This window comes from Sabethes cyaneus, chromosome 2, assembly GCF_943734655.1.
Source record: "Sabethes cyaneus chromosome 2, idSabCyanKW18_F2, whole genome shotgun sequence".
Classification (NCBI taxonomy): Eukaryota; Metazoa; Arthropoda; class Insecta; order Diptera; family Culicidae; genus Sabethes; species Sabethes cyaneus.
In genome coordinates this window covers 107,274,845-107,563,202 of record NC_071354.1, presented here as the reverse complement: position 1 = coordinate 107,563,202, position 288,358 = coordinate 107,274,845, and the positions used below count along the sequence as shown (strand labels likewise).

Genomic DNA, 288,358 nt, shown 5'->3' with positions numbered 1-288,358 from the left:
AAGCTAACACAGGTTAATTTGTGGCAATACGAAGTTTGTCGGGTCAGCTAGTGTTATATAATAAAAATCTTAGATAAACAAACCGTGTCACTGAAACCGTTGAAGGCGTGTGAGGCTCATAAATACCCGGAAAAAATAATCCTAACACGAAGATAAAATTTATGGTAACAGTAGGATACAATATTTAGTGAACGGGACATAACACTAATAGTTCTTACAAACGGATAGTTTATCTTTTAAACCGACCTGTTTCGGGAGATATGTTTCGGGGTGATGTCCAACTGATTATCTTGAAGAGATGGAGCATCTATATCCTTAACTTAGTCAAACTGAAGAGCGGCGATATTATTGGAGCATCGTCCTCATTCATTAGCGGTTGCTCAGCTGTAGATATCTGCATAGACTCCCAGGCATTGAAATGTGATGATTTTCTCAGTTTGACTAAGTTAAGGATGTAGATGCTCCATCTCTTCAAGATAATCAGTTGGACATCACCCCGTTGATGGGAATCATATCTCCCGAAGCCGGTCGGTTTAAAAGGTAAACTATCCGTTTGTAAGAACTATTAGTGTTATGTCCCGTTCACTAAATATTGAGTTATCGGTTCTTACGTTGGCATGAAAAAAGTTTTTGTAATAGGTTACAAAATACAGTTAAAACAATAAAATTTATCGCCCGTAACGATAACCAAACAATCAAACTTATTGTTGTCCACCATAACTTTGTTGGTTTTCAGAGATTCTACCATAAACATGACGGGTTGTTAAGTATCTTAACAATAAAAAAAATCAAGTTTTTTGCGAACAAAAATTTTCATTTACAGTAGAAGTTATCGTCCTTTCATGGTAATTTTGTTAGGCGAGAAAACAAAATATAATTAAAAATGGCAGTAAATTTTTGATGAAATGCGGCCGATACTATTCGATAAAATAAGAAACAAAAATATGAATAAAACTTGAATTTGAAACACTTTTACATTAAATTTACCATAAGTTTCATTGTCCATAATAAAAACTGCTGTATATTTTTTACGGGTACCATTATCATCAAAAAGCAAAGCCATGGGTATAAACGTCCTTAAGAACTTGAACCTTCTTTATCGACAGACTTCGCAGCCGGTTATTAGAGTAGGTACAGAAAAACTACGGGGCTAGTGTAAAAGATCCTATTGACTCAATAGCGGCACCGCACAGTTGAGGTTCGAACCTACGACGACTGGCTTGTAAGACCTGCATCGTGCCCCGGACCCAACTGGGCGGGCATTATCATGAACAAGATTAATAAACGAATTCGGTCATTGTTGGGTGAGATTGTAGCTAACAAAGATTGAGTGGCTAAACAAATATTATGACAACCCTATGTATCTGCATTCTACAGCAGAGCGACTAAAAGAGCAAATGTTGTGCATTTACACTGACGAAGTTCATTTTGATTTTCTTTACGGTTTTTAAGTGTGAACAGCTCTGATGGTGCTTAAAAGATTTTGCAGTTATTGGTAGAGGTAATTGTTTGCATGTAATGGGTTTGCGCACACATTTCAAACAGTTTCATAGGCGGTTTGCACATGCATGAAAATCCATTGTTGGTTGAAGATAGAATTGAGATTCCGATAAAATTCATTAAATTATTTTAATGCCATAAATTTTTGATACTCGTTCTGTTGTTTGTTTTCAAATCATGTATTAATCTAAACTAAAATGAAATTCTCCAAAATCTGGTGGAAAAAAAACTTTCCTGATAGCACTGCTTTAGAGCTGTTATCAATCGGTTTGATTGTGTTTGTCCGTTTTGCACTGCTTGAAAAACTAAAAGACCGGATGGCACATCGTAAACTGAAATGCAACCGCAAACGGCGGAGGCCTTTAATAATCTGCTTTTTTACTATTTGAAGGACATTAACGGACAATTTTGTATTGCTACGCCTGTGCTTTGCTCTGCGTTCTAGTGCAAATACTTCACTTTCCTGACAATATCGCATTCCATTGAAGACTAACTTCACGTAAATGGTACAGGAAAAGTTGGATGGAAAGTATTCGCATAACTTTTCCTGTAATTTCGACGTGAAAATTATTTTGAGTGCACGGTAGCTAGTATTGCTGTTCCAGTTGTAAACCGAAAAAATTGAAGACTGCCAATCGTTATTCTCGTTCGGTACGTCTGAAATGGTGCACTGTATAGCGCACCTTTGCGTAATTAAATACAGCGCACTACCTGCGACATATAGAACGAGACTAAAATCGGCTATAGCGCTTTAAATTTTCCGCTTTTCAACTATATAATGGTCGATTACGGTGCGTTAAGAAAGTTGAAGTTTTGCATTGGGTTTCTATCAAATTTCAGCTCAATAAACATAACTGTATGCATTACATTTAGGTTTAATTATATGTATAAATCTGATACTTTTGTTATTCTGTTAATTTTGTAAGCCAGAAGACTTTCATTTCCAGCATGCTCATTTAACCCGCGAATAGTTATTATAGCACATAAATATACGGTATTATTATTTCTGATATTTTAGTTTTTTGATGTAAATAGTTATCATAGTTGTATACTCGGTTATTTTTTCAAATAAAAGACGTGTGTGAGTACATGTGAATACATGGGATAGAAAGCTATTGCTGTACATATTTATTTGAATCTATCCTTTTATAAGTACAAAGTACAACTAATTCCTGAATTGGCGCCAAATTCCAAAAATAAATTACAAATTCATAAAATAGTATCTCTTTATTGAATAGTAAGAATAATTAACCCGAAAATAGATTGTGCATTTAACTTGGTGGTTTTACTGTCATATCTACATATGATTTTGTTATACATGCGTTTTGATAAAATTTGAAAATTAAGTATTCTTATGTAGGGTGTGATGATAAATCTTGAATCGGATAAAGCTTTTAGATTTAAAAACAGATTTGACAGCTTTGGTTGTGATATGACAATATATTTAACATTTAGCTTGTGATTTTGTTGTAAACATATTGTTAGTATTAACGTTTCGATCCGTCAATCTGAAATGAGTCAAGGGCCAAGGCTATGGTTATTGGCACTTGACACACGTGCGTATTGTATGCAATTTTGCTTCAATCATGTATGAGCACAAACGTCTTTTTGAAAAACCCAAAAATCGAGTATACATCCCAATACACATTTCACTATCTTGTTTTTCCATGTTTTGCAGCATATCAAGCTGGCTCACCAGTTTTGGTTTTCGTTTCCCCCACCAGGGGCGTCTGGTGGGAGTTCATCAAGTAAGTGTATTTCAACTTTGAAATGCTGATCAATTCACTCATAATCCCTGCACTAAAAATCACCGCCTGTATTTCAAAAAGCGCATAACACGTCATCGAAAGCAATGTTGAATGGATACATGGTAGGATTTAGGAAATAGAATGGTCCCTTTTAAAAACAATACTAGGTATATTTGATCTTCCTATTGCCTATTCATGGAAAAAAGTAGTTTTTTTGACAATAAGTCTATATTTAGTGAACGGAACACAACACTATTATTTCATACAAAACAGTTAGTTTACTTTTTAAACCGACCGGGTTCGGGAAATATGTTTCCTATTAATTTGACAATTTTGATTGCTGGAAAATTTTAAGACTAACCTTTAAGCAATCTAACCTTTTGACACAAAAATAATGAATATTGGTTATTTTTTAATAAATAATAAGAGGAATAATACGTCTTGCGTGTTGCGTGACGGAGTTGTACAGAATTTATACAATTTGGTAAATGCGGACTAGTCACCTGGAACCTCAACTAAAGCTAAAATTTAGGTTGACAAACATAAAATGAGAGCTGAACATTATTTACACATTATTCTGATATAATTTCAACATTCTTTCTTTAAACTGACAACGCCAATTTTTCACTACTTTAATTTTGACAACAGTTTGACAGGTAAGCTTGAACATTAGCCGCAGCAAGAAGTGGTAGCTAATTTTAAGTTGTGATTTAAGAGGTACTTGTTCGTAATATTCAAAAAAAATCGCTAGCACAATCTTGAAGTTATGCTCACAGACACCACCGAATACCACCAGTTATCACAATATCTTTGAAATCAATCGTAAATGTCATCCTGATATTTATGGGACATTCCACATGAAGTGACCGAGAAAAAGTTCAAATGTGTAATCAATCTTCTTGGATTTGAACAAAATTTCATCAAATTTTTCGTTGCAGGTCTGCAAGTAAAAACCCTAAGTTGGTGCAGGTTGGATTTCCCCTGGATTAATAGGGGCATCTCCTTTTTTAACACTAAACTTATCGTACTTTTTGGCACACTTTCACAGTGTTATAACGCTATTTCGCTTTACTATTTTCATTAGAATATACATTTGAAACATTATACAAAGCTTGCAGTTCTACTATTTATCTTTTTATTGAGAAAAATATTAACGCTGACTATCGACAATCACCCCATTTTTTAATCTATTAGTGAGAAATATTCGTGTGTCGGTACGTTTAGTGTTATGATAAGACCCGTTTTTATCAAATTCTCCTATTTTCTTTTGCGGGAATAAATAGAAGGTTTAAAAGGAAAACATTTTCACATTTTCAAAGGAAATTTCCCAAGAAATCCGAAAAAATTCTAGTTTTCAGAGACAGTGCTCTCAAATATTCTTCAAACTAAACGTAAATTTTTCTCTTGATAAGAAAAATTTGATCGCAAATATCCTAACTCCATCATGTTCTCCAGATTATTCTACATAAGAATCATTCATCACTACGATGTATTGAACACGCCGATCTGAAAATACAACGTTTTGAAGCAAGCGATCTGACATTTTATATGAATAATCAACAGTACACTTACATTTTCTTGAAGTAGTCAGTCTCATAATACATAAAAACACTGCGTTATCATGGGAGCATGTGTACCGTATATAATAAAAATTCTTTTAACAGTATTATCAAATTTTTAGTTAGTTCAAACGGACACTTGGCGTGAAATGACTCTTATACTACATTACAATGTTTGCCTGAAGTGTGTAACAAAATGTTCACATAATATTTGCCACAGTTTGCCATACTTCGCAACTGGGATAAAAAGATCGGCTAGCCAGTTTCACCGCCAGGAATTAAAATTGAGTCATATTCATCAAGAATTAAAATCTTGTAACCAAAACCACGTTATCAATATGAACGGGATGACCTTATTTAAAGATTACCAGCAAAAACCAAACTACTCCTCTACATAAAAATTAGAAAATCATGTTTCCTTTGGGTACATAATAAGGCCAACAAAGCAGTTTATCATCGCATAGGCATCTTTCAGCAAATTTGAATTAGCGACCTATTTTTATGTATAAATACTGTAGACAGAGTTCGAAAGCAGACACTAATGAAGCCTGCAAGTCGCAGGCGAAATACGTATCTGTCGTGAATAAAATTTATAGTCGAATTCAGTCGGAAAAAAGTTTCTCTTCTTTAGTTTTCTTTAAATACTGTAGATGAATTCTGAGTTCTTACTTTTCCCCTCGAGTTTATCCAATTTTCGGTGATAGTTTGCAGGTATATTAGCATCCTTCAGAATTCCAATGTTCATTATATTATCGAAATTTAGCAATAATAGCAGATTTGGTAGTATTTCTTAAGAGGGATTTCCGAAGAAGAAGAATCGTGGTGTCTTTTTATAATAACACGTCCAAGCAAAAAGTCTAATTATTAGATTTCTCCTAGTAAAAAGTTTTTACATCCAGCGGTAGATTTTGAAGTACATTTTGTGACAGGATGACTATATTAAATATTAAAATCTTTACCAGATTACTAGCTATAGGGATATAAACTTGCACGTAATTGGCTACGTCTGCGTCTAGAAACTGTTGCAGAATATAGTTCTTGTGGCAAACCTATGACATTTTCATGACTTACCTGGTAACCATTGTCGTGCTATTTTTTCGATTTGTTACTGATTGTGTATTGTTGTTGTTGAACGCTGTTTCAACAAAGGTTTGCCATGTCGTTAATAAAGGGGCTAACACGGTGATGACATTAGGTTCTCAATGGTTGGCCAGATCGGGGATCTTAGGTTGTGTTAGTTAATCGAAATATAGATTGTGTGCAAATTTCTTCAGTGCTTTTTCCTTGTCCAAACACTCCGTTCTCCTATCCATTACACTACATTTGACAAATTCTAATAAGATACCCAAAGCAGGACCGACCGAGGAGGAAAAACAAAAGGAACGCCAGAAGAATGAAAACGCTGAACGTGAGCAACAAAAACATCAAAAAATTGAAGCTGCTATTATAAAGGTATGATTAAAAGATATTCTATAGCATATTTCTTGTTTTGTTTTTTTTTGTTAAAGAAACCTATCTTTGCCTAGCTGTCATGAGAAATTGGTAAATGCTAAACGTCAAATCGTTGAAAAATGCAAACATAATCAGGGCTACACGATTGATAGATCATTTTCCGCTGCATAGAGTTTGATTTTCCGCTCAATAAAAGTCGTAGTATTCTTTCGATTCTGGTCGTTTGATTCTTATGTTAAATGAATGATTAATATTCATATTAATATTAATATCTTGATTTCAAATGCAAGTCCTGTCATAGCCCAGCTTTGACAGAGCTTGCATTTGAAATCATGATGATCTGCAAGTCCACGAAGTTTTTGGATAAATGTCCTGATTTTTAGTTGGACAACTAACTACAACTACTACAACTAATTACAACTAACATGTGGACAGCCAGTTAAAATATCAATTAACTAACGTTCTACGCAACTTGCTAGTTCCTTCCGACACTCTACCACAGAGAACAGACATTTATCCTCATATAAAATTTTGCTCAAATGGTGTGTAAACTTTTGAATAAGACAATAGCGATATCACTCTTACGGTGTAGAGTGACTATATACAGAGTGGCGACAATGTCAAAATTGGAATGATAATTATCTGTCAGTGTCATTCCAATCGAGCAGACAACCTATTCAACGCGTATGCAGGAAAGAGAAAGAAAAACCTAGGATAAACCGCATTGCATACATTTGGGATGACTTGGCGCCACTCTGTATATAGTCACTCTATTACGGTGCACCAGTCGCGCAACATCCGCGTTGCCAAATTTTATATAGTTTCTTGTTATATATTACATATTCGAAATACTGGCAACTCTAACATCAGTTACCGTACACTCAAAAAAATCGACACGTCGCATCCACGTGAAAAATCATGTAAACTTCTGTACAGCAACTTACGTGAATTTCATGTACTAGTTAATGGGAAAATTAATAAAACTTACCGGAATCGCACGTAAACTGGTTAGTATGAGTGCGAGTTACTAACAATTCACGTAAATGTTACATGAAAAGTGTGATAGATGAGAATTACCTATGTTTTCATGTAAACTTGACGTACCGATTTTTTTGAGTGTAGTTGTTGCGTTGCTCGACTTTGTTTATGTTAGGGTAATTTGCCAATGATCGCACAGCTAAGCCCCTGTGTTTTTAGTTTTAACGAGATTTTATAAACAAATAATTACAAATAGACAGAAGCATGAAAATCTGAATCAGATACAAAATATGTTCACATTACATGGCCATTTTCACGAAATAAATAATCTTTTCGTGGAAAAATATGCGATTTTTTGACAACGCTTGAATGCCCAATCGTTGAACACTTCTGAAACCGCATTGTCCAAGCATTGTCCTATAGTTGGACATTTATTGTCCAATGGTTGGATATGCAATATATTGCATTGACCTTAAAGTTATTTTGATAGCTTACTATTAAGAATGGATATATTTTAAGATATATCGGCACCAACTAAACAAAAAGGCTAGTCTGCAAAATGTAAACAAACCGAGTGAGGATTTCTTTCTCTATCTTAGTCCAGCAGAAAATAACCCTCACTCGGTTTGTTTACATTTTGCAGATTGGCCCTTTCGAAAAGTTGGTGCCGATATTCATTAAAAATAATCAGCAATTAGTTAACATGTTACTAATTACAATATATTTCTTAAGGGATGTTAATTTCCCCTTCTAATCTAGGATGCTCTTATCCTTCATTTCGGTTGCTTTCCCGCAAATTTTTCTCTCTTTCGGTTCCCTCGAAGCATACTTATATTTCCTGCGGCCTAATGGGAAGATCTGTTTTTACAAGGGAATGTATGTTTGTTTCTCTCTTGGTTACTCGAAACAAATTTGTTAGCAAGATAATAATCTGAAAAACTGCGAATATCCTTTTCCTTGCAGTTGAAAAAATGCTCCATTCATCTTAGTCTCATCATCGAAACTTTATTTATAAAAGAAATCAAATTATAATATTTAGAATTTTTCAAAAGTAATGATAAAAAATTATTTAGCTCTCAAAAAATATAAAAAACTAGCTCGTTGGCGCGAATTTAGAAAACGAAATATAATATCGAGTAGCGCGTTCGCTATGTTTTAAATGTGCTAGCGCTTCTATTAGCTTCCGATAGCGATAAGTACTACTAAATAAACTACCAGCCACTAATTTTTGGAAACAGTACAACTAGCCATGAATGAACTATATTTACTCGCGTCGCGAATAGCAGCGACCAATTTTATCAAGTTGCAAGAAATCGCTTTGCTATTATTTTCAAAAATTGGCGGCTAGTAGTTTATTTAGTGGCACTTTAACTTATCGGAAGCTACCGAAAGCGCTAACGCACTACTCGCTGGCCAAAAGGTTAGCGGTTAGCTGATTAGCGGTGCCCACCTCTGAGGAGATTAAATAAAAAAATATAGTTTCAAAAATTAATAAGGGTCATTCCACGTCAAGTGTCCGAGTGACATGTTATCGACCTTCTCGGATTTTCACCAAACTCGGCCAGATTGTTCGTTTTGAGTCAAGAAGCAAAAATCCCAAGTTTAGTGCCGATTGGACTTTCCCTCGATTTTTGGGAACCCCCCCCCCCCCCCCCCTTTTATTAGAAAAAGCATCATTTTCGTCAAATTCGCCTATTTTCTTTTGCTTATATCTTCGTAAATATTCAATTTAGAAAAAAACTCTATTCTACATTTTCATGGAAAATCATCTGAGAAATCCGAAAAAAATATTAGCTTTTTGAGGCGGGGCTGCCAAATACTGTTATTTTTGATCTGAAAACTAAATTTATAGTTTTCTCTCAATGAGTACAATTTGATCTCAAAAATTTCAAAACCATCGTGTTCCTCAGACTTTTTTACATAAGAATCACTCAAAACCACGAGGTGTTCCGTCCCGTTCTCGAGAAATAGCGTTTTGAAACAAACAATTCCCAATTTCTCATGTAAAACTGTAAACAAAATGAAACTTCCTAGCAATAAGCAAATAACAAAAAAAGCAAAATTAATCTGGTTTAATCTAAAGCAACATTGCGCTGTTGTGGAAGCATATAAACAGTATATAATATAACAAAAGTTTGTTTTTGAGCGTCTTAAAAGAATACAAAAGTTGAGTGAAAGAAAAGTCAAACCTATTTTTACAATAAAATTCCACTAATAGTTTTAATTCAACAGATACGCTTTTCACCTTCTACTTGAAGGCTTCATAAATGTCTGTTTTCGAACTGTTTTGTAGTTTCGATTTTTCTTTCATTCAAGAATATAATATAGCTTTTCCTAATAGTGATGCCAACTTTACAGTTTTTACTAGTATTGGAACATTATAAATCCATATCAATATTTTATATCAGTATTAACAGTATTAATATATTTTTATTTCTCCAAATAATTATTCCCCTGTGCCCTTTCTGCTTATTTTTTTGATACTTTATATGTAGTCCCTGAATTTGATTTAGAAATCGTTTTTATTATAACAGAGTTGGTACTAACGGGAATTGCGGCATGCATAGATCGGATACCAGGAATAGATGCTGCTGACAGGAAACGATCTTTCAATATTTCCTTTTCTTCGCAACATTCTGCGGTCGACACGAATTTTACATTTAGGTTACAATTATTTAGCGCCCACTCATGAAGTTGTTTGGGCGTCTGTATGGTTATACCCTGCAGACTTGCTCGTGTTGCTAATCTTTTGATAGTTCCTCCTAATCCGTCGCTCGGTCCTTTTCCATGTGCTGTAGCGAAGTAGTTCCACTCAGCAGGAACACCAAAATCTTTTTTATGATTAAGCAAGTTGATGATGTTGAATCTGTTTTTATACTGGGATACTGCCCCATCGGAAAAATAGATAATCTTCAGCAAATTTGTAACCCTGCTCTTTAACCTTCCGTTACTCGCGCTGTTGTATTTTGTACAACACTTTTTTTTGGATTTTTGATGCCATTTTGTTTCAAAGTAACAGATCGATGTCAAACCAATGTGTATTCTTCAATAAACTTATTATGAACAAAATGACATAATTATTCAATACATTAATGCTTTAAATATTCAGAAAAATAGATGAGCATAAACCTAAATCGCAGAAACGATGCAAGCGACGTGTGAGGGGTGCCGCAAATGGTCTCTACTGGAATTTTCTCTCGTTTCTTCAGGAAAAGGCGTGGTACACAAATAAAGTAACGCAAAAATTGCGGATTTTTTACCCCCTCCCTCCCCCATGTAACGATAAGTAACGCTTGGCATAACCCCCCTCCCCATTAAATTACGTAACGATAACCAAACCCCCTCCCCCCTGAACTTCCGAAAAAACGGCAAACGATGTTTCTTCTGGTACGGTACGTACATTAAACCTAGTATCGGAAGTAGTACGCTGTATAGCAAATGCGACGTGCTACACAGCGCATTACTTCCGACACTAGGTTTAATGCTCGGTACCGAAAAAAAATTGTTGCCGTTTTTTCGGAAGTCCAATTTTGTCCTGGTTTCTTTTTTTTCATGTATGAACTCATCACTGCGACCAGTATAGTTGATCTATTGTGATATCGCCCCGGTGTTTGCTGTATGACCTACACTGCATTTCTTTTTGCTATAATCGCTATTGAATGAGCGATATGCTCTACTTTACCCACTTATTCCTCGCTGCCAGTACTATCCCATATTATAGCCGTCCCTGGCGAGGACTCATTCGTACCTCTGACCAGTACACTTAACTATAGGAGGGACATTTGCACTGTCAAGAGGCTTCAGAGGGTAAATATAGAATTCAGCATGAAGGAAGGGTAAATGGAGGGGCCTGAGAATAAACCCATGCTGAAGTCACTTGACATCGAATGGCTTGATTCTACTAAGATTCGAACCCACGACCACTCGCTTGTCAAAGCAGACTCGATAACCTTGCGGGTACGGAGCCCCCCTTTGTCCTGGTTACACAATATTCGGAAATGTAGTAGGATCGTCTTCATCAGCTACAAACTAGAATTTTGAATTTGAATGTCCATCAGTCTAAACCAATTCACTATTTCACACCATCAACACGTCCTTTCTTCGTTTTGCAGCTATTTTTTGGTATTCATAATTTTGTTACGTAACTATTCTTCTGACTCTCCCTCCCCCCTATGTAACAAAAAGTAACGCAAACTCGACCCCCCTCCCTCCCCTCCAAGCGTTACGTGATTTGTGTACGAAGCCAAATAGTTTCTGTATGCAGCAAAATTATTCAGTAGTTAATGATCATTCCGAAGGTGTGCAAAAGTTCGCAATTTCGTTACTGCACGGCGCTAGTGTATGGGTCAGCTTTCTGAATGTGCTGTATCTACGGAATCTGTTTATTCGCAAGGTCTACCTTTCAGAAAATGTTTTAGAGGACCGAAAACGCTAGGCAGATGAACGGAAATTTTCACTTTTAAATAATCAATATGTATTACTGTGCAAAAAATTCTCATTGCTGCCCAAGCCAATCAAAACACCCCATCAGCCCTACTGTCTAAGCTGCCAACAGCAGAAATGATATCATACTATGTTTTATGTGAAAAACATCTAAGAAAACATGATAACTACTAGAAAAAAAATGTATTCAATAGAATATTACATCATTTGGGAATGATAAAATTCTCTTTCCTAATGCAACAACCTGTATATGGCTGCAATTGTAGGATGTACAATATACAGCGCATTTGAGCACCATCTGGTGACAAACTCATAAAATATTATCCCCCAAAGGAAAGCTATTGACCTACTGATTAACTTTGCTGAAGACAGTAGTTTTCTATATAGACAGGATTCCGAGATATTCCGAGACAAAAAGTGTTGTACAAAATACCACTTGCGAGTATCCGTGTTACAAAAGTTGGCGCGAGTAACGGAAGGTTAATAATTCAATGAAGTGTCGCTGGAAAACGTGGAAAGTATTTGTGTTGTGCTCTAAAGTGTCTGAAATTATGACACAATTCAGAAGCCCAACAACTCCTTCCTGTATTGTATATGCCGCAAACGGATGAATCGTAGCCTGACTATTATTATAGCCTAAGCAATTAGGCATTGATTTTTTTTTGCATTTTGCTTTGCGCAAGTGAATGGTATTGTTTCACAGTTGACATTGTGTCACCTCTGCTGCTAGCCATCTCATATGGTTGAAGCTTGAAGGCATGAGAATCTAGGAATTGTCTGTTTGACTTTTCGTTCAATCAATTTTCGTATTCTGCTAAGACGCTCAAAAACAAACTTTAGTTGTATTATTTACTGTTAATGTGCTTTCACAACAGCGCAATGTTGCTTTAGATTAAATCAGAAAAATTTTGCTTTGTTTTGTTATTTGCTTATTGCTAGGAAATTTTATTTTGTTTATGATTTTACTTGAAAAATTGGGAATTGTTTGTTTCAAAACGCTATATCTAGAGAACGGAACAGAACACTTCAGGGTTTTGAGTGATACTTATGTGAAAAAGTCTGAGGAACACGATGGTGTTAAAATTTTTGAGATCAAATTGTACTCATTGAGAGAAAAATACAAATTTAGTTTTCAGATCCAAAATAAAAGTATTTGGCAGCGCTGCCGAAAAAACTAATATTTTTTTCGGATTTTCCATGAAAATGTAGAATAAAGCATTGCACGCAGATGTCAGTGCGTTTTTTTCGTTCCAGGTTTGACAGTGTTGTGGGGTTTGTTTTGATTACTTATTCGCAAGACCCAGAAGCAAAAAACTGCAAAAAGGACAAAAATATATGTTACACAGAACTGTTATCTTTTTCCTGCCTCGAAAAAGTCGGGTATTTCCGGTTTCCGCAAACAAGTGGTGCGAATTACAAGTAATAAACCCAGTAGCAATAAAATTAGGTTACAAAGGGAATCAAAACAAAACACACAAAAACGTCAAACCAGAGTTGAGGTTAGGCACCGTGCAAAGGTCTATAGAGTTTTTTGCTAAATTGAATATTTAGGAAGATATAACCAAAAGAAAATTAGCGAATTTGACGAAAATGATGCTTTTTCTAATAAAAGGGGGGGTTCCCAAAAATCGAGGGAAAGTCTAATCGGCACCAAACTTGGGATTTTTGCTTCTTGACCCAAAACGAACACTCTAGCCGAGTTTGGTGAAAATCCGAGAAAATCGATAACAAGTTTGTACTTTTTCTCGGTCACTTGACGCGGAATGACCCATATTCAGAATTTGGATATCTTGTCAACAAATTATTATCACTCAAGCGAATATTGATCTTATAATAATTATAGTTAACTAAGGAAAAGTCAACTATAGTTAACTAAGGAAAAAGTTAACTATACCTAACTGAGAACCACCATTACATTCAACTGCATCAATCCATTTCAGCGTGAAGCTCGGGAAATTCGCCAATTGGATAACGAGCTACTCAACCAACGCAGAGCACAAGAAAGAGAACGACAGGCGCAACTTGGGTCCGAACGCCAAGCAGCAGCAACAGCGGCAGCCTCAACACTAAGTGCATCGATTTCAAATAAGCCCGACGTAGGTGTAGCAACACTTGAAACGGAAAAGTCCCCTAGTGTAAAAAGTGTAACGGATAACACGATGATGTCGTTGAAGGAAACTGGACAGATTAGTCAGGATCGAACACAGGTATAGCATTACCATTTTATTGTACAACCTACTTCAATTATAGTACATATGGAGTCCAACTCTATCGCTTCACTCTGCTATTTTATATCAAATAAGTTTTCGAAACGTAAAATGGAGAGTTCTGTTTTATATTCCAGAACGGCATTTAGTAGTATTGAAACAAAACAATTCACTCCCTCACATAACATAAAATGACCATTTTTTCACTATTTGTTTCATCATATGAAAATTTTGCCTTTGGTGAATACCGGCAGTACCTACATTATAGTTTCCATTTCAACAACGTTCAAACGTTTCGAATACGTATCTACCACAACTAGAAATCCTTCAGATCTAGGTCTTTCAACGAAAAGAAATCTATTTGGAGGATTTCCCAAGGCCCACCGAGTAGTTCACAATTAGTCAGGGGAACAGGTGGACTGCCGAAAGCATGTTTCACAGTCTTTCATAAAATTCTCTACATGCCTGTATATCCCCAGCCACCAGAAATAATTCCTTAAATTCTTTGATGAACCAAAGTGAGCGCCCTATCGCCTAGTGCATAAGGCACAATAACACGATCGTTCATAAAAACAGGTTCTTTGCCTCTGATTCATATTGTTTCAGAGTATTATCCCTGTAATTATTTCTGATTGTTTCCATTAAAATTCGCACCAATTTTTGTCCAGTATCTCTTTCGGCCTTAACTTCGATATTACTTTACTTTACTTTAGCAGCGGAGAGCCGGGATGGCTCTTGCCGTATCAACAATTCCTCTCCAATCAACTCGGTCCTGGGCTACTCGTCGCTAATTGGTTTCGCGTCTCGACACACGCAAGTCGGCGACAACCTGGTCGAGCCATCTAGCACGTTGGGCCCCTCTCTTTCTGTTGCCGGTGAGGTTCTTGAAGAGAACGAATTTCACTGCACAGTCGTCCGGTATCTTTGCGACGTGGCCGGCCCACCGTAGTCTCCCAACTTTCACCAGGTGTACGATGGGAATCTCTCCAAGCAGTGCCTGTAACTCGTGATTCATACGCCTCCGCCACTCTCTGCTTTCCGTTTGTACTCCGCCAAAAATAGTCCGCAACACCTTTCATTCAAAAACGGCAAGTGCACGTATGTCTTCCGTGAGCAAAGTTACTGTCTCAAGTCCGTAGAGTCTTATTAGCGTTTTGTACATCGTCAGCTTTGTGCAGCGGCGTATGCTCCTTGATCGAAGCGTCTTGCGGAGGGAAAAGTAGGTTCGATTACCAGCTTAAATGCGTCGTTGGATCTCCTTACTCGTATTATTGTCGGCGGTGACCAGAGATCCCAAATATACGAATTCATCAACCACTTTCAGGTCATCGCTGTCAATAGTCACTGTCCGTGTGAGACAGAGGTTACTTTCCCTGGAGCCTCTTCTTACATATATTTGATTCTCGACGCATTGATTTGTAACCTTATCCTCCCAGCCTCCGTTTTTAGTCTGGCGTAAAATGCCTCCGCCGCCGTCGAGGTAGTCTGCGAAGGTTAGGAGTTGGCTAATCTTGCTGAAGATCGTTTCTTTCGTTTCGATGCCCGCTAGCCGGATCACACCTTCAATAGTGATATTGAATAACATACAGCACAGTCCATTCCCTTGCCGCAACTCGCTGCGCGATTCGAAAGGACTCGAGAGTGCCCCCGAAATGCGCACGTAGCACATCACTCGTTCCAGAGTAGCTTTGGTCAGCCGCGTCAGTTTTTCCGGAAAACTGTACTCGTGCATTATCTGCCATAGCTGTTCTCGTTCAAATGTATCGTACTGTATTGCTCTGAAATCCACGAAAATATGATGCGTGGGCACATTGTACTCTCGACATTTCTGGAGGATTTGTCGGAGAGTAAAAATTTGATCCGCAGTAGCACGGGCCCCTATAAAGCCCGTCAGATACTGCCCTACGAATTATCTTGTTATTGGGGATAGACGACGCAACAAAATCTGGGAGAGCATCTTGTAGGCTGCGTTGGCCAATGTGATGCCGCGGTAATTACAGCAATCTAGCTCCCTTTTTCGCCCATTTTTGATGGGACAGACTACACCTTCCATCGACTCCTCCGGTTTCTCCTCCTCTCAAATCCTAGAAATTATCTAATGAAGTGCCGTTGCTAGCGGTTCTTGGCCATTTTTTTAGAGCTCTGCCGGGACTCGGTCCTTTCCGGCGGCTCTATTATACTTCAGCTGACGAGTTTCTCGCCGGATCTTTTCGAGATCGGGAGCCGGCACGCTTTTGTCGTTTGTAGTAGAGATGGTCGGGTACGAAAATTTGAATACCCGAACCCGACCTGTACCCGATAAAGAAAAATATTAAAAACCCGTACTCGACCCGAACCCGCAAGTTTATTATTTTTGATACCCGAACCCGACCGAAACCCGTCGGGTACGGGACGGGCCCGGGTACCCGACCATCTTTAGGGTTAAATGTGGTCAGTAGAGACACCCGACCCAACCCGTACCCGATTTCAAAAACAAAAATTAAGAACCCGTATCCGACCCGAACCCGCAAATTATTTTTTTTCAAACCCGAACCCGACCCGAACTCGGCGGGTACGGGTACGGGTGCGGGTTTCGGGCAAATTTTCCGCTACCCGACCATCTCTAGTTTGTAGGCACTTCGAAGTTAACTTCCGTTGCGTCTCCTGCTGCTATATCGCCGTTGAGGTGCTCATCGAAATACTGCTTCCACCTGTCGACCACCTGGCGCTCGTTTGTGATTAGATTCTCTACCTCGTCCCTACCCAAGTGAGTTTAATTATACTCGTATTGCAGCATTCAAGACCAATTTTGGTCTTAAATGCCATTATAAGAGCGTAATAAAACTCAAACTGTTACTTGGGTACACATGCCAGGCTTAGGTGTATAGCCCTTACGAATTTGGTTCACCTTCTGTAAAACTTGCGCGTATCATTAGCTATGATCGCGTCATGATCTTCCTTCGTCTGTCGGAATATCAATATGTCATGAAGATAGTTTATCGTTCCTTCACACTCCGACAATATCATGGTTTGCATAACTTCTTAAGAGATATCCGAAGTACCATTTGTCAGCCCGAATGGCAAGCGACAGTATCTGTAGAGTGGTTTACCCGCGAAAAAAATGTTCGATGTCTTGTACCTTCGCTAGGCTCAATGTGGAAGAAGACATTTTTCAAATTGATGGTTGAAAAATATTTCGCTGCATGCAACTGCAACAGTATGGATTTAAATTTCGGCATCTCGAAAGGTGTTCTGTAGATGCACTTGTTTGGACTACGTAGAATAAAGACAAGGCGGATAGGTACCGCCATCCGGGGTGAGATTTTGCCACGGGGGTGAGATTGTGCCAAAAACCAAAAATGTTTATTTGTGAAAATTTATTATATCTATAGAAACTGGTGACCTAAATTCAAAACGATGATGAACATAACATATTTATTCATAACTTAGAATGGAACACAGATAATATTAGCAAACTATTTAGCCTAAACAGGGTTTCAAAGTTCGCGATTAAAAATACTCGGAAATAACGCTTGAAAAAAATGTCCCACATAAACCAACCCAAACATGAAATCGCATCAACTTGCTATTTTGAAGGTAGGTATATAAACTATTCATTTACAATGTATTGAAAGGTTATTATGCGTTGGATAAGTTTTGATTACGAAAATAATATTTTTCGAAACTTTGTACTTTTCGAGCTCCACGGGTGTGAGATTGTGCCAAGCCATAATGATCGATCCAATTTGTGGATTTCATATACACAACAAAAATACGTCAGTATACACCAGTACACTCACATTCTTCACTATTGAGCTCAATATTTTGACAGATTAGATTGCATCATCCATTTTGGAGCAAACAGCATCATAGGTCCGCTAATTAATTTAAACTAATTTTTATTTTTTCTCTGGAAATTTCAGATACTTTGAATAAACACTTTAATATTAGACGAATATATTATACCGTGTATAAACTGCTAGTTTTAAGGAGGGGGGACGGGGGTGGGATAGGCCAGATGTGTTGCGGCCGTGGGTTCTCGAACGAAGTAATGGTTACTTTTGTTAAATGATCAAATAGGTATGTCCCCTAAGGATACACCCCTTCACACATCTCCCTCTTGTTAACTCTAGAAACGCTAAAAGCAAAGCCATGGGTTTATACCGTCTTTAGACATTACCCTTCTTTATCGACAGACTTCGCAGCCGGCTGTTAGAGTACAGGAAAATTACGGGGCCAGTGCAACAATCCTACTGACACTAACTAGCAAGCACCGCCTAGCCGAGATTCGAACATACGACGACTGGCTTGTTAGACCAGCATCGTACCTCGAAGCTAGGCTGGGCGGTACAACTCTAGAAACGCTACTGGCTATATAAAGGCTGTCCATTGACTTCGAATTCATTTTTAGTTATTTCAGACCTCTCCGGGTTATTTTCGTTCATACTTTTTGTATGATGCGTCGGTTTTGGACGATCCCCTGCCCCTAATAGTCCACTTAGTTGCTGGACGGCCCCACATGAACTACTTTATACTGATATTTTTGTGTATTGTATATAAACACGTTAATGTTTACTGTTTAGGTTTTTAGCCTAACTTTAAGTTTTTGGCACAATAACACCCCCTAGAAGGGGTGAGATTGTGCCAAAGTTCATGCACTTCCAGTAAAACAAGGTTTCATTGTAACTAAACCATCTCTACGGTAGTTGTTAATTGAACAATTTAGTATATATTGACAGGTTTGAAATCAACTTAGTTCCTAAATTGTGTGTATACTGAGCCAAAGAACAAAAATATATGCTTTTTTGGCACAATCTCGCCCCGGATGACGGTATTCCTTTTGGGAGCAAAGAAGAGCAGAAACTTTTTTCCGTATCTCTTGTTACTTTTTCAATAATACAGTTTCCCGTAGCTCATTTAACCCTCTAGTGCCCAAATTTTTGATTTGCTTGAAAAAATTTTAAAATGCTCATTTCGTGGCCAGAATAATGGAAAAAATATTCTCTAATTACTAAGTTCAGGAATAGTTGGATTATTTATAAAAAATCGTAACCCGCCAATTGGCGGGGTTGGGCACCTGGGCGCAAAAAAGTTGCAAAATCAAATTTTTCGATTTAATTCGGAACATCGATTTCAGAACATTTATAATAGTGCTAGTATTTGTGGAACTAGTTATAATGAGCTTCAACTGAAATTTTTGACCATATGGCCGATTCCAGGTCCCGGAAAAGTTCCTTCGAAATCCGTTCCGTGCTTGAATAAGAAAAGAAACCCTCCCCGGGTCCGGAACCGGTCAAACGGCCTCTGAGAGACATGAGATGATCGCCAATCGCTATTTTGTCGAGTGCTGATGTTTTTTGATATGCGACACGACATAATTTACTGATGTTGAAATGTCCCTTTATGGGAACCGGTGCCGGATTTATAATGTCCCCCCGGATTCGGATGGCGAGCATCATGGCTCATAACTGCTGCAGAGTAACTAATATGTCCCCACTCGATGATATGCTTACAAAAATCAACAGATTTCAAACAAGTTTTAAATATTTGGCAACTTTATCAAAAAAAGCCATGTCACGGTCCCCAAGGAACTCCGGAATGACTCCGGGACCATATGACATATGACTATTATCTATAGATATTATGAAAATAGAAAATATTTCCGGAAAAAATCCCAAATTTGGTGAAAAAATATTGAATGATAAAAAAGTTACGGCCATTTTAGTAAATTTTGCAGGGCTAAAAATGAAGTAGACCTTAGTGGGGTTAATCGAAGCGTCTTGCGGAAGAAAACTAGACTTGACTTCCAGCTTGAATGCATCATTGAATCTCCTTACCCGTAATATTGTCGGCGGTGACCAGAGATTCCAAATATACGAACCCTTCAACCACTTCCAGTTCATTGTTGCCTATAGTCATTGCCCGAGGAAAGCGAATCTTTCCAAACAGAAACAGTTGTATTTTCAAATTTGGCAATGAATTCAGCAGAATCACCACGATCTTCCCAAGTAACAATTTCAATTTTAAGGTGCACTTGAAGAGGTTTCCAGCATTTGCTGCTTAAAACCGATCTCAAAACTTTTTTTTTTTTTTTTTAATTCTATATTAGAGAGGTTTTCAGCCTGCGGCTGGTTCGCCTCTTTCAATCTCAAAACTTGTAATTCTACAAAACTGCGATAAAACAGCCATAAAACCCTTATAAGGCGAGGGAGGCCCACACTAAAGAAGGTTCTCAAGAAAATTTCCAAAGATCCTTTTAAAACTTGTAATTCTTATCGATATCTATTTATAATGACTTCCAAGAGTCGCTTGAAACAAAAAGAAAACCGCCACAAGTGTTGATGATTTTATGGTTGCCTCTTCAAAGAACACTTGCAAGACATCATACACTTTTCACAGCCTTAAATGTTTTAAATTGACCAAGAGCTATAAGCTATAAGCATTCACAGATATTGCTATTTCGAAATGGGTATAAATGAAAATTGAAAATAAAAATGGTGATAAAAGCAGCTGCTTTGTTGCTCATAAATGAGAAATTTTTGATGCCACGCTCGGTTTGTCGATGTTTTGTGACATGAAAGTTAGAAAATTTTAACGCGCCAGTTATTTTTGCTAGATTATTGAAAAATTAAATTAATAAAAAAAAAATAATGATTTCATGAAGAAGTTGATAGCTACCAAATTTTTAACTAATTGTGGCAAAAAGGCTTTTATATGTCTAAACATTTATTTAAAAAGATAAGATCACTAATGGTATTGCATAATACCATCTTTATAAGCGCCCATATGCAATTGCCTACAATTTCAAAAGTAATCAAAATAGCCCTGTTCGCCATTTTTTCAATGATTTTATCCAAATCAACCCGAAAGCGCTTATTAGACTAACATTTCTTGCACAAGACAAAGAAAATTTTTCCAAGAGCGCGATAAGTTCATCAATACTTATTGTATTCTTGAAGAAGACACTTTGCGCTTGAATAAGAATTGCTTGAATTACTTGAGGGCCTCAAGTTTTTGCAAGATAACCATTCTAGTATAAACAAAGAAAACATCAACGAAGTACCGACTTTACGTGTTGTTTGTGCTGTTTGGACTGCACGTCAGTTCCAAGCGTTTAATTTACAATCGGTACAACTTTTTTTAAAAATTATGCTTCAACTGCTTCAGTGCCTTCAAACATTTTCCATACAAAGACATCTGACTTCTGATCTGACGAAAAGCTCTAGAGGAAACCCGCACCGCCTCTGGCAAATGCATCATTACCGGCACTGTCCTTCCCCAGTTCAGTTAGGCCTGAGATCTTTATTGTTTTGTGACTTCGCTATCTGTTCATATGAAAGAGTTTTCAAAATATTACACAGATTTTCGCTTAATTTTCGTTTAAAAGATCTGTATTCTTCAATTTTCTCCAGGTTCAGACGCCCATTTTGACAGATTAGTTGTTTACGTTAGAATGTTCTTATTCAAGCGTATAATTTCTCTTTCAAGAATATACGATTTTAAGAGAGTTTTATGGCAGTATTGTTAAGATAAACGAATCTTGCAGAAGAATGTCATAAGTTTTTGTCAAAACTATTGTTAAGTTTTAAGGAGCGTCGTTTTTAAGCAAAAATGAAGTATCCTTTAAAACTCCTTATAAGGTGAATTACACTTATTGATAATTTAGTTTTATGGGTGATTCTTCAAGTCTCCTTCAGTCATACTTCAGAAATGTTAGTCAAATAAGATAAAATTCACTTGAGGAAAAACATTATAAAACCTAACAGACTTTGAAACGCTCTGATAAAACTACTATAAGAAATGAATAAGACCAATTTGCTATTGGATTGTTACTTGGGTTGCCTATTGATGTCCTTATCAGTAAGCAGCTTGCTTTTGGGGATTCTATTACTCCGAATAGTTCCCAGTCGTATATTCCTCTCGTTCCTCTCGAGTGGAGATATAAAATCAATGGTAATGTCGTATAATACCTAATAATCGAAAAATATGATTTTTAAAATCCGGTAAAATTTTAGAAAGGCGAACAACAACATTAGTAGCTGCTCCCAAGTCAGGATTGCCTACACCATAATATGCTTTGAAACCGTAACCATTGAAAAACCATTAGAGTCTGATAGAACATGAAACTTAAATCCTCATTTATGCGATTTGTTTGATAAATTGGGTTTTTCATTTTTGCTGTACACATTTGTTCACTATAATCTTTTATCGACTGGTGATTCACTCAATTTGTTCATTAACATAAACTTATTAAGCGGTATAGATTAAAATTTGCGGTTTTAAAATGGTATATGATAGATCCCATTTTGAATAATATTGTCTTGCTTATAAAGATTTTGTCGTTAGGCAGTAAAATTCGCCGGGTTTCATTGAATCTGTTTCTTGGTTATAGGGTTATGGTTCTCAAATACCATAAAATGAAAAAATGCTTTGTGATATTGTGATATAGCTATAAAGCGTTATATTGCAGCTCGTCAAACAGGCGCACTGAAAGTTAGGTGATAAGTCCTGTAAATTCCCCTTCCATATTAATGCCACTGCATGCTTGTGTATTTTTCAAGGCATATAAAAGAAGCTAACAAGGCCTATAACAATAATTTGTAGCTTAAACTCGAAAAAAATCAATAAATACAACGGAAACAACACGTTGTCAAATTACCAAAAAAAAGTTGACGTTAATGCCCAACCCCGCCAATTGGCGGGGTCAGTTCCTCGATAAAAATCGACCAGTTCCTAAACTTTTTATCGCAAATTTGCTTTTTTACCATGAAGTACAACTTATCAGCTACTTACTGCCAACCTGTTACTGCCAACGGGCATGTCTCATCTCGTCAACATTCAACACCCGTGTCATCGCCCGAGTCATCATTTTTCACCACCGGGACGCTCATTGGACTGCACTTTGGAAGCTCCTGGTTCCTCTAGCCCAGTCGTACCGTCCCCTGCCAGTATCCAGCTAAGTCGTCCCGGACCTGTGGCTAGATGTGGTTCAGGGGTCTTCCAACTTGCCCCCTCATGCAAGTATAGTCACGATATTGTTCATTCGCTGCCTGATGTTGATCCGATTCACAGTACTGTGGACTACGTTAATTTTCGCGAAAATGGTCCAGTTGCGCCATCTTTTGACAAGAGGATAGCCCAGCCCGCCGACGACGGCGAGAATCCTGTTTGCTTCAGCATTGAAAATGGACAACATCCACCTAACGTATTTGTCAGAGAAACGGATTGCTCCACTCCGAGCCGCAAAGAAGATATCATCGTCTTCTACCAAAACGCCGGTGGAATGAATTCTGATGTTGAAGAGTACCGACTAGCTGTCTCAGATCGCTGCTATGATGTCATTGCCCTTTGCGAAACATGGCTCGATTCGCGAACAGTCTCCAGTCAAGTGTTTGGATCCGATTACGAGGTCTTTCGTTGCGATCGGAACCCGAATAATAGCCGCAAAGCTATCGGCGGTGGTGTTTTGATAGCTGTCCGTCGCGGGTTAGAAGCCAGGGCTATCGAGAACAATGCATGGAACTGTGTAGAGCAAATTTGGACGGCCATCAAGCTAAGTGATCGCACACTTTTTCTTTGCGCTTTATACATCGCACCTGATCGTGTCCGCGACAACGATCTTATTGATGTCCACTGTCAATCGGTGTACTCTATTATGAGAGGGGCGACTCCTCTAGATGAGATCATCTAGATCTAGATCTAGATCTATTTTGGGCGACTTTAACCTGCCAGGTATATCATGGAAACCTGTCCATAGCGGATTTCTCTTCCCGGATCCTGAAAACTCGACGATTCACGCTGCTGCAGTAAACCTTCTCGACAATTATAGTGCTGCAATGCTCCATCAAGTTAACCATGTAGTTAACGAAAACAACCGTTGCTTGGATCTCTGTTTCGTGAGCTCATTAGAAAAGCCCCCCTTCATCACCGCAGCTCCATGTCCGCTAATTAAGCCAGTTCTGCACCACCCACGCCTGATAGTCTGTATTGAGGATAAGCCCCTTCGCGACTTCATTGAATTTCCCGCGGCTATATCCTACAACTTCCGTAAAGCTGATATGCATAGTATTAATGACGTATTGTCCAGTATTGACTGGGCAGAGATACTTGACCCAGAGGACGTTGAAGCTGCGGCGCAAACCTTTTCACATGTTCTGTTATATGTTATAGATCGACACGTCCCGAAAAGAAGTCACCGCAACACTTCTCACCCCTCTTGGTGCACGAATGAGTTGCGTAAACTGAAGTCATTCAAAAGAGCAGCATTGCGGAGATTCACGAAGCATCGCACGCTTTCGCTAAAACGTCATTATGCGAAAGTGAGCCACTTATATAGGCGAGCCAGTAGGCAATGCTTTTCACGGCATCAACAGAGCATTCAACGGAAACTAAAGCGTCACCCGAAGTGCTTCTGGAACTATGTAAACGATCAACGCAGAGAGTCCGGCCTCCCGTCTTCTATGGAGTATTACGGGGAAATCGCTGCCGCACCTCAGGATATATGCCGTTCCTTTTCCAGCAAATTTGCAAGTGTTTTCACTAACGAGGTATCGAGCGTCGACCATGTTGCCCTAGCAGCATGCAATGTTCCAATTTATGGTCAAACACTAGGTGCCATTGATGTCAACGTCGAGAAAATCTCAAAAGCCGCTTCCATGCTTAAGTCGTCCTTCAACCCTGGACCTGATGGAGTACCTTCTGCATTCCTGAAGAGACACATATCCTGTTTGTTGACGCCATTGCTTTACCTATTCCGAATGTCTATCTCTAGCAGCGTATTCCCATCATGTTGGAAATTTGCGCATATGTTTCCTGTGCATAAAAAAGGTAGTAAACGAGATGTGAACAACTATAGAGGAATCACATCGCTCAGTGCAGTTTCAAAACTATTTGAGTTGGTAATCATGGAACCTCTATTGTCACACTGCAAACAATATCTAAGTGCCGATCAACATGGCTTCATTTCCCAGCGCTCTACCACCACTAACCTGCTGTGTCTAACATCATACATAACGGGAAGTATGGACCACCGTGCTCAAACCGATGTCTTATACACAGACTTGTCGGCCGCTTTTGATAAGATAAACCATGACATCGCAATTGCAAAATTGCATAGACTGGGCGTTAGCGACAACCTTTTGCGCTGGTTTCGCTCATATCTGACTAATCGACAGTTGGTGGTTGCCATTGGAGATTGTAGGTCCGATAGCTATCTAGCCTCTTCAGGTATACCTCAGGGAAGCCATCTTGGACCTTTGATCTTTCTGCTCTACTTCAACGACGTTAATTTGGCTATCAAATGCCCTCGACTCTCGTATGCAGATGACCTGAAAATGTTTTCCCAGATCCGTTCGACAGACGATTGTCACTTTCTCCAAAATCAGTTGGAGGCCTTTGCCGCTTGGTGCGATGTGAACCGCATGTTAGTGAACCCGGGGAAGTGTTCAATAATCACTTTCTCTAGAAAAAAAGACCCGATCCTGTTTTGTTATGAGCTCAATGGCACACCCATCGAACGTGTTTCGTATATAAAAGACCTGGGAGTTATCTTGGATCCGCAGTTAACGTACAAGGAGCATATCTCGTACATTATCGCTAAAGCTTCGAGGTCATTAGGCTTCATTTTCAGGATCGCGACAAAGTTCTCTGATATATATTGCCTTAAGTCACTATATTGTTCGCTGGTGCGGTCCATCCTGGAATACTGTTCGCCCGTTTGGAATCCTAACTACAACAACAGTACAGAGAGAATTGAATCAGTTCAGCGCCGATTTCTTCGATTCGCCTTGCGTAGGTTGCCATGGAGAGACCCATTCCGTCTACCTAGTTATGTAAGTCGCTGTCAGCTGATTGACTTGGAACCTCTCTATGTTCGTAGAGCTGCCTCTAGAGCTTTGTTTATTGCGGATTGCCTGCAGGGTAGAATAGACAGCCCTGTGCTTATGGAGCAGATTAACATAAATGTACAACCACGAGCACTGCGTAATAGCGCCATGCTGAGACTACCAGTTCGTCGCAATAATTACTCTATGAATGGCGCTTTCGGTGGCTTGCAGCGAGTTTTTAATCAAGTGTCGTCATTATTCGATTTTCATCTGTCGCGTCGAATACTTGGCAGAAGATTTGCAAGCTTTTTTCGGGAGCAATAATCCGCGAGTGATGTAGACTTATATTTTAACTGTTTTTGTATTTGTATTTTACTCACTTGACTGTATTTTTATGTAACTATCGACAATCATTGGGGCTATCTCGAGCCCGTTGATTTAATAATAAATTAATACAACACCAATAATTTTTTTGTTCATTTATTCCAAGAAATAAGCAATTTACAACAATTTGAATTTCTCTCTGCAGAGCAAAATAATTTTTTTCTCAGTTTTCTGGTATTTTTCAAGTTTCGCACGAAATATCTGTTTCAAATTAACGTAATAAAACAAACAAACCACTCGAATAGTTAGATTAGACTATAATGAGAAGGTATGGGTGGATATCAACATAAAACGAATAAGCATAGTAGATTTATAATGATTTTGCTGAAGCCCGCCAATTGGCAGGGTTGGGAACTAGAGGGTTAACTTTTGGTTTGTCAGCTCTTTAAAAACTGCCGGGATGTACATAAATACACATTTCTTGAAGGAGCACGGATCTTATTCGCAGTAATGTTAAACTTTGGAAATTTTCGACTGGTAACTTAAAGTGGTAAAAACGTTTGTCTCATCACTGTAAATCAAAAATTATTGAACATATTTCGAATGAAAATGATCAGTTAATCAGATTCGGATAATATTAATCTCCTTCGCTCTTTTAGTCGTTATCTACCTAATGATAATTCATTTTTTCGTGCTTTCGTGCCACCGTAAGAGCACCACAATATAAATATTGATGGACAAGACACAAACACGTATCGCTCTTACAAAATTTAAGGATAAAAACAATATTAACAAGAATTATTTTTACCTCCACGTCGACCGGTTTCAGGCATTCTACGCCTATCATCAGGACGATGCCGATGTTGGACATTAAAATTGTTTTATTCCTTAAATTTTATAAGAGCGATACCTGTTTGTGTCTTGTCCATCAATATTCGTACTAATGATAATTAATTACTTTTATTGATGTAAATATACTAGGTATAATATTTGGATGACTTTTTTTATTTTTAGGAGGAAGAACAAAAGCCCGTTTCTCCGATGAATGTAAACATATTTAACAAACCCTCAAATTTGGAATATCAAGAAAGTACGCCGACGGTACCGTTTGATTTTGTTCAAAACAGACACGATTCAACCGAAAGCGAACTATCAACAACATATTCACAATCTCAGTCAGAAGCGTACCAAAAATTAATGTAAGTAGACACCCATTTCAATAGTGGAACAGATTACACATAGTTTCAGTTATAGTGCATAGCTTTTAGAGTCTTGCCCACTTAGAATCCTCAACTAAGAAATTAGCTCAACCTTGAGATTGATTTGATGTAAGAAAAATGTGGAGGATTGCACGCACTCTTTTCGATGAAATGCATGCTGGTCCCACTGAAGTATTTCCCGACTGTGATGGCAGCCTGGAAAATCTAACCATAACTTTACAAAATTAGTATGCATTTTTTCAAACACTAGTAATTGTACACTTTCTGTAATATAGGAAATGTTCTGTAATATAGGAAATATATCACGCACGAGCTAAAGCATTTGATATTGTCAAAAAATGCATGTAACTTCTACATATTTGCACCTTTTTCAGACCTCAGTTTTCTTTCATTTGCACAGTTTTGCAAAATATTATTGTGTACATGAGAACTGTATCAAAAAGTAATTAGAAACCTTTAAAACGATTTTACTTAAAAATGGGTGAAGCTTGAGGCACTGACAAGTATGTTATCGACAACGAAATCGCAAAACGGTTTAAAGTGCACCACACAAGCGTGAAAAAATATCATCGACAAATATGGAAAAGAGTTCTCCTTGAAGGATCCGCCTTAATACGGAAGAAAACCTGGTCCCAGTTAGCCCCTGGTGGATTCTGAAGTAGTAACTCATATCAAACGACACCGATCGGTATCAACGTGTGATTTGGGTAAAATGCTTGAAGCAAGCATTGGGATGAATCAGAGAATCAAGCCTAAAATTAAATTAAAAGAAAACTTATCCAATTTAATTCTACTATGTATATTTTATTCACGCAGATACGTATTTCGCCTACGACTTGTAGACTTCTTCAGTGTACAATATACATAGCAGAATTAAATTGGATAAGTTTTCTTTTTATTTAATTTTAGGTTTCGTATTCTACTAAGACGCTCCAAAAACTTCAGTCAGAGAATCAAGGCCAAGAACTAGGAAATCCGGAGAGCGATAATGTCGACCCAAAACAAGAGAACGGGAACTATAAGCGGATACTGGACAACAGCAACAAGTGCATCTTGATGGACGACGAAACTTACGCCAAACAGGATTCAAGATTCAGCTAGCACCGAATCGTACATCACTAGCCGAAAATCATCGTAAAAAACTCTTAACAAATAGGGAATCGTAACTAAAGCTTAGTAAAGTTCGCCCAAGTTGATTTTCAGCCGTATATAATGATAATAGCTGACATACTTACGATATTCAGCACAGAATCGTATGGGGTCGGGCTTAATCAGATATTATTGTATATAATTGTTTATATCGATCAAATGCGTATGTTTATTCCTCATCACGTATATCGTCTCCAAAATACCACGGATGTGCCAATTTTGTGCATCAAATACGATTTATTAGCATGCATATATGTACGCAATGCTGATTTTTAATTTTTATATAGGGTATGTTGCTGCTTCGCCGTAATTGCCTATTCCCGTCCTATCCAACACAAATTATTAAAAATATCAGAATTTTTATGACACACAATGCAAAACTAGTTATTCCGTAATATTTTAGTTTGTTGTCTATCATACGCGATCAATCAAAGTGAGCTGAGATCTATTTAAATGCGTTTTATCGTTAAAGAAGTCCTACCAGCCAAATTTCTTACGTTTTTTGAGCGACGAAGAAGAAAATGTCGACTAATCGTTTTAATTTCCGTCATTCATAAATGAAAATAACTCACGCAAGGTATTGTCGTTATTCTACAGCCAGGAAAACTTGCCTGACCTACAGAAATTTTGCAGAATAACATTTGTCATGCCGTCCTACACAAATACATGCGCGTTAGCTTCGTCAACATTGTTGTGATTTTTAGTTCGGACGATGAAAAATTTTGATGGACGGATTTTAAAACGGTAGGACGAATTTAAGCAATAAAATCAGTTGCGTAATTTCAATAATATGCTTTAATAATCGCTTTTCAGTTATTTCAAAGTTCACGGCAGGTAAGTGTGTTTTAGTAAAATCAGCACCAGAACTTTTGGAGTATTCATTAAATCCATCCAACAAAAGATGAAAATTTGAATTGGCTTTACTTACTACGACGGGAATTAGAAAAAAACCCTACATATAAAAATGCTAGTTGGGGAGCGCTTCTAGTACCGAAATTCTACGCGAAATCGGCAGACGAGGAGGTGGGCGATACCGATAGTACGATTGCGCTGAAAAAATTTGAGCAAAAGGTTCTAGTATGGCAAGCTATATGTACTTGTGATCTGCGGCCACGTATTTTCGTCACAAAATGTGCAATAAATGCTCAAATTTACAAAGATGTATACTTGGAAAAAAGATTGTGGTCCCTCTCTAAACAGCATCAGTTCCCCCTTTTGACCGAATTTGACATCTGCACATTGCGCTAAGCTTGTACTAGAGTGAGTTACAAGACAATAATATCAAATTCGTCCAGAAAAACATCAATCCACCAAATTGTCCACAACTCCGACTAATTGAACGCTACTAGTCGATTGTGAAGAGGGAAAGAGCAGTTTTCTAAAACATGGAGGAATTCAAGAAGCATTGGATAGCAGCATCCAGGAAATGCAGTGCTAGTGCAAAGCTAGTATGCAGAATTTGCTGTAAGGCATTTCATCAAAAATGCGCTTATTCTTTAAAACCTAATATTTTGAATAATGTAAGCCATTTCAAATCGTACTGATCTTCAGTAAAGCAAAAACAAAAATTTGAATAATAATCGTATTTCATTTATTCACGGATAGATGTTGCTAAAGGCTTTTTGATACAGTCCGTTTTTAGTATTGAGGGTTTTGAACACATGGCATAATCACCAAAAATAAAAAAACAGTGCTTATAGGCTTACAAGTATCCCCGAATAAGGTAATAGATGGTTCCGAATGCCCACTGCGATTTCTCAGTTGTCCATCAGCCAATAAATTTGAATTTTGGTATATTGTTTGTGCCTCGTTTAAGCTAAAATTGCTAAAACTTAACTTTTTCGGTTAATGAACAACTGAGAAACCCACCCACCGCTTATTGTGAGAAACTGCTTTGTTACAGAAACGGCTTATGGAATTGTCATATCTTCAGCAATGTTGTACCACGTTGTACAGTATCTGAAAAAAGTTATGCACTGTAAAAAATTACTTTTGGTAAAAATAAAAAAAATCTTATACGTTCGGAAACAAAAAATCACATAGAATCATTCTTTGAATCGAAAGCTGTTATTTTTACACTGCCATACATACATTCTCAATTTGATTCCGTTTTTGTCTACTTATATTTTGGGCCTACCCTCTGTTTTCCATATGCTAACCATTTTCCATAACGCTAATTTTTACCAATATATACTCGTATTCTCACATTTTCGTTTCGTGGTGACAAATTGATTCTTCGACGTTGTGTAACACGGAAACAGAGTATGCCTAATAATTAGAATCATGCTGAACATACCATCCCATGTCCTATATGATTCCAATTTTTCACATACCCTACAAGCGAAGTTATCAATCACATACATACATAATAATTTCCTAATTGCTCAAAGGATTTCTATCAATTATAGTAGTTTACATTTTTTTCAGGATAAAGGCATTAGAAAAAAAAGTATACATTTCATTATTAGCGTATTGTCTGTATTTATGAGCATTTCATATCTGACAATTTCAATTTAAAAATACGCAACTGAATGAAATGAATTTATTGTTCAATTTGATTTGTAGCCTCAGTTACAGAATAGCCCCAATCTCTTAGCAACTGTCCAATAACATCAAGGAATTTCATTTGGCTGCTTGCCCATACACTAAATTTTGAGAGAATCGGCGACAGATGAGCAGCTGCTTTTTATGAGGAACGAGAATTGGTCGAAAATTTGTTTTTAGAGTTGGTTCTCTCACGACTCTCGGTACTCCCCTTTCTCATGTTTGGCATTTTTGGAACATGAAATGTGAGCAAAAGCGCAATGCAGTTCATTTGAAAATTTCTATCGGGTTGGAAACGATTGCGAACCTTTTATCTTTCTACCTGAAACGATTTTGTTCGATGTGATTTTAATGTTTTGCAAATCATGAATAATGCCTAAATATAGTCTAGCATTCACATCACTAAAATTCGTTAATATATCATGCAAAATTATGATTCATGAACGTGAAAATGCAGTGAAATAATAATGTAATGCTTTCGATCGAATAGTGCCGCATAACAACATGAGAACGTGAAAGTATTTGAATTGTTCGAGTACAACTGTATGTTAACTTTAATTTTTTTTTAAATTTTAACTTGATTTATAATAATGAACTAATTTTTCTTATACGTGGAAGTTTAAGACTGCGTAAACGAAAACTGCGTGAAATGCGAAAATTAGATCATAATTCATTAATATGCAAACCCGTGTTAAACCGCATTGGTTCACAAATTCACATGAATACTGGTTAATAAAATAATGAGATATTCAGAAGATGATGTTTTCAGAAAAATCGAGATCAGAACTATGGGATAAAAATTAATACAATCACGTACAAGTCATCACCATGTTTGTGTAAGAAGAAGACTGCGAAATTTTGTGGATTCACAAAAATAAGTACAAACTTCCTTTACCTATATAATTAAGATAAAAGGCTGTGCTAAAATGTGAAGAATTCATGTTAGTACGAGAACTTGTTGAACTCGCAAAATTGTTTGACTGGTGAGGATTTTTTTCAAAATTACCGTACAGGGTTAGACCGAAAGGGCTCAGCATTTCATAGAATTTCGCATATGGCCATAGAAAATGACTTATCAATAAATGGGAAAATCGGGGTTTGCGATCATGATTCTAGAATAACGAAAATGTTTTTTATCAGTAAAAGGTAATACGTTAGCGAAGAAAAAAAGAATGCGTTAAAAGTTTTCTAAGAAGAACATGGTTTTTCGGATTTTTCTTTAGAGTTCTCATCTTCCGTAGAAAAATTTGTAAAAAACTATTTATATTTTCACGAAAAAAAAATTGTTCTACGTCGCTTGATTCAAGAGTTATATACTTTTAAAATAAGCGATGTTCGAGAAAGTCGGAAAATTTTCTTGGGAGTTTTTCTGGGAAAATAAGAGAGCTTAAATTTTTTAAATATTGTTTTCATGAATAAGTCTGGACTATGTAGACACAATTTTATAAAATTCTTAGAGCATTCGGCCCATTTTTTACGATAACTTTGAGAAATGCCCTTATGTCAAAATATACGTGCAGTACTGTGGTCTACTCCATAGCGCTAAGATATATATCTATATATATATACTAGCTGACCCGACAAACTTCGTATTGCCACAAATTAACCTGTGTTTTACATAATCATGAATCTCGGATGATCTTTGTCACAATCTCGAGTTTTGCAAGCCCCCCAGTGGACGGCGCTTCCGACGGCCGGTTACCGGCAACACTCGCGACCGTTTCGTCCTGAATGATCTAGTGTTACTATAGATAGTTTTTGTGGTCTTGTATTGACTAATGTTTTATGGAAGAGTCTCGAATTTCTCGAGTTCGATTAGTTTTTGAGTTTCGCAAAAATTTCTGTTTTATTTGTATGAGAGTCCATCCCCCTACCACAGGGGTGAGAGGTCTCTAACTATCGTAAAATAAATTCAAGACTCCAAAATCTCCCATATGCCAAATTTGGTTCCATTTGCTTGATTAGTTCTCAAGTTATAAGGAAATTTGAATTTCATTTGTATGGGAGCTCCCCTCTTAAAAGGGGAAGGGGTCGTAATTCACCATAGAAAAAATTTCTGCCATCTAAAACTCCCACATGCCAAATTTGGTTCCATTTGATTGATTAGTTCTCGAGATAAGAGGAAATTTGCATTTCATTTGTATGGAAGCCCACCCTCTTAAAGGGGAGATGGGCCATAACTCACTTTCTAAAGAAGAGAGGGGTCTCAATTCACCATAGAAAAAAATCTTGCGTCCAAAACCACTTACATGTCAAATTTGGTTCCATTTGCTAGATTAGTTCTCGAGTTATGAGGAAATTTGTTTTTCATTTGTATGAGAACCCTCCCCTCTTAAAAAGGTAAGGGGTCCTAATTCATCATAGAAAAAATGTTTGTCTCCAAAAACACCCACGTGCCAAATTTGGTTCCATTTGCTTGATTAGTTCTCGAGTTATGAGGAAATTTGTATTTCGTTTGTATTTGTTTGTATTTCGAGCCCCCCCTCTTAAGGTTGGGAGGGGTCCTAATTCACCATAGAAAATATTCTTGCCCTCGAAAACTTTCACATGCCAAATTTGGTTTCATTTGCTTGATTAGTTCTCGAGTTATGAGGAAATTTGTATTTCGTTTGTATAGGAGCCCCCTCTCTTAAAGTGGGGAGGGGTTCTAATTCACCATAGAAAATATTCATGCCCTAGAAAACTTTCACATGCCAAATTTGGTTCCATTCGCTTGATTAATTCTCGAGTTATGAGGAAATTTGCATTTCATTTGTATAGGATCCCCCCTTCCTAAAGTGGGGAGGGGTCCCAATTCATCATAGAAAAAAATTTTGTCTCCAAAAACACCCACGTGCCAAATTTTGTTCCATTTGCTTGATTAGTTCTCGAGTTATGAGGAAATTTGTATTTCGTTTGTATAGGAGCCCCCCCTCTTAAAGTGGGGAGGGGTCCTTATTTACCATAGAAAATATTCTTGCCCTCGAAAACTTTCACATGCCAAATTTTGTTCCATTTGCTTGATTAGTTCTTCAGTTATGAGGAAATTTGTATTTCATGTGTATAGGATCCCCCCCTCCTAAAATGGGGAGGGGTCCCAATTCTTCATAGAAAAAATTTTTGTCTCCAAAAACACCCTCATGCCAAATTTGGTTCCATTTGCTTGATTAGTTCTCGAGTTATGAGGAAATTTGTATGGAAGCCCCCCCTTTTAAATAGGAGAGGAGTTATAATTCCCCATATAAAGAGGGGAGGGGTCTCAATTTACCATAGAATAAATTCTTGTCACCGAAAACACCCACATGCCAAATTTTGTTCTATTTGCTTGATTAGTTGTCGAGTTATGCAGAAATTTGTGTTTCATTTGTATGGGAGCCCCCCCTCTTAGTGGGGAGAGGGGTTTCTAACCATCACTAAAACCTTTCCTGGCCCCAAAAAACCTCTACATGCATATTTTCATGCCGATTGGTTCAATAGGTTTCGATTCGAGGTATATATATATATATATATATATATATATATATGGCTGGTAAATGGCTTGATAATGCGTACCATCGGTGCCTTGTGCACTGGGCATAAAACAGACCCCACAGTGGTTCACAGCCTCTTACCTAGCAACTCCTACCCCAACCTCCTCGTGGTACCAGCCGGGATACGAGCAACCTCGGGTGGAGATCGGGTAACCAACCCCGGTGGAAACCAAGGTCGTATGCTGACAGGGGGGGAGGGCTCCTTCGAGCTACGTTGGCCCTCCGGCGATACTGTGGGGTTGGTTGCGGGCTTTGCAAGCCTGAACCACTAAAAAAACCAAAGCAATGGACTCCGTAAGTAATAATAATAACTCTAATCGGAACAATCGGCAAAGACCCAGGCGCAGGGCTTCGACCGATCCTTTTTTTCTACCGCAGTCACACCAACGCGCATTCAAGTTCACACCGTCCGTTTAGAGGTGGAATACGAATGCTATGCATAACACAACTGGCATTTTGCTCAATCAAACGCCGACTGCACGCTGCAGAACGAACGGCTTCTAAAACTTTTTGACATTTTCGTTTCGATCAAGTTGCCTTTACCGTTTGGAGCAGCGAATGACTGCAAAACAGTCAAATGACTGGCAATCACCACGCTACGAATAGCAACCGCATAATCGTATGATTCAATACTACAAAAAAACAACCACTACATGTGCATGGAAGAAGTCGGTCGGACTCCGTCCAATACAAACGAATATTTTGCTTGCGTCAGATCGACGTCTGGGTGACAAACTTTTGCTGTGAGCTGCCGATTTGGAGACAAAAAGAGAAACGAAAAAATACGTCACCGTATGCTTCCAGTCAGTTTGCAGTTTATATTCTCAAAGCGCAAAGCAAAACGGGAGATCGACTGTTTGCTTTTGCTGAGATGCCGCATGAATTGTACGACGGCAGCAGCGCAAGCGGCAGTTTGACTGGATTAAAAAAACGGTCAAATGATCGTTCAAAAATCGGAGTTTGAATGGGGAAAGTTCGCATTCACGGCAGTCACATTCAACTTGCGATCCCTTTTTAAGCCCTGCCCAGGCGACGAAAACGAACTAACGATTGGAAATTAGGAACATGGAACTGTCGGTCTCTAAATTTCCTCGGAAGTACCCACGTGCTTTCTAAAGAAGTGAAGAGCCGCAAGTTCGACATCGTAGCGCTGCAGGAGGTATGCTGGAAAGGAACGATGGTACGTACGTATAGAGATGGTCATACCATCTTCCAGAGCTGCGGCAATACACACGAGCTGGGCACAGCTTTTATAGTGATGGGCGAGATGCGGAAACGGGTGATCGGGTGGTGGCCGATCAACCCCCGAATGTGCAGATTAAGAATCAAGGGCCGATTCTTCAATATAAGCATAATTAACGTGCACAGCCCTCACCTCGGAAGTACCGATGATGACAAAGACGAATTCTACGCGCAGTTGGAGCGTGAATACGACCGCTGCCCAAGACATGATGTCAAAATTATCATCGGGGACTGTAATGCTCAGGTTGGTCAGGAGGAGGAATTCAAACCGGTGATTGGACGGTTCAGCGCTCACCCGCAAACGAACGAAAACGGCCTAAGACTTGTCGACTTCGCCGCCTCCAAGAACATGGCCATACGTAGTACCTTCTTCCAGCATAACCTCTACCATCGGTACACCTGGAGATCACCCAACCAGACAGAATCACAAATCGACCACGTTCTGATAGATGGTCGGCACTTTTCAGACATTATCGACGTCAGAACCTATCCGGGCGCTAACATTGATTCGGACCACTACCTAGTGATGGTAAGGATACGTCAAAAACTATCTGTTGTGAACAACATACGATACCGCCGCCCGCCACGGTATAATCTAGCGCGACTGAAGCAACCAGAGGTCGCCGAAAGCTACGCGTTATCTCTCGAAACCGCGCTGCCGGAAGAGGGAGAGCTGGATGAAGCCCCTCTTGAAGACTGTTGGAATGCCGTGAAAACAGCCATTAACAGCGTAGCGGAGAACGTCCTAGGTAGTGTGGCACCGAATCGACGTAACGAATGGTTTGACGAGGAATGCCAGCAGATATTGGATGAGAAGAACGCAGCGCGGGTACAAATGCTGCGTAGAGCCACCCGTCAGAATGTGGAGCGATACAAACAGAAGCGGAGGCAGCAAACCCGACTCTTCAAGGAAAAGAAGCGCCACCAAGAGGAGAAGGAGTGCGAAGAACTCGAACAGCTGTACCGCTTTCACGACACACGGAAGTTCTATCAGAAACTCAACGGATCTCGCAAAGGCTTCGTGCCGCGGGCCGAAATGTGCAGAGATAAAGATGGAGGTATCTTGACTGATGACCGTGCGGTGATCGAAAGGTGGAAGCAGCACTACGATGAACACCTGAATGGCGTGCAGGCGGAAGACCATGATAGCGGAGGAAGTGACCACATTGGTGCAGCAAGCGACGAAGATGTGCCACCCCCATCGATAAGGGAAGTTAAAGAAGCCATCCAGCGGCTGAAGAACAACAAAGCAGCGGGAAAGGATGGCATTGGAGCGGAACTTATTAAAATGGGCCCGGACAAGTTGGCCGGCTGTCTGCATCAATTGATTGTCAAGATTTGGGATACGGAACGACTACCGGAGGAGTGGAAAGACGGGGTTATCTGCCCTATCTACAAGAAAGGTGATAAGCTGGATTGTGAGAACTACCGAGCCATCACTATCCTGAATGCCGCCTACAAAGTGCTGTCCCAAGTCCTCTTTCATCGACTATCGCCAATAGCCAATAGATTTGTGGGAAGTTACCAGGCCGGTTTCATGGAGGGTCGGTCTACAACAGACCAAATCTTCACCCTGCGGCAGATCCTCCAGAAGTGCCGCGAATTCCGAGTCCCCACGCACCACCTGTTCATCGATTTCAAAGCCGCATATGATAGCGTAAACCGACAAGAGCTATGGAAAATTTTGGACGAAAACGGCTTTCCGGGTAAGCTTACTAGACTTATCATGGCTACGATGGATGGGATCCAGTGCTGTGTGAGAATCTCGGGTGGATTGTCGGACCCATTCGAATCTCGCAGGGGACTTCGACAAGGAGATGGTCTTTCCTGCCTGCTATTCAACATTGCGCTTGAAGGTGTTATAAGGCGAGCGGCGATCGAAATGCGGGGCACGATTTTCAATAAATCCAGTCAATTTATCTGCTTTGCTGACGACGTGGATGCTGTCGGCAGAACATTTGAGGCGGTGGAAGATCAGTACACCAGACTGAAACGCGAAGCAGAGAAGATTGGATTGCAGATAAATACGTCTAAAACGAAGTATATGCTGGCGGGCGGGACCGAGCGCGACAGGGCTCGCTTGGGCAGCACCGTGGTAATCGACGGGGATGAGTTCGAGGTAGTCGACGAGTTCGTATACCTTGGCTCGCTGGCAACAGAGGACAACAATACCAGCCGTGAGATTAAAAGACGTATTATCAGCGGAAGTCGGGCCTACTACGGACTCCACAAACACTTGCGGTCGAACAATCTGAGCCCCCGTACAAAGTGCACACTGTACAAAACGCTAATTAGACCGGTTGTCCTCTACGGGAACGAAACGTGGACATTGCTAGAAGAGGACCTACGAGCACTCGGAGTTTTCGAACGGCGGGTGCTAAGAACCATCTTTGGCGGAGTGCAAGAGAACGGTGTATGGAGGCGAAGAATGAACCACGAGCTCGCGCGTCTCTACGGCGAACCAAGTATTCAGAAAGTGGTTAAAGCTGGATGGATACGTTGGGCAGGACATGTTGCTAGAATGCCGGACAGCTATCCTGCAAAAATGGTTTTCGCATCAAATCCGGTAGGAACAAGACGAAGAGGGGCACAGCGAGCGAGGTGGCAAGACCAGGTGGAGCGAGATCTGGCAAGCACTGGGTGCCCGCGGAACTGGAGATCAGTTGCCATGGACCGAAACAGATGGAGAAATTATACTGCGCAGGCCTTGTCATAAGACGTTAGGCCAATTAAGTAAGTACATATATATATATATATATATATATATATATATATATATATATATATATATATATATATATATATATATATATATATATATATATATATATATATATATATATATATATATATATATATATATATAGCATTTGTGGCTCGAGCAGTATGACTGTAGTCGAATCTTAACCCTTTAACGGGCAACATCGTAAGATCGATGTGATCGAGCTAATGTCCATTTTTTCTTGAAAATACATTTAAAAGAAGCTCATGTTTTGATTTTCATGCGAAAATAATCGAAATACAAAATAGGACAATTTTACTTTTTCGTTTTTTATATCTAACACTCTACTCAGTTATTTTATAATCCAGATATACTACAAAATTGAAGTAAATCATGTAAATTACCCATAGAAAATCTTTGAGGTCTTTCAATCTAGATATCCTTTTTCTTCAAAAGTAAAAAGGGAATACTGGCGCAATAATTTTTTCTGTAATTTTCCTGAACTCTTATTTTCAACGATGATACGCATTGAACGCATGGTCAAAATGTTGTGATAATAATGTCAAAATGTCAAGAAATTTCGTATGTGGCTCCAAAAGCAAATCTCAAGAACCTGTGCATTCAAGACTTCCTTTGCAATATATGATAGTGTTTAGCTAATATTTTAACTGTTTTAAACATCTATTAACTCTATTAACGTCAATAAAATAGTTACGAAAAATGCATATTATATATATGCAGACATGTTGGTAACTATTTCTACCACTACGTGCTATTAGAGCCAGTAGCAGCGGCTGCGAAATACAGTCAGTGTTATCATGGTTCACACACAATTGTGGGTTGATTTATCTTCAATTTTCGATTTATACTTGTTATGCTTATTGATCGATAAAACTATTACTCATAAGTAGCAGTACAGTAACTCACAATTGTGTATAACTCGAAGAAGCTACATCTCCCCCACTTTATAGAGCTGTTGGTCATTTCGAAAGGAGATCGCGAGCAGCTGCTAGCTGTTGGGCACTTTTTGCGTAGGTATATGGAGGTTTAAATTTCACAAATAATAGGGAACTACTTTAGAACCTTCACAGAAATTATTATATTTCTTTTATTTTTCTCCAAATATCCGAAGGTTGTTAGTGCCCTTTGTCGAAGAACGTATGTTTTATAATACATACTATAAAACTGACCCCTTTGATTCTCAGGCACTTGTACATCTGGTATTGTAACGGAAATTCTCATAATGCAAGAAACAAAACCCTTTTTCTTCATTTGAATGTGTCTACTTCCCTTGTCAGTTCCCCTCCTGTTGTCTCCCATCCACTGAAATTATATATTCTTCTCGGGAATCTCTATAAATCTACACAAAGTCTTTTTACGTGTTTGAACCTCCCTCTTGTTAATGGCCACCCTATTCCTCCTTTCAGAAATCCAGGCACTTGTACAACTGCTATTGTTCCAAATGCAAGAGAAATGCACCCCTTTACCCATTTGAACCTTCCCTCCCTTCTAAGAGACCATCTCCCTCTTTTGTCAACCCCGCTGCTCTGATTCTTTTGTGTCAAAAACATTTGTTTGACAAACGACGTTAGATGAAGAACCCTCTAGACGTATCGTGAGTCATACTCACGTTCTTTGTCCCCCCCACTGTCGTCTCCTTCCTAGTCAGCTCCCCCTTTTGTCACGTAGCTAAATATGCATCGGTTTGCTCTACGAAAATCCCTATAACGGAAACGAAAAAGAAGATTTTGTTCTATATATCCATCCTCGGTCGATCCATCCAGCCTCTTTTCTCACAGTCACTTGCATAGCAGCAATCGGTCTAAATGCAAGATAAACGCAACCTCTTTTGCTTATTAGGAACTCTCCCCTTGTTAAGAACCCCCCTTTGCCAACCCCCAGTGCTGATTCCCTCATATCAAGGAACATGTGTGTCAATTTTGGTGGGGAATGGTCAAGGCGTTCTGGAGCTATGGTACAAACATACACGCTCACTTTTCTTTTACATATAGACTAGCTGAGTGCCCGATCTTACTCGGGGCGCCTTTGTCTTACAGTCACTTATATAGCAGTTATTGTAACGGAAATGCTTATAATGCAAAAATGTAACGCTTGTTCCTCCTATAGGAAATGAATAGTTTTGTTATTGTACTTTTCTAAACACAGATTTTCATTTCACTTCAAGACAGAATATGTTTGTAAACAATGTTTTTATTTTCACCACCAGCAAGTATGCACAAATTATTGGCTTAGCCCACTCTGGAACATACTACATGGGACCATGGGCCATGGGAAAAACATGGTGTTCTCAGATCAACTCCATACTGTTTGAATGATTGCCCCTGTGACTCAAATAGGGTCGGCCAACAATACTTAGCATTATGGTGAAACGGTACCAGGGTGTCGACTCAAATCCAAAAATAAAATTCCCTGACTTTCCCTGATTTTCCCTGATGCTTCAAATATTTTTCCCTGACCCTCAAAACTCGAATATCAAGGTTATTTGGGCGATTTCTGGCTTTTTTAACCCTTTAGCATGGCTTATGCGAGCTGCTGAAAACTAAAGCTAGATTTATTCATGTTTTAAGAACACATATCAAAGATTCTTAACCTATTTCTTACCAGCGTTTCGAAAACGCCCTCTTCTATTGAGTCTAGGGACAGTTATGTTTGAGGTATCAACTTGAATCCAAAGAAACAAAGATTGAGAAATAATCTAATCGACCTGTTTTTGCACAAAGCTTAGATGTTACATACAAAAAAATTACAGCCGTGTAAACATAACAAATCTTGCTAATTTTCAGTCAGCTAAAACTAGTAACTTTGCCGCTGGAAGGTGGACACATGTCTGCGAGTTTTCAGTTAAACTAAAACAAAACTTTCCTGGAAGTTCCAGCTTGTTATCTTTGCTGCAAAAAGCATAGGGTTAAGGAGATGATTCCCCAAAGATTTTTGGTACAAAAATGTGCGTTTTGCTGGCTTCGAGGTACGGCAAAACTTTAGCTAGATATATTATTAGAAAATGTCCAAATGGCAAATATTTTAACTCTCAATGGAGGACAGTTAAGACTAAAGCTGTGTGTCATGATTTCGGATTGCAACTATCGAGGCTTGAAAGCAACATTGACTCGAAGGTAGTTCGGTGGCCGGCCGTTCGGTCCGATGACCGTATATGGGTGTTTAGGCAAATTCTTCAACTACAGCTTAATCAACGTATAGTCACCAACAAATCATAAATTCGATGGTACTAGGGACGAATTGAACCGCCCAGTTAGCTTCGAGGTACGATGGTGATCTAACAAGCCAGTTGTGTACGAATCTCGGCTAGCCGGTTTTTGTTTGACAGAATCAGTAGGATCGTAGCACTGACCCCGTAATTTTCCTGTACTCTAACAGCCGGCAGCGAAGTCTGTCGATAAAGAAGGATAATGTCTAGTGACGGTTAATGCTCAAGACTTTGCTTTGCTTTGCTAGGGACGAATTCTATGACAGGTTCGAAAGGATTTATGGGGTGCGCACGACTTGAAAATTCAAGAATCTAGCTCCCAGATCGATCGTGTTTAACGGTCAATACTTTTTGGAAGTCACAATATATAGTCTTTTCTTAGCGACTTTGACCACTATCTCGTCGTAAGATCCACGCAAGGTTATCGAAATCAGCGAAGGCTCGCACTGAGAGGATGTTGCATTTCAACATCTAGCGGTTTACGGCATATGACGTTGCAGTGGAATACACCAGAAAGCTTGATCAACGAATCGCAGAACAGCAGGACGAAAGGAAATAAGACATAAGTAGGCTGTGGAGGATCCGCCATGGCGCCAACAACTACGAGGGAAGTGATAGGCACGACGTGGGGATGACAATCACCCTTATTCTGCGAGTCACGTGACTCAATACGACAATTGTCACTTGCCGTGACTCGCCATGGCGAGTCGAATTAAGTGCTGTCACCTAGGTGACAACCGTGTCATCTAGGTAACAATCCCGTGTCACCTAAGTGACAAACCGTGTCACCTAGGCGACAATTGTCACCTCATTCGCGATGACTCGAAATTAGTTACGTCACTCGCCTCGCAGAATAAGGGTGAGTGTAACAGCTTGTTTGATGTCGAATGCCAGAGAATGACAGATGAGAAGAACCAGGCCAAGAGTTGCATGCTCACTGCGGATCACGTCAGAACAGAGACACATGTAAGCTTTCTGCGTATTACGTAACCAGCTGAACCAGTCCCGAAGGTTGCCAACTCGCATAAACGCAAATTCTACAGAACTTAACGGACATGAATCATGGACACTGAAGGAAGATGATCAATGCTTGGGGCTTCTGAGTGTAAAATTCTGCAATTGGTGAAAACTCTGTAGATCACGTGTAAATAACAGTATGTATCCCGCTTTGTGCTCTTGATGTCTGCACCGTGAAGTGCGTGAGGCCTGCCATTGCCGAGTGAAGTCTGACAATTGTTCGGCGCAAAACAAATAAAAAATTTACGGCAAACTGAAAGATAATCGAATCGCCACTAGACATGTAACAAGTTTTAATTCAACCGATCAATCTGCGTATATTTTGCCGGGTAAACAAAATTTCCCTGATTGTATGTCGAAATTCCCTGATATTCCCTGATTTCCCTGATCCAAAAATGAATTCCCTGATATTCCCTGATTTTCCAGGTTTTTCCAGGAAATCGACACCCTGGGTACTGAGTCCAACATGGCCGCATCGATAGCACCCATATCCTCACATGGACGCAATTTTTACGGCCATGTTGGGATTCAGTACCGTATCACCTTAATGCTCGAACATTTTTTATACGGGTCACATCATTGGTTCGGTGCATAATTACAGTTGACAAATCTACAGCTGCGAGCATTGTAGTTTAGTATTTCGTATTCAGATTTTTTTTTGTGGTACGGATAAATTGTCATAGTCATGTGGGCGTTACTCCCCCCTTCCTGCCAGCTTCCGGTCATCAGCTCTCAGTTTTGTTCTACTCTCACTTATGGGAGAACCATCCAAACAGTTCGAAGGCTCTCCCTAAGTTATGAGCCCCCCCTTTTGTCAACCCCTTCAGTTCTCATTTCCTTATGTCGAGGAACATGTATACCAAGTTTGATAAAGAACGGTCAAGGCGTTTCGGAGTTATGGTCTCTCCCCCCTTATTAGTCCCCTCTTCCTTTATCAACCCCCCGGTGCTGATTCAAGGAACATGTGTGTCAAGTTTGATAAAGAACGATCAAGGCGTTTCGGAGTTATGGCATCCTCCCCTATTAGGGACCCTCTTCCAAATGCAAGAGAAATGCACCCCTTTACCCATTTGAACCTTCCCTCCCTTCTAAGAGACCATCTCCCTCTTTTGTCAACCCCGCTGCTCTGATTCTTTTGTGTCAAAAACATTTGTTTGACAAACGACGTTAGATGAAGAACCCTCTAGACGTATCGTGAGTCATACTCACGTTCTTTGTCCCCCCCACTGTCGTCTCCTTCCTAGTCAGCTCCCCCTTTTGTCACGTAGCTAAATATGCATCGGTTTGCTCTACGAAAATCCCTATAACGGAAACGAAAAAGAAGATTTTGTTCTATATATCCATCCTCGGTCGATCCATCCAGCCTCTTTTCTCACAGTCACTTGCATAGCAGCAATCGGTCTAAATGCAAGATAAACGCAACCTCTTTTGCTTATTAGGAACTCTCCCCTTGTTAAGAACCCCCCTTTGCCAACCCCCAGTGCTGATTCCCTCATATCAAGGAACATGTGTGTCAATTTTGGTGGGGAATGGTCAAGGCGTTCTGGAGCTATGGTACAAACATACACGCTCACTTTTCTTTTACATATAGACTAGCTGAGTGCCCGATCTTACTCGGGGCGCCTTTGTCTTACAGTCACTTATATAGCAGTTATTGTAACGGAAATGCTTATAATGCAAAAATGTAACGCTTGTTCCTCCTATAGGAAATGAATAGTTTTGTTATTGTACTTTTCTAAACACAGATTTTCATTTCACTTCAAGACAGAATATGTTTGTAAACAATGTTTTTATTTTCACCACCAGCAAGTATGCACAAATTATTGGCTTAGCCCACTCTGGAACATACTACATGGGACCATGGGCCATGGGAAAAACATGGTGTTCTCAGATCAACTCCATACTGTTTGAATGATTGCCCCTGTGACTCAAATAGGGTCGGCCAACAATACTTAGCATTATGGTGAAACGGTACCAGGGTGTCGACTCAAATCCAAAAATAAAATTCCCTGACTTTCCCTGATTTTCCCTGATGCTTCAAATATTTTTCCCTGACCCTCAAAACTCGAATATCAAGGTTATTTGGGCGATTTCTGGCTTTTTTAACCCTTTAGCATGGCTTATGCGAGCTGCTGAAAACTAAAGCTAGATTTATTCATGTTTTAAGAACACATATCAAAGATTCTTAACCTATTTCTTACCAGCGTTTCGAAAACGCCCTCTTCTATTGAGTCTAGGGACAGTTATGTTTGAGGTATCAACTTGAATCCAAAGAAACAAAGATTGAGAAATAATCTAATCGACCTGTTTTTGCACAAAGCTTAGATGTTACATACAAAAAAATTACAGCCGTGTAAACATAACAAATCTTGCTAATTTTCAGTCAGCTAAAACTAGTAACTTTGCCGCTGGAAGGTGGACACATGTCTGCGAGTTTTCAGTTAAACTAAAACAAAACTTTCCTGGAAGTTCCAGCTTGTTATCTTTGCTGCAAAAAGCATAGGGTTAAGGAGATGATTCCCCAAAGATTTTTGGTACAAAAATGTGCGTTTTGCTGGCTTCGAGGTACGGCAAAACTTTAGCTAGATATATTATTAGAAAATGTCCAAATGGCAAATATTTTAACTCTCAATGGAGGACAGTTAAGACTAAAGCTGTGTGTCATGATTTCGGATTGCAACTATCGAGGCTTGAAAGCAACATTGACTCGAAGGTAGTTCGGTGGCCGGCCGTTCGGTCCGATGACCGTATATGGGTGTTTAGGCAAATTCTTCAACTACAGCTTAATCAACGTATAGTCACCAACAAATCATAAATTCGATGGTACTAGGGACGAATTGAACCGCCCAGTTAGCTTCGAGGTACGATGGTGATCTAACAAGCCAGTTGTGTACGAATCTCGGCTAGCCGGTTTTTGTTTGACAGAATCAGTAGGATCGTAGCACTGACCCCGTAATTTTCCTGTACTCTAACAGCCGGCAGCGAAGTCTGTCGATAAAGAAGGATAATGTCTAGTGACGGTTAATGCTCAAGACTTTGCTTTGCTTTGCTAGGGACGAATTCTATGACAGGTTCGAAAGGATTTATGGGGTGCGCACGACTTGAAAATTCAAGAATCTAGCTCCCAGATCGATCGTGTTTAACGGTCAATACTTTTTGGAAGTCACAATATATAGTCTTTTCTTAGCGACTTTGACCACTATCTCGTCGTAAGATCCACGCAAGGTTATCGAAATCAGCGAAGGCTCGCACTGAGAGGATGTTGCATTTCAACATCTAGCGGTTTACGGCATATGACGTTGCAGTGGAATACACCAGAAAGCTTGATCAACGAATCGCAGAACAGCAGGACGAAAGGAAATAAGACATAAGTAGGCTGTGGAGGATCCGCCATGGCGCCAACAACTACGAGGGAAGTGATAGGCACGACGTGGGGATGACAATCACCCTTATTCTGCGAGTCACGTGACTCAATACGACAATTGTCACTTGCCGTGACTCGCCATGGCGAGTCGAATTAAGTGCTGTCACCTAGGTGACAACCGTGTCATCTAGGTAACAATCCCGTGTCACCTAAGTGACAAACCGTGTCACCTAGGCGACAATTGTCACCTCATTCGCGATGACTCGAAATTAGTTACGTCACTCGCCTCGCAGAATAAGGGTGAGTGTAACAGCTTGTTTGATGTCGAATGCCAGAGAATGACAGATGAGAAGAACCAGGCCAAGAGTTGCATGCTCACTGCGGATCACGTCAGAACAGAGACACATGTAAGCTTTCTGCGTATTACGTAACCAGCTGAACCAGTCCCGAAGGTTGCCAACTCGCATAAACGCAAATTCTACAGAACTTAACGGACATGAATCATGGACACTGAAGGAAGATGATCAATGCTTGGGGCTTCTGAGTGTAAAATTCTGCAATTGGTGAAAACTCTGTAGATCACGTGTAAATAACAGTATGTATCCCGCTTTGTGCTCTTGATGTCTGCACCGTGAAGTGCGTGAGGCCTGCCATTGCCGAGTGAAGTCTGACAATTGTTCGGCGCAAAACAAATAAAAAATTTACGGCAAACTGAAAGATAATCGAATCGCCACTAGACATGTAACAAGTTTTAATTCAACCGATCAATCTGCGTATATTTTGCCGGGTAAACAAAATTTCCCTGATTGTATGTCGAAATTCCCTGATATTCCCTGATTTCCCTGATCCAAAAATGAATTCCCTGATATTCCCTGATTTTCCAGGTTTTTCCAGGAAATCGACACCCTGGGTACTGAGTCCAACATGGCCGCATCGATAGCACCCATATCCTCACATGGACGCAATTTTTACGGCCATGTTGGGATTCAGTACCGTATCACCTTAATGCTCGAACATTTTTTATACGGGTCACATCATTGGTTCGGTGCATAATTACAGTTGACAAATCTACAGCTGCGAGCATTGTAGTTTAGTATTTCGTATTCAGATTTTTTTTTGTGGTACGGATAAATTGTCATAGTCATGTGGGCGTTACTCCCCCCTTCCTGCCAGCTTCCGGTCATCAGCTCTCAGTTTTGTTCTACTCTCACTTATGGGAGAACCATCCAAACAGTTCGAAGGCTCTCCCTAAGTTATGAGCCCCCCCTTTTGTCAACCCCTTCAGTTCTCATTTCCTTATGTCGAGGAACATGTATACCAAGTTTGATAAAGAACGGTCAAGGCGTTTCGGAGTTATGGTCTCTCCCCCCTTATTAGTCCCCTCTTCCTTTATCAACCCCCCGGTGCTGATTCAAGGAACATGTGTGTCAAGTTTGATAAAGAACGATCAAGGCGTTTCGGAGTTATGGCATCCTCCCCTATTAGGGACCCTCCTCCCTATTAGGGAACCTCTCCCTTCTCCTTTTTGTCAACCCCCCAGTGCTGATTTTCTTATGTCAAGGAACATGTGGGCCAATTTTGACGAATAACCGTCCAGGCATTTCAGAGTTATGGCCTCCCCCTGTTACGAATCGCCCCCCTTTCGTCAACTCCCCAGTGCTGATTCACTTATATCAAGGAACATGTGTGCCAAGCTTGGTGAAGGTTTGGTACTGGAGTTATGAAGGAACATACAAACATACTCACGCTCACTTTTATATATCTAGATAGATAGATACATAGATAGATAGATAGATAGATATGTAACCCAAGTAACACTTTGTGTTTTATTACACTCTTATGATGGCATTTAGTAACGAGAACACAAAAGACTAAAGTCTTATGTTCAAATGTAATTGTAATAAATAAATAAATAAATAAAGGACTAAAATTAGTCATGAAGACAGTCATAAGAGTACAACAAAACTTACATTGTTGCTTGGGAATAGATATAGATTGATATATTACCAATTAAGTACATGCACCGTGTCTATGCCGCAAAATTGGCACATCTGTATCATTTTGAAACTTCTCTATGAGGCTCATGCCCTACGAACTGATAAAACAATCCGAGTCACGCAAGCGCCTCAGCCTTTTCGTTTTCATCAATAACTGTAGCTTGTAACTTGATAACGACAAGACAGTTTTTGGAGTAATTGAGCATATTGCCAGATATGATGCACATATTTGAATGTTTAAAGTTTCTGCGCAAACTCACAGTAGGAAATAAGCATGTAGGGCGCTATATGTCTGCACATTAGCGTTGGTAAGAGGAAATGCTTATTAACTTAGGGACTATATTGGCTCGTTTCATTATGCCTGATTTTTGTTTTCATGTATAATAAGTTCAAGGTATCATCAGGTTTCAAGCCGTAAATCTCGTATGTGCATAGTATTTTTCGATATAAATTAACAAATTATGGTTGTTTATGAGTACCATTACCATTATATTAGATTTATAATAAAAAGCACATATTTTATATCTTAATTTTCGTAATTACCGGCTCTACAAGAAGTTTTCTTAATATCCAGGTTATTTGGATATAACTGGTGCTTACATACTAACATTATCCATCTACCTCCCTCTACTAACAACAATTCCTTTCCCGAAATACTATGCTTATGCTTATGCTAAACACACATTAGGAAATTCTAGAATTACTTGAATTTCTGCTTGAATATTTGGGATGTTGCATTTTTATTTGATTGCTCAAAAAGCAATTTCTTTAAGATTTTTAAGATAGCATAGCATAGGGTAACAAGAAAAAGACGTGACTCCAGGACAAGAACTTCACTCCGCCGATATATGATGAATATGCATTCACAAGTTTCGTTAGAACGGCGAGGCAGAGTAGGATGGCAAAGCGAAATTCTGCTATACCATGCCAAATGGTTCTATAATCCCAATAGATATGAAGATTTAAATTTTGATTTTATGCTTATGTTTCCGGCAAGTGAGTTTGCAGATTCAAGTTGAATTAGAAGAAACTAGATGCATATTTTCTTTGTACGCCAAGTGGGTCATAAAAAATGGTAAAAAATTTTATTGGAAACTTTTTCGAACCAATATTTGTTTGTTTTCTTCCAACAATTGGTTAAAGCATTTTTATGTATTTGATCAGTTTTAAAGTGATCTTCAACATTAAAATCTATATTGATGATATCAAAAAATTGTTATATTAAAATGGCTTGGCTGTGCTGCAGGCTAAGAAAACCCAATGTTTGCAAGTCGGAATTTTTTTTTCAAAGTTTTATCCATTTTTACGATTAAATATATGTACTATATGTATGAGTACGTTAAAGTTGTTTGGAAAATGTTTTGTGCCGTTCTACGTTTCATAATGAGTTAACGGTTAAATAAACTTTGGCATCACTACGGATCGCTCCTTTCTTTATCTTGTCCATAATTTTCGAAAGAAACGGATCTAAATGATACCGTAAATGCACCAAATTCTGCGCATGGTATATTTTCCTTCAAAATTATTCTCAAATGAAAAGCTCTATGAATAGCGTTTACAGTAATGGTTGAAGTTCGAAAAATACCATATTTACAGATAAAATAAATTTTGGTTTTGTTATTGTAAATAAGAAAAAATTCTCAACCTGCAGCAACATTTATTGTTCGCGAATTTTTTGAAACCTTCACGGAAATGACCATAATTTCTATTTTTTTCTAAAATCAAATGATTAGCCTGCAGCAGTCTTCTCTATCTATAAATATACGTATAGCAAAAATTATTATCAATTTGAATGTTAGCTAAACTAGAAAACAAAATTGGAAAAATTGCACTTTTTTGGATTATTTTTGAAAAACACCATAGATTATTTATTTTGTACAAAAATGTAGATTGGACAAATTCGCCGACAAATCCACCATACGGAATGGATTCAATTGACGATGACGCAAGAGAAGGAATAATCCTGCATTCAACATAACAGCGGCATAGAGTATGACATAGTTTTCTGTGCATGCCTTTGCATCTCTTCTGTACTCACTTGAAAAAGGGTATTAAGAGACTCTCAGTTCAATGAGAGTGAAATTTTCCAAGAGAGCACCGAGAGGAGATTCTAATACATTTTCCGGAGAGGCATGAACAAGGAAAACCAGCCCGTAAGACTTTTATTTATTATACTGCACCACAGTAGTTTCGGCAGCATCGTGGATTGGATTGTTATGTAAAATCTACAGCAGTCCAAGTTAAATTTTCTTTACTATAATTTTTGGTTTGATGTTGTAGTGAATTAGGTATATACTCAATAAAACTCGTTGGTTGTTGAAGCTGAAAAGCAAACTGCGCAAGTTGGACAGGAAAAATGCGAAGAATAAAGTGTTTTGCCGTATTCTGGGCTAAAATAAAAGCATTTTTCGGGAGCAGGAATGGATTATGAAAATTATTTCAGGAAAAAACATTGCAAGAAATTCCAGCAGGGTCAGTCAGTGTCGATGTTTGAATGTTAATCGGTAGAGATTTGTTTTGTGTGTCACTTTGTGACTAATACCCGTGCATTTTTAATTGTAATTTTGTTTTACATTTTTGTAAGAAAGAAAAATTCGAAAGTATTTTCAATCTTTACTCTGTGTGATTTTTTTTCCTTGGTAGAAGACCTACAGAGATACACATATAATAGTGATTAAAAATACATCGTGCATGAGATCTACCGCGTTTGAAATCTCTTCCTTTAGAAATTATTTTTCCACTATTTCTATCGTTTCTTTTACTTACTTCAGTATTATAGAAAGAGTATGAAAAAATCGTATTGATAAAACAGAGTGAAAGTAAAACTAGCGTAGAAACTCGACAATTTAGTTCCACCAAGTTTTAGTTTAGTAACACAGAATATTTCATGGCCGTGAAAAGAGGAAAGCAGTCCTGATGTATCGATTGACATATTTTTCTCGCACAAGAATAAATGAAAAAGCGTACTAATACTAAGCAATAGTGAATAACGAGCAATCATGCGATTTTTTTTAAAGAATACCATCAATGTAAAAATTTAATGCGAATCACTCCACGAGAGGCGAGTGCTGATGGCGTTTTTGTGCGTGTTATTTGTTTTATCATAACTTAGTGAATCGAGCAGTCTCATAGATATACTCATCCATATTTATCTTAAAACATTTGTAGTGAATTATTAATCAAGAAGTGTTTTCGCAATGCAATAAAAAAATTTAAAGCCTGCTTTGTTTTAGGTCTGAAGAAGTATAGTAAATCGATACGGGAAAATGTGCATTGTAAATTAGATATGAACGTCTAACGTTCATTTGTCTGCAAATGTTGCATTATTGCCAGTAAATCACAAAAAATAGTTGAAGATTTGATATATCTAATACCGCCAGCGTTTTTCTCTCGGCGGCTTAACTTTAACCCGCAGGATGTCGGTTGTATTATGCAACGTTGCTTCGGCAACTGGAAATGACAATAACAATAATAACGACAATATTAGCGAGGATTCGAATCCAGTTACTATATACAGGTATATATTCATATATCTAAGGCTAAACGAGCAAGTTCAGTTCTGCTTAAATTTGTGCGCACAAAATTGCTTCAACCTTATAATAAATTATTGCGAAATTGTTTATATTAGAAAATAGTATCTATAAACTGTTATATAAAGCACCGTTTCCGTATCATCTGCGCATTTGCACATTATTTAGTGACAGTCACTTTCATATACAAAAGTTGTTATTACATTGAAATCTTTACTCGCTTTTGCATCATGCTTAGAATTTTTCTAACTGTAATATTCCGATAAATTTATATTTGATGCAGTGTATCAAGATAAAATGATTGTTGTACAATATTTTAATACTGTATTCAGCAGATGTTAAACCCTTACTGAAAACATCAAGAATTTAAAATGTTTGATTATATTATAAATATTTGCGCAATGTCGCTCACGACATGTTGCTAATTCTCGGTATTAAAACAGTATTTTGTTTTTAAGTTGGATCTGCCATACTGGTTTAACAGCCGATTGTCGTTTTTTTTGAATTTCGATTGCTAAAGCCGGCACGATCCTTGTCTTAACATTGTACCGTGGACCCCCGTTCGTTTGAACGAATCCTTATGCATACTAACGGGGTTAGTTTTTAATTTGAACAACTGGCAACCCTAAATATGCTGTAACTTATGAACTTGCCGCCCTGCTCTTTGTTATTGTTTTGGTGGTTCAGTTGGCAGTTGCAAGCAGCGAAGATTTCATTCTCCGATCGGATTTCTATCATAATTGTTGGAAAAATGGAAAGTAAAACAGATTAAACATGCTAGATCAGTACAAACAAGTCGTGTTTTTGTGCATTGTCTGCATAAACAAATGATGTCATGTTGAAAATGACATTTTGATCATTCAAATTAAAACGGGGTTCAAATTAAATGGTGTTCAGATTAAAAATAGTCAAACGAACGGGGGTCCACGGCAATTGTTCTGTTGTCATGAGCCTGCTGAGAAGCCTGTCGATAGAAAAAGTTGAAGTCTGCGAGACGATCACCAGTCTAACATGCTAGTCGTTGTGTATGTTCAAATCACGACTGGGACTGTTAGACTGCTAGAGTCGAAAGAATTGTAGCACCAGCCCCGCAATTGTCCTGTACACTAGCAGTTGACTGCTGCGAATTCTGGTGAACAAAAATCAGATCAAATTCCATAGGAATGTAACGTCAACACTTTACTTTGATTGCAACTTGCCAGTCCGTTTGATTGCTACTTGGATGTGGTTGCTCTCTAACCAACGTGATGTAGGTATGTACTTACGCCACTTTCCGATTTCCGTATTTGTCCGCAATATATTTCGTCTAAAAAAGGCAAGTGTGTCGTTTAATTTTGGCCACCATGTTCTATGCTTTGTTTGTCACTCCGGTTCGGTACCTTCCTAACTTTTTAATGTGTAATTCAGAACGTGTCATTGTGTTTCGCTCAAAACAAATACAAGTTTTCGGTTTGTTTGGCCCCATACCGACCGGAATGTTGGATTTACGCTTGAAATACTGATACTACTTCTATGTCGAAGTAAACAATACGCTTTGAATCACTGTTAGTTAAAATTTCTACTTTTACTCACACGTTGAAAAGTTCCAAAAAAGTGAAAGTCTAATTTTCTTCGAATACTGTTTTTATGTACATATTTTTTTTTGTCAACCAGCTTTTTAAAACATTGTGAGTTTCGATTATGTATGTAAAATATATGGTCTGAATTCAGTGACTTAAAACATAAACAAAAGTTTTAGGACGTAGTGAACTCCTCCTCAAGGAATGACTTGAAAAAAAAAAATAAGTATCAAGGTTTACATTGTTATGTGTGTTGTGCATCACAAAAAATGGAACAAAACTTTATCTGGTAACGTGCCTTTGCTGTCCAGGATTAGTTCATAGTCACGGTCATAATTTCAAATGTAGAAACGTTCATTGCTGGAAAACTTTGGTTACGAAATGAAAAAAAAAACAATTTTGCGAAATCAAGGGTTTTCTTTTTTTTTTAATAGTAATTGTACATCTTGAAAAAACCTGTTACTAAATTTTGCTAGAGTTTACATAAAATTAGATAATTGTATTTAAATTTTTTAGGGAATTAGATTTCATGTTGCTATCTCGACTGGACTTGACAGGAAATTCTTATAATTACCTTCAAATTTATTATTGCAATTTTTATTCAATTCTTGTGGAATATTGCCTTCCATCAGAATAGGTGATGATGTGTGACAGTGACAGTTTTCAGTATTTCTAGTTTTTATGTAGTAACGTGTAGGGTACCGGAGGGTATTTTCAGCATGCTTCTTAATTTAGCTTATATTCCTTTTCTTTGCTGCGCGCTTTTCCAAATAAAACCTTTGCCGCCGTATAACAAATACTGAATAGAATGCAGCACTCAAAGGCTTTAATGTGTTATAACTATTTCCATAAAAATACAAGTAGTTTGCAGATTTTTTTTTCAATAAATACCAAAACCACTGTGTCTCCATCAGCACTAGTTGTGCCAGCCTAAACAAACTGACAAATGTGCAGGGCAGAGGCGCCAGGAACGCTTCTGGCATGTTGAATAACAATCTGTACTAAATTAATTATATTGCCGGTATGTTGGCAGCACTTAAAAAACACCAACACATAAATCATCTGACTGCTTTTGGTCTGCTGTTGAAATAAAACAATCAACCGAATATTCCCTTAGCTGGTACTGTGTGCTCATCGCAATTTCTCAGGGTTTTTTAAATAAATATCTAAATATCTTAGGTAGGCGATAAGCATTTGATCAGCTTTATTGTTAATTGCACAACTAAGAAATCATGGAGTGTGAGCGCGCTGTACCATCCATTGAGTTATTCGGGGGATTGCTTTATAACTGTTTTTCGCCTGCCGAAATAAGTCGCACTAACCTCGTGATTTCTCGCGATCATAACTCAAACTTAAAAGCGTTTTATCACTCAGATATTCAGCAAATGTGAAAAATGAATATGAATTTGAAAATCTTGTCTCGAATAAATATAGTTTCAACATAATTCATGAATGTTGCTCACACTACCGTTTAATAGGCCGAAAATACCCACAGGTACCCTTAATGGCAATTTTCTTACTCATTTTACTTGACAACTTTTAATTGCACAACTAAGAAATCATGGAGTGTGAGCGCGCTGTACCATCCATTGAGTTATTCGGGGGATTGCTTTATAACTGTTTTTCGCCTGCCGAAATAAGTCGCACTAACCTCGTGATTTCTCGCGATCATAACTCAAACTTAAAAGCGTTTTATCACTCAGATATTCAGCAAATGTGAAAAATGAATATGAATTTGAAAATCTTGTCTCGAATAAATATAGTTTCAACATAATTCATGAATGTTGCTCACACTACCGTTTAATAGGCCGAAAATACCCACAGGTACCCTTAATGGCAATTTTCTTACTCATTTTACTTGACTGCTATAGCAACGTTTCTTATATAATGGGGAGGGGAGGAGGGGTCATCCAATTTCTTCAGTGGTCTATTTCTGACAGCTAAAATGTGTGTTTTAATTATAAAACAAACTAAAATATTATAGGATCTGTTTTATTGAAATAGGCATAAAAAAGAGTATCAAAAATAACTAAAGACTAAAGTCTAAGAACTAAGATGTCATCGACAGTCGAAGAGTTAAGAAAAAGTTTCTCAACCAGGTTTATTTTAAATAAAATATAATAAAAATCAAAATAATTGTATTGGCTAGGATAAGCTGATTATACAAAATTCAAAGAAAATTGTTTATGCTACCTTTTATAAATACCAATTTGCAATATCAGGCTCATTTCTAAGTCTATCATGACGTTACCAATAGTCGTTCTTATTTTTGCTCTCTAATTTACAGGTGTCGCGCTCCAATAGCATCGCTAGATTGCATGGAGGAATTCAGTGGTACGACAGCTCAACTAGATTTCGGTATAATATATATTTTGTTCTACTATGTTAATTTCAACTCTCTCTCACAACTAAGAAATATTCAATTGAATTTGTTTCGAGATATTCGAAAGTGTTATTATAATGTTATTTTAGATTTTGCTCAAAATTTTAAGCCTGTCTTTTTTCGGAAAATTTTTGACTGTTATCTTCATTTTATTAGTGCACATATTTTGAACTTAATATGATTAAAAAACAAGCTTTTTTGATTTTTGGTTTTTCTTAAAATTTTATTGCATTATTTTTTTAATGTAGGAGTAAGCCTTCGAGTTTTCGAGGAGAGATATCTAAATCTTTTGAATTTTTTTTCTAAACATATAAGCACGTAGTGTGTTACATCTAATTGACTACTTGTAGCAACAAATATATGCAATTTAAGTATATTTCCTCAGGTCGCTCAATAAGCTTGGGCTCTAATCCTGCCATTCCCATACGGAATAATGCTACGACAACACCAGGATTGCGATACAAGAACCTTGGAAAAAGTGGCTTGCGAGTTTCTAATGTCGGTCTAGGAACATGGCCAATATTTTCACCAGGAGTATCGGAAGAGCAAGCCGAATCTATTCTACGGCTGGCAGTTGATAGTGGAATAAATTTGTTTGATCTATCTGAAGCACATTCAGGTTAGTAATTAAGGATTTTCATATAGACCTTTCATTAATTACTAGAAAAAGTTCACCAGTTTCTTATAAAAAATGTCATCTAACTCCGAGTATGAAATTCAATTTTAAAAAGGAATCAATCTTAAGTTAATATATATTTGCCCTTCGCAAGAACAGTTTTAAATCCGCTTGGTTTTATTAAATTTTATGAAGGTTTTATTGTGGCATTACGCAATATCAAGTTGATACGAGTCCAAAAATTCTTATTACTAGCCGTAGAACCATAATAAATCTGTTAATAAAGCAAATTTATTGTAGTTACTTATGTTACTAGGATAAAGCTAGTTGGCTGTGTCACATCTCTTATAAATTTATTATACCTAAGTATTTCTAGAAGAAGGCATAGCAATACAATGCCATACCAATACAAAATTGATCTCACTGTGGTTGCTTATCAAACTACATAAATATTTATTGCTACCATTGTGTAGAGTATTGCAGTTTAACACCGAAAACATTTTATTATGCTTGGCCCATAGTCCAGCATTAGTTTCAGCCTGGAAACGAAAATTCATTAAAGCAAAGCGTGAGTTGCAGAAAGAAAGTTGTCAGTCGGCTTTATCGGTTTTATTGCTATTTTCAATAGAGCGTAATAAGACTACTTGGGCTTATAACCTTACTTTTAAGGGGTATAAGTTTTGGTATATATAACGGTTATATAGCTGCTTGGAAGTTTGGATCCCTTAGTTTTATTAGCAGTCTATACATTTGATACATTTGACGAGTTAGTTGCTACTTGGAATTATCAAATAATTGAAATATGCATCAGTCTATTGTCCAAATAGCGTCTATTTAAACAATGTCTTATAAGTCATTACATTTGTTATTATATTGCGTTAGTTTCTTAGTTTTGATTTTTTTATTATTTTGATGTGCAAAACGAGGTTTTCATTTGCCAAATGAAAACAAATTTCATTTTCAGCATTTGAAAAATAAGGTCGCAAACTTCGCATGGATAGGATACAAATCCTATGGGACTCGTTTCTAGTTTTATCTCTTTGAAAATTATTGATAACAGCACGTATGCATATGTATACACGGAAAGAAATTTGATTCCGGTGCCATGAATGAAATCATAAAATCATTAAATGTGAGTTCATGTCAAATCATGACTGAACTGCCATATCAGACAGCACAAAATCATGAATAGTTCATGATTTTGCGTTGTGTTGTACTGCAAGAAGCTCGTGATATCATGATTTTTATTCAAGGTGTATTTTCATAAATCTTGGGCTAGAAACCGGGAATTATGAGTCATTTTGCTCGTTTTGGAGATCAAATTTCTACCTGTGTCCAGTATGCGTACTGCGCAGATGCTTATATATACATAGATAGCTCAAATATCGTTCATAACATTAAACAAAATCAAATTTAAGCAATCCCAACTTATTTTCAACGCTGTAATTATCTCTTTCAGGTACTCGGGCCGAATTAGAACTGGGAAGAATTATACAAAAAGCGGGATGGAAGCGTACAAGTTTTATCGTCACGACTAAAATCTATTGGAGCACAAAGTAAGAATAGTATATTCAACACGCAAATCACCGTTTGATTTTTAATCATACTATGTCCGTCCGACAGGTCTGATGAACGAGGATTATCTAGAAAACACATAATAGAAAGTGTACAGGCTAGTCTACAAAGACTGCAGCTATCATACATAGATATTATTATCGTGCATAAAGCCGATTCAATGTGTCCAATGGAAGGTAAATGTTAAATTATTTTCGATAAAAATTTTTTTTATGATTTTCGAAAAATCATAACTCATAATATTTTTTCTGTCCATTATAAGATTTTGATGAACAGTAGTAACCAAAGTAGTCAAAAATGTGATGTGTGGGACATTTGTAGAATTAGTTATTATCTGCAATATTGTTGAAGTAAGCATTGCTATGTCTTTTGTATATATGGTGCTATAAGTCTGCTAACCCGTTGGTAGCAAAAAGAGCACTCTTTTTTACTGTATACTTTTTATGCAAAACCAAATGATAGGTTTCTTCAATTTTTTCAAGTAACTATCCGTAACTATCAACGGTTTTAAAATTATGATTTTTTTGAAATATATTTCAGGAGAGGTTCAAGATGAACTGTTTGCTCATTTGACAGAGAATTAATTCTATGTTCAATTGAATGCAATATATACTTTTTAAATAACTAATAGGTACTTTAAATGTTTTTTTTAATAAAAATCGTTTTCAGAAATAGTTCGAGCAATGAATTATGTCATCTCGCAAGGATGGTCAATGTACTGGGGAACAGCCAGGTGGTCACCAGTTGAGGTAAGTAGGAATTTTGAGATGTATTTTCACTTGTTTTGGTCATTTCTCTTGTTGATTTTACTGCAGATTATGGAAGCCTACACAAATTGCAGACAGTTTAATTGTATAACACCTATCGTGGAACAAGCAGAATATCACATGTTTTGCAGAGAAAAGGCTGAATTATACCTCCCCGAAATGTACAACAAAATTGGAGTAGGTTTCATGGCATGGGGACCGCTTTCCATGTGCTTGGGAGATGCCCAGAATGGGGAAAGGTTGTGGTTACCAAAGGGATCATTCAAAACTAAAAGCCAAAGCTACTCTTGGACAGAAGATGAAGTAAACAAAGAAGTAAGTATACATTTGATTTCTAGAAGTATTTGTTGTACGTAATTCTTGATATATCTTAGGAGCGTTTGGAAGAAACTAGGAGAATGTATGATAAAGCCAGAGATATTAGTACACTTGCTGAAAAGCTAGGCTGCAATGCCATGCAGCTATCAATTGCATGGTCATTGAAACATGAACCAGTTCAGTGTTTGCTGTTGGGTGCAACCTCTCCAGAGCAACTCCATCAAAGTTTACAGGCATTGCAGGTATGTTTCATTCGAAGAAAACTATCAGATTAGTCAACAATATCTGCCATTCACAATTTGAAGATTCGACATTCGTAATTTTCGACGTTGCTTGAGGAATGTGAATATAATGAAGTACTGAGTGATAGATATGGAGAGACGTTACACTTTAACCCTCTAGTTCCCAACCCTGCCAATTGGTGGGCTTCAGGAAAATCGTTGTAAATCTACTATGCTTATTCGTTTTATGTTGGTATCCACTGATACCTTCTCATTATAGTCTAATCTAACTATTCGAGTGGTTTGTTTGTGTTATTACGTTAATTTGAAACGGATATTTCGTGCGAAACTTGAAAAATGCCAGAAAACTGAGAAAAAAATTATTTTGCTCTGCAGAGTAAAATTTAAATTGTTGTAAATTGCTTATTTCTTGGAATAAATTAACAAAAAAATTATTGGTGAGTAGCTGATAAGTTGTACTTCATGGTAAAAAAGGAAATTTGCGATAAAAAGTTTAGGAACTGGTCGATTTTTTTCAAGGAACTGACCCCGCCAATTGGCGGGGTTGGGCATTAACGACAACTTTTTTTTGATAATTTGACAACGTGTTGTTTCCGTTGTATTTATTGATTTTTTCGAGTTTAGAAGATTAGAAGCTAGAAATAATTGTTATAGGCCTTGTTAGCTTCTTTTATATGCCTTGAAAAATACACAAACATGCAGTGGCATTAAAACGGAAGGGGAATTTATAGGACTTATCACTTAATTTTCAATGCGCTTTTCTGACGATCTGCAATATAGCGCTTTATAGCTATATCACAAAACATTATTGCATTTTATGGTATTTGAAAACCATAACCCTATCCAAAAACAGATTCAATGACACCCGGCGAATTTTGCTGCTTAACGACAAAATCTTGATAAGCAAGACAATTATTCAAAATGGGATCTATCATAGACCATTTCAACCACAAATTTTAATCTATTCCGCTTAATAAGTTTGTGTTAATGAACAAATTGAGTGAATTACCAATCGATAAAAGATTGTAGTGAACAAATGTGTACAACAAAAATGAAAAACCCAATTTATCAAACAAATCACATAAATGAGGATTTAAGTTTCATGTTCTATCAGGCTCTAATGGTTTTCAATGGTTACAGTTTCAAACCATATTATGGTGTAGGCAATCCTGACTTGGGAGCAGCTACTAATGTTGTTGTTCGTCTTTCTAAAATTTTACCGGTTCTTTACACGGACAATGACTATAGACAACGATGAACTGGAAGTGGTTGATGAGTTCATATTTGGGATCTCCGGTCACCGCTGACAATATTACTGGTAAGGAGATTCAATGATGCATTCAAGCTGGAAGTTAAGTCTAGTTTTCCTCCGCAAGACGCTTCGGTTAACGGTTCCCTCTAAGGTCTACTTCATTTTTAGCACCGCAAAATTCACTAAAATGGCCGTAACTTTTTTATCTTTGATTATTTTTTCACCAAATTAGGGAATTTTTCCGAAAATATTCTCTATTTTCATAATATCTATAGATAATAGCCATATGTCATATGGTCCCGGTGTTATTCCGGAGTTCCTTGGGATACCGTGACATGGCTTTTTTAGATAAAGTTGCCAAATATTTAAAATTTGTTTGAAATCTGTCGATTTTCGTAAACATATCATCGACTATGGACATATCAGTTACTTTGCCGCAGTTATGAGCCATGGTGCGCGCCATCCAAATCCTGGGGGACACTATAAATCCGGAACCGGTTCCCATAAAGGGACATTTCACCATCAGTAAAGTATGTCGTGTCGCATGTCAAAAAACATCAGCACTCGACAAAATAGCGATTGGCGATCATCTCATGTCTCTCAGAGGCCGTATGATCGGCTCCGGGCCCGGGGAGGGTTTCTTTTCTGATTCAAGTACAGAAGGGATTTCGAAGGAACTTGTCCGGGACCTGGAATCGGTCATATGGCCAAAAATTTCAGTTGAAGCTTATTATAACTAGTTCCATAAATACCAGCACTGTTATAGATGTTCTGAAATGGATGTCCCGAATTAAATCGAAAAATTTGATTTCGCAACTTTTTTGCGCCCAGGTGCCCAACCCCGCCAATTGGCGGGTTACGAATTTTTATAAATAATCAAACTATTCCGGAACTTAGTAATTAGAGAATATTTTTTCCATTATTCTGGCCACGAAATGAGCATTTTAAAATTTTTTTAAGCAAATCAAAAATTTGGGCACTAGAGGGTTAATGCTCGCCTAGCGGTGTGACGTTTTCCACAGCATTATTTTTAAACAGCCAAAGAATAAAATGAAACGAAAGTTTACTGGTTCAAATAACAATATTATTTATCCACTTCGCAAGCGTGCTGAAGAAGGAATTGAAATCAACTGCGATCAACTGTGAAATATTCCTATTGCACTGAGAATGGATGAATTTTCAAAGATATACGTTTCAATTTAAATTGCTTTTATACGTATTGAAAGGCCTTTTAAAACTCGTGTAATCCTTTCTGCAGAAATCTCACAAAAAACTGAACACTTACTGATATGTGTATTACCATCCTAAATCCTAACTATCAAATGTCAATTTTGCATTTTTTATATAACGGTAGTCATTCCAATAAACGAAGGGGAATGGTAGAAGAAAGTAATGAAACCAAAGGGTTGGTAGTATCTCTAGAGTGGGAAGACGCGAAGGGGAAAAAATGATAATTAGGTATGGGATGATCATTGAAGTAACGCTTATTATGTTTGTATAACGTTCCTCTTTACCCAAGCTTGGCAATCGGCGGATCGAATCAAGCTATAATGGGAGACATTTATAACCCAATTCGAACCAAACTTTTCCCCCAGGCCCTGTGAAACGCTGATATTATTTCGTGTAAAACCATTGGCGGAACGAGCGCTCATTTCCAGGGGGGGGCTATAGCCCCCGGCTTTTTTTCGACCATTTTATTTCGTCGACCAGCTCCATTTTTCTAGGGGGAGCTAAATCTCTTCTAGGGGTGGGCTGACTTATTGGAGAAGTAAAGTGAACCCTTTCATTTAAACGGCAAAACATTATTCATATTTTAGAAAAATCAATAGGACACCATACGAACCGTTACGTTTCAAGAGATGGCGCTTTTATAGTGGTAGTAAAATCAAAATTTCTCACTTATTTATGTTTACCTACCTGAAAAATAATCACTAATCATATTTTAATTGAGGTACAGTTACTCTGTTATACAGTAAACTCTCGGAAAAGTTAATCGATTAACTTTTCCGAAATATTAACTTTTCCGAGTAGTCCTGAAAATCATTGAAAATGATAAATACAAAAGCGAAAAATGCACACCGGGATATAGGATACACAATTTTATGTATTTTGAAATTGTAATGAAAAGAAATATGTAGCAAGATCTTTATGAAATAATACTTAGTTCCTTTCAGTAAGTTTAAAATAGTCGGTTACACTAGTATACTTTAGTTTTTTTCGTAGAGTCTGTGACTACGTTTTGATAATGTTCGCGCTTATTTTTAGTTTCTTGCTGTTCCGTCTTTTGCATTTAAAATTCAATCTGAGTTTGCGCTTTTCCAGTATGTTTTCAATAATCCTGAAGTAACTATGTGTAACTAGCAAATAATTCAATACACTATTGTTGCAGCTATCCGGTACAAGAGTTTAATTTAATCCCAGTTATGATGCGACTCTGTATGACTCTGTATGACTGTGGAAAGGCGACAATAAACCGAAAAATGAGAAATAATGATAGAAGGTAAACACACGTGTGTGTACGAACGCTTGGACAACCAATAAATTCAAACTCTCAGAAAAGTTAAGGTAAAAATTAACTTTTTAGAGCGTTGCATGAGAGTTGATATTCGCTTAACTTTTCTGAATAATTAACTTTTTAGAGAGTTAACTTTTCCGAGAGTCTACTGTACTTAATTTTCATGATCTCTGGCTAATTTTGATAAAAAAACAAACATTTCCTATACCTCTCCATAGCATCTTACTACCAGTCATCCGAGAGCCCTAAAAAACTAAAGGTACAAGATAAAGGTACATTTATAGGGCTTTATGAAAAGCCCTGTTTGCGACATTTCAATTCGAAAAAATTAAATTTCGCAACATGAACGCAATAAATAAAAACAATGTTTACCAACTATTTATTGGTTCAGGTGTCAAACGTTATATTGCGATTAGCGATAAACACAAAAGAAACTGAGATGCATGAGAGAGTAAGGGTGTTGTGTTCAGTAAATTTATTGTCGCGCAAAATTCAGCTGTTACGGAAATGCACACTATGCGCTACGAAGTAACGACATCTGTTGTATTCAACAGGGAAACATTGATAGTTTCAAGCATACTCTCACGCATGGCGCATGATGAAACATTTGCGCCAACTTCTGTTATTTATTATCAGAAGTTAGAGGCAGTGTCCTATTGACCCAATTTAGGTGCGTTTAGCTTGACAACATGTGGCATGCAACATGTTTCATAATTGTTGCCTGATGTTTCCAAGCAACTATGGCAACGTATCACAAATATTCAGGTGGCAACAGAAACAACATTGAACAACAACGAGCAACATGTCCCATGCAACATGTTCCCTAAAACTTACTCAATCTAAACGCACCTTTTCAATCCAATAATTTTTTTTTGCTTCAGCCTTCGCCAACAGCATTGCTTCCAAATTAGATGCTAAGATAGCTTACGAGTCTATATCGCTTGAATTGATTGATTGGAGTCCGTCGGTCCTGATGGGAATCATGCTACCATTTATAAACACTGCGCAAGTGATTTGGCTGAACCTTTATGTTCCATATTTAACCGGTCATTTGAGCAACCGATGTGTTCTTATTTCGCATTTTTCCATCACACATTCAAGTTGATCATGCGGTGTGGTGGTTTCAGGCGTAAGGCTAGCAATCGCTAAGCTTTTAGATCGAATCTTGTTATTTTTTTATTGCCGCGACAGGTTACACGGCAGCATTCGCAGCTCCCAATAACGACGGTATGATGAAGCTGCTTCTACCTTCTAGTTTCAAGCACTTGAAGCTCACGCTTCGTTGGCAACTTCTTCGGGGTGCACGAATTAGACGTTCCAGCATCCACTTCGTCCTCATTTATGCTTCCGTACCGTTTCAAATAGTTTAAAGCCATTTTAAAGACTCGCCAGCATAAGATAATTGATAACGTATGCACGTTAGCCACATTTTTTCTTGGATTGTCAACTCTCCTTGTGTATATAAATGAAAAAATGGCTACTGCGTTAAAAACGTTCCCTGGCTGGAAGGGTTTTGGCCACCTTATTATCGCTGTTTAAATTCAACGGCATGTGTGACGTGTAATATGCACATGAAACAGGTTTCCATTACCGCGTAAAACATCTTTGACAGACAAAAGTAATAAAATTGCATTTTTCTCAATTTCATGTTTGTGGCATATTAGCCAATTCTTCATTTATGGGCAGTATAGTAGACACCGATGTAAAGGCAGCGTTTGACTGTAGAGACCATCGCATACTTTTACGTAAACTTTTTCGGCATTGCACATCACAATCGATGATATGCAATATGTGTCATATTTTCCAGTTACTTCAATTTTTCAGTTTTCATAATAATCGTTTGTTATTCACGCCTCTCATGCCGAGGACCCGGGTTCAAATCCCAACCCCGCAGAAGTCATGAATAACCTAAGCTGTTAAAGTGACTATAATCAAACAAAAAAAAATCGTTTACTCTTTCCAAGAGAAAATAGAGAATTTGCAATATAGCAACACTACAAAAAACGCCAAACTATAATCAGTTTTTTTTTTAATTTCAGCTCTTACCACGATTATCAACAGGTGTAATGCTCGAAATCGAACGAATTCTGGACAACAAACCAATAAGGCCACCGCCGATTTCTACACTTGCACTTCGGTGACAATCAGCCTGCCCTCCGGGGCCCCCCAGCTCGACTGGAGTGCCTTGTGGGGCAGAATCGCCGAAAGAGGAAGACTTCAGTATGGGTGAAGATCAAAAGGATTCTCAGAAAGTAAGCTTTTGTGAAATTCAGTGACAACAGGGGAATTTAGAAAGCAACAAATTTTCCTTAAAGTCCTCGAAATATTCAGAGAATCCCAAAGCTAGCTACAGAAAGGATACAGTTAAATATGCGAAGGTATCCGAATCTACGAGTAATTTAGAAATTTCTCTTTTATCCAACGCTCGCTTAGATAGTAATTCAACTAATATTATTAAAAATGATAATAAAACAAACAATGATAATAATAATGCACGCCAATTAGATCGCAATAAGTCAATTGATACCATGATAGCAAACATCAGCGAACCAGAAGAAATTATAAAAAGTAGCAAAATTAAAATTCGCCGGAATTCAAGTTTAATTAGTTTTAAATCGCTAGATATGAGCCTCAAGTCGATATACTCATCATTTAAAGGGCACAAAAATAGCATTGAGAAGGGTCGCAATGAGTCCGTATCAACTCAAAAAAGCACTTGTATACTTCGTGCACCATATCTTAAGGTAGAGACAGCAGAAAATGACGAATCACAAAAATTGCTTCTAACTTACGCTCAATCACCCGGGGGTTCGCAGCATCGAAGAAGTTTCGACACGACTAGTTCTCAATATCTCAGCACACAAACTAACTACCAAGAGCTCACCCAATCTCCACATAGTAGCTCGCCTTATTTGTCCGTAAGTACTGGTAACATACGCCGTTCATCTACAACAGATATTTTGGGTAGTGCAAATAGTAATCGTAAAGGCAGCGTTCAACAATCATCTTGTGGATCAGTACTAGATAGTCGCAAACCTAGTACTTCGGATATGCTTCGCAAGGCTCGTGAACGTAAAGGTAGCGAAGGCAAAATAGGACGCAGCATATCGCAGGGAGGCATTTCGCGGGGTGGTATGAGGAATCGTCGTATCAGTATGGCATATTAGAAATCGTTTGCATTTATTTTAATACTGTTTTGTTTATGGTTATCTGTTTAACAAAATATATTTTTAAAAATTAGGGTCGTTGATATACGATTCTCTTAATAAACGCAAAGTTTATAAGTTTTATCTTTCCGACGAACCGCTTAACGGGGTAACTTGCAACAGCGGGCTAACTTGAAACAACGGTGCATCGGTCGATTTTTTTTTTGCATTTTATCACCTGTTACTTCAATTCTTAATCCATATCTATATAAGTTTGTTGATAACCAGTTAAAGGACGTATAGACACTGTCAATTTGATCCTTTACTATTGTTACTTGCAACATTTAACAGATATGAAAAGCTATGTTTCGCAAACTCTACGAGGGTAGTAATTATTTCTTCTTGTACCTAGCAATATTGAGTGTATAGCTGGAAAGTATAAGACGCCTTAGGAAGTCGGAAACATGCCAATTTTTCTCGGGAATTACTAAAAATGAACATCAACAAACTAGAAAGAAAAATCGTCACCAAAAGAAAGCGCCCTGCAATATCGCTCATGTCTAGCAATAGTAGCAACACGATTTGGGAATTATGTATTACGTTATGAATATATCCTCCATTTTTTACAGCCCCGTTCCCCTATGTAATGTAAATTTATATAAGCTGTGGGTTCACATAATATTGGAATGGTCCTTAAAGAAACGGGTCTATTACGGCATACCTTACTTAAATAACTTAAAAGAAACTTAATTTTTAAATTCCCGTTACTAGGGTCATAAATTTTTCTCCTGAACGTGACGCAGGTCATTTATGCATATATTAGTTGCAAAGTCGTTAAAAAATGGCAAGTCGAATTGACATTTGCAAATTCAAGTCAAAAGAAATTCATTTAAATCATCAAATTCAATGAAACACAAAAAATGCTTGTTGCAAGTTACCACATTGAACAGGTAACGTGCAACAAACTAGCTTACAATTTCTACGCCAGCAAGTATTGTCCACATATATTTTTTTTAAATATCTGCAATCTACTCTAGACCTAATAACTTCGTGTTAAGTACATGACCTCAAATGCATTGCACATAAATGTTTATGAATACCATTTTATTTATGACAACTGTTGCAATGTATCTTTAAAAATCCCCAAATTATCGATATTAAAATATTACCTGCGTTGATTAGTTTAGTTTTTGATATTTTTCATCATCTATATTGATTGGTTTGGTTTGGTTTGGTTCAGAGTTCGTTTCTTGTGAAATTCCATATATCACTTTCGTTGATTTCTGTGATGAGAAATAAAGACTATGATGTTTTCAGCGGACGTTTCGACTTACCTCGTATTAGTCATTGGATTGATTACGCGTTAAACATCTATTCTCACTGCCTCGTCCTTTAGAACAGATGTTAACCATCCAGTTAATGACTGACGCGTGGTAAGTCGAAACGTCTGCTTAAAACATCATAGTTTTTATTTCTCGCCGAACAAATCAACAAAAGTACAATGTAAAGCAATTTCCAAGGAACATTTTTGTTGCATAATAGCTTATCAAGCACTAGTTCCATGGGATTTAGTTATACAACGGCTGAATAAGCTATTCTTAAACAAACATGTTTGTTGAGTTAGAATGGTTCGCACGCATCAATAAAAAAGAATAAACTAATTTTGATTTCTAAAATACCACCCTTTGTTGGCACATCCATCGATGGCACTACTGTAGTATTAGGAATAAGGATGTATTTAGATGAACTGTGCATATTCTCTGATTCTTAATAATGCCATGAAATAGCTCGCACTTTTTCAGTACACGTAACACTTGACCAAATAAAGATATTAAGACACCAGAATTTCTGTCAACTAGAATGTTGCTGATAAAATTAGTGACATAGTTTTGCCTTTCTGCTTTATAAATATATAGTATAAAGGTATAGAAGTCACTCGGAAAACCGGAAATGGAAAGAAGGTCCTGCGGGCCGAATGTCATATACCATTCGACTCAGTTTCGAAAACTGAGCATTTTCTGTGTGCGTGAGCTTATGTGTGTGTTTATGTAAAGCTTTCAATCTCACTCTCTTTTTTCAGAGATGGCTGGACCGGTTTTAATGTTCTTAGTGTCAAATAAAGGTCTAGGTGTTCCATAGGTCGCTATTGAATTTCATACTGATTGGATTTTTAGTTCAAAAGTTATGTATAAAAATACGAAAAATATAGGACTTCATTATCTCATAGGTCCCTTAACTGATTTGAACAAAATTGATTGCATATGAAAGAGGAGCCTTTCATAACCTTCCAAATTTCATGATGAAAGGGCTTGTGGTTTGAAGAAATGCGATAAAAAAGTATTTAAAACATATTTTTGTTACATATGAGCATTAATTCAATGGGAAATGCTTTACAATTTATTATTTGAAAATTATTGTTGAGATCTATCAAACGAAACCGAGTTATTGAAAATCGGATGATTCCTTCAAAAGTTATTCAAACTTTAACATTTAAGCACTGTATATTAAAACTTTCAAAACGTGCAAAGCCAAAATATATCAATCAAGGGTCGATTGTATATAATGTATGTATGTATGTATGTATGTATGTATGTATGTATGTGTGTATGTATGATGTATGTGTGTACGAATAGCAGTTATGTAATTTGCATTCCAGGAATTCCAGCTAAACTAACAAAACGGTTTGATTCGACTATTTTTGATTCAAATGAAATTTTGATGACATGTTGGATATCACGCAAAGATTCATTTTCCACGAAGCTTTTTTTTCGTCAACCGTAATTTTTCAAACAGGCGTATTTAGAAATGAGGTTATTATGTTTTAAAAATTCATATCTTAGAACCTACTTATTTGTGCAAAATGACGTCAAAAAAAAGTTGTCGAAAATTAAGTGTATTTTCAATAAAAAATTACACTGAAAGAACAAACTTCAAAATTTGATGAAAACCCATGATAAAAATCATAAAATGAGAATTATCTCAAAACATGATTTGTATCATATTTTTTAAAAGAAGAAATTTTGTTTTCAAATCGAATTAAAAAGTGTTTGGTAGCACTGCCGTTAAAAAATAATATTTTTTAGGATTTCTTGGTCAATTTTCTTTGGAAATGTGAAGATGATTTTTTCTTAAACCAAATATTTCCGGAGATATAAGCAAAAGAAAATAAAAGGGTTTAACAAGAATTTCTTTTCTGTGAAAAGGAGGTGCTCTCATTAACCGTGGGGAAGACCAACCGGTGCCAATTTTGGGTTTTTGTTTTTTGACCTAAAACGAATAGTCTGACAAATCCGTAAAGGTTGATTACATGGTTCTCGGATACTTCGCGTAGAATTATCCTAGGACATAATTTTTAGATTTTAACATTAACTTGAATTAACAATAACTTGAGAACGGCTGGACCCAAGAAAAAAGTTTATATGACACATTTTGTTCAAAACTTGTTACCAATGGGTTTCTAAACAGGTCTTTATAGACTTATCACCCACAATATTAGTCACTATACAATGAATTCACTCTTTACTGACTTACCGGTAGCTCTCACTTTCTCCACCTAAAATTAAACTTTCTCAACTAGCCTTAAGAAAACAAACTAAATACTTTTATTACATATATTGTTAAGCATTTCCAATGGTAGCTTGCACGTGCACTTTTTCGTTGGGTCCACCGTTGAACCATAGGACGCCTTCCGCTGCTGCCGCTGGTATCACCACAATCGATCCCTGTTCACACCGTCTCAGCACTGCACCATCACTCGAATTTCTCCAACCGCATGCACTCATTAATCCGGAAAGGCCGTCACACGTTGGCCACTGTTTCACTTCGTAACTATCTATCGTCCGTTTATTATTCGAGCGGGTCTATCGACCCCCTCCGTCCAACGTCACTGGGGAACCACGTGGTCGATGAACGTCACTAGCATTTGCCACGATTACGGACCCCTGGATCACTATACAGCAACACAGACTCAAAGCGGGTCTTAAGCGTTTCTTCCACGTCACACTAGCCCTTGAAAGTTTCGGTTTGCCAAGGTAATACTGGCTATGCAGGATTCACGGCTGCCGTGGCAGCTACTTCCGGAACACGTGTTCAATGGCTTCTTAATATTCTATTGCATAAACTATGGATACATTGCCATTCACTATTGAATATGAGACATGCTTCTTCCTGTCAAAAACACTAAATCGCCCCAACACATTGCGTAACATAATTCTCGAGGTTTGCATGTAAAGTTGAAAACCACATTTTTATAGTTAAAATCTTAGACGACTTTTTGGCGCCCTCACAATATACGTGTACTATCCTCGACAGTTGGCAACGAACTCTCTCGATTGAACGGGATCTTACTATTTTTGAGGGTGATTTTTAGTGCGGATTCGAGTGCGAGCTCGGATGCTGATGCTGATGCTGAATACAACTCTCTTCGGGGGTGCTTTTTTTTAGTACAGGCTCGGGTGCGAATCCAGTGAGCTTCGGGATCGACTCATTAGGGCGAGTGGTCTGCTGCATTCACCGCCTTCGTCGCATCGCCGCCTCTCCCCCCAACCCCTTGCCGACCCTAAGCCTTGTGCCTATGAGACGAAGTGTTAGTAAAGTCCCGTCAAACACGTTAGTGGACTATGCGACTATCTTATCCTCTACTTCCCCGTAACAGTAAATTATACGTAGAATTTGATTTTGTTTGAGTTTTATAGAAAGAAAGTAAAATATGGGTATTTTCGAAAAATTTGTCAAATTTTAAAGATTTTTTTTAGATTCGAAGTAGTGTCCATATCGATAACGCTTAAACAGACTTTGAGACTTTGAGCTAAATGGTTCTCATTGTTTTGTGACGGAGCGATGATTGGCTCCAGGGCATATTTTAAGGAAAGTTTCGGAATCCCTATTGTCCATTATGCCTGTCCTCAATTATGCTTAAGGTTCGTATGTATAACGTCGCGCATCCTCATGTCACAAGCATCGTATTTCGGAATCGCAATTTTTGGAAGATTTTCGCTTAATTCGTCCCTGTAACTTTGATTAGATGTAACAAACAAAGCTTTTGTTTACATATTATTCAATGTCGTATATATGTACTTTAAAGAGATGATTGATTTTGCGATTGTGTTTAAAATATGAAAAGTTTTTTTCTGGTAATTTACTTGTTAATCACAAGAGTAGAACTTTACAAATATGAGTGGCATAGCAAGATACAATTTGATATTTTTATGAAATTTCGTCATTTCTCAATCGCTTGGCAAAAAAAAATACAAGCTCAAATGTGTTCGCTTATAAAAATCTGTTATCATCCATGGCAAGCGAACCAAAGGTACCATAAGTTTTTATTAGTTTATTCTTTATTATTAGTTTCTGTATTCTAGTAGTGTATTCTAGTTTCAAAATAACGTTTTCTTTTAGTGACTATGAATCTTATGGGCATAATGCCCACACATGAGCATAATGGTTCACACCAGAAATTATGTCTTACTAATGGATACGGATTCATCGATGATTTTTTATGTTGTATCTGAGATTTCAAGTGTGTTTGTAAAAAGAAACCAACAACTTGATTAAATAATTTCAGCACAATTAATTTTGTGTAAAATATTAGGGACATGATGAAAAATATTTTGAAGATTATTTTATTAAGTTTCAATTTCGTCTTTTGCCATCAAATCCCTTTGCCAAAAAAATCGAAATAAGTTGTGTTTATGACAATTTTGAATTTGTTTAAATATGTTACAGCAAAATAGCATTATTCAGTTAAAATTCATAAAAATTGGACCCTTAGTTTGATCTTTTGCAATTGAAAATTGCTCTACAATGCTACTTTTTATGCTGAAAACTGTGATTTATGCAATCCGTGCGAACGAGAAGGCCTCGCGAAAATCGAATATGTATAGATTAGAAGCTAAATTATGCAGTCTATTGGAACATGGTGCGTTTCTTACAGCGACTAAAAGAGGCGTGTAGTAGTTAATACTAAACAAAAAACAAGCTTTGATATTTTTTATGACCGAACGATAATGGTTCAACTATTGGTTAAATGGAAGGAGCTAAACCAAAATAACTATAAACAATACACAAGCTGCAATAATACCTACATCGTAAAAAACGGATATTCACTATTTTTCTCAATGTAAGAAAAAAAATTGTTCACTGATACTATAAAACTTTAAAGTGATTTTATCAAACAATAGAACTCTTCTAGCTATGCCAAAAGTGCATCTTTTAGAACATATAGATTCGCTAAGATGGTGTACAGTTAGCATATAAAGTATAGAAATACATTAAAATGGAAGAAACTACGTTTGTAATTAAGAATCGACAATTTTCACAAATTAAGATAAGATTAAAGATTTTGCAACACCAATTTAACAATTTGAACTAGAAAACGTTGAAACAATATTTATGAATATGTACCATATGCTAAAATGCATTATCAAGCAAGTTGATATCGTCCAATTGACTCGTGCAGAGGCACGATCATTCAGCTCACAAATAAAATTTGGGAAAAGATCGTAAAACAATTAGCGAGTAAAATTCGTATATGTTAGGTATATTTATGCTTATTAATAAATTCAATCGTAAATTACAGAGAACAAGTTGAAATCGTTTATAAATATAGATGATGAAAACTATCCGCTTTGCATCGGTTTTAATTTAAGTTGACAAAAATAACTATTCGCATACGCATCGTATATGAAAACATTGTTTATCATTATCGTTATTGACATTAAGTTAGTGTTATATTCGAAATTCAGTAATTCTACTTTTGCTAAAGAATTATAATTCTCTGTTATTTATTTTAAAGTATATTCGGAAATGGTAAACTAAATAAATGGAAACACGAACTTAATTCTAATTTTATGGTTGGTCGATTGGATTCCGTTTTAAATATTTTTAACTAAATCAAGGATTTGCATAACACACAGAAATCATCAAATGCAGTATGCTGCGTGGCATCCAAGCCATTGAACAAAATAAACATTCATATCAGTGAAAGTTTGTTGTTTACTAGGCCAGCGGTAGTTAATTTTCAGATAATGTTTCGATTTTTACGTTGTTGTCGTGCGTGGTGTGCGATGCGGAGTCCAAACCGTGTAATCAGTGTTGCCACACGTACAGATGTATCTGGAAAAGTACAGATTTTTTCGAATTTTTTGGTACAGATTACAGATTTTTGCCAAAAAGTACAGATAGGTACAGATTTTTATGAGTGTTAAAAACTCATACTTTTTTCTCAGTGCTGTTTTTTGAAATCAATAGAGAAGCAATTCTTAGTATGAATTAAAAAAAACAAAACGTATTTATGTCTAAGTTTAGCAGAGATATGTTCAAACATCATGAAACAAATAAATGATTTGATACTCGTGCATTTTTAATGCTAGCAAACCAAATTTTTCTATGCAATAAATATTTTTAATGGTACAGATTTTTGGAAGATAGAGTACAGATGAAAAAGATTTTTGCCCCTTCCAGTATAGATGAATATGTGGCAACACTGGGGTGTAATCGATCTTCTCGAATTTGCATCAAATTTTGGCAGTTTGTTCAATTCAGGTCAAAAAGTAAAAACCTCAAGTTTGGCGTAAATTGGACCTCCCCTCCGGCTCAAAGAAGCTTTACTGTTTAGTGAGTACAGTATCACCCTGCTAATCCGACAAACTCATAGCCGAATTTCGACTCGATAATCCGACAGTCAAACTAATGTTAGTGTGGGTAAACAACTCCGGAAAACATATGTCGAAAGCATGCAGTTTATAGCCAGTAAAGTAAACTGAGCAATCAATAAAATACTTTTTAATTCTTGGTCAGCTTCGAAATAAGCGTAAGCACAGCAGTGTATTGAGAAGAACGATGAAAAAATTGAAGAAGCACCATTTACGATTTCCATTACGTGGGAGAAATTACCATCTTGCTTGATGGTACAAATGGAGACATATATACATAAACGCAGTGTTCGATTCAAAAAAGCCAAATAGAATGCTTTTTGATTCGGAATTTTCCGGATTAGCCAGATTCGAATTATCGAGTCGTCGGATTATTGTATAGTTTAGTATAGTTTGGAATCCTTAGCAAGTATCGTGGAACTTACGTGTCGAGAAAGTGCAGAGAAAATTTATCCGGATGGCTTTGCGACATCTACCGTGGCGTAATCCACAGGAGCTCCTATCATACTTGGATCGTTGCCGTCTTCTTGACCTAGATTCACTTGAACACCGACGTAGAATCCAGCAGGCAGTGTTTGTGGCAAAAGTCATAAATGGTGAAATCGACTCTCCGCAGCTTTTGTTACTCATGGATTTTCGCGCTTCACAGCGTAATCTAAGATCGACCGGATTACTGCAAGCACCATTTCATCGCACTGCTTTCGGGTGTAACGAGCCTGTAACTGCTTGAATTAGAACATTTTCGACAGTGGAAGAGCTATTCGATTTCGGAAAACCATCGCATAAGTTTGTACAAAGACTACGTAACAGAAACTTTCATTTAGCAATTAGTATTCATGTAGACACTGTCAGATGAATTTAACAGAAAAAAAAATTAAAAAAAATATCGGATTAGCGGGCGGGACATTGTATAAATTCGTAAAAATAAGAACAAATCTTGATCAAGTTTATATTTACGAATCTCTGACACTTATTTTCCCTAGGATTTATATATTTTTCGTGCATATTTTGCAAGAGAATTGTACGTGATGGAAAGAAATTAGTCATGGAAATCAGTTCCAGATTCAGCATCTCCAAAAACATAAATTTTACCTAAAAGCATTTCATGCAACTGGAATTTTATTTGCAAATCTATGTTATTCGATCAACCGCACGCACACCAAACGTCACTCTAACGTTGAAGTTAACACACAACAAGTAGAATGACTATATATAGTCACTCTTACACCAAGTAGTCGGGATGCCATTGACAAAAAATCAAACTATTTTTCGTCTAGAGAATTTCAGTATTATTTTTGAAGTGTCGTTCATAAATAACATTTTCAATATCAAAATGCAATCACGAGCAATCAAAATCAAGAGCAAATACGTCCGTTACTTGTTGATTTTAAGGACTGTGCAATACTTTGTTGTTCGCGATTGAAACATTATGAGTTTACTTTATCTCTTTAAGTAAGGTTTTCTATATATCGTTTCACATTGAATATTATATGGAAAAGGTTTTTTTCGATGTCTATATGTAACTCCTATGCAAAAAACTTAGCATAGCTAATTGCAGCCTCAGAACACGAATCAGTGAAAATGGATATGAACACCCAGTTGCTTAATCAAGAGCCAACTTATTAGTTAGTTCGAGATACAAACGATCAAAGAAAACATTCATGCTTTGTATAGGTTTTGATAGGCATAAAATGAAAACGTTTTGTTCTGTTGTTTGACGTGTAAAGAGTATATTGAACATCACGATGATCTACGTTTGCGTCGAGTTCATGTTCACATTATTTAAAAGTTAGTATTTTGCTATCAGAAACGACGACCAAAACACATTGTTTTCCTCAGCCCTGTAAATAAAGCCACTGCTATTTTTGTAAGTTAACGTTAGTTAACAGTTTATCTGACAAACACGCAATCTAGGTAAACTCGCATTGGACGCAATTTTCAACAGTTCTAAACAAGAAAACTGGAATTTATTCACGCAAGCGTATTAAATTAAACGCCTTCAGCTATAGTTTAACTATGAATTCAAGGGAATCAATTTAGGAATGACAAAATTACTTATAATTTTTACGCTGAATATAGAAATATACAAATCATTACATATTCATTAAGCAATATAATTATTATCATATTTAACATAATTATGAAGTATATTTGAATGATTTATACAAAAACGATGTGATATAATTGTGAGAAATACATTATTTTTAATCGAACAAATAAAGTCCTCACGAACCACTTAGTCACAGAATTACCTTGTGACAAACGTTTGTTACAGTGCATTATCACAAATCAGTCAAATGTCAAACAGTCAAAAACTTGCAACAACAAAATATATAAATTCTAGTATCTATAGCAACTAACGCAATCTGCTGCCACTTGTAAGTACTATTCAAACAAATGGACAAAAAGTTGTAGGCATCGGTTACAATTCTTCTTAGGTTTCAAAATTTGTCTTATCCTGGCCGAATGGGAAAACAAAATATTTTTGTTTCAACCAAATATTTACTGTTAATTCAATCTATATAACTAAATCTTGTTAAATTAACTACTTTTTTATGTTGACGATTTTTCAGCAGATTGCTTTTTGAAGCACACATGAAGATAGAAAACGAGTTTTTAAACAGGAATAGGTAATAAATGCTAGTTTCACTGGTGAAATCAAATTTCATCATAAAACAATTTGGAAAACCTTATTGATTAAAAAACATAAAACGAAATATTGACAAAGAGATATAAAAAGCTGAATTCTATAATTATCTTAGGAGCAATGCAGAAGAAATATTAAATAATAAGCAACTATAGATAAGAGATAATAAAATATATCTCCATTCATTCACGAAAACAGTTCACACTCAAAACCAATCTTTGAAACTTTTAATTGACACGTTGATCTACTAATAAAAAATAAAATATCTTTCTTTGCGTTCAAAATAAGACATGGAGTTTCTCAAGGATGCATAATTTATTAAAAGAATTCCTTATGTCTTGTGCCGAGGATTACAGCGATAATTGAAATCTGGGATTATTGGACGTCAACTGAACTGTTTTTAATTTGTACTTGATATATTTTTGATCATTAAAAAGACATGGTAAGTGAAAAAAATAACATATCTTGACGTAGAACTACATTTTATTGTAGGGTGTCAATCCAGAACAGGACTTGAAAAGGGACTGCAGTCGGCTGTGACTGCGTGAACCTGTACGCTTTATGCACATGCGCTTATGCTGTAAAAACGATCATTTGAATAGGACTCAGACGCGGTCTTACTGCTTTTTTGTTGAATGCCACCATTCTCGTTCCCGGAGATCCAAAATTCTTTCACTGTTCAAGTCCCAGTTGTCCAGTCAATTATTTTTGGCAGTTTGCAAATCATTTTTTCCAGTTCATTCGATTTTTACTCTAGAAAAATCTATTTCTCGTTAAAAAAAATATTAATATATATGTATGACCGCATTTCAAGGTCAAGACTAAAAACTTGAGATTAGTCTATTTCTCGTAAAACATTTGATCAGGGGCAATCAACCAAATATAAACAAATTTAGTGAGAGTTTATTTTCTATGCTGTACCTAGCCGATGATAATCAAAATTGTAGTCACTCAATATCGGATTTCTATGAGATTACTTGCGATGGCTGCTCTCTAGGGTCAAAATGGCTATACCGCCGTACACTTTGCTGTTGTCGCTGCTGCAGCCGCAGTCGAAGATGGATCAGGAGCGGTCCCAAATGAACAACGGAAGGGCAGCTGGGTTGTTTCTCCGCGAATCTATCGAAGGAAATACATATGTCCACACATGGCATGTTAGCGCACCACTCTTAAAGTCATTATTCGCGGCTTACCTTAATAAGCACAGATGCACACATGAGCTTATCTACGCATACACTAGCTATGGCACACAACATGATTTTCTGGGGAAGCAAACGGTTCTTAGCGAAACTTGTAAAATGATTTCAAGTTGTTATTCACCTTTTCAAATACACGACCGATCGGACAGATGAGTTAACTCTTGCCTCTTTTACTACACAAACTGAAGTGATCTATTATAGCATCCTCCCACCTGATGAGCGATATCAACGATACAGTGAGCGAATCTTTTCGAAGTAATAATGAATGATTTATAATTCAGCTTTTCAATACGTCGGAGCACTTGAGTACTTCCTTCGAAGTTAGGCGATCGTAACGTTACGAATTTCCAATCTGGGTATAATCCGTTTTCGTCGAGTGAGTGTATTTGGCTTCTTCCAGTTCCAATTTTTTTTATCTGTCGTTGATTGTTTGGTCTGCGCATTGATTTTTCATGGTGGCGGCTTGTGATGTCCAGCTATCCGGTCACTCTGCACAATTTTGAAGGGACACATGATCCAGCTACGATAACCCTACAGCTTTGCTAAATTTTGTTTTCCTATTGAGATCCGGCACCGTTTTATTGTTCTGTGCAAGGGTGGTAGTGGTTGATAATAGTGTTAAACACGAATGTTTATAGGAGAATCTTCTGTGATTTATAGAAAAAGGTAGTAATAAAAGACATTCTTTTTTGTTCTCACAAATAATGTTGATGTTAGGTACATATTAAGTAGTGCAGTATAACTATCATGTTCTTTATTCCCAGTATTTTTGCTGACATTCATATGGCGTTAATTTACTATCCTTGAATTTGAGCGGAAAAGATTTTTTAATGCCTAACCCAATTGACTGTATATCGTTCAACTAAAAGCATAAGTTGGAGCAAATTGAATTGTATCTTTATTAGGTTATAATGCTAACAACCGCCATTATTGAATGTCGTATAACATTATGAGAAGTGAATCGAATAAATAAACAATAGTCACAGCCTTAATCTTTATTCGGAACTGATCGGGTTGTCTATCGAAAGAGGAATGATATTATTCATAATACCAACAAACTCAAATGGATCTACTTGATCGAAGTTAGGATTCGTTCGGAATAAAGAATAGAGCTGTTAATAGGAATTATATCCGCTATACTGTAACAGAAAATTCAAAAAAAGATCAATTCACTGGCACTAAAGGGCAACACAACCTTGCGATATTGTATACAGTTCAATGTGGAAAATCAGTATGCACTTGGAATATTAAAAGCAACAAAAAATAAAATTTTCAATGTTTCTAATTTTCATTATTAGTGAAAAATGCAACGGCCATTTAGTTCTGCGCATTTATACCAAATTCTGAAACTAATTCATTAATAACAAATTTAATATTTTCATCCTTTGATTTTTATTGCGAAAGCGTTAGAATAGCGATTATCAATCATTAATAGAATTACTGTGGTAACTGTACATTATCTAGAATCCTTAAGTAAACTGAGTTCACTACGCTCAGATTTGAATTAGATAAACAGTTGTTCCCGATGAAGTTTGACAATTCAGTTGTGTCTCTGGAATTTTCTACAGAAAACGAACGAATCTGATACTAGTTTTCTCCGTAATTATTATTTATATATTATACCCCTATAGAGGGCAACATTTGTCCACTGTTACGCAATTTCTTGTATTTTTGTCTAATGTTTGTTCTCCATTGATATGATGTATATAAAAGGTGTGTAAACAATAAGTCAACATGTGACACTTTAACGCAGTTACGGTCAAAGTATCAATATGCTACGAAAAATTCTTATAATAATGAGCATATTTCTTTTCAAAGTATGTACTACCGGCGCTGCATTCTAAAGCCTACTAAAACTCCCGAGTATGCTGTCTTGCGTAGAGCTCAATTTGAATAATTGTAACGAATTCTGTAATGTAACTTGCAAACATAAACAATGAAGTCAAGCTACGATGCAATATTTTATTATGTATTTATTCTTCGGATATATGCATGAAATCATTGCTTAAACTCAACTTCCAACGATAAGTACAGTAAACTGTGATATGAATTCTAAATATTTGATAGTTTCGTATGTCTCATAAAAATGTGATATAATTATTGATTGTATGAGGATTTATATAATCATCCACAAAAATAGTATAAATTTATTAGTGTCAATGGTGTATGTTTAAAACATTCTACATTTAAGTTTAGAAATTAAATCTTCTCTTATGGAAATGATTGTAAAACTGTTGGATTATAGTTGCATGATATAGTACGGATATTATCCAAAAAATGGGCGAAATTGCCATTTGATTTTATCCTAATGGTATGATAGATGCATTTTCAATATTATTGACTCAGAAACAATATGTTCCTATCAACATATGGCGTTCCCACGGCAGCAGTTGTAAATATTACAAACTGGAGAAAATAAAAAGTCGCGAGACCAATCGTTGGATTGCACAAAGTTATTTATCAGTCAAACCACGAATTCCGTTACTATTATTATGTTGCTCAATTTCCTGTTCAGTAATAACGTTAACCAGTTCTTCAACGGCCTTGTTTAAGTCACCTGTGAATGATTGAAATATAAGAAGTGATTAATTACTACCTTTGAAAATATTGTATATGGTACTACTGTATCTATAATTACCAAACATCATCTCAACCACCGAGAGTTTTGAATTAATTATATACGTCCTTTTGTTGATTGAAGCAGTAAAAAGGTATGTTAAACCAAGTTAGTGATTTAAACCAGTTACGGGTTAGTTAGAGAAATGTAAACAAATCTGCTTGAACATCACACTCTACTAATAGCTAAACATTATGAATTAAGCATGTTATAAAAAGCAAGGCGTTGCGGCTGAGCTTGATTTACGAATAGCAGTTTGTAATAAAGAAAGTGCGATCTTCGATTAGTGACATAATTTTGCTGAATAGTTTAACGAATTAGGTGTAGCAATACTACTTATTTTTCTCACATAATTGCACCGTAAAACAAATTTTTCAGTTCGTCGATACGGAATCCAATTTGATATGAGCAGAGTATTGACAAGTATGAATACGAAGTGATCAGTTTAGGTTCGAGATTCGTGTTATCGAATGTTACCAAAAACTTCAATTTCAATTGCGTTGGTGCAAGAAACAAAGAAGGCATTCCGCGGAGTCTCGCAAACCGATTTTATATGTCCATGCCCGATTTAGCCAAAACATTGTATAGACTTTCTCGATAATAAAAGAGGTCATTTTATGATCGTTTTTATAAATCTCGGTTACTTCTTAAAAGAAGTAATTCAAAATTGGTACTAACAAATAAAATATTTTATAGGGGAAAAATGTTTTTCAAAATTGGGTCTTCAACAAATTTGCAGATAATAAAATTGTACTTCTAGAAACAATATGCGCTTTAGTCTTAGTATCAGTTTTGATTACGTAATCAAGATTAAAAAAATAACTTACATCAGCTTTTCTTTCAAAAGAATTCTATGCAAAGTTTCAGCTAAATCAGAAATAACAATTTGAAATATATATTTCATTTTCATCATTTACCATGCAAGGCCTGAAGAAATGACGAAACAAAAACTTCATTATTCAACAAATAACCGTACAGGATGGTTCTAATATCTATTACTGTAATGTATGTCGTGCCCGATACAATGTATCATCGGAATTTAGCATGCAGAGCGACCCAATTAAATGCTATTCTAATCGAATCCTAATTGTTTCTCGCGCACTGCCTTCCTTAAATTAAAAAAATGAACCAATGCAAAACGTAACATATAGACACACACGACACACATAGAGAAGCATGAGGCAAATATGTTATGCAGGGAAAAAGTTATTGTTAATTTTACACAAATAGAACTATTTCACGAATAAAAGATAAGATTATAAGATTCCCAGTGGTAAGCTTGCCTCATGGTACCCTAATACATGATTTACTGCACTCAAGCATACACAATTGGATTAACATATGATTCAATAAATAAGTGATATTTTACCAGCCATATGCAAAAGACTTGTATGAGGTGGAGGCGGAGGCCGTGTATCAACAGAGCTAAAAGAGTTCCCAATATTTGTTTGATTCTTTCCACCACCACTTAAAGACATAGAATTAACATGATCAGCACCCGAATGACCAGGATTAGTTGCCGTATAAAGAGATGGTGCGATTGTCGATGTACCGTTTTCAATACCTATACAAATGATATACAATAATGGTTAAAATATATACTCATAGCAACTGATTACGTACTTAATACATGTGGTTTATTGATGGTATTAGTGAATAAATCTAGTGTAAGACCAGAAATATTTATTTAAATGTTTGGGTTCGTTGTTCTTATAATACAAAACAAGTAATATCGCGTGTTTTATGCTGTATTCATGTGCTAGTAAAGAAAATTTCCAGTGGACAAAACGTTCGACCTGATCAGGAATCGAACCTGATGTCACAACCGTAAGGGATTACCTACGAATGGCCGAAACACAAATGGCCGAATCACGAATGGCCGAAACACAAATGGCCGAAATAACGAATGGCATAATATATCAAATGGCCGAATCACGAATGGCCGAATCACAAAAGGCCGAATCACGAATGGCCGAATCACAGATGGCCGAAACACGAATGGCCGAATGTCATATTCGACCGAAAATATTCATAGCCTTCAACCCGTGCAAACGTTGGATACATGCTGTCCTTACTCGCTGCCGCTCGTTCGGACTTAACTAAGGGATAATCCCTAATAGACAGTAAACCTAGGAAAATGCATGCACCTAAATAGTAGTGGTTTCTGCGGGGGGGCTGCACCCCCGCAGTGGCCGGCGCTTCCGACGGCGGGTCACCGGCGCACACTCGCGGCCTACGGCCGTCTCGCCCTGAATCATCTAGGAAACATTTGCTACTAACACGGTAAATACGTCTCGCACCTTATAATAACGATGTATTTATAATCAAGAAATATTTTCGGAATACAGTGGTAACCCGATTTTGTCACTCCCCGATTTTGTCACTCCCCGATTTTGTCACCCCCGATTTTGTCACGTTTTTTACCCGATTTTGTCACGCTTTTGATTTATCAAAAGCTTAGTTTGAAAATCATTTTCAAACATGTCAAATGTGTTAAAACACTGTGAAAAGAACTGTGTTGATTATCGTGGAGTTTCCACAAAAGTTGTTTCATATCTCCACAACTATAATAGCTAGAAGGTCACTTTCTTTGGCAAAGTTCTATATAATAATTTTCTCAACAATTTTGTAGAACATTGTTTTGCTCTATCTTTTACTACTTGAAAAATAAATTTTCTATCTTACTTTTAGGGAGGTTAATCGAATCGTTCATACCACAAGAAAGAACTTTTTACGCTGTGAAATTTCTCAGAACATAGTTAACCAGTATAATCAACCATTTCGGCGCAATTAAAAAACGCGTGTTTTCATACATGTGGAGCTGTGTTGTGAAGAGGTGACAAATGTCCACAGAGAGGTAGAAGGAAGTGCGAAATGTCCTAAAAGTGATCAGAATAAAATACATGTAGTTCGTTCTAAGTTATCTGCAAAAAAAATTAAAATTGAAAAAATACCCGATTTTGTCACTGTCCCGTTTTTGTCACCCCTCATTGTTTCACCCCACTCTGTGGTCAAATTTTAAGCCTGTCATTGACAAGCTACCGCGGACCACAAACAGCTTGGAAGCATGGCACCAAGGATGGACAACCATTGTTGGTTCCCATCACCTGTCAATGACCAGGATCATCACAGAGCTGCAGGTGGAGTAAAAGGCGATAAAGGGGAACATCCTTAGAATACTTCAGGGGGGTGTTCCGAATTCGCGCCGAAAAATAGACGAAAAAATCTATTCGAAATGTGTTAATGCTCACAAAAAGAGCAGCAAAAATTTTGTTGACGCAGTTGCGCTTTTATTAAGCGCTAAACAAAGGCATTCGTAAAGCATGTTTCGTTTGTTTAATAGTAGTAGTTTGGTTTTTGTTTGATTAAAGTTATGGGTAATTCATGGTTTTGCCTTTCTTCTGGATTTTATTGAGTAGTTATTTAGGCTTTCCGAAAAATTTCGGCCTTTCGTGATTCGGCCATTCGTGATTCGGCCTTTCGTGATTCGGCCATTCGTGATTCGGCCTTTCGTGATTCGGCCTTTCGTGATTCGGCCTTCTGTGACTGTTATTGAAATTCGGCCATTTGGATTTCGGCCATTCGTGATTCGGCCATTTGTGTTTCGGCCATTCGGTACCAGCCCACCGTAAGAGCTTGCTAATCGGCACCGCTAATACAACGCCACGGAAACCACAGTTGCTGTTAACTCCCAGATTGTACCAAATCGTATATTACTGTACGCAATGCACATTACGCAAATATCTCTTAACGAATTTGGAATCGTAAATAAAGCTTAATAAAGTATGCACAAGTTGATTTTCAATCGTAAATAATGATAACTAACAAACATGTGATTTTCAGCACAAAATCGTATAGCTGTACGAAGTAAGTCACGCTTAATCGGATATTATCGTACACTTTTAAGTGAGTCTACCTGTAAATAGGTCGGATTTAGCTAAAACTTGGTTAAAACTACCCAAAATGGCCCTAAAGTGTACAAACTACAAACTCAAATTTTGTATAAAATATTGCTATTTGCAGTGTTGGGCACCGCTAATTCGCTAATTCGCTAACCAATACAATTTGTTCGATAATCGTGGTAATTTCGCTAATCACTAATCGCAAACTGCAAATTACCAGTTACTGTTTATTTTTGAACATATCGCAATGACTTGCATTGTAATCTATCACTGTACAAATTATTTGTAATTTACATTTATTACATGGCTTTTCTTAATTTACCTAAGATCAAAACCTATTATAATGGATAAAATGATTACAGTTTATTAATTTTTAAAATAAACAGCGGCACTTCATTTAGAATCATGGCCCAGCAGCAATTCGGCTAGTTTGAGTATAAATTATAAAGTATAACTAGCGTTTCTCGATTGGTCGGTTAGCGAATTAGCGAATTAGCGGTGCCCAACACTGGCTATTTGCTACCAATAACAGAAATATTCTCTGTGACTAATTACGCACTTTTAAGTTCCTATTGCCAACAGGCTTGGCATACACTTTTCGCTTTGATTTTGCTCTTTTGGTTACTGCTCCTCACCCAAGCAGAATTTGAAAAAGTGGTGTATGGGGCAGTTGTAGAGCTAGTAATTATCTATAATATTGCTGAAGAAAGTGAAGTTTCATCTTTTGTATTTACGGCGCTGTAGCGCAGCAATGCCGTTGGTAGCAAAAAGAGCGCTCTTTTTGCTACCAAGCGGGTAGCAGCCTTATAGCGCCATAAATACAAAATGCACAGTAATGCTTACTTAAACAATATTGTAGATAAAAGCAAACTCTACAAACGCCCCATACATCACTTTTTCAAATTTTGCTTGGGTGAGGAGCAGTAATCAAAAGAGCAAAATCAAAGCGAAAAGTGCATGCCAAGCCTGGTTGCCAACTGTTTGGGGGGAACTACTCAGAATCTGAGTTTGTGCACTTTGAGTAGTTTTAATCAAGTTTTCAAGGTAAACTAATTTAAGTACTTATATAGATGAAACAATTGGAATTGAATCACGTATATCGCCTCCAGAATTAGCACTTTTATACCAGTTTTGCGCATTGAATACGATTTTTTGGATGTATATCAGTACGTAATGCTCATTTGTAAGTTCAATATACATACGAAAATCATAACTAAACTGTCACCCATATTTACTCCATCACAAAGCGTTATTTGTATTTTGCATAGGTTTTGTTTTGTCAATTCAGAACGTAAAACTAGCAAAAGTTTCATGTTTTCCCCAACTGATACATATGTTAATCGATAACGAATGATTGGATGTTTTCAATATTCTCCAATGTGCGTTTCACTAATTCTATGCTATCCTTCTTTAGTTACATATGTACTTGAACATGTTATTCCATAATTACATTTCGATCAATCATGGGACTGAAACTTTCAGTTCACTGCTCGTGATTACCTTTTTTAAAAGCCAAATGAGCAAAATTGAAAGTTTACAAATTCGGTCATCTAGCAGTAGTATCTTGGTATGCACATCAAATTTAGTAAATATAAAAATAATGATACTAACTTGAATTCTGTTCATAATGACCATTTTGCTGGAGCTTCGCAGGCGATTCCGTATTTAGTTGAGATGCTGTTACAGATCTCGTTTGAAGGGTTGATGCTTTAGACGAGTTTGGCTAAAACGGCAATAGTAAATAAATATTTATATTGAGACAAAATCAAAAATACCTCATCAAGTAGTTGTCGTAGTCGCTGTAGTTGTGCTTCTAACTGTCGATTGTGGTCTTCAAGGATTTGCATCCTTGCTTCCAAACGTCCTTTATGCTGCCTTAATAATTTTGCCTCCGCAATCATGTCCTGCAAATGGAATACCTCTTATTTTCTAAATAATATGCTAATTATATCTTTATTACATTTCCCCCGGACTGGATTGCCTGAGAAGATTGTGTTTCATCAGGTGTAGTAATAGGCGTCTGCTTGGATTTTAGGCGCTCATACTCTGCTTGTAAAGAAGCATTTTCCTCTTCCAAATCTTTGATCATTGCTTCCAATTCTTCTCTTTGTTCTGCATCCATAGCTGCCATGACTTGAACAGGAGATTTGGGGCCGCCATTATTTGGCAATGATTGACAATATTGTGCAATTAGTTGATGTTCATCATCACTGTCAGGCGTCGAGTTACTACGGGTACCGTATTCCACCTGCGCTAATCGCGATGCATACATTTCTAGTCTTGAATGCATATCATTTTGCAACGTATGAGTTCCATGCTGTGGACTAGGGGCTGGGCTCTCCAAAGCATCTCCTTCCAGTACACTTTGCACTGGCAAATAACCTACTCGGGGATGTTTTTTGAAGTACTTTCTGCTCTTAAATTTATTTCGTAACGCTCTGGTAAAATCTCTAACATCTTCGGTAGATGTTGTCTGTAAAATAAAATGCTTCTTGTCATCAAATTCAGGTTGCAATGTATGTTACTCACCGTTGTGCAGTATTCATGCATAGGATGCGATAGCTTATGATTTTTAGCATTTCTACCCAAAAAGAAGCATCTTTGACACATATCGAAATTAAAACATTTCAAACACCTGTAGCGGAATCCAATAATAGGATATTCTTTGCAAATGTTACACTTTGCTTGATGTTTTGCTGTTTCTGCTGCTACTAATCTATGGAGAACCGGAAGCCACACTAAACTTTGCGGCTCATGTTGCAACCAGTTTAGAAAATGTTGTGCTTCAATAGACGTTTCCAACAGTTCACCGCTTTGGTTAACACCAGCTCGCTCAAAGCAAGAACGCACAGACGGTTCGATATTTGATCCTCCAAATGCAGCTACTTCTCCTAACTGACGGGGGACCTGTATGCAGTCATGCAGCAACAAACCCAATTTACGCTGGTCTACTTTTTTTTCTAAGTCCGCAATCAACCGAAACAAATAACGATATTTTTCCTCCAAATGCCCTTTACAGAGTAAAATTAGGCCAACCTTTGCAAAAAATGAAAAAAAAACTTATTGTACCATTTATTTCTCCCTATATTATATTAAATGCATTTTGGAGTAAGATACAATGCAATAAAAATAGAAACTGTAAATTAGGAAACACAAAACTATTCATCTGAATTGTCGATGGCACTTATTTATTATTCTAACAGATATGCATTACAGATTTACAGATTTCGCAAAAGTCTGTTTCGAATTTTAATAGTAGGAAAAGTTTGGCCTTTTTTAATTTGTAACAATAAATGTTTAAATTAGTATACAAAAGAGTACTACTTACCTTAAAGCTAAGTACACGAATTTGGCCGGTGCGTTGTGAATCATACACATTAAGCATCCAATTGATAGCAAGATCAAGCATCAGTGGCATATCAATTGGTTCGATGGTGACATACAATGAATGCAAGACAGTAATCATGTCCGGTATGTCGATCAACTTGTCATTCTGAGCTCGCAAACCGTGACGATCGAATGATTCAATAGCTACGTTCATTGCTAGCCGATCAAACGCTATCGCAAAAGAAAATGTGTAAATAAATCATCAAAATGGAATAGAGAACATACCTAATCGTTTTTGGACTGTGCGTAACTTCAATGCAGTTCTGTAAGCTGAAAATCTAACTTCGTTCAAATCAGCCAGTGATTTCATTAGCTCAATCATTTCCGGATGATCCCAGTGTGTGTTTTCTCTTTCATGACTGAAAACAATGGCATTGCGTAAGGAAACAAAAATGTTTGTGCAATCATAAATAGACAAACTTGATATAGTAAGGCACATTGGCAGGCGTTGTTGCTCTTTCCCAGGGCGTTTTCACACTCGTTGCTAAATTCGGAACAGGGCCAATTGTACCAGTACTGACACCGTATGCCGTTTTGTTACCGTCTGCATCTATTGTCGTTTGTTGATTTGCTCCGTTCGCCACCAAAGCCTTATGCCGTTCATCTATCGCGATGTGGAGTAATTTCATTCTATAGATTAAATATCGCATTAATGATCAATCGAAAATACTCAGAATAAATAAAAAGCAATGAAGTATCAGACCTGGTATTCAAATCCTCAAGCTTAGCAAGACATTGGTTTGGTACTAGAACATGATTTGCGGTGAAAAAACTTTGCTGTTCATTGCAATCGTCTAATAATGCACCCGCAGTCGTCATCTTATCCTTCAGTCGTTGTAAATGTTGCATTTGTTCGGCTGCATCGGAAGCACTGGTTGGGATAGTCCATGATTGGGTCAAAGTTTCTGCAGAAGCAACACGTGAGCTCAAGTCTTCGAGCACTTTTTGGAATTGACGCATTTTCTGTGTACCAAATGAAATAAATAAGTTGGAGATGGTAAAAATATTTCATAGAAATAAAACATGGGTAGAATAAATTCATGAAATATTTTGTAGAACTCGAGTACTCTTTGATTGGGGCTTAACTACTTTCGTGAATAAATTTGGGGAAAATATTAACATTTGTTTTGATAAACCTGCACTGTACTAGTTATAAGATTGTTCGAAACGATATCCTATCAAATTGAATCAAATTTCATTAATTATTTTTGCTGTATTATTGCTAAAAGTGTACCATTTATTTGCGACAAAAATGCTCATGGGTCATTCCACGTCAAGTGACCGAGAAAAAGTTCAAACATATAATCGACCCTCGCTGATTTGAACCAAATTTGCTTATATCTGTGAAAATATTAGATTTGGAAAAAAATATTTCCATGTTTTCCATGTCTGGCGGCAGTGGTGCCAAATATTTTGACGTAGAACTATGTCTTTGTTTACTATACTGGGACTGGGTAGCACTTTGTGAAAACGAAAATAGAAGTGTAACGTTTGAATGAAAGATTTCAAATGCTAATAACTACTAAACTACTGAACGAAACTGAACCATTTATATGTCGTTGGATAGATAAAATGATCAGCAATTTTGTGAAGGGGATAAGAGAGCAATTTCATGGAGGGCGTACGAGGGGGGAGGGGCTCCACAAATGAATCACAAATTTTCTCAAAACTCGAGAACTAATCAAGCAAATGGAACCAAATTTGGCATGTGGTTGATTTAGAAGGTGGATTTTTTTCTATGGTATATTGAAACCCCTTCCCCTTCTAAGAGGGGGGGCTCCCATACAAATGAAATACAAATTTCCTCATAACTTGAAAACTAATCAAGCAAATGGAACCAAATTTGACATGTGCGAGTATCAGAAGACAAGAATTTTTTTCTATGGTGAATTGAGACCCCTCTCCTTTTTAGGAAGGGGGGCTCCAATACAAATAATATTCAAATTTTCTCATAACTTACGAATTAATCATGCAAAAGGTACCAAATTTGGCATGTGGGGGTTTTTGGCGGTAAGAATTTTTTCTATGGTGTACTGAAACCCCTTCCCCTTCTACGAGGGGGGGCTCCCATACAAGTGAAATACAAATTTCTTCATAACTCTACAACTAATCAAGCAAATGGAACCAGATTTGGCATGTGGTGGTTTTAGAAGGCAGGAATTTTTTCTATGGTATACTGAGACCCAACCGTCTTTTAACAAGGGGGCTCCCATACAAATGAAATACAAATTTCCTCAGAACTCGAGAACTAATTAAGCAAATGGAACCAAATTTGGCATGTGGGAGTTTTCGGAGGCATGAATTTATTGTATAATGGTTTGAGACCCCTCACCCCTGTGGTAGGAAGATAAAGACCCGCATACAAACAATACAGAAATTTTTGCGTATGTGTTATATTTTCTACTGTGTAACAAGCGGTAAGCTGTGAAAATAAACTAGTAAAACCTTCGCGGAGCAAAAGACAGTGAATCCACACCGCTAACTTACGTGCCTATTGCTATTCATGTCAAAAGAGAAGAACATTCGAATGGCACGTCATATTTGAGATGAACGTGATTTGGCTTTAATGTTATTTGTAACCAATGGCCCTTTTAAAGGCCACAATCGAGTTAAAGCAAGATTAAAGAAACATGTCAAGCTACGCATAATCATATTTAATACAATAATCTATGAGCTGGTCATTCATTACTATTTCAACCTTTATGATGCACACAAGTGATTTTTAAAAGAAATCTCTATGTCTCCAAGGTGTCAAGTGTTGTACTTATGAACCCCCGTATTCACGTATTTTCAATGCCACCATTGCATTCATTGAAGAATTGAATCTGAATATTTCGCTCTTCTCTTTTAAACATTCACTTAAACAATGGCATTCACAGATTCTTATGAACATACATATGCCAGAAATGCAGTTAACATTAGTCTTTGATCTAATGATCTGATATAGTCCTACGTCACCGTTTCGTACAACCCTTAGGGCTGTATACTTTGTAGTTTTTTTAATTCGAGTGTTGCCGGCGACCCACCATCGGAAGCGCCGGCCACTGCGGGTTACAGCCCCCCGCAGAAATCACCTCTGTGTAGGTTTATTTGTTTTCCTAGGTCTACTGATCTCTATTACTTTCTTTCAGTTGGGTCCGAACGAGCGACAGCGAGTAAGAAGAGGATCATACCTGCGAAATAGTACTTTCCATGAAAAAGTTTATCGTGAAATGATACATTCCGCTTTAGTTTTTTCGCGAAATGGTATTCGGCGAAATGTTATACAATCACGGCGAATATTGCTATCCGCTTTATTATCCGCTTTCTGGCAAAGTAATGGGGCGACTTGTTTTCTACTTTACTGAGGAAAAATTGCAAATTTATATTTTAAACTACCCATGCTTTCATAGTTACGTAACTGCCAAAATGAATCATCTAAGGTTGAACTCCTCAGAAACTTGCACAACTCGAGATTGTGACAAAGATCATCCGAGATTCATGATTTTTGTACAACACAATTTATTTTGTGGCAATACGGAGTTTGTCGGGTCTGCTAGTAACATATTAAAATTATATGTCGGCAAAGTATTTTTATTGGCGAAAGAAAAGGCAAATATGTAGGCTGAATTTAGAAACCTGCTGAATATACCCTCCCGTACCCTACACGCCAAATAATCCACACGTCGTTTCCACGTGAAAAATCACGTAAATTTCTCTACAGGGAGTTACGTGACTTTCAGTTGTACATTATTGGAAAATACATTAACATTTATCTAAACAACGTTGAATTCACGTAAATAGTACGGGAAAATACAATAACATTTATCTAAACAACGTTGAATAATTCACGTAAAACTAGTACGGGAAAAGTTGGATGGAAAATATTCACATAACTTGTCCCGTAATTTCAACGTGAAAATTATGTTAAGTGTAGGTGGATTCTCCGCAATACATTTTCTTGAATTAGTGAGTCTCTATGCAATAAAAAACACTTTCCGCTGTGTTGAAGCATACATGCATACAGTATTAATTAAAGTTTTTCTGAACAATGTTGCATCAATGTTGAAAAATTCGGGCCCGGATGATGAGAGTGTTCTTGAGGTACTCGCACTAACTGTAAAGTGTGTTTCAGTTATAATTTAGTCGCTTATTTTTATTTACTGCAGTGGGCACTAGTTGTCACATAGAGAAACTATTGACAGCGTTTTGATCCGGATGGTTTGTTTATTCACTAGTAAAAATTTCATCAGGATTGAAGGACTAGGACACATTCAAAAGTTATTGACGATGGAACGCGAAAAGCGGGAAACGTTGAATTCACGTTGAAAACCCGACAGGGTTAGGAGCAAAGATCGCAAAATTCCTGAAATTTCTAAAATCGACTGTAAATATCATACTCAAACGTTGCCGGGAGACCCTTACGTTGGATCGGACCCTTACGTTGGATATATGACCGGAATCTACGAGTAAAGGTGATTCGAGCAGTCCACAAGCCTGGGACCTCCTTGCGGGATTTGGCGAAAAAAATTACGGCGACCCAGTTAGCACCAAATCGTACATCAATAACCGAAAGTTATCGTAAATAACTCTTAACAAATTCGGAATCTTAACTAATGCTTAATAAAGTTCGCCCAAGTTGATTTTCAGTCGTATAAAATGATAATAGCTGATACACATACGATATTCAGCACAGAATCGTATAACAGTACGGAGCGGGCTTAATCGAATATTATCGTATATAATTACTATTATCGGTGAAACGTGTATGTTTCTTCCTCATCACGTATATCGCCTCCAAAATACCACGGACATGCCAATTTTGCGCATCAAATATATATGTACGTAATGCTGCTTTTTATCTTTAAAATGCTAGCTGGAGCCACTGTACAGTTCGGCGAATTTATATACGAGAAGGCTTGCGGTCATATCGTGCCAGCAAACACCCCAACAGGATGCTGAAGCAAAACTTGGTTGTTAAAACCCGTGCAAGGAAGCACGAGCAAGTGTCGACCAAGTACAAAGGATGCATTTTGATGGACGATGAACATACGTAATGAATTTCGGACAAATACCCGATAACAAATTTTACCTTGCCAAGCGTAAAGAAGGTGTTGCGGGTAGGTTCCAATTTGTTTACGCAGTTAAATTTGCCAGTAAGTTGATGATTTTGCAAGGCATCTGTAGTTGTGGAAAAAAACAAAAGTTTACAAGGAGGATTTTGTCCGGGGGAGTTCTGGCCTGATTTGGCAAGCTGCCATTACAGCCGGGCCATTATATCGTCAAGTGGTATAAAGAGAACAAGATCTGTTTCATTGAAAAAACTATCAATCCACCAAATTGTCACGATTTTCGTCCCATTGAGAGATATTGGGCAATCATCAAAGGCAAACTGAAAAAATGTGGCAGAACAAAAAAAAACCGAGAAATTCTGGTATATTTCTGACTTACCGAAAGCATATTACACTCTCCAACTGTGATTTTAGTATTGCTCGATGCAAAATAAAATGATAACTTGCCTCGTGAAGTAAACGGAGCACAGGTTCTACCAGCTCTTGCAAGTTATCCCGTTCAAGTAGTTGTTTTACGAATAATATGGTAACAAGCAGGGTAAACAAAACTAGTCATCATAAATCAGTTAAATTGTTTCCTTATTATTCACTTTACTAGCAAAAATGTATGTTAGGCTTTTTTATTTGAAGTTCTTGTAGGTGAAACAAACATTTTACAGACGAAAAAATGATAATAAATTAATACCATGCTGTGAAATTTAAAAAAAAATCATCAAAATAGCAGACAATTAACATAACAGTATCTAGGGCTTCTTTGTCCTGTTATCAACAAAATTCAGTGACTGATACCTATTGATTAAAAATTGAGGTAACAGATCAAAAATACAATAGATTTGACCGATATGGCGTTGTTGCATGTTACCCCGCTGTTGCAAGCTACCTCGTATGACGGCAATCCTGCAATTAGGCCGTATGAATAAAACAGTTTACTTTGCTTTTCCCGTTTAAATTGTACGAGAGCATTTGCTCTAACTCTTTTATTCATATGGCCATATGGCCATTAGAGTGTCCCAAAATAGCACTATGTCAGAAAACCCGGGGGCTCACCCCTCAAATGATAGCTAAGGGTGTCACAACAAAACTTTTATATGGCGTCAACATTGGTTGACGCGATTTAGGGGTCGCACATTTGAGTTTTATGAAAAAATGGCATTTTTCAGGAGTAAATTCAAAAAAATATTTTTAGAAATATTAAAATAGATGAAACCAGGTACTTAACTATTTTTTCACAATCATTAAGATCTGATACATTCATAAAAAAGTTATGTTGACATATCTGGAGTCATATTTGGTTACAATAATTTATTGAATTTGGCAAAATTTTGAAATTTTCGAAATTACATTTAAATAAACGTCAAAAAAGGGTATCGAACAGTATCTCAGAGCAGCGTAGCTATACTGTATAGACGGGAAATTTTATGACGAACAACTTTGCCGAAGAAAGTATGGACGTATGTTCAAATCTCGCTGAGATATTTACGATTTTATGAAGGCGGAACAAAACACATTTCTGTAATTTTCAAATTTTAGCAGTGTTATGTGAAAGAGGCAAATGACAAAACTTGAACTATTTATTCTAAACGTCATGTACGTTTTTGATAAGAGAAAATATGGCACCTACCATAGAATTTGTCACCATTTTAGCTCAAGAATCGCTTTTCAAAAGGGCATATTTAATTTATTAGATACTATGATTGAAAAATCGTATCTCAGAAACTATGTTTGCTCAAAAATTACGTCTAAGCGTGAGTTGTAGGAAAACATGAAAAAATAAACACTGATTTTTTTTACCAGTTTTGTACAATCAGTAGATATCAGCAAGATATATTCGGACAAATTTGCAAGGTAAAATTTTCTGTAGTTGATAATAATTTCATAGCTTGGTGACCTTACATGGATAGCATAAGAAAAGGGCACGTTTAAAATAAATAAAACTAAATATATTAAATTTTTTTTCCAATTATCTTGAATACGGCTACATTTAGAAATCTAATTATTATTTTGAACATTGTGTTGACGAGCATAATACAGTTGTTACATAAGAAGTTGTTCTTCAAATTCAAATTACATATATGTATAACGAGAAAAATCTCAAGTTGCCAAATATTCATGAAAGTCATTATTCTACAAAATCCTTTGACAAATATTGCACCATTTCTGAAAAAGTCTCAAGATGCATCAAATCATTACTATTTTCCCAAAACAAAAATAACAAGTTTCGAAGTTACCATTTCCTGTATATCTTAATTTTACATTTTTTCTAACTTTAGAACATAGTGAAATTTTTCTTCAGTGTTTATTTTTTATGTTTAAAAATCAATTTTCTACAACTCACGCTTAGACATCATTTTTGAGCAAACCTTTTTTTGCAAGATACGATTTTTCAAACATAGTACCTAATAAATTAAATATGCCCTTTTGAAAAGCGATTCTTGAGCTAAAATGGTGACAAATTCTATGGTAGGTGCCATATTTCTTATCAAAAACGTACATGACGTTTAGAATAAATAGTTCAAGTTTTGTCATTTGCCTCTTTCACATAACACTGCTAAAATTTGAAAATTACAGAAATGTGTTTTGTTCCGCCTTCATAAAATCGTAAATATCTCAGCGAGATTTGAACATACGTCCATACTTTCTTCGGCAAAGTTGTTCGTCATAAAATTTCCCGTCTATACAGTATAGCTACGCTGCTCTGACACACTGTTCAATACCCTCTTTTGACGTTTATTTAAATGAAATTTTGAAAATTTCAAAATTTTTCCAAATTCAATAAATTACTGTAACCAAATATGACTCCAGACATGCCATCATAACTTTTTAATGAATGTATCAGATCTCAATCATTGTGAAAAAAATAGTTATGTACCTTGTTTAATCTACTTTAATATTTCTAAAAATATTTTTTTGAATTTACTCCTGAAAAATGCCATTTTTTCATAAAACTCAAATGTGCGACCCCTAAATCGCGTCAACCAATGTTGACGCCATATAAAAGTTTTGTTGTGACACCCTAAGCTATCATTTGAGGGGTGAGCCCCCGGGTTTTCTGACATAGTGCTATTTTGGGACACTCTAATGGCCATATTGTCTTGCAATTGGTTGCAAAGTATGTCGAATAAAAACTGAAGACAAAGTTGCGAAAGCGGAGTTTGCTTTGACACTGTTGGTCGATTATAAGAATTATTAATTAGTCGCACAATGCGAATGTGACGCTACTTGTACCAATAATTTATTTATTACGTTTTGCTTTTCTACTATATGAAAATATAGTATAAAGGTATAGGAATTACTCGAAAAACCGAAAATCGAAAGAAAGCCTAGCAGGACGAGTCTGTGTGTGTGTGTTTGTGTGTGTGTGTGTGTGTGTGTGTGTGTGTGTGTGTGTGTGTGTGTGTGTGTGTGTGTGTGTGTGTGTGTGTGTGTGTGTGTGTGTGTGTGTGTGTGTGTGTGTGTGTGTGTGTGTGTGTGTGTGTGTGTGTGTGTGTGTGTGTGTGTAACGCTTTTGATTGAGCCAACATTTCTCGGAGATGGCTGGACCGATTTCAATGATCTTAGTGTCAAATGAAAGGTCTAGGTGTCCCATTGTTCGCTATTTAATTTCATACTGATCGGACTTTTAGTTTAAAAGTTATGTATAAAAATACGAAAAATATGGGACTTCATTATCTCGTAGGTCCCTTAACCGATTTGAACAAAATTGATTGCATATTAAAGGGGAGTCTTTCAGAACCTTAAATTCAAGATTTCATGACGAATGGGCTTGTAGTTTGAAAGTTACATAAAGAAATGTAAAAAAATAGTATTTAAAACATATTTATGTAACATATAAGCATTAATTCAAAGGGAAACATCCTACAATTTATTATCATTTGAAAGTTACTGTTGAGATCTATCAAACGAAAGCAAGTTACTGAAAATCGGACGATTTATTTAAAAGTTATTCAACAATTTATGTTATTTAACACTTAAGCGCCGTATATTAAATCGATCAAATGTATGAAATCAAAATAAATGAATCAAGGGTCGATTGTATTCAATGTATGTGTATGTATGCATGCATGCGTGTTTGTATGTATGTATGTATGTATGTATGTATGTATGTATGTATGTATGCGTGTATGTATGTATATGCGATTTGCAATTTTAAAATTTGCATAGAAATACAAGAAGAGTGAGAAACATTTCAATTGTCATTTTCTTTACTTGCTGTTACTCGCAATCGGACGAGCAAAGCAAAAAGCGAAGAAAAGTATTTGATTCAAGCATGGAGGTATAATGGTGTATAGGATTGAAAATACTAATGAGTTGATTTTCCCGAATAAATTTATACCAATTTCAAACAAATTTTGCGCATCAATAGATGCTTTTCCAATCAATAGGTGCTAGAGCTTAGAAATTTTATATGAAAAAGAGGAAGAAAAGGTTACTAATAATTCTGTAAGATTTGTTTTCGCTAGTGACACTTTAAAAGATAATAGTCATGTATCATGCATCATGTTTAAATAAATAAATGAATATGAGTCCACTAATAACAGCAAAAATAACAAGCGCCGGAAATAATATTGATCATATTTCCCATCATCAAGCATGTTTATGGCGCCGCTTTTGTTTATTTGATCTCATCGTTTCCTAAAACATCTAACGTATAAACGATACGATCAAGCTAATGACTATTTTTTCATTAAAGTTTATTCAAAAGAAGCTCAAGTTTTGATTTGTATGCAAAAATAATTAACTGAAAGAGCGCCAACTAAGAAAAAAGTCCAATTTCTCTTTTTCGTTTTTCATATATAATGCTCTACTCAGTTATTTTTTCAAATTCAGTTTTTTTGGATATGGATTTTGAAAAATAAGGAACGGATATTTAAAAAATAGTCAAGTTAATTCCTGAGAAATTAAAAAATTATTATTGCGGCAGTAGAAAGGCTAGGTCACACCGCTAGGTGGATTAATTCGGGTTTTTTGGTTTTAAAACGGGGCAAGAAGCGAAGGACATTTTGATAAATGTGACAAATTCAAATGGTTATCCGACAGGATCAAACGACAATGAATACATTAATACATTACGTCAACATAACATAATATATACTTATTAAATTAATGTAATATAAATGTAATATTAGGTATCAGTAATTCAGTGTGGGCGAATCCTACATACTCGAGTAAGAAAGACTAATTGACATTCGAAAAATTGAGGTAAATGGATTAAAAACTATGATCATTGCTTTCGTAATCGATGACTTAAAACAACTTGTTGGTTACAAATATTATATCGCAACAAACCTCTTCAGTGCGTAGTACGCCTACAACCTGCAGTAACATTTGCTCGGCTTCATTGTTCGGTTGGTTGATGCTAGCGTCAATATCGTCCACTAAAGTAATATCGGCTTCGACATACTCAATGTCGGTATCGGACTCTGAACACGAGGATTTGGCAGCTGATTCTTCTGTATTTTGTTTCAAATAGTAACTCACATTGTCCTGTTCTGCGACGCCACACAACGCTTCATTTGGTTTGTAATCAACAATTTCTTTTGAGCTTTCCGATGATATAAGGCGCATTGTTAAATTTCACTACTGTCAAACTCAGATTGTGTAATATTTCTTGTTGTTCATGCTTAGAATACAAGTTCGTTTACTGTCACAATCACTTAAACTCTTCAACTGGATCTTGCGAAATTAAATGCAAATCAATTCGATTGTTTGAAAAATTCATTGTCATTAGATTTGAAACGCATTTGTTAGTTTGTTAAATTTGTTTTTATCATAACATAGCTAGATAGATGCATAAAAAACAAAAATAAGATATGTTGGTCATAATAAATGTACATTCATGATAAAACTTACAAACATTGAAAAAGAGAATTTGCTCTAGGTAAATGATAGAAATTTTGCTAAATTTTTAACTTTTTACTACTGGGAAGAAAGAAGGTTACTCGAAAATTTTTTGAAGGTTGGATAAAATTTGTTTATTAATTTATCCCACGTGGGATTTGTTTATCCCACGGAACAAATATGATATATTTTTATTCAGCTGTCCCCATGGTTTATTTCACTGTGCGACACACTGAAGCTACTCCAAATACATAAATTAAGGTTAAGCTAGATCAGTTAAGGCTGTTCTAAAAAAATCTAATTTAAAAGTCCGACCGTCAACCTTTAAGACCTTACGATTTAATAATTTTAAAGGCGTTTAAGTTAGACCAATAATTCACAGTGTAACTTCTGGATTATCAACCTAAAAAACTCAGGACATCGGCTCTCGTCCATAGGTATATGATGCCTGAAACCGATCCACGCGTGAGAGTCGAAAATATTTTTTTTTTAAACATTTTGTAAGAGTTATAACTGTTGTGTTTTGTCCGCGATTATATCTTGTGATTGTGGTGCTCTTACGTTAGCATGAAAGTTCAATAAAGTTATCAGCCTAACTTATATTGAAGATTTGTTATCAAAGCAAACATTCATAACAACAAAATGTTCCAAGCATGAGATTCAATGAGAATATTCTACAAGATCATATTTCAATATTCTCATAATGATTATTACGTGATCTCATCTATTTCCTGAAGGCAGAAGATTTACAGGCTCGCCTTAGCAGTATTTTACGATCGACATAGATCTAACGCACCTATATAAACAGCGACCAAATGCGTTTATACTGAAACTTCAAACTCCAAACTTGATATTCACAATTTAGCAGTAAAAATCAGTTTGTACAAATAATTTTTTATTGTATACAATGGATGTGGAATCATTAATCATTAAGCATTATCCTTTAGAACAGCGTTTCCCAAATGGGGGTGTGCGAACCCCCAGAGGTTTGCCAAAAATTTAGTTCGCTGTAGAATAGTATATTCCGCCAGGGGGTTGGGAACCGCTGCTCCAGAAAAAACGGTATTGTATTTTCGAGTTCATTAAGTTCTTGCAACACTTGGAGAGAGTGGTTACGGGAACCATTGTGCAAATACATATTTAAAATGCGTATTTGTCTAGGATAATTACCAATTTCTGGTTCTTAATATACCTTTTCTTCCGAAATTTTCACAAGGCCTTGAATGTTTATTATGATGAATATTACTGTATGCTGTAGGCACCGTAGGCTAAGAAAAATTCACTTTTTCCTAATCGAAATACTGTGATTATTTAAGTGGTGACCCTCATTAATGAATATTAAATATTCAAATTTTGAACTAGCAAACTAATTGGCTTAAACACCGTTCGGTTCAGGTTGTCATAATGATTATTACGTGATCTCATCTATTTCCTGAAGGTAGAAGATTTCCAGGCTCGCCTTAGCAGTATTCTATGATCGACATAGATCTAGCGCACCTATATAAACAGCGACCAAATGCGTTTATACTTTAAATCTGCTTTAGCAAAACGAAACATATTGGGATAGCTTAGTGAATGCAGTGTGAATTAAGCAAACAAAATTGTGCATTCAGTAGCGAAGTGAGACATCTTTTTACAAACGACGTGACGTGCCAAGGCAAGGCTTTTCACGTTTCTTTTACCTCTCATTTTGTACACTGGAAACATAACTTATTTTTTTCACGATGTATGAAACCTTTTGTTCTGAACGAATAGTAACTCTAGCGAATTTTTCACGGACACCGGAAAATTGCCATTTGATATGCAACAAGCGAATTTATGCTCTTGTCATTGATATTTTTATATTAATAAAATATGGAACACAATGAATACAAAAAATTATTTCATACCATTGAATAATATTTTAATAAAGGAATAAGTGCTAATGAACAACACTGTTATTATTAAGTATCAACCAACGGCAATTATAAATCACATTTCGTAATTAGCAAACAGGCATTAAAAGTCAATCTGCGGGTTAACCAACACGGTTGGCATACTTTTAATGCTGTGTGCACATTTACTATTGAAAATATCGCGTCAGTAAATTTAATTTATTATTTATACAAAAAATATGTACAATTGACCTGATACTGTTTTGCGAATGTATTTAACCCTTTTCTTTGCATGGTCGTTTGATGTTTTTAAGTACCACACAAAACAAAAAAGGCTTACAAAATAGCGTTTTGTCTACGTTTTGTTTTGTGTACACAAATTAGATAATTGTGTACTTATTTTTACAGCTTTATTTATGATATACATGTGTTTTTTTATAAAGATTCAATATTGTTTTTTTTAACATTAAATGTTCTACTTGCATTTATTTTTTTTACAACTGTGTTTAGGAAACGTCAGATAATTAATTTTCGATATTATTTTTTGTATGAAACAAGTAATACAGTCTTTAAATTTTTATTTTTAAAACCCTCGCGGTTCGATTAATTTACGAATAAAACGGCAAGTATGCACACTAGCTTGCTGCGCATTTGATTGTTTTCAATGAAAGCCACATGGACACATGCGTTGGTCATAATTTTGCTATAATCAGCAATCCTTTCGAACTACATATTTGCTTAAGTACTGTAGCAGATGCCTTCTTTGAGAATTGTCACATTTTTTATTTCTTCACACATTCACAAGCAGAAATATGAGAGATGAATTGGTCTCGAAATTCATAACATATTTGCAGGGATTTGTTGCATCCACACAAATGAGTAATAATCTTCGCACTTCACCGGCTTACGGTTTTAACAGGCGCCTGTCCACGAGCTGCAGACGACGTGATGTATTATCGCGACAATATTCAAATATGTACTAAATATGCCACGCTCTAAGCATATACAGAGCTTGCTGTGTATTACTTCCCCCAGTGTTGTTTTTTTATAAAGCAATGCAAAACATGGAAATCATTCTCTGGCCTGTCGATGTTGCTCTGCTTATTTGGTATTCATTCTCGTATCTCACTCTCTTGTTTGAATGTGCAAAGCACTAAAAACGCTAGACTGGGTTTTTGGTATGGTATTAACATGCCGGCTTGCTTTCCGGCGAGTAACTACAGGGTGTATAAATAACGAAATAGTTTCATCAGACAGATTTATTTGCACCTCCTATCTCCGCATTTCTATTAATGCAGAACGAATTTGAGAAGTTTCATAGAAAATACCGAAAAAGTTAAATGTTCGTATTGACACCGATCATGAAAAACCTAGATTAATCCCCCTAGCGGTGTGACCTGTCCTTTTTACTGCAATGATTATATTTTTATTTTTCAGTAAGGTCATTACAAATATTTTATTAAGTTTTTGTCCTTCCGATGTTGGGTAAATGAAGTTTTTTAAACAAATAAAAATTTTTACTTAAAGCTTAATTGTGAAAACCAAATCTATTCATGCTTTTCATATACATATACGTATATGTACCTGAGTTTTTTTTACCAAAATAGAAGATATACTCAATTAAGAAAATAGCCAAGCAACTCATTTCGTAATTAACGAAACCAAATGAGCATGAACATTTCTTATCTAATTGCATAGGTTCATGTTCGTTTGGTTTAGTTAAATTCATTTTTGGCTATTACATTGCACAGCGGGCAAAATCGCCCGAAATAATGGGATTTGCCGCTGTTTTAGAGGGATAAAAAGTGACATTTCTTATTGAAAAGTGGTAAGAAATCAATTGGCAACGCGCAGAAATGACGAGAAGTTGCCCGTTTTAACCATTAGCCCATATTCTTTAATTATTTTCGAGGAATCCTTTACAATCTAATTTGAGATTCTATGGTAAGGAAAGTAGAAGATTGTTAAGAAAAGAGGATATGAAAAAAAAATCAATGTTATTTCAGCTAGGGGTCTGATTTGTTCCATTTTACTGAAGAATTTTGCACTAGTCAAAATAAAAATTTGATACTTTTACCATGCGATTCTCAAGAAAGCATTTCAGTTCTTCAGGTTGGAAAGGTCGGTAGATCGAACGATGATCAAATTTTTCACTAAAGTGTCTAAGGGAACGCTTCGCCTTATTTTATAGATAGAGCTATATAGAGGTATTTTAGAATACCTCTTTCTGAGTCAATGTGGTTTTTTTCTTACATCCTTTGCTTTTTTACGATAGAACCTTAAATTGTATATACGCGAGTTTGTAAATAATACTTCCACAACAATTAAAGAATAGGTGTTAATGATGCAAAACAGGATAACGTGGTGGAAGGTAATATCAGTACCTTCCGCAGGAACAAACGAGAATCTATTATAGACGTGACATTCTGTAGCCCAGCGCTAGCAGCAATATTAAACTAGAAAATGTGCTAGGAATACCATAATAGCGACCACCAAGCAATCCGTTCAGACCAACCCCCGGGCATCTACTATGTTTCCTGAAACCGCCACAAAATGAGGTGGCGCTACAGGCGTTTTGCTTTTAAAACGCAACATTCACACGGCAGTGAAGTGATGCGATCAAGCCAACAAAACATAATCACGTAGAAGTGAAGAATTTTACTTGAATCTCAATAACAATTCATCGATAAAAATAATTTACTTTCAACTAACAGAAAACGTCGCCTTTAGGACAAGAAATAAATGATAATGTAGCGAAAATTACGTCTGGCGCTGCAGAAATATCGTGTGAATCGCTCTTTTACACGCACACTAGTGATCCAATACGTATAAAAGTGATCCAGTGATCCAGCTATGTTGGCTTTACCCGTTTTGTTCGCAAACGTCAAAGTTGCCACCGGGGTGGTTCAGACAGTTGCGGAACCGCGCAGAAGATCAAATTAAATAAAATCAAAGCCCACAAAGGGTTACGATGATGCGGTCGAGGGCGTGCGACATTACCATGACGAGGAAGCGGAAGCGAATGTATAGACGCCAACCAGTAGTGCGAAGAACTGACTTCTCTTCGAGCGAGCTGTTTAAGAACAAAAGAGATAATGCAAAGAGCTAGCACCGAAGTTGGAATAGAAGTTCGTAGATATGAACTGCGGGAAACTAGAGCTGCGTTCAAGGCCGTAATCAGATAAAGCAAGGCACACTGCACAGAACAGAAGTGGAAGTAGAAATCCAAACACGTACATGCTACTTTCTACAGATACTAGCGAACCTGGCGGTAGCGAGTCACTTATTTCCACGAAAATACACGAACGCATACGAATGCACACGAAAGCATGTGAAAGCTGCTATGCGATTGGCAACGAGCGTTCTGCTTATATTGCTGTTATTCGCTTCTATGTTCTATGCGAAAACCTTCCCAAAAAAATAAAAACAAAAAAGACTGTTACCAGTTTTGATCGCCGAATCGTACGGACTTCCACTTCTGTTCTGTGCACACTGTTTCGAGACGTCGGGTCATGAAGCTAACGAAAATACGTGGGGTGATGTCTATAGAATCGCAATGAGCAAAATGAGAGGTCCCACTACTTCTCCTGAAACATGTCCGAGGAGGTTGCAGGTAATTACCGAAGAACTTCGCGCTAAAAACTAAGAATTGGTTGACATATCCGGAAATTAAAATTAGCTAAGAAGGCTTCCCGTCAAGGCTCCTGCATTCGACGGGATGCCCAACGTGACTCTAAAGACAGCACTCCAAGCCAATCCGGACCTCTTTAGGACGACGCTTTAGAAATGCCTATCCGATGGATATTTTCCATGCTAGTGGAAGAGGCAAAAATTGGTTCTGTTTCGAAAACTAGAATAGGTTACATTTGATGCAGCTTCCTACAGACGAATATGCCTACTAGATTTCTAGGAAAAGTGTAGAGAAAGTTCGATGCCGCATGGTTCCCAGATGCAGACGGCTAAGCCACATGACCTTGGTAGCAGGTAAGTATAATAAATGTTATTTTAATTATTTGTTTCGTTTTAGCTCATCAAACACTTTCTACTGTACAATTAAAACTTTAGCCGTAACAAGTTTATAATGCACATGGATATCACAGGAAAAATTAAAATAATTATTGGATATTAGATGCACCGATGGAAAGTCAAATAACGCAATTCTCGGGCACTTTTTCATTTCGACGTATCTAACAATGAGAGATTCTCTTCGTATCTCCTCTCTTCCGCTTTTAAAAGCAAAACTAAAGCATTGAAAAGAAAACTTTCAAAACATTTAGTTAGCTAGTGAATCGGCAACCGATTCGTGCAAAGCTGATGCACTCAAATGCATTAGTATCGCCGTAAAAAGCGCAAGAGAGGGGACACGAAGAGAATCTCTCATTGACAGATACGTCGAAATGAATAAGCACCCGAGAACTATATTTTTCACTCGAAAGACTGCTGGTGAGATTTTTCTATTTTTGCTTATATTTTATTGCCTATTTTTTTTATTGTTTATATCAAAAGAATAACATTTTTAGCATATATGTTTGAAGCCGTTTCGATGAATTCCAAAAAATGACAAAGTTACAGTTATTTGTACCGCGCATGTCTGGAACGATTGCACAGCGCATAAAAACTTCAATGCCGTTTTTCTCAGAACCAGGTTTTCAAAGTTGGTACCATAAATATCTCAAGAACGGCGCAAGCGATTCTCTAGCTACTTTTTTTGTTTCAAAGCTTTTTTTGATATTGCAATTTATGTATTTTTAGAAACGTTTAAAGTTAATTTTTAGGCTAAAAAACTGACTTTTATCTTTGAAAGTCTATTATTTTGTTATGCGTTAGTATTTCAAAAAAGGATGGGTCAAAGACAAGATAATTTTATGTACTTTCATGTCGTTTTGGAATTTTTCATTTCGGATAAACCCCCGAGCGCCAATCCATGGTACCGCAATTCATGTTTTTTTCGAATGATCATATTCAAGGAGCCGTAGGGGAGGGAGGAGGAGGGTCCGATATGTAAACAATACTGTACAATCAGTATAAAATACAATGTTTAGAATGCAAAACACCCGAATCGATTCATCTTCCGCGTTATCGAGAAAAAAATATTTGAAATAAGGTCAAAAATTTTGTGAAAATAGTACTACCGTGAACGCGGGTAATTCCGATCAGCTCCTAATTCCGATCACTCAACTAAAGTAGTCGGTTTTTAGAAGATTGAATCAAGAACCACAGTTTATGGGAATCCTCATGATCAAAGCTTGCCCTTGAGCTATGAATTTTAATTCAATCTTTTAAAGATCGGCTACTTTAGTTGAGTGATCGGAATTACCTGCGTTCACGGTATGCCCCCATAAACGAATGGAGGGCTAGAGGAAGGACGTGTGTGATTTGCCTGAATCACCTGGGAGCTCCTCCTCCTAAAGACCCGATAGCAGTTTAACACGCCCTTCCCCTTTTTCCCCATCACGCAAGTTCAGTTTGCACATCGTTGATCAAGTAACCGGATGTTTATGTTGGAATGGATTCTTATCTATCCGTGGAATGTGCTTAAGTGCCTCTGCTTACGAGTCTGCTAATGAGGGGGTCCTGTAGCCGTAAGATTACCGAGTCTGCCGTGATAAGCAAGTGGTCGTGTGTTCGAATCTTAGTAGAATCAGGCCATTCGATGGTAGGTGACTTTAGCATGGGTTTACTCTCAGGCCCCTCCACATCTTTCCTACTGCATTCTGCATTTACTAACAATGAAAGCCTCTAGCCAGAGCAAGTTATACTAGCAAGTGGTACTTGCTGGAGGTGCGAATGAAGCCTCTTGTTCAAGGGCGAATTATAACGTGTGCCACTACCTGGGTTCTAGAGCGAGATTGGTAATGCAAAGGAAATAAGGAACACATACACATATACACGCTCCCTCACTTTGTGCTGAAATCTGCTTTCCCGACCATGAAGCCTGTAGCCGGGGCTGGTTATAAGAATGATACTTGCCCGAGGTGCGAATGAAGTCTCTTGTCCAACGACAAATTATAACTTGTCAACGCACTTCCTGGCTCTAAAGCTAGATTGGTTGAAAAGTAGAATGAAGAGTAGAAGGAAAAAAGGGGGTGAAAAACACCGACACTTTAAGCACGGAAAATAAGCAGTTCACTCACTCTATAGTGATACTGCAAAAATAACGAAATGCGGAACAACACCTGGGTAGAATGGCCCAAGCTATTAATTGTTTAAAAACGCGGAAACTATTTGGTGAAATTATGAATGCGCATTTTATTTTGGTGTAAAATAAGCTAATTCATAATTGTGTAGCATGTAAAAGCATCAAACATAGCCACATTCAATAAAATCAAGCGATTATCCGCGATCTCATTCCACATGTAAGAAATCACGGTTTTCTCTTATGCTTTTACCACTAGTCGGTATGCAAATTTCAAAATAAATACGGTCTATCTAATTGACATACTGTCATACTCGATGATTCATCACAAAAACGGCATTAACTAGGCATGTTTTTCACATTAATTGCAAAAAACTTCAAAATACAAAACAGGGGTAGAATGCATCACAGCGGGATCGAACAGATATAAAATATTTTTAATTTGAAGTACATCTTTTGTTTCGGATTATTTATTAAAAATGTAGCAATATTATGTATTGTATAGGACTTAGAATTTGCCTTAAAACATTGTTTAACTTACAACATTTAACTTACAATATTTCATCACTCATCAGTTGGAGAAAAGTAGATGATTAAATTTTAATGCCAATTATGTTGAGATATGAACCCATTATATCCCAGCAAACAAGCGTATGTAACAAACGCTATAACGAACGCTTCCGCCATTTCGGCAGCCTAATTTTAGGAGTTTATACAACACGTGATTATATGTAAATTTGCTGGTTGCGTTTAACGCCTAACTGGGCAAACTTGGTGCGTTCTGCCCACGGGCTCTGGCGTTTTGCCCCACGTAATGATTTTGACTCTTGCCAAAAATCGTCAAAAATAACAAAAAATACTGGTTTTTGTGAGGAAATTTCACTAGGAGTAAGTGTAAAAACCCGATTTAATCCACCTAGTGGTGAAACAACCTTTGTTATACGGTCTTCTTCTACGTTAACGTTGCGTAGTGCGTTTATTTACATAATTTTTTTGGAAATTGAAAAAGTTTACAAAATTTGATCAAAATGGGAGCACTTATAAATTTTGATAGATCCTTTTTTCATGAAATTGCTGAGTAAGTATAAGTAAGTTGTTACTAATTTGAGTAAATGCAAGTAAAAGTAAGTTGTAAGAGGAAATATTATTATTTAACATATACATTGCGTAGTAAAGGTCTAGTTTAAAGGTTTTGAACTATGCATAATTTCCTGTAATCAATTTTTATAAACCTTCGGTTACTCACGCTGTTGTATTTTGTACAACACGTGTAGATTTTAGAATGCCATATTGTTATAAAGTTACAAATCGATATTTAACCAACGTATATTCTTCAATAAACTTGTTATGAACAAAATGCCATAATTATTCAATGCATTAATACTTTAAACTGTTGGCAAAATAGATCACCAAAAACTGACATCCCAGAAACGAAGCAATCAGAATGTGAGGTGTACCGCAATCGGCCCCAGCTGGAATTTTCTATCATTTCTCCATATGGAAAAATGGTGTCTGTATGCAACAAAACTATCAGCAAATGTAAAATGTTTTAAATGTATCCGTCTGTCGATAGTCGAGTAATTCGGGGACAGAATTAGGATATTTTTATAATCAAAGTTCTACAGTTCCTAAACAAGCAATCATAGAGGTATACTATATTCAGCAATGTTGTGTATTTTTACTATTTGTACAACATGAAAAAGTCATACAACAATTACAAAACGAGCTAAAATGGAAAAACTGATTTTACAAATTCGTATAAAATTAATAAGATTTGTCTCTCTTCGCTGAAGAGATAGAAGGTTACTGTCTTCAGCAAAGTTTCTTGTAATAATATGCTCTTAAACTTCACAGAACACATCAATGTGTTATGTGGAAACTGAAGAAAAATATTTGTTTTATTTCACTTTTAGGGGGATTAATTAAAAATTTAAATTCTACCAGACGATAGAGCTTGCAATTTCAAAAAACTCTTCCAAAGGTGCGATAAACCTAAAACCAGGTTTTCCTAGTCAAAACTCTAATGCGCACGTTTTTTGGTTTTGGGCTATTGTCTCCCGCGAGCAACCGTGTTACAAAAGTTGGCGCGAGTGTTCAAGGGTTAATATCTTTTGACCGGCAAAACCAATTCTTCCGAAATTTTGCAGATATATTTGCAGCAATAAAACTTCTAATTTGATGCCAAACTAATTTAAACTAGATAAATTATCTAAGATGAAATCATCGAAAATAATTGTAAATTTTAATGTGTTGTATACGATTGCTCATAACTTTTGAATTAAACGTCCAATCAAAAAACAAACCAATAGTGATCTATTAGGCTATATTACCTTTCAAATGAGAATAATAGCGCATAAATCGGTTCAGCAAACTCTGAGAAACAGGCGATCATTTGTACCTAGTCAAAACAGGTTTTTTAAAGCTAACTTTTAAACTACTTGTCCGTTTTCAATAAAACTTGGTAAAAAGCTTAGTAATAGCAAGAGCTTTCGTTTGGTACTAAAATCGTTAAAATTGGTTGCGTAGTTCCGGAGAAACGCGTGTCACGTAGTTTTCACATTTTTGCTTATAACTTTTAAACGAAACGTCGGACCGCAAAGCAATTCAATAGTGATATACTAGGCAATAATACCTTTCAAACAAAAGTAAAAGCGGTCAAATCGGTTCAGCCACCTTCGAGAAACAGGCGATAGAAAATGAGCTGCACACACACACATACACACATACACACACACAGACATTGCTCAGTTCGTCGAGCTCTATCGTTTGGTATATGTGATTCGGCCCTCCGGGCCTCGGATCAATTTCGTGTTTTTCGACCAATTTCTAAACCTTTGTTATATAGTATAACAAAGGTAAAAAGATCCCTAGAAGTTGAAAAACATGGAACAAACACGCCGTTGCTCTGCAAAATGATGTTTTGCTTAAGCGGTGCGTTCTGCACCACTTTACCCTACTTCTAAGCAATGTTGCAAATTTTCTTCGTGATGAATCGCTCATGAGCGATTTAAATCTCTACAATCGGTATCTGTCGCTTGTCCTATATGAATTAATTACACACGCAAATTCTCGCTCGGTATCTCTGTATCACACTCATTTTTCATCGCCTATTTGTCAACAAACCGAGAACGTATTTTACGATCAACCGTAAACAAGCGTATTTTTTGCCAAATTATAAAAAAAAATTGTTCGATCAAATATAAAACGTTTTCGAGTCACGTACGATAATTGATAATTATGAACTTGTCAAATCTCAACATATACTTGCGACGCCAGACGCAACCAGTAACTCAAGCGGCACACGCCATCCGGGGTGAGATTGTGCCAAAAACCAAAAATGTTTATTTGTGAAAATTTATTACATCTATAGAAACTAGTGACCTAAATTCAAAATGATGATGAACATAACATATTTATTCATAACTTAGAATGGAACACAGATAATATTAGCAAACTATTTAGCCTAAACAGGGCTTCAAAGTTCGCGATCAAAAATACTCGGAAATAACGCTTGTAAAAAATATCCCGCATAAACCAACACAAACAAGAAATCGCATCAACTTGCTATCTTGAAGGTATATGAACTAATCATTTACAATGTATTGAAAGGTTATTATGCGTTGGATAAGTTTTAATTACGAAAATAATATTTTTCGAAGCTTTGTACTTTTCGAGCTCCACGGGGGTGAGATTGTGCCAAACCATAATGAACAATCCAATTTGTGGATTTCACATACAAAACAAAAATACGTCAGTATACACCAGTACACTCACATTCTTTACTATTGAGCACAATATTTTGACAGAATAGATTGCATCATCCATTTTGGAGCAAACAGCATCATATGTCTGCTAAATAATATAAACCAATTTTTACTTTTTCTCTGGAAATTTCAGAAACTTTGAATAAACACTCTAATATAAGACGAATATATTATACCGTGTATAAACCGCCAGTTTTAAGGAGGGGGAGGGGGGTGGGATGTTCTGCGGCTGCGGGTTCTCGAACGAAGTAATGTAATGTAATGTTAAATGATCAAATAGGTATGCCCCCTTGGGATACACCCCTTCATATATCTCCCCTTTGTTAACCCTCGAAACGCTACTGGCTATATAAAGGCTGTCCATTGACTACGAACTCATTTTTAGTTATTTCAGACCTCCCCGGGTTATTTTCGTTCATATTTTTTGTTTGATGCGTTGTTTTTGGCCGACACCCTGCCCCTAATAGACCTCTTAGTTCATGGACGGCCCCATGTGAACTACTTTATACTGATATTTATGTGTATTGTTTATAAACATGCTAATGTTCACTGTTTAGATTTTTAGCCTAACTTTATCTTTTTGGCACAATGTCACCCCCTAGAAGGGGTGAGATTGTGCCAAAGTTCATGCACTTCCAGTAAAATAAGGTTTCATTGTAACTAAACCATCTCTACGGTAGTTGTTAATTGAACAATTTAGTATAATTTGACAGGTTTTAAATCAACTTAGTTCCTAAATTGTGTGTATACTGAGCTAAAGAACAAAAACATATGCAATGCTTTTTTGGCACAATCTCACCCCGGATGACGGTACAATTAAATGCAAACCTAGTGCAACAATAATATTATTAATTGGAGCCTCGAAGTATCGAAGCTGTGAAAAATAATATACTACTCTTTTTCTTGTGTGGGTAACGATGAAGGCTCTTATTGAAAATGTTGTCGGCCACTGTTAAAAATCAGATCCTACCGGCATGGCTGAAAAAATCGCTAATGCACAAGTATTAGTTTCAGCTTTGTGTAAAGCATTTAGGAAACAAGCAACGATTCGTGCTGCGAAAATATGACGTTCTGTCAGGGGCCTGGTTTTGATTAAAGACAAGGCGCTCATATTTATAGATTCGTAGTTAAGAATTAGATTCGTACAACTCCTATAGGAGTTCGTTGTAGGAGATCCCCGGGTTGGAACTGGATTATAATTCAGACCGATTAAAAGCCGATTCGCATATTCGGTTGTGTTCGGGGAGTGTACCGTATATAAAAAAGATAGAACAATAAGTAATTCTAAGATATTGTAGATAAAAGTTAGCTCTACAAATGTTCCATGCATATTTTTTTTTACATTAAATGCAAACCATTTTGGGTCGATTTGGTGTTAATAATAATTTCATGCTTCATCTGACGTGGTAGAAATCAGGTACACCTGTACTCGGGATTAAAAACGGCTCGCGATTGCCCACCTCCCACTAACAAATGGTATTGGTAATCAGCATTGGGTGGACTGACTGAAAACTTCGCTTTTTAATTTGGAAATTATGATAACCGATCATATCTAGGCTCGACATTCTTCAACTTAGTAAACGAAGGTACTCTAGATTAGGAGCGGCACCCGACAGCGTCTGACTTGAAGCGCGTGGCTGCAATAAGAAACGTGATGTTTCGATATAAAAACCAAGATGGCAGCTCAATACCAGACTTGGTAGCATGGCCCTAGTAAGGCAATTTACCTAAACAATAATTACTACGAATATTCATGCAAACATGGATTGGAATATTCCGCATCGATCAAAGCGACGAATGGAAGCTTGGTTTTGGAACTGCAGGTCGCTGAATTACGTAGTTAATGACCGAATGCTGCTCGAACAACACAGGAAACAAGAAATCTGTGGCAAAGGAGAGAAAAGTTAGAAGTTTCGCGGCGGACAGACCCAGTTTTATCAGAGTGAAGATATTACCAGCCTACTGGGAACAGGCTTTGTCATGTTGGACAGAATGCAAGATTGCGTGATAGATTGGAAGGCGGTCAATTAGAGGATGTGGATATTGAGGATAAAAGACCGTTTCTCCAACATTATTAATGTGCATTGCCCGCACGAAGGTAGACCCGATAATTTCGAGTTCTTGGGTAATTTGCTTTGAAAATGTGAAAATAGTGTCTTTCTAAACCTAATATTTTTGGAGATATAAGCAAAAGAAAATGGAAAATGGAGGTGCTTCCATTAATCGAAGGAATGGCCGATCGGCAAAAAATTTTGGATTTTTACTTACTGACCGAAAACAAAATTTGGGTCAAATCTGTGAAGGTCGATTACACGGGTCTCGGACATTTCGCGTGGAATAACCGATATATTTTATCTCATGTCTTATTATATACGGGTCGACTCCTTTTGTAAAAACATACCAAATGAGTTGAAAGTCCGAAAGTAATGGTAAAATTCAGTGGGAGATAGATAGGGTCTACAAACATACTATGATTTTATAATGAAAGTAATGAAAAAGGATTTGAACATTGACTATCATTATTGATTATTTTAAGTAGTATAATATTTACTTACCGTCATAAATTCATCGAGACGATGTTTCCAGTTATCTGACCGATCAATTAGATTATTCCATTGTTCAGATAATTTGTTTACCTCCCGTCGTATACTTCTTGTTAGATCCCTGCTTTGCTCCTCCGATGACATATATCGTGAATCACTGTCGATTGCTGAAATATATAAATATAATTAATTTTGCAAAGTTCAAGAACAATAGCTTCGTTGCCTGGATGTGGTCGACATGATTGGGGGGTTACTATATCGATCGGTTAGCAGCGCGTTTTTTTGTCAAAATGCCTAGCTGATAGCTGCAATGAGCTATTTGTTGGGGAATTTATTAAAGCAATACCGAGTTTTTGATCAGAATTGTATGCAAACCATGATCGTTTCAAAAAGTTTTCCCAATAATAAATGTCTAATGGATAATTGAGTTAGAATTTAGTTATCATCCAACCAGACGGAATCACAAATCGACCACATTCTGATAAATGGTCGATTTCCAGACATTATCGACGTCACTACCTACCGGGGCGCTAGCATTAATTCGGACCACTACCTATTGATGGTTAATATACGCCTAAAACTATCTATTGTTATCAACATAGGATACCGGTGCCCGCTACGGTATAATCTAACGGAACTGAAGCAACCGGATGTTGCCGAAAGCTACACGTATTTCTCGAAACCATGGTGCCGGAAGAGGGTGAAACCTCTTGACGACTGTTGGAGTGCCGTTATTAGATCCATTAACAGCGTAGCGGAGAACATCTTAAGCCATGTGGTTCCGAAACGACGCAACGAATGCATTCGTTCAAACCATTCGAATGGTTTGAGGAGGAGCTTCTGCAGATATTTGATGAAAAGAACGCAGCGTAGGTACGTAGGAAGGAAACCGACGGCAATCCCCGACGGGAATGACGGGTGCCTGTCAGAATGTGGAACAGTACAAACAGAAATGGAGACAGCAAACTCGATTCTTTCAAGAGAAAAAGCGCCATCGGCAGGAGAAGGAGTGCTAGGAACTCGTGCAGCTGTGCCGCTTTAGTCATACACGGAAGTTCTATCGAAGACTCAACGAAGGTATTTCGATAGACGACCGTGCCATGATCGAAAGGTGATAGAAGCACTACGATGAATACCTGAGTGGCGTGTAGGCGGAAGACCGTGATAGTGAAGGAAGCGACTTCATTGGTATAGTAATCAGCGAATATGTGCCATGTCGTCGAAAATATTTTAACCTCCCATTACTCGCGCTGTTGTATTTTGTACCTCTGTAGATTTTTGGATTCCATTTTGTTTTAAAGTAACAGATCGATGTCAAACCAATGTGTATTCTTCAATAAACTTATGAACAAAATGACATAATTATTCAATACATACAGACCTGAATGACCAGATATGGTTAAAAGGTCTCAAATATAAACAAACAAACAAACAATTCAATACATGGATGCTTTAAATTGTTCAGAAAAATAGATTAGCATAAATCGAAATCGCCGAACCGATGTGAGCGGCCTGCGAGGGGTAACGAAATTGGTCCCTACTGGAATTTTCTCTCGTTTCTTCATAAGGGAAAATGGTTTCTGTATGCATATGAGCAAGGCTATTCAGCAGTTGATGATCATTCCACAGGGGTTGTAACCATAAAGAAACTTCATGCTAACAAAATAATGAAATATTTACACAAATCGTATTTAGCGTACAAGTAACTAGTAGCTTAAAGGTGGGAAATTCACCGCTCGTAACGCTCCAGTATATTGGTATGTTTTTTTGCGATTAATCATTGTACATAAAAAGAATGTCACAAACACGTTATCTAGATTTAAGGCAAATTTTTAGATATTAAGAGTATTTAAGAGAAACGAAAAGAGAACGAGCCCGAGCCCGAGCCACCTAAACCCCAGAAAGACCACCCAAACCAAGCACCAAAATTCACCACCCGCCGATGTCCGGTTTCCGCTGACAGCTTGATAGTAAAGGGAAGTTGCCAGTGAAAAAGGATTAGTATCCTCTAGCCATCGAAAGAGGACAGATCGGCTAACTACTTACAGAGCCCAATAAGTTTCAAGACGGACAACGTGGTCCGACTAATCCAGAAATTGTGCAGTGCATCGAACAGCTACAACTTTCTTTTGCCTGCCCGGATAGTTGGCGTTGCTGAGCTGATATTTGGAAGTCAGCCCATAGTGACTCGACAGCAGCGGAGTGGTAATCCCAAAATTCACCTAGCACGGTTAGATTGGCCGTTCTTATTTGCTGGTATACTGAACGAAGGAGAGTGGAACAGTCGGTAGCCGCCGGACGAGATTGCAAAACAGGGATCATCGCGGACCGGTGAAAGGCGACGAAGACGACGAGCGAAAACGGTGGCTTGGGTGGCAGAGTACGGTTCATAGTTAGGGGCAGAAAAGTCTGCGTATTAGTTGGTAACACGTGAACTCTGATTGAATGTACGATCGTTGAATGTACGATCGAATGATAAAAGAACCTCCCACATCCGCTTGTTTTCAGAAAATGTTTTAGAGAACCAATTACGCTAGGTTGATGAACGGAGATTTCAAATCTTCTCACTATCTATCAATACAGTGCATAAAACTTTCTAAAGATTCCTGCCTAAGCGGGTCAAAACACCAGATCAGCCCTAATTTCTAAGCTTTCAACAGCAGAAATGATAGGGTAACGGCATCAGTGTTCGCCAGGGTACCAGTTTTCGCCACCCTAGTGGATTACAGGTGTTTTATTGCTAGTTGGCGTATGATAATTGCCATAACTTATTCATTGATTTAAACAAAATTACATACTTAACCAATAAAATATGATTCTAAAACCTTGATAATTGTACAACTTAAGATATCATTATTTTCAGTTTGTGTTCTAAGATCGGGATGATTTTTTCTGCTGTACAGCTATGGATGAGAAACAATAATTGTTGGAAAAACAATATATTTTGTAGTTACAGTAGAAAACTTAAAGATTTTTCCTATCGTTTATTCATTAATTTCAGCGATTGTGTATAAATAAACCTTAAATTATTGTTTATTAACTGGATTTTTAGAAAATTCTAGCTGGCAAAAACTGTTTCCCATTTTATGCAGGTGATCCAGTATTCGTAATTGGCGAATTTCAATAGAGCGTTCTGAGCGCAGAACTGGCACCAGTTTTCGCCATATTTACTTGATTGGGAATACTCCATTCTAACTACGCTGATTTAGTTCATAGAGGTTATTTTCCAAATTTAACATCTCAGAGAGCTAACTTCAGAAAACCGAATTGTGTTTAACAGATATAAATTTGAAGGATAGATATTAGATACATTAATTAATTTGTCATTTCTTTTTTTTTTTGTGTATAGATTATAGTCACTTTAACCAGTTTTGGGTCATTCGTGACTTCTGCGGGGTTGGAATTTGAACCCGGGTCCTCGGCGTGAGAGGCGTGAATGCTAACCACTACGCCGGGACTGACCCCAGTCCGTCGTCATTTCTACCTATCTCGTAAAAACGCTATGTGACTTAGACTATCTGGACGATGAGAAAAATGATGTTATAGTAATATGAATATTAAAAAATTAAAAAAATAATATAAGCATTCATTTGAAAATTCGAGTAGACCTGTACCACACTGATTTAACAAGCCAGTCGTTATTTGTTTGAATCTCGAATGGACGAGACTGTAAGGGACAATATGATCCTAACAGTAGCACCGAAATTGTCCTGCACTCTAACAATTTGCTTTGCTTAATTTATTTGAACAAGTCAAGTTTTCTCAAGAGCCTGCGCTGTTGATTACAAAGATTAGATATAATGTATTTTAAATGTACGCAATTTATTATTGATATGACAACTCAGATTTTACCAGCACATGTAAGATAACTAGAATTAAATGGATCAGAAAACATTTCTCATTTACTTTTGTAAACGCAGCGCTACTATCATCTGTGGAAAGTCTAATTTCGCCAGGAGGTTTGCGAACCAAAAAAGGTTGGGAACCGCTGATCTACACAATAATAACTTTTGCAGAAATTTTTTAAACGGTACGCCAAAGTCCTCCACTGTACGATGCCAGCGGTTCGAATCTTAATGTTGTGCGGTGGAAGCTGAGCTAAAGTAATCCAGTAGATCGGAGGACGCGTTGCACAGCACTAAAGTTCAACTGAGATGAGAGTCTCGGGCAGTCGATGTCACCATTTATCACTTTTGCTGCAGATATTGCTTGATCGAACTTTCTGCGTTGTTCAAGAGTGTCATTGCCAAGCAGGCGGCAGCGGTCGGAATGTGGGGACAAGTTCACACTAAGGTAGACCTCGTAGTGAAAACTGAATGGACTGTTTTTGTACAGTGCAAATGGAACCAAATTTGGCATGTGAAAGTTTTCGGAGACAAGAATTTTTTCTAAGGTGAATTAGGACCTCTCCCCACTTTAGGAGGGGGGGGGGGGCTCCTATACAAATAAAATACAAATTTCTTCGCAACTCGAGAACTAATCAATCAAATGGAACCAAATTTGGCATGTGGGCATTTCTGGAGGCAAGAATTTTTTCTATGACGAATTAGGACCCCTTACCTTTTTAGGAGGGGGGCTACCATACAAATTAAATACAAATTTCCTCATAACTCCAGAACTAATCAAGCAAATGGAACCAAATTTAGCATGTTGGTGTTTTTGTAGGCAATTTTTCCCCTCTTTAGGAGGGGAATTATGACCACACCCTCCTTCAATAGTGGGGGGGCTCCTATACAAATGAAATACAAATATCCTCATAACTAGAGAACTAATCAAGCAAATGGAACCAAATTTGGCATGTGGGGGGTTTTGGAGGCAGGAATTTTCTTATGATGGTTTGAGACCCCTCACCGCTGTGGAAGGGGGATAAGGACCCTCACAAATAAAATAGAAATTTTTGCGTTAGTCAAAAACTAATCGAACTCGAGAAATTTTAGATTCTTTCATAAAACAAGACCACCAGAAACTATCAATAGTAACATTAGATGATTCAGGGCGAGACGGACACAGGCCGCGGGTGTTGCCGGCAACCTGCCGTCGGAACTGCCGGCCACTGCAGAGGAGCAGCGCTCCGTAAAGATCACCTCTATCTAGGTTTATTTATTTTCCTAGATCTACTGATCTCTATTACTTTCCTTCAGTTGGGTCACCCCTGCGAAATGGTACTTTCTACGAAAAGATTTTCCGTGAAATGGTCCCGCGTAAGGTTTTTCGTAAAATGGTATTCTGCGATACTCTATATTCCGCGTTATGGTCAACCGAGAATTGGTGTTCCGCAAAATGGTATTCGGCGAAATGGTTTGTAATGATCTTTATTCTACTCCCATAAATGGTTTAAGAGCATGACAATTTAATTATTTTCGTGTTAAAATTTTAAAAATGAGGATAAAATGTTAATTTACATTGAAAAACACTAAAAAACTGCTGTTCGGTTTTGATTCAAATTTCGAACACTTTCATGGTCGACATTCAAATCTCGAATATTTCAGTTTCAGACATCGAACACGTATTTCTTTGAACAGTATTGATGTTTTTAGTGTCATTCAACTTAAATAAGTGAAATTCAATCCTTTTTCTAAACACTGTCTTTTTAAATCCACCTAACAGTATGATTTAAAATTTTCACACAATAATTAGTTTCAATCCGTACTTCTGTAGTCAATTGCTAATATTTTCAAACTCCATGTACCACATCTAAAGCAAGTTAACTTTGTATAGCTTTACAATGCAGATAATTCATTTTCCCAAAGGAAAATCCGGAAAAAACGGATATTATTCGTGGGTATTCGAATTTTGAATCACACCTCAAAACCTGGTTCAAACTTCGAACACTTTTTATTTATCTAATATCTTTGAAATAATGCATGAAATATTGTATTTTAACTATGCTTTAGTACGTATATATCTTGCATTTACCTAATAATCACGAAGTAATAAAGTAAATGTTCTAAAATTGGTAAAATAATGCAAACGAAAAAACAGCCACTTTTGCACGAAACGCTAAGAGTATGCGGACGCAGTTAAAATCTGAGTTCTCACTTTTTTCCAGCGCCTGCTGATTTCTTACAAGGAGTCCTACAGTTCAGTATCATACCTCACCGGATAGAGGACATTCTAACGAACACGGTGGTGTACAATAAGCATAGTATTTTATAATATTAGCGATACTACGAGCATTTTCTTCTGAAGTGTTCGAAGTTCGAGACTGTTTTAAGTTTGAATCAGAACGGTATATTAAAACATTCCTCAGACACTTGCAAAACTCGAGATTGTGATAAAGGTCATCCGAGATTCAGGATTTATGTACAAAACAATTTAATTTGCGGCAATACGAAGTTTCTCGGGTCAGCTAGTATACGATACAATCCATAGATTCTGCATGCAACATACACAATTTTTTGCGAATTTAACCCTCAATTGATCAACCGGGTACACCTGTACTCTTTTAATATTTCATACTTCGATTTCGGCATGTTCTTTTTGAAATAATATCTAAGGGCTCCTGTTCCTAGTTATTTAGACGAATTTGAATAAATTCAATCATTTAGTTAGAAACATGTAGAAATTTTTTTTTTTGAGTTTTGGACCGTCAAATTGTCATACCCCGATTTTGATCAACCCGGTACAGGTGTACCCCCTTAGCAATTCCACGATAAGGAGCGCTCCAATTTAGTTCAAACATTAGGCCGTATGAATGAAAGAGTTAGAGCAAATGCCCCCATACGATTTAAACGGGAAAAGCAAAGCATACTGTTATATTCATACGGCCTACAGTGTACTTGTTCCTTTTCTTAAAATTTTACATCATCATTTTTAAATTTGCGCTTAGGGTACCGCCTAGTAAGTTAGGGTGACCCAAAAAATAAAAACACTCAGATTTTCAGAAAAAATATAAAAACTGGGATCTTTTCAGGTATTACAACATGAAAACACCAAAATTCAACGATTTTAAAAGTAAGCAAAAATTTGAGTTTCGGTCCAATATTTTTCACAGAAAGCCCATTTGGGCTACAGTTTTCCTTAAAAGATCATCATCATCATATCTTTCATTTGCTATCAAAATCATCAAAATCTGTTGAGTGGATCAAAAGCTGATTTTTTTTAAAAAAGATCTCATTGCAAGGGTGACTACCGCCCAGCTAGCTTCGAGGTACGATGCTGGTCTAACAAGCCAGTCGTCGTATGTTCGAATCTCGGCTAGGCGGTGCTTGCTAGTTAGAGTCAGTAGGATTGTTGCACTGGCCCCGTAATTTTCCTGTACTCTAACAGCCGGCTGCGAAGTCTGTCGATAAAGAAGGGTAATGTCTAAAGACGGTATAAACCCATGGTTTTGCTTTGGCTTTGCAAGGGTGATGAGTTTTGGAGCTACCCTAAGTCAGAATCAATTGGGGCTAATACAATATCTATGTGTATACAATTTAATTTCATCTTTCATATACGATCGCGGGTTAGCTTAGTAGGAAAAGAATCGTTGTTAGTATAAGAGGAAAGATTCGAGCTCATTTTTGTAAAAGGTGTGACACACACAACACTGTCGGTGAAAGTTACGCGTTGCGTTGGTTTTGTGTGGTTTCGCTAGCATGCACGTCTTGCATTATGCGAATTTTCGAATCGAAAATAGGTGAATGCGTAATTGACTGAAAGACAAAAGGGCGAAGCCCCTTCGCACAGAGGAGGACAAAAGGAGGGTAGCTACAAATCAGGAAAAATGGGAATTGCATTATGGGAATTTCCGTTACGATAATAGAAGTGCAAGATAAGCTTGGGAGACTCGAAGATCGAACACTTAGCTGGTTATAACTAAAACCTACCTTCAGAATCACTAGTATCCGATAGAGGGGGCTCGTTGGCAACATATTGACGGCCGCTAAGGAGATTATTTTCTATCAAAGGGCGTTTATCTTCTAGCTGGCGACGGAAAGCTCGATGATCATCCTGTAAAAATAAAACATTAAGGTATAATTTTTTAAAATCGCGATTACTACAATTGTATTAGATTACCATCTGCTTTTGTAAATTGCCTGCGTCTCCTTTCATCGGTCCAAGACCCAAAGACGTTAGTTCTGTATCTTTTCGAATCACCCATTCTGTAAGCTCTCTTAGAGACAACAAAAGAGTATTCCAGTGTTCCGAGTTAGATTCTAGACGATTTCTATTGAATATTAAGACAATAAAGAGTAAACACTTTTTTCTTTCATTTTCAATCTATTACCTAATAGCGATACTTTTTGATTTCAAATGGTTCCACCTTTGATTCATTTCATCCAATCGACGTTGTAACATAACAGCATCTTCTTGTGATGTAAGTGAACCTAATAGTTTCCGACCAGTGTTATCTAGCCTGTCATAAACAACACGATGCGATTCGATTTCAGATTGAAGATCCTGCATAAAATGTAATTAATATTTTTATCTATTATCATATGAAAGTTAACCTTTACGTTCAAAGGTTGAGTGAAACTAAAACTAAACAACTTGAAAATTTAAGTGTACGTAAATGAGTATGTGAATATATAATATACATGCGCATGATGAAATATTGGCTGCCATAATTTTTAGCATTCATCATTTCCATAGAAAAAAATATATAAGAATCTATTATTTTATTTATTGAGTCATGAATAATTAACCTTTTGTAATTTTATGATAAGAAACCCATTTTTTCTTATTTGCCCAAAATATTTCGGCGTTTTAATAAAAAACTGTAATAGTGGAAGAAGTTTCTGTAATGGTGGAATTACAATTTCTCTCTGAGAAATAGCTGATCTATGTGTGCATTCGTCATTTTCTTATTCATGTGATTAAGACGTATTAGTCTGCCAATAACTTTGAATTATTTTATAGAAAATAGTTACCGCAAAAGTTTTGATCGGACATTGCCACTATTACTAGAACATGGATAATAAAGTTGTTCCAGTCAGTGGTGGAGTTAGAGTTTAGATTTTCAAAGTAAATCATTAAAAAGTCATTGTTATTGTGTGTTCTAAAAGTGTTTGAAGTTGACGAAATCGTTGACGTATTTTTAGAGACTAGGTAATTATAAAACATCTAACACTGATGTGCCCAGACCTAAACAGAAGGTGGGGCACCGAACTTTCAAAGGCATGCTTTGGACAGAAAATTAACAAGTAATCGTAATTATTATTATTTTTTTGAAACGGTGGTTCTACAATTGATGGAAATTTTCATTACTTTCCCCTACCGTCCCTCCATCAATTGTAGAACCACTGGTTCAAAAAATATTAATATTAATGCCTGACCGCATTTCAAGGTTAAAGACTAAAAAACACGAGTTTGGTCTAAGTAATCGTAAGATGGCGGTTTTTTACACAATTAATTTATTTAACGCAAAAATTTCGGCCAATGTGCATGAGCATCAGCATGAACCTCCGTGATTGATCTGAACTAGCGAAGTTTGTTTACAGAGAACACCACAGATAGCGTTTTAAGATGATTTACCATTTTCGATATATGTACAACAATTCAGTAGTTTAGACTTGGACTAGATCAATAACGGCGCCGGTCACGTCCTTGCGGTCGTTAGGAAAGGGAAGGACTATTAGTTCAATATTCGCTGTTTTGAGGCCAAATTGGCCTCTGCACCTCGGCGAATGCCACGGGAAGGATATTTGTGTTAGTAAGACAGGTATGGTTAGACCTGGACTGAATTCACTATGGTAAGTGATGCGATCGGAAAGCTCATCTGATAGCCATAATCAGTTATCTGTTAATTTCGCTTGCGTGCTTTAATGGTAGTTAAAGCAGACCCATCAGGGGATATATTCCGGTTCGATCGCGACGAGAAGAGCCTGAATTCTTAAAGATATTCAGTCTGTACGATGTTAATCGAAGGCGGTGCAACAATAAATTAAATAAAGTTACCGCATCGATAGTGAGAACTGGGAAATTAATTATAACACCTGACTATTCTATAGCACAAACGCGCCCAACACCTTAAACATCCGCGTGAAAAAAAGTAGACGCGTTATCATTGTATTTCGGTAAATTCGATACGATTCTCCCCGACATATCTAGATATTTCATGTTTATAAAAACAATATAGATTGATAATACTATTACTAATAGACCTAGTTAATACTTGCATTCGTCAATTATGCAAACAAAAAAAAACAAGGTTCTAGGAACATCAAATCTCAGCTCGTTTAAGGCCTCAACGGCTCAAAACATGCCGACCTCGTTACGCTTGGTGGAAAATGATTCGTCAAAATAGGAATTATTTCAACAATACGCATTATGATGACTGGAAAGTCCTAGCTTTTGAAAAGGAGCAATTTTTAATTAAAAACTTTTGAAGATTTATGACCAGGATGAGACCGATAACAGTGACTAGGGAAATATAATCAATCTAAAGCACAATGTTCAAAACGTAATAAATTTCTATCAATAATTGATAATAAAGGCGAAAGATGAATTATTCATCTTTCGCCTTATCAAGAAAAAAAATATTTTGAAAAAATCAAAAAATTTGGAGTTCTACCCTCTTAGCATAAAATCCGCTGTTTTTTCTTAATGTAATATTGACATCCGTTAGATTGCTGTTTTGTAGGTATTGCTGGTCCAATGACCCCAAAGATGCTTTAAGGCTGGTCAAATCATGTTTAGCAAAGGAAAAGGTGTTCTAATGTTCATAAAAAAGTACGGACAAACTTCGCAGCCTGCAGTGTATCACTAAGGCCTCCTAGTTTTTACTTTGTTTTTGATTGATGATGATATATATTCTATAGTTACCTGACTAAATTTCTCCTGCGTATCTAGAATGTCAATAAACAAAGACATGCGATCATCCATGATTTGAACCCCATTCCTGGGTTGCTCTAATAGACTTTGGACAGCTTCACGTATTGACCCTGGTGTGGTATTGGTGGAGTTATCTTCAGCAGAGTTTGAACTACTGATACCAGGTTGACAAGTAATGTTTCCCCCACCATAAGCCATGTTGAACAGTCTAATTTGTTCTGAGGTTTGTTTTAATGCATCTGAGCATTTTTTTAAATATTCAACAGAATCGACAGTCTTTGCATTCATAGCAAGTAGGTGAAATTTATCTAAAATCTGATCAACAGTCTTTGATGTTTTAGCAATATTTAAAGCTAGTTTTTCTTGGTTTTCGATGTCAAACGACCGTGCGGTCACATTAGAAGTGTGGGTGGTTTTTACAGCATAGTTATTTTCTTGAGATTTGTCGACTATTTTTTCATTGATGAGTCCCTCTTTTCCATTGTTTACGCTGTTGTTAGACTTGCAAATAGCATTTTTATCCTGATTGGACGTATCTGCCGCATTGATGATTGTTTTATTGGATCTAATAGCATCCAAAAATAGCCGTAATTGATCGGAGGGTGTTTTAGCTTCATCTAATGAGACATTTTGTCGAAAACTGCTATCTTCTATGTTCAAGTTTTCTGGTTCTACATTCTGAATAACTTTGTTATCCTCGCTGTGTTTTTCTATGTCTGTATTCACATTATCATGTTCTCGCATTGAACTCCGAATGCTTTCTAAAAACAGTTTGAGTTGATGTGAGGGCGTTTCTACTTGCTCATTTTCTGTATTATCTGAAGATTGCAATGGCAAATTGTTGCTTGCACTCATTCCTCCGGTATTAGTATTTTTCTGAAGATGGGGTTTTTGTTTTTTCAATTCTTGCAATAGTTTAGCTTGTTCCGAATACCGTCGCACACTTTCTGTTATTGTTCGTAATTGTTCTGAATAAATACGTAATTGCTTTTCCAAAAACTCTTGATCTGGAACTGTACCATAGGCGAAAGACATTGGGCGTTCCCTGTCTTTTGATCTAACCTCGTTTTCTTTCAATTCCCTTATATTGCTATATATAACAGTTTGGTCAATCGGCTGACCATGAAATGTAACAGATTGACGTAAACCAATTCCATTACCAATGCGTTTTGTTGTTAGGCCAGATTGGCATTTCTGTATAACTGGAGTGCTGCCCTGTTGTGCTGAGGATACATTTCGGTCCAAACTTCTGGGACGCAAGGCAGGAATATTGTTTGTCACACTTTGATTATCATTCTGCCGAGGGATGCTCTGCGATCGCCTCTGAGGGACAGCTGGAGGAACCATAATACTGGAATGTGTTGTAACTGGAGGAGACGGAGTGTACATTTCACGTTCTTGTTTAATTCCTGCCGCTGTCGAGATGGGAGAGTAATCAACATGCTTTTTAACAGAAGAATAAACACCATTGTACATTTGCTCTCGATATTTAGTATCACCCGAATTCAAATAAGAGTTTATTTTTGCTTCGTTGTTTATCATTCGTTGCGTTTGTGGTTCAATTGCAATACTGTGAGGACGTCTAGGTCGTGGCAACGAAGTTCCACAATTTAGCATGTTTTTCACAGAATCATAAGCTTGGTATTGCTGATTCTGCGCAGTAAAGTTGGTTACAAATGGATTATTAAGATGTAGCGATATGTTTTTCTCATCTATCCTTAATTCGTTACCCCCATTCAAGGCAACCTTGCGATTTATTATAAAGTTTTCTAGATGATAATCAATGCTAGCCTTGTCGATAATTGCAGGTTTGGTAACTGGTGATATTTTGGGGGATACCTTATAGCCATTTGGCATTGAGTAACTTTTCTCCAAAACTGAGATGTGTTTCTGTTTTGGCAACACCATTGCGCCTGTATCCGCAAACTCTTGTTTCCTATTATTGCCATTGTGTGCAGGTCTCGATGTCATTTTCAAATCCACCGAAAGTTTTCAATTCCACAATTATATCACTTTGTTTTACACTTTATTTTTACACACATTGCAAAATACAGTTACTTTCACTTCACGAACAAGCTAGTGATTTATTTACAAGAATAATTTGAAAAGTGTTTGCATTGCTGATTCAGTCATTTACCATCGCTGCGCATTTTTTAATTTTACCGACAGATTTAACATTTATATACACTTGTCTAGAGTGTAATAACACTTTATATAAATTAGATTCGAAAATTTAATTTAATTTCAGGTTGGATTATAATTAACTCATTATAACATGAAAGGAGTTAATCAATAGTAAGACTCAGTAGTAAACCTACCTAGAGGTTAGGCACATAACATTCTAGCACATGACTTCTAAACCCCATGCTCTTATATTTTGGTCAATATTTTTTGATTTAAGGGAGAAAGTAGTCTGATAATTTTGAACGAAATAAGATATTCACATAAATTTAAAAGTAATCTTGATATAACTTTGTATGTTTTGATTTTTGCAAAATGGAACCTATTTAAAAAACAGGAATCGTGAAAAACGTGCAAAAAAGTCTTAAGTGTACTGATCAAAGTCGAATATCGTCGAAGCAAACAGAAAAAGATATAGATTTTTCATACATTACTTTTAGACACGAGCAGAGTTGTTTGATTTTCCCATTTGATTGTTTTAGATGATAACCCTTTAAAATCAATTACAATGTATCGATGCAGACTTAATCAATAAGGACCGGCGTAACTTTGTATTGACAATACAATTTTGTTCCCTTTAACTCAGCCTGGGGTTACTGATATTTGATAACAAAAAATAAATAAAGCAACATGTTTTACTGACGTTGATGCAAGCCATTTTCGAAGTGAATATGTTCATTTTAATGAAAAATAAAAGAAAATTCAATTCATTCATTTCATTGTCATGGGAAAAAGGCTTAAAAAACGACAAACATTCATCCTAATTTAACCGTCTAACGGGCAATATCATACAACCATGCGATCAAGTTTTCATGAAAGTACACTCAAAAAAGCTGATGCTTGGATCTTCTTGATTCTTCTTGTCTCTTCTGTTGGCAGAGTATCAGATAAGAAAGAGACTATTTTCTCTTTTTCGTTTACCATGACTAACGCTCTACACAGATAATTTTTTCAATTTAGGTCTATTACGAAATCTAACATGCTTTATATAAACAATTAATAGAAAATGTTTGTGCTCAATTGATTTGTTCGCGATGTCCTCTTTCTTCAAAAGAAAAAAGGGAATATTCGTGCAATAAATTTTTTTCACAGCTTTCTTGAAATTTCGTTCTTGAAAGATGATGATTCTTGAACGCGATGTTGTACAATTAATATCAAAATGTCAAGAAATCTGTTTTAAATGCATTTTTCATGTAGTCAATTTATAATAAATTTCAAATGTGGTTCTGAGGCTCCAAAAGCGAAGTCCCCGTCTTACCCGTTAGAAGGTTAAATGCAACTCGAGCATAATTATACTACATCCGTAAACTTTCCAAAATGAGACGAAGGGAGTGGCTATTGCTCATCGTCTTTAATAAAACAAGCGTTCAGCTAAATTTAATTTAAATAAATAGTAAATGATTTTTTGGTCCTTCAAAAATTATGGCAATAGCAAAATATAATTTTGTTCCTTATTCTTATTCATCAATGATTCTACTCATACAGACAATTTTATCACAATATTTCAGTTCTGGAGAAAATTGATATGTTGTAATTTAATTTTTTGGCAGCAGATCATTTGCATTTAGGACAAGTGCTATTGCTACCGTTTATTATTCTTTTTATTCAAGATTACTTCAACATAATACTTAAGCCTAGTACGGTACTTTAGATTTGCAATCTCGTCTGAACTGAATAATTAGGTATTAAGCACTCAAATAAAGGTGAATCACAGTAATTCTGCTTCATCATTGTTTATACATGAACAATGTTCACCAGGCATTGGGGTGGATTAGAAATATAGTTTACGATTGAATGTTGTTGATGATTTTTTTCATATTTGAACGTTTTAGATAGTCAATTCAAGCAAAAAAAAAAAAAAATGAAAAAGTGATCCGATCTCACTGGGTCTCTGACTGACGGGGTAATGTTGGTCGACTGCTTTTACGGTGGAAGAATTGGGGTCGGTTGCCAATCAGGTTAAATTTGTTATTCCAGAAACTAATTGAGAAATACTGTGTATTCTTGCTTTTTTTCTCTCATAATAAAGACTACAAAAAGAATGCAACCAATCGGCTAAAACTTACAGGATTGTACATGATAACAAAATTAATTTTTTTTCGATGCTAGCAGTATCCCCAAGGAACATGTGAATCCAGGCACGGGTTATTCAATATATTCAATATATTTAATATATTCAATATATTTAATATATTCAATATATTTAAACACAAGCATATTCTTCGCAAAAGTGCTTGATTAAATTTTAAGATAAACGGATTAAAAATAGTCGTATGTAAGCTTAAGCACCAGCGTATGTATTACAAGGGTGTATCGAAACAATTCAAACACTAAGGCAATCGCACCGTGATAGTAACATATGCATACAAGTGGAAAGAACCGCTGGTCGAGTATGAACGTTTGGATAAAACGAGAATAGATAGAAGAATCATAAATGTTGTTTGATGCTACCGGTCACAGATTTAGATATTATCAATTTCCCGCACTGAACTGTTTCTTTATGACCAAAACGCGCAGAACGAAAAGAATGTCTGTTTTGTCTTTATTTAATAAAGTAAAGGCAAAACGAAGCGATAGGAAACGGAGAACTTTCTCCATCTGTTTTCTGGCATGGTTTTCCATCAGTACCGAAAAATATGTGTCTATAATTACTTCACGACCATAAATTTGAAATCAACCAAGACCATGGAACTAATTAATTTTGTGATTATTTTTGTATATTGTTTCTACAAAAAATTTAAACTAGCAAATTTTGTCAAACTAGCAAAAAGTCAAGATTACAGTAAAAATACTTTCGAGTACAATAGCGATTAAGATTACTTAAATTAAAAATACTACGCGATCAAAAAATGTCGCTGAATTTCTATGAGGAAAGATTACTATTTGACGTTCATTTTATTCACGATTGTAGGGTTTGAGAAACTATGTATATGGGAGTATATGTTATGTAAAATGACAGTTGTCACCAAAAATTATTACTGCGATATGCAATTAGCGCTACATTGCGTGAGATTACTCTACCGAGACTATATTATGCAGATCCGCCGACTGTCAAAACCAATTTATTACGATAAAATACCATGAGGAGGACTGACTATGTTCTTGTTAAAAAATAGTATCTTGGTGGTTCTAAATTCTGCAGTCTCTGCACGTTACTTTCAATTCTTTTATAATGTTAGTCAAGCATGAAATTCTTACTTTAAGTTAATTGTTTAGCAAGAAAATAACACCCAAAACTGTATGAATGGCATACAATAGAATTACCAAAATACATTCAAAATATAACACAAACAATACAATACATTAGTAAGCATTTATTCAAACATAATATTTGTTTCTTTGTTAAGGATAAGATAAGAGCGCAGCAAGTTTTGAGCAAAAACAGAAATTGTATTTGATGTTTGGGAAACAGCTATATTAATCAAGTAGTGATGAAATTAGTAGTAAATGAAATAGTGCGGCCAAATTAAAACAGCGACAGCGATGGCATTTGCACACTCGAGTTCCAAAAGAAAACTTCCAGCATTGTTATTAATAAAGCTTCCGCAGACGCCAATAAAAGCAATGCAAAGCATTTTCATTACTACGTACATTCAATACGGAATACGAAAGAGTACTCAAAGTTATCCAATAAGCACCGGGTAAATGATTTATCTGGATTCCTAGTTATATCGAATAGTAGTAGAAATATCAGTTCAATTTACTTTGAGTTATATCGCTTGTTTTTGTTGAAACACTTTTCACACATATGTTGTGCCATTATTTTACACGCATTTTTCCTATTTCAAATTGTACTCCAGACAATACTATATTTATGCTCAAAAATAATTTTTTCATCAGATTTTTGTTGATTATATTTCGGATAATTGCGGACACATATATCCAAGCAAAATTTTTCCTGTTTCTCCTATCGCGTGAAAATCAATACCTTTCTACTAACAGCTAAAACTAGAAGCAAACAATTCAAACACGACGGTTCAACTATCGAAATAACTCTTTGGCAATATGTTCACATAATTTCTGATTAGTATTTGCTAAATGTTCGAAGGATATGTAATAAAATTTTCACTGTAAAACAAAATCGCCAGCGATGAAAACCGATTGTTGCCGAAAGCATTGCGGAGCTCAAACTGACAAATCAGACGGTGAGCGTAAACTCGGATCTCGGATGCTGTTTTCCCATTTTCCATCTCTGCACTGAAGATGAGCAACACGGATGGCGTAAGGTACAATTCTCTCAACGTGTATAATAATGATTCCGGTATTTCCTAAACGTTGCGATTCTCTCATGCTCACTTTTCTCTATTCAGTGAATAAAAGTGGGGAAACAGCTACTGCATGCAATTTCTTCGAATTGACAGATTTCAGTAAGTTACAAAACGCACATGTAATAACTGGGGTAAATATCACCGTAGCTTAGTTAAAAGAATGAAATACTACTTTAAACGAAATATGTAATACAGTAAAAATACACAATACGGTAACAGAATTTAGCCTTATTTATCAAATATAGGTTAAAACCCCGATTTAATCCACCTAGTGGTGAAAGGAACCTTTGTTATATGGTCATACTCGCTATTTGAGATAGAAATCGACACGTCTTCGGAACATAATTCATCTATTGGTTATCGTTGCACTACGCAACGTTGGTTTACATAAAAATGTTTGAAAATTGAATAAGTTTACAAAATTTGAACACTTTTAGGAACACTTTTGAATTTTGATAGATCCGTTTTTCGTAAGTGCAAATAAAAGTAAAGGACGATTCAAATATGACGTGCACCTAATTTCGGCTTTTTTAAACCCCCCCTCCACCCTCTGTCCGATTGTGTCACAAAACTCAACCTCCCCCCCCCCCCTTGGACGTCACACAAACTCAAAATAAAAATGAAAAGCGTGTTGAAAGTAAAAAGTGGTTTATAAAACTAGCTTTACCTTTTAAGAGTTAATGTATGATTAAAAAAAAATATAGAAAATAACAATTAATAAAAAATAATAACTGCGAACAAGGGCTCTAACAACATTCAATTGCAAATTGTTACGAATCAATGAAGAAATGAAGCTTTGGTTTCAATTGAAGTAGCATGGCTCCGCTTCAAAACAAGCTTCAATCTGCGTCGGCGAAGCAGGTTTCACTACATCGTGACGATAGCTTTTAGAGTTCATTGTACTTTTCTATCCAATATTTAGTAAAAAGCTAGAAACTTTGATTGCAAATGAACTGAAATTGATGTGTAAATTTATCCTTTAATATAACGCGTGGTCTATCTAGTTAACATTGACAAATTGTGCCTGACTTTCAAGCGCCGTCAGCAGGAACAATAAGTTCGAAAATCGAAATAAATCAATGAGCAATGAATGACTCAGAAACATATTTTTGCTGCCTTTTGATAAAAATGCAATTTTTTTCCGACGGATGTCACATTTGCCTAGACCCCCCCCCCCTTTGTCGCAACCTGTTACAAAATTGAATCCCCCCTCCCCCCCATAAGCAATGGACGTCATTATTGAATGATCCCTAAGTTGTAAGAGGAAATCTTATTCTTTAACATATACATTGTCTAGTAAAGGTCTAGTTTATAGGTTTTTGAACTATGCATAGTTTCCTGTAATGCCATTCTATTTGAATCACATCAATAGTTTTCTTGAATAATTTTTATCAATTTTTATTAACTCACGCTGTTGTATTTTATACAACACGTGTAGGTTTTTCAACGCCATATTGTTATAAAGTTACAAATCGTTGTTTAACTAACGTATACCGTTCTGATTCAAACTTCGAACACTTAAGCTATGCTGAAAGTTTCTTCAAAGAAAAATGTTCGAAAACATCTTTATTCTACTCCCATAAATGGTTTAATAGCATGACAATTTAATTATTTTTGTGCTAAACTTTTAAAAATGAGGATAAAATGTTAATTTCCAGTAAAAAACACTAAAAAACTGCTGTTCGGTTTTGATTCAAACTTCGAACACTTTCATAGTCGACATTCAAAGCTCGAATATTTAAGTCTCAGACATCGAACACTTGTATTACTTTGAAAAGCATTAATGTTTTTAGTGTCATTCAACTTAAATAAGTGAAATTTCATCCTTTTTCTAAACACTGTCTTTTAAAATCCACCTAACAGAATGATTTAAATTTTTCACACAATAATTAGTTTCAATTCGTACTTCTGTAGTCAATTGCTAATATTTTCAAACTCCATGTACCACATCTAAAGCAAGTTGACTTTGTACAGCTTTACAATGCAGATAATTCATTTTCCCGAAGGAAAATCCGGAAAAACTGGATATTATTCATGGGTGTTCGAAGTTTGAATCACACCTCAAAATGTGATTTAAACTTCGAACACTTTTTATCTATGTAATATCTTTGAAATAATGCTTGAAACATTGTATTTTAACTATGCTTTTGTACGTATATATCTTGCACTTACCTAATAATTGCGAAGTGGGAAGGTAAATGTTCTGAAATTGGTAAAAAATGCAAACGAAAAAACAGCTAGTTTTGCACGAAACACTAAGAGTATGCAAACGAAGTTAAAATCTGAGTTCTCATTTTTTCCAGCGCCTGCTGATTTCTTATAAGAAGTCCTACAGTTCAATGTCATATCTCACCGGACAGAGGACATTCTAACGAACATGGTGGTGTACAATAAGCATAATATTTTATCATATTGGCGATTCTAACGAGCATTTTATTCTGAAGTGTTCGAAGTTTGAGACTGTTCCAAGTTTAAATCAGAACGGTATTCTTCAACAAACTTATTGTGAGCAAAATATCATAATTATTCAATGCATTAATAATTTAAATTGTTGGGAAAATTTATGCAGCAAAACTATCAGCAAATGTAAAATGTTTAAAATGTATCCGTCTGCTGGTAGTCGAGTAATTCGGAGTCAAAATTCTTTATAATCAAAGTTCTACAGTTCCTAAACGAGCAAACATACAGGTATACTATTTTCAGCAAAGTTGTGTATTTTTACTGTTTGTACAAAGTCATACAACAATTACAAAAAGAGCAAAAATAGAAAAACTGATTTTACTAATTCATCTATACCTATAAAGAAGGATTTCTGTCTGTCTGTCCTGTGTTCCTTATAGAATCAAAAACTACTGAACCAATCGGCGTGAAAATTTGCATGTAGAGGTTTTTGGGGCCAGGAAAGGTTTTAGTGATGGTTAGAGACCCCTCCCCCCACTAAGAGGGGGGGCTCCCATACAAATGAAACACAAATTTCTGCATAACTCGAGAACTAATCAAGCAACAAATAGAACCAAATTTGGCATGTGGGTGTTTTCGGTGACAAGAATTTATTCTAGGGTAATTTGAGACCCCTCCCCTCTTTATAAGGGGAATTATAACTTCTCTCCCCTTTAAGAGGGGGGGTTTCCATACAAATTTCCTTATAACTCGAGAACTAATCAAGCAAATGGAACCAAATTTGGCATGTGAAGGTTTTCGAGGGCAAGAAAATTTTCTATGTTGAATTAGGATCCCTCCTCACTTTAAGAGGGGGGGCTCCTGTACAAATGAAATACCAATTTCCTCATAACTCGAGAACTAATCAAGCAAATGGAACCAAATTTGGCATGTGTGTGTTTTTGAAGACAAAATTTTTTTTCTATGATGAATTGGGATCCCTCCCCACTTTAAGAGGGGGGGGGCTCCTATACAAACGAAATACAAATTTCCTTATAACTCGAGAGCTAATCCAGCAAATGAAACCAAATTTGGCATGTAGGTGTTTTTGGAGGCAAGAATGTTTTCTATGATGAATAAGAACCTCTCCCCACTTTAGGAGGGGGGGCTCCTATACAAATGAAATACAAATTTCCTCATAACTCGAGAACTAATCAAGCAAATAGAACAGAATTTGGCATGTGGGTGTTTTCGGTGACAAGAATTTATTCTATGGTAAATTGAGACCCCTCCTTCTTTATAAGGGGAATTGTAACTCCTCTCCCCTTTAAGAGGGGGGCTTCCATACAAATTTCCTCATAGTTCGAGAACTAATCAAGCAAATGGAACCAACTTTGGCATGTGAAGGTTTTCGAGGGCAAGAAAATTTTCTACGGTGAATTAGGACCCCTCCCCACTCTAAGAGGGGGGGCTCCTGTACAAATGAAATACAAATTTCCTCCTAACTCGAGAACTAATCAAGCAAATAGAACAACATTTGGCATGTGGGTGTTTTTTTTGGTGACAAAAATTTATTCTATGGTGAATTGAGACCCCTCCCCTCTTTATAAGAGGAATTATAACTCCTCTCCCCTTTAAGAGGGGGGACTTCCATACAAATTTCCTCATAACTCGAGAACTAATCAAGCAAATGCAACCAAATTTGGCATGTGAAGGTTTTCGAGAGCAAGAAAATTTTCTATGGTGAATTAGGATCCCTCCCCACTTTAAGAGGAGGGGCTCCTGTACAAATGAAATACAAATTTCCTCATAACTCGAGAACTAATCAAGCGAATTGAACCAAATTTGGCATGTGTGTGTTTTTGGAGACAATTTTTTTTTCAATGATGAATTGGGACCCCTTCCCACTTTAGGAGGGGGGTCCTATACAAACGAAATACAAATTTCCTCATAACTCGAAAACTAATCCAGCAAATGGAACCAAATTTGGCGTGTAGGTGTTTTTGGAGGCAAGAATTTTTTCTGTGATGAATTAGGACCTCTTCCCACATTAGGAGGGGGGGCTCCAATACAAATGAAATACAAATTTCCCCATAACTCGAGAACTAATCAAGCAAATAGAACCAAATTCGGCATGTGGAGGTTATTGGAGGCAAAAATATTTTCTACGGTGAATTAGGATCCTTCCACGCTTCAAGAGGGGGGGCTTCTACACAAATGAAATACAAATTTCCTCATAATTCGAGAACTAATCAAGCAAATGGAACCATATTTGGCATGCGGGTGTTTTTGGAGGCAACCATTTTTCCCATGATGAATTAGGACTTCTTACCTTTTTAGGAGGGGGGGGGGGCTCCCATTCAAACGAAATACAAATTTGCTCATAACTTTAGAACTAATCAAGCAAATGGAACCAAATTTGGCATGTGAGAGTTTTAGATGGCAGAATTTTTTTTTCTGTGGTGTATTACGACCCCTTTCCCTTTTAAGAGGGTGGGCTCCCATACAAATGAAATACAAATTTCCTTATAATTTGAGTACTAATCAAGCAAATGGAACCAAATTTAGCATGTAGGAGATTTTTGAGTCTTGAATTTATTTTATGATAGTTAGAGACCTCTCGGTCGCGAGTGTTGCCGGTGACCCGCCGTCGGAAGCGCCGCCCACTGGGGGGCTTGCAAAACTCGAGAAGTGACAAAGATCATCCGAGATTCATGATTTATGTACAACACAGGTTAATTTGTGGCAATACGAAGTTTGTCGGGTCAGCTAGTATACAATAAATAAGATATTTCTATCTTCGCTGCAGAGATAGAAGGTTACTGTCTTTAGCAAAATTTCTTATAATAATATGCTCTATAACTTTGCAGAACACATCAATGTGTTATATTGACACTGAAGAAAAATATTTTTTTTATTTCACTTTTAGGGGGAATAATCAAAATTTAAATTCCACCAGACGATAGAGCTTTCAATTTCAAGAAACTCTTCCAAAGGTTCGATAAACCTAAAACCAAGTTTTCCCAGTCAAAACTCTAGTGCACACGTTTTCTGTGGTTTGGGGCTATTGTGCGCGCGAGTAACTGTGTTACAAAAGTTGGCGCGAGTGTTCGACGGTTAATAAAATTTTCTAGCAACACTGCATAACGTTTGTTATTGTGGAATCTGCTCTGAATAATTTTCGAAGTTTTGTGCGATATTTCTCAATTTGCCGTAGTTAAATCTTCACGAAGTGTTTACTGTGTTAAGTATTTACTGTATTGTGCTAAAGTGAAGTTTAGTTCATTGAAACGATTGCACCGGCCAGAAATCAGTGATTTTGTACGCATATCGGCTGCTTTGTTTACTTCACTGACTACAATGGAGTTCGTCTGTGATAAGTGCGCCAAGCCGACAAAGGAGTCTGACCATATCAAATGTCAGGGCTTCTGCGAAACGGTCGCTCACTTCAAGTGCGCAGGTGTAAGCAGCCAACTGTTTACAAAAATAAAAGCTGGTACCGATAACATTCTCTGGTTTTGCGACGGATGCCTGAAACTGTTGAAATATGCTACTTTTCGCCCTACGATTGCTGCTCTTGGTAACACTATAGCAGAGCTAATAGCACAGCAAACGGCTGCTATCAACGAGCTGAAAACGGAGATGCGTAAAGAAAACGCAAAGACTGCCAGCATAGCGGGTAAATCGGACATCACGCCGCGCATCCCGCAAAATAATTGGCCATCCATTCACCGTCCAACACCTAAGCGCCGTAGAGAGGACCAGTTCGTTTCTAACCGGGACATCACAGTCGGAACGAATACTAACTTGGCAACGACAGTCGTCACTATTCCGGTAGCGGAAAAGAAATTTTGGATTTACTTATCCAGAATCCATCCGGACGTATCAGTTCAGAACGTCCACGATGTGGTTAAAGAATGCCTACAGTGTGACGAGCCGCTCGAAGTTGTTAAGCTGGTTAAAAGAGATGTTGATACGAAATTGCTGCGCTTTGTTTCCTTTAAAGTGGGTATCGATCCAAAGCTCAAAACTGCCGCACTAGCTGCAAGCACTTGGCCTGCTGGGATCTACTTCAGAGAATTCGAAGAATATGGAACAAAAAACGGACAGGGGTTGACGCCAGCCGTGGTAACTACACCGATTGTTCCCTAGTCGAAGATCCTCTTTCTTTGGAGGATGCGGGGGGCCAACGGGCCCCCCATCCAGTTAAGTATATGTATTTCAATTGTTTACCAAAAAGTCAGAGATTGTGTGTATTTTCTAGTCTGCCTGCACGAGCCGAAAGCGGGAACGAATTGGTGGAGGATGCATCTCGCATTAATTTCTCGCAAGGCACCGAATGCGACACTCCTGGCATTGACAGTGATATCAATCACCGAGCAAATTTCATTATCGAAGGCAATACCGCTACCTTTCAATCTCATCTGACGATGCTAAATACCGATATTTCTTGTAATGTACAAAGGTGCATTCGAACTGACGGCGAGGGTATTACTACCCTTGTCACAGGCGAGTACCACGAGGAAGAATTCAATGTACCCGCATTTGAATTTCCACTTTTCCAGCCAATGACTCCTGCTCTGGTTCCCGAAACGGCTACGGACGATCAAACTAAACTTCGAGTTTTCTACCAGAACACAAGAGGACTCCGGACAAAAATCGACGATGTCTATCTGGCTGTTTTGGAAAACGACTACGACGTATACGTATTAACGGAGACTTGGCTAGATAGTCGCTTCAATTCATTACAATTATTCGGCGATGACTACACCGTCTTCCGGAATGATCGCAACCCAAACAACAGCATACATTTGCGTGGAGGTGGCGTGCTAATTGCTGTCTCGACTTCTCTCGTTAGTTGTCAAATCGTCGAATTAATTCCAGTAAGACTCGAAACGCTTTTGGTTAAAATAGTTACAGGAACCAAAAATTTGTTCATTGCGGATGTCTATGTCCCACCCGAAAAACGGGCCGATTGCAGTATTATACAGGATCAGCTGAGTGTGTTTGAGTCCGCTTTCGCCAGAATGCGAACGTGTGATACTTTGTTGGTATTGGGTGACTTCAACCAGTCTGGTCTAGCATGGAAAAGCTGTGTGCAAGGCTATGCTACTGCTGACCAAATTGAATCGTCATTTACTTCTGCTAGTCGTATGTTGCTTGACGGTATTGCGTTTTTGGGACTCCGGCAATTAAACGCTATTTGTAACCACCAGTCACGCTGTTTGGATCTTGTTTTCGTGAATGAGGATTGCTGCCCTAGTTGCTGCGTTTCTGAAGCACCGGAAACTATTGTTGCTCCTGACCCATTTCACCCTGCCCTTTGCGTGGAATTAACTACTTGTCGGCCAATACAATTCATCGACATACAGGATCCAAATCAACTTGACTATCGTAAAGCAAACGTTGAATTGTTACGGGATCTTTTATCGCAAATTGACTGGGGTTCTCTTGAGCACTTTGCTGAAGTCGATGACGCCGTGAATTTTTATGACCAGATGATGAGCGAATGCATAAACATTGCTGTACCCCCTCGGCTGCCCCCGCGGAATCCCCCTTGGTCTAACGCAAAACACCGTAGAATGAAAAGAGCTAGAGCGAAGGCTCTCCGTGCCTACACCTCACGTCGTTGCCCGATTCTGAAGCGCAGTTTTACCAGTGCCAGCAATAAGTATCGGTCTTACAATAGGTTTCTTTATAATCGTTATGTTCACCGGGCTCAGCAAAATTTGCGTCGGAATCCGAATCAGTTTTGGAGCTTTGTTAACACCAAGAGGAAAGAAAGTGGTCTTCCTGCGACTTTGTCGCTCAACGATGATAATGCTTCCTCGGTTGCTGAGAAGTGCAACTTATTTGCGCAACACTTTTCAAGCGTTTTTAACTGGAACTTGACCACTGCTTCGCAAGTAGAGCAGGCTCTGTCAAACGTACCATCTGCTGTGCTGGAAATGGACATATTCAGCATATGCGAGCAGACAGTCATTTCTGCTGCTAGTAACCTGAAGTCATCTTTTTCGCCCGGACCTGGTATGCTTCCACCAGCGTTAATGAAAAAATGTTTAGATGTCTTGGCAGTTCCGTTAACATCCTTATTCAACTTGTCGCTTCAACAACAAAAGTTCCCTACTTCTTGGAAGAAATCTTGCATGTTTCCGGTTTTCAAAAAAGGTGACAAATGTAATGTAACAAATTACAGAGGAATAACTTCTTTGTGTGCGGAGTCTAAGGTTTTCGAGACTATCGTGAACAACACATTATTTGCTGCCTGCCGAAACTATATCAGTATAATGCAACACGGATTTTTTCGCGGACGTTCTGTGGAAACAAACCTTGTTGATTTCGTGTCGTTTTGCATCAAAAATATCAGTTCCAAAGCACATATTGATACAATATACACTGATCTAAAAGCCGCGTTTGACACTGTCAACCACAAACTACTTCTGTGCAAGCTGAAGAGACTTGGCTGTACCGAGAGGATTTGCAATTGGCTGGAATCATATCTCGTTGATAGGCAACTCTACGTACGGATTGGAAATTGCCAGTCTGCTACATTTACGAATCATTCAGGTGTACCGCAGGGTAGTAATCTTGGTCCTTTACTATTCTCAATATTTGTAAACGATGCAGCACTGATCCTTGACCAAGGCGGACGACAATTCTTTGCTGATGATTTGAAAATATACCTTGCAATTCGGCAAATCGGAGACTGTATGGAACTGCAGACTTTGTTAAATCGATTTACTGATTGGTGTAATAGAAACCAATTGTTATTGAGCGTGGAAAAATGTTGCGTGATCAGTTACCATCGTACGAAAAATGTAATCCGATTTGATTACAATATTGCCGGAACTAAACTTAGCAGAGTCGAGCAGGTAAAGGATTTGGGAGTAATACTAGACGAAAAACTGTCCTTCGGACCTCACATCGCAACGATTATTGAGAAAGCTAGCCGTCAACTTGGGTTCATTTTCAAAATAGCTCGTGAGTTTGATGATCCATTATGCTTTAAAGCTCTATATTGTTCGCTAGTCCGTTCAAGACTAGAGTTTGCCAGTGTTGTTTGGTGCCCGTATCAGGCAATATGGATTAATAGACTAGAGAGCATTCAACGCAAATTCGTCCGTTACGCCCTGAGGAATCTACCTTGGAATGATCCGCACAACTTGCCTTCCTACGAAGATCGCTGTCGTCTGTTGGGCATCAAAACATTAGATCAGCGTCGAAGAGCATCGCAAGCTGTTTTCATCGTAAAACTGATTACTGCAGAGTACGATGCTCCGGTTCTGTTATCGCAAATCGGTTTCTACGCACCTTCTAGAGTCCTGCGACCAAGAACTATGCTTCAGGTGGAATTCCAGACCACCCAATATGCTGCCTTCTCACCACTCTCAGCAATGGCCCGTCAGTTTAACCAATATGCCGATTTGTTCAGTTTCAATGAAACTTCATCCGTGTATCGTCGTAGATTATTAGTGAGTGGTTTACTATAGTTTGTCTTTTCATGTTAATTTTTTAAAAAATGACAATGTAATGCTATAATAATGTAATAATTATGTAATCTAATAATTTTATGTATCAAATGTATTGTGACGCACATTAAAAGACGGTGGGGTTTTTATGCACATTTGAGGAAGATCTTTTGGGACCACCTCAAGTGAGCTTTTCCCCACCCTACACTTCATGTAGACCATTAAAGGTCAGATGAATAGCAAAATAAAAATAAAATAAAATAAAATAAAATAAAATATATTTTAACCGGTAAAACCAATTCTTATGAAATTTTGCATAGAGTAAGGAGGGGTAAAAGTGCGATTCAATGATTTATCGGTGCAGATTCCGAGTAAATTTACTACATCGGCATGGATGGATGACTACTTTGACAGCTTGAATCTAACGTAAACTTTGGTTGCTTACGAAGCATAGTTGCTGAGTTATATGCAAATGTTATTTTAGGGCGGTTTTGATGTAATTTTTCGTTATACGGCAAATACGACATCAACAGGAGGATTTTACTTGTTGGAAATTTGTAGCAGCATTGTACATCACTCACATGTCTGTTTTGAAAATACGGTGAAAAGAATTTACAAAATATATTTCGCTTTTCCGTAATTTAATCTAACCCCGTCAAGCGCTTAGCGGGGTAAAAGTGCGATTCACGGACGGGGCAAAAGTTCGATTCAAACTTGTATAGCTAATTATATTAGCTAATTAGCAAACATGTATATAATTAGCTATACAGCTTTAGGCGCTATATTACAGATACTAGAAATGGAAGATCTGCAGAAAACTGTGTGCTCTACAGATGTTGGCCGAAGAAAAACAATGTTTTTCCGCTGATGAAACAAAAAACAAAGGTTTGGAAAAGTTTCGATCTAGCAGAGGCTGCAATTCACTAGCGTAAAATAGGTAAGGTGCAAATTGAGAATATTCCTCACCGAAACATAACGCAGATTGGAGATAATATGGATTTGTTAGATACTGTTGTGCTAATTTCATGGATTCGAGCTTCGAACTTTTGCCCCGCGGTATTCGAACTTTTGCTCCGCTAGTGGGGTAAAAGTGCGAATCGGCACTTGATCAGAAGAAAGAAGTATTTATTTTGCAAAACACTATTACCGCAGATGATTTATAGTTCAATGTAAAGACATTGCGTTACTGTATCACTATAAAATATATTACGTTGTTGTCCTTCTTTATATCTCACGAAAACTTATGACAACTTCAAACATCGCACTTATGCCCCGCCCTACTCTATATATTCGTAGTGTAAAAACCTCTCGTTTGATATTAAAATAATTGAAATTAGGTAAATTATCTTGGTCCATCTCTAAGAAACAGGCGATAATCAATACCTTGTCAAAACATTTTTTCAAGCATAACTTTTAAACTACTTGTTTGTTTTCAATTAAGAATTAACGAACAATTTAGCTTTAATAAGGGCTTTCATTTGATACTAAGATCGTTGAAATCGGTCATGTAGTTCCGAAGAAACCCGTGTCACGTATTTTTCACATTTTTGCTTATAACTTTTAAACGAAACGTCGTATCACGAAACAACTCAATAGTGATCTACTAGACAATAATACCTTTCAAACAAAAGTAATAGCCAACGATTCGGTTCAGCCATCTCTGAGAAACAGGTGATAGAAAAAATCATTACATACGCACATACACGCACACACAGACATTGCTCAAATCGTCGAACCCTATCGATTAATATATTTGATGTGATGTGGCCCTCCAGGCCTCGGATCAATTTCGTGGTTCGTTGTTATAGTATAACAAAGGTAATTATAGTATAACAAAGGTAAAAATTTCAATAGATCAAAAACCGTCGAAAACAAGTAATTAAGCGGAGTACCATAAAATCATTGACGATGATGATGATGATGATGGTCCCACCTCATACCCCTACAACGGTTTGAGCGAGACGATTTATCTATTAAGATATTTATGTAATAACAATGTAGCCAGGTGCAAAAGCAAATCATAGGTATACCTGTTTACTTTTCTAATAAAACAATCGCTTCTAGTCTGCGCTATCCATGGAATCAAAATAACATCCGTAAAAAAGAGCATTCAAATTTATTCCTTACTGGTATTTTTAGGATGGTAATGCTCTACGGCCATTTTCAATCCAATCAGCAGCAACTGATCGAGAATGTTTATGATTTACAGCTTCATGTAGTTGGTGGGAACCCATAACAAACAAAGCTTCTCCTGGTTTTCGAGTCTTATGGGTGTTAACAATGTCAAAACAATCTACATTTTCTGTAGTTACAGATCAGATTAATCGAAATATCCGTTTTCAACTTACCAGACCAAGGGACCGCAAAAAGTCTGTACTAAATACAGAGCGGTGTATCTGTTACGGGATTCTATAAAATGAAATAAAATGTAGCAAAGTTTCACCATAAAGTATAAATGGAAAACTTTACTCATTTAAATGTATCTCTATTTTCCTCTAGTAGCTGTAGTGCTGTAATCAATAACTTGTCGCGGATGTGGACTACTCGTCATCAATTCGTTGAGCGTCTCGACACTCGCAAGTCGGTTTCAACTTGGTTCAACTAGGCTCTAATTCTGGTGCCGGTGGGGTTCTTAAAGAGTAACATAGTATTGCACAGTCGTGCGGTTTACTTGGCCGTGGCTGTCCAACCGTAACCTCCCGACTTTCGCCAGGTGTGCAGGAATAGAAATCACTCCCAGTAATGTCAGCAGTTCACGGTTCATACACTATACGCAACACTTTTCATTCAAATACATTCTTTTGTAATGGCGAACACAGTAGTTCGTGTGATTTTGTGGTGCTAATAAATTGATATTTTTCGTGTGAAATAGTGAAGTGTTCCACCGTAGAAACTTCCTACCGTGTGACTAAACTAAAGTTACTTCAAGCTAAGTAGAAAAATAGTTGCAATTACAGCTTGTTCTTATTAAATATTGATATATTTTTATCCCCCCAGCGCGCTACTATACAGCAGCTGCGGCGGCGATTTTGTTTTTTTTTTTTTCTTCCTGTCTCTGTGCCACACTGCATGTCTGTTGGTGTAACGTTAACGTCCCGTGTTTAATGTGTATTGAGCTATGATTTGTTCGGCCTGTGATTTGGCAATTGTATTGTCAGATTTGCCGCTGAAATGCGTGGGTAAGTGTGCACGAGTATTTCACTACAAGTGTACGCCACTCAACAAGCCAGTGGCAAAAATGATAACAGATAACGACAATCTTTGCTTCAAGTGTAATGATTGTTTATCTGATCGATCAGATCAGTGTTGTAGTGGGCAGCGGAACGATTTGATCTCGGACGTCAAGAGAATGGAGGAAGAGATGAAGACTGCACTCTCCGACTCGGTCACTGGCATGCGGGATCAAATTTCTGCCCAGATAGAGAACGCGTTGAGAAACGCTATGGAACAAGTGAGGCTAAACATGAATGAGTCCCTTGAAAAATTAATTTGTGACAAATTTGAATCATTGAACTGTTCAGTGTCAGAAATTACTGCGCATCAGAAATTAGCAGCAATGAATAATGCTCGCGGGTTGTCGGGGACGATTCGTTCTGAATCTGACCAAATTGGAAAGAAGCGTAAATTACGAAATTGTAGTGATGATGATAATGTTTTTGCGGACGACGCAACATTTGCGGAAGTCGTTAAAAATCACAGTAAAAGTAAACCTAAAACTATTAGTGATACTAATGTTACCGATACTGGCAACTATAACAATGCCGGTTTTAAACCGGTTAAACGTAAAACTCGACCGGTCATTGTGATTAAACCGAAAGAATCCAAACAAGCTTGCGATGACACTCGTAAGTTTTTAAAGAGAGCTTTAGATCCGAGAACACACAAAATAAGTAATTTCAGGAACGGTAAAGATGGTTCCATTATTGTTGAATGTGCTTCGGGCGAAAATATTGACCAGGTGAAGAATGGTATCGAAAGCAATCTGGGTGAAAATTATAGCGCTGTTGTTCCCATGTCGGTGCCAAGATTAAAGGTAGTGGGCATGAGCGATAAATATTCCTCCGATGTCTTCATTGATTTTTTAAAAAGTCAAAATGATGGTATCGAAATTAATGATGTAAAAGTTATAAATATATATGAAAATCCACGCTTCATGTATAACAAGTTTAGCGCAGTGATTGAGGTCGATTTGGCGACGTATAAGTCTATGCTGTCTGCGAAAAAAGTAAATGTCGAGTTTGATCGGTGCTTTGTTGTTCCCGCGATTAATGTTTTAAGATGCTTCAAGTGTGGGGAATTTGGACACAAGAGTACGGATTGCAAGAATTGTGATACCTGCTCAAAGTGTAGCCAAAAACACAAGACATCAGAGTGCACATCAACTGTATTGAAATGTGTTAATTGTTTGAAAATTAATAAAGAACGAAAAATGAATTTGGAAGTCAACCATGCCGCATTTAGTTCAGAGTGCTCAATTTATAAAAGATTGTTTGAGCAAAAGCAAAGCAGCTTGCGTTTCAACAAATAGCAACAAAGTTCCAAGAAAAGTGTGAATCAAATCGATTTTTTGTATTTGAATATTGCGGGGTTGTCAACAAACTACGTTGCATTACGTCAGATTGTTGAAGAAAAACGTCCACTTATGGTTTTTCTAGCAGAAACTCACATTATTGAAACTGAAGCGTTTGATCAATACACTATTCCGGGATATAATGTTGCTGCTTGTTTATCACATTCTAGACATACTGGCGGTGTTGCTATTTATGTCAAAGAATCAGTTCAATTCAACCTTTGTCTCAACGAAGTGAATGAAGGTAACTGGTTCTTAGGCATTACGGTTGTACGTGGCATAAAGATGGGTAATTATGGTGTTTTGTATCATTCTCCCAGCTCTAGTAACCAGCGTTTTGTTGAAATCTTAGAGAACTGGCTAGGGGCATTCCTTGATGCAGGTAAATTAAACATATTGGCTGGAGATTTTAATATGAATTGGCTCGATACCTCAATTTCGCATCGCTTGAAACGTCTTGCTGAATTTTTCAATTTAAGACAAACCGTAGATAATCACACGCGGATTTCCCAGCATAGCAGAACTTTGATTGATCATGTCTATTCCAATTTTGATACTGTTTGCACAGTCACGGATATAAATTTGAAAATAACCGATCATGAAACATTAGTTATTAAAGTTGTGGATAACTTAAATAATAGCGAAGATTTTGTAAACTTGAAATGCTGGAGAAAATATTCGAAACATGCTATTTCGAATCTTGTTGAGAGAAGCGTAGATTTTCCACTCGCGGCCGGAAGTTTAGATGAATCTGCGGCTGTTCTTACGAATGCTTTGAAAACGTGTACGAATCAATTAGTTGAACAAAAATTTGTTTCTTTGAAAAACTCGAACAGCTGGTATAATTTGGATCTCTTGCGTCTTAAACGTGAGAGGGACAAATGGTACAAAAAATTTCGCAGATCGAATAGTCAAAATCATTGGTATGAGTACACGACCGCGCGTAATAAATATTCACAAGAGATTAAGAAAACTCGATGTGAATATATCCAGAGGAAGATTAATCAGCATCAAAATAACAGCAAAGAGTTATGGAAAATTTTAAAAGCTTTATTGAAACCAAGTAATTGTAGATCGCGGTCCATAACTTTTAATGGCACGTTAGAACAGTCAGAACTAGTAATTGCTTCTAAGTTTAACGATTATTTCGTCGAAAGTGTGTCGTTGATCAACCAGTCTATTGAATTGGTCGATGAGCCCAATGAAATAAAACAGCCGATTAATAGTAATTGTAGATTTGAAGGTTTTCAACCAATCACATTAGGTGAACTTAGAAAAATCTGCTTTTCATTAGGAAAAACGGCTGGCGTAGATAACGTAAATGCTAGAGTTATTCAAGATTGCTTTCATGTTATAGGTTATACCGTACTAGACCTGATTAATGAATCGTTGCAAACTGGGAACGTTCCTCAAGTATGGAAAGAATCGTTGGTTGTTCCAATTCAAAAGGTTGCTGGAACGATTAAAGCCGAAGAGTTTCGTCCCATCAACATGTTGAACACTTTAGAAAAAATCCTAGAACTTGTTGTTAAAGATCAGCTACTGCAATACTTAAGTAGTAATTCTTTGTTGATTCCGGAACAATCGGGCTATCGAGAAGGCCATTCTTGTGAAACCGCATTGAACTTGGTGTTAGCAAAATGGAACGACTACTTAGAGCGTAAAGACTCAATAGTTGCTGTTTTCTTGGACCTAAAACGCGCTTTTGAGACAATTTCTAGGCCCTTATTGTTGAAAACAATAAAGCGCTTTGGAATTAGGAGTATTGCTTTCAAGTGGTTTGAAAGCTATTTGTCCAACAGAACTCAAAGGACTGCCTTTAATGATTTCGTATCTGATCCTGTGGGTAACAATCTTGGTGTACCCCAGGGAAGTGTATTAGGGCCCCTTTTATTTATTATGTATATAAATGACATGCGGCGAGTTTTGCGTTTTTGTGACATCAATCTTTTTGCAGATGACACCGTATTGTTCATTGCAGCTAAAGATTTAGATGAAGCCGTTTTACACTTGAATGAAGATTTACGTTGTCTAAGTAGATGGTTGAAGTATAAGCAACTGAAATTGAACACAACTAAAACAAAATTTATGGTCATTTCGCGGAATCGATCAAATGAAAATGTCTCAGTGATGATTGATAATGAGACAATTGAACGCGTTCGGGAGATAAAATATCTTGGCGTGACTATTGATGACAAACTAAAGTTCAATACTCACATTGACAATGTCATCAAGAAAATTGCCAAGAAGTATGGAATTTTATGCCGATTGAAAAACGATTTAACTGTTGGTAGTAAAATACAACTATACAAATCAATCATCTCTCCTCATTTGGACTTTTGCCCTTCCATTTTATTTTTGGCCAATGAAACGCAAATATTGAGACTACAGCGTTTGCAGAATAAAATAATGCGGTTGATTTTAAGATGCGATAGATTCACCTCCTCAACTTTTCTGTTAGACGCTTTGCAATGGTTGTCAGTGAAGCAAAGAATTGTTTATTTAACTATGGTGTTCATTTTCAAAGTAGTCAACGGTATGTTGCCTCAATATTTGTGTAATCGAATTGAAAGAGGACGAGATTTTCATAGATATAACACCAGAAACGCGGATGAAATAAGGACACCGAATTTTTTGTCAGGTGCTTCACAAAATTCATTATTTTACAAAGGAATAAACGTTTTCAATTCAATGCCAAGACACATTAACCGGGCATTAACACTTGCCGAGTTTAAGAGACTATGCATTTCACACGTTAAAACAATTTTTTAAAAACGGAAGAAAATATTTTACTCATTGCTGTAGCATGCATTTGACGAAATTTCAAAAGGATTAATTTACATGTGGATAATTTTATTTTGCATAGCATTACCTATATTTATTCTGTTTTTTTTTTCTTTTTAATAATTCGAAGATTGTAACTAACAAAGTTTTTATGAACGGCTCTCATTTCTGTATTGAATATTTTTAACTTGTATTTGTATAGAATTTATTTATTTATTTTTATTTTAATTGTATATCACATTAACTGCTGTGTTCACCACGATGGTGATGATGGAATTTTCTTTTAAATTGTAGTAATTAAAAAAAAAAAAATAAAGAGTAGTCTACAAAAGTTTGAGCCTCGCGCGCGGAATACAGGTATAAAGGACATTTTTACATTTTGATGAAAAATAATTCATATTGTATGCTTTGAGAGAAATCATAAATGATTAGTGGGTTATCCGGCAGACTGCTGGGCCAACTTGCAAACTTTTGTGGTAGACATCAAAAGCTTTTTTATTAGATCTCAAGTAAACTGTTTTTGAAGGAATTTATACCTGTTTATGAAATCAGTTCGTCTTTTTTGCATAACTGGTTCAAATTGTTATTATATCAATTATCTTATAGATAAACCGTCTTGCTCAAACCTTTGTGGGGGTATGAGGCGGGACCATCATCATCATCATCATCATCATCATCAATATGGCAAGTCCACGTATATCTCCCATAAACAAAGTTCTAGACTCGAATCCGCAAAGGACTATCGGTCTGACTGAATGTAGTGAACAATGTCAGCTTCGTGCGGCAGCGTATGCTCCTTGATTGAAATTTCTTGCGAAGAGAAAAGTAGACCTTCTAGTTACAATGCGTCGTTGAATCCTTCGTATTATTATCGATGGTGACCAGAGATCCTAAATAAATGAATTCATCAACTACTTCCAGTTCATCGCTGCCAAAAGTCACTGTCCATAAGAGGTGAACGTCGTTTTCTCTAGAACTTGTTCTGTTAGGGGCCGATTCAAATATGACGTCCGCCTAATTTCTATTTTTTTAGACCCCCCCTCCCCCTCTGTCCGATTGTGTCACAAAACTCAACCTCCCCCCCCCCTTTGGACGCCACACACTCAAAATAAAAATGAAAAGCGTGTTGAAAGTAAAAAGTGGTTTATAAAACTAGCTTTACCTTTTAAGAGTTAATGTATGATTTAAAAAAATATAGAAAATAACAATTAATAAAAAATAATAACTGCGAACAAGGGCTCTAACAACATTCAATTGCAAATTGTTGCAAATCCATGAAGAAATGAAGCTTTGGTTTCAATTGAAGTAGCATGGCTCCGCTTCAAAACAAGCTTCAATCTGCGTCGGCGAAGCAGGTTTCACTACATCGTCACGATAGCTTTTAGAGTTCATTGTACTTTTCTATCCAATATTAAGTAAAAAGCTAGAAACTTTGATTGCAAATGCACTGAAATTGATGTGTAAATTGAATGAATCCTCTGCGCGATTCAAAAAGAACCTGAGAGTGCCCTTGAGGAGTGACTTGGGTATACGCGACGTAACAAGATCGGAGAAAGCACGTGGTCAACAACATCAGCGCTTATCGATAATTAATCAAACATAGTCCTACATAGCTACATTCTCTAAGCTCTTTTATTCCTCTCCTTCGCTAGCCTTCCCGTCAAACTAGTCATTATATAGTGTACTTGGGATTTTTTCGCCTAGCACCGCGCTTGCAGCCTCATTGACGGCCGAGCGAACCTTGCCCTATCCGTCTTCGAAGATCGAAACACCTAATTCCACTGAAGAAGGCAGAGCCTCATCCACCAGGCGGCAGCTTGCGGTTATTTTACAGTTATCTGAGACATGTCTGGTCAATGTAACTTCTGTGCAGCAAGTATTTCATGTTTGATACAAAACAACCGACTCTATTAGGGGCCATCCAAATACCACGTGGACAGAAAATACCAATTTTCTGGTATATCAGACATGTGGTGTCAACAAACATAAATGCATGGCGATAAATTTTGTTTTAAATTTGATTTATTCAGTAAAATTAGTAAAAAAAATAGGGGAAAGCTTTCATAAAAGGACGCTATAATGCATTTGATTTTGATGCAATCCACATTCCGTGCAGGCGCGACTTAAATGATAAACGAGTTACGTGACTGGTGAATGCTCGTGGATTTAATTCTGTGACGCATCCTAGAGTGATATCAAATCTTTTGGATATACTTTCATTACCTTTGTCATTTCCTAAACGATGCAAAGGGTTGTCAAATAATAATGATAGATTGTATTACTTCTACATTAAGGCTGAACAATCAACATCTTCGTCAACATATGCCTCAGAAGATAAAACTTTATATGAGATTCAAAAGAAACACTGATATTTTGTGTATGCCAATATGTATAATTAATTCAATATTAGCCTGGCTCGGATGGAATTCCTGTCCTGAATTGGCTGTCGTTTTGTATCGCTGCATTTTTAACAAATCCTTTATGCAAGATGAATTTCCCGAAGTCTGCAAATACTCTTATATGCTGTTCCCAATCTTTAAGAGTAGTGACCATCGGAATGTAAGAAACTACCGCGGAATAACTAATTTATCAGCCGCATCGAAATTGTTTGGAATAGTTGTTGGTTGACTTGCACTGTTATTTGAATTGTACTAAAAACTATATATCTTCCGAACAGTACGGATTTGTCCCTGACCGTTCCGTATCCACGAACCTTCAAATTACATCAAACTGCATTTTGGAAATTGAGCGTAAACCACAAGTGGACGAAATTTATACAGATCTGAAAGCAGCATTCGACCGTATTGATCATATACTGCTTACAAAAATCTTACATCTAGGAACTTCTCAGCGGTTTGTCATCTGGTTGAAATCATTCTTGTGTGACAGACTTTTACAAGTAAAGCTGGGATCGTACTAATGGACTGTCTGAAGTTTTTGGAGCGTCTCAGTAGAATACGAAACCTGAAATTAAAGAAAAGAAAAAAAAACTTCTTCCAAATTATATTCCAGTATTAATATCTATTCACATGCCGTGAAAGAGGAATTTAATTTGGAAATAGTTTTTTTTTAATTTGTATGATCTGTATTTTCAAACAAATCAGGTGTATCTCAGGGTGGCATTCTTGGCCCTCTTCTTTTTATTATCTTCTTCAATGACGTAGCTTATGCCATAGATAATGGTTGCAGACTAGTTTCCGCCGATGATTTTAAAATCTTTCTGACGATTCGTAGTATCGAGAGTTGTTGTTGGCTGCAGTCTTTATTGGATAAATTTATGACGTGGTGTAAACTGAATTGTTTGATTATGAGCACAGCTAAATGTGAAGCGATTACTTTTCATCCTATCCAAACACCAATTCTCTTCGACTATACCATAAACGGGCAAGCGTTAAGTAGAGTTGATCATGTTAATGATCTTGGTATCATTTCGGACCGAAAGTTGACATTTGACAGGTACTGTACGGCGATCGTATCTAAAGCTATTAAATAACTTTGATTTATCGCTAAACTAGAAGGGACTTAAAGGATACTCATTGCCTGAAATTCTTCTACTGCTCACTTGTGCGTCCTATACTTAAACATGTTTTCGTGTTTTGGACTCCTCACCGGCTCGATCGGAACTTGCGGATTGAACACGTGTAAAGAAGATTCAGTCGTCTAGCTTTGAAAGATTTGTCTTGGCGTGATTTCGTCAATCTGCCCCCTTATCCAGATCGTTGCCGTATACTTGGGCTAGACACTGTAAGTTAGGGTTTAGCTAACTTAACAAGAGCATGCAAGACTTACCTTCAGCTCAGGGGCGGCCTACACTATTGACTGCTCAAGAGACACTTCACGCTTCGCAAAATTCCCCCCTCAAGCCGCACAGGATAACTTCGACGCCGAATCGTCGCCGATCTATTCCCGGCTCACTGGATTTCGCGCACTAGTCGCCTTATCCGGGAGGACCAGTATACATTCTCGGATCGTTTTCACGGGGTCGACCCTCTACGATCACTGCGACGGCTTCACGAACACGTGCATCGAACGAAGTGCACTTGGCAAACTAGCACACTTTACACCATCTAACAGCCCGAATTTCGGCGAGATTATCGCACGTACACTCGCGAGGCTCCGACGCCGGGACTGCTGTTCCGGCGATTAGCAGCTGGATAAACCCGCGTTCCGATACACTTCGTGAATTTCACTCGCATAGCCTCGTGCGCAATTCACAAACCAAGCTTCCGATAGCTCGCACGTCTGACTCCATTGACGAGCTTTTTCCAAGAGCTGCAGACTGAAGAGGGTTTATTGCCAGCTGCCTAGCTACCAAGCGAAGTTTGCGATCCTAGGCTTGGCAGCGACGGCGTACCAAGGTGGGGATTTATTTAAAGTTTTTACAATTAAACGCGACGAGCGCTTCCAGCTGTAAGCTTTCCAGAACGTTCGAGAAACATCTCCACCCCGCTTACGAAAATTTCGGATGCCTGGCAGAAATCGAACAGAACCAGTCTTCATTTTTCGCCCAATTCTCTTTATGTCAAATGTGACACTTTGAGGCAGGAGAAAAGCGGTTCATCAGTTGTGCAGTTTCGGGCAAAAGGTAAGAGAATAATATGGAACATGACAAAGCAGGTATAATTTAATTGTTAACCTGTTTATTGCACGCTTTGTGCTGCTACAGTCCGCTGCTGCTACCCTCCAAAAAAGGAGGGAAAGCTGAATTGGTACAAAACCGGTTTTTATTCGAAACCTCTGGCAGAAATCGAACAGAAATCCGGCAGAAAAACCGAGGCGAAATTTCTGCCCGAATCGGATGTGTCATTTCTGCTAGTTTTCACGGGTGACGGCGGTCAGAAATCGGGCAGAATGTCTGGCAGAAAAAGTTTTTCGCTGCCAGACGCGCCTAAGCGGGACGCTGCCTTGCTAGCAACGTATGCCATCGAACGTCCTCGAAACATCCACCAGCACATATAGCTGAACCTTCTCGAAGTTGCTCGAGGCAACCAGTATGCCGCACAGGTAGTATAAATACAGGCGTTTTAGGCGAGAGCAAAGTCAGTCTAATTTCAAATATTGTAGTATGAAGATCAAATAAAATTAAATAGCAGCACTAGAAAGAGGGTGTAAAGAAAACTATAGGCGTTTTCATTTCCATCATACTTCCTTGGAGCGAAATAAAGGCAAATACCACCAGTTCTTTTAAGAACTAATTTTGAAGAGTGAAGTTTTTCTTTCGATTGCCAATTCCGGTGGCATATCTTCGGTGTTTACAGTCCACCGCAAGCCGTCCCCAGTTCCAATGCGGACGCAAAACAACAATGCTAGGGCTAACTCCTACCAAGCAACCAAATATACATTTGTTTTAAATATTTTTTTAATTAATTTTAATTTTATGGGACTGTGTGTTACAACACACCCGAACGACGCTGTATACTACTGGCCCTACTTGTGACAAAAGTGCTCAAGGCTCAACGGTGAAATAGATTTCCCGAAAATGCTGTCTATGATAAACTTCCGTGCATCACAACGTGTGTTGAGCCTGTTCGACTTGGAAGCCAGTCGAACCGCACGAACTTCGGTTATTTTCAACCAACAGCATGTTGAGTATTCAACAGTGTTGATCATCTTGTTGAATTTGGTGAACCTACTCATTTGTTTAAAAACAAATTAGTTAGAACTAGTTCGTTTTAATTGTCTCAGGCACTTTGTCAGGTAGTTTATAACAAACAAATAAATGTGCGAACAGTTCATGATATTAGAGTTTTGTCTTATATAGTTGTGTTGTGATACGCGAATAACCAAAGGTACAAAAAAGACAAAAAAGTGTTTTAAGCAAGAGCATAGTTTTATTAGCATTTTCGCAAGCACAACAAGCACTTCTTTTTGTGGAATAATGAAATTTCTGATCAGTAAAGAATAACTCCCTAGCATAGTTAGTTGTATTTTTTTTGGAAAGGGAGGAAATGTCTGATGCGAAGAATGATTAATTAGATGAATTGGAAAATTTTCGTTCTATAGAGGAAAATATTATTTATTTTCCGTCTTGGGAAAACATACATTTTATGTATGTACTAACTGGCCCGGCAAACTTCGTGCTGCCACAAATTGTACTAAACAGAAAAGGCAAAGCCTTGGTGCTACATTTCACATTCGGAACTTGACCTACTGTTTAGCATTTGATATTGATAGATTGCTTCTGGGTTTTCATGTAACTATGCTATACAGTTCCCCCACAATTATGGACCATTTAAGCAGAAGTATGATTTTAAAACAAACAATTGTAGCGCATACTATTGTTTGAAAGCAGTTTATAAATGTTTTAGTTACAGAAATATGTAATCTTTAAGTTATTAGCTTTAGTTATTAAGCCCATTTAGTGTAAGTTTTTCATGGAAATTAAGCTTATATTATGACTGATCAAATACACAATTATGGATCACTTTTGGAAGCGGTCACAATTATGAAACAATTTTCATCATATTATGGATCAAAATAAAAATACACTTTTTGCAGCGAATTCACTTAATGAACTGTATTCAAATCATATAATAACATAAAAATAACATGTTTCAAATCGTATGAAAGACCTTGTGTGGCTTTTGGTATGTCTTTAGATCAGCCTTTGGGAATGCTTTTCGCGATTACACGACTGGTTTTTTGTCCTGGAAAAGAATCTTATGCCGTTTTCGTTTTTGTGGTGCAGCTACACCGTTTGGTGTTACACTTTTCGCTGGATAAACGAACGCTTACAGTTCAGCTGCAGTGATGTGGTATGGGTGTGCTTGTGTTTTCCTATCTGCACCAGCTACACTCTCTTTTTTTCTGGTGTAGCTGGTGCAGAAAAAGTGTAGCAATGGTGTAGCACCAAAATCGAAAACGAACAGTTTTGGTGCAAAAAAGCTACACCGGTGTAGCCTCGGTGTAGCTACACCGCAAAAACGAAAACGACATTAGGCTCACCAGCTGCGTTGGCTCCGAAAAGACTAGTATAGGATGAAGTTTTCTTTTTTCCGAATTGTTATTAACGATGTAGGTACAGTGGATCTCGGAAAAGTTAATCGATGCAAGAGTTTAATTCAATCGCTGCTATGACGCGACTCTGTATGAAACAGTGGAAAGGCGACAATAAACCGAAAAAATGAAAAATAAACATAGAAGGAAATCGCGCGTATTTGACCGAAAGCTCAAAGGACCAGTAAATTCAAACTCTCTAAAAAGTTAAGAAAAAAACTAACGTTTTAGATTGTTGCATGAGAGCTAACATTCGCTTAACTTTTGCGATCATAGTGTTTTACTGCCTTACGTAGCTTTCCTGTCCTGCGTAATTCAGAAACAGCATTTTCCAAAAACTCAGCTCTGTGCAGCTTTCGATTCTGCTTAAAAAATGTTTGTAATAGGTGCTAAACTGTTTGAATTTGTAAAAATTACATTGGAATCAAAGTGATCCATAATTGTGAAAAATTACCTTGTTTTGATCCCTATTATGGATCACTTCGAAAATTACTTATTTTTACAGGAAAATTATTGGTAACCACCAATATTTTGCTGAATCGTAAGAACTTAGCTTGATCGTATTACAGTACGAGTCATTTCTTGCTCGAAAATTGGTGATTATGTCACATAGCAACCATATGAATGAGGAACGTACTGCTTATGCTGATTGAAAAAACGACAGACATTTTGATAGATTCTCGATAACAACTTTGTACGCTCATTGAAAAAGTATCAATGTCGGGATTTAAAGGATGTTTTACGTGTTAAAAGCTAGTTAATAGGGTATATTTCGTTGCAAAAATGCTTCGTAACTTCAAATAGTTAGTTTAACTGAGTTATTTAACTTGAAGCACAAAAGTAATCCATAATTGTGGGTGATCCATAATTTTGGAGGGAGTGTACCATTAGTTAGAAATGGCGATCTTTCCGAAATCTTAAAATTTGCATCTGCTGCCGTTTAATGATATGCATGCATAAACCTTTTGAGAACATAATCATTGACACCAACAACTATACTCTAGTTGTATAATTTTTCTGTGAACAAGGATGGTTCGATCACTTTGACTCAATTTTTATTCATTTGACAGTACCGTCTGAGCGGAGCAAAATTTGACAATTGGATATATGAATATATCATCCACAATTTTGCCAAATAAAGTTTTGCTGTATCTTTTGTATTTACGGTGCTACAATGCTAGTACCTTTTTATTAACTAAATTAACGTACATTTAGTCACTAAAGAGTTACTAGCATTGTAGCGCCGTAACTACAAAAGATACAGCAAAACTTCTTTCAGCAAAATTGTAGATAATAACTTGTTCCATAAATGTCTCAAGTATCACTTTGTCAAATTTTGCTCGAAAAAATCAGAGGGGTTGTGTACAAGACACGACCGCATATAGGTGACGCAGGACTACGTAAGTGTCTTTGAAGTGATAGCAGCATGTATTTATGCTTGTAATCATTCGATTCTTCATGTATACATGCTATATGCAACATATATACATGCTACATGCGTTTTATGTAACATTTATCAAAGTAGTAACATTGCATACGTTCAATTCTCAAAAGATTGTACATTTATTATTATTATTATTATTATTATTATTATTATTATTATTATTATTATTATTATTAATTTATTCAATATATCCATCTGACAAAGTCTTAATGAATTTATAGTCACATGTAAGGTCCACAATTAAAAATTATATCAAATCAGTGTTCCACAGTCGCTGCGTGAATTTTCCAGTTGGCTCTCCAAACTCGAAGAGTTCTTCAACCCGAGTGAAAGTCCGGACACATGCAGTCATCGGTTCGTGGAATCCAAATGTGGTACGATGAAAAACGGCATGCAACAACGATGTAGTGCGTAAAGATCTTTGCGAAGCACGGAAATTGACTTTAGTAAGTAACGTCGGTGAATCGATGTCGTTGTTTAGAATTTTTGCCACCAACGTTGCCTGCTGAACTTTACGGCGCCGTTCCAAAGTATCCAGGCCCAGCAAACGACAACGTGCTGGATACGGTGGAAGATTGTCAGGATCCCACCAAGGCAAATCCCTAAGAGCCATACGAATGAACCTTCTCTGGATGCGTTCGATTCTTAAGGTCCACGTGAGCTGATGAGGTAGCCAAATTACACTTGAATTTTTAAGTACTGGACGGACTAGTGCGCAATACAAGGATTTTAGGCAATGAGGGTCCTTGAAATCTCTTTCAATTTTAGCAATAAATCCAAGCTGCCGGGAGGCTTTGGAAATGATATTAGAACGGTGAGCATTGAACGTAAGTTTAGAGTCAAGTAAGATGCCGAGGTCGTTAACCTGATCAACCCTTCGGAGGATACTTCCGTCAATATGGTAGTTAAACACAATCGGGCTGTGAATGCGATGAAACGTGATTACCTCACATTTGGCTATACTCACAATCAAGTAGTTTAACTTGCACCAGTTCGCAAAGGCATCTAGTAAATGCTGCAACCGATGACAATCATCGATAGAGCGAACATTAAGATACAGTTTGAGATCGTCGGCGTAAACAAGTATGCAACCGGCTTCAAGTAGTAACGCGACGTCGTTGAAGAATAGGATGAAGGGTAAAGGCCCCATATTGCTTCCTTGAGGAACACCGGATTTGTTAGTAAACGCAGATGAAACGGTAGATTCCAACTTGACTTGCAAGACTCTATCACGTAAATATGAGCCAAGCCAACACAATAGTCGTTGCGAGGCTCCTAGACGCTACAGTTTTCGCAAGAGGATGCGGTGGTCAATCCGGTCGAATGCAGCCTTCAAATCCGTGTATACTGCATCCACTTGTGCTTTTTCCTCGAGTTGCGCGATGCAAGAGGAAGTGAAGTCGAGCAAATTAGTTGAAACCGACCGGCCTGGCATGAATCCGTGCTGGTAGATGGATATGTAATTCGTAGTACGATTGAGGATAGCTTAGAAAAAGCTTAAAAGCTCAAAAAGCTTAGAGGCAGCAGACAGGCTTGTAATACCTCTGTAGTTCTTAACATTTCGGCGATCGCCACGCTTATGGACGGGGAACATGTAAGAGTTGAAAACAATTTAACAAAATCAAGAACACAAACTATTGCTTTCCTGCTACCTTACTGAAATTAAAGATTGTTTTTATTACCCATGGTTTCCCACGTTGAAGGGATTTTACCAATTCAATCCTATTTTATCAACAGCACATCTTTTCACTACACTTCTAATGAAACGGCAAGCATGCGTATTCATACAAAGTCGTATTATAACCGAACAGTACAGCTGTAGTACATTTTTCCAACACAGATATCAAATTCGCCGAGGTTTAATCGTCTCGCAGTAAAGAATTTGCGATTTGTTGGGACAACGTACTTGTGTCATTTTTTCTGGCACACTTCCCTCACACAGACATCAGATTGGACTAGGTTTAATCGCGTTCGTAAGAAATCTGTTGGCACGAGGGGGCTTTGCCACTCTTTCTGGCATACTTCCCAAGCAAGGACATCAAAATGGTCTAGGTTTAACCGCGGTGTTAAGAAATCTTGTTGAAATGAGAATACTTTGTCGCTTGTTTTGGCTTACTTCCCAAGCACAGATATCAAATTGGTATAGGTTTAGACCATCGTAAAGAATCTTCCAACCAATCACAAAGCGAGAATTCTGGTAAAACATAGGTTCATTATTTTCAGTTTATCAATAGTTCAACAGCAAGAATCCATACTTTTCTTCATTTGGGTCAATTCTTAGAAGATTTTCCGATCGATTGGTGTAAGAATATTGAAAATCGATCGGAAAACCGCTGAGCTATTAGCGCTCAAAACCTTTCATTTTTCGTGACGCTCGCATTTTTCGATTTTTTGGAATGACACCCTATCTCAAAACTTGCCGTAAGACGTAGTCCTACGTCAAAAGATGTCATTTATAGCCATCGAATTTACTTTTACAAAAAATAATCCAACAACCAGCACAACTGTTGGGTAATAATGGGAATTGAAAAATCAACATATTCCATATTTTTTAATGGATATTTGCAATAAATTTTGGGATTTCATAATTAGGATTCGGATTTCAGATTGTCGTTTCTAACTAATAATTTAGCACAGTTGTAAGGAACACGTGTTCTGTGATTCTGTAACAGCGATTATATAGCCATCTTGAAGTGTTCAACGTCATAGGCTAATGCTAATAACTGAAAAATTTTCATTTTTTTAGGAAAAGTAGTGGCGAGAATGCAATGAAGACGCATGGTGTTTTGTTTTTACTTGCGATGAAATGCATATTTCTGGTAAAGAAATGGATATTTTTGTTTCGTGTTTGCGTACAGATTAAGATAAAAGATAGAATTGACTATTATTGTCTTTCTCGATTAGCTCACAGAAAGTAGTATTGAATGATTCATGAGTGTTTTAATTGAGAAATGCTATTATTTGAATTGCAATCTGGCGTTTTAGTTTTAAATACAGTGTATGATGTCCATACGCGGTATTTAGATTCAAAGAGCAATCATTCAAATTTCGAAATAGTTGAATGACCGTAAGTTAAATTTCTAATTTGTGACAAGGCAGCAAAGTAGCGAAGAAGTAAAAACACTATCCACCAGAATCAGCTCAGTCTTACCTATTTCGGGAATTTGTGGAATCGATAATTTCTGATAGTGATACCACTGACTGATGGTTCGATCACTTCGACTCAATTTTGATTCATTTGACATTACCGTCTCAGCCGAACAAAATTTGACAAAGTTTTGTGTGAGACATTTTTAGAACTCGTTATTATCTACAATTTTGCTGAATAAAGTGTTGCTGTAACTTTTGTATTTACGGCGCTACAGTATCTCTTTAGTAAATGTACCAAATGTACGTTCACCAATTATTACGGTTTGAAAGATTCCCCTTTCATTTGCAATCAATAGGAATCAATTGTTCGAATAGGAATAAATTTCGTTTTTGCTTTGATATAACGTAACTTTAAGCCCTGTATAAAGTTCCGAGCGAAGTGAAAATCCCATACAAAACGTTCAACTTTTTCACTAGCGCAAAAGCTGCATTTCACTTCACTCGGAACTGTAAACAAACGTGATCCACCGAAATTAAAGATTGTGGATGACATCTTTTTCACTTGGGTACTTTTCTTTCGCGCGCGCCTACGCTCGTGAACGAGGCTGCAGCTAGTGGAAACTTGACGTTTCAAGCCAATGAGTGTGTAGAGGTGTGGAAAAGGAAAATATTTATTAATATTGGCAAAAAAAACTTCATGACTCCAAAAGCATACCGCAACGAGCAATGCGGATTTTTTGTAGAATTGGACGTCACGCCTAACCGTTATTACTGGTTTTTCGGTTCCAAAAACGTATTGATAATGTTTTGCGCTACACTTAATTACTGCAGCGCCATTGCCCCACTGGTAAATACCGCATTGGCCTTAAATTTATTTTCACTTCGCTCGATCTGTAAACCCTTCACTTCACTTCACATGAACTGTAAACCGAAAGCTCATGAAATTATGAAGAGATCCACAGTCTTTATTTCCCGCGAGCGAAAGGACACGCTTTTTCACTTGCTTCGATTTTCACTTCGCTTGGAACTGTATACTATGCTTTAAACGAAAATAAAAATAAAGTTGCTTTATATCAAGGTATTACTGTATAAAATAAACCGCATAATATGGTTTTAGAAATAAAAAGAGCACAGAAATATCTTTTTTCTGATCTTTGTTGACGACACGTTATGTCTGTTTCATTTCGCTTATCATGAATCGCATGAGGATTTAAGATTCAAAATTTCTATCGGTAAAGGATAAAGAATATGCTACGCAATATGTTAATTGTAATAGAGCAGGTGCTGATACGTGTGATAGGTAGTGATAATATGAAATAACATTGGCTTGCTTCAATCTATAACTTATTCATAGACTAATCTCAACTTTTTAGTCTTGACCTTGAAATGCGGTCATACATATATATTAATATTTTTTGGAACGATGGTTCTACAATTGATGAAGGGACGGTAGAAGAAAGAAATGAAAATTTTTTGGTGAAGGAGGGGAAGAGCGGAAAGGAAGGGGAAAGCGGTTATAATCTCAGATTACAGCTTGGTTCGACTCATGCACCTTCCAGCATTGGACAAAAGGTAGGAGTCAAAATGACTACTTGTCAAGCATAGCTACCAATACCCCCCCCCCTTCCTTTCCGCTCTTCCCCTCCTTCACCAAAAAATTTTCATTTCCTTCCCCTACCGTCCCTTCATCAATTGTAGAACCATCGTTTCAAAAAATATTAACTTATTCATGTTAATGCAACAGACGTATCTTGCCACTTCTTACATTACTAATTATATTTCATCTCACACTTACCTTATAGCAATGAGGATTTCGATCGATGTCTGATTCAGTGTTCTCACATAATGATTCTGCTTCACTTAACCAGCCTAAAAACTATAAAAAATGAACATGAGAACCAACTTGTAGTCATAAAATTAAGTAAATTGACCTAGAAGCAACTCAGGCAAAGTAAATTATTAGTGGTTTTATTCACATCTTGAATCAAGTACATGTTACTTTACTAATCAAACGATTACTTGTGGTTATTGTTGTATTTTTAGTATTCAGCTTCAGAAATGAATTGAACTATATTCATTCTGCTTTAGCGGTTCCCAAATTAGGATTCGCAAACCTTAAAAGATCCGTAGGAAATCAGTGAGTTTGAAAAAAAATTGATTAAATTCTCTTAACATCTTTGATAGGACATGCTTCAAAAATAGTTAAAACCGCACATGATATGTTTGTAATTTATTTAATTTATTTTAAATAATGCTTTCGCATAAAGTTTTTTAATGCTTTTGAAAAGTTTTTATAAAAGATTATTTTTTTAAGGAAAGATATTCGCGAACAAAAATGAAACGAAACCGCTGTGCTATATGATTTGGCAAACTATTTGTATCTGTTTACGTCTTTGTTTAAGTCTCTAGATTAACTTAAATAAATTGAAATTACTGACATCGACAAATTAAAATTAAAAACGACTGTTAGAAATTCCGAACGAAACAGTAAAACAATAAAAAATTGATAATTCCGTGTAAAACTTTGAATGTCAAATGTGGAAATCTAGACGTAGCATTATAGTAGATAACGTTTGAACATAGCGAAAAAAATAATAAGAAAGATAACATACAGACATTATTCACTGCTTTAGAAAGGTGCAGGTACATGTATTGACCCAAAATATGCATAAAAAAATAAATATGTCGAGTAGTTTACGTACCTGATCTAAGGTTCTATCAAATGATTGCAATGAATGAACTGCTGCATGCAACATTTTGCCTCTTGATATAACTGCACTGTTCAAGTTGGTGTATCTGTAAAAAAGATTTCCATTAAACCACATTGCACAGTCATCGGTTGAAAAAAAACCCGAATTAATCCACCTAGCGGCGTGACCTAGCCTTTCTACTGCCACAATAATTACTATTTAATTTCTCAAGAACATCTATAATTAACTTGACTATATTTTTAAATATGCGTTCCGTATTCCTCAAAATCCTTATTTGCTAGTAAAATTCACAACGTATTGCGTAGAATAATTATATTTCTTTCCTTGGGTGCGTAAATACTTGTAAGCGTCATTTATGTTACTTGATGAACACCTTATTTAGTTATATAATATTTACGTGATTTATCGAGAAATAATGTAAACACAAAAGATAATTTTTACAGACTTGAATGAATATATATAGAAAATTAGAAATTAACCCTCTAACGGGTCTACAGACGGCCTTAACTTTCGGGCTTCAGAGCCATATACGAAACTTGAATTTTTTTGAATTGACAATATGAAACATGTGTTCATAGCAGATTTTTTGATATTTTGATATTAATACCATGCGTTCAAAAGTTAGCATCTTTAAAAAACAAGAGTTCAGAAAAATTATTATTATACTTCGCTTTTGAAGAAAAAGGATATCGACAACAAAATTATTAATCTCAAAATTTTACTATTAGTTTGCTTGGCCTCAATTTTGCAATATATCTGAATTATAAAAAATAACTAAATAGAGCATTAGATATGAAAATGAGAAATTGAACTTTTTCTTAGCTGGCGCTCCTTCAGATAATTATTTTTGCAAGAAAATCAAAACTTAAGCTTCTTTTGAATGCACCTTCATGAAAAGATAGTCATTAGCTTGATCGCATCGTTTTTACAATGTTAGAGGGTTAGGAAAACAAAATGAGGTCGAAAAATAGTGCAGAAGCTGCGCCATTAACATGCTTGAGAATGGGAAATGTGATCGATATGATTCCCAGTGCTTGTCTTTTTTTGATTTATTTATTAAAACATGATACATGACATAAGACATCTGTCCTTTAAAATGTCACTAACGAAAATAAATCTTGCAAAATTACTACCGCGCAACGTGTACTTCCAATTTTCCATATAACATTTCTAAGCTCTAGTATCTATTGATTGAAAAGAGCATCTATTGATGCGCAGAATTTGTTTGAAATTTGTATAAATTTATACTAGTATTTTTAATCCTATACACTACTATACCTACATGCTTAAATTAACTGCTTTTCTTCGCTTTTTGCTTTTCTTGCACAATTGTGAGTAACAGCAAGTGAACAAAATGACAATTGAAATCTGAAAGCAAACAAAACAAAAAGCTTTTCGATTGAATACCACTATTTAATATTGATTTGCAACAAATACGTAGTTCGCCTACGACGTGCAGGCTTCATCAGTGTGTTATTTCAAAGCGTATACGTATCTGTCGCGAATAAATATTAAATAGTGAAATTTAGTCGGTAAAAGTTTTATCTTTTCTTTAATTTCAAATTTCGTATTCCACTAAGAGGCTTCAAAAACTTCAGACAATTGACATGTTTCTCACTTTTCTTGAATTTCAATGCAAATTTAAAAATTGCAAATTGTCATCACATACACACACATACATACATACATACATACATACATACAGACATACATACATACATACATACATACATACACACATACACACATACATCACACACATTGCATACAATCAACATTTGTTTTGATTTTACACGTTTTAACGGTTTAATATACGGTGCTTAAGCGTTAAAGTTTAAATAACTTTTGAATGAGCCGTCCGATTTTAAATAACTCGGTTTCGTTTGATAGATCTCAGCAGTAATTTTCAAATAATAATAAAATGTGTGATGTTTTTCATTAAATTAATGCTTATATGTTACAAAAATATGTTTTAAATACTATTTTTTCACATTTCTTTATGTAACTTTCAAACTACAAGTCCAATTGTCATGAAATTTGGAAGTTAAGGGTTTGCAAGGCTCCTCTTTCATATGCAATCAATTTTGTTCAAATCGGTTAAGGGACCTATGAGATAATGAAGTCCCATATTTTTCGTATTTTTGTACATAACTTTTGAACTAAAAGTCCGATCAGTATGAAATTCAATAGCGACCTATGGGACACCTGGACCTTTCATTTGACACTAAGAACGTTAAAATCGGTCCAGCCATCTCCGAGAAAAGTGAGTGAGATTAAAAGCGTCACACACACACACACACACACACACACACACACACACACACACACACACACACACACACACACACACACACACACACATACACACACACACATACACACACATACACACACATACACACACATACACACACACACATACATACACACACATACACACACACACACAAAAAATGCTCAGTTTTCGAAACTGAGTCGAATGGTATATGACATTCGGCCCGCAGGACCTTCTTTCCATTTCCTGTTTTCCAAGTGATTTCTATACCTTTATACTATATATTTATATAGTAGAAAGGCAAAAACAAGAAATTTTCCTGTTTTTTTTTCTAAAACAATTTGCCGGTCACTGCCGGTGTAAATTTTACATCCTTGTTCACCTTTTTGAATTGCGCCTCATTTTTAAAGAGCTTCTACAACATTGGAAGTAATAAGATAGTTTGAAACTTTAAATATATACACCCCCGAAGGGCTTGTTGGGTTAAAACGCTTGAAAACAGGATCTCATAACAATAATTATAATAACTATTCCCACTCAAAGCATTGTTAATGGCGAAGACCCCATAACAAGGCGACTGGCAGCTTTACCAATATTCGGGAGACCTTAATGGAAGCTCGTTCTGCCAGCCAAGGTGGTCCCTGTATGCATCTATGTGAGTGAGTACCACCATGCCAACAGTCGAACAAACACCAATACAAAATTTTGGTGAACTTACTAACACTCATGCAAAATTTACCACCTTCGCAAATACAAGCGTCGCTTGCTGCCGCATGGCGTTTATATGAAAAAATAACAGAGAGGCCAGTTTTGTTAATAATGGGGACTTCGTTAATGGTCAACTTTTAAGAAAAATACTATTCGTACGTTTTTTTTCAGGGGTGTGACAATGTATGTAGTTTGGTCTCTGGTTTTTTCGTAGATGTATAGGGTACCCGAGGGTATTTTAACACCGCTATTCTATATTTCGAACGGATTGGTATTTCGAACAAAAATTTTTTCGAAAGAAATTTCCGCCAGTAAAATCAAATGGGCAAAACATCACGTTTGAAACAAGTCGAACGAAATAAAGATTCGTTCGAAATAAAGAATAGGGGTGTAAGCCTACTATTAGATTCAGCCTTTTTTTCCTTTTCTTTCGCTAAATAAATACTTTGCCAATATTGCGAAGTTTCCACCCACGCTTGCAATTTAACAATAGGAACCATCAGTTTTTCATCATTGCTTCACCAGAGATACATACCTCTCCTTGCTTGACAAGCATATTTTCAATGTAATTGATAAGTGCAGGATAACTATTATTGAAATATGAATTTGCGCAGGACTCGTAAAATTGCTGCAAGGAACAATATAAAGCTTTAACAAGGTACCCCGAGGCAAGTGGGAATACGGGGTAAGTGGGAACGGAGCTCATAACTCTCTTCAACCTCATTTTCTCCAACGGAACCTTTCTATAAATGAAAGATACGGCTCAAACGCATGTATTAAAATTATAGATTATATATAACAGGCATTCCAAACATCAAAATTGGACTTTAAATTTGAGCGTTATTTTCAATTTGCGTTGTAAGTTTGACGCACCTTTCTATAAATGATATTTTGGCCACAGGCTTTACGTAAAAGTACATGTTTTTCTGATAGTAGGTAAATATAATGAGTGTATTCACAAATTACACCCGAAAACTAGTTGTTTAATTTAACAAACGGGATTAAAAAAATGGGTCTAAATAAGGTCGGCACTTCAAAGCACCCGGGGCAAGTGGGACCTAACAGTTTGGTCACATTTTGGTTACACCTAAACGATGTTAATTGAATTTGGAAAGTCAAATTTGATATAATTAAGCAAATCTGCAACTGGAACTGAAACAATAAAGTATTGTGGTTATACCGAATTGGGCATGGTAGAACAAAGAGATCATAATCGTATTTTCGAGTTATTAAACAATGGTTAATCTTAAATTACGTCTCGCAAGGATTGGATACAACGACATATTCAACTACATTTCATTACAATAATGCTTTACAGCGTAATTGTTCACGATCTGTGTTTTATATAAATTACTAGCTGACCCGACAAACTTCGTATTGCCACAAATTAACCTGTGTTGTACATAAATCATGAATCTCGGATGATCTTTGTCACAATCTCGAGATTTGCAAGCCCCCCAGTGGGCTGCGCTTCCGACGGTGGGTCACCGGCAACACTCGCGACCGTCTCGTCCTGAATGATCTAGTGTTACTATAGATAGTTTTTGTGGTCTTGTATTGACTAATGTTTTATGGAAGAGTCTCGAATTTCTCGAGTTTGATTAGTTTTTGAGTTTCGCAAAAAATTCTGTTTTATTTGTATGAGAGTCCATATCCCCCTACCACAGGGGTGAGAGATCTCTAACTATCGTAAAATAAATTCAAGACTCCAAAATCTCCCACATGCCAAATTTGGTTCCATTTTCTTGATTAGCTCTCAAGTTATAAGGAAATTTGAATTTCATTTGTATGGGAGCTCCCCTCTTAAAAGGGGAAGGGGTCGTAATTCACCATAGAAAAAATTTCTGCCATCTAAAACTCCCACATGCCAAATTTGGTTCCATTTGATTGATTAGTTCTCGAGATAAGAGGAAATTTGTATTTCGTTTGTATGAGAGCCCCCTCTTAAGAAGGTAAGGGGTCCTAATTCATCATAGAAAAAATGGTTGCCTCCAAAAACACCCACATGCCAAATATGGTTCCATTTGCTTGATTAGTTCTCGAATTATAAGGAAATTTGTATTTTATTTGTGTAGAAGCACCCCCTCTTAAAGTTGGGAGGTCCTAATTCACCATAGAAAATATTTTTGTCTCCAGAAACCTCCACATGCCAAATTTGGTTCTATTTGCTTGATTAGTTCTCGAGTTATGAGGAAATTTGAATTTCATTTGTATAGGAGCCCCCCCTTCTAAAGTGGGTAGGGGTCCCAATTCATCAAAGAAAAAAATTTTTGTCTCCAAAAACACCCACGTGCCAAATTTGGTTCCATTTGCTTGATTAGTTCTCGAGTTATGAGGAAATTTGTATTTCGTTTGTATAGGAGCCCCCCCTCTTAAAGTTGGGAAGGGTTCTAATTCACTATAGAAAATATTCTTCCCCTCGAAAACTTTCACATGCCAAATTTGGTTTCATTTGCTTGATTAGCTCTCGAGTTATGAGGAAATTTGTATTTCATTTGTATAGGAGCCCCCCCCCCTCCTAAAGTGAGGAGGCCTCCCAGTTCATCATAGAAAAAATTTTTGTCTCCAAAAACACCCACGTGTCAAATTTGGTTCCATTTGCTTGATTAGTTCTCGAGTTATGAGGAAATTTGTATTTCGTTTGTATAGGAGCCCCCCCCCTCTTAAAGTGGGGAGGGGTTCTAATTCACCATATAAAATATTCATGCCCTAGAAAACTTTCACATGCCAAATTTGGTTCCATTTGCTTGATTAATTCTCGAGTTATGAGGAAATTTGCATTTCATTTGTATAGGAGCCCCCCTTCCTAAAGTGGGGAGGGGTCCCAATTCATCATAGCAAAAAATTTTGTCTCCAAAAACACCCACGTGCCAAATTTTGTTCCATTTGCTTGATTAGTTCTCGAGTTATGAGGAAATTCGTATTTCGTTTGTATAGGAGCCCCCCCTCTTAAAGTGGGGAGGGGTCCTTATTCACCATAGAAAATATTCTTGCCTTCGAAAACTTTCACGTGCCAAATTTTGTTCCATTTGCTTGATTAGTTCTTCAGTTATGAGGAAATTTGTATTTCATGTGCATAGGATCCCCCCTCCTAAAACGGGGAGGGGTCCCAATTCATCATAGAAAAAATTTTTGTCTCCAAAAACATCCACATGCCAAATTTGGTTCCATTTGCTTAATTACTTCTCGAGTTATGAGGAAAATTGTGTTTCTTTGGTACAGGAACCCCCCCCCTGTTAAAGTGGGGAGGGGTCCTAATTTACTATAGAAAATATTCTTGCCCTCGAAAACCTTCACATGCCAAATTTGGTTCCATTTGCTTGATTAGTTCTCGAGTTATGAGAAAATTTGTATGGAAGCACCCCCTTTTAAAGAGGAGAGGAGTTATAATTCCCCTTATAAAGAGGGAAGGGGTCTCAATTTACCATAGAATAAATTTTTGTCACCGAAAACACCCACATGCCAAATTTTGTTCTATTTGCTTGATTAGTTGTCGAGTTATGCAGAAATTTGTGTTTCATTTGTATGGGAGCCCCCCCTCTTAGTGGGGAGAGGGGTTTCTAACCATCACTAAAACCTTTCCTGGCCCCAAAAAACCTCTACATGCATATTTTCATGCCGATTGGCTCAGTAGTTTTCGATTCTATAAGGAACATACGGACAGACAGACAGACAGACAGACAGAAATCCTTCTTTATAGGTATAGATAAAGTCGCCCGTTGTGATCTGATTTTGTTACGCTATTTGTGAATGAACCCTTTGTACAAATATTGTTTTTGATTGCTTCTTGCAATGCTTAAACATTGCTATATATTAACATACACAATTTACTATTATTTTATGCTTTTTAATCAAATTTGAATATAGGTCCCACTTGCCCCGGTAAATGGGGCAAGAGGGACATATCGCCATAATTTTGAAAATTCTCCTCCAGATTCATTTCATGTAAATTGATAAGCCTTTTTCGTAATTAATCCTTCGAAGTAATACTACTGAAGAGTTTCTGTGCTGAAAGAATTTTGGAATAATCATAGGTATAGAAAACACAGTGGAATTAACCCAAACTATGCATTTTTTAGGTCCCACTTTTTTTTATTATTATAAAACATACAGTCAACAGGTTAAAAACAACCCCAATGACTTCACTTAAATTTACTTACAAATAATACAAACATCTTTTAACATCACACCGATAACGCTCTTACAAAATTACTTTTAATAACACGTCTACACAAATTAAAATCGAAGCACTCGAAACAATTCTCAAATACATGACACATATTTTTGCCCCGGTGTACCTTAATTAAAAAATAGTATGTATTTTGACATGCAAACTGAAAGTATGTAATAACGATTGAATAACAAATGCATTGAAAACATTTTTCATAAAACCCGAAACCATTTTCACTGAGAACAATTCCAATTTACCATTTTATCGCAAGATATATCCGCGAATGTACCAATACCCAGAACACCAGTGGCCGAAAAGTACTATTTACCTGAGAACCCTTTACACGAATATATCAATTCCCCGAGTAAATTCATAAACTGCAAAAGTATGAAAAACTATTACATCGTAAATCTCTTATTCAAGCTCTTATCTAAATTTCCTTTCTCGGTATTTTTGTCTCGCTTAGGTATAAAAACTCCTATTTACAATGTCAAAAAAGGGTGAGAGATTTTTTCCAGTGTCTCTAGTTTGAAAGCTTTGAAAATGCTGAAAGATTAAATATCGGAAAATGATATTACCAGCTAAAAGCTGTTATTTTTCAAGCATTTAAGCAATATCTTGAAAGAATTTTGCTATGAAATTATTGTTTATTGTAAATTGTTTTGACAAACATTTCTGCCGGTATAGTACCTGTTAGATCATAGCAATCTAGGCTAGCAAATAAGTAACAGCTATTCATTCTTGGTTTGTCAGATAATAGAAATAGACGTAAAAACATTAGACGTTATAGTTTGAACAGTCTTTCATTCAATTGGCCACGAGCATAAAGCCTGCAAAATTCCGGAAGAATGGCTGAAATTAAAGAAGCGATTCTGCGGATAACGGAGTTACTTCAAAAATTGGCGGAACCAGCTCCAGCACGAATTAATACCGAACAAGTTCTCAAAACATTACCGAATCTTCGTTCGATCCCGACAACGGAATCACTTTTGACCGGTGATACAATCGTTACAAGGACCTTTTCGAACATGATGCTGCGAAATTCGACGAGCCAGCAAAGTACGACTCATCCTTCCGGAAGAGCCAGGCATGAAAAGTTTTGACGTTACCATAGCAACGTTGAAGAAAATTTTCGGCACCCAGACAACCGTGTTCAACAAACGTTACCAATGTTTACAGCTATTGAAGTCCGAAGCAGACGACATCATCAGCTACGGAGGGAAGGTGAATTGCGCCTGCGAAGCTTTCGAATTTGAAAAACTTACGATAGACCAATTCAAATGTCTGATTTTCGTTTGTGGTCTCAAAGTGCCACGCTATGCAGACATACGCGTTAGACTACTTTGTCGCATTGAAACCGAGACAGCTGAAGCACCAGTAAAACTTGAAAATCTTATCGAGGAGTATCAACGACTGGTCAATATCAAAGCGGACACCACATTAATCGAGCAACCATCAAGCTCGAAGCAAACGGTGTACACAGTTCGTGATAAAGATACTTCGAAGAAACACTCAACGGCTGGTAAATCTCCACGCACACCTTGTTGGCAATGCGGCCAAATGCATTACGTTCGCGTGTAGGCCATAAGGAAGGCTACTGTAGTTGCATTTCCAAGTCAACTAGCAACTCTAAGTCAGAGCAAGAGGGAAAAAAGCAATACAGGAAAAAGGGGAAGAAAGCCAAATCAAGAGGAATTTTCGTTGTGAATCAAATCGCTCACCAATCCAGCAAGCGGAAGCTTATACCGATCAGCATCAAACTTGTGAAAACCAAACTTCAGCTCAATACAGCAAGCGATATCACGGTAATTTCGAAGCAGACCTGGAACAATTTGGTTAAACCTGCAATCAATAATCCGACGGTTGAAGCAGTCAACGCATCAGGTCAGCCACTTAAACTAATCGGCGAATTTCAGTGCGAAATCCAGATCAACGGTAAAACCTATCGTGGAAGATGTTTCGTCACAACAACTCCAAACCTCAACCTTCTGGGCATTGATTAGATAGAAATGTTTGGACTATGGTCAGTTCCCATCGACTCCATCTGCAATCAAGTACAAGTGAAAAGCGATCAACAAATTCTTGAATTCCGAGCGAAGCATGCAGACGTTTTCAAAGACTCGCTTGGACACTGCAAGAAAATGACGGTAAGGCTTTTTCTAGAATCAAAGGCCAAACCGATTTTCTGTCCAAAACGTTCCTTTCAATACGATATCATTGGTTGATGCCGAGCTTACGCGACTGCAATCGCTGGGCATCATTGAACCAGTCAACTTCTCCGAGTGGGCCGCTCCTATCGTGGCAGTGGGCAAATCTAATGGAAAAGTTCGCATCTGCGCGGACTATACAACTGGGCTCAACGAAGCACTGGAAGCTAATCATTATCCGCTTCCTACTCCAGAGGAAATTTTCGCCGAACTTAATGGCAGCACCGTTTTTAGTATCACCGATCTCCCAGACGCAAATCTACAACTTGAAGTTGATGAAGAATCAAAAAAGCTTCTCACCATCAATACGCATCGTGGTTTGTTCCGATTTAATCGCCTTGCTCCAGGAGTGAAGTCAGCTCCGGGAGTATTTCAACGCTTGGTTGACGGAATGATCGCGGACATACCAGGAGCTCGCTCTTTCATCGACGACGTCATCGTGTTTGGGAAGGATATGAAGTCGCATGCAGCATCACTCAAACAGCTTTTTCAACGACTCAAGGAGTATGCGTTTCATGTTAAAGCTGAAAAGTGTAGGTTTTTCCAACCACAACTTCGTTACTTGGGACACATCGTGGATAATCAAGGCATCCATCCAGATCATGAGAAAGTGAAGAGTATTGCTTCAATTCCACCGCCAACCAACATCACCGAACTGCGTTCGTATCTAGGCGCTATCAACTTTTACGGAAGACTCGTACGTAACTTACATGAACTGCGTCATCCGATGGACCAATTACCGAAGAAAGAAACAAAGTGGCGGTGGACTCCTGAGTGCCAGAAAGCTTTTGATCAATTCAAGGAAACGCTTCAATCAAAGTTACTACTAACGCACTACGACTCGAAGTTACCCATTGTTGTGGCTGCAGATGCATCAAACACCGGAATTGCGGCAGTCATCTTTCACCAGTTTCCCGATGGCAAAATGAAAGCTGTGCAACATGCTTCAAGAACGCTTGCACCGGCAGAACGTAACTATGGACAACCTGAAAAGAAGGCACTTGCTTTGGTTTATGCAGTAACAAAGTTCCATAAATATTTGCTTGGACGTCACTTCACATTGCTGACTGATCACAAGCCGTTACTGTCCTTTTTTGGTTCCAAGAAGGGCATTCCACTACACACTGCAAACAGGTTGCAACGCTGGGCACTCACAATGCTGAACTACGACTTTGAAATCCACCATGTTTCAACGTCCGAGTTCGGATGTGCAGACCTGTTATCCAGATTGATTGATCGAACTAAACAACCAGAGGAAGAATATGTGATTGCGACTCTTACCCTAGAAGAGGATCTCTTAAGCATTCTAGCTGATGCAGCAGAAAAAGTTCCTGTCTCTTTCGCAGCACTCCGGAAGGCTACATCAACAAATGCTGTACCACAAACCGTTGCTAAACACATCCGCGACGGTTGGCCTACATGCTCCAAAAGTCTTTCAGCTAAAGTTCAACCTTGCTACAATAGACGTGAAGCACTTAGTTTGATCGACGGTTGTGTAATGTACCATGACAGAGTGCTAGTTCCAGACAAGTTTCGACGGCAAATTCTACAACAATTTCATCGAGGTCATCCCGGAATGATACGTATGAAAGCAATTGCACGCAGTTTTGTCTACTGGCCTGGAATTGATGACGATTTGAGGAATTCGTAAAACGCTGCATTCCTTGTTGCATCGAAGGCAAAGCACCTACGAAAGCGACTCTAGAATCATGGCCTTCACCAAGTCAACCATGGTCCAGAATCCACATCGATTACGCTGGTCCTGTAGATGGTATTTATTTTTTAATTATTGTCGACCCATTCAGCAAATGGCCCGAGGTATACACAACGCGATCGATAACGGCAAAAACCACAATCAAATTCCTAAATCAAGTTTTTGCTACATTTGGAATTCCTGAGGTAGTCGTTTCAGACAATGGTACACAATTTTCTGAGTACGAGTTTCAACAGTTTTGCATACGCCTGGGTATTCAACACATTCGCACCGCACCTTATCACCCACAATCAAATGGTTTGGCAGAACGATTTGTGGACACCCTGAAACGCAGCCTTCTGAAAATTCGTTCGGAGGAAAAATCCGTGGAACTGGCATTGCATTTGCAAACCTTTCAGTATATCGCACAACACATACCCAAGATGAGAAATCCCCGGCGGAGAATATGTTCGGCAGAAAAATACGAACCATTTCATCGTTACTTCAGCCGAGTGAACAGCCAGTTTCAGCGTGCAATCAAAAGGCGGAAAAGCAAAATGAATCCTTCAACAGAAAGCACGGAGCAGTTTGTCGTAGCTTCAAAGTTGGCGAACCAGTGTTCACGCAGGTTCATTGAACTAATTGCTGGCAGTGGGAAGCAGCTAAAGTGATTGAAAGAATTGGCAAGGTGAACTATAACGTTCTTCTCGAAGATTCTTGTCGATTAATCAGTTGTCGGCTTCCAGTTAAAGCTAATCATCCTACGGACTCGTGACCGCTATTGATATTTTTTGATAACTTCGGCCTATTGGATCGTTTAAAACCAAATGCTACGTTGAACGCGAATGTTCCAGATCCAGCTCAAGTGGAACCAGTTTTGGAATCGGAACCAGATGAGACGGAAAACCCTTTTGATGCTGAGCTGGACGAGTTATTAAGGAACACCGAAGCTCAAGATACTATTGCTGTTAGGAATCAACCACTAGCTCAGGAAAATTCCGACGCAATGTCTCAAGCTTCTGAACGTGAACGACGATTTATCCAGTTACCTACCCGGTTTAAATCCTACTGGATGAATTAACCCTTTATAAGGCCGTGGCAATTATATTGCCACCACCGAAAAATATTTGTTTTGCTTCTATAATGACATCAATATAATTATAGAAGCAAAATAAAAAAATTTTGTTGGTGGCAATATAGTTGCCCCTGCCTTATAAAGGGCTAAAGAGGGGAGATGTTCGAGCATAGCAATCTAGGCTAGCAAACAAGTAACAGTTATTTATTCTTGGTTTGTCAGTTAACAGGAATAGACGTAAATACATTAGACGTTATAGTTTGAACAGTCTTTCATTCAATCAAGACACAACAGTACCAACTGTGTCAAACTTGTGTTTATTTATTTAGACCTGAGCTCATATCAAAATGTTTTGACCAAACCTAAGTCGCTCTAAGTCTAAGTCTAAGTCGCTGTGTGACGAAACAAGTGCAGATATATGGCAAAAAGTTGTCACAGTATGAAAAAAAAGTGAATTGAATGTATTTAGGTCTATAGTTGACGCACATTTCAGAAATTTTCGATAATAACTTATCTTGCCAATTAATATTTCGCGAAAATGTACCTTTGACTCTTTTTTTACACTTATGAAACGTATTCGTACCAAAAAGCTTTTGATTGGTCATTTATAATTGTAAATAAAATATAAACAGAAAGGATGTTTGTCAAATGCGCCATTCTGTCCTACCTACAAACAAACAAAACTTTACAAACGCTAAACTATTATTTATATTTTTTTAGGCGTAAAAGTGCTTTTTTGTTATAATATTTTCGAAAACTATTAAAATATAAAGTATTATTAATATATTGTACACGTTATTCGAACTCTAAAAGCTTTTGAGCTTATTTCTGGACAAAATTTTTTTGCGTCAAATTAGGCTCTTAGTGTTCCTTATTATTTACAGAGTAAGATATAAAAAGTATGTCATCTATTCTGACACTAAAAATGTCGTAAATCACCAAGAAAGATATTGGTTCAACAGTTTACTGTCTCATTAGGTGTTACAGAGATCACAGTTCGTCGGAAGAAGCTCCAGAAAACACTTTCTCAGAGCAAACATATAGTTTTAGCGTTGGACAGGAGGTCCTATAAACTGTAAATGATTTGTTTTGCTTATGAGTAAAATCAAGTTACCCAAACGGGTAGGGCAATCACAAATATTTATTTAGGATTAAGGTTAAATTAGGATACATTTTTCGCTTGTCTCGCTGATTCAATCCTGCAGTTATTGTAGTTTCTGGTAAGCGGCTAATTTAGTTTTTCCTGCGACACCCTAAATTTTGACACTTTCCTAGCTGTCTTTCAAAACAACGTACAGCTGTTTTAGAAAAGTCATTTCCAGAATTTTCATTCTTATCATGCTCTCGACGTTTTCGCAAAAATTGGGGTAAAATACATCCACACAAATAAGGAAAACCTTGTCTAACTATATAAAATAATGCGCAATCATCTAAAATACAGAATATATTGTCGTTTTTGTTAAGTTATTCTAATTTTGCAAGTGTGTCAAATAAAGAATATTTTGCGTCAAATAAGGCACATTGCAAAATTCATGCGTCAATTTAGGAACGCCGAGCATCTCACAAAAACTTGACACAATATAAAGAATTCAATGCATATTTACTGTTTGTTTATTTTTTACATATTCTTTGCTAGTCTAACTATTACTGTGCAAAACCTTGACTTTATTGGCCAAACCGTAATTTTGTAATTAATGTTTAAAATTGAAAATTTCTTAACCATCCGTAAAATTTAGTGCTTCCACGGTACCAAAGGTTGCAAAGGTTTATATAAACGATTTCTATAATGCTTCGTTCGTTTGGTGTAACACCTTACTTACTGATCTATATTGTGCTAATTAAATACTCACCGTATGTTCACAGACTCCGTCATGCGCTTGATTCTAGACGTATCGTCAGAGGGATATACTGCAATTAACTTTTGTGTTAATTGATTGAAAAGGTCTATATGATGTTTATATTGATGAAGTTCAGCATGGAAAGATTTCTGTTCTTTTTGCTGAATTTCTAAAACATCTGCTGTGGTTGCCACAACACCCATCCTTTCTGAACGCGATTCCATTCGAGTTAACCAATTTTCAATTTCAATACGTTTCGCGTCGTACCTAAGAGTTACAAAAAATATATATATATAGCATTAACTGAACTGGAAACTTATAAAATTTTATTACCTTTGAGAATCACCCAGCATTGCAGTCAACTGGGACTTTCGTTGAAGGACTGTTTGTGAAGTTTCATCCCACTGCTCCCGCATTCTCGATACTAAAAATAAAAATATGTTAGTAATGTTAATTGTTGTTGATTACTGACGTTGATTCTGAAATGTTGATTATAAATTGACGTTCATTCTCCGTCAATGATGTTTTTATGACAAGATAGATACGATCCACGAAGAGGTATCATGATTACAACATATTTTGATATTTTGGCATTTGACAAAATTATCGCACGGGCTTGGGCCAAACGACCGAAATTTTTTACACGTGCGTCGGTAATACTTAAAAACGAAAAAAAAAAAAATCATTTTTTTCCAGCAAATTAAAAAACACATAGCTAGTAGAGATGGTCGGGTAGCGGAAAATTTGCCCGAAACCCGCACCCGTACCCGTATCCGCCGGGTTAGGGTCGGGTTCGGCTATTGAAAAAAAAAATAATTTGTGGGTTCGGGTCGGGTACGGGTTCTCAATTTTTGTTTTTGAAACCGGGTACGGGTCGGGTCGGGTATCTCTTTTGACCACACTTAACACTAAAGATGGTCGGGTACCCGGGTCCGTCCCGTACCTGACGGGTTGCGGTCGGGTTCGGGTATCAAAAATAATAAACTTGCGGGTTCGGGTCGGGTACGGGTTTTTAATTTTTTTCTTAATCGGGTACGGGTCGGGTTCGGGTATTCAAATTTTCATACCCGACCATCGCTAATAGCTAGGTATACCTACTTATATTATTTACAAAATATTTTCCCAGAAATCTCTACAGGAAACTATTTGATTTTCTCGAACACATCTTATTTCAAATAACCATGACTCTTGAGCCAAGTAATGCAGAAAAAACATTTATCTATACCTATAAAAATGGATTTCTGTCGGGTATGAAATGGGGAAGGCAAATGAGGAGCGTCCAATATAGCTCTAGCCATCCCAAGTCCCTACCTAGCGCCTCCACGTGGCCATACCTGGTAATGCTCTTTGGAGTAGCGAAACTAGGAGGTGCGATGCTGGGTGGTTCCCGGCTGCCTGATCTCAATACCAGGGTTTTGGGCAGACGGCGGAGCCACACGGCCTTGCTAATAGGTAAGCTTAATTTAGTTATTTTAATTATTTTTTTTCGTTTCTGCTTATGAAGCATCTCTTGCTATATAGTAAAAACTTTGGCCAAAACGAGTTTTAATACCGCACATGGATACCAGAATGAAAAAATTAAATTAAGTATTAGAAGCGCTTATGGAACTTCAAAGGACGCTATTCTATTTCATACGAAGGACTGCTGGTGAGATTGTTCTATTATATACCACACTTCATTATATACCCATATATACCACATTTCCTCTTAATATCATATTATTAATAGTATTATTATTGATATCATAAATGTGGAAGGCTGGATGATGAAGTGGATTACCAACCTGAATCCTTAAAGTCTGAAGCAAATATGGCACTTCTCAATTCAAAACAAACAAATCATCACGTGGGTTAAAGTTGGTACAGCGAAATTGTTTATTACATGGAAGGATCTTAATGCTGGAAGGCGACTCTTATAACCACGGAAGGCGCACAAGTGCCTCTGCTTGTGGGTCCGCCCAATCCCTTTTGGCCCTTCTGTAACAACATTAGTGCGAAATTTATTTGATAATCAAATTTGGATCTACTGTAATTCTACCTACATACATTGGCAAGTCCTTGAAATGATGGTGGCTTTCCCCTACTACTATCTACTACTACTACCTATATAAATGGATTTCTGTCTGTCTGTCTATCTGTCCGTATGTTCCTTATAAAATCGAAAACTACTGAACCGATCAGCGATCCAAACGACAACTTGTTAAGCGTAGCTTCCAATTACCCCCTCCCCGTTTCCTTTCCACTCTTTCCCATCCATTCCCAAAATTTTCATTACTTTCCCCTACTGTCCCTCCATCAATGTAGAACCATCGTTTCAAAAAAAATATATATTAATATTAATTCCTGACCTCATTTCAAAGTCAAAGTCTAAAACACACGAGTTTGGTCAATATCAATAGTCACACTAGTGATTAAGGGTGAGACAACCGGCCGTCGGAAACGCCACTGCGGGGGCAGCCCCCCTTCCCGCAGAGATCACTTTTATCTAAGTTTATTTATTTTCCTAGCTCTAGGGAGGCCATAACACATGTTCTTTGGCATAAGGGAGTCAGAACTCAGGGGGTTGACAAAAGGTGGAGGGGGGGGGGTTCATAACTGGGGGAGGCCAGACCTGCAAATTGCCTGACTGCAAAATGACAATTCTTCATAAAACTTGGCACATTAAAGCTTGACATTAGGGAATAAGCACTGAGAAGCTGATAAAAGGGGGAATCCCTAACAAGGGGTGGAGGATATCTAAATAAGTAAGAGGGGTTGCGTTTCTCTTGCATTTAAACCGATTGCAGTTGTGCAACTGACTTTGAGAGGGGTTCCACCGTGGAGGAATATTTGGTAAATAAACCTTTGTTTCGTTTCCATTATAGCGATTTTTATTGAGCAAGCCGATGCATAATTAGCTACGTGACAGAAGAGGAAGCTGACTGGGAAGGAACCGACATGTAGGGGAAAGAGGAACTTGCCATAGGTTCGGCACTTCTGGACTGTTCTTCATCAAACGTCGTTTGTCAAACACACGTTTTTTGGTATAAAAGAATCAGCACCGGGGGTTGATAAAAGAGAGAGAGACGGTCTCTTACAAGGGGAGAGAAACGTTCAAATGGGTAAAGGGCGTTTCTCTTGTATTTGGAACGATAGCAGTTGTACAAGATGTTTTATTTCTGAAAGGGGTAATAGGGTGGCCATTGAAAAGGGGGAGGTTCAAAAACGTAAAAAAGGCTTTGTGTTGATTTATAAGGATTACCGAGAAGAAGACAGATTTGTAGTGGTTGGGGGACAACATGAGAGAAACTAATGAAGAGAGTAGACATATTCAAATGAAAAAAAGGTTTTATGGCTTGCATTATGAGAGTTTTTGTTACAAATACACAGTACAAGTAACTGAGTGACAAAGGGACCCCTACCCTAGTGCCAAAGGGCCCTAGATCGGGCAATCAGCTAGTTTTGAATAAAAATGTTAACATTTTTTTTTTTAAATCTTAAAAAATTTATTGACTGAAAAAAAATTTTCAAACTAGCTGAGTTGACCCGGCAATCTTCGTTCTTCCGCAAAGGATAAATTAACCGGTAGTAGTCAGTTTAGTTCTTGAGTTGGAAATGTGCATGTTTAGTACTTTCTGTTTCATGTCATAGGGTAAGTTAACCTACAGTAGACCCATTGCCTATAATAGACCCTCGGATACAATTTCGGTGTTTATTAGCTTGTACTTCTTATTTCTGAGGATTTAGGACACGAAACAGAAAGTACTAAACATAACACACATATCAGTTATTAAATTTTAACTGCATTTAATTACTAATGCTTTGAAATCGTCCATTATACGGATATCAATTCAAAAAATGATGCCATGTGTGCGTCGGTTTTAAAAATGTTGTTTCGCTTTGAAATGAGTGGGCTACCTTACCTCACTGCACCGGTTCCCCTATAAATATTTGGATTACCTACGAATGGCCGAAACACAAATGGCCGAATCACGAATGGCCGAAACACAAATGGCCGAAATAACGAATGGCATAATATACCAAATGGCCGAATCACAAAAGGCCGAATCACAAAAGGCCGAATCACAAAAGGCCGAATCACGAATGGCCGAATCACAAATGACCGAAACACGAATGGCCGAATGTATTCGACCGAAAATATTCATAGCCTTCAACCTGCGCAAACATTGGGTACATGCTGTCCTTACTCGCTGCCGCTCGTTCGGACTTAACTAAGGGATAATCCCTAATAGACAGTAAACCTAGGAAAATGCATGCACCTAAATAGTAGTGGTTTCTGCAGGGGGGCTGCCCCCCCGCAGTGGCCGGCGCTTCCGACGGCGGGTCACCGGCGCACACTCGCGGCCTACGGCCGTCTCGCCCTGAATCATCTAGGAAACATTTGCTACTAACACGGTAAATACGTCTCGCACCTTATAATGAAGATGTATTTATAATTAAGAAATATGAGATAAAAACCAGGTAAAAACAAGTTTACTCTATCACTAAAGCGGCCGAAATATTTCATTCAATATCCCGCCGTGTCCATCTTTGTTGACCGCACATAGCAAAGCCAACAGTCGTGTCCATTGTTGTTGAACACGGTTTGCTTTCCGCACGGTAGTTAGTAGTTGTCCTGTGAAAAATGAGTGCATCCGGCGATTCATCCGATGTTGCTGGTTTCAACGATGAAGAAAGTGCATCTGTCGTCAAAATTGTGTTGTCGCAGAGAGGAAAACCGATGCTTTCCATTGATGGGGTACTATTCAATAAAAACAAGCAGGTAATGTACGCAACTATTGTTGGTTCCCATCACCTGTCAATGAACAGGATCATCACAGAGCTGCGGGTGGAGCAAAAGACGATAGAGAGGAACATCCTTAGAATTCTTCAAGGGGATGTTCCGAATTCGCGCCGAGAAATAGACGAAAAAATCTACTCGAAATGTGTTAATGCTCACAAAATGAGCAGCAAAAATTTTGTTGACGCAGTTGCGGTTTTATTAAGCGCTAAACAAAGGCGTTCCTAAAGCATGTTTTGTTTGTTTAATAGTAGTAGTTTGTTTTTTGTTTGATTAAAGTTATTTGTTAGGAATTTAGGCATTCCGAAAAATTTCGGCCTTTCGTGATTCGGCCATTCGTGATTCGGCCTTTCATGATTCGGCCTTTCGTGATTCGGCCATTCGTGATTCGGCCTTACGTGATTCGGCCTTCTGTGACTGTTATTGAAATTCGGCCATTTGGATTTCGGCCATTCGTGATTCGGCCATTTGTGTTTCGGCCATTCGGTACCAGCCCAAATATTTATATTCTGTTTGAACATTTTGTATTCTTAAGTATCTTTGGAACCCATTCAAATGTGAATTAATAGCATTAATACATGATATATAATAATTTAAATCGTATCGTAATACTCTGCTTGAGGAATGCTGTGTTCTAAATTACTACAATATAATATTATGTTATAGAAATTGTTATATAAATACGATAGACCTTTGTGCGTGCATAGAATATGAGAATACATGTATTAGCCCCATAATAGAAGTTTATTAATTAATAAAACAAAGGTTAAAAATGCTATTAAACACACCTGCAACATTTTGCTGGGAATACTGTGTTTCATCGTGCGACGAACGGCGCCGTAGTCGCAAGTCTTCTCTTGATAATCCGCCTTGCCGATTCAGTGCAGCGTTTTCGTTGTTTCGAGCAATGACAGGCAGCAATTGTTGTCTGATGTACTCCATTTCCTGTGAACGTTGCCTGCTATATTGCACTTCCAGGGGTAGATGACGATCTAGTGATCGAAAGTGATGTTCTGTAGGCCGATGAGAGGCTGTTTCAACCGCATTCGATTTCACTGTATTTTCTAAAGCAGATCGCGGATTAGAGTTCGGCTCTACAGAACGTATATTTTCTGTGAAATTGTCTAAGCGCATCTGATCCATGCTAAAAACACGTTCTAATCCATTACCGCGCAGAGCTTGGTTGTATTGTTGACTGATGTTGAGACGCAAATTCTCCAAGCCTCGCAAATCTTGTGAGCCATCCAAGGATGTTGCTGAACCTATCCCCCTCATATTAGTTTTTATTTCCATAATATTCAATTTTCGTTGATGATTCTGGGCTGTAGCCGCTTCAAATGAGCGAAGATTCATTTGCTCTTGCATAGCTCGTTCGACATTTCGTAAACCACTTTCAATGCCCCGTAGAGCATCTTCGGAACCGTATTCTTCCATCGGCGATAAGGGTTTTGATAGCTTAGGCTGTCCAGCTTTGGTTGATGGTTTTTCGTCTGAGTTGGACAACTTTTTAATATTGTTACCTGGCAGTGGTTTTTCTGTGGTAGATTTTGCAACCGATGTCGGTGGAGCAGTCAACACGGAAGACGCCAATAAAGCGGAATTAGCTGTTTTATCCTTAAACTTAGGTACCATTAAGGGCGAATTTTGCAAACTAGACGGTTTCTGAGGGACAGGAGGTGCTTTTTGTGGACCTTTGTTACGTTGTGGCAATGGTATCGGATCATTCGCTAAGCTCTCTTCATTGAAAGATTTTTTGAAACTCGACCGTTTCGGTGGTATCTCCGGTGCTTCAAGGGTACTATTAATTCTGGCTGGTACATCAGGAACTTTGTTTTTCTCGAACAATTGTGCTGACGACTTCTTTTGCATCTCCTTTGCACGAAAAGCCGCTTGCGCTGCAAGTTCTTGACTGTTTCGAAGCAATTCGGGAGACACATCAGCTCCATTCTTCTGCGACATTATTTAATTTGTATATCAACTAAGGTCACGGTCAATTATTGTCTGAATAAACACATATGATAATATCGACTGTTGTACTTTCACGATCAATGATATGTAGTTGTTTTATTGTACGATATGCACTTTTCATTAGTCACTGAATGTTTTCAATGCACATGCATAAAACTCATGGCTGTAAATTATTTGTGAAATTATGTTTGCCTATCATAATTATAAGTAATCATTTGTATATGCCATTGATAAATATTAGAGCAAATGATAAGTATTTAAGACAGTCGACAACTATAACTTTGGCCTTTTTTCAAAGAACTGGCATATATTCAAAGTAAAAACATTTTCTGATATTTCTTATATATTTGATATACTAGGGTTCTTCAATAAGAATCCAATCCAGATATAATTATGCAAAGAATCGTTATTATTCACACATTAATCAGTAGGTGTGTAACCATTTTTTTAATCACTTTTCGGCGGTTGTTTATAATATTACATATTTGATTAGAACTACAGTAATCTCCTATCCTTAGCTAACGATATTATAACTATTTTTATACGGTTCAAAAAATGCTTATCGAGTGTGAAAAGTACTCGTTCGAATCCTTATAAATTAAAAAAATATGGATTATAAGTGTGTCAAAAATATCTTGAATAATCACTGCAAAATTCTAGTAAGTAGGAATCACGTGAATTGATATAGTAATATCCGCGGTTTTCAGTACTTCAGAAACCTATACGATATGCGAGCATAATTTTCTTTCAAGATAATTTTCCATTGCTGAACCGGCACGTATCCTCTTAGATCCATCCGTATTGAAAGTAACCCACAAAAGTTTGGATGTATTAAAAGTACAGTAACAAGACATTATAATCTATCTAACATTTCAGTAAGAAACTGGTTAAAAAGCCATAACTTCTTTAAAATATGTTGATTCAAATAACCGCAATCTCTTCAATCAAACTTCGTCTAACCTAGCCTGTCGTAACTAATCAATAATGTCGGTCTTAGCATAAAAATATCACAAGTGAAGAAAATTCACTGTAATTTCACGAGCACATACCCCAATTTTTTATTACTATATTATCGTAATTACTATATTCATCGTTCATAAAATTTATGTTGTACTTATGAAAACGAAATGTCAAAATACTTATTCACTTTTGCTCTAATATCATTGACAATGCAATATCGGTATTCCTATTTGTAATTATTATATTTAAATAAAACTCAAAAATCACACGTTTTACACATGATTACGAACTCGTCACATTTAACTTGATAGTCGCGGTTTCGTTTTAAAGCACTAACTAATGAATGTAAAAATTAGAGCCATGCATTGAATTCAATGAAAAAATATACGCTGCAATTTAGACCAAAATGCTTCTACAGACTAGATTAAATTCGATATCAACTGAGAGAAACTGTATAAATGAAATAAATTTTCCTACATAAAAAAGAGCAGTTGAGAGAAGAGACAGGAAGAAAATTATTGCTTCAATATATACATACATTTTCGGGAGATAAACACTGTTCGTTGTTTAAAAATTGAATATATTCTAAATAAAATTTTGCTATTGATTTGTTGACAAACTTGTATACTGTAATATTAGTGAAACATCAATTAATTCGATCAACATGAGCAATTTAGACATATTTTTTGCTATCATGAAAAAGTGAAAAGTAATTGCACAAATGAGCACTTTATTGATGTATAAAGTCAGATAGATATTATTATTGTTGCCAATAAAACATATAAGCCTCGTAAGCTTTATGCTGAGCAAACGAATAAGAACAAGATAAACAGCAAATTTTCATTTTCACCCCTGCATTGCACTTAGCAAGTGCCAAGTATCCACCCCCTCGAGAATGACACGAATACAATCACACAATTCATCTCAAACAAATAAAACGTACATTTATCCTGAAATCTAAACTCTCTGAAGAGAGAGAGAAATTGAAAGGAAATACAGAGAACTGCTTTTCTGGGGGATGAATTTCCTCAGAACGCGTCCGTAACTGAGAGCATTTCGAATAGGGAGGAATGGAGACTCGAATACAACTGACTGGAACGAACAGTACGCTTTTCCTTAGTACAGTGAAAATTACATGCCTGAAATGCGAGCGCTCATAATATGTATGTATTTGCTTTTAAATGTTTTATTATAAAGATTTTTATGAAAATAATTTTAAACCGTAGAAGGGGCAGTGTCTCAAAACACCAATGCAGACTTGGTGCAGGACTACGAAAGTATACACCTATAAGTACAGGTATTGTTGATAATTTTGACCTTTCTACGATCTACGATACGATATCTATAAAAATATCAAAATTGAACATTATTATGTTCAAATGTAAGCTACAATTCGAGACATTTGCTACAATCCGCAATAGACGGAAAATTGCCATTTTTGGCCAAAATATTTTTTTAGTTTCAAATTGATTCTAGATTATATTTGTTACAAAAGAAATGATTTAAACTTATAAGAACTAATATTTGGGGAAAAATGATCAAATGTTTCCGATATAAATATTTGCTTGACAAAAAAAATTTTACTTTCTGGCGGGTATTCTCCCATTTTCTCATTGAAACTCTCTTCAGGTACTAAATAAATTTAGTAACAAAGATAATCAAATTGGTTGAAAGAGTACTTAAAATTTTAAAGACTTGCTAAAAATATGACAATTTTAAAATTATTTTTTTTTCGGAAAACATCAAATTATAGCAAACTTTTAATTTATGTTTTGATACAACATACTTTGAGCTTTCAGGTGCACTGTAAGAAACTGCGGCGACAAGAGTTGTTTTTTTATTGAAGTTTATCAGAATTCCATTTTTATTATAAGTACCCTATGGCGCACGTCACTGAGTTTAAATTTGTTTTCATTTCATTTTTAATAGGCTAAGATATCAATTTTAAAATGATATATAACAATAATATTTACATCCGCGATAACTATTATTTTTTTGACTTTTTTAAAATGACCTTTTCCAACTTTTGAAATGGGCAACTTTGACGGCTTATTCCTATACATTTTTTTTTCTATCAAAATTTTATTCGCGAATCATAAAAACATAGACAATTTACTACAAAACCGCGTTTAAGCATGTGCTAAAATGTGAAATTTTACTTTCGGCAATTTTGGCCGCTACTTTATATGGAGCTCTTCTTATGTGCAATCAATGAATTTCCCTCTTTAAATATTTTAAATGATGGAATACCATTCGCCATGTGTCAAACCTGCTTTCGTGGCTCAAGATGGTCTTGGAGTTTGTGATTTTTCAATAATTATCCGCTTTTTATTGATTCAATGCATGTTTTGTTTTGATATATTGTCTGTCAAGCTGTAGGTGTCACGCATTTTCAGTTACTAGCCTTAAAATAGCGTTGTAGATCTACGTAGCTTCCAGCGCTTTGCAAGCTATGTCGTTTCCAGCACTAATCTTCACCAAGAAAATCGTTTTCTTTGTGAACATTATGGAGGTTCCTGAAAAAAATGTGTCTTTGCACAACTGGCGTCTGTTTGCCAACAGTATTTTTCTGTACCTGAGTACCCAAAGCCCCTTTAGGCGTCTTTGCTTTTAGGCAATTATTTAAGTATTTTACCAAAAACTTATGCAGACTTTCCAAATTACCAATTCTGTTACCCATTAATTCTGGCTGGCACATTAACAAGCTCCCAGTTTGCTTCGAGGTATGACGCTGGCCTAATAAGCCAGTCGTTGTATGTTCGAATCTCGGCTGGGAGAGGCTATGAGAGTTAGTAGGATCGTAGCAATTGGCCCAATTGTCCTGAACTCTAACAACTGACTGCGAAGTCTGTCGTATAAAAACAGAAGGTCAAGTTTCGATAACGGAATGTAATATAGTGCCTAAAGCTGTATATAATTAGCTATACATTTTTGCCTCGTCCATGAATCGCACTTTTGCCCCGTCCGTGAATCGAACTTTTACCCCGCTAGGCGCTTGACGGGGTTAGATTAAATTACGGAAAAGCGAAATATATTTTGTAAATTATTTTCGCCGTATTTTCAAAACAGATATGTGAGTGATGTAAAACGCTGCTACAAATTTTCAACAAGTAATTTTCTCCTGTTGATATCGTATTTGCCGTATAACGAAAAATTACATCAAAACCGCCGTAAAATAACATTTGCACATAACTCAGCAACTATGCTTCGTAAGCAACCAAAGTTTACGTTAGATTCAAACTGTCAAAGTAGGTACCCATCCATGCCAATGTAGAAAATTTATTCGGAATCTACACCGATAAATCATGGAATCGCACTTTTACCCGCATCGCACTTTTACCCCTCCGTACTCTATAAAGGTATAGAAATCACTCGGAAAACCGGAAATGGAAAGGTCCTGCGGGAAAACTGAGCATTTTCGGTGTGTGTGTGTGTGTGTGTGTGTGTGTGTGTGTGTGTGTGTGTGTGTGTGTGTGTGTGTGTGTGTGTGTGTGTGTGTGTGTGTGTGTGTGTGTGTGTGTGTGTGTGTGTGTGTGTGTGTGTGTGTGTGTGTGTGTGTGTGTGTGTGTGTGTGTGTGTGTGTGTGTGTGTGTGTGTGTGTGGCCTAGTTGTCCCGTTGTTCGCTATTGAATTTCATACTGATCGGACTTTTAGTTCACACCCGAAAAATACGGGACTTCATTATCTCATAGGTCCCTTAACTGATTTGAACAAATTGATTGCATATGAAAGGGGATCCTTTCAAAACCTTAACTTCCAAATTTCATGATGAATGGGCTTGTGGTTTGAAAGTTACATAAAGAAATGTGATACAAAAGTATTTAAAACATATTTTTGTTACATATAAGTATTAATTCAATGGAAATACTTAACGATTTATTGTTATTTGAAAATTACTGTTGGGGTCTATCAAACGAAACCGAGTTATTGAAAATCGGATGATTCTTTCAAAAGTTATTCAAACTTTAACACTTAGGCACTGTATATTAAAACTTTCAAAACGTGCAAAGCCAAAATATATCAATCAAGGGTCGATTGTATATAATGTATGTATGTATGTATGCATGCGTGTATGTATGTATGTATGTATGTATGTATGTATGTATGCATGTATGTATGTATTTATGTATGTATGTATGTATGTATGTACTAGAGCACCCGACGCGTCATTCTAAAAGAGGGTACATGCACAATGCTGAAGATTTGCTTAATTGTAATCTTGCAACCAAAAACTTTCCGTCAAGACCATACCGCAAATTTCTAATCCCACGGTTTTTGGGTTTTTTACCAACCCATGAAATGATAATGTTGGCGAAATCGCAATAAAATATCAGTGTAGTTCGTTTGAAATCAGTTGAAAAACTGGTCAGATACCATAGACTTAATCGATTTTGTTTCAAATTTATTCTATATTTTAGTATGGACGGCAACACTCGCGGCCTGCGGCCGTCTCGCCCTAGATCACCTAGTGTTACTTTAGGTAGTTTTCTGTTTAATTTGTATGAGAGCCCCTTTCTCTTTCCGAGGTGGAAGGGGTCACAAACAACCATAGAAAAAACCTTGCCTACAAAAACCCCCACACGCCACATTTGTTTCCATTTGCTTGATTAGCTCTAGAGTTCTGCAGAAATTTGTATTTCATTTGTATGGGAGCCCCCTTTTCCAGAGGGGAGAGATGTTTCAATTCAGCATAGAAAAAAAATTCGTCTCCAGTAACCCTTACATGCCAAATTTGATTTCATTTGCATGATTAATAGTTGAGTTATGAGGAAATTTTTGTTTTAGCTATATGAAAGCCCCCCCTCTTAGAGGAAGGAGGGGTCTCAATTCACTATAGATTGGTTAACAGTGAGACAAAATTACGCCTTCACATTTGTAGTTGTAACAAATTTAGCTCACAACCAACTTTTTTCCAGATAACTAGAAGGATTTACCATTCAAAAAGATTGAAGAGCTCGTTGGTAGCTATCACCAAAAAATTTAAAATTTTTGGGAAAAAGTGTCGTATCGCAACATTGGTCATCTTGATCGTATTCACAGATCAGCAGAAGGGAAACCATTTTGTAGACGGCAGATCGTATTATAATTAATACTGTGACAATTGAATCATTTGTTTGAGAAACCCCACATGTGGTTTTAACAATAATGTAGAAAAATAACAAAAAACTGATTTTTTCAAAATGTTCTTAGTCCCAACTAAAAGAGATTTATGGAATTAACCTTTTTTGCAATATTTGAGAGAAGATGTAGGAATCGCCGAGAATTCAAAGCTGCCAAAAACTCATGAAAATTGACTCGTAACAAATGGCGCTTGTGGGGTTTCTCGAACAAACGATTCAATTGCTGTAGAGCAGAAACGTGCTTTTTTTCTAAGAGATAAATTGTTATTAAACATTTAGATACTATCAAAGTTTGTATTTCATTAAACCGCTAATAGGCTTTCATTAATAGAGTACAATAAGTACAGTTAGTGACAACTAAACAAAATAAAATACTATATTATATAATGTTTATAGTGCAGAGAGAAATTAAAGCGAGCATATTCGCTAATGAGTAATAGGTGAATTACTTACTAAGGAAACTAAATCCGTGAGTGATGAAAGCCTTATAGCATTTATTAACATTTTCTAAAAATATATACTAATTTCTAGTTTGAGCGAGATAAAATCGACCGCTACAAAATTTAGCTTCCGAAATCACCTAACAAACCCTAATGACTCCACTTAAATTAATTTACAAATAATGCTAGCATCACTTACAGCATCAGACGGATAATGACACGTCCACACGGTCTACACAAACTAAAAAACGATGCACTCGAAGCAATTGTCAAAAACACGACACATACTTTTTAGATCCTGGATCTGCATATATCGAGGAACGGATGACAAGAGATTTTTACGTCCAAAAGACAGAGAAGTTCAGGGCAGTCAATATACGATATCAGTGGCAGACTTGTTATAAACATCATCCGGTGCGACACGGCTGCTACCCGTCCAGATAGACACCGCAACGGGTACTTTTGATAATAGAACCCACTGGTGTTGATACATATTGGTACGCTCCCCGAAAACGCAAAAACCCGACCGAAGTGCTTTGTCTTCGGCTAAGCGCCAGTGAGGACCGTACCAACGACGGCTTGCATGATTTCGTTCTTTGCTTTCTTTCTTATTTGTTCATATTCGGTGTACGTGACTGAGTTGTCAGGACGTTCGGGCTCCGTTCTCTAGCCGTGCTCTAGCAGGTGCCGGCTGGTGTAAGCTGGCCCAGTTTCGCTCGCAAACCTAAAGAACCTATATAACTGCTTGGTGCGATGCGGTAAAAACTTATGAACGGTAGCGGGTACCTTCCACAATGCCGTGTTTGTGCCATATCAGCTGTAGCTGCTCAGTAAAAATTATCGAATTTTTGGCTCGGAGCAGCCCGGACCGCACCGAACATGCATAATACTGTACCGAACAGAAAAAATCGGCACTGACGAGGTGCGATATCACATTAGTTCGAATGAGAGCAGGCGAAATACACCGAAACCGGGAGCGTGTGACCTATGAACGGAGGGGAATGGTTTAGCACGGTTACCGGAGCGGTGCGTGCTTTCACAAGTCTGGTCAGTGGGTCGCTGATGAAACATGCCTATGGGACCGTTTGCGATCAGTGTTAGTACTTTGGTTTTGTTTTTGTGTCGTGTTTGGCAAAAATCTAAAAGCCGATAAAGTACACCCGAGCCGCTCTGCAATCTAGAGTAGGCCGGGCCAGACCTTTCTTATAACTTGCGACGATCAGCATAACTGGGTAGGATATTTCGGTCGTTCCATGGCAGATGACGTAGTGTATAACGTACAAACTTACGTTGGACAGCCTCGACTTTGATGATCCCAATTTTGATAAAACGGTGCTCATACGACCGACGAATATTCGAGTATTGAACGCACTAAGACACAGTATAAGGCTATGAGGCAATAGACGTCCTGGAAATATTTGTCGAACCGGAGAATGAATCCTAACTGCGACGAGGCCTTGGCGACAACATATGACACTTTATCTTTAAATGAAGTGAGGAATCAAGAACCATACCAAGATCGTCGTCGTGAAGCGGCAATGATTGCTTGTGACCAAAAGAAATAACACAGCATTTTGAAGCGTTCAAGACCATACGATTTGGCTTACACCAAGCTGCAAAAGCCACTAGTTTTTGTTGTTGAAGAGAGAGAGCATCACGCTTCAGATCGTCAGCGTAAGATTTTTTGTAACAATATAGGATTAAGTTTGCATCATCCAAGTATAACAAAAAAAACGGACCAAGATGGCTGCCTTGTGAAACTCCGGATTTAACTGGAAGACGAAGACTGGAACTGGAAACGAAGACGAAACATAATGTTCTGGCCACATGCCCTGGCGGGTGTTGTGGATTCGAATCCAGTCATAATCTCAGATTAGCTTGGTTAGACCCATGCACCTTCCAGCATTGGACAAAAGGTAGGAGTCAAAACGACTACTTGTTAAGCGTAGCTACCAATACCCCCCCCCCCCTCCTCCTCACCTTTCCACTCTTTCCTCTCCTTCACCAAAAAAAAATCATTTCCTTCCCTACCGTCCCTTCATCAATTGTAGAACCACCATTTCAAAACATATTAATACATGGACTCTCGGAAAAGTTAACTCTCTGAAAAGTTAATTGTTCAGAAAAGTTAAGCGAATGTCAGCTCCCATGCAACGCTCTAAAAAGTTAATTTTTGCCTTAACTTTTTTGAGAGTTTGAATTTATTGGTTGTCCAAACGTTTATCCACCCACGTGTGTTTTCATTCTATCTTTATATCTCATGTTTCGGTTTATTGTCGCTTTTTCACAGTTTCATACAGAGTCGCATCATAACTGCGATTAAATTAAATTTTTGTACCGGACAGTTGCAACAATAGTTCAATACGGGCACATAGTTACTTCAGGATTATTGATAACATACTGGAAAAGCGCCAACTCAGATTGAATTTTAAATGCAAAAGAAGGAATAGCAAGGAACTAAACATAAGCACGAACATTATCAAAACGTAATCGCAGACTACGAAAAAACAAAAGTAAGCTAGTGTAACCGACTATTTTAAACTTACTTAAAGGAACTAAGTATTATTTCATAAAGATCTTGCTAGATTTTTCTTTTCATTACAACTTTCAAATACATAAAAATGTGTATCTTATATCCCGAAATGCATTTTTCGCTTTGGTATTTATCATTTTCACTGATTTTTAGGACTACTCGGAAAAGTTAATCTTTCGGAAAAGTTAATCAACCCATTCCCCAATCGATTAACTTTTCCGAGAGTCTACTGTATATATGTATGACCGCATTTCAAGGCCAAGACTAAGAACATGAGGTTAGTCTATAATGTTCTATCTTAACGGACATATTCCGTCCGGGCAGGTACGAACGCAGCTAGAAATGTAGGCTACCACAAATTCCCCATCTCTCGAAATTAGTGCAATTTCGTGATTCATTTTATCGAATGCAGCCGACAGATCAGTATAAATGGCGTCCACCTGCGAGCCTATCTCCGTATGCCGACTGACAACAGAAATGAATACAAGTTTGGTGGTAGTTGATCGCTTTGGGACGAAACAATGGCTCCGGTGAGATGTATGGCGAGCGTTTCTGCGTTAAATATTCAAGAGCAATTAGTTCAAAAAGCTTCAAAGAGGCACACAGAGCGGCATTGTATCAGATTTACATAACTTTCATCAGCTTTTCTTATAAGACATGCGGTCAGAACACATTACAACAGTATATCCAAACAATCGTTCAGTGAGGGTATCATTGCGCACTTTTCCAAACCGGTTTACATTCAATCTCGATTATTCAAGCGACATTAGACCGTATGAATAAAAGAGTTAGAGCAAATGCTCCCAACTCCCATACGATTTAAACGGGAAAAGCAACGTAAACTGTTTTATTTATACGGCCTATTATCTATTATTTCGTATAAATGTAAATAGACAAAAACTTCTCTTTAGTTCATAATCGTAATAATGAACAAGTCAAAAATAACCGATTTGATACGTTTGTATACTTCAAGCGAAACCAGCGGTAACATAATATAAAAGTCCAAAAACAAAACAAAGCTCACGGCAACCCGGTTTCTGCGGAAAAATGGAGCCACTTTAATGTCCAATTTGAATAAAAATTTTGTCAGAAGTTTACGGCCTTAGGCACATCGAAGATCTCGTTTGTTCTAACATACAACATTCTAGGCCATGCACGATGATTCGCACCGTATAACATTCATAATATGCACCTTGTAATGTAATTGTTATGTAATTTGATAAATTTGACAACATGTTATATTGACAGCTACGTTTTTTTAGCTTAAATTATAAACATGCAAAATTACCTTTGCTGTGTAAATACTGTTTATTGAGGTCCGTTCTCAGGGTTTCAGCTGTATTCACTAGCTCATCAATATGCGGTTTTTTTTCATCCAGTTCACCTGACATGTTCTGCAAAAATATATGATAATTCAGATTTTTGGCAAATATAGAGAAAGGTTAGCATGCTTGAGCTCAATTTGATATTTTTCCACTACTTCAACTTCAATTTCACGTTTTTTCTAGAACAAGGTTCCTAATTTTGAAGGTAATCGGAATACATTTCACTAGCAAACTATTAATTGACCGAAAATTTATCATTTCGAACTTCAACATTAATGATATTATAAGTTAAAATTTATTATTAAATGAAAAATTACGCTGCACAAAACGCATTACTTGAAATTTCAGTATAGATAATATTTTATGCATTACTACAATTGTAATATGATAGATATTCACTACTGATTGTTGATTAAAAGATGAAATAAAAATTCTAATTCTAATGCTAAGTGAAAATTTTTAATAATAAAAAAGACAAGTGCAGTTATACTTTTAGTATAATAGTTTAGTTAAAGAATTTATAGTGACAATATGTAAAAAAACTAACCTTTAGTTTATCTATTGCTCCTAGAATCATATCGCTATCACCAACAACGACACAACGTTTTTTCAACATTTCACATTCTATTTCTAACCAACTCATAATTTGAGTTACGGATCGATCAAAATTATTAGTCAATGCAGCAGCGACAGCTTTTGCACGAGATTTTGCTGTAAATGATCCTGGTATGTAGGCTTCAGGCTCTGAAAAACAACATTGATTGATAAATTACCAGTTTCGACCACACAACACTGCATTATTTTTTTCTTGAATACCTTGATTTCGCGATTGCTTTGGTGTTGATTCCAGGTTGTTGGTTCGTGAGTGATTTAATGCAGCTAATGCATTCACAACTTCATCGCAATGAGCCGATAGCTCTTCAGTAACCTGAGAACAACAAAGATTAATTGATACGTAAACTTTATAATCCACCTATACCTTTTCCAAAACATTCATTATCTCTAACTTTTTATCCTTAGATTTGTTTCGATTTGCAGAGTCGATTATCAACCCAAATTCCTCTTGTTTGGCCTAAAATAGCATTTTAATGGCATTAAGAATCGTGCGTACTGATTATAAGAAATTTTCATTATGTTATCATTGGAATTAGCGAGCTTCATGTTAGCTTACGTTAGCATTAATAAATACAGCACTTGATTATGTCTGCTATCCTTTTGCTCACTCTAGGGTATAAATGATTTCAAAACAACTATCTCAACAATACAAATAGTTATTAATGTTGTAGAACCCCACTGGTTGTCACGGAGTGAAAATTGAAATGTCAAAATAGTTTTTCAACTAAAAATATACCCAATTGCAATCCGATAAAATGAATTTTGACAACTATTTCACTTCTGCTTTAGTCTTCAGTTTGTTTTTCCGTGTATCTGTCCTGTGTTATATAAAGTATATGCTATAGAACAACTATGTAAAATACTTATAAGCAAATACTGTTGCTGAATATCCGTAAAATGGATACGCATGCGTATTCACTCTTGATGTTTCAAAATAAACTTGACAAAACAAGCAGCACGTGGCACAAGCGAGCATAATTCGCGTGAAACGACAGCTTTGTTTATATTTATAGTGAGTTTGCCTTTGCATATAATGCAACTCAGAGCATAAAATCCATCGATTGCAGTTTTTGGTCACAAAGTTAAACTTTAATAATTTTTTGGGGGTCAATACATAAATATTGATGCTCAGTAATATTTTGAATGCAATTTGCATCAAACTTGGTTCTAACGCTGTTTTTTATCTGTGTGACGAAAACGTAGAGCAAGACTTGCCGTAGATGAAAAGATCTAGCACCCTAACTTTTATCGAATTCATGATCAACGATCAAAAAATACAACGGTAATCGTCAGTTTTATATTCAATAATCGTTTGGTTATGATGTATCACACGCATAATGCGTTTAGGATTTCTTCAATATTCTGTCAAAACTCACTGTGTAATAACACATATACATAGCTGTTTTAGTAGAAAATTTTCACAATATAAAAAATATACACAAATGATGTGAAATATAACATATTTTCAAAGTGACCATTTGCTCAGATCATAATTCCAACACTAAACATGCTGATTGTGAGTAAAGTAGAAATATGATGTAATGAACATTTATCTTGATTCGTAGCTTTGAGTTTCTGGAGTATGTTATTTAATATGTTATGTATGGTTGTGTAAATTATGATAAGCAAATCGAAAAGTGCTTAATGAGTTGGTATGTTAAAATTATTTACCTTAATATCTAGCAGCCTTTTGATTAATTCCTCCTCAGTACGTTCAAGCAGTGGCTTAGACATAAATTCCTCAATGTTTTGTTGGGTTTCTGGCCTTATGTTTGTTAAATAACCAACTCCATATGCGTCAAGCTTGAAAAAGCTGTCGAAATACAAACAGTATTTAAACAAATCATGTTAGGAGATAACCTGTCTGATTATTTACTTGGGATGGGATACGTATTTCATCGAGGCAAATTTTTTTGCTGATTCGTGCTCGGTCAACAAATTGGTAGCCTCACTACTGCCACTGTTATTTAATGAAACTAAAGCAGCAATTGTTTCGTCGAAGTGAATCGTCAAATCTCGCATGCCCTATTGTAAATATTGTTAAATATATAACATGTTTATCGTTAATGTTCACCATAATGCACGAATTTCGTAGAATACCTTTTCCAGATTAGTCATCGTGTTTGACACGTTACTCGATGGCGTTGCTTGAGAAGCAACTCCTATAGCCAACTTGACTTCTTCTTGTCGTTCTTTAATGTCTAATATGCGCTTCGTTAGTTCAACTTCATTATTTTTAGTGAACGGTTTTGCCAGTAGATCACAAATACGTTTGAGTACTTTGGACGAAATTTCATCCAGGTCGATGGGCTTCACAAGCAACAGCTCATTATAATTATCGCTACTTTCATTCGTGTGAAGTGGCGATTCCTCAACCGTTTTACAATTTCTGCAAGTCATTACGGTGTAATTCCTGCTAAATATTATATCAGATATGTATGATAGTTACCTTGATTTTTGAACTTCCTTAAATTTATCCCGTAACTGTGCTTGAGTATCCATTAGGCGCTCTGTAAGTGCCTCTGATTTGCCATGCGTCTCCAATATTAGTGTGTCTCCCTGTGAAATAAGAGTTGCTGCATCTGGAGCTATCGTAAGTTTAAGATTTTCTATCACTCCAGGGCCATCATCGCAGCTATCAATTTTTCTGCGTGTTTGTTCTAATTTTTTAATCATGTATTTGGCAGTTTTGTCGAATTCGTTTACACGTTGTTCCAACGATGTCAGGGTTTTATAGGAATCATACCGATATACATTGGGACTTAACGGTGTTTGTTCTTCAGTAGGTATTATCTTAAAACTTTTTTCTGCCAATTTACTTGGTGTTTCAATACGACTCTGTAAATAAGGAAATCAAAGATTCTGTGATTTAAATTACCTCTTTTAGCGTAGCTAAACTAAAAAATATCACAGAAAAACAAAACAATGTTTAAATTTAAGACATTGGAATATAGTACGCATATTACAGATGCTCGTTTCGACACAGCAGAAGTAGCTATCCCTTACTCGGATTCACTCGGATGATTATTATTTTAGTGCACATACGAGTGATCAACAGACTCTTTTCGTCCTATTCAAAACAGGCAGAGAAACCTAGAGGACTTTTATTTTTTTGAGAAAATAGTAAAAATAGTGGTTGTCTCACATTATCTTTTCGTCGATAACGAAGAGGTATTCCATAAATATTAATTTTTTTGTTAGCTTGGGTCATTCGTGACTTCTGCGGGTTGGGATTTGAGCCTGGGTCCTTGGTGTGAGAGGCGTAAATGCTAACCACTACACCGGGACCGATACCTGTAAATTCGCATCAAAGCTGGTTCTAATGTTGTTTTTTCGTCTCTAGATCGGGAAAGCAGACGAAAACCCGCCATAGACGAACCCACCCAGCAACCTACGTTGTTTAGTACCTGAGAAAAGTGTGCATAACGTGTAAAACATGACCTTGTAGGAGTCTCATCTGTTTGCATAAAATTTTTTTTTATACGAGTGCCATATCTTTTAAATTGAATGAGCTATAATTTTGAAACTGAAAATTCATCACAGGAAATGTATAGGGGTGGTAGGGGCAATATGGGCCACCTAAGCAAAACGCGTCATAAAACATGTAGCGCGTAATCAAAATTCTGGTAATTGCCATAAACTTACGATTTGATATGTCTTTGATAAATTAACAATGTTAGAATATTGATTAACTATAAACAGCCATCAAATTGGAATGTTTAAAAAATGATACTTTTTGCTTCGTTCAAAAACCATACGGGGCACAATGGGCCACTATACGGGGCAATATGGGCACTTCAGTTGAAGTTACCATTTTAGCCAGTTTTTAATAGAAAATAACATAAAAGATTATATCAATACAAAGAAAAGAGAAATGGTGACTATTTTCATTTCATTTAGCGGTTGTTTTATGATTGTTTTTATTTCCCGATTTTTTTCAGTTGAACAACATAGGCAACATGGTGGTTTAAGTAGCAGGTAGATGAAAGACACCACTTTTGCTCTGTAACCGCTATTTTCGGGCTGATTGTTGCGTGCAATCACGCAGCATTATACTTGACTGTGTCATTTGAATGTTTCTATTACTTTCCAGCGTTTATTGGTTATGTACAAATACATTGCCAGGTGTGCTCATTATGCCCCTTACAGCTATGCTAATCAAAAATAATTATAATAACGCGATAAAACAAAAAAATATCTCAATTATACATAGCGATTGTTCATATATGGTAATAGTAACCATATATGGAGTGGAGAAGTCCAGAGCACGCAACAAATAGCTATAGAGCTTATTTTGAGGGTTGCAATTCTTATAGTATTTTTACAATCCTGAGTCGGGTCGAGTTTTTTCTCAATATCTCAGACATGTCAGCGAATTTGGATGCAGTTTTTGTTGAGATGCTTATTAAGAACATTATCAACAAGTTCATTAATCAAATTAGCGAAATTGATTGTCCAATATGCCCAAACGAACGGTGGCCCATTTTGCCCCGAATGCTCATTATGCCCCTATTACCCCTATGCCAAATTTCATGAAAATCAGTCGAGCTGTTTGTGAGTCTATAACGGACACGCGAATAATATTTCATTTTATATAGAGTCAGTTAAAACCCAACAATGATAACCAAATATATACAAATAATGACCCATTATAACCCGGTGTATATTAAAATAACATGAAAATTTCATACGCTTGGACATAATGAGATAATGTTTAAGGTTCAAACATGCGTAATTGATTTTTGAAATTTCAAAAGCAGTTTCAATGTTCAAAATAACAGTTAGGTTTACGAAAATATATTTATTGTGAAGTGCTTGAACGCAATTTTTATTTTGAGCATGAAAACTACTTTTAAAATTTCGAAAAATGATTACGTGTATCCATCTGGAGTACAGTTCAAAGCTAAAAACTAAATGAAGAATGGAAGGTTTTGGCTCATAAAATGCGATTAAGTATAAGTATTTTTTAAGTTCTGCGAATTACAGCTATTTTATAGGACAAAAGGTGACTAGTAACATTGTAGACTGATATTACATGACGTTCTGTCATTATTTGAATTTAAAAATATAAATGCACTGGTTCTAGAATAGATACAGAACCGAATAAATAATTATATTGAAAATATATACCGTATCGCTATCAGAATCCGTAGCCATTTCTATTGAATATCGTGGAATGTCTTCATCCTCAGAAAACACCAGCGGCTCATCATAATTTTCTTTATCCGAGTTATAAAAACTATCTCTCTCCAGAGCATCTTGAATGCATGTCATATGTTTTAGTTTGTTATTGGAATTATTTAGAGAGGTGTCCGGTATTTGTTGTGACAGTTGTAGCCTTTGTCGACTATTTTTCAACAATCTGTTGCACTTTAGCCGATTGTCCGCATGATTACCAACACACTGTAATATGTTGACATTATTTTCGATTTCATTGGCACTCGGCATTTTTCTTTTCTCCGGCATAGGTGAAGGACAACTGGTATCAGTATCCGATGAAGCATCAATTATATGAACAGTTTCAACATACTCCGGTTCGAAGGATTTACATGTTTCTAATATATTTATTGTATCCACCACTTGACCTTGTTTTGGTACATTTACATTTTGGACGGACATTTTTGGACTAACATTCTTTTCTCTGATTTCAACCACAGAGCACTCGTTAAGATGATGATTCATTATTTCAGATCTTGGCGATGACGTCGATCGACTATTGTACACGCAAGAAAATAGAGAGCTGGTCTCGGCAAGCCGAAAAGTGGTCGGCAAAAGATCGGGCAGGGTATTTGAGAGCTGTTCATTGTTTTTCATTTGTTCTTCTTGCATTAAACTAGACGTTTTTGCCCGACGTTGACGAACTGTATCGCTAAGTACTACAAACTCGCCGTGGCAATCATCCAGTACATCACGACGAGAATCTTTCAGTGTCTCCTGTAATATCGTATACACATCTTTTAGAAAGTTTACATTTATGTTATGCCGTGTTATGGTTTGTTATGAATACTAACATATACTATACATAACATAATAATTATATGATTTCTGACACAAAATTTAGAATTCAACCCAGAGAATGATACTATAATATCAACTATTAGGATTAGAAATATCGCGCATCCGAGCTGCAAATGATACTTTTAAGAAATGAGATGAAAATAAATTGCATAAATTTTTAAATTACGATTTTTGTATTATTATTAGACGCTGGCCTAAGAACTGGCTACCGACAATGCGTACTACCATAAGGTGGGGAGAAATAAAATAGACCCCTTAGTGGTTCTTAGCCTTTTGTCCAGTGATCCTCAAACGAGACAGGGGGTTGCTGCAGGACTTACAAGCCGACCGTAAAAATACACTGTGAATACGCACTGGAACAGACCGGTATCGGCATAGACCAAAGCAACGGAAATGGACTATCGATTGAAAGCTTGGATGATGGAACTATAAGTATCTCAATTTTCCGGTAAGTACCCGCATTTTTTCCGACTTAATGATGGTCTGTAAGTTCGGTAATTGTCTCTGCAGGAGATATATTGGAAGGGTTCTTCAGTACATTCGTATAAGAATGATTACAGTAGCTACCACAGCTGCGGCAATATACACGTACAAAGTACAGCTTTTATCGTGTTTGTCGATATGCATAAAACGCGTGACTGGATAGTGGCTAATCACCAACTATATGCCAAAGTTGATTATTAGAGGCCGTTTCTTCAACGTCTACATACACAGAACAGAAGTGGAAGTTGAAATCCAAACACGTTAGACAGGGGTTAGACAACATGATCGGGACAGACAAAATTTTGACGAAATTCAAGTGGCCATAACTTCTACAAAATAAGACATATTTTAGATGAAATCAATTGCATTGGACCGGATTTTTTTTTTTTTTTAATATTTCAAAATTCACAGTACTCAATGGATACCGAACGTATTCCGGGACGTCGGGGGTTTGTCAAAACTTGATTTTTTTCATCGCTTGTATCTTTTTCTGTCATGGAAATTTAATTATATACATATTTTGTCTCATAACTGAACAGGTTACGGTCATTTCCGTGAAATCAGTAGTAGTAACATCAGGTACTAGGTAACCCGGCGAAAGTGGTCGTTCTAGGAAATACACCATATCAATATCGGTTTCAAACTTCTGCATTTTCACCTCGTAATTTCTTGAAGTTTGCATTCATATTGGCAGTGGTGGGTACCGCTAACCGAAAACTTAGCATCGCTAACCGCTAATCCACTAACCGAAAAAGTTAGCTCGCTAATCGATAAGCTCAGATTAGCAAAAATTTTGCTGATCGCTAAATCTAAATTACCCAAAAGTTATTACATTTTTGATTGAACATATACCATATAGCGCAAATAACTATCGACAATTGTTCATTTTTGGACATAAGGTATGCATACAAAAATTAACTGATTTTAGCGATTTTTCATGTGATTACCCAGCCAAGTAGTGATAAATTTACCTATGTACCGCCAGTTGTAACAATCCGATTGTGTACAGAAATGATTTGACAGCGTTATCAATTGATTTTTAGCAGCTGTGACGAAAACAGTCAAGCAACTACACTCGACGCTTTATTCGTACTGTCAGCTGCAGCCTAGAGTGAAGAAGTTGGACATCGTGAGGCACTTCTTGTCCACCGGATATAGCCGATCCGGCATATACAACACCTTTCCCTTCTAGAGGAAGGTTTGGACAAAACATGAATACTATTAAATTCTTATGACAGAAATAGATTCAAGCGACGAACAAAATCAGATTTTGACATACCTCCGGTCAACGCAAAATATCTGCAGTGTCCACTAACCACTGCGAATTTTGAATGTTTTAGAAAAACTATAAAAATTTCCCCGTCGAATGAAATTGGTTTCATCTAAAAATGTCTCATTTCGTAGAAGCTACGGCCGTTTGAATTTTGTCAAAATTTTGCCTGTCCCGATCATTTTATCTAACCCCTGTACATGCTACCACCTTCTACAGATACTAACGAACCTGGCAGTAGCGGGAGACTTTTTTACACGGAAAGACACAAACGCACACACGAGCATGTGAAAGCAAATGGCAGCAATAGGCAATTTGTTTATTGTGCAACAAAAAGTTAATTGATCTTAGAAGATTCAGTTATCGTCGACACTACAAAACATTTCATAAGGATTTTGCACGGCAACGAGGGCAGTTAGAAAACGATGCGAGTAATGTAATGCTGGTCCTGGTGGAAAATTCCGAAAATTGAGGTTCGTATAAACCAGTAAACATACATGTCGGCAATGGTAGAGCTTGTAACCGTGAATAGTCTTCCCAGAAATTTATTCAAATAGCCTTTCAATTTCAAAGCATTGCAAGACCAATAGAAGAAGGACTAAAATTAAAGACACTTCATAACACTTGGACTCGGATTCAATACGCAATGTCTTTGCAAAAGTAGCAGGACCAATCAAGCTTATCATTACAAATGAAATAGCTGACAAAATGATTTGCCTGCAGCCATCCGAATAGACCGCGAGTTTTTGGAAATTAATCTTCAGTTTGTTGACAAAAAAGACTCGCACTCTCAAAATAATTTAGTTTCATGATAGACACACAGCGGCAAATCTAACAGAAGAAGTAATCAAATGCTTGGCTCCATTTGGAATCGATATCCGACATTTGTAACGGTTACGACGGACAATGCTCAAAACATGCGTACAATGGTTCTGGACAGTTCAATGATGCAAATAATGACACAAATGGAAAAGAGAACGAAGAGAAACATAATGTGGAAAATCAGGAGGATGAATATGTTGATGCAAAAATAGAAACGATTAAGCCTATTCTAGAAGGAGTGCGATGCGCGAAGGAGCAGATAAGGGATAACGACATGTGGATTTTTTGGAAAGATTCGTCCAAGCTTTCAACCAGTAGCTGAAGCGACATGACGTTCGTGACAAAGATGTGAGTATAGTTTGACCGCCCATATGTTGCTCGTGATTGATCCAGATCAACAAGATTTCACAAAGAACCGTCAAAATGATACTTGAGAGTAGCAGATCATCCTCAATGCGGCGTGGTTTCCTGGATATAATTCTTTATGACGATCATAAACAACGCTGGCCACGCTCGACGTAGGACAATATGGGAGGGAAAAGAAGAATCCTTTCATAATCCACAAGTGTCACTGAATAACGTTTGTTCTAACTTCAAATTTAAACAGCCCCTTAGTTACTTCGCTTAGACAAAAGCTTATTTTAATCAGAAAAACGACAGTGAGCAGCAAAAGTAGTTGTTATTAAATTAAAAACGTCTCGTGCATTATTATTTCGATCCGCCTCCGTTACAGTGTCACAGTGAGAGACGACCGTGTTTGTTCCGTTTTCATTCCGTTATGAAAGTGCCCTGAAGATCCGTAATCACGAACATAAATTTGGTCCGTACCGAACCGGACAGTTGAACAGTAACAGTTACCTAAAGTACAGTAACAGTATTGCAAACGAACAAATTTTATCCTGTTGCGTCCGCGCAATAGTAGCTATGTGTGCGTGAAACATTCCGTAGCGCATTCGGCAGCTCAACGAAAAAAGTTTTGAACAGAAGTGTAAAAATTGTAACAGTGGCGCCTGTTGGACGTACACCTAAGTCGAAAAATGAAGACAAAAAGGCACACACTCCTAAAGTTGTGCTTTTTTCGAAGCGTATACAACAGGAACCCTCATTTTCTCCACGTTCTTCGTCATCGCTCAGTGGATCTTCTCATGGTTATGGTGATGAACTCGATCAGAAACAAATGACAAACATGCACTTAAATGGACTTTACCATAAACGCCAGCAAGTTCACCAGGAAATTGTTCGAATTGGTCAAAAGCTGGATGAACGTGGGACTTTGGGAATGGCGCAATTAAACTTTATGTATAAAAATCTAAAGGGTGTCCACGATAAAATTGCAGCACACCCAAATTGCTCTGACTATTGAACCGTTGGTTAAAATTAATTGAAATTTCGCGTGAAGAAAGCTCAAAGTGCAATATTTAAACTGTATGAGTCGTTTCATCACATGTGCAAAGATTTAAAAAATGCGAAATGCGAAATGCGAAAACGATGCGAGTAATGTAATGCTGGTCCTGGTGGAAAATTCCGAAAATTGAGGTTCGTATAAACCAGTAAACATACATGTCGGCAATGGTAGAGCTTGTAACCGTGAATAGTCTTCCCAGAAATTTATTCAAATAGCCTTTCAATTTCAAAGCATTGCAAGACCAATAGAAGAAGGACTAAAATTAAAGACACTTCATAACACTTGGACTCGGATTCAATACGCAATGTCTTTGCAAAAGTAGCAGGACCAATCAAGCTTATCATTACAAATGAAATAGCTGACAAAATGATTTGCCTGCAGCCATCCGAATAGACCGCGAGTTTTTGGAAATTAATCTTCAGTTTGTTGACAAAAAAGACTCGCACTCTCAAAATAATTTAGTTTCATGATAGACACACAGCGGCAAATCTAACAGAAGAAGTAATCAAATGCTTGGCTCCATTTGGAATCGATATCCGACATTTGTAACGGTTACGACGGATAATGCTCAAAACATGCGTACAATGGTTCTGGACAGTTCAATGATGCAAATAATGACACAAATGGAAAAGAGAACGAAGAGAAACATAATGTGGAAAATCAGGAGGATGAATATGTTGATGCAAAAATAGAAACGATTAAGCCTATTCTAGAAGGAGTGCGATGCGCGAAGGAGCAGATAAGGGATAACGACATGTGGATTTTTTGGAAAGATTCGTCCAAGCTTTCAACCAGTAGCTGAAGCGACATGACGTTCGTGACAAAGATGTGAGTATAGTTTGACCGCCCATATGTTGCTCGTGATTGATCCAGATCAACAAGATTTCACAAAGAACCGTCAAAATGATACTTGAGAGTAGCAGATCATCCTCAATGCGGCGTGGTTTCCTGGATATAATTCTTTATGACGATCATAAACAACGCTGGCCACGCTCGACGTAGGACAATATGGGAGGGAAAAGAAGAATCCTTTCATAATCCACAAGTGTCACTGAATAACGTTTGTTCTAACTTCAAATTTAAACAGCCCCTTAGTTACTTCGCTTAGACAAAAGCTTATTTTAATCAGAAAAACGACAGTGAGCAGCAAAAGTAGTTGTTATTAAATTAAAAACGTCTCGTGCATTATTATTTCGATCCGCCTCCGTTACAGTGTCACAGTGAGAGACGACCGTGTTTGTTCCGTTTTCATTCCGTTATGAAAGTGCCCTGAAGATCCGTAATCACGAACATAAATTTGGTCCGTACCGAACCGGACAGTTGAACAGTAACAGTTACCTAAAGTACAGTAACAGTATTGCAAACGAACAAATTTTATCCTGTTGCGTCCGCGCAATAGTAGCTATGTGTGCGTGAAACATTCCGTAGCGCATTCGGCAGCTCAACGAAAAAAGTTTTGAACAGAAGTGTAAAAATTGTAACAGTGGCGCCTGTTGGACGTACACCTAAGTCGAAAAATGAAGACAAAAAGGCACACACTCCTAAAGTTGTGCTTTTTTCGAAGCGTATACAACAGGAACCCTCATTTTCTCCACGTTCTTCGTCATCGCTCAGTGGATCTTCTCATGGTTATGGTGATGAACTCGATCAGAAACAAATGACAAACATGCACTTAAATGGACTTTACCATAAACGCCAGCAAGTTCACCAGGAAATTGTTCGAATTGGTCAAAAGCTGGATGAACGTGGGACTTTGGGAATGGCGCAATTAAACTTTATGTATAAAAATCTAAAGGGTGTCCACGATAAAATTGCAGCACACCCAAATTGCTCTGACTATTGAACCGTTGGTTAAAATTAATTGAAATTTCGCGTGAAGAAAGCTCAAAGTGCAATATTTAAACTGTATGAGTCGTTTCATCACATGTGCAAAGATTTAAAAAATAGCCTCGAAAGAATAGCTTGTTCGCGAAAAAAATCTGCACAAATACACCGAAATGAGAATCTATCACATCCTGCCATCGGTAAAGATTTGAAAATCTCCAATTCTACGGTTTCTCGTGTCATAAAACGGTTCAAAGAACATTTAACTGCCGATTGTAGACCATGATGCGGAGAAAAAAGTCATCCGTATACTGTTACTCCCGCGTAGTTGTAGCGTAGTCGACGGGAAAATAAACTCCTCCGTTCGAGATGAGGCAAAAAAATAGCTAAATCTGAGCAAAAGTTTCGTCCAGAACGCCAAAATTTAAGCTGGAATACGTATGTTCAAGATTTAGAAGGCCCCAACAGAATACGGTCGCGAAAAGCCGTGCCCGGAAGTTATATGATCAAAAGCTGACAAAACCACGCTACCATGTCAGGTACAGCGACACCTACGTGAAATCGAATTTTAACCAGATACCGGGGAACCAGTATTTCACTCCAAAGAATAAGTTTGATGTTCCAGAGAACTTCCAAAAACATACGATGTCGAAGTTTGCCAATAAATTCTGGATTTGCAAACAATTTGTTTATGTGGAAAGCGGAGTACACCTTTGGTGAAATGGTGACCACAGATACCATGAATGGACAGGTGCATTTAAAAGAGTGTCTCCAAAAGTCGCTTCTAAATCTTCTGAAGTCTCACAACTGTCCTACGATCTTCTGGCCGGATTTTGGTTTCATGTGGTTACGTAAAAGACGTGCTACAGTGGTATAAGGTCATAATGTCGATTTCGTGCCGAAAGACCTTAATCCCCCAAGTACACCAGAGCTGCGGCCAATCGAGAAAAAACGAGCTATTATGAAGCAGAATCGTCTAAAACGTTCCAAAGTAGTCAAAACAGTCGAAGAAAAGAAGACATGAGTAAAGATATCTAAAAACATGTCAATTTTGAGGTTGTCCAAAATCTCATGGGTGGGGTGTAGGCCAACGCATGGGCATTCCGATACGGAGCCGAAATTAGTCACAATAAAGACGCTAAAACTAAGTTTAATTGTTTCATTTGGAACCCTGAAAATTTGGCAATCGGATAAAAACTCGAATTTTGCGAATTAATTTTGTGTGTTGCAAATTTTAACGTGGACACCCTTTATGAGTGGCCGAAATTCAAAGCTATACTCCAACTCTAAGAAATGGCATAGTCAGGTAATAGTGTTGAAGCTCTATTTATTTGATATCACTAGGATTGACGTGGGATTCAAATGCTGACAACTTTCTAATTGCGAGACCTCCAATTTCGGCTGCATCGTCCGTCAAAGATTATGACTCGCAAAACAAAGATATATTCGCAAACCGCAAAGCCAAATAACCCGCTTAGTGTAATTTCTCCGATAATTCTGTTGGCGCAGCTTTTAGAGTTTTTAAGGAAAGTAAGGCAAGGCTGGGATGATCCAGTAGATGATGAATACCAGAAAAGATGGACTGAATTACAAAAAGTACTTCCAGAATTGGCCTGTATACAAATTCCGAAAGGGCAAACTTACGATGATGCAGTAGCTTTCGAATTGCATGGATTTTCAGATGCCTTTACCATCGCTTACGGTGCATGTCTGCAAGGTGTGTTCGCTGATGGCTTAACAAAACTTTTATTTTTAGTTGGTAAATCAAAACTGGCACCGCTCAGTGGGTTCTCGATTCCCCGAAAGGAACTCTGTGTAGCTCTTTAGTTCCGCCTCAATCAGAAGGCGGCTCCAGCAATGATGAAGATCGAGAGCGGTGAAAATATTTCAGTTGAATTCCTGCCTGAAACATAACGGTAAGATAACAGTGTTGTCTGCAACGAACAATTTTGACATTTCTAGTTTTCAATGGTTATATAAGCACAGTGATTTCCGCAAAATTCAGCGAATAATGGCATTCGTTTTCCGATTTATAAGTTAATGTCAACAGAAAAATACGACCCAGCGACACAAAAACGCTTTTCTAAACATCGATGAACTAGGGTATGTTGCTACATCATCGTAATTACCTATTCCCGTCCTGTCCAACACAAATTATTAAAAATATCAGCATTTTTAAGACACACAATGCAAAACTAGTTATTCCCTAATATTTTAGTTTGTTGTCTATCACATGCGATCAATCAAGTGAGCTGAGATCTATTTATATGCTTTTTATCATTAAAGAAGTCCTACCAGGCAAATTTCCGACGTTTTTTCGTGCGACGAAGAAGAAAATGTCGACTAATCGTTTTAATTTCCATCAATCATAAATGAAAATAACTTACACAAGGCATTGTCGTTATTCTACAGCCAGGAAAACTTGCCTGACCTGCAGAAATTTTGTAGAATAACATTTGTTATGCCGTCCTACACAATTACATGCGCGTTAGATTCGTAAACATTGTTGTGATTTTTAGTTCGGACGATGAAAAATTTTGATGGACGGATTTTAAAACGGTACGACGAATTTTAGAAATAAAGTCAGTTGCGTAATGTCAATAATATGCTTTAATAGTCGCTTTTCAGTGATTTCAAAGTTCACGGATTTGAAGGTAAGTGTGTTTTAGTCAAATCAGCACAAGAACTTTTGGAGTATTCATTAAATCTGTCCAACAAATGATGAAAATTAGAATGGCTTTACTTATTACGACGGGAATTAGAAAAAAACCTACGTAAAACAAGTGATATCTTTAGGCTTTGTCGCCCAGTCGAAAATTCAGCATTTTCGACTTAGCGACAAAATTAAACAAGTTCTACCTGGTCATGACATTCGACAAAGGTATTGGTTGTTAAACGCAGATTCTACCATCAGATGGATAACACGAAATTGTATGCTTTCGATGCTTTCGTACTAATCCCGAGAAAACTACATAGGGTTTATTTCTAATTCCCGTCGTAGGTAAGTAAAGCCATTCTAATTTTCATCATTTGTTGGATGGATGTAATGAATACTCCAAAAGTTCTTGTACTGATTTGACTAAAACACACTTACCTTCCGATCCGTGAACTTTGAAATCACTGAAAAGCGACTATTAAAGCATATTATTGAAATTACGCAACTGACTTTATTTCTTAAATTCGTCGTATTAAAATCCGTCCATCAAAATTTTTCATCGTCCGAAAATCACAACAATGTTTACGAAGCTAACGCGCATGTATTTGTGTAGGACGTCATGTTTTTCTCCACAATTTCTGCAGGTCAGGCAAGTTTTCCTGGCTGTAGAATAACGACAATCCCTTGCGTGAGTTATTTTGATTTATGAATGCCGGAAATTAAAACGATTAGTCAACATTTCCTTCTTCGTCGCACGAAAAAGCGTAGGAAATTTGGCGGTAGGACTTCTTTAATGTTAAAAAGCATTTAAAAAGATCTCAGTTCACTTTGATTGATCGCGTATGATAGACAACAAACTAAAATATTAGGGAATAACTAGTTTTGCATTGTGTGTCATAAAAATGCTGATAATAATTTGTGTTGGGTAGCACGGGAATAGGCAATTACGACGAAGCAGCGACATACCCTAGCTCATTAGCCCGTTGGAAACCTGCCTAAATCGAGAGTAGTTCCATCCCCTTCGTTCGCAATGACGGGAGTTGATTACGCTGGACCATTTTGGGTAAAACAAGTCAACTATCGTTTCAAACTCGTGAAAGCCTACATCGCTGTCTACGTTTGTATCCGATCGCAGTACTAGTGCTTTTCTGGCATCGTTAAAACGATTCGTCATTCGCCGTTGTTTAATTCAACGACTTTACTCCGATAACGCCATCACCTTTAAAGGTGCACACAACGAAATGAACGAGCTTTTTAAACTGTTTCACAGCCAGACATTTATTCAGAAAGTTCAACAATTCTGTTAGACGTGTGACATACAATGGCATTTCACCGCCAGACGCTCCGGAATTCGGTGGACAATGGGAGCCGGCGGTAAAATATTTTTTTCCAATACGTTGTGTAGTTTCTGAGAAAAAGGTACATAAACTTTGAAAATCGTTTTTTCACAGAAGCGGCGTTTTATTCCGTCGAGGTTGTGTTTTACGCCACACTGGAATGCTTATGTGCAGGATCATTTTTTGGCCTCCTCCCGTGGTCGGATCATTACAAAATTAGTATCAAAATAAGCGAAAAAGACTGCAGATTCAAAAGCTGAAAGAAAAAAAATCATGATTTTTTCAAAAATTTTAGCCGTTTATGTCCCCTTAACATTCATTAAGATCATTTAGATGTACGAATGTACTTTCTGTTTCGCGATGACCACACAAATAAACACGTCCTTAAATCGTACGCGAGCTAAAATGACAATGATTGCGTTTCCTGCCACAGTCGATCCAGATAAAGATCGGCCACTTCCCGTGGTCGGATCAATATAAAATTAGTATCAAAATAAGCGGAAAAGAATGCAGATTCACAATCATAAATATAAGAGGCTTATGTCTATCACCAAAACGAAGGGCGCGAAATGTATTTTCGTGGTAATAATTGCCCACATTAGGCAAAGACACAAACCAATCATACCAGATTACATTCAAGGCGAGCAAAAGTAACGTAGTTGCACCTCATAGAGTTACATAGCGTTAGCGTTACATAGCGTACCTCCAATCAGGGTTGCCACATGCACAGATTATTCTGTGTTTAACAGATATTTGAAAGAAATCGCCTGTACAGAATCTGTATGCATAGAATACAGATTTTCACCAAATTACACAGATTAAACAGATTTTTGAGCTTTTACATGAGAGTGAAAGAGACGGAAATAGTCAGCAAAATGACTATCTATCTCTTTCACTCTCATTGTTTTGCATTGGACAGATTTTTGCACAGATATTTTTCCTCGCCGTACAGATTGTCAGATTTTTCCAACAAAAAACACAGAATTATATGTGGCATCCCTGCCTCCAATTTGCTCTTAATTAAACGCGAGGCGACGCGCAGGGTTATAGCTAGTCTATATATATATTAGAGCCATGTCTGTAGCCAAAACGAGGGGCGCGATATATATTTTCGTGGTAATAATCGCCCACATTAAGCAAAGACTCAAACCAATCATACCAGATTGCATTCAAGACGAGCAAAAGTAACGTAATTGCACCTCATAGAGTTACACACTTAAAAAAGTACCGAGTTCGGTAAATTACCGTTAAATTTACCAAACTCTTAGCAGCAGAACGTTCGATAAAAAATTTTTATGATGCCAAACATTACCAATTATCCGCAAACGTCGATTGGCACCATCGAATTTTACCGAACGTTCGGCTGCTCAGAGTTCGGTAAAAAAATTTAAGTGTGTACATAGCGTTCGTGCTCTTAGTTAGACGCGAGACAACGCGCGCTGGTTACAGCTAGTCTAAAATAAAAAATGTATGCTTTTTCAAAAATTTTAGACTTTCATGTCCCCTTAAGCGTATTAACCCCCAGCCTGCCCATTATTTGCGATCCAAAACAGTAATCGAATAACTGTAATTACACTCTAGTCGCTTTTCACGTAACCGGTAACGGATATATTCCGCGTAAATCAAAACTTCGTAAAACACCGCGCAAATTCCGGAATTACGAGAAAAAACAAATATAACTTATTATATATAATCTATACCTATAAAGAAGGATTTCTGTCTGTCTGTCTGTCCGTATGTTCCTTATAGAATCGAAAACTACTGAACCAATCGGCATGAAAATATGCATGTAGAGGTTTTTTGGGGCCAGGAAAGGTTTTAATGATGGTTAGAAACCCCTCCCCCCACTAAGAGGGGGGGGGGGGGCTCCCATACAAATGAAACACAAATTTCTGCATAACTCGACAACTAATCAAGCAAATAGAACAAAATTTGGCATGTGGGTGTTTCCGGTGACAAGAATTTATTCTATGGTAAATTGAGACTATGATGAACTGGGACCCCTCCTCACTTTAGGAGGGGGACTTCTATACAAATGAAATACAAATTTCCTCATAACTCGAGAGCTAATCAAGCAAATGAAACCAAATTTGGCATGTGAAAGTTTTCGAGGGCAAGAATATTTTCTATGGTGAATTGAGACCCCTCTCTTCTTTAGAAAGCGAGTTATGGCCCATTTCCCCTTTAAGAGGGTGGGCTTCCATACAAATGAAACGCAAATTTCCTCTTATCTCGAGAACTAATCAATCAAATGGAACCAAACTTGTCATGTGGGAGTTTTAGATGGCAGAAATTTTTTCTATGGTGAATTACGACCCCTTCCCCTTTTAAGAGGGGAGCTCCCATACAAATGAAATTCAAATTTCCTTATAACTTGAGAACTAATCAAGCAAATGGAACCAAATTTGGCATGTGGGAGATTTTGGAGTCTTGAATTCATTTTACGATAATTAGAGACCTCTCACTCCTGTGGTAGGGGGATATGGACTCTCATACAAATAAAACAGAAATTTTTGCGAAACTCAAAAACTAATCGAACTCGAGAAATTTACGACTCTTCCATAAAACATTAGTCAATACAAGACCACAAAAACTATCTATAGTAACACTAGATCATTCAGGACGAGACGGTCGCGAGTGTTGCCGGTGACCCGCCGTCGGAAGCGCCGCCCACTGGGGGGCTTGCAAAACTCGAGATTGTGACAAAGATCATCCGAGATTCATGATTTATGTACAACACAGGTTAATTTGTGGCAATACGAAGTTTGTCGGGTCAGCTAGTAAGATTATAAATATTATACAAACGATATTGTAATAAAACATTCCCCCAACTGGCTCTAATGAAGCTAAAATATATATTATGTTATTATGTAAGAATAGATTAGCACTAAAATACTATTACATTAGAACATGACGAAAAAATAGATTGATCAATTTCACGATTTCACCTCAAAGCGATGCGATGTTGAAATTTTCTAGTTAAGCATTTTCGAACATATACTCAACAAAATATTTCAACAAAGATTTAACCTTAGCATGAGCCCTCGATTTAATTTCATTCAGAATGAAAGAAACCTAAAATAACGGAAACGTTGACAATATTCTGAAAAACGTGATCACGCCGTACTGTTTTTATATTTAAAATTTGATCATCAATTTTTTGTGTGTAACAGTGAGATCAATTAAAATATAGCAAATAATATCCTGAAATTTTGATAAATGCTTGAATGTACTTCAAATCTGCCTGAAATCTCCTCGCTTATGGCGCTTCAATTAAGGTTCCGGCTTATAAACGCTTTGACAGTGTCCTAAAAAATGCGACCAAGCAAATTCAAAAAATCCTTCAAATACGATTACCGCCGGATTTTTTTTTGCAACGAGCGAGGCACACAAACTAACGATGCTGAACTGCCATACGAAACAACACTGGGTATATAAGCAGCCGGCTATATAAATGTATTTGTGTCTTCGAAAATTTCCTAGTAAGTTTCTCTAGAACAAAGCGTAAAAGTCAATACGAAGTTCTACAGTGGGGCCTATTCGTCGAGTCGAGTGACGTGACAGGCCGAATTTTATTGCGCTGCCATTCAGAGTAATAACACAGTTACTGCGGTATTATATGAATCGAGTCACATACAGCGACACGTTTTCCTTGAAACTCTCACATCATTCAATTTTATCCTCCACAAATATCAAACAAAACGTGAATGGCGGCAAATTAAAATTTGTCGTGTCACGTCACTCGCCTCATAGAATAAGCCCCATGCATTGACAATGTTTAAAGAGCCATTTATTTTCTTACGCTTCGAAATTGTATGGCTTTATTAAAATTTGCAATGGAATTCTGCTTAATCTTGTCAGGTGTATGTTTTTTCACCTGATTTCCCAAAAACCTAGAAATTTTTAAACATGTCACTCTCTAAAAATATATTTAGTGACTTAACCCTCTCTGTCCCAGGGGTATTTGGGTGGTTTACAACTTTTCGTCACCTAAAACAGTTAGTAATAAGCAATTCGTAAAGCAAAACTATGCAGCTTATACCACAATGTTTCTACTACGTTCTAATATAGAAACAGCCAGATTTAAAATCCTTTCAAATTTTATCGGCTGATTTTGGTGTCGCAAGTCATGGATCACCTGTGCTACCATGGGACAGAGAGGGTTAAGTACTGAAATGAATATATACCAACTTTTCTTTAATTTGCTTGCAATCCCCAACAAGGTAAAAAAAATCATCAGAGTCACAAAAATCACCAATTCTCCACCTTATTCGTGTGTGCCAAATAAACGAATAGAGGAAATGTTATGAATGAATCTTTTAACAGTTGATAACTGATAAAAATATGCACTTACATTTCAGTTCTGGGAGCGGAATTTAGAAATAAATAAAATATTATTAATTAGGTACGAAATAACACCATTGTTAGATTAACAATATAAACTTACTTGTAATATTTCCGAAACTTTTTTAAGCAAATCTTCCACTTCTGCATCACTATTCGACTCAACTTTACTCAGGTCTTCTTCCATGGATCTAACGAACAGGAAGGTTGCAATTAATGAAATGATAACAGCAATAATAACGAACAAGGAATCTTACTTTAGAACTTCTATGTTAACAGAATCAACATTTTGCAGGGTATTCTTCATTTGATGTAATTTCTTTTTCACTTCTGAATTGCGTATGTTTTTCACATGTTTTTCAACTTCGTCGATGCGAGTTCTCAATTCTTCAAGATAAAGTGGTTCGCAAATTTCCTTATACTCTTCGTACAGCTCATTACAAATGGTCAATTTGTCAATAGCAATACGCTCTTGTTCTTCTGTAGATCGTAAATTATTACTGTCATTAATCCATTGTTGAACGATGTTTAAGTTCTCATCTATGTTGCGCATTATCTTGAGTAAATTTTCCAACACAATTTTCGACTGGGTTACGGTTTCGCCAAGTGAATTATATAAATGCTTGAGTGTGTCTATCCGTTGTCCCAATTTAATCGGGTTCCGAGTGGTTTTATCTTCACATACCTTACGTCCAGTTCGAATGACTTGTTCTATGTCGCCCTTGATTTCCGATAAAATTCTATACAATTTAAGACAATGTTGGAATTGATCTTGTAAATGAGCTGGTCCAGCTGAGGAAGGGTCTAGTATCACTGCATTTTTTTCAACATTACGAAGTTCGGTTAATGCATGATTTAGTTTTGTCTCAAAAGTAGCCTGAGGAGATGTCAAGCGATTGAGTTTAAGCTGACATGATTTGAACTGATCCTGCAGTAATTTGATTTGATCTTGGTAGCGATTAGCAGCTTCTAACTTTCCTTGTTTCTTGTATTGATCAACTTTTTTAATCATCTCGAGCATTACTTTATCGTGGTGTTCGAATTCCTCCTGTAATTTTTGAAAATCATTTGGCACATCTTCCACTGTGGTATCGTTCTCGATATAGTCACTCAATATGCCGTCTACACGGAATATCCACTGTTGCAAGCAAGACACTTGACTTTCAGAGGACTGCGCTTCTTTAACCGCTTGTTCAAGTTTCGTTGTTCGTTGCTTCGCCTAAAAATAAAACAATTTTAGTATGGTGAATATAGTACCCCCAATTCATATTACAGAATTGGTTGAGCTTAAAATAAAGTTATTACTTTTTATCAAACATGTAAGGGATGCTGTAAAGGTGTAAGAATGTTAGCCTAAATAAGCTTTCAAGAGGGCATATTCAGTAGTTTGGCTAGAGATCACTTAGTGCTCTAATAATTCATTTAGTTAATAAATACAAAGTTGTCTCAAAGAAATTCCATACGAAAGGTAATTGAGTAATTCTCGTTGAAACAGGCCACTAATGACACGAGGTCTTCAAATATTGGAATTCTTGCTTGGTCGGAAATGGTTAAAATATGAGAATTTTTAATACGTTGAAACAGTGGACCCCTCGTTCGCAAAGGGGCTCGATGGGTTCAAAGTTGAATCTTCAGCAAAACATTGAATGAAGTTTTCTAAATCTGCAATGAAACTAACAAATGGCATGGTTCTGTAAAGGACTTTCAAATGAAGTAAAATTAAATTTTTTGGCGGTCATCTTGGATTCATTGCAATTTTCACAAAAGATTGGATATTACGAAAAAATCGCCGTTTTTACCATGAGCACCAGTGGTTGGAGAATTCGCGAAAAAGTGATCGTTTGAATCGATGAACATCCCTCATGAACACGCACTATTCGCCTGCCTCGCCGGTAATGCACGCATCAGCTTTGAATTTTATCACGAACAGAACCTCAATGTGAACATCAGAATTCGGTCAAAAATTGAATATTGAACATTGAGTGTGTTCGATTTATCGGATATAGAATGCCCCGGGACGCCGGAAAGTATTCAAAATAATATTACCACGAAAAGGGAATAGTTTAAAGTAGTGTTAGTGGCTTTACAAGCAGCAGAAAGCAGTAATTTGCACGCGTTTGCGTTACTCACGATATTCGTATATTCAGCGATGCTATGAAGCGTGAGTGTATGTTGCTCATTGTTATAAGCGAATTGAACCACTCGCGTAGCTGTTTTATCATGATAAAAACCGTTTGCCGATGCTCGGCGCATCTATTCATTTTGCGAGTTTTCCAACCTCTGATGAGCACCCAATCGATTTTAATTTTAAGGCAACCATTGAAAAACTGAGAAAAGACTGAGAACTGAGAAATGCTATTCGTAGCATGACCGCTTCTATCACAGATCGCGACTCTGAAGAGCTGAGACTGATATGCGATTATTTTGCTACTCGATGACCTAAGTAATTGCATATCAGTCTCTACCTTATTTTTCATTGCAATTTTCACAAAAATGCAATGTTTTGATAAAGAAGTTATCGTAAACGTTTATTTCAACGCTACGCTTAACAGTTATTTGGTAAAATAACCAAATCAAGAAAAGTACCTTCAAATGCTGTTTTCTTAACTCGCTGAAATTTCAGATGGGACTGATATACGATTACAGGCAGACTAGCACTTGCATTTTTTTAACACGCGCCTGTTATCTGTTTTCAGACTTGTTCTGTGAGCTGGCCTTTCATCATTTCTTCAACAATGACATCAAGTATATAGGTACATGAAAGAATACTTGAAGAAACGGACCAAACCGGTCATTCGTAAACATGAATAAACATGAAGGTAACGTTACACTCTGGCCTGACTTAGCTAGCTGTCACAATTCTAAACAATTATCAGATCACTGTAGTAGTATTGAAATAAAAAAATCGAAATTGCAGTGTACCAAGCCATAAAAAGGCCAATACGTTTCCACCCAAACTTGAACAAGTTCAAAAGTATACCTGTGCCTGCAAGCTGTCCCAACGGTCACTGAGAGATCGCATGTCTTCTTCTATTGATGAAACCATGAATTCCAAATTACATAAATCCTTTCCAATTGCTATAATCTTATCAAACCGGGCTTGAGGATGATTTCTTATGTAATTTTCGATATCCTAAAAAATATGTAAGTTAAAAACGATCAATGCTTCACATATCGCAGCATATTAGGCAGATTAGTGGGTATCCTTACATCAAGCTCCTCGGATATTTCTTCTGCGTCGGCCGCCGTTTCAGGACTTTTCCTTAGAAGTTTCTCCAATTTGTCCAAATATCCATTAGCTCCAACAATCAGTGTTTTAAACTCACCCATTTGACTAGACACATGTTCTAAAACTGCAGTTCTAGTGTAAACTTTGGAGGTTACTTCACTCCAACGAGCGTTCAGCTTTGTAAATTTTTTTGCAAGATATGAAACCTTATTTTCCGATTTTGTTTGAATCAACTCATCAATTTGTAGTAATATTTCATTACCGGATTCGTTTAATTCGCGGAACTTGAGAGTTTGCTGTTCGCAAGTGTCTTTGAGTGCTTGAAATTTCGATTTAATTTGGTAAAGCTCGTTCAGACTAGAAATTTCTGAATTAAGATTTTTTGGTGTATTCATCTCTAAATCATTCAGCCATAATTCTGTCTCATGAACTTGCGCCAAAATTCCCTCAGTGCTTTGTTTGATGTGATTTAATTTTGACAGGTTTTGCTGGTAATTTTCTGAAATAGCTGCATGCCGTTCACAAAGACTCTCAACTTGTAGTTCCAACGCAGCTTTTGATTCGTTTTCGTAATTTTTAGCTATTATATCAGAAAAATTTCTTATGCTGATAATATCAATTTCTAACTTTTTGATTAGATTGGCATACTGTTCATACTCAGTATTTTTTAATTGCAGGGTTTTTATTTCACCCAAAATAAACATTTCGTTCTTTAGTATTTCTTCTATATTATCGAGTTCCTTGCTAATAGAGCAGTATTCTGAATTGAAATGATTCAAGTTTTCTATGGCAATGTTTTGTTTTATTATATTATCATTTAACTGCTGAGGAATGTTAAACCACGATGATATTAGATCTGTAAATTTACTGTCATTGGACATGGTGCTCAAAATATCACCACAATTTTTTTCAACAAGTTCGTTATGTTTTACTTTAAGAGCATGAATTTTTTCTAAATTCCCCTGCATGCTCTCTAAATCCGAATACATTATTGGTAACTCGTTTACTTGTTTTACAATGCACTGCATTTGCTGTATAGGTTCAGAGCATCCTTTGGAACCTTTCTTTTCAATAGCTAGTCGGAATATAGCGTTTTTCATATCGTTCCAACTTTCGGTAAAAAGATCGAAGTCCTGCTTCCAAGCAGACCATTCTTCGCCAGTATTCGCAAAAAGAGTCTGTCTATTTTGTTCAATATCATTATTAAATGATCCCATGTTGGACAATCTATTTTCAAGATCCTCTATGGTTAAAATATTCGTATTTTGTTGATACCAATCGCGTGTGTCTGCCAATATAAGTTTAAGTCCAGTCAAACTTTTACTAAATTTATCCTTATCTACATATTTTTTTAGCTGTGCTTTCATATGTGAAAGTCTGGCATGCTGTGTACTAAGCGAATCGCCGATTTCAGTCAACTGGCGATCTTCAATTTCGATGTTGACAGACGGTAGCATTTTACACTGACATAAAATTTCTTTTGCGCTAGAGTAATCTTCTTTTCTTCTGCATAAAATGGTTTCGGCTTCTTCTAACAACGAGAATTTATTCTTTAGGTCAGCTTTGTCGAACTGATCTAACTTCGAAACACACTCGTTCAGTGCATTGTTAATTTCGTACATCAATTCGTTTAACTGAATGACCTTTTCAGGTTGTTCAATCTTGCGCTTTTTCTCGGACTGTGGGGCATAATCAATATTATCTATACAAATTTCATCTGTTTTGAAGCTTACATCAGATTCTTCCAAAATTTTTATTTGGAAATCCTCCCAGGACGCAGGCTTAACCAGATTATGTTTTAGTCCTTCATTAACAGAGGATGTTTCCGGAATTTGAAAACCCATCTGTTCCACTCGTGTTTCTTGTACTTTTAAGATTTGGACGAGCGCCTCACACATATCACTTAAATGCTCAATTTTCGAAAGAATGTTCAACGATGAAAGTCCCTCATCCGAAAGCGATTGTGCTGTATTCTCAAGCTCTTGTAAACAATTAATAAGCATGTCTATATCGTACTTGCAATATTGCAAACATTTTATTCGCTCCATCATTGCACCCATCTCAACAGACTCTTTTGTTTCCATTTTTTTAAGATTTTGCTCACGGCACTCTATCCAGCGGCAAATAATACGATACTGTTCCGATAATTTGGTCCATCGCTGACTAAGGTTTTGAAGCTTATCCCATCTATTTGCTATCCATTTAATCAAATGAGACCACCGCTCTTCTAAGGCCGACAACTTATCTTCAAAATCGCTAAAACTTTCTGAATCTATAATAATGACCAAGTTGCTAAGACTGTCAACCAATTTTTCCTGCGCTTCCATGTCATTTTGTAATTGTTTGTGCTCTTCTAGCTGTGCCTTCAATTCCAACGGAGTTGGACCAACATCATGCATTCGAGATATTCGATCTTCAATTGTCGTTAAAAAATGTTTCAACTCTTCCAATTTTTCCATCTGTAATGCTGCTAATTTCGTATGTATCGTATTTTGTCGCTCTAATGCATTCACTCGTAACATTTCCCACCGTTCGTTGAGAAGAAATAGCTGCTGTTTTATTTCGTGTTGTCCTTCTATATCCAAACCTTGCGATCCCGGATTTGACTGTGATTCGTTAATCAGGCGAGATCCCTCGTCAAGAGCACTACACACAAAAGCCTGATATTCAGATAGTTTAGCCATAAACTCCTCGTGATCGTGAAACTGTTTCTTTGCCACAGACAAATCAGTCGCTTCTTCAGTTTCTTTAGAGAAAATTTCTTCTGCCTCCAGCAACATCGTTAGGACTTCTTCTACGGCCGTTTGATAACCACTGAATTCAACTGAAAAATTGGTTGCGGTTGAGACGGGACGCGAGGATTTTGGTTCCCAATAGAAAGCATCCATTTTGTCTTGGGGTGAAACGACTGGATCCACCAATTTAAAATTCGAGCTGACGATTTCTGTTTGCTCTATCCTATGAACGATAGGCTTAGTTTGTGACATTCTTTTTACTTTATTTGCCCGATTAAAGTTGCGCAGGTCATCAATTGATTGCGCCAGCGAAATTTCTTCCAAATGAGTTAAATTGCCAGCATGCATCGGAATGTTGTCAGTATTAGAATATGAATCGGATTGACTGAAATTACTTTTGGTTTCATCATCTGCAGCTTCAAGTTCTTTTTCGCTTAACAGCTGTATCTCCTCCATACTTTCCACGTGTTGTGCCAAATGCTGAATGCTTCCTTTTTCCAATTTTCTGCTATCGATAGCGTTATACAAGCACATGACATACATGAGAATCGACTTTTTATCAGGTTTGTTTGTATTCACGTCCTCTGGATCTAATAACTGTTCTATGCCTAAATTTCGATACGCTAAATCAAACGCTATCCGCAATCTAGCAATAGGATGTTTTTTAAGGGCAGTTTTTAAGTCAAAGGTGTCGATTGCCTCAGATAGCAGTGCTAGAAAAGCTGATCCATCTGACCAACTCGACGAGAAGTCATTAACCTGAAATCAAAAAATAATGATAACCATATTTGTCGGGAAGCTATCTCGTGAACAAATTTTACCTTAATACCATGCTTATCCACAAATTGTCGCACCCAATTGAGCAACGATTTTTCAATGCCACTGATAGCTTGCGAGTTTACTAGCTTTTGACCATCGAAGCTCAAGGCTATTAACCAGATAAGACCGAGCGTAAGCTTAGCATTACCTGAATTTATGTCGTCACTTGATATATTGACAAGTTTAACTCCATATTCCTGGAGCACCGTAAGTGCCTTGTTTAAATTGTTGATGTGATGTACTCGCATTGATCCTTTCTCGCGTTTCTGAAATAAATTACAAACATGATCAATGTTTCCTACGCAAACTTTTTATATAATGGATAATAAATGTTATGAAAAATATGCAATCGTAAAGAATATGTAGGTACATGCAGCTTGACGATCAGAATGTTGGCATCGTAACATCAGAGAAAAGTAAAGAATCGTACAATATGCAGTTTGTTGTCGTATATTTTAAATAACCTTCGACCATAGATGAAAAACCAATAATATTTCAAAATGTACAAATAGATAAGCTACTCTGTTTAGTAAGTATGTATATTGCACAAACATGAATCTGAATGTACAATGTTTCTGAGGGAGAGAGGAAAAGAGCAACCAGTTGAGTTTTTTTTGTGTTTGAGTAAAACAAATTTTCGTCGTTACCTGTTAGTATATTGTTCTGAATAACCACACATTCATAACCGCGCATTAGCGCCTATTTCTTCTACCCTGCAAGACGATTATCAATTAAACATTTCTGTTACGCTTTTATTACTTTTCTTACTAACCCTGTTTTTTACTATTTTTTCACTTTACTTCTTTACTTATTTTACTTCACTTTTCGTCTTCTAACGTATCACTTTGCGTCTTCTAACTTTTCTTTCCAATATTTAGTGTCGTCTATTTGCTGCTTGTCTTGAAATGGCTCTTTCCCCGGACTTTTGTGCCTGCCGAGTACAGGACTTTTCAGAACAGTAATTTCTGGATAACTCAAGAACTAATCAAGCAAATGAAACCGAATTTGGCATGTGGAGGATTTTGGAGGCAGGATTTTTTTCTATGCTGGTTCGAGACCCCTCCCCCCTCGGGAAGGGGCTCTCTTTCATATAAATAAAAACAAATTTCAACCAAACATTAAAATTATTCAAGTAACTAAGATACAAAATGTGTATTTCTCGTGTAAGAAGGATGTTCAGATAGAAGTTTGAACTATTCTCAGTTCTACATTATAAACGAGTTAGTGCAAGGTTATGCAAGAGAAAATTACGTTCAAACTGACAAAATACGGCGTAGTTTGAAGGTAAAACTTTTGTCTATGAAATGTTTCTACACAGAAGGAAAAACTATGGTAAAAACTACCGATACGAGGTTTCAATTAAAAACACGCACTTACGTTTGCGTACGTAGGAAATTTATAATTTACGTCATTTAGCTCTATTTGTGGTAATATGAAGTTTGCCGGGTCAGCTAGCTTATCAAATAAAATCAACGGGCTCGATATGGCGCCAGAAATTCTCTGAGGCTTACACAAAAATAAAGTTGTTCTGAACTATTCACGGGAAAGCCAATTCAGTGGACTGTAACTTAAAAAAAGGGGGTTTCTTTTCTTAACAAAAGACCGACACGACCATTTTGTAAGAATCACGTTTCAATTTTTAATTTTTCAGGAAGTTCATTTTTGACACATAGCAAATAACAGTGCGCCCATATATGCACAGAAATAAAAGTATTAGCAAAGTTGTTCATCAAAAAGTTCATTTAATTTTGCACTGAACATCCTCCCCCCTTGGGCTCAGCCCAACACTTCACCTTATATCCTGTTCTTCATTGTCCGTAATCGGGAGCACGGCTACCTTTGTCGTTGGTCTGCTGTATACACCAGAATTAGTGCGCACCTTAACAACGCGAACTATTCCGTCTTGGCCTGGATTCACACCGACGATTCGCCCAAAATGCCAACTCTGAGGGGGAGTGTTATCCTCCTTTAGAAGAACCATCATACCACTTCGTACAGCTGTAGGCACCTTGTTCCACTTATTACGCCTCTGAAGCTCGGTCAAGTAATCATTCGACCACCTCTTCCAGAATGACTGTTTTCGTTTTTGAATCAATTGATACCTGGAGAGTGCGTTTTCCCTGATGTCGTCATACAAAGGTTCAGCAATAGCAGTCATTTCGCGTCCTATCAAGAAATGTCCAGGACTAAGTGCTCGATAATCGTAAGGATCATTCGACTGTTCACACAACGGGCGTGAGTTCAATACAGCCTCAATTTGTATCAATAACGTGTTCATTTCTTCGTAAGTTAGATAGGATTCATTCAACACGCGGTATAGATGGTATTTTGCACTTTTGACACCTGCCTCCCACAGGCCACCTTGGTGAGGAGCCTTGGGAGGGTTGAAACTCCAAGATATGCCTCGAGCCTGGCAGAAATCGTCGAGTTTTTTCTCCAACACTTGCGACTTAAGCAGCTCTTGTAATTGTGTTAATTGCCGACTCGCACCAATAAAGTTTTTACCATTATCCGAAAACAGTTCAGCTACATGACCTCGTCTTCCCACAAACCGTTGCAAAGCTGCAAGAAACGTATCACTTGTCATAGACGTCACAAGCTCGATGTGTATCGCCTTTGTGCACATGCAAACGAACAGTGCAATGTAACCTTTTACTGGTGCTTTCATCCGTCCCTGCTTCAATAACACTGGCCCTGCGTAATCTATCCCGGTTTTAAGAAACGGATCAGTCACAGTCACTCTTGCTTTAGGAAGATCACCCATGAACTGACTTGTTTCTGTCGGCTTTGTTCTAAAGCATTTTATGCATTTCCTCAACACTCTACGGATAGCTTGCTTTCCCTTAATCGGCCAAACTCTGCGACGAATAACTGCCAACAATCCATTCTGTCCCAAATGTAATTGTTCACGATGAAGAGTTTCTATTAACATCTCAGTGAAATGATGTTTTTCTGGAATTATCATCGGATGCTTCTGATCATATGATAGGTTGGAATACCGTAAACGTCCACCAACTCTCAACAATCGATCCTCTCCATAAATAGGATTGAGATTCAGCAATTTTCCCTTGACGAGTTTCCCATTTTTAATACATTTAATCTCACCGTGAAATTCAACATTTTGAACCACTCTGACAAGCATCTTAAAAACATCTCGAAAGTCATATCCGTTCAGTCTACCACTGCGACGTTGTCCGCTCAAGGATCTGCAGTTCATTATAAATCTATTTATGTAACCAGCAATTCTTTCCAATCGACGAAAATTACTAGTGCTCAAGATCAATGCCATAATACAGTTATCATCAACAGCATCACTACCATTTATTTCTATGGTGGGATTATTCGATCCACAACTGCTAATCCCAGCGCCACAGAAAACTGTCAAGTCGGTTTCCTGCGACCGCAGGAAAGCGGGGCCCTTCCACCACAGCATGTTGTTTGCTAGCTCCGTCGGATACATGCCACGAGATATCAAGTCGGAAGGATTCAATTTCGTAGGAATATATTTCCACTCGTATTTATTTGTAAGCTCACGTATTCGGGAAACTCGATTCCTAACAAATACCGCCACATCTGGTTTCATATTGTTGATCCATGCGAGCACGATTTGTGAATCCGACCACAGCACGACACGACTAACTTCAAACTCTAATGCGTTAAGTACAGCACTTACTTGCTCCGCCAACAATTTTGCCGCACACAGTTCCAGTCGCGGCATGGTCATTTCAGCTGGATTTGAGACGGATCCTGGTTCTCGTTTTGTTTCTTTTATTGGAGTTACCCTTGATTTTCCACAGAGTAGATAAAGTTCCGCTGACCCATCCTGCTTTAAATTCCTTAAGTATATGCAACTCCCGTAAGCTTTCATCGATGCATCGGAGAAACCGTGTATTTCATATCGAGATGCTGCATGTATATTCACTAACCTTGGAATTCGCATACTGGCAATTTTCGGCAACTCAGCAGGGATATCGTTCAACAGAGCAGCATCATTTGCACACCATTTGTGCAATCCAAAACCGCCTCGTCGAAGCAACTGAATCAAATCCGCTTGCAACTGTTTTGCTTCATCTAATGTGGAAGCTCCCGTAAGCACATCGTCGACGTACACACTTCTTTTTATAGCCAGGCTGGCTACAGGGAAATCATCCTTCTCGTCTTCCGCCAACTGGTTTAGAGCACGCGTCGCCAGAAAAGGAGCAGCCGCTGTCCCGTACGTCACAGTTGTCAATTCAATTTCTTGCAACGGGTCAGTTTTCTTTTCGCGCCACAGGATTTTTTGAAATTTGGTATCTCTCTCATCCATTAATATCATCCGATACATTTTCGGCACATCAGCTGTAAATGCATAGCGATAGAACCGAAATCGCAAGACAATGTCGAACAGGGTATCCTGTGCCGGTGGACCAATCATTAACAAATCATTAAGCGACGTTCCCGATGAGCTTTTCGATGACGCATCAAAAACAACTCTTAACTTTGTTGTTGAGCTGTCTGGTCTAATAACACAATGGTGTGGCATATAGTAAGAAATTTCGTTGCTGCCTGCCGTATTCGGTAACAACTTGCAGTGACCTAACTCAATGTACTCCCTAATGAACGCTGAGTAAAGATTTTTTAGTTCTGGATTTTTATCTAATCTTCCTTCTAACTGATAAAAACGCTTCTCAGCTTGTCGTCGCGAATCACCTAATGTTCCAGCATTCGCACGGAATGGCAATCTTACTACATACCGTCCCTCATCATTGCGAGTGAATGTCTCTACAAAATGCTGTTCGAGATCGTCGTCTATCTTTGAATCACAAATCTGATTGTCAACCGTCCAAAACTTTTTCAGGATGCTGACCAATTCTTTGTCTGCGTCACGAACACTCGTTACATGGTACGACCGAACCGCTGGTGTAACGGCTGAAGAGGCAACAGGTCCCGAAACGAGCCATCCTAGTTGGCTCTCTTGTAACGTTGGAAGGTTTTCTGTCATTTTTACCTTACCTGCCAGTAGAATATCGTAAAAGGCTTCAGCACCGACAAGCATGTCGACGCGAGATGGCTCGTAAAACCTTGGGTCTGCTAGGTGTAGGCCTACTGGTATTGGCCAGCCTTGTACATCCACCCTCGACGCAGGCAACGCACCAGTCACACGTGGTACGACTAAATAATCCAAGCAGAATTCTTGATCAGAAATGTTCGATTTGGCTTTGCAGTGCACACTAAACTTCACTACTGTTTTCATTCCGTTTACACCAGTTACAGGAATATTCACATAATTCTTTTTCAATCGCAACATATCAACCAGTCGTTTCGATACGAAATTCGCCATTGCTCCTGAGTCTAAAAGTACACGGCATTTGTGTTCCTCACCATTTACATCAAAAACACTCACTACTGCAGTAGCCAACAACACTTGCTTGGTTGGTTTTGCAGCATCACAAGGAATCAAACAGTTTGTTACCGTCGTATCATTTTTCAATTGTTCATCACTATTTTTTTCAGTTTCTTTTACAGTACACTTTTTCTCTTCCTGAGAAGCTGGCTCTTCAGGATGTAACAATAAGTGATGGCGTCTAGAACATTTTGTACATTTCACACTGTTTTTGCATTTCATTGTTCTATGCCCTCTTCTTAAACACGCAAAGCATAGTCCAATTTGCCTCGCCTTATCGTAGCGCTCCTTTACGGCCAACCTCTTAAAAGTGTCACATTTTTCCACCAGATGATTATCTTCACAAACTGGGCAGTTGTCAATTTTCTGAATCGCTGCCATATGGGTCTTCGCTGCAGCTAATTGAACAGGTCGTGCCATCGGAACTCCACCTCTGCTTTTCTGGATGCTTTTGTAGTTTTCACACCGTTCCAAAACGTGCTGTTGATTTCTAAGGACAGAGACCATTTCTTTGTATATCGGTAACTGTCCGCGCTTTACATTCGACTCCCAAATTCTGCGTGTATCTGGGTCTAACTTTGTTGAAACGAGAGTAGTTATAATCGCTTGAGAGAGCTTGTCCATTTTCAAATCATGAAACTCTAGCGAACTAACACACTTTTCCACGTCATCTGTAAGCGATTTCAATTGATGAAACGATTCGTTTGTCATTGCCTTCAGGTTTAGCAGCTTCAAAACTGTATCGCTAATCAAGGCTGGCAGATTTTCATATTGCTGTGCCAGACTAACCCAGGCTCCTTCGTAATCGTTGTCACGAATAATTTGCTGATCAATTGAACCTTGTGCCCGTCCTACCAGAGCCTTATCCAAAAAATGCAGTTTTGTGGCAGCAGAATCACCCGTACACTTATCTGCAATGTCGCGAAACATTTGTTTAAATTTGAACCACTGGTCGTACCGTCCGTCAAAACTGGGCAGCGCAGCCTGCTGTAGCACTATTGTTGGCGTTATTCTTACCGACTGCGAAACACTACTGCTGCTTGGTTGACAGTGGTTGCTATCGGGAAACTTAAGAGCATTCTGAGACTTTTCATGTGATTCAATCATCTCACGAATGGCAATGCTAGTAAACTCGTAAAGTTCTTCAAACTCCACAAACTTTGATTCAAATTCATTTCGCCTGGTCGGATCAGCAAGATAAATCTTGTTTTGGAAATCGTTGTACTCTTGATAGGCTGCGTCAACTGTTTTCATGTACAATTGCAATGCATGCACACGAAAACGCTGATAATCAAGACGCGCATATTCAATGGCGTTCCTTATGCGATTCACTTTATTTTTTGCTGACTCACAACACACACTCAAAGCATCAATATTGGCAACTATAGCATTTTTCATTTTTGCTGCCTCCTGCTCGGCCTTCTGCTCACTGACCGACGACTGTGGTACTCTCGGCGAGGGAGAATCACCTTCAGCAGCATCCAAATTTAGCTTCTTCTTATGTCCAGAACGGTGAACCATTTTTTAATCTATTCAAATGGGTCACTTCACGATTCCGCGTATTTCACTATCCGGTTCGAACGCGACCAAGATGTTCTGAACTATTCACGGGAAAGCCAATTCAGTGGACTGTAACTTAAAAAAAGGGGGTTTCTTTTCTTAACAAAAGACCGACACGACCATTTTGTAAGAATCACGTTTCAATTTTTAATTTTTCAGGAAGTTCATTTTTGACACATAGCAAATAACAGTGCGCCCATATATGCACAGAAATAAAAGTATTAGCAAAGTTGTTCATCAAAAAGTTCATTTAATTTTGCACTGAACAAAAGTCAAGTGAGTAAAATACTAAAACGTGTTCAAAAACAATCTTAAAATAAATACACCGCGGTTTACATAGTATCCACCGGGGTAATCATGATTAGTGCGATGAAGCTGGTAAATTCGGCATTGCATTGCATTCGGTACTTGTCTTTGTACATTTAAGTTGATTTACTTCACAAGCGCGGAATGGTATATGGCAGCTGGTACGTTAGCTGCGAATTTCAGATAATACCCAGGTACAATCGTTATAACACCGAGATCCCTTGATGTCAAAATTCACATCGTTGAATTTGACGTGAAATTCTTGATAACATGTATTAAAAAAAGCTGGTGAGCAAGATTCCTCGAAAACAGCTGAACCGAACACTTCAAATTTTGACACAAGTGTACTAAGGATATATTCTACAGATTAGTCGAACCTTTTTCCTCACCGATTAATATTTCTTATTTTATGGGCAATTTAAGAGCCAAATTTACCCCAAAAATCTGTTTTTCATGTTTAACAAGCCGCCATTTCGTCAAAAATGGTTATATTGCTAAATCCTTCGATCAATCTATAGATAATATATTTTATCACCGATTCTTTTTTGGTTTTTCGATTTTCGACGATTCAGTTCAAAGATATCGTGCTCACCGCAAGACGCTTTATTTTAGAAGAGTTCTAGGAGATTAACTATAGCAGCTACTTAAATAACTTTTTTCAAAAACAAAATATGTTAAAATACGGCCAAAACCTACTGTAAGATGTATACAAATTTTCACTTTAATCAGTTAAAGGGTTTTCTCTAGAAAAATTTTAGACAAATCCACTTTTTTAAGCCTCCTAACTGTATATAACCCCTTAATGAACAGATGTGAAAGTCCATATCTCCGGATTCCGCTGGGAAATTGGTCTTTTTTCACAATAAATAAGTTATTTGCATGGGGATTCCGATGCAGGGTAGTTGTTTACGGCACATGGTAGTTTCTTAATGTTTTGATCAAATAAGCGGTATTTTGCTCTAATGTAAAAGTGAATGTCTCTGGATCTGGATTCCTAATATCTGAATGGTAATATCTGAATCTGAATTTGTACACTTTAAGGACATTTTGAGTAGTTGTACCCAAGTTTTAGCTAAATCCAGTCTATGTACAGGTAACCCCATTAAAGAGTGCATGGTGCGATACGGTTGGGCTGTCGCATGAGCCAGCCTGCTTTTAAATTCATATAGAGCGCGCAACGATCATATGTAGGGATATATCGCATCGAATACCTTTTCCATATTTCACTGTATTGCTGTAAAATTAAAAGACATTGCTTTGCCGGTTTATTTATATCGAAATGATTTAATTTCATCATGGAACTTATGGAACTTTTCATCTCTATTTTCATTTTCATGAAAACCATGCATAAACCATGCACAGGTTATGCAGAAAAAAGACTGCATTGCAATCGAATGTTTTTATTAAACCACTTAGTTTTTCTTATTGGTGTTATAGATTCTTTAATTTCTTATTCAAGTCTCTATCAGCTATTTTATGATAACTGTTACAAGAATAAATCAGACAACCGAACTCACAGTACTTAGATTCATTTGAAAATGTAACAACATACACATGTACAGCTGAAATACACACGCATACACAAACTTATATTAACGTAAAATAATTGCAGAATGAAATTAATAGTAATGGACTTACATATGTTTGGTTTGTTAAAACCTCCAACAGAGAAAGCAGTGCGTGGCCATCACGCAAATCTTCAAATAAATCGTTAATTGCAGGTGCGTTAGATTTAGCTAGATAACCATTAATCCACTTAGTAAACGTTTTTTTCTGCACATCTTGCCTCTCATCTGAAATTGGAAAATGTGTTTAAATCATGAATACATAGTTCTAAAAGAAGAATTTTCGTTCTATTATCGAGATTGTACCTAAAGAAATAACTCTCAATTTAACTTCCCATTTGTCCATCGTGCAAAAACTAACTATGTGTGATTATTGACAAACACGAGTGGAAGTTCACTATGTACTAGATAGATGCGACGATATTCTGATTTTATTTTTCAAACGTATGTATCATTTGTTTTTCTTACAAAGAGATAACTACAGATATTCGCAGATATGTGTGAAAGAGCCAATTAGAGGAATTCAAAGTCAACGCTAACTGAGCGTTCTCCGATTTTGTTACCTATTAACTGCGAGTATATCTTACACAAGATAATGTTCATGATTAAATCACTTAGTGGTACCACTAACTGAAACACGCACAAAACGCTATCGTCAATTAAGATAATTTAAGAACAATATAGAAATCATAAGAAGATGACTACCTTCCTTCACGCTCTGCTGCTCAGATGGAAAACTTATCGCCCCACTCATTTCAATCGGAACAGCCACAGACGTACTCAGTGCGGAGGGCGAATCAACTAGGTATTCAACTGTCGTGATCACAACTGTACAAATAGTAACCGATGTGAATTATTGTCTGCATCTCTGTATTTCAGCTGTACTCTAGTTTTAGCAGAACGTATAAGAATGTGGCCATTGTTGCAATTATATTTTTATTTGATCTTGCCGAATGAAATATTTTAATACTACCGTGACCGCACATAATTGCGATCAGCTCCTAATTCCGATCACTCAATCTAAATGGTCAATTTTTAGAAAATTGAGCCAAAACCTGTAGTAAATGAGCACGCTTAGTTATTGTGCTATGTGTTTATGTGTCAGTTGTTGAAAAATGACTGCCTTTGGGGCACCATGCACTTCAAAATAAATTAAATTCGACAGGCAGAAGCAAAAAACGCCCTCAAAATGTATTTTCTTAGCCGAAGTGCTAAGCGCACGATCAAATTTGCTAAGATCATAACAACGTGAAAACATATTGCCTTCTTCGGTATTCTATGATAACTAATAGATACAAGCATATATAATCGTTCTGTATCAAATTTGGCTGAAAAAATGCTGAATTTGCGGAATTTATTCCATTAAAGTAATTGATCGGAATTATGAACATCATTTTTTTTCTGCTTCTAATTCCGATCACTATATCAAAGTTATAAACTGGCAAAATGCAAGCTAACGAAGTTACTATTTGGATTTTAGGATTGATTGCAACATGATAACATGGTAGGATTATCGAAATTTTTGACGTAGGACTACGTCTTACGTCATCTACGTCATAGGTGTCAACCAAAATTTGGAGTTAAGCCACCGTCACGAAAGAATGAAAGATTTTGAACGCTAATAACTCTTCCAATTTCAAACGGATTTTGATCATAAACGATGCAGCAGTTGTATGACTTTCTTGAAAAGATTGTTTGCCAATCGCTAAATAGTGAAAATTAACGAAAGCTTTCAAGCTAAAAATTCTCCATACATTTTCCGTACGATGGTCTTGCTTCCCAGGCACGGACGACCATTACACATACCAAGCTTGTGGCTGGTGCTGATTAGCATAAGCAAGCATAAGCATAGGCACAAGCATAGGATTCCGCCCGTGTGCTGCTACTCCGTTATTGACCAGGACCGATGAAAATTACAAAATGATGGCTGGAAAAAGCATGCTTAGGACAGCACACTGTTCCTTTTTGTGCAACCTTACCAGGTCCTTGCGTGCTGATCAATACAGACGCCGGCCACGTCCGAATGCGCGTCCTGGTGGGATGGGAAGGAATGTTAATCCAATACTTGTTGCTAATAAAGACCAGGGAATCCTCTGCATCTTCACAAGCATCAAGCTTGTGGCTGCTGCTGATTCAAGACAAAGAAGCAAAATAAACTTGCGTGTTTTTTGTTTACTACAAAGCACAGTATAGCCTAGGTGCTACATTCTGATTTGGAATTATGACCTGTTTTTATACGACAGACTTCGTAGCCTGTAAGAATACGGGACAATTGTGCTACAAATCCTTTGACTCTTTCAGTCGAGATTCGAACATGTGACGTCTAGCTTCCTGATCAGATGATTCTAGCAAAAATCTTACAGAATTGTTGCTCAAGTTGATATTTCTATCAAACTTTGTAATAAATGCTTCTACCTTTGTCACAATTATACAGCAAGACAGAATACTGATTTTTGTTACTCATATGGATATAAACTAGATAAAATTATATCATAATTTGATATATTTGTGATATGCCTTGAGCAAATTTTGTTACAATTTTAGTTATTTCAACTGCTAACGAGACCAAGTTTATAACAAAACGCAAAGGAGACTTTGTTATAAAATACTTACTATCTAGAACTCATCCTGTTATAAATTTGATATATTCATTTGATCGGGTTATTAAACCAGTGGCTGCTGGTCAACTGAAAGGCTCAGACGTTTTGCTTTTCTAACACTGCAAACAAGCGACAGCGACAGCGCAGTTATGAATCTTATTAATGCGTGTTCTTTTAATATAACAATAACATATTATTTTGAAGACTTAAGTTTTCTCCTAGAACTTTGTTAATAGCTGGATGCGTGAGGCAAATTTCTATACTGAAATACTCCGATTATGGCACTGGTAATAATATTCGTTTTTGATATCACAAAATAGCTCACCTGCCATAAATACGGTACAGCAAGATAATATTATTATTATATTGTTTGTTTTTTTCTCACTTTACGCTATTTTACACTACACATATACATAATATGGTGTAAAAAGTTTTCTTTAATATTCGAGGTTTCTTCGCGAAAACCAGCCTCACGTAGTTCTATACCAACTACGCGGTCATGTCTGGAACACAACCTTTCTGATTTGGTTTTTACTATTATTTATGATCAAAGCTTTATGAAAACGTCGAAGTGACCCAATTTTATTGTAATTGTAATAGTTGAACAAAGATAAAAGAAGAGGAAAGTTTTATAATCCGCTTGTCGATCTTTTGAGTACACAAATTTTATGAATATTAAGCTAATGATAATAATGATCATTAACGCAAGCAGAAGATGACTGGTAGGGGAATTGTCGTCAAACTACATAAAAGCAATACATTTCAGATCCATTTGGTACGAGTTGACAAAAGTTTTTTGCTTTAACAGCTCATTATGACGTGATCGGAATTAGATACACCTGTGATCGGAATTAAAATCACCCCTTATAATTGATGATCGGAATTAGGTACACCGATGCATCATACTATGATGCATTTTTTTAACTTTCGGTAAATAATTTAGGTATTTTAGTATTTTTCCATGAAACATAATTGAAAATACTTGCTAAAGACATATACAGTATTAATAAATATCAAAGCTATATTTTTCAGTAGGGACTCAAAGATGAATCATGCCTTAGGTGATCGGAATTAGGTGCTTTCACGGTAATATAAAAAAATTCTTTTGCATTCGAATACAAGCAACATCCATTTCATGCAAGAATGAAGGATTCACTGTTACTGACAAGAAAAAAAAAACCCTGCGCTTGAAAAAAACAGTTTAAATCTTTGAAACTTTTGGATACTTATCAAGCATCAAACACGAGGAACTTTTTAGCAAGTAAACGATAGAGATGTTGACTACAGATCAGAGATTGCAAACATTATTTGAGATATCAAAAATTTTAAACATTCACCTACCCTTTCACAGATTTTTACGGATGCCTGTATCCCGTTCACTGCAGCTTCAACCTATTTAAGTGTTTGTAAGCCCGTTCCCTCACGCATCATATATGGCGCTTCTGAGCATTGATAAAGAGCACTAAAAATGCCACCGCCTTACAGTTTTCTGTGTGGTTCCAGAATAAAGCATTAGATCCGCGTTTCCAAAAATAAGCGCCCCCGGAGGTTCGCGAGAAATTTAACGCACAGAAGAATAATTTGCGGAATTTTGCCAGGGGGTTAGCCGACCTCAAAAGATTTAGTTTATTAATTCAAAAGTTGTGCGCAACAATGCTATTATGATTCCAAAGTTCCAAGATTAAAGTTTTACACATTTTCTGTATGACTTTATTACTTCTAAAAAACGGACAACAATTATATATACCCTCTGTTAACTTTGTCATTGTATTGAAGAGAAAAGTGACAAACTTCCTTCATTTTAACAGATACGCGATTTTGCATCGCTCGTACGTAGACCAAACATGTCCTGAAAGCACTGTTGGGCACCGCTAATTCGCTAGCCGGCCACTCGCGAAACGCGATTTATTAATTAAATTAAACACTCCGATGGCTGTGACCGGCAGTCGTGGATTGTCGCCGATCAACAGAAATACAGCCACAGCCATCGGAGTGGCGATGGCTGCCAACCAAGTTAAATGTAGCAGACCAATTGACCTAGTGGAAGTGGAACAAAGGCCCACAGCTGGTTTCTTGGTTCCGGGATCCACAGTTCTTGTATGGACTAGAGTCTGAGTGGCCGCAGCATCAATCCACGAAACCGAATGTAGAAGAAGAGATGCGAACGGCGTTCTTGTTACGCGACATCGAAGCACAAGCTCAGTTGATGGACGTACTCAGATTTTCCAAATGGAACGTGCTCGTCAGAACGCTGGCATGTGTGAAGAGGTTCATCGATAATCTACGGGTAAAGAGACTAGGAAAGGCTATCGAAACAATTCCAGCACCAACGAATGTCAAAGCATTGGTCATGAAGAAGCTGCTGACGATTGAGAAACCATTGACCCGTGAGGAGTATAAGTGGCAGAAAGAGCGCTGTTGACGCTAGCTCAGGTTGACGTGTTCTCGGACGAGGTTAGAGTTCTGCTGAAGAGTCGTCGAATAGAGGGATCAACTGGAGTCAAACTCGAGAAGAGCATTTCGAACTGCGTTTCCCGATAGTGCTACCGAAGGGCCACCATGTCATGCGAAAACTTCTGGAACATTACCACCAAAAGTTCGGCCACGCAGGACGAGAGACGGTCACTAACGAAGTGCGCCAGAGGTTCTATATACCACATCTTCGAGCCGAAGTCAGGAAGGTGATGGATAGCTGTATGGTGCAAAACTAGAAAATGCAAACCGGAAGCACCAAGGATGGCACCGTTACCTGCGCAACGCGTAACTCCCAATCGTCGTCCGTTCAGCTTTACTGGGGTGGACTTCTTCGGTCCTTTGCAGGTTACCGTCGGTCGGCGTGTAGAAAAGCGATGGGTACCACACGCGTACCAGGAATAACAATATTATGTGACTAGAATGAACCCAAAATGTTTCTTCACAGGGATTTAGTATAAGATATGCCCTTTCAGAAAAACATAATCCCAAAATATTCTATCGGTGAAAAATTGAAAAAATCATGTTAAAAGTTTTTTGCCGTGACATAAGCAAGACTTGTATGTTGTTTCGGGCGACCAAATAGTATAAATTTACCTCCAGTGTCTCTCAGCCTCTGAATTCATCGAAATGGTGTAAGAAATATTTGTAGATAATAAAATTACCTATAATTTTTCCAAACATGATATTCTTCTATCTCCATTATACACGGCACCAGGGAAGCGAGACCTCCAGCGCATATAATATGAAAACCAGTTTCTTAACCTTCATCTATTCCTTCATTCCTTCCTGTGCTTAAAAAAAGCACAAATTTAACATTTTCTACGAGATGTTCTAAAACATGCTCAATAAACTTGTTGTAGTTTTTTCGCTATTTTGAATATAGAAAATCCGCTATATAAACAATATTTTACCCTATAGAAACTAAAAAAAATTTAAAATTTCTTCATTTAGGGTGATTCAAAAATCGTCACATTTATTGTTTGTAAAAATTCATAACTTTGAAAGTTTAGGTACAATGTAGCAAATTAATAAGTTTTCAAAAGCTTTCTAAAAAAATATAAATAATAAGTGCACAAAATTGAGACAAAGTTATAAATATTACGGCAAGTCGTTGTATTGGCAGAGTTATTTATTTCAATCGATTTTTTTTCCTGAAAGTTCAAACTACAGCAAACCAACATTCAGCAAACATGAATCTCAAAAGATTTGAATTTTAATTAAAATTATATTAAATTAAATTAAAATAAATTAAATTAAATATTCCAAGAGATTGTCTATATGACCGACAATGATCGTACTATCGAATGATCCTACTCAAACAATTCCACTCAGGTAAGAGTCGAACATGGAGGCTGGGTTGTTAATCTAACATCGAAATGCTAATCAAAAGCATGTTTAAGCCCTCCCTCGTGACAAAAAAAAACAAAATTTCATCCATGGGTCTAATAATATACTCATATAATTCGCTGATTGAGGATTTTTGTGTAAGAAAGCGAGAGAGCGCTATATTTACGTTTTTGCAATTACAAACACGTAACCACTTTCTTACGGGTTTCGTCAGAAATTTCGCTGCCTATGAACAATAATTTTAATTTTTTGATTTTCTTCACAGTTTTAACATATCGTTTAATGGTTTCGTAGCTTCTCGAAATCCCATATGAAATTATCAAGTAGGATCATTCGCCTTGTAATCATTCTGCATAAAGCCACTCAGAATTTCAAGTTACAGTTTTCTGAAGGATTACGTTTCATCTACGGATTTGGTTTCATTTGTAATTGAAAAATGGCTAAATATTCACCATCAAAAATCAATCAATCTAAAATCCATGATTTGTTATACAGAACATTCTGACCTTTTAGGGAAAAATAACAAATTCCATATGGCTACTAAATATTTCAACATGAAAATTCAAAATAAATGAGTTGTTAATGGGACTGTTGCTGTTGGCAGCCATGAAAATCATCAAAATCGACCTGGAAACTAAAAAACTGTTTTTGTTTAAATAGCAGAGGTGGGCACCGCTAACCGATATGTTAGCTTCGATAACAGCTAAACCGCTAATTCAAAACGTTAGCTGCGATAATCGCTAATCGCTAAATTAACCAAAAATTTAGCGGAAGCTAACGCTAACCGCTAACCGCTAAATTGGTTAACGGCGTAAATGTAGCAATACTTTTTAAACACCAATTTTAGAAAAAACTAAATCTTCGTTGCAAAGCTTTAAGAAAAAATATGTACCTGGAAAAACATGAAATAATTTCGTGAAAAAATTGCAGGCATTCACAAAAAAACTGTTTTGAAGAACATAACCACATTTAAAAATGGTGAAGTGGAATCATAGTTTTTTCGATTTTTCTTTGGAGTTTTCCATCACTGTAAAATTTTGTATAACATCTTTCCAAATTATATTTTTTCTGGATTGCCAATAAAATTTACTTACGTATTCACTTAAAAATATATGCTCTAATACATGCTTGGTTGCGTGCTTGAATTATCGAAGTAGTACAGGAGATCTCCGAATAAGGCGATGGGTAATGCTGTCCATACACCGGGATTTCTCATCAAGCTATCGACCAACAAAACTGATTTTTGATATATTGTTTGAGCTCGTTATAAGCTTGCTAACTACCAAACTAATTTGACTAAAAGAAAACTGATAAAATGCAGTGAGCATTATAGCACCACTCACCACCTTATTCGGGGGACTGCTGTTTATGAATATTTTGTGAATTCGACTTTTTTGGTCATCACTCAGAAATAACACTACCGTGAAATATGAATCCCTAACAAGCACATAGTTATCAGCTTGTGAAACAAGAAAGAAATATTTTGGAAATGTACCATAAGGTACAGTATAGTTTTTCTAAGTTTACTTTGAAATTTTTCGCTTCCATGGAAAACTTTGTGGAAAACTGTTTTCCAGATAATAATTTTGCTGGATTATTGAGAAAACTTTGTTACATTTTCATAATATTTCTTCAAAGATGCTTGGTTCAAGACTTATGAATTTTCGAAATAATGTATGTGATGTATAAGTGAAGTAAATAAATCTAAAAATTTTTGTTGATATTTTCTGAGATTATAGGTGGTCGCAAGTTTTTGAAATATTGATTTATTTAATGAGTCCTTTAACTGTGCCCACGTACAAAAGTTTATGAAGTTTTGGGACTCTTCGATCCAGATCTATGGGTAATATTGATAGATAATTGACACATTCCAGCGTTACGGGAAACCATCCCTACTATGTAAATCAGTTGCTATTTCATCAAATCCCTGGAATTCAAGTGGAAGATCATGTCTTCTTTAATCAACTATTTTACAAGGTATTTGCCAAAAAGCTGGTGAAACAGGAAGCATTTCTCACAGTAAAATTGAGTGCTAATTGTGTCCCGTAACGCTGGAATGTGTCAATTGCTCTAAAGAAAATTTAGGAAATTCATATTTCACAATTTCATATTTCCTTTTGCTAAAAAAAAGTTAGCAGTTTATTTAGCGGCACATAAATTTAGCGGAAGCTAACGAAAACGCTAACGGTTTTAAAAATTAGCGAAAACGCTAACCGCTAACCAAAATCTTAGCTGAGCTAATTAGCTATTAGCGGATTAGCGGAATTGTGCCCACCTCTGTTAAATAGCATACGTGACTTCGCAAATAACCGCGAGTGGTTAAAACGTCTCTAACCAGAAACACGTGACGGCTTTTCGAAATGCCCTAATACTAAAAGGTTCACCCTAATGACTAAATTCTCAAATTTGAAACAATTTTGAAACATTCTGCAAAAGATTGCAGCAGTTTTGATACGTGAAGTTACCGGCGAATTATATTGAAAGTGCATGTGCATAGAAATCTATGAGGTTTTAAATCCCAATATTCCCATACCTACGCAAAACATGTTTTTCATCGAAGATTTTTATATTAAAAAATTACGAAAAACTTAAAGTCAAGAAGCATTTGTATAGAACTTCACGAAGAAATTCATCAAAAGTTAGATTTGTGCTTTTTTCAATGCAAGGAAAAGATGAAGGTTTAGAAATTAGTTTCCATGTTACACGCGCTAGAGGTCTCTCTTCCATGGTGACGTGTATATTGGAGATAGAACAATATCGTGTTTGGAAAAATTATAGGTAATTTTTTTATCTACAAATCTTTCTCATACCATTTTCACGAATTCAGAGGCTGAGAGACACTACAGGTAAATTTAAACTATTTGGTCGTCCGAACAATGTACGAGTTTTGCTTATTTCATAGAAAAACCTTTAAACATGATTTTTTCAACTTTTCACCGATAGAATATTTTGGGATTATGTTTTTCTGAAAAGGTTTATTATATACTAAAACCCTGTAAAGAAACATTTTAGGTTCATTCTAGTAAAATAATATTGTTATTCCTGGTATGCGTGTATACCATTGTTTACTTCCCTTGTCACTAGAGCAATCCACCTAGAAGTAGCCCATAGTTTGTCAAGTCAGGCATGCTTGATGGCGATACGGCGTTTTACGTGTCGAACAGGAATGCCAACGGAGTTTTTCTCAGACAATGGGACGAACTTCGAAGCGGCGAGTAAGGATGTGATGAAGAACATCGGTATGAGCTGTAGTAGCGAAGTATTCACGGATGCGAGAACGAGGTGGAACTTCAATCCACCACCAGCCCCCTCTATGGGCGGGCTTGGGAACGACTGGTGCGATAAGCGAAAGACGCGTTATCAGCGATGGACGACGGGCGAAAGCTGACAGACGAGGTATTGCTGACGGTTCTGGCCGAGGCTAAAGACGCGATCAACTCGAGATCGTTGACATACATGCTGTAGGGGACGGATACAGAGGAAGCATTGTCACCAAATCACTTCCTTCGCGGTTACCCTCCAGGTGGCACAGAATCGTATGTTGTTTCAGCGAGCGAAGCGGAAGCATTGAAGGACAACTATAAGCGGTCCCAGTTGTAATCGGACAAGCTTTGGCAACGGTGGTTGTTGGAGTACTTACTGTATAGCAACAAGCGAACCAAGTGGTACGACAATCAAGAACTGATCGAGACTGGTGCCGTAGACTATCTTGCAGAGAACGAGAATAGGAAGACGTGGACTCGAGGAATCGTGGAGAGGGTCATCAAGGGCATCGACAGGCGCGTCAGGCAAGGGATAGTGCGGACAACAAAGGGTGTCTACAAACGCCCGGTATCTAAGTTGGCAGTGCCAGAAGTAGGAGAGTGTAAAACTGGTTCTAGTAGTGGACCCCCACCAGAATTACGGGGCGGGGCTATTGCGGCACCAATGGCAACCCTTCCAGATGTGAGAAGCGCTCCTCAACAGTGAGCGAAAACTGTCATCGTTACGACCTGTCATCGTGACGAATTGTCATTGACGGAAGTGAAAACGGAAGGAGAAAAACCAAACAAAAAGCTAATTGAAGCCAAGTGGTAGTGTAGGAGTTTTTCATGATTAAATTGAAATAATTAAAGAGAATTTGTGCTTTTAAAAAGGTAAATTAACTTAAACGTAATTTGTAATATTGTAAATTCGCATGGAGAAAGATTTTAGGAGTTGGGAGTAACTAGCGTGAACTACTCATGTGGGTATAGATAATTACTAGTTATTGTTACAAAAATGAAGTTAGCTAAAATAAATGATTACAGTTTTTAGCTGTTTATCGGCCGCTCGCCGATCAACCCGATTCTTTAATATAAGCATAATTATCGTGGGCAGCCTTCACCTCGAAATTACCGATGATGACAAAGACGAATTTTGCGCGCAGTTGGAGTGTGAATACGGCCGCTGCCCAAGACATGATGTCAAAATCATCAGCGGGGACTGTAATGCTCAGGTTGGTCAGGAGGAAGAATTCAAACCGGCGATTGGACGGGTCAGCGCAAACTTGCAAACGAACCAAAACGGTCTAAGACTTGTCAACTTCGCCGCCTCCAAGAACATGACCATACGTACTACCTTTTCCAGCATAACCTCTACCATCGGTTTACCTGTAGATCACCCAACCAGACGGAATAACAAATCGACCACGTTCTAATTGATGGTCGACACTTTTCACACATTATCGACATTATCGTCGAACATTGATTGATTCGAATCACTACCTAGTGATGGTAAGGATACGTCAAAAACTATCTGTTGTGAACAACATACGATACCGGCTCCCGCTACGGTATAATCTAGCGCGACTGAAGCAACCGGATGTCGCCGAAAACTACGCGTTATCTCTCGAAACCGCGCTGTCGGAAGAGGATGAGCTGGATGGAGCCCCTCTTGAGGCAGTGGCGACTCGTAAGGGTTTACCTGCTCAACCAGCGAGAAATACAAATTAATAGCAGCTTTGTTTTATTATCGCATTTCTATATTTTAACCATAAAACAAACATTAGGGTTATTCACGTAGCGCATGCTATGCTGCGTAAACGGAGATGGAACTGTTATGCGAGTAGCGGCAGTATAAATACGCAATACTCCGTATACGCAACATAGCCAGCTCTACGTGAATACCCCTATTATTTAAATAACAAGGGAATACGACGGTTTACTTTACCAGCAAACTCGTCTCTGAATTTTACCTACGAACCGAAAACTTTTCGTTCAATTTACCTATTGAACCAAATTCAAGAATAACCACCTTCTTGCGAAGCACGCACAAGCACACACCACAAGCAATATGCGTAAGTTGTTCAATGCTAAAGATGAACGAGTTAATGAGAAAATTTTGCGAATAATGCATGCCAACCGCGCTCTATTTTCAAATCTCCTTCGTACCAACACATTGTTCCTGGTGATAATCTCTAAAGCAACGTTCAAACGTCGTGTTGAACGTTTTGTTCATTAGCTTCGTAACTGAATAAAATGAAATCAACGCGCAGGCCATAGGGATAGTAAGTTGTTCAATGCTGAAGATGAACTAGTTAATGAGACGATAGGCCGTATGAATAAAAGATATGGAGCAAATGCTCCCATACGATTTAAACGGGAAAGCAAAGTAAACTGTTTTATTCATACGGCCCTTTCGAGTAAAAGCTGGTTCACATTCTCTTTTTATCTCCTTCGTATCAACACATTGTTCCTGGTGCTAATTCAGTATCAAGAATCAACACCAGGAATAATGTGTTGGTATGCTTGTGCATTGAGATCTCTAAAGCAACGTTCAAACGTCGTGTTGAAGGGTTTGCTCATCAACTTTGTAACTAAACTAAATTCGTATCACATGCGTCGGTGCAAACGAAATCATGAACGAGTGATGAAAACAATTTTGTCGGGCTGAATTTTGTTGCCTGTCCTATGAACAGGTTGAACATGCGGACGAGTCGCCACTGTCTTGAGGACTGTTGGAATGCCGTGAAAACAGCCATTAGCAGCGTAGCGGAGAACGTCGTAGGCCGTGTGACACCGAATCAACGTAACGAATGGTTAGAGGAGGATTGCCAGCAGATATTGGCTGATAAAAACGCAGCGCGGGTATAAATGCAGCGTAGAGCCACCCATCACAATGTGGAGCGATACAAACAGAAGCGGAGACAGCAAACTCGACTCTTCCAGGAGAAGAGGCGCCACCATGAGAAGGAGTACTAAAACCTCGAGCAGCTGTACCGCTTTCACGACACACGAAAGTTAAAGAAGCCATCCAGCGGCTGAAGAACAACAAAGCAGCGGGAAAAGATGGCGTTCCGAGTCCCAACACATCAAATGCGGAGTACGATTTTTAATAAATCCAGTCAATTTGTTTAGCTGATGACGTGGATGCTGTCGGCAGAACATCAGTACACCAGACGTCTACACAGTACACCAAATACGTCTAAAACGAAGTATATGCTGGCGGGCGGGACCGAGCGCGACAGGGTACCGCGGTAATCGACGGGGATGAGTTCGAGGTAGTCCACGAGTTCGTATACCTTGGCTGACTGGTAACAGGTTTTACAATTGATGGAGGGACGGTAGGGGAAAGTAATGAAAATTTTGGGAAAGGAGGGGAAAGAGTGGAAAGGAAGGGGAGGTAATAGGTAGCTACGCTTAACAAGTTGTCGTTGTGACTCCTATCTTTTGTCCAATGCTAGAAGGTGCATGGGTCGAACCAAGCTTATAACCGGATTTCAACCCACAACACCTGCCAGGGCGTGTGGCTCGCTGGTACCCGTGTACCTTTGAACCATAGAGGCGCTGGACAACAGAAGTCTGCACAACCTCCCTTATTAACGTAGCGACATGGGATGGGCTATTTTTAGACACAAATTGTGCCCTTCCTTTCCACTCTTTCCACTTTGAAGTGACAATGAGAGATTTTCTTTGAAATGCGTTCATGTTGCCGTAATAATCGGGAGAGAAGGGCACCAAAGAGAGCCCAATAACATTACTTGCGTCCTTTTGAAAAAGTACCCAGCATATAAATGAAAAATCCTGGCAGGCTGATTTTTAACTTACACTCAAGAATTCATTTACAGTCAATCCATCCGGATTGATTTGCAATTCAACACAAAAAAAGTAAAAGAACTCAATTAACAATTAGCGCTTTCACCAAGTGGGGCAATAGTTTAGTGGCATTAGCGAAATTCGCTTTGTATCTTAGATAGAAAATCATTAAAATAAAAAAATATTTATTGCAGACATTATCTATATAATAAAACTAAGTTGGTGCGTTTGTTTGTAAGGGATAAAGTCAAGAACGGCTTGACGGAATTGCATGATGCTTTTTTCAGTTGTTGTGTTTTGATTGTCGTCAAGTTTATACGTACAAAAATGAAAATCCACGCGAAAAGCTGGAAAATAGTAAAAAACCGATATTTTACTTTTCCCACCATCCGTCGTACAATGTTTTAGATTGTTACAATCATTATCGTTGCAAATCAGCCGGCGTCGCATTCAATATGAAGTAGCGTCGTTGCTGGGCTAACAATCATGTTGATGAATGATTTTTTGTCTTTGATTCCTTCTACAGTAATGACCCGATTTTGATGAATTTAGGGATGACAAAAACGGGACAGTGACAAAATCGGGTATTTTTTCAATTTTTATTTTTTTGCAGATAACTTAGAACGAACTATTGTTGCAGTTGAAAACCGTAATAATCGACGTGCGATATTCGGTTTTATTTTTGTTCTGTGTGTCGCAACTACGTCGCACGTGGTGCGCTGTGATCGCACATTGATGCGCTATACAGCGCACCACGTGCGACGTAGTTGCGACACACAGAACAAGAATAAAACCGAATGTCGCGAGTCGATTATTAAGGTTTTTAACTGCAACAATACATATATTTCATTCTGATCACTTTTAGGACATTTCGCACTTCCTTCTACCTCTCTGTGGACATTTGTCACCTGTTCACAGCACAGGTCCCAAAGGTATGAAAACACGCGTTTTTTAATTGCGCCGAAATGGTTGGTTATACTGGTTAACTATGTTCAGAGAAATTTCACAGCGTAAAAAGCTCTTTCTTATGGTATAGACGATTCTTTGATTAACCTCCCTAAAAGTAAACTAGAAAATTTATTTTTCAAGCAGTAACAGTTAGAGCAAAATAATGTTCTACAAAATTTTCGAGAAGATTATTATAAAGAACTTTGTCAAAGAAAGTGATCTTTAAACTATTATAGTTGTGGAGATAAGAAACAACTTTTGTGGAAACTCCACGATAATCAACTTGTTGATCACAGTTCTTTTCACAGCGTTTTAACACATTTGACATGCTTGAAAATGATTTTCAAACTAAGCTTTTGATAAATCAAAAGCGTGACAAAATCGGGTAAAAAACGTGACAAAAACGGGGTGACAAAATCGGGTCAAAAACGTGACAAAATCGAGGAGTGACAAAATCGGGTTTCCGCTGTATATATTTTTTGCATTTCTGTAAAACTGTAGAGTGCTATCATTGTACTTTTTTGGTCAGTTTTTTTAAATTTTTATTAATGTGGGTTTAACCTTTTGAGCGGATAATTCTCGGACTAAATTTTTGCTCAAACTAGCAATATAGACAATCAATGGAACCGAACAGGACTCTGCATCCTCATAAAAGTATTATCACGTTCAAGTCTCGAAGTAAGATATATCGTAAAGAATATATATTATATTATTATTATATATATTCCCTTTTTTTTTCCTTTTTTTCGGGTTATCCAACTGGTCGCTTAATAGCGTATAAAACTCTGCGCTGGGCCCTTTTGTGTTGTCAACAAAGTGTCAGGGAGACCTCAAACATCAGTTCTACCTGACGAGACAGGCACTGGCGCCCACTAAAACACAGGTAGAGCCCCAAGCATAGCCGTCACGCCTATACCCGCAGGCGGAGGCGTTTCGGCCCTGCGCGGACTCCACGAACTGACTCTAAGATCTCTCTGCCAAAGGCCGGAATGTCATATTTTAAATATAATGATGATGATGACGATGATGATAATAATTATGATGATGAGAAGAAAAATAATAGATCGAATTTGTAAATGTGCTTTGGACTTTTTGTACCACTCGAGTTACAATATGTGGTATAGTGAAGAAGTGGAGAATTCGTCAGCCCCGCCTGACACCGGTCTTCAACCGCGCGCCCGCTTTCAGTTTTCCAACACAAACAACCACAAATGAACCAATAGGTAAGACAAATTTCGGAGCATTAGTGGTTATTAACTTATCAGGGCAAATTTAATCTTTCATCCCCTTAGCATTCACAGTGCATTCCCACGGTACAAAGTAAATTGAACGCAGCACAAGCTGGACGTTCGCGGTAGTCGACAGAAGCTTCAAAATATAGACTCGCCCGCCTTCCAACCCTCGAGACCAAAGTACTGTAAAGCTCTGGGCTTAAACGTCTCTTTAAGACTCGACCCCTTCCCATCGACAGAGCCCGTGGACGGCCATCAGAGCTCAGGACAGCCACGGGGCCAGTGCAAAAATCCTACTCTATCTAGCAGCACCGCCTAGCCGAAACTCGAACACGCGACACGAATTGACCTAATTTTCCCATCTGCTACCTAAGAAGTGCTATTACCCGTAATCATTACAGAGTGGTCCTTCGGCATCCAATCGGATCTGGTATCCCGCTTACATCCCCTTACTAACCCTAAGCCCCCGACCAACTCAATCAATCCGACATTTTTCTAGATATTTGTGACAGTGACAGTGTGATAAATAGGGATGAATCCCAGAAAACTTCATCTATTGTCAGAGATCCCCATACTGGCCTTATTCTTAAACGGAATAAAAGCACTTTCTGAACAACGCAACAATCACATTTGGTAAATTTTTACCCCGAGTCCCACTTGAAATCACAAAAGTATTTTGATATATACCCACATTCAGAAGTAAACGTGACCGCTGTTCATTTACTGATTAGTTAAAAAGCCCTACACCACGACAAGGTTCAGTTTTATCGTAGGGATATTATATTATTATTATATATATTATATAATAATGACATCCATTGGGTAAAATAAGTTTTGTTTGAATATAACTGAGGTTTTGTTAACCGGTAGTGTACTTTTTTCTAAAAAGTTTTGAATTTTGCACGCAATAGAGAGTTATATTTTTGCAAATTGCAATAAACCAAAGTTTTGTTTGATGCCATTAATACGATACTAACAAGCATAGGGAAATAGCAGGTAAAAATTAAATGTACGAAAACGAATGTAAGCTAAATATATCTTTTTCGCGGCATTACATGTAGAGCTTATTCAAATCAATCGAGTCAGTTATTAGAAATGAAATATATTATTAATATCAGCAGCAGCTTATTGCCTAAATTTCGACTAATTGTTTAAAAACTCAAAGGAGATAGTATCGATAAAGCACGAGATAGCATTCTGGCTGTTGTGTCATCGAAAGATATACTCAACACATTTATTAAACTTACACTATCTACATTTACATACCGATAAAGACTGGATCCATGTTCATGTTTTGATCGAGATTCCACACATCGCTTTTATGTGTCATGCTCAGAGAATTATTGTTCCTACATATGAATTAATCTTTATTTGCTATGTCACTGATCTCACCGGGTCTAACTCATGAGCGCTTTACTGGTGTGTGCGATTTGTTTACAAACAGTTGCGCATGATTCCACTACTTCTAAGCAAGATGCCACTAATACTGCAACAAGAGCAATACCAACGCGCTGAGTGAAAAAATAAGATTCAACAAGTGGTTCCAATCATGTAATCTCACTTAGTTTATTCAAATTCACACAATTGCCTTAAATTTTTGTGGACCATTGTGGAAAAAGGTATATATTACACAGTTTCACTACTAAAGCACACTTTAAATACTCTTTCAAGGATAAAACTCAATTTTTACGCCGCCCGAACCGAAAGCCGATTTGTCATTAGCCATAAAAGTGAAATGATTTAGTACTGCGCTGTGGAATCAGTGTTACCATATCGCATATTTAAAAAAAGACTTGTTAAAGATAGAGATTGGTGTAAAGTTCTTGTACGGACACCATGCAAACGATGCAAATTCATCACTCAAAATAATCAGCACAAACTAATGGAACAATTCCATATGAAAATTCTTATGATTATTATGTGCCACATATAAACACAATCCGCCCAGAAGTACACATGAAAATTATATGCATATGAATAGTATGTGCAAATTTTAAAGATAAATTTTAACAACACAAATGGTAATTGTTTGGCACATAAAATTCATTTACTGGGCACATGGCAAAAATCTATGTGTGAAACACATAGAAACTATCCAGCTTTTTACGAGCCATAATGGCGTATTCTTAATATTTGAACAGCATTTTTGACATTTCCCTCATACATCGCACGTTTTCCTAAATACATTGCACGTTTGCTTTCCGCACGCTCACTGTAAAACTAAAGGAACGTGCGGAAAGAAAACGTGCGATGTATTAGGGAAATGTCAAAAATGCTGTTCAAATATTACGAATGCCGTCCGCCATTATGACTCGTAAAAAACAGAATACGAAAAGTTTTCTCAGTGATTGATAAAGTAACCGGCTTAAGGGCCAAACAGAATGCTGCGTCAACGCGTCCATCAGCGTTATTCTGATAGTTTTCCCACGGGTTTACTGTCAAATTGACGCTGACGGATGCGTTGACGCAGCATTCTATTTGGCCCTTTAGGACCAATGTGGTGTCCAGCTTTTTACGAGCCATAATGGCGGACGGCATTCGTAATATTTGAACAGCATTTTTGACATTTCCCTAATACATGGCACGTTTTCTTTCCGCAGGTTCCTTTAGTTTTACAGTGAACGTGCGGAAAGCAAACGTGCAATGTATTTAGGAAATGTCAAAAAATACTGATCAAATGAAGATAGAACTAACAAAAGGACGAATGTCGCAAGCGTAAACAAACCGAGTGAGAGTTGATTTTCCTATGCTGGCCCAGCAAAAATAATCTCTCACTCGTTTTGTTTACATTTGCGACATTCGCCCTTCTGTTAATTCTATCTAGAAATATTACGAATACAGATTTACAGAGACTATCCATCTTTTTACGAGCCATAATACCGTGGACCCCCGTTCGTTTGACCGTTTTTAATCTGAAGACTTTTTAATTTGAACCCCGCCCAAGCAACCAAAAGTTCGAATATTACTTGACACGCGAACTCGAAAGTTCATAATTAGTTCAGATTAAGTTCCCTGGAACTTTCTTGCTGATTAGTAGTGTATATCAAGATACGTGGAACTAAATGCTTTAAGAAGTGCTGTAAGTACTTCATAGATACTTCAAAGCTATTAGGATGCTACATGAAGTTCTGAAGTAACTTTAGTTGCTAACAAGTTCTACGTGCTGCTTTTTTGTTTATATTTTTGGTGATCAAACCAGCAGAACCTAAAACTATTTGAGATTAATTATCCCGCATTTTGCACCTTACTGGACACCGCAGTCTAAAAGTGCGACTGGCACAAAAAGTGCGACAGTGGGAATGCTGTGAGTGAGAAAGAGAAAGAGTGACAACTGCAATGTTGCTGTTTTGTTTCGTCATATACATTGGCATTAGGGAAAATAATCTGGATTAATCCAACTACAGCTGCAAAGCACAATATTTTTATTTCACTTGAATAAATTTAATGTTCGCACATTTCTAATTACAAATATAAATTAGAATGCAATGCTCTTAATTATTGTGTTGTGTTGTGTAGCATATGTTGTCGGTATCTCACTACTATAGTTGATTGCCTGGTTCAAAACTTTATGTTCTATAATTAACTCGCGCTGCATAAAGCTGCTGCCAGTTCTAAATCGAACTTTTACTTAAGAACAACTCATTGGCAAAATTCACATCGCTTGTATACGACAAAGGTGACGCAGTGGATCGGGATAGGTTTACAACGCGGAACACCCGGGTTCAAACCCAACAGCAAGCAAATGCAACGAATATACCCAAGTAACCACGAAGCTTTATATCAATTCAATTGTAATGCTTTATAGTGCGCTACAAAGCATATCCATATAATGTATTATTTTCTTACATGTACAATAAATGCAGTAATAAAGTGGAAAAAGGCCCCACTATTGTCGTCAAATTAAAGCTGCATTATAATAGCAATTGCTAAAGCACCATTACGGCATGAATTAAACATCGCTTCGCCTGCATTATCGACATATCGTTATTTTTAGCCTGTTTGCGAAAAAAATATAAAAACATCAATTCGGCCGGCGTGTCAAAAGACAAAAATAAATATATTTCATATTTATTTTTTAAGTCCGCTGGTTCTAGCAGCTTCTCAAGCTATGCGTTACTTCATTATTTACGACGAATGGATTTTTTTTTGCATTTCAAATGTTACCTTTAATGAGACTTGAACCTGATGGGTGCGTGTATCCCTGCATGGTTCATTTGCTGGCGCCTTTGATATCTTAACCACAGCTGTTATAGATGAGTGGGTTGTAATTAGTCGTACTTAAATCGTCGTTCGTAGTTGATTTTAGAATTCAATTGGTTGAAAAAAGACAGCAGCAGTTAGGTGAAACAGAGTATGAGTAGTGGCCGTAAATAAGCAAAAACGAAGTCAGGTATAAGCATTTTATTAACATTTACGGTACGTTTTAAAGATTTGTCCTAAAGCTTGTAAGCAACATATTGTGACATTATATACGCAAATAGTGTTTTTAATAATGCTAATTTACGATAATGCTTAAACGCATTAGCAATGTTTATACAAAAGTTTTAACCATGCGAATTGCTGATATACCGCTGTCTGGTATTAGCGATGCCGAGCTACAGCCAATATGGGGTTATGCATTAATGCTTGTGGTTACTTGGGTAGAAATTAGGTAGAAGTATAAAAATAGAACATATAGAAGTGCGGCTAAATTTGTTTTTTCTTAGTTTTTGACAGTTTACTTCAAAGCTGCTTAGCGTTCTATGCAGCGAACCCAAGACAGCTTGAAAGTTCGGTTAATTACTTAAAAGTGACGCTGCTTAGCAAGTTATAGATTAATATACATAACCCCCCAAGTAACCAAGAGTTCGAATAATAGTGTCTAACAAGAGTTAAACAGCTTTATGTATATTAATCTATAACTTGCTAAGCAGCGTCACTTTTAAGTAATTAAACGAACATTCAAGCTGTCTTGGGTTCGCTGCATAGAACGCTAAGCAGCTTTGAAGTAAACTGTCAAAAACTAAGAAAAAACAAATTTAGCCGCACTTCTATATGTTCTATTTTTATACTTCTACCTAATTTCTATACACTCAAGTACTTTTTTTACACGGCTTGGTTTTTTGAGTATTAAGAACGGGGTAACTTAGAGACCATTCATTTATTTCTCAATACCTTTGGAAGTAGGTCGACATTCCTCACGTAGATTGTAAATAGTTCCTTAACTGCACCGTTTTCGAGTAATCGAAAAAAAACAAACCGTGTAAAAAAAGACTTGAGTGTATTCGTTGCATTTGCCTGCTGTTGGGTTTGAACCCGGGTGTTCCGCGTTGTAAACCTATCCCGATCCACTGCGTCACCTTTGTCGTATACAAGCGAAGTGAATTTTGCCAATGAGTTGTTCTTAAGTAAAAGTTCGATTTAGAACTTGAAGCAGCTTTATGCAGCGCGAGTTAATTATAGAACATAAAGTTTGGAACCAGGCAATCAACTATAGTAGTGAGATACCGACAACATATGCTACACAACACAACACAATAATTAAGAGCATTGCATTCTAATTTATATTTGTAATTAGAAATGTGCGAGCATTAAATTTATTCAAGTGAAATAAAAATAATTAATCTCAAATAGTTTTAGGTTCTGCTGGTTTGATCACCAAAAATATAAACAAAAAAAATCAGAGGGGTTGTGTACAGGACACGACCGCATATATAGGTGACGCAGGACTACGTAAGTCTCTTTGTAGTGATAGTAGCATGTATTTATGCTTGTAATAGGGTGTTTGCAGAGTGCATATGAATTGAAGAGCTGTTGGGCAGGCAAAAGTGACAGCTCCATATAAACTGTAAGGGTTGGAAAGGGCGAGATTTTTTAAATAATTTAATTTCTTCATTGAAAACAGAAATTACTATTTGCGTTATATGTATAGCAAGGTAATATATCTGTTTACTAATTAACAAATCTATTTTCAACAAACAACCTAAAACGCGGTAGAATTGATCAAAAATGTAACTATTAACTATATTAGCGAGATAAACCTGACCAAATATCTATAACCAGCGATTGCTTTCGGCCAAGAAAACAATAAATTATACTAAAATCAATGCTACATTCAGTTGTTTCGAACTTGGCCTATGCGGCATGCTACATCCGAAAATCGTATTTTTGGTTCACCGATTTAATGCTAATTCACTGAAATATTAGTTGCTAAATGTGAACATATATATCGGGATACATTTCTTGGTTGATTTAAACATTAATTGTTTCGAATGTATAAATAATTTTAGAAAAAATGATCATTTTATCCAACGCGTTTTTGCTGCATCGAATAGGAAAAGATGCAATGTATGCCTAACAGACGTCTTGCATGTGTGTGTAGCAAAAGCCCTATCATTCGATTCTTCATGTATACATGCTATATCTTCTATATAAAAATGGATTTCTGTCTGTCTGGCTGTCTGTCTGTCGGGATGTTCTTTATAGAATCAAAAACTACTGAACCAATCGGCGTGAAAATTTGCATGTAGAGGTTTTTGGGGCCAGGAAAGGTTTTAGTGATGGCTCCCATACAAATGAAACACAAATTTCCTCATAACTCGAGAACTAATCAAGCAAATGGAACAAAATTTTGCATGTGGGTGTTTTCGAGGGCAAAAATATTTTCTATGGTGAATTAGGACTCCTCCCCACTTTAAGAGGGGGGGCTCCTATACAAACGAAATACAAATTTCCTCATAACTCGAGAGCTAATCAAGCAAATGGAACCAAATTTGGCATGTAGGTGTTTTTGGAGACAATTTTTTTTCTATGACGAATTGAGACCCCTCCCCACTTTAGGAGGGGGGCTCCTATACAAACGAAATACAAATTTCCTCATAACTCGAGAGCCAATCAAGCAAATGGAACCAAATTTGGCATGTAGGTATTTTTGGAGACAATTTTTTTTCTATGATGAATTGGGACCCCTCCCCGCTTTAGGAGGGGGGGCTCCTATACAAATGGAATACAAATTTCCTCACAACTCGAGAAATAATCAAGCAAATAGAACAATGTTTGGCATGTGAAAGTTTTCAAGGGCTTGAATATTTTCTATGGTAAATTGGGACCCCTCCCCACTTTAGGAGGGGGGGCTTCTATACAAATGAAATACAAATTTCCTCACAACTCGAGAAATAATCAAGCAAATGGAACAAAGTTTGGCATGTGAAAGTTTTCGAGAGCAAGAATATTTTCTATGGTAAATTGGGACCCCTCCCCACTTTAGGAGGGGGGGCTCCTATACAAATGATACAAATTTCCTCACAACTCGAGAAATAATCAAGCAAATGGAACAAAGTTTGGCATGTGAAAGTTTTCGAGGGCAAGAATATTTTCTATTATGAACTGGGACCCCTCCTCACTTTAGTAGGGGGACTTCTATACAAATGAAATACAAATTTCCTCATAACTCGAGAGCTAATCAAGCAAATGAAACCAAATTTGGCATGTGAAAGTTTTCGAGGGCAAGAATATTTTCTATGGTGAATTAAGACCCCTCCCCACCTTAAGAAGGGGGGCTTCTACACAAATGAAATACAAATTTCCTCATAATTCGAGAACTAATCAAGCAAATGGTACCATATTTGGCATGTGGGTGTTTTTGGAGGCATCCATTTTTTCTATGATGAATTAGGACCCTTTACCTTTTAGGAGGGGGGCTCCCATACAAACGAAATACACATTACCACATAACTCTAGAACTAATCAAGCAAATAGAACCAAATTTAGCATGTGGGTGTTTTTGTAGGCAAGAATATTTTCTATGGTGAATTAGGATCCCTCCCCAATTTAGGAGGGGGCCCAGTAAACCATTTGGTTTGTATATCTCGATTGCATCTGAGGTATACGAAATCATATCTGAACGAAAAAGTTATATTTCACGCCATATAAGAGCATATATGTACCAAAGTGGAGGCGATATACGTGCGAAAATTTTGACAACTATTTGTAATTCTATTTTGCGCTGTTTTTATAACACGCAACTAAATACTCCTGAATATATGATATAGATATAATCAAATATTGCAATTGTCTATTCTGCTTTATAATTCACAGTCATGAATTGTATATGAAGACACGCACGACTGCAAAACAACTTATTGTTCACTTCGATTTGACATACTCTAATCATTATACAACTCCAATATGAAAAAGACATGAAAACGATTTAATGTGAACTTTCTATTACGATTTTGTGTTATCTGTGGGGGCTCCTATACAAATGAAAAACAAATTTCCTCATAACTCGAGAACTAATCAAGCGAATGGAACCAAATTTGACATGTAAGTGGTTTTGGAGGCAAGATTTTTTTCTATGGTAAATTGAGACCCCTCTCCTCTGTAGAAAGCGAGGTATGACCCATCTCCCCTTTAAGAGGGTGGGCTTTCATACAAATGAAATGGAAAATTCCTCTTATCTCGAGAACTAATCAAGCAATTGGAACCAAATTTGGCATGTGGGAGTTTTAGATGGCAGATTTTTTTTATTGTAAATTACGACCGCTTCCCCTTTTAAGAGGGGGGGCTCCCATACAAATGAAATACAAATTTCCTTATAATTTGAGAACTAATCAAGCAAATGGAACCAAATTTGGCATGTGGGAGATTTTTGAGTCTTGAATTTATTTTATGATAGTTAGAGACCTCTCACCGCTGTGGTAGGGGGATATGGATTCTCATACAAATAAAACAGAAATTTTTGCGAAACTCAAAAACTAATCGAACACGAGAAATTCGAGACTCTTCCATAAAACATTAGTCAATAATAAGACCACAAAAGCTATCTGTAGTAACCAGTGGTTGGAGAATTCGCGAAAAAGTGATCGTTTGAATCGATGAACATCCCTCATGAACACACACTATTCGCCTGCCTCGCCGATAATGCACGCATCAGCTTTGAATTTTATCACGAACAGAACCTCAATGTGAACATCAGAATTCGTTCAAAAATTGAATATTGAACATTGAGTGTGTTCGATTTATCGGATATAGAATGTCCGGGGACGCCAGAAAGTATTCAAAATAATATTACCACGAAAATGGAATAGTTTAAAGTAGTGTTAGTGGCTTTACAAGCACCAGAAAGCAGTAATTTGCACTTTTGCGTTGCTCATGATATTCGTATATTCAGCGATGCTATGAAGCGTGAGTGTATGATGCTCATTGTTATAGGCGAATTGAACCACTCGCGTAGCTGTTTTATCATGATAAAAACCGTTTGCCGATGCTCGGCGTATCTATTCATTTTGCGAGTTTTCCAACCTCTGGTAGTAACACTAGATCATTCAGGACGAGACGGCCGCGAGTGTTGCCGGTGACTCGCCGTCGGAAGCGCCAGCCACTGGGGGGAGGCAACTCCCCGCAGAAATCACTACTGTTTAGGTTTATTTGTTTTCCTAGGTCTACCTGGGTTTCCTGGAACGAGCGACAGCGAGTAAGGAGAGGATCGCGAAATGGTACTTTCCACAAAAAAGTTTTCCGTGAAATGGTACATTCCGCTTAAGGGTTTTCGCAAAATGATATTCGGCGAAATGTTGTACAATCATGGCGAATATTACTAACCGCATTCCGGCTATGCAATGAGGGGACAGGGGAATTGTTTTCTACTTTATTGTGAGGAAAAATTGTAAATTTGTATATTAAACTACCCATTCCTGGTAACTAATAAGCATTAACATAAGCAGCAAATCAGCGTATCTGGCATTTTATACTGCACGTTGTTGTATATTAGCTTTTTGACTGCATAGGTGTTGTAAATTGGCATCCAAAATTGTATTCAAATTATTCGTGTCGGTAATTAGCAGTAAATTAGCATTGTCAGCACTATAAGAAGGTTATCAGTAAAGTAGCTGTATATTTTGCCAAAATAGCATTTAAGTAGCATTTAAGGCGACTTAAATGCTTATTGGCCTACATTTGAATAGCATTGGTGATGCTTATTGGTTACCTGGGATGCTTTAATAGTTACGTAACTGCCAAAATGAATCATCTAAGGTTGACATCCTCAGAAACTTGCAAAACTCGAGATTATGACAAAGATCATCCGAGATTCATGATTTATGTACAACACAGGTTAATTTGTGGCAATACGAAGTTTGTCGGGTCAGCTAGTGCAACATATATACATGCTGCATGCGTTGTATGTAACATTTATCATAGTAGTAACATTGCATACCTTCAATTCTCAAAAGATGCATTTGAATACAATTTAACAAAATAAAGAGCACAAACTATTGATATCCTGCTACCTTACTGAAATTAAAGATTGTTTTTATTACCCATGGTTCCCCACGTTGAAGGGAGTTTACCAATTCAATTCTATTTTATCAACAGCACATCTTTTCACTACGCTTCTAATGAAACGGCAAGCATGCGTATTCATACAGAGTCATATTATAACCGAACACTAAAGCTGTAGCACATTTTTCCAACACAGATATCAAATTCGCCGAGGTTTAATCGTCTCGCAGTAAAGAATTTGCGATCTGTTGGGATAACAAACTTGTGTCATTTTTTCTGGCACACTTCCCTAACACAGACATCAAATTGGACTAGGTTTAATCGCGTTCGTAAGAAATCTGTTGGCACGAGGGGGCTTTGTCACTCTTTCTGACGTACTTCCCAAGCAAGGACATCAAAATGGTCTAGGTTTAACCGAGGTGTTAAGAAATCTTGTTGAAATAAGGAAACTTCGTCACTTGTTTTGGCTTACTTCCCAAGCACAGATATCAAATTGATATAGGTTTAGATCATCGTGAAGAATCTTCCAACCAATCACGAAGCGAGAATTCTGGTAAAATATAGGTTCATTATTTTCAATTTTTCAATAGTTCAACATCAAGAATCCATACTTTTCTTCATTTGGGTCAATTCTTAGAAGATTTTCCGATCGATTGGTGTAAGAATGTTGAAAATCGATCGGAAAACCGCTGAGCTATTAGCGCCCAAAACCTTTCATTTTTCGTGACGCTCGCAATTTTTCGATTTTTTGGAATGACACCCTATATCAAAACTTGCCGTAAGACGTAGTCCTACGTCAAAAGCAGCACGCAGAACTTGTTAGCAACTATTGCGCTCTTCACACTCAATTGGACTGCACAGTTATTAAGTGCAACCTTCAAAACTGTGATGAAAAGTGTGCTACTGATAATATCGCTAGTAATCTTATATCGATAATATCATCAAACTTTATCGTCATGGAAGAATATCAAAAATTGGAGGGTTTAAAGTGAAATCTTCTTCTTGATTTGTTATTATTTTAACATTTTTGTTCTATTTCTTACGTATTTTTGCTTATATTGCCATATTATCGTTATTAATTATTAACGATAACGAAACTTTATCAATAATCGTTATAGATTTTGACCGACATTTCCCATCATTACAACTCTCCCATCTGAGCTGACATTTGATTTAGCAGTGGCGCCAGTACCAGTTGTAGGGAAAGCAAATAGTATTTAATTTTTCATTTATTTCATATATGCTGCATATTTATTCAAGTTATGAATTATGCGTGGAATTATGTATTTAGAAACTATTTTTATATTATTCTTTGCGTCGATAACAACTCTACGTAAGCATTAGAATTTAAATAGAAATCAACCAAGATTCATGGTTTTTTCCCACGAAATTTTGGCAACTTTTCTCACCTACAAAATGTGTGACTGGACAAGTGTGTTCAAAATCCAACTTTCAATGCAAAGAGCAATAAAGTTATTTCAGAACTTCATGTAGCATCCTAATAGCTTTGAAGTATCTATGAAGTACTTACAGCACTTCTTAAAGCATTTAGTTCCACGTATCTTGATATACGCTACTAATCAGCAAGAAAGTTCCAGGGAACTTAATCTGAACTAATTATGAACTTTCGAGTTCGCGTGTCAAGTAATATTCGAACTTTTGGTTGCTTGGGTTAGTTCTTCGGAATAAAATTTTTTTGTGACGATTTGCGCGAAAATTTTATTTTTGTGCATTTCCAATTATGAGTGTATCACGTGTTATTCATAACGGCGTTTTTGTTTCAGCGTTTGAGAAGTTTGACAACTGCGGGGTTGCTTCTTCTTTTTCGTTCAAAATTCGCTATGACGGCGTCGCAGTGGAGACACCTAAATTAGTTTCGAGGTGTCGTGAAGCAGAATAGCGATTTGTTAAAGAGTGCAAAAGACAGAATATGTCGTAAATAATTTTCACGCATTCAGCTACGGGCAGTTCTGTAGGTGGAAAAGAGGTCGTGCGGTGCCGTCATAGCGAATCGCTCGATGAGAATTTTTCTCTGAACTGACAATATTTTCAGAAAGAACAGACATACGACTACCACTCTGCAAAATATTTCACTCATTGTTAATGTATTTCCGAAGCTGTGTGTGTTTAGGGTTGTACAAATTTTGTCACGAACAAGCCTTAGTCATCTTAAAAAGCTGGGTTTAGATCAAAGTTCATCTGTAAACAACAAGGATTCAAATGCATTTTCGTCGGTCGAGGATCATCATGATGTGCATCGCCAAAGCCCGGAACAACCCAAGGAGCGATCAACAGTCGCGGTTGAGTCACCCGGTAAGGTATCATCCCCTTCAGTTTCAACTGCTCCACCCAGCACCGTCGCGACAGAATTCGCAGGTAGGATTCGCAGGAGTATTAGGAAGCCAAATCGTTTCAACGATTACATCATGGAGTATTAAATGTTCTTTTCTGATTTCATCTTTTGAAAAGGGGAGATGTGGTAATACGTCTTTGCCTTATCTGTGACCATTTTCCATAGATATATTTCAGGTACCTTTATAAACTATGTACTTTGACGTCTACAACAGAGATATAATAAACTGTACTTCGGAACTAGTTACAGCGTTTTAATTTGATCTGCCATAAATTCTATTATTGTATATGTATTTTAAGTTATGTAACACCCAACAAATATTTTTGTTTAAGTGTAGCTTATTCAACTATTGTCCAGTTGAAATAAATGGAACAAGCGCTTGATAAGCTGCTATTGGCGATGCCAGCAGTGAAAGAGATTTCGAGGCTGCTCGCACTTACAGGAAATCTCCTGCCGAACTGTCAACGCGTGTGCGTTGACAAAAGCAAAAATACTTCCCTTTCTTTTTTTCTCACGCAAAACCCTGAACAAAATCAGCAACGCTGGCAAGGCCAATACAACAAAAATTAACCTTGGGTAAGCGTTGGTACACGGGTACCCCGTCACCATTCTACGGGGTATAAATTGCATTTGACCCACGGTTATTGCACAGACTAAGTTATTCCAACTACTATCCAAATCTCTAGAAATTTGCATTAAATTGTTGATCTTGACCTCTTACAAGATGTCAGAAAGTTTCGCAGTGATACACATCACCTACGTGTTTTTATTATTATTTGAATATTGTGCTTTGCTAGAAATCTTTTCATTCTCGGAAAATTCATAGCAAGCTGTCAAAATAATTCTGTATTGAGCGAAGCTGACGAATTTTCGTTAATTGAATATCGATATTTTTCACATATCGATACGTATACTCAGCTGAAAGCATAATCGGCAAAATTGCTCGCATCACGTGACGATCTGCATTTTACATTTATTTTATAACACTCCGTATAACGTGTTAACATTTACAGAGCTGTTGTATTTATTTATATGCATGCCGAAATTAACTATTTCGAAAAAATCTCTATCGAGATTTCGTCCACGAATATCGATACCAGTTATATCGATACATTATCGCCCAATGCTGAGCTCGCCAAATATTGAAGGATATGCTTTTGTCCAGAGCTGCCATACAAATAGATTAATTTCTATTGTTTAGATATTTGCATCACCATTCCATACTTTTTAAATTTTGTTGCTATTTACACCAATTTTTATACTTATGATATTCAATGAATGTATATAAAACAGATTTTTTAATATAAGAGGCTAAAAGAAGTTTTTTATGGTAGTTTTAGTTGCTAAAGCATCAGTAACAGTTGCACATATAAACCAAAAAATATTTGGCCACCTTTCCTTGTTCTCGTTGCGGTGATTGACGATGCGGACTACCGCCGCAACAGGATGAAAATTTATGTAAATAACCGCAATATCAAAATAGGTACCCCGTCGCCCACATTAGGGTAGGGTTGTTTGCAAATAGTGATGTCCGGTAATCGCTCGATTAATCGAGTAATCGATTACAGCATGGAATAGTCGAATAATTTCTAATCGAATATCGCCTAACCACATAATCGAACTAATCGATTACACTCGCATCGATTACTGACACGAATACTGCTTTTTGAGGTTTATGCTTGCTAAACTCAAAATGACGTGAAGCCCATATGTCGACTAACATTTGAAAGGGGCGGATAAGCCAACTGTCAAACAGAACGAGTGAGAGTTCATTTTCCTATGCTGCTTCAGCAAAAAATAACTCTCACTCGTTCTGTTTGACAGTTGGCTTATTCGCCCCTTTCAAATGTTGGTCGACATATGGTAATTTTAACGAAAAGCTTAAATTAAACTTGTCGCGACTTCGAAGCTATACACGATCTCTTTTACCCTCATGGAACTGACCATCAGCGATGTCAGATCTTCAGATTTTTGTGCATGCTTGTGAGTCTTGTGAGTGTGAGAGAAGAGTGCTCTAAAATCTTTCTGTTTCTTGCACTTTTTAAGAAATTCCTATGTTGCTTTTGCTTCATTCATAGACTAAACTTATCCAGGTGGCAGCACCTTACCTTCGTAGTCACAATTCGCAAATTATTCGTTGCCAGCCAGCCTTGCCAGTAGTAAAAGATCTCTTTTACTTTTTTTGACGGATTGCCATGCCATGATATCCATGATATCTTTTATGTGCGAGAGAAAAATATTTTTGTTTGTGTTTACACCGTTTTCACGCAAGTTTTGACGGTTTTGACAATTCGGCATAGAGATTCCGTGTAAGTGAAGTGCGAACAAACTTAGAACTCTCTTTGGCAAGGCAAACAGAGACTAATCGCATTCGCATGCATGGGATTTCGCATGAAAACGAAAAGGTTCAAATATCTCTTTTGACGTAGGACTACGTCTTTGTTTACTATACTGGGACTGGGTAGCACTTTGTGAAAACGAAAATAGAAGTGTAACGTTTGAATGAAAGATTTCAAATGCTAATAACTACTAAACTACTGAACGAAACTGAACAATTTATATGTCGTTGGATTGATAAAATGACCAACAATTTTTTAGAGGGGTGAGAGAGCAATTTTAAGGGGGGTGTAAGAGGGGGGTTCCCGTACAAATGAAATACAAATTTCCTCAAAACTCTAGAACTAATCAAGCAAATGGAACCAAATTTGGAAGGTAGGGGTTTCAGAAGGCACGAATTTTTTCTATGGTATTATGAGACCCATCTGTCTTTTAACACGGGGGGGGGGGATTTTTTCTATGATAGATTAGAACCTTTGCTTTCTTTGAGAAGGCGAGATTCCTTACAAATGAAATACAAATTTTTTCATAACTCGAGAACTAATCAAGCAAATGGCACCAAATTTGGCGCGTAGGGGTTTTTGGAGATATGAATTTATTTTGAATTTATTTATTTTATGATGCTTTGAGACCCCTCCCCTGTGGTAGGAGGATAATTCATTACCATTTCAACCTTTATGATGCACACAAGTCATTTTTAAAAGAAATTTCTATGTCTCAAAGGTTGCAGGCATAGTACTTATGAACCGCCGTCCACGTATTTTCAAAGCCACCATTGCATTAAATTAAGAATTGAATCTGAATATCTCTTTTAAAGATTCACTTAAACAATGGCACTCACAGATTCTTATAAACATACTTATGCCAGAAATGCAGTTTACATTTGTTTTTGATCTTATGATCTGATATAGTCCTACGTCACCCTTTCGTATAACCCTTAGGGCTGTATACCTTGTAGTTTTTACATTTGTCATCGTGAATCATTTTTAAAATGTAAGTTATGTTGGTTGGTCCCGCTGGTTTCCGCTTTCCGGTTTCTGTGCTGTTATTTTATTTATTTATTTTTTTATTTTTTCGACCGTTTTACACTTCTGAAGTAAACGCAATCAATACGCAAAGCTTTTGTAAATATGAGCGACAAATCTTCAACAGGAAAATTTAAAACCAAAGTGAGCGCAGCGTGGAAATATTTTAATAAAATTCCAGAAAACAAAGTACAATGCAAGAAATGATTTTGATTTCAGCTTTGATTTTGATTTGAGCCAAAGCTTTTTTGAAAATTCATTAGTCAAATTTCGACAACTACTGCGTACTAAACTGCTTCTCTATAGTAAATGGTTGAACTGGATAGTAAATGGTCGAATAATGCGCTCCTGAACCACCATGAGATTCCACAGCCTCTTATTCAGCAACTCCTATCTCTACCTCCTCGTGGTACCATCCGGTACGTTCCTTAGTGGAAATCGGACAACCGGTGGAAACTAGGGTCGTATGCGGACAGAGAAGGGGGCATTCATGTGAAGGCTAAAATGTAAACTCTCCGCCTGCAGGACGGTTCTCTCGACTCCCAGAAACCAAAGCAGAGGGCACAGAACAGAAGTGGAAGTTCGAACAATCGTTCGAGCAAAACCTGGCATCTACGCTCTGGTCTAAAACTCTACCAATAAGTAAGAACTTTGACTACTTTTTGTTTTGAGTGCACTTGTCATTCAAAATCTCGTCTAAATGAAATTCTTCAACTCGTCTAAATATTTCAGCTTTACTTCGCACATAGGAGTATTTGCTGCAAAATGTTGGCCGTAAGTCCAAAATGGAAAATGCATGATTTTATCAAAATATCGTATCTATTATCACAACAGGGCCTACTAGTCACGTTAATGTTCCATGCAGGATTGATTCATTTTTTTTCACAGAGTATGCTGTTATTTTGGATAGCAGTTTTCAAGAAGCATCCTATCGCTCGTGGGTATATAAACCTGAAAATCTGAATGAAATATTATTTGCTTAACATAAGTGAGCATTTTCTCCGTAAAGAAGAATATTTTTCAATAATTTTATCCAGCTTTTTACGAGCCGTATTGGTGAACCGTATAATCTGTGTTAGTGTGTTCGTAATATTTGGACAGTATTTTTGACATTTCGTAATTACATCGCACGTTTTCTTTGCGCACTTTCACGTTAAAACTAACGGAACGTGCGGAAAGAAAACGTGCCATGTATTTAGGAAATGTCAAAAATGCTATCCAAATATTACGAACGCCGTCCGTCATTATGGCATGTAAAAAACTGGATATGCATCAATATATCCATCAGCTTCTTCGAGCCATAATGGCGACTGCCATTCGACTCAGTTCGACAAGAACAATTATGTTTTCGTATATATGTATGCACGCATATACATATGCATATACATGCATAGGCGTCACATACATAAACCAATTTTATGTCACATACACAAACCAGTTAGCACCGCCTAATTAGCTTCGAGGTACGATGCTAGTCTAATAAGCCAGTCGTCGTATGTTCGAATCTCGGCTACACTGAGAAAACTTTTCGTATAGTTTCTATGTGTCCCATATATAGATTTCTGCAATGTGCCCAGTAAATGATCTTTATGTGCCAAACAGTTTAGTGACTAAATGAACGTTCATTTAGTTAATAAAGAGATACTAGCATTGTAGCACCGTAAATACAAAAGATACAGCAAAACTTTATTCAGCAAAATTGTAGATAATAACTTGTTCTATAAATGATTCATATATCACATTGTCAAATTTTGCTCCGCTGAGACGGTACTGTCAACTGAATCAAAATTGAGTCAGTGATCGAACCATCCTTGGTCAAAAGGTTTGGTCCTCTCAACTGTGCATAGTATAACCTCTTAACCTTCCTAATGCATTAGAAAAAAGATTTGGGATTGCTCTCATTATCATTTTAATTCGAATTTCGTTTCGTATTTTGAAATAATTCATTGCCGCAAGCATCAATTGATGTACCGCAAACTTCGAATCACATCAACTTGATGAAATAAGACTAATAGAAGTAATGCAGATATTTTGGACCAACATGGCCACTTCACCGGGAAAACATCTGGTACCTGAATCGCGTCACATTGTTTAAATTTTAGGATAATTCATCTTACGGCACATCAAATCACATCATCTTGATAAAATGAGACTATTGAAAGTATAATAAAGACATTTTGAAAGCAAATGACCACATCACTATCGGATCTGGAACATCCGGTACCTGGTTCAGGGGAATTCTTTGGATTTTGGGATAATGCATCATGAGGCACATCAAATCATATCGCTTTGATCAAAAGACATTGATGGAAGTACAATGGAGACATTTTGGAACCAAATAGCCACTTCAGTAACCGGGTTTGGGTTCAATTGATGATTTTAGGGTATATAAGCTATTTAACTTATAATGAACCGGTTAACGGGGTAGTTCTGGTTATATTGGAGCGGTTTGAAACAAAATCGCATGGCACTGAAAACTTAGAAGTTTTAATTTTAGAAGCAACCATTACCATTGGAATAAAAACCATCTTATGTGTTGAAGGCATACCGTGTATCATAGCTTCTAAGGTATTACACATTTTTGTCCTGAATAACCCCATATGTGCTGAATCATAATCCACCCAGTTAGCTTCGGGGTAAGATGCAAACCTAACAAGCAAGTCGTCGTATATTCGAATCTCGGCTGGTAGGTGCTGCTATAGAGTCAGTAGGATCGTTGCACTAGCCTCGTAATTATCCTGTACTCGAATAACCAGCTGCGAAGTCTGTCTATCTGCCCAAGTACCGGGTAGTTCCATTAGTGTTATTTTGCTAAGCCGATGTGATTTGATGTGCCGCAAAATGAAGTATCTCAAAATACAAAAATGTCCCCGGAGACAGGTGGTTGATGTTCCGAAGCCGACGCTGAAGCGGCCATTATTCAACAAAATACTCCGAAATTTACCTTGGGTGTCAGTTTTGGGTCATACCTTTCAAGCGAGGCAAAGAAAACGAAGTTCGGATTGAAAATGGATGAAAAAGAGCAAGCTCAAAATTTGGATCCTTTTTGATGATGGTTTTGTTTAGATGGACCGATAATACAAATTAATTGGGGAATCAAACGACATGCATTGTACAACGGCAGCAAATCATTTGAATTTATAAGAAGCAATAAATTGAAATAACTTACAGAAGACAACTATACAAAAACTTTTTAAATTAGGAATATCGTAAAAAAAAGAATTCATAACTACATATTTCATCACTTTACCCACTGTCCAGGCAGATTAGACGAGACACAGGGGGATTAAAATACCCAACTTTTGTTTTTGTTTTGGTTTGACTGAGCGAACTGGCAGATTCAGTTGGTTCGACTAGTTGAATTTCATAACGGAGACAACAGCTAATAATAGTAAAATTGTAATAAAAATACAGTGTTTAATTGCTTCCTGTTTAATACTTCCAACCAGCAAGTGGGAGCAAAACCAAAACTGATAAATGCTATACGGACAATATGTAGAATTTGACAGCCTCACCAGTCCCTAGTATAGTTACTATATATATAGTTCGGCGGATAGAAAATCGGGAGCCAAATAAACGTCAAAAGCGGAGCCAAAAGCTTTTCAAAATCCAAAATGCAGGAGTAATGTTAAAAAAATACACTTTATTTTCATAGAACTAGTCATTTTCAACACCCGCCATTGATTATTTTTCGTAAAAACCTGCACATTTCACCATAATTTCAAATTTAATTTCATAAATCAGGGATGCCAATTCGCCTGGTTTTCTATCCGCCGAACTATATATATAGTAACTATAGTCCCTAGTGACGAGACTGGAGCATTTAGACGAGTTGGCAAGGATGCCAGAAAGAAAAGTGTTATGAATTTTCAAAATGTATCATCGAGACGAGAATCGAAATCGACATGCGGCTTGTGATCTTAAACACGTTTTATATTGCAAATTGCATCAAAAACGCGAAATGCAAGAAACTTGCAGACATATTACAAGTAAAATCCCCGCAACGATCTGTCAATTACATATGTCAATTTATTGGGATTGACACTCGCAATAGTTGACATAAATATTTGACAACTCGCCGCTGGAATTTTACTTGCAAACTGTTTACAAGATTTTTGCATTTCGCGTTTTTAATGCAATTTGCAATATAAGAATTGTTGATGTGCGACTGTATTGGTGGTTTGTATGCATCGGGAAACACTTTGCAACGAAAAAAAACTCCAGATGCAAACAAATCGGGTATACGTATACGCGGCGATGTGTGCGTAATATTCTTGTCAGCAATCTCTATGCTAAACTTCCAACGATATGCGTAACCGGTGTATCGTATAAAACAGGAGTAAAATCAAAAGTCGCGTAGGTATAGATTTTGAATTTTATTATTGATCACCTGCGATTAACGGCAACTACATTAGCATGTTTGAGAGATGAAAAAACACCTATGCTAGTTTTGATCACACGGTGGCAACTTTGACGTTTTCGAACAAAATAGGTGAAGCCAACTCAACTGGATCACTGGATCACTTTTATGCTAGTGTGCGTGTAAAAGAATAATTAATACAATATTTCCGCAGCAGCAAACATAGCTTTTGTAGCGGCATCATCTGTTTCTCGCCGGAAAAGTGAAGTTTTATGTTAGACGAATGTAAATTATTGTTGCCAATGCACTGTTTTTGAGATTCCTAGAAAATTCTTCACTTCTATATAACTAAACTGATAAATGCATGATTGAGTTTTTGTTGGTTTGGTCGCATGAGCATAAAGATTATTAACACCTTTTTGCCATTTCCGTACAGGAATTCCATAGAATTGTTCTGGCAACTTTGCTTTGGCTCAGCTAGTCTAAAGTTAGAAAACAGTATAGTAAATTTTCCGTGTAAAAAGCCACTTTCCACCGCCAGGTTCGCTAGTATCTGTAAAAGGTTAGAGTTACGAGTTTTGATTTTAACTTCCACTTCTGTTCTGTGCAGAGGGTCCAAAGGCCCTAAAGGAGATAGTTGTAATAGCTGTTATCCATGGCTATTATGTAAAAACTTGAATGGATAAACCCCTAATCCAAGGTGTGACGCGACCCTCGCTGAGGGATGAATGGTGGAGGGGGTTCTATAAATTCTCTCGCCGCAACGGAGTCTGTGGAGTATCAAGGCGCCCTCCACAGCAATTTGCCCTTGCTGCATCAAACCGGTCACTGATGCAGTGGACGATTTCTTACCGTGCAAGCTCTCTCTGCCAAAAAACAAAGAAACGAATGAGGTGGAGAGGAAAGTAGGGGAGGAACAGGGCTTGAACGATGCGCTACCTGAGGTTCAGCCCTGATATTCGTCTATCCTCAACACGCCGACTCGTTGTGAGCCGACAAATGAAGATGTGGCTCCAGCACTCCACTCACAGGTCGAGATTCACTCTGTCTGATCTCTGACTGTGTGCTGGAGGGTGGACTGAAACAAAGGGAGAGCCGAACAGTTATGGCCAGTAGGATGGCTGTACAATTGCTCAAACAATCTAAAAATATATAACGTCGAGTATCCACCCCTGGATTACTCAAAAGTTGCCGAGTCTCAATAAGAGGTCTTGCGACAGGACATTTCCCGAGCAAATATCATCTTCGGAATCTCGGTTTCGTACAAGATGATATTTAACCTCGAAACACTTGCTCTGCAATCGTGGAGCACAAATAGTACGCAGACTGCAGTATCTCAAAAAGGGGAGATCTGATTTGCGTCGCCGATCAGGGTAACTAGGTTCATAAACCTAGTCATACTTGAAAGGCACATGTCTCGCTCCAGCTACCAACCTGTCACTTTCTCAATAAGTGATAGGTAAGCCTGAAGCGTATACTAAAATAATAAAACGGAGCATACCACAATAGTTCAAAATAATGGACGCAGTGGTAAGAGTACCCAACAGAGGAGAAGAAGAAACTGCTTTTCAGTTTACAGATACAAGTTGTTTTTACAGGACAGGTCAGTACTAACTAAAGCGAGGATACCATTTTCAAGCTTGAACGATACTTATAAGCTGTTGCTATCCAATGAAGCAATAGCGCACGTAATACAAGCCGTAAGTAGGTCAGTGAAGTTCTCCCACAACGGACTTTATTGATTTAGAGTTCCAAATAATACATCCCCAAGTTGGTCGCGCCAGCTTTGTTGGATAAGTTATCCAACATACAGATAAAAAGTTATTTTCATTGAAAATAATTTTACAAATAAAAACTAGGATTTCAATGAATTTTTATCTAAAAATACTGGAAACCATCTGCCGTCAACAACTCCAAATCTATCAACAGCAAGAGAGTTACAATGCAACGGTGTTCGATTTTTACTACGCTTTATCCATCACCTATACTGCCGCTACTCGCATAACAGTCCCATTTTCTATGGAGTTTTCTATATAAATGGGACTGTTATGCGAGTAGCGGCAGAATACACAACGAGTAATCGAAGTTTGGTCGATTACCCGATTAATCACAGACGATTAATCGTGTCGAATAACAATTGATAAAAAAATATTCGATTACTCGTTAATCGATTAACTGAGAAAATCGGACATCACTATTTGCAAAATGTGTTGTGCCTTTTAATGCTTTTTGAATGAATTTTAATTTTAATGAATTTTGTTTTTGTTATTATGACAAAGTAAAATTTCTCAACCCGTGGCCACATTTTTTGTTCGCGAATTTTTAGGACCTTCATGGTCTTTATTTTTGTTAAATAAAATATTTTGATTGTATTTTTTTTGTATAGACAATAAAATACCTTTCCAATGATGTACAATACTCATAATTAAAACATTCTAATTAAGTTTTATGGATTAGTCTCAATCTGCAGCAGTCTACCCTTCACGCTACATGCGTTGTATGTAACATTTATCAAAGTAGTAACATTGTAAACGTTCAATGCTATCAAAGCTATTAAACTTTCAGAGCTATTAAACTTTCAGAGTTATTTACAATGAACTGGCAAACATGCGAATCCATACAGAATCATATCATAACCGAACACTACAGCTGTAGCGCACTTTTCCAACAAAACATCAAATTCGGCCTAATCGTCTCGTCGTAAAGAATTTGCGATCTGTGGCGAGGGATTTTTGTCACTGTTTCTGGCGCACCTCCCTAACACAAATTGGTCTGGGTTTATCGCGGTCCTAAGAAAACTTTTTGGGACAAGGAGCCCTTGTCACTTTTTCTAGGGCACTTCCCTAACACAGACATCAAGTTGGTCTAGGTTTATCGCAGAAATCTTTTTGGGACGAGGAGATCATCGCTTTTTCTGGCTCACTTCTCTAACACAGACTTCAAATTGGTCAAGGTTAACCATGATACGTACAAAATGTGGTTGGACGGGAAGATTTCGTCACTTTTCCTGCCATACTTCCCAAACATGGATATCAAATTGTTGGGACGGGGAGATGCTGTCACTTTTTTTTTCTAAAAATACGTTATTAGTGGTGGGGCAGGCCCACCCGATCTTGGTCGGTCTTTTCTCACTCCAATTTTTTCATCAAACTGTGTTTTTATATACTGTTTTCTTTGTTCGTATAGATCTTTTATTGGTTTCGTTATCTTCCATTTCTTCACATCCATTCTCTACGAGATAGGCAGTAAGCATTGAAAGAAACGTATCCAAGCATTAAGCTCAGCTTTGTTTGCAATAAATGCTTTTAATTTTTCAGCATTATTTATCATATTTGGCTTTGCTCTACAAATTGGACAGTTCTGCATTGATGAATTTCCTTTTACATAGCAAGAATGATATCTTTACTTTCTTTGATAAATTCAAGAATGTATGGCCTACAGAATCGAATACTTTGAAGCATAGGATTATACCACATGCCACCCTTCCGATCTTTATGCATAAACAAGCGAATTGGATTGGAGTTAAAGTTGACGAAAACACATCTGAATCATCATGACATCTTTCTGGCAGTATCTGATTATACTGGGAATATCCGGTTGAACCGTCCAAATCCCAGCTACTTAGAAGAACCAGTTCAGCACAATTCAGTTAATTCGAAGCCATGATGTATTTACAAAGCTCTATATCGACTATTTTAACGATTTGGTTCATTTTATTTTCCACGTGTGTGTGTGTTCCCTGAAGTAATTGAGATTGCTGATAGCTACCGTACGCACACTATGCCGCGTATACGTACACGCAATTTGTTGCTGCTGCTGTTGGCTTTTCCATGACATTTTTCAAACTGGGGGAAAGCAAACCACCAACACAACCGCAAATTAGCAAGCTATATACCGATAAGGTTGTGCCAAGGAGGATTGAGGCTGGAGACTCGAGTAGGGTTTTAGTGGGTCAGGATAACCAACCCCACACTACCTGAGTTGTCTTCTCAGGTGTCTGGTTGCAGATTTAGGGGAAGACTGTCCAGAACGCACTGGGGGGGGGGGGGGGGGGGTAGAATGGCCCATGCTATTAATTGTTTAAAAACGCGGAAACTATTTGGTAAAATTATGAATGCGCATTTTATTTTGGTGTAAAACAAGCTAATTCATAATTGTGTCGAATGTTGAAGCATCAAACATAGCCACATCCAATAAAATCAAACGATTATCCGCAATCTCATTCCACATGCAAGAAATCACGGTTTTCTCTTAAGCTTTTACCACTAGTCGGTATGTAAATTCCATAATAAATACAGTCTATCTAATTGATATACTGTCATACTCGATGATTCATCACAAAAACGACATTAACTGGGCAGGTTTTTCACATATATTGCAAAAAACTTCAAAATACAAAACAGGGGTAGAATCAAGGGGTGTCTCACTTCGTAATTTTGCATTAGCTTTTTACATCATTTGCATTCATTGCAAAAATGCAAGCGAGATTTTTTTGCTGCAAAATTTTGTTATTGGCTGCAACCGTGGATGCAAAGCAATATTTGCAGTGATTGCAGCATTTGCAGTTAATATATTTAATATAAAGCTAGTGAGACGCCCATAGGGTAGAATGCATCACAGCGGGATCGAACAGTTATAAAATATTTTTAATTTGCAGTACATCTTTTGTTTCGGATTATTTATTAAAAATATAGCAATAATATGTATTCTATAGGACTTATAATTTGCCTTTAACCTAATTGTACATTGTTTAACTTACAATATTTCATCACACAGCAGTTGGAGAAAAGTAGATGATTAAAGTTTTTTGCCAAATATGTTGAAATATGGGCCCTATTCTGTAAGTCACGTCGAGCAACTCGGCTCGACTCAGTCACTGTCGAGTGTCGAGTGCAAGAAGAGCGGGCAGCATAGCGGCTCAATGCACGACCAAAACAAAGGTAGCTCAGGCGTCACTTGCTAACCGTTTAGTCACTAGCTTTTTGGCGGTGGACTCAGTCGAGTTACTCGACAAAATCGGGTCCCGTGTGACTTACATAATACCAAAAGTCGACTAGTCGAGCAAAGTGACACTCGACGTGACTTACAGAATAGGGCCCTATGAACCCACCCCAATAAGCATTAGTATAAGCAGTAAATCAATCGTTTATTAGCGTCCCTGGCGTTTTATACTGCAAGTTGCTGTTTATCAGCCTTTTGACTGCATAATTGTTGTAAATTGGCATACAACAATTCTATTTAAATTCTTGTTGTCGGTAACTAGCTGCAAATAAGCATTATCAGCACTATAAGAGGGCTAGCAGTAAAGTAGCCGCATATTTTGCCGAAATAGCATTTACGTAGCGTTTGAGGCGACTTAAATGCTTATTGGCTTGCATTTAAATTGCATTGGAAATGCTTATTGGTTACCTGGGCATTATATCCCAGCAAACAAGCGTATGTAACAAACGCTATAACGAACGCTTGCGCCATTTCGGCAGCCTAGTTTTAGGAGTTTATGCAACACGAAATTGGCAACCTTGCCTGTGACGCTTGAGTGACTATTTTTAAAGCTCGACTTTTAAACTTAATTTTATAGTGTATTACCGTATTTAAATCGCGTGAATGCAGCCTTGCTGACTAACAGCGATACAGTTTGTTGTGAATTTAGTGAAGTTTAGTGTACTTCCACTGTTGATTCAATATTTGCTGCTGTGTACTTTGGTTATATTCTGGATCTGCAACTGCCTCTACCGCTACGTTCAGTTTTTCTATCTGAAGCGACATCTGTGATCAACGATCATAAACCTCATCGTTATCGTCTTCTGTTCGCTGATACCGCCGCCTGTGCCTACCCAAATCAAACTGATTTGTTGATCTGCCGATAACGCTTTTTGCCGGATAAACAAAAGCTTTTTCGCAAGGATGGATAAAACCTGCTACGAGTGCTCTCAACCCATCACAAATCTTAATTTGATAAAATGCCATCTATGTGACTGTGTTGCTCACATGACATGCTTCGGCTGGGTGCGATCGAATTTGGATTTCTTTAACGAGCAAATGAATCTGCTTTGGTTCTGCGCTGACTGCATGAAATCAGTCGAAAATTTAAAGGCGCAAAAGTCTTCAAACACTACTGCAAATGATTTGTCCTCCCTTGCTGATTCTGTCAATTGTTGTATGAAGGAAGTGAAAACCGAACTCGGTCAAATTGCCACATTTATCGGTTCGATTTCAGAAAAACTTTTATCGAATTCAACCCCTGTAGTATCATCGGCCACTCAAAGAGCCAAGCGCCCTAGAGTTGCTTCACCTACTGACACTCCCAGGCGCCCTACTGGGTTATCAAATTTGATTGGTGGCACAAGATCAACTGAAAATTTCCCCAAATTAGTTGACACCGTTCCGCAGCCGGCGGCTAAATTTTGGCTTTATTTATCACGCATTGCCCCGCACGTGTCTGAGGACGAGATTTCTGCTCTTGTGCAAGAATGCGTTGCTGGTTCTCAGCCGATGGTTAAAAAACTAGTGAAACGAAATGCCGACCTGAATTCGTTGGCATTCATCTCGTTCAAAATTGGTATAGACGCTCAGCTGAAAGATATTGCTCTAGATGCCACAAATTGGCCGAAAGGAGTGTTTTTTCGGGAGTTTGAAGATCGAAATAAATCGGATTTTTGGGAACCAGTTGCGGCAAAAATTCCGCGAACCACGATTTTGGATCCGTCGCAGTCATCAACAATCAATTGAATGCTCAACCACCGTTGGATATAGGGGACCAGCCGGTCCCCAGTTCAGTTAAGTCATTGCAAATTTCAAATTTTCAAAAAATTTATGCAGATTCTGTCTCCCATAGCCCCTTTTCCTGCACCGCCGGTGACATCGCCCGAAGCAGCCAGCTACAACCCGATTATTCATCCGACCCGGTGCTTACACATCTATTATTCTATTATCAGAACACACACGGATTGCGCAGCAAAGTTTCGGAGTTTGCACTGGAAGTTTGTGACTCGCCATATGACTGCATTGTGTTAACAGAATCTTGGCTCGACTCGCAAATCACTTCGGCTGAACTGTTTGGCACAGAGTATACAGTGTATCGTTGTGATCGCACTTCAAAAAATAGCACTAAGGCTAGGGGTGGTGGAGTGGTTATAGCCGTTCGACGTTCATTGTCATCCGCTTTGCTTGTCGATGCCATCGATGAATCAATTGAACATTTATGGGTAACGATAATGAACAATGATTCAAATATTGTGATCGGTGCTCTTTATATTCCACCAAATCTGCGCAATGAAGTTGAAACCATTGGCCGCCACATCTCATCGCTTGAGAAAGTTGTTAATTCAATTTCTTTTAATGATGATTTGCTTTTATTCGGCGATTTTAATCGTCCTGGACTATGTTGGTCGTTGCATCCACAAGCGGGCTACCTATTTGTTGACGCTGTACGGTCATCGATAAATGTCGGCAGTTCTCGTTTATTAGATGGCATGGATTTACACAGCATGTACCAGGTTAATCCCGTATGTAACCAGAACGGCAGGGTTCTGGATTTAATTTTTGCGAATCAACAAGCTTTGTCTGCTTGTTCCGTCACGACCGCGCCCGATCCCCTCTGTAATATCGACATTCATCATCCGCCATTGATTGTCAGCTTTAACAGGACGGTCAAAGCTAATTTTATTGACGAAGTTGATTATAACTGTTTTGATTTTCGTCGGGGAGATTACGATGCAGTCAACACTGCATTACGAGAAGTCGATTGGATCTCAATCAATGGCTGCAACAATCTGAACGAAGCTGTATCGAGATTTGCTGCGAAAATTCATGAACTTATTCCACAGCATATTCCCAGAGTTCGTCCACGGTCTAAGCCAATTTGGGGTAACAGGTTACTTACACGGCTCAATCGCACACGGAAATCTGCTCTTCGTGCCTACCGAAAGAATAGAAATCCTGTCAACCGTTGTCGTTTCATCTCTGCAAGCAGATCATACAAAGCGTTGAACAGAAGTCTCTATCGAAACTACGTGCAAAAAACAGAGCGCAATTTACGTTTGAATCCAAAAGACTTTTGGCGGTTCATCAACTCGAAACGAAAAGAGGATGGGCTTCCCTCTAGCATGTATCTGCGACACAGAGAAGCTTCCTCGGATGGCAGCAAATGCGACTTGTTTGCAGAACACCTTTTCAGCGTTTTTAACAGCGAATGTGCATCATCGGATGATATTACCACAGCCCTTACGCATGTTCCTAGTAATCTGCTCACCGCAGAAATGTTTTCAATTACCGAAGAGGAAGTCGCAACAGCAATTGGCAATTTGAAGCAGTCCTATAGTCCTGGCCCTGATGGCATTCCAGCTATTTTTCTGAAAAGATGCTGCGATGCTTTAAAATTGCCATTAGTCATGATTTTCAATCTTTCCTTGCGATGCCAACAGTTCCCTTGTAGCTGGAAAGAATCATTTATGTTTCCAGTTTTCAAGAAGGGCGATAAACGTAATGTAGAGCAGTATCGTGGGATCTCCTGTTTGTGTGCCTGTTCGAAAGTGTTCGAAGTGATTGTTTATGATCATCTAATGTTCAGCATAAAAAATTACATCTCTACTGCACAGCACGGCTTTTTCCCAGGAAGGTCTGTGACTACAAATTTACTTGAATTCACTTCTTTTTGCTTACGTGGTATGGACCGATGCCTTCAGGTTGACGCTATCTACACCGACCTGAAGGCTGCATTTGACCGTGTGGATCATGGAATACTTTGTGCTAAATTTAATAAACTAGACGTCTCTGTTGCGTTGGTAGCTTGGTTAGAATCGTATCTACGCAACCGGAAAATTGCTGTAAAGCTGGGCTTATCCCAGTCTAGCTGGTTTACTAACAATTCTGGAGTTCCCCAAGGCAGTATTTTGGGACCCTTACTGTTTTCGGTATTTATCAACGATATTACGAAACTATTACCACCTGGCACACGACTATTGTATGCGGATGACACCAAAATTTATCAGCTTATTACTTCTTATGACGACTGCACTAGACTTCAGATGCTGATCGATTTGTTTTCTGACTGGTGCTGCCGCAACTACATGAGTTTGAGTATTGCGAAGTGTACTGCAATCAGCTTCCATCGTAAAAAACAGCCCTTAATGTTTGACTATCGTATTAATGGGATAGCGGTTGAACGCTGTGATGTGATCTCTGATCTCGGAGTTGTGCTGGACACACAACTAACGTTTAGGCAACACTATTCAATGATCGTAAACAAAGCAAATCGACAACTTGGTTTAATCCTGAGAGTCGGTAAGGAATTCGAGGACCCTGCGACTCTACGCATCCTCTATTGCTCTTTGGTGCGTTCAATTTTGGAGACAGCTTGCGCTGTGTGGGACCCGTATTACGACAACTGGGTAAAACGCATCGAGCGCGTGCAAAAACAGTTTGTTCGTAGGATATGCCGTACACTGCCATGGAGAGACCCTGACAATATGCCACCATACGCTAATCTCTGCCTCCTGCTTGGTATTACTACACTTGAACAACGACGAAAGGAAATAATGGCTCAAACGGCTCACAAAATTTTAACTGGTAGCTATGACTGTCCAAACATCCTCTCAATGCTACAACTACACTGCCCTCTGCGCCCACAACGCCATCAACGTTTGCTATGGTTAAATACTCATCGCACAAACTATGGCCAACAGGAACCTATCCGTCGCCTTGCTTCATCATACAACAGTGCTGCACACAACTTCAATTTTTGATTTTTCGTTATCTGTTGCCTGTAATGTGAATTGTTTGTAGTGAGTAAGTTATATCTATGTATTATTTATGTCAAAAAGATGCTGGGTTTTTGTGCCGGCTTGAAAATTGTCATCCATGATTTTCAAGGTGGCTTTTCCCAGCCATATTCATTAAGACACACCAGTCGGATGAATTTAATAAATAAATAACAAATAACAAATAACACGTGATTATATGTAAATTTGCTGGTTGCGTTTAACGCCTAGCTGGGCAAACTTGGTGCGTTTTGGTACGGTTTTTCGCGTTTTGCCCCACATAATGATTTTGACTCTTGCCAAAAATCGTCAAAAATAACAAAAAATACTGGTTTTGTTAGGAAATTTCACCAGGAGTAAGTGTAAAAAAGATCCCAAAGTCTTCTAGATGTTGAAAAACGTGGAACAAACACGCCGTTGCTCTGCAAAATGATGTTTTGCTTAAGCGGTGCATTCTGCACCACTTTACCCCACCTACTCGTTAAAAAAACGTGTGGGTGTTTTATTCGCTGGAAATACCTTTGGTCTTGAAAATTGCCATAGTGACTAAAAGTTTTTAAAACACTATATTTCGCAGAATGGCATTCTATTGAACTTTTGTAGTCATAACTTGTTAGTATACACCTATGATTTGACCCATAATGAAGAATTTAACTGGAGATATTTGGAGAAAAAAAGTTGTCGACTGACAAACTAGAAAATTTGCTAATTTTTTCCCATTGTTGTTCTTCTCGCGCTTTTTGTAATTATTATTTTTCTTCTAGCTATCTAAAGCATATATTTTCGGAAAGTTTATCTTATTACCTTTCTAACGATACATGGTACATTAGATTTTATTTTGAAAATAGCGTTTAAAAATTAATTTAAAGCTAAATGTGTTTTAACGGCAAAAAGCGTGCATATCAGGTGATTTTTCAACTTTGACAGCTTGAAACAACCCAAAAACAACATCGAAGAGAGATTTGTAATTTTGGGTTTTTCTTGCCTGAAGTGATTACTACTAATAGAAAATTTCAAAACGTGGATTACTGAAGGTCAGTTTCCTGATTTGTGTCCGCCTGATATCCCATGGTGGCAGCCATTGCCCATTGGTATGCTGGACATTTGCAGAACCAGTTTCTAGGCCCGTTGCCGAAAAGCAACAGAAATAAGCTAAACATATGCAAATGCGAAGCCTTTTGTTTTTATTCAACAGACTTCGCTACCAGTTAGAGTGCAAGACAATTGCGGGGCTAGTGCTACGATCCTATTGACGCCAGCAACCTCTCTTAGCTGAGATTCGAACATAAACATATGTAAAAACAATAAAATGTTAATTGTAGCAAATTACACCCAAAACTTGATACTTTTAGTTTAAAAGAAATAACGAAATCTGCTCTATATTTGCAAGTTGCATGCTGCCAGATATAGGGGAATTGTGTATAACGTGCCCCCCCGCAGGCCAATGTGCCCTCCCTTCGTTTTTCCCTAAACAAGCGAAATTAAAATGCAAAACCCCCCAGAAACCATAGTATTTGATGGAACTAGCCTACTATGCAAGTATGACAGTTGCCACATGCTGTAAAAACAAAACAAAAATAAATTTGTTTTTGAGCAGCTTCCGATGTAGTTTTTGGCGTCGTTGCCATAAGATATTTTCTTGTCAAAATCTGCAAATAACCGGTTGTTGCGATTCGATTGCGTGAAGTGAACTTCAAAAAGACATCCCTGCCAAAAATTACGGTATGAAACGCTTGATTTGCTTTAGCATTTAATATTTTTTCAAATAAGTAAAAGCAGGCCAAAATGCCCCACTTGCGGTGGTGCAATTTGCCCCCCTTGCAAATATGGCTATAAGCATAGGTAAACATATCTAAGTTGAAGTCAATTGCCATTATTTAATTCAATTAGTATTGTAGAGTAACCGTGGTGGGAATAATTTATTACCAACGTCCAAATTCCAGGTTATTCAACTACGCGGTGCAAACTGCCACAGCTGCAGTATAATGTGCCCCATGCAAAAAAGAAAAAGTGCACCAGAAGGCCAAAACTAGGTTTATTTTATATAAAAATACAATATTTTGATAACAACGGAAATAGGTTTACTTTCTACAAAATAGAGTTGTTCTGCCACTGGTCGAAATACTCAAATTACCGCGTTGGGCAAATTACCGCAGGTGAGGCATTTTACCCCGCGGAGACGAGAAACACAACATTTAGGTGCTTTTATTAAATAATTCCTAGCATATTTATTTCACAATACTAAATGAAATAAACAATTGCAATTGGTTTTCAGCTCAAATACCAACATATACTCGTAGTTGTAACGTTGATTTGGGGAAGCATAATAGAGATATGTCCATTTATTCTTAGGGGGGGCACATTATACACAATTCCCCTAATTCAGCATTGTCAATACGTAGCAGCTTTAAAATAGCATTCTCAATGCTGAATTAAAAGTTAGTCGAAGCACTATGAAATACTGATTAGATGCTCTAAGCGAGCTTTATTGTCGTTACCGGCAGCAAAATAGATTTTGAACGCTGCTCACACTTGCAGGAAATTTCATTGCAAACAGTGAACGAATGTGTGATGATAAAAGGAAAAATGCTTCCCTCTCTTTTTATCTCACGTAAAATCCTGCACCACTGTTAGAACAAAGATCAACATATATATATATATATATATATATATATATATATATATATATATATATATATATATATATATACTAGCTGACCCGACAAACTTCGTATTGCCACAAATTAACCTGTGTTGTACATAAATCATGAATCTCGGATGATCTTTGTCACAATCTCAAGTTTTGCAAGCCCCCCAGTGGGCGGCGCTTCCGACGGCGGGTCACCGGCAACACTCGCGACCGTCTCGTCCTGAATGATCTAGTGTTACTATAGATAGTTTTTGTGGTCTTGTATTGACTAATGTTTTATGGAAGAGTCTCGAATTTCTCGAGTTCGATTAGTTTTTGAGTTTCGCAAAAATTTCTGTTTTATTTGTATGAGAGTCCACATCCCCCTACCACAGGGGTGAGAGGTCTCTAACTATCGTAAAATAAATTCAAGACTCCAAAATCTCCCACATGCCAAATTTGGTTCCATTTGCTTGATTAGTTCTCAAGTTATAAGGAAATTTGAATTTCATTTGTATGGGAGCTCCCCTCTTAAAAGGGGAAGGGGTCGTAATTCACCATAGAAAAAACTTCTGCCATCTAAAACTCCCTTGCCAAATTTGGTTCCATTCGATTGATTAGTTCTCGAGATAAGAGAAAATTTGCATTTCATTTGTATGGAAGCCCACCCTCTTAAAGGGGAGATGGGCCATAACTCGCTTTCTAAAGAAGAGAGGGGTCTCAATTCACCATACAAAAAAATCTTGCGTCCAAAACCACTTACATGTCAAATTTGGTTCCATTTGCTTGATTAGTTCTCGAGTTATGAGGAAATTTGTTTTTCATTTGTATAGGAGCCCCCCCCCCCCCCTCTTAAAGTTGGGAAATCCAACCATCCAATCCAATCCAATATACCATAGAAAATATTCTTGCCTACAAAAACACCCACATGATAAATTTGGTTCCATTTGCTTGATTAGTTCTAGAGTTCTGAGGAAATTTGTATTTCGTTTGTATGAGAGCCCCCCCTCTTAAAAAGGTAAGGGGTCCTAATTCATCATAGAAAAAATGGTTGCCTCCAAAAACACCCACATGCCAAATATGGTTCCATTTGCTTGATTAGTTCTCGAATTATGAGGAAATTTGCATTTCATTTGTGTAGAAGCACCCCCTCTTAAAGTTGGGAGGGGTCCTAATTCACCATAGAAAATATTTTTGCCTCCATAAACCTCCACATGCCCAATTTGGTTCTATTTGCTTGATTAGTTCTCGAGTTATGAGGAAATTTGAATTCCATTTGTATAGGAGCCCCCCCTCCTAAAGTAGGTAGGGGTCCCGATCCATCATAGAAAAAATTTTTGTCTCCAAAAACACCCACGTGCCAAATTTGGTTCCATTTGCGTGATTAGTTCTCGAGTTATGAGGAAATTTGTATTTCGTTTGTATAGGAGCCCCCCCCTCTTAAAGTTGGGAGTGGTCCCAATTCACCATAGAAAATATTCTTGCGCTCGAAAACTTTCACATGCCAAATTTGGTTCCATTTGCTTGATTAGTTCTCGAGTTATGAGGAAATTTGTATTTCGTTTGTATAGGAGCCCCCCTCTTAAAGTGGGGAGGGGTTCTAATTCACTATAGAATATATTCATGTCCTAGAAAACTGGCACATGCCAAATTTGGTTCCATTTGCTTGATTAAATCTCGAGTTGTGAGGAAATTTGCATTTCCTTTGTATAGGAGCCCCCCTTCCTAAAGTGGTGAGGGGTTTCAATTCATCATAGAAAAAAATAATGTCTCCAAAAACACCCACATGCCAAATTTTGTTCCATTTGCTTGATTAGTTCTCGAGTTATGAGGTAATTTGTATTTCGTTTGTATAGGAGCCCCCCCTCTTAAAGTTGGGAGGGGTCCTAATTCACCATAGAAAATATTCTTGCCCTCGAAATTTTTCACATGCTAAATTTTGTTCCATTTGCTTGATTAGTTCTTCAGTTATGAGGAAATTTGTATTTCATGTGTATAGGATCCCCCCCTCCTAAAACGGGTAGGGGTCCCAATTCATCATTGAAAAAAATTTTGTCTCCAAAAACACTCACATGCCAAATTTGGTTCCATTTGCTTAATTACTTCTCGAGTTATGAGGAAAATTGTGTTTCTTTGGTACAGGAGCCCCCCCTCTTAAATTGGGGAGGGGTCCTAATTTACTATAGAAAATATTATTGCCCTCGAAAACCTTCACATGCCAAATTTGGTTCCATTTGCGTGATTAGTTCTCGAGTTCTGAGGAAATTTGTATGGAAGCCCCCCCTTTTAAAGAGGAGAGGTGTTATAATTCCCCTTATAAAGAGGGGAGGGGTCTCAATTTACCATAGAAAAAAATTCTTGTCACCTAAAACACCCACATGCCAAATTTTATTCTATTTGCTTGATTAGTTGTCGAGTTATGGAGAAATTTGTGTTTCATTTGTATCGGAGCCCCCCCTCTTAATGGGGGGAGGGGTTTCTCACCATCACTAAAACCTTTCCTGGCCCCAAAAAACCTCTACATGCATATTTTCATGCCGATTGGTTCAGTAGTTTTCGATTCTATAAGGAACATACGGACAGACAGACAGACAGACAGACAGACAGACAGACAGACAGACAGACAGACAGAAATCCTTATTTATAGGTATAGATATATATATATATATATATATATATATATATATATATATATATATATATATATATATATATATATATATATATATACTAGCTGACCCGACAAACTTCGTATTGCCACAAATTAACCTGTGTTGTACATAAATCATGAATCTCGGATGATCTTTGTCACTATCTCGAGTTTTGCAAGCCCCCCAGTGGGCGGCGCTTCCGACGGCGGGTCACCGGCAACACTCGCGACCGGCTCGTCCTGAATGATCTAGTGTTACTATAGATAGTTTTTGTGGTCTTGTTATAGATTAATGTTTTATGGAAGAGTCTCGAATTTCTCGAGTTGGATTAGTTTTTGAGTTTCGCAAAAATTTCTGTTTTATTTGTATGAAAGTCCATATCCCCCTACCACAGGGGTGAGAGGTCTCTAACTATCATAAAATAAATTCAAGACTCAAAAATCTCCTACATGCTAAATTTGGTTCCATTTGCTTGATTAGTACTCAAATTATAAGGAAATTTGTATTTCATTTGTATGGGAGCCCACCATCTTAAAAGGGAAAGGGGTCGTAATACACCACAGAAAAAAAATTCTGCCATCTAAAACTCTCACATGCCAAATTTGGTTCCATTTGCTTGATTAGTTCTAAAGTTATGAGCAAATTTGTATTTCGTTTGAATGGAAGCCCCCCCCCCCCTCCTGAAAAGGTAAGAAGTCCTAATTCATCATGGGAAAAATGGTTGCCTCCAAAAACACCCACATGCCAAATATGGTTCCATTTGCTTGATTAGTTCTCGAATTATGAGGAAATTTGTATTTCATTTGTGTAGAAGTCCCCCCTCTTGAAGTGTGGAAGGATCCTAATTCACCGTAGAAAATATTTTTGCCTCCAAAAACCTCCACATGCCGAATTTGGTTCTATTTGCTTGATTAGTTCTCGAGTTATGAGGAAATTTGTATTTCATTTGTATTGGAGCCCCCCCTCCTAATGTGGGAAGAGGTCCTAATTCATCACAGAAAAAATTCTTGCCTCCAAAAACACCTACACGCCAAATTTGGTTCCATTTGCTGGATTAGTTCTCGAGTTATGAGGAAATTTGTATTTCGTTTGTATAGGACCCCCCCTCCTAAAGTGGGGAGGGGTCCCAATTCATCATTGAAAAAAAATTGTCTCCAAAAACACACATATGCCAAATTTGGTTCAATTCGCTTGATTAGTTCTCGAGTTATGAGGAAATTTGTATTTCATTTGTACAGGAGCCCCTCCTCTTAAAGTGGGGAGGGGTCCTAATTCACCATAGAAAATTTTCTTGTCCTCGAAAACTTTCACATGCCAAATTTGGTTCCATTTGCTTGATTAGTTCTCGAGTTATGAGGAAATTTGTATGGAAACCCCCCCCCCTCTTAAAGGGGAGAGGAGTTATAATTCCCCTTATAAAGAGGGGAGGGGTCTCAAATTACCCTAGAATAAATTCTTGTCACCGAAAACACCCACATGCCAAATTTGGTTCTATTTGCTTGATTAGTTCTCGAGTTATGCAGAAATTTGTGTTTCATTTGTATGGGAGCCCCCCCTCTTAGTGGGGGGAGGGGTCTCTAACCATCACTAAAACCTTTCCTGGCCCCAAAAACCTCTACATGCAAATTTTCACGCCGATTGGTTCAGTAGTTTTTGATTCTATAAGGAACACAGGACAGACAGACAGACAGACAGACAGACAGACAGAAATCCTTCTGTATAGGTATAGATATATATATATATATATATATATATATATATATATATATATATATATATATATATATATATATATATATATATATATATATATATATATATATATATATATATATATATATATATATATATATATATATGGAATATGCATGCGGATAACATGCAATTAACATTTCTGTTAAATATATGTATGCCCCCACATAAAAACAAAATTAAAGGCAGGAAATTCCCTCAAAATTGGATCTATAGAAGAAATGGAAAAAATAGAATCTTTCCCTACATTCCACCTTGATATGCAAATCAAACATCCGTGTGAATAATTTCGGTAGTTTAAGTGGAGCTATTGGCAGCTGACTCTCAACTACTGTTTACAGTTCAACTGGTAAAGGCGTTGCACTATTCCTGCAAAGCCACATATCACATATGGGATAATTGACAGATTGGCGGTTCATTTCTCACCGAAGAAAAAAATCAGAAGGGTTGTGTACAAGACACGACCGCATACATAGGTGACGCAGGAATACGTAAGTCTCTTTGTAGTGATAGTAGCATGTATCCATGTTTGTAATCATTCGATTCTTCATGTATTGTTACATTACAAACTTAATGTTCTTGTTACATAACCTACAGGTAACATTTTAACGTAACAATGCTACCATTTTTTTTATTTAAATGTTACGTCAAATTTTGATAATTTTGTAACATTACACAAGTAAACTTATATATATAGTAATTACCCGGTTAACACTGAAAGTAACACAATGTTGCTGTTAAATAACATTGTAATGTCACAAAGTTATCCAAATTTGACGTAACAGTTAAATAAAAAAATGGTAGCATTGTTACATTAAAATGTTACCTGTAGGTTATGTATCAATAACATTAAATGTGTAACATTACAATTTGTATCAAAATTTGACGTTACATTTAAATGAAAAAATGGTAGCATTGTTACTTTAAAATGTTACCTGTAGGTTATGTTACAAGAACATTAAGTTTGTAATGTAACAAACTTAATGTTATTGTTACATAACCTACAGGTAAATTTTTAACGCAACAATGCTACCATTTTTTTTATTTAAATGTTACGTCAAATTTTGATAACTTTGTTACATTACAATTATCCAATTATTACATCACAATACAACATTACTTAAATTATCCATGCGATGCCAAATGCAGCTATCCTCGGAGCCGCGAATTTACTTATTTAGAATAGTATCTTGATTTGTGGTCAAATCTATTCCCCACTGATTTCATGTTTCCTGATCCTGCCAGAAGCTTGGTTTGTACAATGTTAATTCCATTCCGCTGAGTTTTTTGACCGTGGTTTTGAAATTCTTCCCACACTACACGTATCAACACTCGATTCTCTGGTTATCTAGTAGCAAGTAGGTTTATCAAGTATTGGTAAAAGTAACTTTTTGCACTCGTTTTGTTTGCATGTGTCGCCGAACCCATTATCAAAACCGACCAGCAGGACGGTTCAACTCTTCATCGAAATACTGAATAACATTCTACGTGCATAATCACTTTATTTTATCCAAAACTAAGCACTAGTTTTAAACGCGAAATGTTATTTTTCTCGAAAAATAAATATAAAAATCGGACGTGAAAATTTTCGACGTCCATTCACGGTCACGGCTTACTTCGATCCTAGTAAACAAAGACGTAGTCCTATGTCAAAAAACGTCTCAATTCTCAAAAATTATGCTCGTATCAAAATTAAGATACAATTTGTATACTCCAAGAGAAAAACACATGTTTAATATAAGTTATATGAACATTCGAAGCAAAATAAAAGCGACTCTTAATTGTGCCATGATTTTCCAAGTTTTACATAATCATGTCACTCTTTCTGCAGATCATTATTGATACTGCAATCGAAAATTTTGATAATTTTAATAAAAATGCTTACTGAAAAAGCAATAAGTTCAACACGATTTATTCCGTACTATTGCCACGTAAAAACTGGTAAAATTCGTAAAACAGCAGAGAAATATCGGATATCATTTTCAACTGTTCAGCGATACAAACAAACTCCCACAAAAATTAAAAAAAATGGTTTTTGCTCAATTTTAACAGCAGAAGTTTTTAAATTTACTTACACTAGATTTAAAAAAAATTCTTAAATATTTTTCTTTCGATTGATTTTCAATAAACAACAAAACTTGATTTCCCTTTGTTTAGTTTGGATTTAAGAAAGCAACGCACTACAAAACTCGCATAAGGTGGTATTATTGACAAAAGCAGGACCAAAAGTGATTTTGTCCAATGCGTCATATTTTTCCATCAGTCAGGCGAATTTGAAGCAAGCTAAGTTTTTCAATACAGTGGACTCTCGGAAAAGTTAATCGACTGGGGAATAGGTCGATTAACTTTTCCGAAATATTAACTTTTCTGAGTAGTCCTAAGAGTCATCGAAAATGATAAATACAAAAGCGAAAAATATATTCTCGGATATAGGATACACATTTTTAGGAATCTGAAAGTTGTAATATAAAGAAATATGTGGCAATATCCTTATGAAATGATACTTAGTTCCTTTCAGTAAATTTAAAATAGTCGGTAATTCTAGTTTGTTTTTGATTTTTCGTAGTCTACGACAACGTTTTGACAATGTTCGCGCTTATTTTTTGTTCCTTACTGTTCCTTCTTTTGCATTTAAAATTCAACCTGAGTTTGCGCTTTTCCAGTTTGTTATCAAAAATCCTGAAGCAACTATGTGCCCGTGTTGAACTATTACTACAACTGGCCGGTACAAGAGTTTAATTTAATCCCAGCTATCATCATATCTGGATGAAGCTGTGGAAAGGCGATAATAAACCGAAAAAATGAGAAATAAAGATATAAGGAAAACACACGTGTGTGAATGAACTCTTTGGACAACCAATAAATTTAAACGCTCAGAAAAGTTAAGCCAAAAATTAACTTTTTAGAGTGTTGCCTGAGAGCTAATATTCGCTTAACTTTTCTGAACGATTAACTTTTCAGAGAGTTAACTTTTCCGAGAGTCTACTGTATAAATTACAGTTGAACCTAGATCATGATTGCCCCGAAATCAAATTGGGAATGACAATTAGTAGAAAAAAATCAAAATAATCCCAAACCGTGTGTTTTTTCGTTTTTGGTGTATTATTTCTAAGTGATTAATAATATGTACTGTAAAACGGGGTAACATTGATTAGCGGGGTGACATTGAGGAGTTAGACCCTTCTCATTAATAAGTGAAATAAACAACTTCTGTCAACTTGTTCAGGTGGGTTATGTTACTCCGTTCCAAATTGATCCATAATTGTTATACCGTGGACCCCTGTTCGTTTGACCGTTTTTAATCTGAACACTTTTTAATTTGCACCCCGTTGGTTTGCACGACGTGCAAATTAAAGATGGTTCAAATGTCATTCTCAACATGACATCATTTGCTTATGCAGACAATGCGCATAAACGCGATTTGTTTGTACTAGGGATGGGAACTATCATTAAAAATCGTTACTGATAACTATCAGTAGTTTCAGTACATTACTGATAACTATCAGTAAAAATCAGTAATTTTACCCATTGTAGCATTGTAGCAAAAAAATAGGAAATTGTAATAACTGCATTATTCATTGTAATTTTACATTGTAATTTATCAGGTGGACTTCATGGGGACTCGCGCAACTACCGACCAGATTATTTTCATCCGACAGATCTTGCAGAAATGTTGAGGGTACATCGTGTCCTCGGATCACATCTTTATTGATTTCAAAGCAACATACGATACAGTCCAACGAGACCAGCTATGGTACATAATGCACGAAACCGGTTTTCCGGATAAACTGACCCGACTAATCAGAGCTACATTGGAACGAGTGATATGTTTCGCACGTCTCCGGGACACACTCGAGTCCCATCGAGACTCGGCGAGGGTTGGGACAAGGTGACAGCTATACAGTATGCTGTTCAACGGGCGGTTGTGCTGAGGCGGTGTTCCGACCAGCGAGTATCGAAACGAAAGGCATGATTTTCATCAAGGGTAGAAGTATATGAATCACAACATACTTTCACTGCTTGAGAATCCCAGAGACTCCCATCTACATCTGACGAAAGTCGGTAGGCTACGATGGGCCGGGCACGTCGTAAGGATGCCGGACGACAGAACAACGACAACAGTTATTTTCAACAACCCCACCGGCACAGGAAACACGAAGACTCAACATGCAAGATGGCTTGACCAAGTCGAAGGCGATTTATGACTTTTGAGACGATTAGGAAATTTGCGACGAATGGCCCAAGATCGAGTTGAATAGAGACGACTGCTTGAAACAGCACGAGCCACCCCGGCTCTAGGCTGCTGACGACAACGACGACATATTGTGTCACTCTCGTCTATCGTACGCAACTGCCGACCATTAACTTTAATCCAACTGATTTTTCTTACGGGACGACGTAACTGTATCAGTAAGCATCAATAACTGCGAAACCTTACTGATATTTAGTGATATTATTGCTTACTGATAACTATCAGTAACTAATGCTAGTTTTCCCATCCCTAGTTTGTACTGATCTAGCGTCTTTAATCTGTTTCATATTGCGTTTTCCCAACGATTATAATAGAAATCCGATCGGAGAATGAAATATTCGCTGCTTCCAACTACCAACTGAATCAACCAGCAAAACAATAACAAAGAGTAGGGCGACCAGTTCACACAAGGTCCTGCATATTTAGGGTTGCTAGTTGTTCAAATTAAAAACTAACCCCGTTAGTTTGCATGAAGAATCTTTCAAACGAACGGGGGTCCACTGTAGTGTGAAATTTGACCCATAATTGTGGTTTTAGCTAGATCAGCACTTTTTTGTTCATTTATGCAATTTTAAGATGAAATACTCGCTAAAATATGTTTAAAACAAAGGTAAAAAATAAATCAGACAGGATATGAAAATCATAATTTAAGAATGTTCTAAAAATGGTTTGTTTTAAAGTGGATATTAATATATTTTGCAGAGCGACGATTCATTAAGTGATCCATAATTGTAGAACGACTGTATGATGTGATATTGTTGCATTCACACATAAAGAATACGTTATTTTATCTTCTGTAATAAATATATTTGCTATGCAAATTTGATATGTGTGTGTTTCTGATATGTTTCGTTCCATACGGTGCTCACTTTTCCAAGGAATAAAAAAAATATCGCTTACTATGAGGTTACAATTAATTTGTTATAGCATGTGCTTCATTGAACTTATGTAAAATTTCATGCCGTAAAAAAATTGAACCAAACATTGGTAACGATGGATTTTCCTTTAATTAAATTTTGTGACAAATGCATTCGTTAATGTAGTCCAGTGTCGCCAGCCGGCCGCTATGATTAAATTTTTCAAACAATGATGAAAGTTTGACTAGTTCTGTTCCGGGCTTACGCATGGCGCATGAAAGTAAATTTGACTCTGCTCAATTAATCAGCATGAAGTGGGAAATTCTGTAAACTTCCCGTGTCGAATAAAAATTACGTATTTTTGTGCGTAGCCTATGTATTCCAACTCGTATTTCTACGATTCCGGATAGAAAACTCGTTCAAATTTCTTGTTAACGAATCACAACTATTTTTATGGCCGTGCCTGCTTGATTACACATTACTTTTAAAACCATTATGATGATGTTTTTTCATAATGAACTCTCATAAGATATTGGGTTGTTTTCTTTTCATTATGTACCTACTTGCAACATTCTTTTGTAAATATTACAAATTACTCCTCACTTTTTTTCAATCGAGCTTTGTAGATAGATTTGTGTATTATTGTGATTGGAATCATTTTTTAAGTTTTATATTCGATGGAAGCCAGAACGAGTCATTAATTAATTAATTAAACAAGAAATTAATAATAGGGCAAACAACTTATTTTGGACCCCATGTGCAGCTGTACATAGTTTAGAGATTTCCATTTGATTTTACTATAGGCGTCCAAATTATATACAGCCGCACACGAGGTCCAAATTAGCTGGTTACCGTAGTCTTTAATATTAATTATGATAAAAATTATATACTTAAATTACTGCAAATTCGTTGCCCATTTTATTGAAAGAAATTGGAACTTATTTCGTTTGTTGCTTTTACCAGATTCTAAAATTTCTTTTTACTTCGTTGAGTCACTACTATATTCTAACACATGCAACAGGATAATCAACAAAAAGGGAATTGCGGAATTTCAATTTATTACTCACTTTTCGTGGTTGTTGATAAGCAAATGTATCCGAAAAAACAACTAAGTCAAACTAACTCGTCTTGTTTTCTTTTTTTGAATATACCGATTTATTCGCCGATTGCCATTCAGCGTTTGCTTAAAGTTTTATATCAAGATCAAGGTACTTAACTCCATATGAAAATTTTTTAGGGTAAGTTTGCTCCATGAATTGATTGTTTTGAGTATTATACGCTAACTGATTGTTTTGGCTTGTCAATCATTACTTGGAATGCATTACATGACACTTCGTAATTCGTTCAATGAGATATGGTACGTTTCATATTCAGGTTGTGAGGACTAAGTACATGTCAACCCAGATATTTTTTAGATAATTGTTTAGTGTTTAGACTATCATCACTCCCAGTTTGCAATCCATGATTATATCCAAAAGAATTATAAATATGTAAAAGCGATGTCGTGGTTGTAGAGTGTATGTTATGTGTCAGTCAATTATCCCTAACCACGTCATTGGCTTTACATGAAACAATACATTCAGAAAATAATCTATACGTGTTTAATAACTATAACCGTCATAAGATGACCCTAAGTAAGAATAAAATTGTGGTTGAAGCGGAACTGAATAGTAGAAGGGCGAATATGGTTCTGGCGCTACTCAGTCGAGAAATCCTGTGTTGACCAATTTTTCGAGGAAAAATTTGACATCTCCCAACTCAGAGTCTTTAATGCCAATGGACTTGAGCATTCCTAAGTCACCGTTCTCAACTGCCATGAAAACAGATCTTAGATG

General features: G+C 37.3%; 4 protein-coding genes across 9 annotated transcripts in view; 2 read left to right on the top strand and 2 right to left on the bottom strand.

Moving 5' to 3' along the window:
* Positions 1-51,421: 51,421 nt before the first annotated feature.
* On the top strand, positions 51,422-64,903 carry LOC128734536 (voltage-gated potassium channel subunit beta-2-like). The gene is made up of 9 exons (XM_053828786.1): positions 51,422-51,522; positions 55,382-55,452; positions 55,863-56,096; positions 57,553-57,649; positions 57,717-57,844; positions 58,338-58,417; positions 58,484-58,750; positions 58,813-58,995; positions 64,802-64,903. Exons 1-9 carry the CDS (start codon positions 51,422-51,424, stop codon positions 64,901-64,903), a joined length of 1,263 nt encoding a protein of 420 aa, XP_053684761.1.
* Positions 64,904-64,984: 81 nt separating this feature from the next.
* Positions 64,985-65,929, top strand: LOC128735830 (uncharacterized). The gene is made up of 2 exons (XM_053830314.1): positions 64,985-65,014; positions 65,078-65,929. The coding sequence occupies exons 1-2, from the start codon at positions 64,985-64,987 to the stop codon at positions 65,927-65,929; spliced, it is 882 nt and encodes a 293-aa protein (XP_053686289.1).
* Positions 65,930-78,143: 12,214 nt separating this feature from the next.
* LOC128734686 (dystrophin, isoforms A/C/F/G/H) lies at positions 78,144-246,003 on the bottom strand. Of its 6 annotated transcripts, none has more exons than XM_053828990.1 (33): positions 245,556-246,003; positions 228,706-228,860; positions 219,821-220,084; positions 216,246-219,758; positions 216,016-216,168; positions 213,293-214,254; positions 213,139-213,226; positions 198,007-198,810; positions 195,326-195,714; positions 194,977-195,265; positions 194,753-194,901; positions 194,548-194,689; positions 193,241-193,333; positions 193,078-193,189; positions 192,809-193,005; positions 192,225-192,330; positions 175,469-175,559; positions 175,148-175,402; positions 161,160-161,253; positions 160,253-160,333; positions 120,731-120,903; positions 120,520-120,670; positions 120,330-120,453; positions 112,531-112,685; positions 88,016-88,275; positions 87,733-87,942; positions 87,538-87,671; positions 87,254-87,483; positions 86,455-86,961; positions 85,886-86,398; positions 85,701-85,829; positions 85,537-85,648; positions 78,144-79,963 (listed from the first exon to the last, which is right to left on the bottom strand). In XM_053828990.1, exons 1-33 carry the CDS (start codon positions 245,617-245,619, stop codon positions 79,860-79,862), a joined length of 10,803 nt encoding a protein of 3,600 aa, XP_053684965.1. In that variant the 5' UTR covers positions 245,620-246,003; the 3' UTR covers positions 78,144-79,859. The 6 variants fall into 6 exon arrangements, with proteins under 6 accessions (XP_053684965.1, XP_053684966.1, XP_053684968.1 ...); XM_053828991.1 differs by lacking the exon at positions 245,556-246,003 and adding an exon at positions 229,338-229,646; XM_053828993.1 differs by lacking the exon at positions 245,556-246,003 and adding an exon at positions 229,196-229,316.
* A 42,220-nt stretch (positions 246,004-288,223) lies between these two features.
* LOC128737448 (IDLSRF-like peptide) overlaps positions 288,224-288,358 on the bottom strand; it is a 10,540-nt gene continuing 10,405 nt past the window's right edge. Inside the window, exon 4 of the mRNA XM_053832084.1 lies at positions 288,224-288,358. This exon is cut by the window's right edge and continues 13 nt beyond it. Within this exon, the coding sequence (XP_053688059.1) occupies positions 288,224-288,358 (135 nt within the window).

Bases quoted from the DNA above. Each gene is read 5' to 3' on its own strand.
- LOC128734536 (XM_053828786.1), top strand. From the start codon at position 51,422: ATGTCGGTTGTATTATGCAACGTTGCTTCGGCAACTGGAAATGACAAT. The intron at 55,453-55,862 runs GTATAATATATA...ATATTTCCTCAG, and splicing joins GACAGCTCAACTAGATTTCG to GTCGCTCAATAAGCTTGGGC. The intron at 57,650-57,716 runs GTAAGAATAGTA...TCCGTCCGACAG, and splicing joins AAAATCTATTGGAGCACAAA to GTCTGATGAACGAGGATTAT.
- LOC128735830 (XM_053830314.1), top strand. From the start codon at position 64,985: ATGGGTGAAGATCAAAAGGATTCTCAGAAA. The intron at 65,015-65,077 runs GTAAGCTTTTGT...TTTTCCTTAAAG, and splicing joins ATCAAAAGGATTCTCAGAAA to TCCTCGAAATATTCAGAGAA.
- LOC128734686 (XM_053828990.1), bottom strand. From the start codon at position 245,619: ATGACACATAAAAGCGATGTGTGGAATCTCGATCAAAACATGAACATG. The intron at 192,331-192,808 runs GTTAGTTTTTTT...ATATTTTTGCAG, and splicing joins GAGCAATAGATAAACTAAAG to AACATGTCAGGTGAACTGGA. The intron at 87,672-87,732 runs GTTTGTCTATTT...CATTGTTTTCAG, and splicing joins AATGTGCCTTACTATATCAA to TCATGAAAGAGAAAACACAC.